Source organism: Mustelus asterias, chromosome 5 (assembly GCF_964213995.1).
Source record: "Mustelus asterias chromosome 5, sMusAst1.hap1.1, whole genome shotgun sequence".
In the NCBI taxonomy this organism is placed as follows: domain Eukaryota; kingdom Metazoa; phylum Chordata; class Chondrichthyes; order Carcharhiniformes; family Triakidae; genus Mustelus; species Mustelus asterias.
In genome coordinates, this window is record NC_135805.1 from 76,823,465 (window position 1) to 77,111,822 (window position 288,358).

Here is a 288,358-nt window from a genome sequence, read left to right on the forward strand (position 1 = left end):
TCCTGAATTCCCTGGCTCTGTTGCTGCATCTCCAGCAGCTGAGGGAGAAGTGATCTCAGAGGCCCAGCATGTAGCCTGGGGCCAGCTGAGTCCTCTCTTCCAGCAGGCTCCTGCATGCCAGAGGCCTCGGATGTTCCCTCCTCCACCTGATGTACATTATCAGATGTGTCGTGCTCACCAGAGAGTGACCCAGAAGCCTCACCACTAACTGGACCCACCGACATGTCAGTATCTGGGATGGTGAATTGTGAAGTGGAAGCTGACGCCAAAACTGTGCCACCCTCGGAGGTCCCTTCACCCATATCCTCCGAGGACTCATCCGAACTGTCCTGAACAGGATGGGCGGTAGCTGCAGCAGGGGCCTGGAGTCCACAAGGCCCAGGGGCATCTGGATCTGTCCCTGCAACGCAGGACACAAGGTTAAGTGCAAGGGCGGGTGAGGAGGCCAGGATGCCAAACACGTGATTCACATTTCTCCATTGAACATGGAACAAAACACCAAGAAAATTACATCACAGGAACAGGCCCTTCGGCCTTCCAAGCCTGCAGAGACCAGGCTGCCCATCTGATCTGTTACCCCCTACCCTTCCGGGGACCATATGCCTCTATCCCCATCCCATTCTCGTAACTATAAAGACACCCCTTAAAGGTCACAGTCGTATCTGCCTCCACAACCCCCCCGGCAGTGAGTTGTGGGCACCCACCACTCTCTCTGTGCAAATAAACATGCCTCGTACATTTCCTTTAAACCTTACCCCTCACACCCAAAACTCATGTCCCCGAGAAGTTGCTTCAAAGTGAGTGGAGGAAGGACAGGTGCTCACGTCTTGACAGTAGCCCGACCATGGTGTCACTGACAGCCCGCATCACCCCTTCCCTTGAGAGCTCCAGTGCCCGCTCCTTAAAGGGGGTGAGGACCCGGAGGTCTGGCTCACCACCCCCTGTCTTCGCCCTCTCTTTGTTGTTATGGTTGGTCTTCTCCTGTGGAGACAGAAGGAGCCATGAAAGAAATGATGGCGTGACTACTGCAGAGTATCAGGTGGTGGCCCTTAGAGAGCAAGCACAATAGGGTTCATTAGGGGAACAGGAAGGAGGTGCTTGGGGGTCAGGAGCTGGATGCGTGCAGGGTGCTGGGGATGGGAGGATCTGGGGAAGATTTTGGGGGAAGGGGCTAGATGGGGTTAAGCACTCGCCCTTGCTACCCGCATGAGAGCTTTGACCTTTTTGCGGCACTGCTTCCCGGTTCGGGCACTGACCGAGGAGGTGACTGCCTCCCAGGCTGCATTTCCATCAGCCCCCCTGAGTCTGTGTCCTCCTGGGGGGGGGGGGGGGGGGGGGGGGGGAGGAGGGGGTGGGGGGGGGAGGGGGTAGGGGGAGGGGGGGGGAGGAGGGGGTGGGGGCGTGGGGGGACTATCCGGCCCTGGAGGGATGTGGCAGGGGAGACACATTCTATCATTTTTTTTCTGCGCATGCGCAGCTGGAGGCGCCGATCGGAGCTGCAGGATTTAAGGTGTGTTAAGCCCCGCCCACAGGCTTGTGCAGCGCGATTCGGAATCGCTGCTATTTTTTCAGGCAGAGTGTGTATGGGGGCGCCTGAGGACGGGTCTAAAAGTCAGATCTGAAACACTCCCAGTTTCAAGTCTGCCAACACTTAGAATCAAAAATGGTAAAAGAGGGCCCATTGACCTGAAACCTTAATTCTGTTCCTCTCTCCACAGATGCTTCCTGATTTGTTTAGCATTGTCATCAACTTTGGTTTTCATTTCAAATATCCAACATCAGGAGCATTTTGCTGTCCATATTACTGTCCAGAAAAGGGCTGGTGTCTTCCCCTCTTCTCCCTCCTGTGGTTCAGCTCCTTGTCATATAGTTGGTGGCAAGGGCTGGGCCCTCATGATGATGAAGTTGTGCAGCTTTCAGGAGATCATCAGAAATCTTGACATGAGCTCTACAAAATACTACAGGACTGCTTCAGTGTGCGTCAAACAGCAGAAGTGCTGTTTAAGCACCCCAATGAGCTACTCCATCACATTTTGTATGGCAGTTTGGGCTTCATTCTGTGCATGCTGTGCGTAAGCTGCACACTGACGTCATGTCATGAACCCTAACCTAAAAGAATAAACCTTATTACCCAGTAGCTAACCTCTGATTTTCTGTGGAATCACAAATGCAGATGGTACAGCAGAGTACTGCAGAGTGGAAGCATCATGAATACTGCCAGGGTACTGCATGATATTTAATGTGTGGTCGCACACCAGCTGGATATTAGGAAGTGTATTCCTTTCAATTGTGGTACATCTCAGGGTTGACATGTGCTGCCCACAAAGCAACGTGCATGCAGTTAATGGCACCCTCTATCATGGGGAAGACTGCAATCTTTGTGAAGTCATGTGCACTCTCTTCCAAGACATATTCATCTCTCTTGGAATACAGAGGCTCAGTGATCCCTCTCAGGCAATAGTGGATGGCGAACTGCAGAAGTCAGGTAAGATCATTGGATACCCTGTGCATTTGCATCCTCTCCTCCTGCTGAGAGCCATTCAACCCCTCTCCTCTTCCCCTTCTCATCTCCAGCAGTTTTTCCTGCTCTGTGTCACAACTGCTCATTTTTCCTGTGCTGCAGTGTAGACCAAGGCGAATGCAAACTATAGCACCCATGTCACAGAACACAGTGTGTACAGAATCTTTGAAGTCAGAACAAAGTCCTTCAGCATGTGCCACACCACTCCCTGTAGATGTCAGCAATGTTAAACAACTTTGAGAACCAGTGAACACTTTTACAACTAACCTGCAATTTGTTGATATTCCCTCTAAGTGGCTTCTCTGCTGCTGAATATGTGTTTGGCTGGTGTTTAGGGAAGGGTGGTAGTTTGAGTGTGGACCTCCAAAGTGGTGCCAATTCAGCGGTACACGCTGACTGACATCAAGATTTGCATACGCTTTATACCTCCAGCAGATCCTCACTGCATGGGTGCCAACAACCCCACCAAGTCTGCACGTGCACTGCAGATTCCATTTTTGAGTCAAAACGGCACTTGTAGCACCAAGAAAATGTGCACTGAAGCACTGAATTTTGTGCCCATCATGTTTTCCTATGACATGGTTTTAATATTTGTGTTACATCTGGCATTGCATACGTTAAATTGTACTCACCAATAAAATGTCACATCAATGGGTGACTCCATTGATACGACCTAGGATGATTTATAATTCTATTTTTGCTCAGATGTGCATTCTAAACTGAAAGTACTCAGAGTTAAAGGTCATATTCATCCTCTGAGAATTCAACAATGACCTCAAACATATCTTTAGCTGACTCAGCCATATTAAATGAAACAGTATCTAAAAAGCACAAACACATTCTTTCCAAAGGCCACAAAGGATAATTTAGCAGGAAGTGACCTGTGTTCTGATCTCTTGTTTACAGTTACAAAATGATGGTCAATTTTGTGAAAAGATAATACAAGAACACAAGAAATAAGAGCAGGAACAGACTATACAGTCTGTATAACCTGCTCCGCCATTCAATTTGATCATGGTTGATCCTGGCCTTCAATTCCATTTTCCTCTTGGCTCCCTATATCTCATAATTCCATTCTGCATTTAACAATGGAAGCTTCGAGAACCCTCTGGAGTGAGAATTCTAAAGATTCACAAACTTTCAGTGAAATAATTTCTCCTCATTTCAGTCCTGAATGATTGGCTCCTTACCCTGAGACAATTGTCATCCAGTGGTGACAAAAGATCCTCCAGCCACTCAGCAGGAATCTTCTAATGTAATGGCCCAATTGGTCACACAGGTTCCTTTCTTCCCCCAGGTCCCACTCTCTGGCTCCTTGTGTGGAGTTAAGTAAGGTTTTTTTAAAAACTCCTGTTCTCTGCAGTTGTAAGTAGATCTTTTTCAGTTTGGTTTCATTGCTGCCAAGTATCTATGAGGGGTCTTTTTATTGCTCCATCAATAGCTTAAATGGGGCCTGTTTATTTTAACTCTGGGTTGTTTTACGATCCTGCATTGTTAGGAGGATTGTCATGTGTTTTTGGATGGTTTTTCTTTTCTTTCCAGTAAGTTTAAGGTTTAATTTTCTGTTTGGCTGCAGTTGGAGTTGAGTTTTAGAAGGGACAGCAAACTGAAAAGAAGTCTCTCTCTCTCCATGGTTTTGGAAATTCTGCTGGTTATCTGAAAGTAAGATCTTGCCTTTCTGAAGGGGGAATCTGCTGTTGGTGACTGCCTAGAGTCCCTGAAACTGTTCTGACTTCAACCTGTTCTGAATCTATCCAGAGAACTGCAGACTTCATCCAAAGGACTCACGTCCAGTATCACGTGAGCATTGGTCTTTGCAGTGTTAAACCTGTGAAAAGGGTCTTTTATCTATGGGATTGGTTTGATTGGAATACATTCGATAGATTTGTTAAGGGTTATACATTAAAGTGGTTGTTTTGTTTCTTATTTGTAATTGATAAGAGTTCTTGCTAATGTTCTTATTATACACGTTAACTATATTCTTAAATAAACTTTGTTTGATAAAAATTCCCTAGTGGGTCATTTGAATCATACCTGCAGTGAAACATATCATGCTTATCCTATCCAAATTCAAGATGCAAAACTTATGATCCAGGCGGGCTCCATAAAATGCTTTGGAGTTTCTGACCTGAACCATAACATTTGCTACCCCCAGATCCTGCTCTTCAGATCCTTGCTTTCCCCAGGCCTTGCTCCCTGGCCTCTTGCTTTTCCTGACTCCTTGCTTCACCAGGGTCTCGATTCATATGTGTGGACCGCTCAGGTGGTTCTCTGCAATATGCACTGGAGAGGGTTCCTGCATGATCAGTTTGCTGTGCTTTTCACAATTTGGCTGTGTAAAGAGATGAATCTTCCACAGAAGGACTAGAGAATGGAGTGTGAGCAAGATGACAGATGGGATGGTGGTGATGTGAAAATGTCTATGAGAGAATGAGGGTTGATAAGTGTCCCACATTAATGGATGTGTGAGATCTGTGAAAAGCATTGCTGTTTGAGTACATGATGCAATGCTAAGAGTTTAATAATGGAGGGAATTGAGAGAGGACTTACCCTGGTGGAGAGGATGAGATCATTCATCTGCTTCCTGCACTGCATGATACTTCTGGCGAGGTTGCTAGTCGCGCTGACCACCTGGGCAATGGTCTCCCAGGCTGGGGTGGGTGGGGGAGGTGGAGGTTGGCAGATGTGGTTGGTGTGCTAATACTCCAACTACAGAAACAATTACCCTTATTAATGACTTAACATAACCAATAATCCCACTCTACATGTGTAAATTGAAACAGCACTTTCTCCACAGGAATACAGTCTTCATAGAAAACCATCCACAGTCACTCCCAGCTTCCAGTGGGTTAAGTTCTCTTCAATTCAATGAGTTGCAATGTCCCATGACCATTATAAGGTTTTTGATAAATTCCCAAATCAACTACCAGAAATTCCTTTTCCTGGTCATGCTAGAACAAATCTTTAAGTGTCTTTAGATTTCCATGGTATGCATCTCTTCAACTTGAGACTGTCCTCCCTTTCACATTCTGCTAACCATGTTGGTCGCAGCCTTTTGTCTCTGAGAGCTGTCGCTCTCTCTCACTTTGTCTCTTTTTCTGACTAAAAACTCAGACAGAAAATTCATGCCTTTGGTGTGAACATCTTGCACCTTTATTCTCAGTGAGTCTCAACCTGGGCCCCGGGTCTGCAAGGTAACCAAGCCACAGAGGTTTCTTGTTAGACAGAGCTCATAGCAGACCACATATTTCTCTGTTCAGTACTCCATTTTATCTTGAATTTAAAATACAGTCAAAAACATAACCATTTTATAAAACCTTGCACTCATAACAAGAGCTGTAGGAGGTCAGAGTTCAATGAAAGTTTGCTGTTCATGCTGAAGGAGATGATACATTGCCATGTCCATCTGCCTGGATTGCTTCAATCTAACAAGTCATTCCTTCTCTATCAGAGTCTAGCAACTAGTTCCAAGGCTGCACAGCATCCCAACTTCCCCTAGCCACATTTTGCTCAGTATGTGTGTGTTCTTTTGCCTTGACTCTGCCTGTTTGGAAACACAATACGTTATCAATTACAATAGCAACATTCTAGTAGTATCATTCCCTTCTGTAAAAGTAAACTTGCCTGAAGAAATCCTACATTCCAATTTATTTTTGCCAGTAGAGATCAGAAAGAAAATGTATTAGATGTTTTTAATTGGAAATAGTTAAAATTGCAATATAAACTAATGTCGATTGATTGTTATTATATTGTTGGAATTGGCAGAAATTAACGTAAACAATGGGTGGAATTTTCTGGCTGTTCTTGCCGGCAGGATCTTCTACGGCGGCAAGATCCCGCCACGTGTTTCCTGGTGGCAGGGGTGCATAGAACGGGAAACCCCAATGTTGGGCTGCCTACATGGGGCGAGGGGGTGGAAAATCCCACTCAACAGGTCCTATTTTAACTCTATGCAAATAGATGAACCTTGAGTGAGTTGTAATCTTGCCCATTAACTCTGTTTCTCTCTCCACAGTTGAGTGTTTTCACCATTTTCTGTTTTTTTCCCCCCAGTTGTTCCCTATCTCCCTTAGCAGGTACCTTCATTTTATTGAACAGCTTAATCCGCTTACCACATAAAGTCCTCATCTCCAGGAAATATAATCCAAGTAACCCAGTTCCTGAATACAGATCAGTCTCCAAGGCCAGTGTATACTTCCTAAGATGGGAAACCCAAAAATAAAAGGGAATGTGTGAAACTGAGTTCTCCCCTAACCGAGACAGAATTTCATAATACTTTGTTGTCTTTAGATTCTAAACTCTAAAGTTAACAAGCCTGACACCTGTTTGCTTATTTCTTCCACTTAAAAACTAATTTTTCTCAGCTATCTATCCCTTAAATCCCATTGCTTATCTATTCCCTCTAACCCACCATGTTCACAATTATTTCAATTTAAAATCCCTACAGTGCAGAAGGAGGCTGTTTGGCCCATCAAGCCTGCACCGACAACAATCCCACCCAGACCCATCCCTGTAACCCTACGTATTTACCCTGCAAATCTCCCTGACATTAAGGGGAAATTTAACATGGCCAATCACCCGAGTCCCTGGCGCAGTGAGGCAGCAGTGCGAACCACTGTGCCACCATGCTGCCTCCAATTGACAGCTGTTCTAAATGATAGCAAAGCCTACTGCCTTACTGAAGACAGAATAAACCAACAGCTTGTGACCTGTTCAAATTGAAGTTAACAATTTTCAACTATGAAACAGGCACACAAAACTTGGTTTAAAAAGAAATCATGATGCTGAATCTAACCGGTCGATGGACGGTTAGCAATCATGACTCAGACAAAGCCATAACAAGGGAGAATTTCAGCCAGGTACATACTGCACTTACTGAAGGTTTCAATGATTTTAATCTTATCATGGAATTTGAAACATACATACTGCATTCCATTAATGGAGTACACTGAAATAATTAGTTTGTAATCTTACTTAGAGGTCTGAAGTATGACTCATTATTTAAGAAATTGAACATTGAGCTGTTGTAGCAGGGCATACTATACTGACACTGAGACTGGAATATACCTGACCAGGCTAGCTCGTCTCGCCATGTCATACATGATATGTGAGTGTTTAATGTGGGATGTCAAAAGGGATCATTGCCTCAAATCATCTCCTATATTTGGTTTTAAATTGCAGGATCAGTGCACTGTCAAAGAGAAAACAGCGACACATTTATCAGCTGCTGGAGCCATTACAGGTGCAAGAATTATAATTGGCCCAGTTCAGGTGAACATAAGCCCTTCTGTGCCTTGAAGATAACACTGGCGGCTCACTACTCTTTGACAATGTATCCCCATATATTTATTCCTCAGCATCAGCCCAGCCTACAGAACTAGTAGGAGTTTAGCCACAATAGTCTATACGGGCAACCAACTGCCAAAGCAAGTTGTCCTCGTTCCTGGATTGACCTCCATTCCCCATTCACATGGAGATAGTCAATTGAATGGAGGTGATGGGATGGCGGTGGCAGGGGTATTGTGTAGTGAGGAGCTGTGGAAAGAAGGCAATATTCTCCAGCTCCGCAGCATTGTGGTTTGATGCTCCAGCATGCAGAGCACCATACCTTGGGGCACAGCTTAATTAGCACACACACCTAGCATGTTTCAGATAAAAATCATGTAAAATGTTTTTTAAAATTTTCAAAATGAGATATAAATTAGATACATTACTATAGTGCATCCTGTTTAGACTGCTTACTTCAGCACAGTGTGTCTGTGATATTGAATTCAGTGGCTGAAGCCCTAATCAACTGCATTGACCTTAATGGTGTTAAACAGTATAAGTATTATTGTGGCTACAACCACCCAGGTGAGTGGTGAGGTGTAGGAATGTAAAATTCTGGTCCATGTTCTGACCAATATTTATCCCTCAATAACAATTCAAAATTGTTTATCTGGTCATTATCATATTGCTGTTTGTTGGAGCTTGCTGTGTGCAAGTTATAGAACCATGGAGTTCCTGCAGTGCAGAAAGAGGCCATTTGGCCTATCGCGTCTCACAGACTCTCCAAAAGAGCATCTTACCCAGGCTCAATTCCTGCCCTATCCTCGTGACCCTGCACATTTACCATGGCTAATCCACCTAACCTACAAATCTCTGGACACTAAGGGGTAATTTAGCATGGCCAATCCACCTGACCATCTTTGGACTGTGGAGGAAACCCACACAGACCAAGGGGAGAACGTGCAAACTCCACACAGACAGTCACCTGAGGATGGATTTGAACCCAGGACCCTGGCGGTGTGAGGCAGCAGTGCTGACCACAGTGCCACCATGTTTCCTTCATTTTAATAGCAATTACACTCCAAAAGTAGTTTATTTGCTGTGAAGCACTTTGGGACACTCTGTGGTCATGAAATGCATTACATAAATATGCTTATTTCTTTTTTTCTTTGAATGTTGTCTACAAAATATGTGACTGTGACAAAGGTAAACTTCCCTCCTCATCCTGCTTGACCTGTCTGCAGCATTTAATATGGCTGACCACACCATCCTCCACAAATGCCTCTTAACTGCTGTCCAGCTGGGTGGGATTGCACTTGCCTAGTTCCATTTTTACCTATCCATCCATACCCAGGGAATCACTTGCAATGGCTTCCCTTTCAGCTCCCCCACTATATCCACTTGTATTCCTCAGGGATCTATCCTCGGCCCACTCCTATTTCTCATCTTCATGCTGATCCTAAGTGGCATCATCCGAAAGCACAGTGTTAGTTTTCACATGTACACTGAGAACACCCAGCTCTACTTCACCAACACCTCCCACGTCTCCTCTGCTGCTAAATTATCAGAGCCCACAGGTGGCCATGCCTTCAGTTGCCTAGGCTCTGAGCTCGGAATGCCCTCCTTACACCTCTCCACATGCTTACCTCACTTGGCTCCTTTAAGACACTCATTATCCATCACCCAGTATTGGATGACTAGAAATTACTTTCAATTACATCTAGATGAAAATAAAACCATTATTTTCAGTCTCCACTCCAAACTCTTTTTCGTGGCTACTGATTCCACCCACCTCTGTGGCAACAGTTTGAGATTAAGCCAGACTGTTTGCAGCATGTGACCCTGAGATGATCTTCCAATGTCATATTTACACCATCACTAAGACTGCTTTTTCCACCTCCGTAACATGACCCAACTTTGCCTGTCTCGGCTCCTTTGCTGATGAAATCCTCATTTGTTACCACGCAATACAACTATTCCAACAGACTCCTGGTACCTTCTGTAAACTTGAAGTCATCCAAAACCCACATCTTAATTTAATCAAAGTTCTGTTCTGCAACCCCCAGTGCTCTCTGACCTGCATTGGCTCCTACTCAAGCAACTTGAGATTATAAAATGTTCATCTTATTTTTAAATCTCTTCCTTAACTCTGTAATCCCCTCACTATCCTCTGAGATACCTGCTTTCCTCCAATTAGGACCTCGAGAGCATCCTGGATTTTAGTCACCCCACTACTGGTGGCCATGCCTTCAGTTGCCTCGAAGCTCTAGAATACCCTCTTTACACCTGTCCACATCTTTACCTCACTTAGCTGCTTTAAGAAACTCATTAAGACCTATCTCTTTTTTTAAGCTTTTGTCATCTGACCTAATTTCTCCATGTGGCTTGGTGTCATATTTAGTATTCAACGATCCTGTGAAGCACCTTGGGACATCTTATTACAGAAATACACAACAGAAATACAAGTTGTAGTCGGTATAGTAGTGGAAGCAGCGGCAGAAGTCATCATACAAACAAGGGTTGTAAGTTGTCCAAGTTCTGCTATAGGCTGTCATGAGCTATTCTATGACCAGAGTAGCCGCAAATGGAGTTGAAAGCCATGGAAATGTCATTGAGCAGTCCTAGTTCTGAATTTATGAATAAAGTTTTCTGCCTTGTACCTGCTACATTAAACTGCAATTGTCATAATTCTTTTCATTCTCATAATTTATCTACATTCACTGCGAGTTTTCAGTTCTCTTTTTCACAGTTCAGTATTTCTGTGTCCTGAGTAAAGAGGAACACATTACTTTTTATTCCCTCGCCCAGCTCATATGTGTGAGTAAGAGGGAGAAGCAGAGAGAGTCAAGTATCTCAGATCTCATTAATGGGGATTCAGTTCCCCCTATCCATGGATTTCCATTTTTTATCAATTCACCGTCTCTATTTCCTGAGCAATTTTCCAGCCATCCCATGAAGTTAGATTGCAATTTCATCCACAGAGATGTATTATGGGCTATTGGGCCTTACAATGAAAGTCCTAGAAGTAACCACTGGCATTTGTTCAGTTAGTTAATATTGGTTTGGGAAGTGGTAGCTGTGCTGTGTTTGGCTCCTGTGTCTCCATAACAGTGAGGGAGAATTAGCTGAGACTTCCATTGGTCACAATTTAGTGAGTCCATGTGTACATGTGTGGATGCTGACTGAGGATGGCATTGAACTGAGCTATGCTGTTCCCTGTAGTTGAATTGCCATTGTCACTTAAGAAGAATGTGCAAGGAATTGGGTGGCTGTTGATAGTCAGAACAATGTATCATAATATGAGTAAGTGATTGGATTTTCTGGGCATGTAACGAAGTGTGTGGATGAGGGTAATGCGGTTGATGTAGTTTACATGGATTTCAGCAAAGCCTTTGGCAAAATCCCACATGGGAGACTTATTGAGAAGGCTAATGCATGTGGGATACAGGGTGATCTGACAAGGTGAATTCATAATTGGCTTAGCAGTAGGAGTTGGAGGGTGGTGACAGACAGCTGCTTTAGTGACTGGAGGCCAATGACCAGTGGCGTACCACAGGGATCTGTGCTAGGCCCCCTATTGTTCGTCATTTGTATAAATGACATAGGTGACTATGTGGGGGGTAGGATTAGTAAGTTTGCCGATGGTACAAAGATTGGTCAGGTGATTAACAGTGAAGTTGAGTGTCTTGGGTTATAGGAAGACATAGATGAGATAGTCAAATGGGCAGATAAGTGGCAGATGGAATTTAACCCTGAAAAGTGTGAGGTGATGTGCTTTGGAAGGAGTAATTTGACAAGGAAATTTACTGTGAAAGGTCTGACGCTGGGAAGTTCCAAAGAACAAAGGGACCTTGGCGTGTTTGTCCATTGATCTCTGAAGGCAGAAAGGCAGGTTAATAGGGTGGTGAAAAAGGCACATGGCACACTTGCCTTTATCAATCGGGGTATAGATAACAAAAGCAGAGAGGTCATGATGGGTTGTATAGAAGTTTGGTGAGGCCACAGTTGGAGCACTGTGTGCAGTTCTGGTCACCACATTAGTGGAAGGACGTGAACACATTGGAGGAGGTGCAGAGGAGATTTACCAGGATGCTGCCTGGGATGGAATATTTAAGTTATGAAGAGAGGTTGGATAGGCTTGGGTTGTTTTCGTTGGAGCAGAAAAGACTGCGGGGCGACCTGATAGAAGTGTTCAAGATTATGAAGGGCATGGACAGAGTGGATAGTGAGCAGCTGTTCCCCTTAGTTGAAGGGTCAGTTTCGAGGGGACACAAGTTAAAAGTGAGGGGTGGGAGGTTGAGGGGGATGTGAGGAGAAATTATTTTACTCAGAGGGCGGTGACGGTCTGGAATGCGCTGCTTAGGAGGGTGGTGGAGGCGGGATGCCTCACATCCTTTACAAAGTACCTGGATGAGTACTTGGCACGCCATAACATTCAAGGCTATGGGCCAAGCACTGGCAAGTGGGATTAGGTGGGCAGGTCAGGGCATTTCATGCTTCGGTGCAGACTCGATGGGCCGGAGGGCTTCTGCTGCACTGTAATAATCTGTGATTCTGTGACTCCAAAGGAGGGAGAAATTCATAAATAAGTATAATAGCGTTACAATGTGCTCTTTCTTTGATGAAGAGATTGTTTTGCTTTTTTGAAGTTGGAGGTCAGACTACGGTGGAATTCTCCCATGCTCCTTCCATTCAAACGGAGGGTGGGGGGAAGAATTTGTCAAAAGACTCTAAAATCGGTTTTATTCCTGTGTGAATTTCTCATGGTATCTTCTGCTGGTGCCTGTCATGGTGAATCGGGAAACCCACTGGAGGCTGGCATAAAACTCATTTGCATCCTGTTAATGGGATGTAGATGAAAGCTCAACCACCCACACCCGATTCTCCGCAGTGTCAGTGGTACACGCTGGCACAAAAACATACCTGGAACAACATGGTATCCAGATGTCAAGGATGGAGGGGGCAGGCAACCCTGGACCGTGGAACACCACAACAGCAGGTGGGGAGAGCACCTGCAGGTGGACTATCCAGATTCAGTGTCCTGGAGGAGTCCATCTTCCAGCCTCTCAGTGCTCTTGGAGATCCATCTTCATTTTCAGGAGGTCCATCTTCTTTCTTCAACAGTGGGTCAGTGATGTTGGGCACCTTTTCCATAGGGTGCCCAGATAGGATGGCGGACTACGTGCCATCAGGCTTGCTCTGCTATGGAATATTGCACAAAACACCCAGTTTCATAATTAATGAGGTCAGAAGATTCGGCACACCTCCACAGTGGTGGAACTCTATGTTCCTGTACCACCAATGGACCTACTCCCAGGATGAGATAATACCCCCCTTTTAGTGTTACCAACATAATGAACTGAGGTTTTCTTCATGGGATGTGATTGTAAATCTCCTTTATTGGGGAGGTGCTCCTTCATGAACAAGAAGAACATCTCAACTGTAAAATTTTTTTTAAAAAACCTGATACAGACATTTTAAAATATACTTGAAAGAACAGAAATAAAATAGTAAGCAAAAATAAGTATTTCAATTTTTAAAATCTGTCCACAATTCACACTAACTACAGCTTCACAATAAACATTACATAACTGCACCACAAGATGGTACTATTCAACTCTCATCTATCCTGTTTATGGAATAGGGGTGATTGTGGTAAAGTGGTAATATCACTGGACTGGTAATCTGCATGTCCAGGCTAACACTGTAGCGGCACTCATTGCAGCTGGTGGAATTTACATTCAGGTAATAAATCAGTAATGGCGGCCATAACAGCTATCATTAAAGCCCTTAAGGGAAGGAAATTTGTTATCCTTACCCAGTCTGGCCTACATGTGACTCCACACCCACAGACTGACTCTTAACTACCCTCGGAAATGACATAATCCACTCAGTTCGAGGGCAATTAGGGATGGGCAACAAATGCTGGCCTTGCCAGTGACACCCTCATCCCGTGTAAGAATATAGAAAAAAAAGTAAATTAACTTCCTATTGAACATTTAACATTTTAACGAAAGAGTCACTGATTTTTAGTTTTTGCACTTCATGGCTACTTGAATATTACTTTAAATAGTAATAAAGGGCTGATTTTGATGTTTATGTAGCAAGGGATTGCGGGGAAGTGAGGAGGTGGCTGATAGACCAGCAGTGAGTCATAGCCAAAGGGGCATGGACAGGCATAGTGCACTTCAAGCATACTCTGCATGCCCAGTCTCTCCAGAGGGAAGAAAGCCAGTCAAATTATTTTGCACGTAAGCATCGCTTTACGTCACACTTTCAAGCCAACATTTAAAATAAAAAGTTACATGCCAACATGCCATCATATTGTAGTTGTAGACTCGAGTCCATCGATAGAGCTGCTGAAATCTCCTTGGCTGCTCTTAAACCAAAAGTCTCATCTACTGCGTGCAGATTTTGGGACAGGAAATCAGTTTAAGGAAAGTACAAGAAACAAATTGAAATTTTAAAATTTAAATTGTAAATCAAAAAATATATATTTTTTTGCAGCAAACTTCAAAATAATAAATAAATGTGCCCCTAGTCACTTCCTAGTCCCTACTTCTTCCGATTCAGTTCTAAGGTTATTTTGCCTTACTTATCATGTGTGACACTGAGATTTTCTATTGTCAGTACAATAATACTAAACTCTTACATGTACCACACACTCATTGCACCTCACTTGCTTCTTGTAACACTCTCCCAATCACATTTTCCCTGTTATGCTCTTCTAACTGATTTTGATGTTACAAGAGATCTGCTAGTAATAATCATTGCTTTTTCCATCCACCTGCCAAATCATAGACATTTACCCATCTTTTTCAATATCAACTGCATAAGTGAAGGTTCTTTTTTGATTTCACTCTCCCCCACCCCCAACACACCACAAACAAATTATCAACATTACACAAGCAATGGCAGGCAGAGTCCAATAGTTCATGTTTGATGTGTGCGCTTGTACTTATATTTGACTGGTTTTGCTGCAAAGCTATTTTGTTAATTTCTTTTAAGTTGCATTCTAGCTCCTTTATTGCTTAAATTTAAATACTTCAATGCTTTAGTTATTTTACAAATGTTCTTTCCTATAACACTTTTTCCTTGGATTTTTGTAAATTATTATACCTTGTTTAAATAATCATTGGCAGTGCTAAATGGAGTTTTTATTATATTGTTCCTTTTTAATGCAGGTTAACTTTATATATTTATAAGTTTTGATTTGTTGGCTCCATTATTATGGCTGTTGCATAATAAGTGCTTTTGCCGTTGTACTAAAATGAGCAATTTCTGTGAATTAAGATATCACAACTGCAGAATATAAGGTGGGAAAGTGGAGTTGAGGATTATCAGATTAAATCAGTCATGATCTCACTAAATGGCGGAGCAGACTCAAAGGGCCAAATGGCTTACTATTATGTCTTATGGACTTATATGTTCAGTCAGATTATCAAATGATTTGTTAAACTCAACAGGATTTTTGCTAGTTTTCACGTATTTTGGTGATTTTTTTTATTTTTCAGGTTACAGTTTAGTTATTGGAAGAAAGCAGACGCCAATGAAGGATGCTATCCTTGCTCCCCATGTATGATTCAATAGAAGAGATTTCTAAGGTGCTAAGTGGTTTCAACATCCTGGGGGTTACCATTGACCAGCAATTGAACTGGACTGGCTATCAGAGCAGGTCAAAGGCTAGGAATCCTATGGAAAGTAATTCATCTCCTGACCCCCCTCAAAGCCTGTCCTCCATCGACAAGGCACAAGCCAGGAGCATAATGGAATACTTGCTGCTTGGCTGGATGAGTTCAATTCCAACAACACTCAAAAAGCTCAACACCATCCAGAACAAAGCAACCTACTAGATTGCTACCCCTTCCACAAACATTCAATCTCTCCACCACCGACGAATAGTGGCAGCAGTGTGTACCATCTACAAGATGCACTGCAAGAACTTACCAAGGTTACTTAGGCAGCACCTTCCAAACACGATCATGACTATCTAGAAGGACAAGGGCAGCAGAGACTTGGAAACACCACCATCTGGAGGTTCCCCTCCAAGTCATTCACCATCCTATCTTGGAAATATAGCACCGTTCCTTCACTGTTGATGGGTTCAAATCCTGAAACTTCTTCCCTAACAGCACTATGAGTGTACCTACGCCCCAGGGACTGCAGTCGTTCAAGTAGGCTGCTCACCACCACCTTCTGAAGGGCAATTAGGGATTGGCAATAAATGCTGGCCGAGCCAGCGATGCCCACCCACATCCTATAAATGCATTTTTAAAAATCATATTTTGGCATCTTTCTTAAGATGTGTTATCTTTTGCATTTGTTCTCAAGTGTTGTAGGAAGTTAATACAGTATTGGATCTAGCTGTCACACTCTGCCAGGCTAGTTAAATGCTTGAGAAGGGATGCCAGGATTGTCAAGTGGAGCAACTTTCTTCACATCCAACAGATGCAGCAGAACCTCTGCTTTGTAATCTAAGGTGATGAGTTCTCCATTACAAGGCTCAATTATTAAAAACATACAGTTTTTTGCCTCTTGGAAAAAATAAAATATACTTTTGAAATATTGACAGCCTTGATAAAAAGCTTTTCCCTCTGTATATGTTCACTTACCTACAAGTGGGGATATCCCTTTAAATTTTAACAATTATTATGCCCTGTCTTTTGTGAGGTTCCAGCACCAGATTGAATCTGGGCTGAGAACCACAGGATAATAAGATATGTATTTATTGGTCAACCCAAAAAGTTCCAGGAGTTCAGCCCAATGAGAAAACATCTTAATGTCTGTGTGCTATGTGCAAAGGTGTACCTTTGAATTCATAGGATCCCTACAGTGCAGAAGGAGGCTATTTAGTCCATCGAGCGTGCACCAACAACAATCCCACCCCAGGCCCTATCCCCGTAATTCCATGTGTTTACCCTGCCAATCCCCCTGACACTAGGGACAATTTAGCATGGCTAACCAACCTAACCTGCACATCTTTGGACTGTGGAAGGAAACCGGAGCACCCGGAGGAAACCCACGCAGACACGGGGAGAATGTGTAAACTCCACACAGACAATCACCCAAGGCTGGAATTGAACCTGGGTCCCTGGCGGGAATTATCAGTTTTGGACAGGGATGACAAAGCAAATTGAAAGATTTACTAATTTCATATAATAGAACATAGAACATAGAACAGTACAGCACAGTACAGCCCTTCAGCCCTTGATGTTGTGCCGAGCTTTGTCCGAAACCAAGATCAAGCGATCCCACTCCCTATCATTCTGGTGTGCTCCATGTGCCTGTCCAATAACCGCTTGAAAGTTCCTAAAGTGTCCGACTCCACTATCAAAGCAGGCAGTCTATTCCACACCCCAACCACTCTCTGAGTAAATCATAGAAACCCTACAGTGCAGAAGGAGCCATTCGGCCCATCGAGTCTGCACCGACCACAATCCCACCCAGGCCCTACCTCCACATATTTTACCCGCTAATCCCTCTAACCTACGCATCCCAGGACTCTAAGGGGCAATTTTTTTTAACCTGGCCAATCAACCTAACCCGCACATCTTTGGACTGTGGGAGGAAACCGGAGCACCCGGAGGAAACCCACGCAGACACGAGGAGAATGTGCAAACTCCACACAGACAGAGACCCGAGCCGGGAATCGAACCCGGGACCCTGGAGCTGTGAAGCAGCAGTGCTAACCACTGTGCTACCGTGCCGCCCCTCGGACATCCTTCCTGTATCTCCCACCATGAACCTTATAGTTATGCCCCCTAGTAACAGCTACATCCTCCCGAGGAAATAGTCTCTGAACGTCCACTCTATCTATCCCCCTCATCATCTTATAAACCTCTATTAAGTCGCTTCTCATCCTCCTCCGCTCTAAAGAGAAAAGCCCTAGCTCCCTCAACCTTTCCTCATAAGACCTACCCTCCAAACCAGGCAGCATCCTGGTAAATCTCCTTTGCACTCTTCCCAATGCTTCCACATCCTTCTTATAGTGAGTGACCAGAACTGCACACAATATTCCAAATGTGGTCTCACCAAGGTCCTGTACATTTGCAGCATAACCCCACGACTCTTAAACTCCAACCCCCTGTTAATAAATGCTATGAGTGATGGGAACTGAAGGACAAGTAAATGGAAGGCGCCCCAGGGTGGAAAGGGTAGGGAACACCTGGAGGATCTTGAGGTGGGCGATCAGGGTCTTGGGGGTAAGCCGGTTGGGGGTGGGGGTGGGGGGGGGGGAGGTCCAGAGGTCATTGGGCCTCAAGAGGAGGGCACCCCCCTTAAAGCAAAAGGGGACAGCTGATAGAGGCTTCCCTTTCCCTTCTTGCTCAAATCACCCCCTGAGTCGTCATCCACTCATCACCCTAAATATTGAGGCTGGGTGCTTAAGGACCTTAATTGGGGCAAAGGTGGTCTTCTGTCAGAGGCCCTGCCCACCCCACTGTAAAATGGCTACCAAGTTGGTGCAGGTGTGATCCCAGAGGGAAACACCACCATGAAATTTCACACTCTTCACATTCTTTGCTCCCACCTCCCCCCCGACTCCCCCACTCCCACCCCTACCCATCTCAGAATCGACCAGGGGGAGTCGGGTGGGGGGGAGGAAGGTCCAGAGGTCATTGAACCTCAAGAGGAGGGCACCCCCTTTAATAGCTGGAACAATATTTGTATTTAAATTGAAAATCTTACCTAGAGCCAACCACCAATGCCATACCAATGGAAACTCAGCCATAACTGAAAAATATAATTGAGATATATCAATTTTTCATGTCTTTACTGAGGCACTTGTGAGTTACCCACGTGCAAAATAGTTCATCAATATTAACTCCGAATAAATTTCAATAAAAACTTAATATACTTTCAGTCATTGCTTTGAACATCTATTTCTAATTGATACTAACAGTGAAGGCTACTTTAATTAAGGGCCCAGGATCAGAAACTCTGGCATGAATCTTCATGTAGGCAAGGACTCTGAAATGACAGTGGGGGACACATCCCTGCCCAGTCCAGCAGCCCCGATGCCATTTCACATTCCAATAAGCATTAATTAGCATAAGACAGGATCGCCACTCCACATAGGATGAAGTCCCATTTTGGTGTGTTCTCAGCTAATCAGGTTGGCCAGCAGCTCTGCCTTCCCTCCAGGCAGAGTGCTGCAGTGGCCAGAAGAGGAAATGCAGGGAGCTGCCTGGAAATAAGTGATGGGAACTGAAGGACAAGTAAATGGCAGGTGCCCCAGGGTGGAGAGGGTAGGGAACACCTGGAGGATCTTGAGGTGGGCGATCAGGGTCTTGAGGGTAAGCCGGTTGGGGGTGGGAGGGGTGGGGAAGGTCCAGAGGTCATTGGGCCTCAAGAGGAGGGCACCCCCCTTAAAGCGAAAGGGGACATCTGATAGAGGCTTCCCTTTCCCTTCTTGCTCAAATCACCCCCTGAGTCGTCATCCACTCATCAGCCTAAATATTGAGGCTGGGTGCTTAAGGAATTTAATTGGGGCAAAGGTGGTCTTCTGTCAGAGGCCCTGCCCACCCCACTGTAAAATGGCTACCATGTTGGTGCAGGTGGGATCCCAGAGGGAAACACCACCATGAAATTTCACACTCTTCACATTCTTCCCCCTCCCCACCACTCCCCCACTCCCACCTCTACCCATCTCAGAATCGACCAGGGGGTGAGCGCAATATTTTGGCCCCTTTTTCTGACTCTGATCAGATGAAAGAATACACACATAGCTTCCTCCAATTTTTCTGAGTGATCTTCCAATCGAAGACCTTTCACATGCAACTCAGTGCGGGAAATCTCACAGGGAACAATGCAGAGAATCTGTATAGAAACTACATCCCCTTCTTACAGCACTAGCTGTCATATTCTGAAGAAGGAATTTAAATGTCCCAAAAACTACAGAGGGAAGGTAAATGTGTAAGTTAAATGGGTAAGGTGATAGGGCGGTAGATGGTAGGGTGACAGGGTTGCTAGGATGATAGGTGAATGGGATGGTAGGTAGGTGAGGTGGGTAGATGGGTGAGGTGGATTGGATGGCAGGTGGTTGGGATGGATGAGGAGAATAGGGTGGCATGTGGATAGGTAGGTGAGATGAGTGAGGTGGCAGGTGGGTAGTTGTGGGGGTGGTTAAGGTGGCAGGTAGGTGAGTGGATAGGTAGGTTGTGGGTAGTTGGGTCAGGCTGGATTGAAGGGGTATGGAGTCGGGTCGGGGATTAGTCAGATCAGGTTGGATGGCTGGTCAAATTGGATCAATGGGGCAATCAGGGGCTTGGGGGAGTGGAAGGTGGAGGCCAGTCAGGTGTGTCAGGGGGTTCATAGAGTCGTCAGAAGTGTCAGGGGTTTGGGACATTTAAATTCCTTCTTTAGAATATGACAGCTAGTGCTGTAAAAATGGTAAACTGGGTTAGTTGGCTAGCCAGGGAGTAGTCAGGGATCAGTGTGAATGATTGGGGGTGGGGGGGGAGGGGGGGGGATGCAGTCAGTACTAATAGTTACAGATATAATTGCATGTATACACAGAATTATATGGACCATCTTGCTGTGACTTTTATGGGAGATCAACAAAACACCAAGCGCAAAGGTGTAAAAGCTTGTTTTTCCTGTTTTTTTCTGATGTGGAGATGCCGGCGTTGGACTGGGCTAAGCACAGTAAGAAATCTCACAACACCAGGTTAAAGTCCAACAGGTTTATTTGGAATCACGAGCTTTCGGAGCGCTGCTCCTTCATCAGGTGAATCACTCAGCGCTCTGAAAGCTTGTGGTTCCAAATAAATCTTACTGCTTTTTTCTGGGAGTTTTCTAAACCTCACAACCAATATATGGAAATTGAGTCAAACTCCATTGCAGAATACAATTAGGTATAATGAATGCATGTTATGTACCCAAATGTTAATGATTACTGCTCATATAGTGAAAGATTTAATTACAGTCCTTTAACTGTCTCAATGATTAGCTTATCATCACTTCATCATTCTATTTCACTGGTTGAACCCATGCTAAATTTGCACCTATGCAAGTACAAATATTAATCCATACATAGATGTAACAAATACATTTTATTTTTCAGCATATACATGCATCTAGATAATTAATGTACAGTTCAGCTAATCAGGTAAAATGCCTTCGCTTCGATAAGTCAATGAAGAGATCCAATGTCACATCCAAGATCCAGAGATGGTGATGAACATATAGAAGAGGTGCTGAGCATGTCAGTCACAGAAAAGGAACTGTCAGAACTGTTTCATTAAAGTCTTGTTCTGTGCACTGTCTCATTGGATCCAGTAAATTTACACAGTGAATAACTGAGCCATTCTGATCTGGAGGTGTCGGGTAAATCCACAGTCTTCACTGAGTTAGCGGATCACAGCCAGGGTGGAAGCAGATTAGGGAGGAGATAATTGGCCAATATAGGAAACAATCCCTGGAAACTGGGAAACACTGCAATTCAGAAGGGGGTTGGAGTAGCAATCAGGAGGGATAAAAACAGAACGTGCTGGAAAAACTCAGCAGGTTTACCAACAAACAACTGGCTGATCATTTGATCCAGCAGTGGGGAGCAGCATTTTCACGGAGTGCATCTTAGGTTCTGCTGAGAACACCATGGCCGGGATTCTCCAAAAGAAATTCTAAGTCCCCAACATGCAGGAAAATGGGAGTAAATCCCTCTGTATTTTCAGCGTGATTTCCAGAATGAATCTCCGATACTCTGTGCATCACAGAGTGCCCACGCAGGATTCACTCTGGAAATCAGGGGGCAAGGCCCATTCCTGCCCGAGAGGCTAGCAGCATAGCACTGAGCAGGTCACTGTGCATATGCCGATCTGTCAGCGCAGAGATCAGCGCATGCGCAGTGACCCCAACCCCACCCCACCCCCACCTTGCCGGTCTCCAGATCGCTGGCCATCCCAATCGCTGGCCATCCCTGCGACCCCCCCCATCGCTGGCCTTCCAATCGCCCACCCCCAAATCGTTGACATCCCAGGTCTCTCCGGGCCTGCCCCAATACCCCCACCCCCCCATCACCCGCCCCACCCCTGGCCAGCCCCGATGTCTCCCCTCTGCCCCCCCCCCCGACAGTCCTGACCCTACCCCCATCACCCTCCTCCACGGGCCAATTCTGATGTTTCCGCTCCTGACAGTCCCGCCACTCCTGCCCCACCACCTTCCCATCGGCCAGCCCCGAGGTCTCCCTCCCCCAACAGTCCTGACCCGCCCCACACCTCCAATGACTATCCCTGAGCCCCTCCCCGGCAACCCTGACCTCACCCCTCACCCGGACAGCCAGCCCCAATCGCCCTCTTCTCTACCAGTGACCCCAATGCAGAGTGACAGCATGTACCCCTCCCCTACTGATCACACCCCAATAGGCCCTGTCCTCCAATAGGCCGCACCCCATCTGGCCCCATTCCCTTGGCACTGCCCGATGGCCTGTGGGCAGTGCCAAGGTGCCCCTTGGGCAGTACCAGTTCACCCCCTTGGGCAGTAACAGGCTGGCACTGTCATGTCGGCACTGTCAAAGGGGTATCGCCCCCTTACCCCCAACTTCCCCAGGGGGCCTCAAAGGCCTTTGTTCCCTCGAGTGGGGTTGGGTCACCTGTTCCCCATTATTGGGAGCAGGAGTAAATCCTGCTGGGTGAACAACTCCTGACTGGGGGAGGGGTGGGGGGGTTGGAGATGCTAGCAGGCCTGGAGACTTCAATCCCAGGCCCGCTAATCAGATGGAAATGTTGATTTCCACATTGTAATCAGCTCTGTGCTGATTTCCAACACAGAGCTGATTAGGCTGATAAACTTACCTCCGGAGACGTGCGGATGTTGTGACACCCAGCGGGAACCCGTGAAACGGCCCCTGCTGATGTCTCCCGGCCCGCTGCGCTACTCGAGCAGTGCAGCGGGTTGGGAGAATTGCTCCCCATATCATGGAATCAACCCTTTGAATTGAAGAATATTAGATATAGTAGATAAAGAAGTCAAGATGCAAGCCTGAGTGTACAATGCCCCTTCGCAGCATTGGAAATGAAATCATTTTACTCTGGCTGCATTTTGTAATATGTAATTTCAGGCATGAAATGAGCTTCATTATAGCAAGTGTAAGCTTCATTAGAATTGTTCAATTATTAAGATCATTTGGCCCACTGTGTCTGTGCCAGCTCATTGAAAGGGCTATCCAATTAGCCTCACTCCCCTGATCTTTCCTCACACCCCTGCAATTTGTCTTCTTTTCAAGTATTTATTTCATTCCATTTGAAATTTGCTACTGAATCTGCTTCCACCACATTTTTTCAGGCAATGCATTCTAGCTCAGAACAAATTGCTGCCTAAAATAATTCTCACCTCCTCTCGAATTCTTTTGCCAATTATCTTGAATCTATATCCTTGTTTACTGACTCTTTACTGAATCACTGAATCACTGAATCTTTACTGAATCACTGAAACAACTCTATGATGACATCAACAAGTTCCATCCCACCATCAGGCTCACCATAGACTACTCTCCGGAATCGGTTGCATTCTTGGACACGCGCATCTCCATTAAGGACGGTCACCTCAGCACCTCACTGTACCGCAAGCCCACGGATAACCTCACGATGCTCCACTTCTCCAGCTTCCACCCTAAACACGTTAAAGAAGCCATCCCCTACGGACAAGCCCTCCGTATACACAGGATCTGCTCGGATGAGGAGGATCGCAACAGACACCTCCAGACGCTGAAAGATGCCCTCATAAGAACAGGATATGGCGCTAGACTCATTGATCAACAGTTCCAACGCGCCACAGCGAAAAACCGCACCGACCTCCTCAGAAGACAAACACGGGACACAGTGGACAGAGTACCCTTCGTTGTCCAGTACTTCCCCGGAGCGGAGAAGCTACGGCATCTCCTCCGGAGCCTTCAACATGTCATTGATGAAGACGAACATCTCGCCAAGGCCATCCCCACACCCCCACTTCTTGCCTTCAAACAACCGCACAACCTCAAACAGACCATTGTCCGCAGCAAACTACCCAGCCTTCAGGAGAACAGTGACCAAGACACCACACAACCCTGCCACAGCAACCTCTGCAAGACGTGCCGGATCATCGACACAGATGCCATCATCTCACGTGAGAACACCATCCACCAGGTACACGGTACATACTCTTGCAACTCGGCCAACGTTGTCTACCTGATACGCTGCAAGAAAGGATGTCCCGAGGCATGGTACATTGGGGAAACTATGCAGACGCTGCGACAACGGATGAATGAACACCGCTCGACAATCACCAGGCAAGACTGTTCTCTTCCTGTTGGGGAGCACTTCAGCGGTCACGGGCATTCGGCCTCTGATATTCGGGTAAGCGTTCTCCAAGGCGGCCTTCGCGACACACGACAGCGCAGAGTCGCGGAGCAGAAACTGATAGCCAGGTTCCGCACACACAAGGACGGCCTCAACCGGGATATTGGGTTTATGTCACACTATTTCACATAAATATTTCTGCTTTTTTCCTCCTGAGTCTTTATCATGCGATCCTAGAATCAGAATTTATGTCACACTATTTGTAACTCCCACAGTTGCGTGGACCTGCAGAGTTTCACTGGCTGTCTTGTCTGGAGACAATACACATCTTTTTAGCCTGTCTTGATGCTCTCTCCACTCCCATTGTTTTGTTTCTTAAAGACTGGATTAGTTGTAAGTATTCGCATTCCAACCATTATTCATGTAAATTGAGTCTGTGTCTTATAAGTTCTGTTTGTGAACAGAATTCCCACTCACCTGAAGAAGGGGCTCAGAGCCTCGAAAGCTTGTGTGGCTTTTGCTACCAAATAAACCTGTTGGACTTTAACCTGGTGTTGTTAAACTTCTTACTGACTCTCCTGCCAGTGGAAACACTTTCTTATTTATTATACTTTTGTACACCTTAATTAAGCCTTCCCTCAATCTCCCCATTTGAAGCAGAACAGTCTCACGTTCTCCAGTATCTTCCCATGAACTGAAATCCCTTGGCTGGGATTTTACGGCTTCGCTCGTCCCAAAACTGGAAAATGCCGCCCGAGGTCAACGGACATTTCCATGGTCCACCTCTCACCCGCTCCGATTCCCGCGGCGGACGGGATGGTAACATTCTGGCCCCTGTCTCTCTTATCATTTTGGTAAATGCTTCTGTACTTTCTCCAAGGTACTGACATTCCTCGTAAAATGTGTTGCTCAGAAATGGATGCAATACTCCAGCTGAGGACAAACCTGTGTTTAACAAGGTTTACTATAACTACCATGCTTTCATATTCTATGCCTCTACTTATGAAGCCAAGAATTTCTGAGGTTTGTGAAGTTTAACATTACATTTCACGATCTCAGCTAAATTCCACTCTAAAGGCAAAATTTTACTTCAACTGACCTACTCTTAGTGTCCTTCATGAGTGACCATCTGCATGGAGAATCAGACAATGCAAGTCATTGAGTGCAGGTTGGTCATGACTGAAGATCTGCACACTCAGTCTGTCACATTACACAGGAAGGAGGAAAGCCTCACCGAGGTGGCTCAGTGACTCACTGAAGTGCAGCCAGGTTCTCTGCAGCTCTTGGACAGCAGGCAAGCCATGAGAGGAAAGATGCAGTGGGAATTCTTCTCTCCCACCACTCATTCCTTACTCCATCACCTCTCGTCAGCCCATGCTGGTTCCTGCCCTAATGACAGTTAGCCCCGCACCAGTGCAGATGAGGAACACTTTGGTGGGTCCTCACTGGTTTCAAACCCAGAGGCTGTCAGCAGGAGACACCTCAACTCTCAGAGCAGGGGAATGAGCAGCTTGTCTCCAGCTCTGCTGAAGCCACATGGATTGCATCACATAATAGGAGTAATCAGAAGTGAATGAGAAAGACATGGTCGCACAAGAGGATTCGGGTGTTTTTAACAATGTTTTATGATGTTATTTATCTGTTGATTTCTCTGATTCAAACACTTTATCTGAAATCTTCATTTACCTGTAATGCGCTTTCCTGAATTTTAAATGGCCTTCAGGAGACCTTCAGGACCAGGTTAGAGGATGAGAAAAGGATGTCAAATGTGATGGCTAGGTTTCTGAGTGTGGGAATGATTTATTTTGGGTTAGTGGTGCGGGTCACGGACAGGGGCTCTTTCAGGATTCATCAGCCAGGTCCTCAGAGAATAGCCCTTGACTCTGCTGCCAGCCACTGATGCTGTGCAGAGGAACAAAAACCTGTGGGAGATGTGACTGCATTCATCAGGACAAATGCAAGAATGCCAAATTTCAAATGATCGTAATAATTGATACCACAGGTGAAAGGAGTTATGATTAGATGGCAAGTTGACACTGGTTGGCTAAGGCTATGGAGAACAGAATTTTTAAAAATGCACAAGGCTTGAACATACTTCTTTTGTTTGCAGAGAATTGGTACATGCCTATGAACGTGTCCCTTCTAGCATGCATAGATGAACCATGTTAGGAGCGCAACTAATTTAGATTGATTGTTATAGCTATTAGTATACTCAAAACTGTTCAGCAAGTGCAGTCCAATCTCAGAATCTAACGTTAGATATTTTGTTTTGGGTTTTCAAGTATGGGCTGGTTGAGTAGAGCCTGCACCCTGCCTATTGCAATCAATCGAAGGAACATGCTGTCTGATTCAGTGTGTGTTAGCATTTCCTTACGCACCTTAATATGCTCCACCCCACACTCAAAATCACTTTTGAGATGGAGCAGTCTAATGTATTCCATTTCCTTGATATGCTGGCTATGACAAAAGATTTTTAAAATATATTTTTTGAGTTTATTGTGTTATTCTGTGAAATAGGTTTGTGGCTGTGTTGTGTCTGTGTATGTGTGTAAAACTAATTTAATTAAATGGAAGACAGTTGAGCTGCAATGTTTAGGACATCACAAGGGTATAGATGTGAAAGACATGCACTTGAGGTAAGTATGGCCAAGTTGAATTTTCTATAAACCATTGAGCTGAGGGTAGAAATTTGCATTAGGAGATAAAGAAGGTTTATTTTCCATTGTGAAATTTCAAAGGGGAGTAAGAGAGGTTTACAACTTGAAAAAGGTCATAAATAAGTAAGGCAAGATTATTAAATTTTATTTGACCTGAACGTTGGGTCAATAGACAGAACATGAAAAATGTTATATCCTGGGAAAGTTAAGTTTCAAATAAGGATTAAAGACAATGGAATAAAAATGAAAGAGGAAAAAATATTCCAGGAGAGATGTGAGAGCTGTGTTGAGAGTGGCCACGTGAGTCCTCCTGGGATGCTATTCTGTGTTCAGAAGAGAACTATGAAGAGGCAAAATGAAATCCACCACTGAGGTGAGCCAGAAATATCATGAGGCTGCAAAAAATTAGTCTGGTATTTTGAAGTTTCTTGAATTTCCATAACAAAGTGGAACAGAGAATGAGAAGTACGATAATATTCCCTACCTATTGCAGAAGTGGGTTTGCCTTGTGGTAATATTATTGGATTTTTATAGTCAAGCATAAGAGATTGTGCCCTAAAAGGGTGCTCATTTGTGAGTATAACCAAGTCGGAAGGTTTTTGAGGGGGAATTTCTGTGACACTAATTTTAACTGTGTAAATGTAATCTTATGTGTTTATGTTTTCTTTCATTTGGAAATAAATGCTCTGATATAATGTTTAAATCCCACATGTTATTGTAATTTTTAACTTCCAACTTTGGTAAACCTACCATCTTGCGGTCAAAATACAACAAATAATAGAATTATGGTAAGTAGGCCAAGTTTCTCTTTGCGATTTTGTTTGCATGGCAATTAACTTCTGCTTGGTCATAACAATAACAATGGCTCTTGGGACATCAGGACTATTCTTTGTATTCAAGGCACCTCACCCTAATGAACTTCCCCACCACCATTACCTCAGTGTAGTGCTAGGGATGATGCAAAGACAATTCCACAAAAAGGTATTTGTCACATTACGTTCACCCCAGCCCTTAACCCAGAGATCATGTTGGTCATAAAATTTGATATTACCAGATCATTTCCTGTGAGGTTCTTGGGAAGAAAATTAAGATTCACCAAAATGTATTTGTAATCAGAACTGCACATGTTGTTAGAACATTGATTTTTTTCTCATTTAAGATTCCCTCTGCTGGTATATGTATATCACGCAATTCAATTTTCAATACATTACACTTCCCAACTCTCACATGTATACTCTGCTGAAAAGGAATCTTCTTACACTTCAAATGGAGGTACAATATGTCTTTTTCTGTTCAGACGTATGGTGCTATCCTGAGTGTATGAGGCATGAAATTTTGTTTATATCAATATTAGATATCTCTTCAGAAAATATCATTATATTTTGAGCATTTAAATGATACAGAATACATTGCTTACCTGTTGAGGTGACTGCAACATGAATAAGAGTAACTGTAATGGCATAATCCCAAACCCATTCTTTAACCACTCCAGCAAACAGCAACCCACTGACAAAGTAAGTCATCTCCATTGAGATCAGGTTGACTGAAAGACATAGGAAGATAATGGTGCAATCATTCAAGTAACAATAAAAACAAACTTAATCAACCCACAATGTTATAATCAGGCATGCTGCAGCAAAAATGTATTTTCTTCCCAGAAACTCATGAAGGAAAATCAAAGAATGTTTGAAAACCTATGATAATTGTATAAATTAAGGTTAATTGTCTACAGGTTGGAGGCGGCACACATTTGATAATAAATTATGCAAATATAAAGAGACACTTTCCAACAATATGTTTGAGGGCTTCTGCAGCCAGTGAGTGCTGCAGGGGCTGAAGTGCTGCATCATCAGCCCCAGGAACATTTTTTAAATTTAATATTTTTTTAAAGTTTTGTCTTTTTCTGTTACAGTGTCCCTATAAGGGCTGATCATTTGATTACTTTTTCATTGTTTATTTGTTACTCTAAAGAGTATGAAGAGGCACTTTCTGCCAGTACTCTTGGGGCCTTCTGCTGACTGTGGGTGCCACAGAGGCTGGAGTATATCACCACCCCCTAAAATGAAACTTAATTTTGATAAGCTTCCTTTCAAGTTCTGTTTTTGTTGCAGTGCCCTATTAAGCGGTTGTTAATTAGTTAATTTGGTCATTTGTTTTAGTTTTCTCACAATATTTCACTTTGTTCTAAAACTGAATAAAGATTGATTTCTGGTCTCCTCCTTCACAAACTGGCTGTAAGAAGTTTAACATGGTAGCAGATAATCATAGAATCATAGAATCCCTACAGTGCAGAGGCGGCCATACAGCCCATCGAGTCTGCACCAACTCTCTGATAGAGTGTCTCACCCAGGCCCTCTCCCCTGCCCTATTCCCATAAACCCGCACGTGGCTAATCCATCTAACCTACACATCTTGGGACAGCAAGAGGGGCAATTCAGCATGGTCAATCCACATAAGCTGCACATCTTTGCTTTAAGGCAGTAACAGGACTACAGACAGGATTACAGATTTCTACCCATTTTTAGTCCATGTACCCATAAACAGATACAGTAAAAGTTTCACTAACAGAATGCTGTCAACAAGCCAATAAGACATCTGCCTACCACACAAATAAATAATGTGGTATCTAAATTTCCAGGTACGTAGGACAGACATTCCAACGATTAGTAACTCATATCAAACTGTATGTTCCTTTGCCTGTTCACAGTAGGCACTGCACTGATCATATTCAACTAACATGTGCATGCAAAACTCAGAACATCATAACTAACATTTTGTGATACGATTCCACGATTGGACACTACTTGCTGGACAATTCCGAATGTGCTAAGAATTACACCAACAGCCAATTTAAGATTATCAGTCAGCTGACATGTGGCTCACTTAGACTTGCTAGAAGCTACATACACAGGGACCTGTCCTCCATGGGCAGAAACAACATGTGCAGGTTTTGTGACTGTTCGAATTAAACAAAAGCATGGGGGTCAAAAGTTCCCTGGTGCATTCTCCATGGTAATGTATCACCCAAAGTTGACTTGCCAACCGGTCAACAGACTTTTCTTACGCAGAATAAACTGTTGTTCCCTTTGAAATTTAACATTCTTGTCGCTGTCCTGATGAGGTGAAAAGTTTCAATAACTTCTCTCTTTTTTCATCAATATTCAAATTCTGTACTATCAGGCAACTCCTTCTATATTTGTGCAGTGTTTTTATTCGTCCCATTGGCATTTTAACTTATTTTTCGAATATTTCTCACATGAAGTTATGTGATGCAGAGAATTACCAAGGATGCTGGATGTATATATTTTAAAGACAATGATAAGTGTTTGTTTACCAATCTGTCAAAACTGTCATATGATGTGTGATGCGCGATTGATCCACACGGGAGACAAGGTCGTACCCGGGAATAAAGACTTTTATTCACAACAAGAATAGAGCATACTGCTTAACAATACTATCCCAGACTAAGGGCTACTAGGAAGTAGCAGTGACCTTTATACCCCTGTAAGAAGGCAGGGCCAAACGGAGTGTACCACAGAACAATGCTAACAGGTGGAACACCCCAACCCTAACCCCAACAGCAACACGAATAACATATGTACAAGTACCCATAGTGGTAACCATCTATGGTTCACCACATTCACCCCTCCTTTGAAAACAAAGGCCGGCAGGGTAAGGAGACAATACGAACTGTCCATATCTTCACAAGTTTAGCCGTATCGGAGGTCCGCACCGTCTCTGCGACCTCCGCAGTACCGGCTCCGGTGTCGGTTCTGGTGACCGTGGTGATGACCCTCTCTCCGAGGTGGTGTCCAGTGACTTCTCCAGTTCCTCACACACCTGTGGACCTCAAGGTGGCGACAATCTCCTGGACTCAGGCAAGCTGTACACGGGAGTAAGAGGATTAAGTTGAGGTCCCGATGCTGGCCGTGTCGAGTCAGGAGGGGAGAGAATGGACAAAGGAATCCTAACCAGGCGTGCGGGAGTGACGGGAATGTCCAGGTCCCCTGCAGGCGCCAGATCTCTGATAGAGACCGTGTCCTCTCGCCCATCAGGATATGCCACATAGGCATATTGAGGGTTGGCGTGGAGGAGATGGACCTGTTCAACCAAAGGGTCGGACTTGCGGGCCCTAACATGCCGCCGCAGGAGGACAGGTCCTGAGTACGTCAACCAAGACGGCAGTGAGGTCCCAAAGGAAGACTTCCTAGGGAAGGTAAACATCCGCTCATGTGGGGTAGCGTTGGTTGCCGTACACAGGAGGGATCGGATTGAATGGAGCGCATCAGAAAGTACCTCTTGCCAACGGGAGACTGGAAGACCCTTAGACCTCAACGCCAGTAAAACAGCTTTCCAGACTGTAGCGTTTTCTCTCTCGACCTGTCCGTTACCCCTGGGGTTGTAACTCGTAGTCCTACTCGAGGCAATTCCCTTAGAGAGCAGGTATTGCCTCAAGTCGTCGCTCATAAATGACGAACCCCTATCACTGTGGATATTACTGGGGTAACTGAACAGGGTAAAGAGACCCCACAGGGCTTTGATGACCATGGCAGAGGACATATCAGAACATGGGATGGCAAAAGGGAATCGGGAGTACTCATCAACCACGTTGAGGAAATACACGTTCCGATCTGTAGAAGGAAGGGGCCCCTTGAAGTCGACACTCAGTCATTCAAACGGGCGAGTGGCCTTAATGAGGTGTGCCCTGTCAGGCCGGTAGAAGTGCGGCTTGCATTCTGCACAAACTTGGCAACTTCGAGTTATCGACCTGACATCCTCGATGGAGTAGGGCAGATTGCGAGCCTTTACAAAATGGAAAAACCGAGTGATCCCCAGATGGCAGAGATCATTGTGGAGGGCCAGTAACTGGTCCTCCTGCACACTGGCACATGTTCCACGCGACAGGGCATCTGAGGGCTCATTGAGCTTCCCTGGACGGTACATGATATCATAGTTGTAGGTGGAGAGTTCGATTCTCCACCTCAAGATTTTATCATTCTTTATGTTCAACAACACGTTAAAAGGGAAAATCAAGGCCACGGACATCTGGTCCGTGAGCAGGGTAAACCGTTTACCAGCCAAATAATGGCGCCAATGCGTACGGCCTCCACAATGGCCTGGGCCTCTTTTTCCACAGAGGAGTGCCGAATTTCAGGGCCTTGGAGAGTGCGGGAGAAAAAGGCGACGAGCCTGCCCGCCTGGTTAAGTGTGGCGGCCAGGGCGAAATCAGATGCATCACTCTCCACCTGAAAGGGGATGGACTCATCGGCAGCGTGTATCGTGGCTTTCGCGATGTCGGCCTTCATCCTTTCAAAGGCTCGGCGAGCCTCTGTTGTCAGGGGAAAAGAGGTAGATTTTATGAGCGGACGGGCTTTGTCCGCGTAATTGGGGACCCACTGTGCATAGTACGAGAAGAAGCCTAAGCATCTTCTCAGTGCTTTGATGCTAGTGGGTAGGGGAAGTTCAAGGAGGGGACGCATACGGTCTGGATCAGGGCCGATGACCCCGTTTTCCACCACGTATCCGAGGATTGCTAGGCGGTGCTTGCTGAATACGCACTTCTCCTTGTTATAGGTCAGGTTCAGGAGATTTGCAGTGCGTAGAAACTTCTGGAGGTTGGCGTCATGGTCCTGCTGGTCATGGCCGCAGATAGTGACGTTGTCCAGGTATGGGAAGGTAGCCCGTAGCCCGTTTTGGTCCACCATTCGGTCCATCTCGCGCTGGAAGACCGAGACCCCATTAGTGACGCCGAAAGGGACTCTCAAAAAGTGGTAGGGACGGCCATCCGCCTCAAAGGCCGTGTATTTGCGGTCCTCTGGGTGAATGGGGAGCTGGTGGTAGGCTGACTTCAAGTCGATGGTGGAGAACACCCGGTACTGCGCAATCTGGTTGACCATGTCAGATATGCGCGGGAGAGGGTACGCGTCCAGCTGCGTGTACCTATTAATGGTCTGACTATAGTCTATGACCATCGGGGGCTTGTCTCCAGTCTTGACCACCACGACTTGTGCTCTCCATGGGCTAGTGCTAGGTTGGATGACCCCTTCCCTGAGGAGCCGCTGAACCTCAGATCGAATAAAGATCCGATCCTCAGCGCTGTAACGCCTGCTCTTAGTCGTGATGGGCTTGCAGCCTGGCATGAGATTTTCAAATAGGGAAGGCAGGGTAATTTTGAGTGTCGAGAGACTGCATGTGGAGCGCGCTGGACAATTTGGAGGCTGCTGTGTTCCCACTGAAAGAGGAGGGAGTGGCCCATCGTACTGCAGGGTCACACTCCTCAGGTGGACCATAAAGTCTAGCCCCAGGAGTACCGGAGCGCAAAGGTGCGGTAACACGAGGAGCCTGAAGTTCTCATAAACTGTGCCCCGCACCGTTAAGGTTACCACACAGCTCCCAAGAACGACTATAGATCGGGACCTCAACGCCATGGAGATTGTCTGCCTGACAGTTTGCACATGGAGAGCGCACCGTTTCACTGTATCCGGATGGATAAAGCTCTCCGTGCTCCCGCTGTCAAACAGGCAATGAGCCAGACGTCCGTTTACCTCAATGTCCATCATGGACTTGTCGAGTCTGTGAGGCTTGGCCTGGTCCAGGATGATTGACGCCACTGTTGGATCCCAAGTGTAACTGCAGGCAGCTGAGATAGCCGACGACGAGGACCCCTGCTGGTCTTCTGCGGCCGGTGTCGACCAAAATGGCTGCGCCCACGGATCGCACGTGGTTGATGATGTCGAAAATGGCGGCACCCGCAGGTTGCACGTGGCTTGCGTCGTCGTCATAGGAAATGGCGGCGTCCGTGGCTCGCACGTGGCTGAAGACATCGACAAGGCCGGAGACGAGGAGATGGATCCTGGGGAGTCACACGCAGCACTGCTGGGCTTGGAAGGGGTCTTTGCTCGGCACAGTTTTGCATAGTGCCCTTTCTTTCCACAGGCGGAGCAAAACACCGTCCTGGCCGGACATCTCTGACAAGAGTGCTTCGCCAATCCACAGAAATAGCACCGTGGGCCTCCAGGAGCTGCCGCAGCCGTCAGGTCTGAAGCTGAGAGCATGATCGCGCAGTTCCGAGGAGCCGCCGAGTACAGTTGAGGCGGTGGCTGTGCTTGCCATGCTGTTCCCACGTGGTCAGTGGGGTAGGTTTCGAGATTTCTGGAGGCCGTTTCCATTGCATCGGCCAATTCTACCATCTTAGCCAGGTCCAAGTTACCCTGTTCGAGCAGCCGCAGGCGAATATAGGATGAGCCGATTCCCGCCACGAACGCGTCTCGGATAAGATCGTTGGTGTATTGAGTAGCCGACACCTCCTTGCAGTTGCAGGCTCTGGCTAGCTATTGAAGTTCGCGCAGGTACTGTCCCGTAGTTTCACCGGGCTGCCGCCGTCGAGTGGCTAATAGGTGATGAGCATGGATTTCGTTCGGCTGTTTATGGTACAGCTTCTTGAGTAATTCGATGGCCTCTTTGTAATTTTGGGAATCACAGATTGTTGCATACACAGTGTCGCTCACCCTGGCGTGGAGGACCCGCAATCTGTCGGCGTCGGACTGGACTGCTGTCGAGACGTCGATGTAATCTTCAAAACACTTCAACCAATGGTCGAAAGTGTTTGACACTCCAGCTGCACGCGGATCTAAGGTTAGCCGATCGGGTTTCAGCATCTACTCCATTTTTCTTCGAACAAAATTTTTGATTTTATTGTTGTGAATAAAATTGATGCGCGATTGATCCACACGGGAGACAAGGTCATACCCGGGAATAAAGACTTTTATTCACAACAAGAATAGAGCACACTGCTTAACAATACTATCCCAGACTAAGGGCTACTAGGAAGTAGCAGTGACCTTTATACCCCTGTAAGAAGGCAGGGCCAAACGGAGTGTACCACAGAACAATGCTAACAGGTGGAACACCCCAACCCTAACCCCAACAGCAACAAGAATAACATATGTACAAGTACCCATAGTGGTAACCATCTATGGTTCACCACAATGTGCAATACCTTTCTCTCAGCTGTTCCAACCTATGTTCAAACTAAATATAAAATAATGACAGAAAGTACATAAAGGAGCATTCAGAAACTTTAATCTTTTGTCCCTAATATTCATCCTAGGTTCATCTTAGTTGTAGACAGCTGGCATGCTCCAGTATTACAGATTTCTACCAATTTTTAGATTGTTATATGCACATAAACAGATACAGTTTGGGGAAATAAGACTTGTTTTTCTCTTTGAGATGTTAATGTAGTGATTTGCAAAGCATTTTGGTTGACAGACTCCTCTTCAAATGGATTTGTAATCAGGGACCCCCTGATACATTTATATTGTATGCCATATAATACGTACAACAGGAAAGTGTTGCATGTTCAGAGTCCTTTTAAGAAAACGGGTATCTATTAGGGTAGCATTTTGAAGACTATTTCATGGATGTAGGCACTGATGAAACCAATCAGGCAAACCAAAGATAAAGGATTGAAATGACTCCACTAACATTTTGGTCCATGTCAACTGCATTGCACTGAATGTGGCTAAACATTGTCTGTTTATTGCATGCATATCCAACCAGTTCACAGATCACATCGAATACAAACATCTATTGGTCAAATCATTATTACCAGCATTTTCAATCTATTTAGATTTTTAATAGGCTTAAACTGGAGTGTTACTTTAATTTAAAAAGTTGACTTTCCATAAACAGACCAATTTTCTATCTTCCAATTCTATTACAGAGTACTCATTTGAACAAGACACCTTTGGAAATACTTTACAGACTTGTGAAAATGCAATCCAGTTTCTCAGTGTTACTTAATCAACAACACCTTAAATTTATATAGCGCCTTTAATATAATCCCTGGGGTCTTTACAGGAGGATGATAAAATAAAGATGACACTGAGCCACATGAAAAGATATGGGGTTAAATTTAATGCATCCTATTGATATGGGGAAAATGAGTGATCAGGCCCACTTAATTGTGGGAGAGGCCCTGTGTCAGTTTTCCTTCTTGAAGTTACAAAGCCAATGCTCAGAGTGGACCAGGCGGATTTGAATCCATCTCCTTGCTTGCTCCAAAAACCAAATTCAAATTCAAATTAAATCCAATTCATGGTCTTCACAAGGGAGACAAAACCCAAGCTGATAAGATAAGGCATCGCACCCCATCTTAGGCTTCATCCAATGTTTAGGGTGAGATGTCAATTAGGCTTATTAATGAGACAATTGATACCCAGTATCCTGAGCCCATCGCACATTAGTGGTGGTTTACAGATTAAATGGCTTTCCAGCGCACTTAAACAATTGCCCAGCAAGCCCTGTTGGCTTCCCAGTGAGGGGGCACCTGGCAGTCAGGCATTCTGCATCCAATCAAGAGACCTGTGATCAGTCAGGTGGTGGCCACTGAAATCCGAGTCTCTTAAAGGGAAAAACAAAGTAGAGCAGTGCAGTAAAGGAATTGCAGTACTTAAGTCCTTGGCAACTGAAGGCACAGCCACCAATGGTGGAGCAGTTAAATTGGGAGTGCGCAAGAAGCCAGAATTAGAGGAGCGTAGATACCTCTGCAAGTTGTGAGGTTGAAGGAGTTTACAAAGGTAGGGAGGCGCGAAGATGAAGAGGGATTTGAAAACAAGAATGGGAATTTTAAAATTAAGACATTGCTTGACCGGGAGTCAATGTAGGTCAGCAAGCATGGGGGTGATAACCATTCAAGGAATTTACATGATGACGACACAATAGAAAATTTAAGTAAGAGAAACTGACATATTTTCCACAATTTCAAGAATCAAACAAACAAGAGATTACTTTAAACAGCAAGGGAAGGTCTGTCATTGGGTCCTGCAATTACACTATATAACAATTACATTGTTAAACCAATTGCATTGTTAAAGACATGTGATAAGCATTGGATAACCTATAAATTGACACATTTATTTCATTTTGCTTCAGAAGAGTATAAATGGACACAGCTGTAACAGTGAGGGTTGAAGAAATGAGGAGAGTGTGCCACTTTTGTTAAATGTCTCATGAACAAATCCGCTTGAGGGAAAAGACTAACTTTAAGCTTATTCTTCCGTTGTATATGATTATTGTAATTAACATGGCTAAGCAGCATTGTAATAGGTGGGGGCATGAGTTGGCAGAGGGGCCCTGGAGAGTGGATGAGAAGGCAGTTAGTGCGAGGGGCTATAGGGTCCAACAGTTTTTGTTCCAAATGGGGCAAATGTTTGCGACGGGCCCTTTTAAGCCAAGGGGAGTCTACTGACTTGGGAAATTTACTGACTTGAGCTGATTGCCTTGGCAGTGAAAATCCAGCACTCAGAGTAGTGAGATTTGGAGACTGTATTTTAGTTTAGTTTGAAAATTTGCCAATGTATTTACTCATCTATCTCCTTCCAACAATGTAACAGCTCTTTCTTGCTTCTTTAACCTAAGCTGAATAAATTCAGTGCAATGAAGGAAAATTGGAACAACTTCCGTTTCATTGCCAGATCTGTGTTTTCCTCTCATCAGCCCCAGCAGTAGCATCACAGTCAGATTTATCATTGCCTGTTATGTGATCTTAGTCCAATGCAATCCTCCTGGCGATGATGTTCAGGGTTCTGATTCATTCACCAGTGATGGAGAAGATGGATATTCAGTCCAGTTGCACTGATTAAATGAAATGTTAATCATTGAAGCAATTGAAGATGGCTGAACTCAAGGAACTCCTTTAGTGATGACCTAGTGCTGCGATGGTTAACTTTCTGTTACCAAACTATCTTTCTTTGTGCTTGGTATAATCCTACTTCAGTGTTTTCCCTGGATGTTCGCAGTAAGAAGTCTCTCAACACCAGGTTAAAGTCCAATAGGTTTATTTGGTAGCAAAAGCCACTAGCTTTCAGAGCGCTGCCCCTTCGTCAGGTGAGTGGGAGTTCTGTTCACAAACAGGGCATCTAAAGACACAAACTCAATTTACAAAATAATGGTTGGAATGCGAGTCTTTACAGGTAATTAAAGACTCACATTCCAACCATTATTTTGTAAATTGAGTTTGTGTCTTTATATGCCCTGTTTGTGAACAGAACTCACACTCACCTGACGAAGGGGCAGCGCTCTGAAAGCTAGTGGCTTTTGCTACCAAATAAACCTGTTGGACTTTAACCTGGTGTTGTGAGACTTCTTTACCCCAGTCCAACATCGGCATTTCCACATCATGACTTCCCTGGATGTTGTCAGGGATTGGATGACCTAGAAAATCTGATTTATTCTTGTCCATCAATTTTTAAATCATTTGTGGGAGAGGGGCATTGTTGGCTAGGCCAGCATTTCATAGAGTCCTACAGTTGAGAAGGAAGCCTTTTGGCCCATTGAGTCTGCACCGACCACAATCCCACCCAGACCCTATCCCCATAACCCTAGTTAGTCCCCCTGACACTAAGGGGCAATTTAGCATAGCCAATCAACCTAACCCGCACATCTTTGGATTGTGGGAGGAAACTGAAGCACCCGGAGGAAACCCACGCAGCCACGAGGAGAATGTGCAAATGCCACACAGATAGTGACCCAAGCCGGAATCGAACCCGGGTCCCTGGAGCTGTGAGGCAGCAGTGCTAACCACTGTGCCACCATGCCACCCTTTACTGCGCATCACTAATTTTCCTTTAGAAGGTGATGCTGAGTTGCTGCCTTGAACTGCTGCAGTCTATTAAATTACTTTTATTCAAAGCACACCTGCAAGTTTTGTTAATTAAAGTCAAATTTTAAATCGATACTAATTTTTAAAAATGTAACTATTAAAAAAAACAAAAATAGTGTGGTGGAATCCATGGTATCAAAACTTTTTTTTTGGAGCCAGGCCCGAATTGAAAAAAAAGCTTGTTGGTTATTTGATGTCTGTCTCTTTAAGACAGAACACCATAAGAGGGTCACCTGACATGAGAGATCAATGGGAACCAAGAGTGAGTGATCACACCAGAGAGAGAGAGAGTTCTCTCTCAGGCAGTTTTAATTCTGGAATCATATAGTAAGCATGTAAGAACTGGAGCTTGGTTCCAGGAAGCTTTAATGCCTCCTGTACCATAGTTTCTTTTTATCAATAAATACTTTCCTTGTTCCTAACAAAGTCTGAAACCTCTCTTAACAATTCCAGAAAGCAGCCACACAGAAATACAGAGCAAAACTGAAAAGGGAAACTGAGAAAAGAAGTTGACCCTCTCAGTTGCTAAGGAAGCTAAGACTGAAACTGAGATGGGAAACCAAAACTTCTCATTGAAGCAATATAAAAGGACAGAGAGCCATCTGAGCTCTGATGCTCAGTAGTTGATGATCCCAGTAGTGCAGTACAGGTAGGTTGAAAAGATGGGCTAGACCCAGAAGCTGAGAGTAAATCACGCTGTTATTTTCAGTGGGAATTTCAGAATGAATCTCCCACACTCTGTGCACTGCAGACTGCACTAGCGTGAATCTCACTGAAAATCAGTGGACAGGGCCTATTCCCACTGGAGAGGCTGGCAGCATAGCATGGAGCTGGCCATGGCACGTGCTGATCTGTCAGGGCCGAGATCAGAGCTTGCACAGTGATCCTTGTCTGCCGGCCTCCTGATCACTGGCCAGCTCGATGCTGGTCAGCCCCACAACTCCGCATCACCGGCTGTGCGATTCTCTAGATGCTTTTGATTTGATTTATTATTGTCACATGTATTGGTATACAGTGAAAAGTATTGTTTCTTGCTTGCTATACAGACAAAGCATACCATTCATAGAGTACATAGGGGAGAAGGAGAGGAGATGCTTCCCAGGGAGTCAGCAAAATAATCTCTCAAGCACGGCCACAATAGGTGTTATTGGTGGATATAGACTGTCTGACTATTTGACCTTTTCTAAAGTCATATGTTCCTTAAGCTGCAGTATGTCTGAAAGAGCATCATGAGCCACTCTGAAATTAATTCAGTCTCTTATGAGTTCCATCTTAAGGTCAGCACAGTAGCAACCTTCAGACAATCTGTACAATTTATTTATAAAAGAGTCCAGGCTGTTGAACACGTTTGTTGAATTTTGCTCTCTTTGAACTTAAATTGCTTTTTGGATTCAAATATCCATTGCATCGTTTTAAAACTTCATCAAATTTACCTGAAGATTTAATTATTCCTTGCATTGCAATCATATCATTGGCTAATGGACCTACTAAATAAAGTAGTGTATTCAGTTGTTCAGATTCTGTCTTTTTATCTAATCCTGCTATCATGTATTCAGAATCCATTTCGCTGAAGTCCAACCTTTGTTTGGTCTGGTAATGTTAATTTGCTGTCCGTAGTTGCTTTAAGGTTCAGGTGAGTAGAGCTTTAAATGCTCAGCAGTTTAAAAAGATGGCACAACAGTAACTTTTTTGGAGAGTCTTTCCACATGGTGGGTTCTGCAGAGGTGGCTTGCCATTAGCTGCTGGCAGGATCTCCCAGGTCCTGCTGCAGTCAGTGGACAATTCCTTTGCTTATCTGCTGTGCTGTTGGGGAATCTGCCATGGGGAATTGTCTTTGGTGGGAAGGGCTGGAAAACCTGGCCCTTTGTCTTTGAGTAACGTGCAGTACAAAACCAATCAACTATTCTGGGCTTTCCCTGCGATATTGGATTATTTTTGGCCTTTTGCAGTTTATTCCCAGCTTTGGTTGAGGTTTTTAAGCGTTTACAACAAGCTCAGTTGCTATATGGCATGGCACTGATTCTGAACCCAGGCTGGCTATGGTGCTTTTGGAAATGGGCTGAACTTAATTCTTCCCAAGTTGAGCACTTTTACCTTCAATATTTTCTGGCTTCTTTTCATAAATATTTTGAAGTTAATGATGTCGTGATCACTGTTGATTAGATGATCTCTCACTGTTAAATACTCTACTTAACCTGTTTCAATTTCCCAGAATCATATCCAGCATTGCTGCCTTCCTTGATGGACTGCAGACATATTGGATGTAATTTTAGATATGCTGGGAGAGCTGGTGGTGGTGAGGGGCTGGGGTTTATGAAAAGAAGCCAGAAAATATTGAAGGTAAAAGTGCTCAACTTGGGAAGAATTAGTTTCAGTGATTTAATAAAGGGACCTAACACAAGTAGATTGGAAAGGGTGATTGAAAGGTAAAGCAGTTTCAGGAAGGGAAGGCATTTAGAGAAGAGATGGAACAAATTAGCCATCTGCTTTGGAAGGGAGTAGATAGAATATTAAGTTATTGCACATGAATGGCAAAGGAAATAAAGTTCCAAAAAAGAGAAAAAGGAAACACGTGCAAATGTCAGGAGCAAGATTCCATCAATAAGCAGGAAGATTATGGAAAGAATAGGAAGGAATTGGAAAAAAGAATCCAGGAGGGGAAGGAAGGAAGGTGAGAAAAGATCACCAGGCAACATTAAATTGAACCTAAAATATTTGTGTTCTCAGTTGAGTGGATTCCCAAAGGACAAGCAATTCCACGGGCCACTACCTGCTTGACCCATGTGACATACTTCATTAATATAATTTGAAGAAACCCATGCAGCACTGTCTTCCCCTGAGATTCGACATGGTCTGCGTTGCACAATGACTTTCTCCCCTATAAACTCTTAAGTGATTGACTACGGAAAAAGTATCTATCTCTGACCCAAAGGGGAATCTTCGCCTAAAGAAGAGGATGTGGCTAAAATATTAAGTGAATAGTTTGCATTGCTTTCACGAAAGAAGCAGATGATGTGAAGTTCACAATGAAAATTACAGGATTAGGATTTTATTTTTAATGTATTCTTTCACGGGATGTGGACATTGCTGACAAGGCCAGCATTGTTGTCCATCCCTATTTGCTCTTGACCTAAGTGGCTTGCCACACCATTTCAGAGAGCAGTTAAGAGGCAACCACATCACTGTGGGGGTGGCATCACATGTAGGCCAGATCAGGTAAGGATGGCAGACTTCCTTCCCTGAAAGGCATTAATGGGTGGCTTCAGAACAGCCTTGGTGATATCCCCTTGACTTTGCAGCAATTGCTCCCATGCTTACTTATAAACCAACAATGACTAAACATTAGAAGTAACTCACTGGCTGAGAAGGGTTTTGAAATATCCGAAGGCAAATGTAAAATGTAATTTCTTTCTCTCCAACTGCAGGGCTTTTGCTCGATGACAAGATTAGAAACTCACTGGGGGTAAGTTGAACATTTAGCCACCTATAAACAGTGCCCAATGTTTCCTTTCAACTGAAGTCAGTGCAATGTAAGGGGATAATAACAATGTAATATTGATAATAACAATGTAATATTGATCCAATATTGCTCCTTTTTTCTTCTATCAGCAAAAGGTTACCGTGCCATATGTGGAAATTCAGATGCAAATAAATGGCCTAACATTCAGTACCATAATATTGTGCTAATATTAGCATCACTATTAATATCTCCTTAACTCACAATCAAGCAAAACCTCATAGCAGCCATTAGTAACAGCATTATGGTACATAATCAACAATACGGCATAAATTTTATACTTGCTTACCCATGTATTTTGAGCTTGGGAATGATGGTTCTGTTTTGAAATCAAATGGTATCAGAACATCATATGTTTCAAGCCTGGAAAAATATAATCAACATTTTTATAGCAGAATTTCAACAATACACTTACTGGAGTATAAACAAATACTGAAATATAACAGAAACAGCATGATCCAATGACTAGAGATGAGTGATATTATTCTACATAACAATCACGCTCACAGTACCCTAAACTCTTTATTAAATTTTTAACAAGAAAGAAGAAAATATTAAAACATTTTTAATATGGTCGTCCGGGAGGCTCCTAGCCTCCCGGACGACCATATCTGTGCTGGGTGTGTTGAGCTGCGGTTCCTAAGGGACCATGTTAGGGAACTGGAATTGCAGCTCGAGGACCTTCGCCGGGTTAGGGATAGTGAGGAGGTCATTGACAGGAGCTATCGGCAGGTGGTCACACCGGGACCACGGGAGGAGGGTAACTGGGTAACAGTGAGGAAGGAGAAAGCTCGGTTGATGGTGAGCACCCCGGTGGATGTGCCCCTTAATAATAAGTACTCCTGTCTGAGTACTACTGGGGTGGACAGCCCACCTGGGGGAAGCAGCGGTGGCAGTGTCTCTGGAGCTGAGCCTGGCCCAGTAGTGCAAAAGGGTAAGGAAAGGAGGGTAGTGCTAATTGGGGACTCTACGGTGAGGGGGTCAGATAGGCATTTTTGCGGACACAGACGGGACTCTCGGATGGTGGTTTGCCTCCCTGGTGCAGGGGTCCGGGATGTCTCTGGTCGAGTCCCAGAAATCCTGAAGGGGGAGGGAGAGGAGCCGAAAGTCGTGATGCATATAGGTACTGCTGACATAGGTAGGAAGAGGGAAGGGGTCATGAAAAGAGAATATAGGGAGTTAGGTAGACAGCTGAGAAAGAGGAATGCAAAGGTAGTAATCTCGGGATTGCTGCCTGTGCCGCGGGAGAGTGAGAACAGGAATCGGTGGAGAATGAATGCGTGGCTGAGGGACTGGAGCAAGGGACAAGGATTTGGGTACTTGGATCATTGGGACCTCTTTAGGGGCAGGTGTGACCTGTTTAAAAAAGACGGGTGGCACTTGAATCCCAGGGGGACCAATATCCTGGCGGGAAGGTTGGCTAAGGCTACTGGAGAGACTTTAAACTAGAAAGGTTGGGGGGAGGGAATCGAAATGAGGGGACTGAGAGCGAGGAGGTTAGCTCGCAAATAGATAAGGAATGTAAACAGGGTAAGAGGGAGGTTAGACGAGTGATGGAGAAGGGAAGTGCTCAGGCTGAAGGTCTGAGATGTGTCTATTTTAATGCCAGGAGTGTAGTGAATAAAGTGGATGAGCTTAGAGCGTGGATTGCTGCTTCGAATTGTGATGTGGTGGCCATTACGGAGACTTGGATGTCTCAGGGACAGGACTGGGTGCTTCAGGTGCCGGGTTTTAGATGTTTCAGGAAAGACAGGGAGGGAGGCAAGAGAGGGGGGGGAGTGGCACTGTTGATCAGGGATAGTGTCACGGCTGTAGAGAAGGCGGACGCCGTGGAGGGATTGACTACGGAGTCTCTGTGGGTGGAGGTTAGGAACAGGAAGGGGTCGGTAACGTTGCTGGGTGTTTTCTATAGGCCGCCCAATAGTAACAGAGATGTTGAGGAGCAGATGGGGAAACAGATCCTGGAGAGATGTAGGAATAACAGAGTTGTCGTGATGGGAGATTTTAATTTCCCAAACATAGATTGGAATATCCCTAGGGCTAGGGGTTTGGATGGAGAGGAGTTTGTTAGGTGTGTCCAGGAGAGTTTCCTGACACAGTATGTGGATAAGCCTACTAGAGGAGAGGCTGTACTTGATCTGGTGCTGGCTAATGAACCTGGACAGGTGGAGGATCTCTCGGTGGGTGAGCATCTTGGGGATAGCGATCATAATTCTATCTCCTTCACGATAGCATTGGAAAGAGATAGGATCAGGCAGGCTAGGAAAGTGTTTCTCTGGAGTAAAGGGAAATACAGTGTCATCAGGGAGGAAATTAGACGGGTAAATTGGAAGGAGGCATTCTTGGGGAAAAGTACCGAAGGAAAGTGGAGGATTTTCAAGGAATGTTTGTCTGGAGCTCTGCATGACAACGTTCCGATGAGACAGGGGGGTGTTGGTAGGGTACGGGAACCGTGGTGCACGAAGGTTGAGATGAACCTGGTGAATAAGAAAAGAGAGGCGTACAGAAGGTTCAGAGAGCTAGGAGGTGTTAAGGATTTAGAGGAGTATACGGGATGTAGGAAGGAGCTTAAGAAGGAAATTAGGAGAGCGAGAAGGGGGTCATGAGAAGGCCTTGGCGGGTAAGATTAAGGAGAATCCCAAGGCTTTCTACAAATATGTCAAGAGTAAAAGGATGAGATGTGAAGGCATAGGACCCTTAAAAGGTGAAGGGGGAAAAGTTTGTGCGGAACCGTTAGAAATGGCGGAGCTGCTTAATGAATACTTTACCTCGGTATTCACGGTGGAAAGGGATCTGGGTGGTTGTACTGCTGGTTTGCGGTGGACAGAAAGGATCGAGCATGTGGACATAAAGAAAGAGGATGTGTTGGAACTATTGAATGGCATCAAGGTTGGTAAGTCGCCGGGACCGGATGGGATGTACCCCAGGTTACTGTGGGAGGCGAGGGAGGAGATTGCGGAGCCTTTGGCGATGATCTTTGCATCGTCGATGGAGACGGGAGAGGTTCCGGAGGATTGGAGGATTGCAGATGTGGTCCCTATATTCAAGAAAGGGAACAGGGACAGCCCGGGAAATTACCGACCGGTGAGTCTAACCTCAGTGGTTGGTAAGTTGATGGAGAGGATCCTGAGAGACAGGATTTATGATCATCTAGAGAAGTTTAGTATGATCAAAAGTAGTCAGCACGGCTTTGTCAAGGGCAGGTCGTGCCTTACGAGCCTGGTTGAGTTCTTTGAATATGTGACCAAACACATTGACGAAGGAAGAGCGGTGGATGTGGTCTATATGGACTTCAGCAAGGCGTTCGATAAGGTCCCCCATGCAAGACTTCTTGAGAAAGTGAGAGGGCATGGGATCCAAGGGGCTGTTGCCTTGTGGATCCAGAACTGGCTTGCCTGCAGAAGGCAGAGAGTGGCTGTGGAGGGGTCTTTCTCTGCATGGAGGACAGTGACCAGTGGAGTGCCCCAGGGATCTGTTCTGGGACCCTTGCTGTTTGTCATTTTCATAAATGACCTGGATGAGGAAGTGGAGGGATGGGTTGGTAAGTTTGCTGACGACACCAAGGTAGGTGGTGTTGTGGATAGTTTGGAGGGATGTCAGAAGTTGCAGCGAGACATAGATAGAATGCAAGACTGGGCGGAGAAGTGGCAGATGGACTTCAACCCGGATAAGTGTGTGGTGATCCATTTTGGCAGATCCAATGGGATGAAGCAGCAGTATAATATGAAGGGTACCATTCTTAGCAGTGTAGAGGATCAGAAGGACCTTGGGGTCCGGGTCCATAGGACTCTTAAATCGGCCTTGCAGGTGGAGGATGCGGTCAAGAAGGCGTACGGCGTACTGGCCTTCATTAATCGAGGGATTGAGTTTAGGAGTCGGGAGATAATGCTGCAGCTTTATAGGACCCTGGTTAGACCCCACTTGGAGTACTGCGCGCAGTTCTGGTCACCTCATTACAGGAAAGATGTTGAAGCCATTGAAAGGGTGCAGAGGAGATTTACAAGGATGTTGCCTGGATTGGGGGGCATGCCTTATGAGGATAGGTTGAGGGAGCTTGGTCTCTTCTCCCTGGAGAGACGAAGGATGAGAGGTGACCTGATAGAGGTTTACAAGATGTTGAGAGGTCTGGATAGGGTAGACTCTCAGAGGCTATTTCCAAGGGCTGAAATGGTTGCTACGAGAGGACACAGGTTTAAGGTGCTGGGGGGTAGGTACAGAGGAGATGTCAGGGGTAGGTTTTTCACTCAGAGGGTGGTGGGTGAGTGGAATCGGCTGACGTCGGTGGTGGTGGAGGCAAACTCGTTGGGGTCTTTTAAGAGACTTCTGGATGAGTACATGGGATTTAATGGGATTGAGGGCTATAGATAGGCCTAGAGGTGGGGATGTGATCGGCGCAACTTGTGGGCCGAAGGGCCTGTTTGTGCTGTGGCTTTCTATGTTCTATGTTCTATGTTCTATGTCTCCTACCTTCTGTTTTTCAGATTTAACTACATGTGAAATAAGTTTTGGCTTCACACTCACCATGAAAGTGCCTTCAAAGCTTTAATGGCCATCTATTTAAACCAATTTGACTCACCTCTAATATTCCAAATGAGGAATGTGCAGTGCTCTGTATAATTGCACTCATGTTTCTTCACTTTTATATTCTTGTGATAAAATTTTGCATCTACAAACTAACCTTCAATGATTTGTACATCTGGATGTTAATCATTCCTTTACTTATCTTCCCTGTCCATCAGTGTTAGAACCATAGAAAACCATAGAAAATTACAGCTCAGAAACAGGCCAGTTGGCCCTTCTTGTCTGTGCCGAACCATTTTATGCCTAGTCCCACTGACCTGCACTTGGACCATATCCCTCCACACCCCTCTCATCCATGAACCCGTCCAAGTTTTTCTTAAATGTTAAAAGTGACCCCGCATTTACCACTTTATCCGGCAGCTCATTCCACACTCCCACCACTCTCTGCGTGAAGAAGCCCCCCCTAATATTCCCTCTAAACTTTTCTCCTTTCACCCTTAACCCATGCCCTCTGGTTTTTTTCTCCCCTAGCCTCAGCGGAAAAAGCCTGCTTGCATTCACTCTATCTATACCCATCAAAATCTTATACACCTCTATCAAATCTCCCCTCAATTTTCTACGCTCCAGGGAATAAAGTCCCAACCTATTCAATCTCTCTCTGTAACTCAGCTTCTCAAGTCCCGGCAACATCCTTGCGAATCTTCTCTGCACTCTTTCAATCTTATTTACATCCTTCCTGTAACTAGGTGACCAAAACTGTACACAATACTCCAAATTCGGCCTCACCAATGCCTTAAATAACCTTACCATAACACTCCAACTTTTATACTCGATACTCCGATTTATAAAGGCCAATGTACCAAAGGCACTCTTTACGACCCTATCCACCTGTGACGTCACTTTTAGGGAATTCTGTACCTGTATTCCCAGATCCCTCTGTTCAGCTGCACTCTTCAGAGTCCTACCATTTACCCTGAACGTTCTTCTTTGGTTTGTCCTTCCAAAGTGCAATATCTCACACTTGTCCGCGTTAAACTCCATTTGCCATTTTTCAGCCCATTTTTCTATTTGGTCCAAATCCCTCTGCAAGCTTTGAAAACCTTCCTCACTGTCCACTACACCTCCAATCTTTGTATCATCAGCAAACTTGCTGATCCAATTTACCATATTATCATCCAGATCATTGATATAGATGACAAACAACAATGGACCCAACACCGATCCCTGCGGGACACCACTAGTCACAGGCCTCCACTCAGAGAAGCAATCCTCCACAACCCCTCTCTGGCTTCTTCCATTGAGCCAGTGTCTTATCCAATTTACTACCTCCCCATGTATACCTAGCGACTGAACCTTCCTAACTAACCTCCCATGAGGGACCTTGTCAAAGGCCTTGCTGAAATCCAGGTAGACAACATCCACCGCCTTCCCTTCATCCACTTTCCTGGTAACCTCCTCGAAAAACTCTAATAGATTGGTCAAACATGACCTACCACGCACAAAGCCATGTTGACTCTCCCTAATAAGTCCCTGTCTATCCAAATATTTGTAGATCCTATCCCTTATCACACCTTCCAATAACTTGTCCACCACCGACGTCAAACTTACTGGCCGATAATTTCCAGGAGTTCTTTTGGAACCTTTTTTAAACAACGGAACAACATGAGCCACCCTCCAATCATCCGGCACCTCCCCCGTGAATACGGACATTTTAAATATGTCTGCCAGGGCCCCTGCAAGTTCAACACTAGCTTCCCTCAAGGTCCGTGGGAATACCCTGTCCGGTCCTGGGGATTTATCCACTCTGATTTGCCTCAAGACAGCGAGCACCTCCTCCCCTTTAATCTGTAAAGCTTCCATGGCCTCCCTACCAGTTTGCCCTATTTCCGTAGACTCCATGCCCGTTTCCTCAGTAAATACGGGTGCAAAAAAACCATTTAGTATCTCCCCCATCTCTTTTGGTTCCATACACAGTGTACCACTCTGGTCTTCAAGAGGACCAATTTTATCCCTCACTATCCTTTTGCTCCTAACATACCTATAGGAGCTCTTTGGATTTTCCTTCACTCTGTCTGCCAAAGCAACCTCATGTCTTCTTTTAGCCCTCCTGATTTCCCTCTTAAGTAGCTTCTTGCACTTTTTATACTCCTCGAGCATCTGATGTGTTCCTTGCTGCCTGTACATTTCATACAACTCTCTCTTCCTCTTAATCAGTGTTACAATCTCCCTCGAGAACCAAGGTTCCTTATTCCTATTTACTTTGCCTTTAATCCTGACAGGAACATACAAACTCTGCACTCTCAAAATTTCTCCTTTGAAGGCCTCCCACTTTCCATTTACATCCTTACCAGAGAACAGCCTGTGCCAATCCACACTTCCCAGATCCCTTCTCATTTCATCAAATTTGGCCTTTTTCCAGTTCAGAACTTCAACCTGAGGACCAGATCTATCCTTATCCACGATCAGGTTGAAACTAATGGCATTGTTGTTCCATTTAGATTGTTTTCCCATTTTGCATCCAAAACCTACCACCACAGAATTGAAAATAGAGGATGGTGATTCAATCATTATCTGTTCTAAACTCTGTCAGATGAAGACAGAGATAATTGACCAACTTGGCTATCTACCTCTAGCTCTGTATTTTCCTATGTTTCAAACATTTATCTAATTTTCCTTGATAGTTTTTATACATTGCTGGCACAATTTCAACCTTTGGGTTAGACTATACAATTTTGCAGTTTCCTATTCTGTTCGTTACATCCCCTAGATCAATAAACAGCCTAAGAATTTTCTTTGGCGCTCGTGGGGTCCCCAGAATTTTCTCAGCTCACAGCACACGTTCTCGAGTGCCAGCCCACAAGTGTTGCCTTTCATTATAACAGGCCCAAGTGCTAGCTAGCTCAGTGTGGGAGCTGGCTGAATTTCCACATTCTGAATTGATGAACCACTGCAGGGCATCTAATTGGCACCCCTGCCCCTCAGATGGCATGGTAATGAGATCTGGATCGTGAGATGAGCTCAGGCCTCACACTGGTACAACCAGACAGACAGAGGTTAGTCTGTTGACTTCACACCTATTTTGGATACTTCTTGGCTCTTGAAGAATCTTACAGGTTCATAACTCTTTGGCCTGTCACTATTGAATGCCACATAGAAAAGAATCCTGTAGCAAAATGCTTATGGGCTATTCCAGTCACAATTGTGCAATTCTGTTGTGGGGAATGGGAGAATTGTATCCAGGAAGAACTGCACCCATCTCCTCAGAAATTTGCATGTGTGGATATGATTCATGTGGGTCCAATTTTAACAAACAGTGGGGCTTTCCAAAGGGACGATATATTAGGAAAATTTGGATATATTTTTTCGAATTTTGAACCTTTGTTCTCTTCTGGCCCAGATTTTATGGTCAGCAGCAAAGGAAGGCTTCATGACTTCAAAGAAAACTGCAGCGAGAAATTCAACTTGCCCACTGTTTAATTGATTGTAGCTTTGGTTAAAAAGGATTCCCAGTGTTAAGCAGCAGAGATGTCATCATGTTGTATAAGCAACTGATCATATTAAAGAACTGTTATGGGAAGCAAACCAAGAAAGCCAAAGCACCAATAATCAAATCATTTCTTAAACTTTAATAGAAAACAAAATAATTGTTGGGTGTTAAAGTAGAAACTGAAATATCAATTACAATCATTTTTAAAATCTAGTCATTAGAAATATAGTAACACAGAAAGAAAAGCAGCACAGAGAGGACATTTTGCCCATGTCCATGCCTGCATTAATCATGATGTGGAGAACACACATCTCTTTAACCTGTGTTTAATGCTCCCTCCACCCACATTGTCTGTACCTTTAAGACCTGGCAGGTTGTAGGGATTCGCATTCTAATCAGTATTCTGCAACTTGATTTTGTGTCTGTTTGCACTGTTTGAGAGCACATTTCCCCTCCATCTGACGAAGGAGCAGCGCTCCGAAAGCTTATGGTATTTGCTACCAAATAAACCTGTTGGACTTTAACCTGGTGTTGTGAGACTTCTTACAGCATTAATCATAACAGAAACATTTAACAAATTCCACAAATATAAGCATGTTTTTTCAGGGTCCAGAGATGATTCAAATTGTAGTTAAAAATCCAGTTGCAACTGATTGAAGAAGACAGTTTTTTCTGGGGTTTTGTACAGTGATCTGAGAATGAGAAAAGTCTATCTGATTCACTGCCGACTCTGTCCATAGCGCAGCCTGTGGTGGAACAGTAAATTACAGGCGCCAACTTCAAGGTTTCTGCATTAATTGATGCTGTTCTAACTCCTAAAGTTGTGCTTGGATGTGGCGAGGTAATGATAGTGAATGCTGAGACTGTACTCTCTAAAGCCGAGCAGATTCCAGTCCATTCATTGTTAACCTTAGTGGTGTGAAATTCTTAATAAAATGTCGTCCATGCTTAATTCCGTTTTGATTCAGAACCTTTGATAATTAGAAAACAGGCTAAACATTGACAAAAAAAACCAGTTGTCAGGTGGTTGTCTATCCAGTCAAATCACTGGGTGCCAGTTTACCATTCTGATTGTTACTAATCAATACCTAAGGGCCAATTTAAAACAAAAAATACACTCCCACCCAGGGAGGCTTGCCTACTGGGAGTACGCAAGAGGAAAATTAATGGACAGAAAACAGTGGGGAATTCACTGAGGATATGAATAAAATGCTTCTTGTCAATACTGTGGATTAGAAAACACACAACCCTACAACAAATCTAACAACCTTCGTGGCTTATTTGGTTCTATTATATTGAAAAAAATTGAGACTGTCAGTTTGCTGACTAGGCATTCATTACCATTAACCATGGGCAATGCAGATAAATGTGGACAATAAAGGTCTGGTCCATATACAATAATCTTGTCAGATCTTTAACTTCATTCTGTATCTGGAGCATGTGTTCAGCAAACAAAAGTAGTTAACATATGTCTTGCACAGACAATTATTCCAATTAGCACTATTGGAATAATGTGCGATTCACACCTCGTAGTATGTTTAGGACTAATGTACATCTTTAATTCATTGCTTCTATGATAATAATAACTTGCAGCGAGGAGTTGTATTTTTTTAAAATCAGCTCTGTAAAACAATGGTGTCAAATAGGAATGAAGTCTAGAATGAATTATTGTTTGTTCTAAATGTCCAACTGAGTATAATGAGAAAGTTATCATCAGATACGTGCTGATCTTAGAGCTGATTTTTCTTTTGCTCCATGATTCCCACTGACTTTCCCATACCTCCAAAGTAGTATTATTGTATATTATAAATTAGAAAGGCCTCATTGCTGCTGTGCCCCTGACTGTCTGCGGGTGCACTTGTGTGTGTAATTATGTCTGGTTTTGAAGCTTGTGACAGGTGTCATATCCCTCCTTCAGGGCTGAAATTTGGTTAAGTGTTAAGTGAATTGAAACAAGGAGACAATTATAATTCAGGCAGATATAATTTCAGAATGTTCTGACTACAGATACATTAAAATTCAAACTTTGCGGCTCTGTCTGACTTTCCTTTCTCAGCGCTTGTAGCTGAGACAAAGCACAGCACTCAATGCTCATGTTCATGCAGATGTTAATTTTTCACCTGAGCCTTTCTGTTTTAATGATACCTATCGCTGTACTGTAATTCTAGGAAACTAGTCTGGGAGAAGTGCTTGTGTGCAATATGCTAGGCACCTTAATAGTTATTGCCTTTTTGAAGGTGGAATAAAAGGAAACCCTGAACCAAAAAAATCCATCTCCACGAGATTGCTGGTGCTGGTGCGACAAAAGTCCAAAACTCTCAATAATAGCTCAAGCACTTCCAACCACTTGCAGTGTGGCCCACACAGTGCACTGTGACTGTAGGGGCACTAATGGGTGGCTGTGCTATGTGTGTGCCAAAGCTTGCAGACAGGTGGATCATGACATTAAACAAGATTAGGTGCCCAATCTACCATTATGTACCTCAGCTCGTAGCTTATTTAATTCCCAGCTGACATTCGAGTACATGTGGTAACACCACTAGCACATTTTAATGGGATCACTGTCAGGTGAAGTGCAACGTATGTGGAATTACTATGTCTGATGTTATTGGGGAAGTTGACAAGTTTATGGATTCACAAGGGAGTGGTGCTGGTCTCTGACAATGAGGTGAGATGAGTTTGGAAGACTTGTCAGGAGAAAGACAGCTTGCAGCAATCGGAACTATGATTTCAGATAACCTTTTGCAGGGAGAGGAAGCTGAGCAAAATGAGGAAGGAGGAGGGGAGCCCACCAAGGATTTTACAGAACACTTTTCCTACTTCCAACTCAGCCGAGAGCAATGTCTGAGTTGTCTGTGTTTCATCAAGTGGTGCGACCTCCTACAACCCGACCTGCAGCCTCACAGCAGAGTGAAGGTAACTATCAGTAACTATCAGTAACTATCAGTAACTATCAGCCACTGTCAGTGGCTCAGAAACACCAACGAGGGCACGTGTAGAGTGTCAGTGGCAGGAGTACAAGTGCTGGCATCCTGAAGGAGAACTGCATGCTTGTGCACCGTGGAACCACAGTCATTGCTCTGGGGCAAGGCCTCAAATCCTAGTAATTTACTGGATCACAGATTGCTAGACTGCTGTGAGAGCCTGCAAGCACCTTAGAACACTGGGCTTACATAGCAATAAACATGAACTCAGTTTGAGTTTCCACTGAGATATTGGCTGGCTTCTGTCTGAGCTGCAGTGAAAACTTGAAAACTGAGACATCAAATGCTGCATCACTAGTAGGTCCATAAATGATGTCATGAAGTTGATCACCACTTCCAAATTAGAAATGATAAGCCCTAAATTCTGTGAGAAACCCTATACCATGTTGGGGCTAAACCCCTCGAAACAGAGCTACCAATCACCTTGATGTGCATCCTCAACAACATTTTCTTCCATCAGAGTCCTCACCCAAGTACTCATCAGCAGAACTCATCAGTGAGCTTGCCCTCCAATTATGCAGATTCCATTTCTAAGCAAACCTTTTAAGTACAAATAGTATCAGTTTCTGAGCTGGTCGCTGCATGTTTGAGAACAATGCTTTTCTAATGGAGGCCTGATGTTTCTCTCCCTTTATTGTGAGGCTACTCTGGCCAAGTGGCAGGACTTGGGTAAGCAAAGAATGCAGAAGGGAAGGGGATGTGGTGGAAACTGAAGATCCATGATTGCACCACCTCCCACTTTCATTTCAAGCCAGGTAGCAGTGGGATTTGAGAAGGTGAATAAGGAAGGCACACCAACATCCTGAATGCTTCCAGCAACACCAAATATAACAGCCTCAATCACAGCTAGCTCTATGCTGCAGAGTACAGCCTCTCCAAAAAGAGTCAGAAAATAACACATGTGGGAGGTCCCGTGCCACTTCTCTGCTACGTCCTGCTGTTACATACAAACTGATCCTTCAAGAGAGAAGAATGTTAGAGTGTGTTCATTATGTTTGGATGGTATGCCTGCCATAGCTAAATAAGAATACACAAAAACAAGAAATAGGAACAGGAGTAACCATATGGCCCATCGAGCCTGTTCTGCCACTCTGATTTGATTTGGTTTGATGTATTATCATCACATGTATTAATGAACAGTGAAAAGTATTGTTGCATGCTAAACAGACAAAATATACCATACATAGAGAAGGAAAGGAGAGAGTGCAGAATGTAGTGTTACAATCATAGCTAGGGTATAGAGAAAGATCAACTTAATGCGAGGTAGGTCCATTCAAAAGTCTGATGGCAGCAGGGAAGTAACTGTTTTTGAGTTAGGTGGTACATGTCCTTAAACTTTTGTATCTTTTTCCCAATGGAAGCAGGTGAAGAGAGTTTGTCCAGGGTGCATGGGGTCTTTGATTATGCTGGCTGCTTTTCCAAGTGTAGACAGTGTCAATGGATGGGAGGCTGGTTTGAGTGATAGACTGGGCTTCGTTCACGACTCTTTGTAGTTTATTTCGGTCTTGGACGGAGCAGGAGACATACCAAGCTGTGATACAGCCGGAAAGAATGCTTTCTATGGTGCACCTGTATAAGTTGGTGACAGTTGTAGCCGACATGCCAAATTTCCTTAGTCCCCTGAGAAAGTAGAGGCACTGGCGGGCTTTCTTAACTACAGTGTCGGCATGGGGGAATCAGGACAGGTTGTTGGTGATCTGGACACCTAAAACCTTGAAGCTCTTGACCATTTCTACTTCATCCCTGTTGGTGTAGACAGGGGCATGCCCTCCACTACGCTTCCTGAAGTCGATGACTATCTCTTTTGTTTTGTTGACATTGAGGGAGAGATTATTGTCGTCGCACCAGTTCACCAGATTCTCTTATCTCTTTCCTGTCCTCTGTCTCATCATTGTTTGAGATTTGAACCACAATGGTGGTGTCATCAGCAAACTTGAAAATCGAGTTGGAGGGGAATTTGGCCATACAGTCTGAGGTGTATAAGGAGTATAGCAAAGGGCTGAGGACACAGCCTTGTGGAGCACCGGTGTTGACGATGATTGTGGAGGAGGTGTTGTTGCCTATTCTTACTGACTGCGGTCTGTGGGATAGGAAGTCTAGGATCTAGAGGGAGGAGCTGAGCCCCAGGCCACGGAGTTTGGGGATGAGTCTCGTAGGAATAATGGTGTTAAAGACTGAGCTGTAGTCTATGAATAGGAGTCTGACATAGGTGTCCTTGTTATCTAGGTGTTCCAGGGTTGAGTGCAGGGCCAGGGAGATTGCATCTGCTGCAGACCTGTTGCGGCAATAGGCAAACTGTAGTGGATCCAGGCAATCTGGTAGGCAGGAATTGATTGTGTCATGACTAACCTTTAGAAGCACTTCATAATGATGGATGTCAGAGCCACCGGACAATAGTCATTAAGGCATTAAGGCCTGGCTTTTCTCTGGTATCGGGATGATGGTCATCTTCTTGGACCTCAGATTGCTGTAAAGAGAGGTTGAAGATATCTGCAAATACCCCTGCCAGCTGGTCCGTGCGGGACCTGAGTGCTTGTCTGGGTACCCCATCGGGCCAGTTGCCGTCCGTGGGCTGATTTTTGAGAAGGCTGCTCGGCAATGGTGACCTCAGATACAAGTTCGTCCGAGGCTTCCTTGATGGAGGACGTGCTCTCGCTGACCTCTTGCAGGCATAGAATGCATTGAGCTCATCAGAGAGGGGTGCATTGGAGCTAGTGATTTTACCTGCCTTAATCTTGTAGCCTGTTATGTCTTGCAGACCTTGCCATAGTTGGCGTGAGTTGTGTGGCCAGCACTCAATATTATCATCGTTGATCTTGGGCTTCAACATCATTTTCCTGCCCACTCCCTATTTCCTTGAATTCCCTGAGAGATCAAAAAATCTGTCCTTCGTAGTCTTAAATATAATCAACGATGGAGCATTCACAACCCTCTGGGTTGATTTACATTCACTTGACAGTCAGTGGCTGGACACTCATTTTGTCTTAGTGATTGAAATGGGCAGTTCAAGGGCACCAATTGGATAATGCGCTGATTCAGCTAATAGACTTCAATTTCCGTCGCCAAGAGTGGATTGGTGGTACTGCCACAGTCTGAGCTGGTTAGATCTTGAAGAACAAAGTTGCCGGACTGCCTGTCTGTCAGGTGATGGGAGATAACTGACAAGGGAAAACCTATGAGACTTTGTCCTTACCCTATGCCTGACACAGATTAATCTGTCCCTGACAGGATTCAAAGGAAAGATCACCACACAGTCCTTGTGAACAGAGTCCCATCTTTACACGAAAGATTCCACCATGCGGCACTACCATCATGCTAAGTGTGATAGACTAAGAACAGGTGTAACAACTCAAAACAAGTGTTCATGAAGCTCCATGAGCCTCGCACAGCAGCAGAACTGTCAATCACCACATTGCCTCCTCATAAACCAGCATCTCCTTCACACTGTGATCACCATCCAGCTGGATTGCCCACCCTGGTTCAAAGAGGCATGTAGCAGGGCATGCCAGAGTTGCAGCAGGCATGTCTGAAAATGAGGTGAAACTAGAACACAGAACTATATGCATGGTAAAGAGTGGAAGCAGCATGCTATCGACAGGACTAAATGATCCCACAACCAAAAGAGCAGATCAAATCTCCATAGTCCTGCCATATCCAGCCACAGGCAATGATAAAATATTAAATAACAGGTGGAGGAAGATCCATGAACATCCCCATCCTCATTGATAACAGAGCCCAGGACATGAGTGCAAAAGACAATTGACACCATCTTCAGCCAGATGTGCAGATTTAGCCAGCAATAGCCTGCTCTCCAATGCTTAGTTTGAGTTCTGATGGTGCCATTTGGACTTGGACCTCCTTAAAGCCTTGAGGCCAAACATGGATACAAGAGTTGAAATCTAGACATGAAGCGAGTGTAATTACCCTTGCCATCAAAGCAGCATTCCACCAAATATGGCATTAAGAAGCCCTAGTGAAATCAAAGTCAATGGGAAAACTCTCCAGTGACTGGAGTTACAATTAACATAAAGGAAAATGGCTTTGGTTGTTGAAGGCAAATCATCTCAGCCCCAGGATATTAGTGCAGGAGTTCCTCAGGGCAACATTCTGTCCCAAATATCTTCAGTTGTTTCATCAATGAACTTCCCCCACAACTCCTCCCCACCCCCACTCCCATTCCAAGATTTGCTGATGATTCCAGTGTTCAGTTCCATACACAATTCCTTGAATAATGAGAGAGTTCACTACATTCAATGCTGTCATCAGCATGCAGAATTCACCATTGAGCAGAAACTGGGACTAGCCACATAAATGCTGTTGCTTAGAGTAGGTCAGAGGCTGAATTGTCTGTGGAAAGATGACACTTCCTGACTCCCAAGTCCTAGGAGTGTGATGGGATACTCTCCACTTACTTGGACGAGTGCAGCTCCAACAATACTCAAGAAATTTGACACCATCCAGGACAAAGCACTGCTCTTGCTGCCCCGTCCATCGCCTTAGCATCTATTCTTCTACCCTGTTGGCATAACATCATTGCAGTGTATACTTTCACTGGAACAATTTATCAAAGTTTTTTCAGCAGCACTTCCCAACCCCACAAATTTCACCATTGAAAAAGGCAAAAGGTAACAGATACCACCAACTCCAAATTCCCCTCAAAGTCACACATACCGTCTGACTTGCACATATGTCACTATCTTCATCATTCAGCCAAAATCCTGGAATTTTTTGTCCAACACCATTGTGGGAGCATTTTCACCACATGGACTGCACCATGGTTCAAGAAGAAGATCTTTTAATATCTCCTTCTCCCACATGGTGACATATCACATTCAAGCTGAGAGCAGGCTGGGCTTATTTCTGGATTTTGAGTACAGTCATTCCTAAATCACTTGATGAGAGCCAAGAGAATGTTGCAGAGATTGACTTATTTTATGAGTTTGTTTGCCTCCTCCAGATAAAGTAAATGAGGAAAGCTTAGATAGAATCCATTTTCCACTATCCAGATCACAGATGGGTGAACTCGTGTGTTGCACAACTGGATCATCCTGATAGTCTTTTACCCGATGGTGTAGAAAGCATCAAAATAATAAACCTGCCACAGGAAATGCCAGTGAAGCAGTCTTAGATTTGAACTGATTACTCATTTTGTTGTACCTCATCACAATATGTCTAGACACCTTTCTCTCCTTTCCGGGAATACGGTTGCTATGGTGAAATGAACTGGAATTGTTTATTGTGGTATTATACAGAAGAGTGTGCAATAATGCAATGGCTGATTGATACAATAACATAACTGCATCTGCCGCCACACAAATTACCTTTCGTTCTAGTTTCTGAAACAAGTAAAAATGTGGAAATCCTATCCCAAAATTTCACTCTGGAGTAAACATAATTTCAGCATAAATTCTCCTTGGCAGCCAGTTGCGATGATAGTTGAGATAGGCTTTGAATGCGGCGATGTCTGGATCTTTCTAAACAGTTTTAACCGTGGTGTCAATTTTTTTTAAAAGGCTCGAGAAGCACTGACCGCAGTCTAAACAAGCTTGCATAGTAAACATTCAGTATGAATTCAGAGTTTTGTTTTAGCCTTAATAATATAAAAATCATGAAGAAAATTTGATTATCCTGAAAGAAGATTCAAAAACCATGAAAGGAGCATTAATGCTTGTTCATTTGTATAATGCCAGCATGTCAGTTACTTCTATGTTAATGTCAATGAGAGGTCTGCATTGTCGATTGAACCATAGCCCTCCAGCAGTTGGTGGGCACCCAGATGTAAACCTGCTAGAGTCCTACTGACAGTCAATAGGCTTAAAATCCTTGAAGATCACATTGTCGCTGGTACAGCCAGAATTAAACGGCCAGCAGGCACTAAGACAATGAAAATATTTTTTGTTCAGGTGTTGATCTAACATATTCCTGCTGTTTTACCTTCATTTGACTGCTGGCTGTGTGCAGGACTAGGAAATAGACAACCATAACAGCTTCTTCCCTGCTGCCATCAGACTTTTGAATGGACCTACCTTATATTAAATTGGTCTTTCTCTCCTTACTAGCTATGATTGTATCACTACATTGTGCACCCTCTCCTTTCCTTCTGCCCTATATACTCTATGAACGGTATGCTTTGTCTGTATAGCATGCAAGAAACAATACTTTTCACTGTATACTAATACATGTGACAATAGTAAATCAAATCAAAACAAATTAAATCAAATCAAAGGTAGGGTTTCACTCCCTCAGTAACCAGCGGGTGGTGCAACCAAATTCGACGGTGCCACTGCCACTCCCGGAACCTGCCTCAGCAATCCTAGCAACGAGTTAGATGACAATTTGCTGGACTGCTGTGGCACCCTGAAAGCACCTTTCAGAATGGTACCTGCAGCCAAGGTAGCAATACTCAGAGCTTGCAAAACCTCAGTCTGAGCTTCCAATGCAGTACTCAGATGTTGGGTAGCTTCAATTTGTACCGTCAGGGAAGCTAAGAAATCGACCTTGGACACTGCATCAGGTTTGGGTCCACAGATATGGTGTTGGAATCAGCCACCACTTCCATGCTAAAAAAGAGGGGCTCCAAACACTGCACAAAGTCATATGCAAGGCTGGTACCAGACTCCTCAATGCTTCTTGACAATTACTGCAGGCTTTCTGGCAGGCCTGTCAATGCATCATGCATTTAAGCTTATTTTCTGTATACTGCCCAATCAAAAATCTGTCTTCTGGAACAGACATTGTGTGTGACCTCACCCTCCAATGGGCTGGTACATGTGCAACTTTTAGCCCTCTGCCTGGCCTGCAGGTCACTCATGTCCAGTTTCGCATCACATACAGCTACTGTTTCTAAGCTACCCTCTAAAGTGCCGAGTGTCAGTATCTGAGCTGATGGTTACAAGTGTGAGAGTGAGTGACGGTGTTTCTTCATTATCATCAATTTCTTCCTCTTCTAGGTGGCAACCTTTGGGTATCTGAGGAGACAAGGGTAGGCTAACAGCGAGAGGAAGATGGGAAAGCAAGCAGTGCATCCTTAGACCCTATGTTGCTTGTAAATTAGAGGATAGGATGAAAGGAAGATGGGGTGTCAGAAGGTGGATTAGATATGAGCACAGAATCATCCTCGATGCTTTCAACCCCACTGCAAGCCACATGATCAATAATCATGGTCACTCCAGTGATGGTAAGCACCAACTCCTTTATCGAGATTGTGTGTTACTTTGTTCTGTTCGAGTGAGGAAAGTAAGTCTGCTGAGGTGTTTTTGGATGCTGCGCTCGTCATGGGTGAATAGCAGGCATTGTGCATTAGCTGTGACATGTGGATGTGAGATTTGCAGAAGGCTAAGGTAAATGAAGCTACGAATGGGAGATGTGAATTAGTTGGTCGAGGAGTGATGGGGGTGTGGTGAATTAAGCAGTGTGTGAGGTTCGTGGTTCTGTTGTAAAGATGGGGGCAATTTCCTGGCTTCATTGTGCCGAGCCGCTGGGAATGGTTCCCCCAGAGCTAGGGCTTGGGGATGCTTGGGCTGGACCGGAGGTCGTCAGGTTGGGGGTCACTGCAGGGGTGGGGCTTTTGTGGTGAGTTTTCTCCCTGCCTATCGAAATGCCTTTGAGGAGTTTCATATGAAGTTGAGTTCAAATCCCACTAATGTCGCACTGGTTACCCGACCATCTGTCTGCTGGAAAGGCTCTGTGGTTTATTGTGGGCATTCCATCCAAGGCCCCATGAACAGTGACAAGCACCAGATCTGATGGCTGTGACCTCAATCAAGGGAGCTGTGCAGTTATTAACGCGCTCTTCACACTACATGAACTCTGCAGTGCTCCCTACAATAAAATTAAAGTTCAAGTTTATTTATTAGTCACAAGTAAGGCTTACATTAACATTGCAATGAAATTACTGTGAAATTCCCCTAGTCGCCACACTCCGGCGCCCGTTCGGGTCATTGCATCTAATCAGCACGTCTTTCAGAAAGTGGGAGGAAACCGGAGCATCCGGAGGAATCCCACGCAGACACGGGGCAAACGTGCAAACTCCACACAGACAGTGACCCAAGCTGGGAATCGAACACGGGTCCCTGGCGCTGTGAGGCAGCAGTGCTAACCACTGTGCCACCGTGCCGCCCCTGGGGTGGCAATGGGGCACCGTCGTATGAAAGTCCAGAGGGTACTTTTACTATTGTCTGTCTGAATGGCACGCCATGTCTGGAAGCCGGTTTGCACCATACGTCCAGCTGGGTGCACGCAAGTTTATACTGCAAGGGTTCCTCATGGAGGACTGTCTCACACCCACCTTTATGCTACTCATGAGTGCCAGAGTGCGGAGCCCAGTCTGCCACACGCTGCTGTCAATGGTCTGTGGTATCAGGAGTCTGTATCTGAGAGGTTGGCCATCTGAAGGGGTAGCATTTTGCCTCAGACCAGCGACCACACAACTGCACTGGGGCTGCAGAAGGCATCATGTCGCATCATGTGTAGGCAGAGTACAGCCGTGTGGTAGGCCATTAGTGACCATGAGTGACCATGAGGGTGATGGGCAGTGCCTGTGGCCACTGAGGCAATGATGTGGTAACAGTCGGCAGCCAATTGAGGTGGCACATGGCACCGGGGGTGGTGCATGGTTGTCAGCTTTTAGAATCATGAGAACACAGGGTGCTGGAGGGATTGAGGGGCCCAGGATGGATAACCTTATGGACTGTCTCTCCCTCTCTCCGTTTCCCCCTCCCCCCAGAGGAATTATGCATGTTGGGATTGAGCAAGTAGGGCTGGCAGTAATTCTCGTTGCTGCTGTGGCGGCTGGCAGACATAGCTGCCTGCAGCAAGGCCAACCCAGGCTGGAGGCTGCACCAGAACAACAAGGGGCTGCTGATCAGGGTCAGGAGCTAGCCGGACTGAGGCCCGAGAAGGTGGCCAGAAAACGGCGGAGGAGATCTCGGCTGTGCAGGACTCACACGTCCTATAACGAGCTGTTGGAGATCACGTGCCACTGCAGACTCCGCCTTGACACCTGTGCCAAGTCCTCGTGGACCTGGCACCTCATGGGGGAGGAGGACACCTGCTCCATTAACGTTTTTGTCACTGGATCATTCCATGGAGTGATGATGGCCCACTGTAAGGCAAGCTGTTGTGCTGCCCCGGTGCTGATGAAGTCTGACTTCTGCCTGTCCTCTAACTGCACACAGATGTGGAGATGCCGGCGTTGGACTGGGATAAACACAGTAAGAAGTTTAACAACACCAGGTTAAAGTCCAACAGGTTTATTTGGTGGCAAATACCATTAGCTTTCGGAGCGCTGCTCCTTCATCAGATGGAGTGGAAATCTGCTCTCAAACAGGGCACAGAGACACAAAATCAAGTTACAGAATACTGATTAGAATGCAGAGATCTGTAGAGATTTGCATTCTAATCAGTATTCTGTAACTTGATTTTGTGTCTCTGTGCCCTGTTTGAGAGCACATTTCCACTCCATCTGACGAAGGAGCAGCGCTCCGAAAGCTAATGGTATTTGTCACCAAATAAACCTGTTGGACTTTAACCTGGTGTTGTTAAGACTCTTACTGAGTACACAGATGCCCAGGTTCACGTCTGAGTGAGGGTCTGGGACATCATCGTTCGGCGCTCTGTGGTGGGGGGTGAGGGGAAAGCCGCCATTCCAGGCTGTTGGGCCATGTGGGTCTCCATGGCCCTCACTGTTGGGAATGCTTGGGTTGGGGGGGGGGGGGGGGGGGTGGGGGGGGCTAGTAGAAAATGCTGAGTTCCGATGGGATAACAGATTCCCTGTGGGAAACATCAAAGACAGTTAAGTTGTGGCTTTGAGGTGCAATAATCCTTAACGCTGCTTATTTACAGTGCCAATAACCTTACCCCTAATTATGGTGTCTGCCTTCACCTGTGCCCTCATGGTGCCTCTACATTTTCTTCATCTTGCTGGCCTGGCACTACATCTAGGTGACCCCCAACGATGCACATCGAAGGTGGAGGTGGCCTGCTATGTCCCATGCCCTATGGTCTTTGAAGCCCTTGGCAGATGTCCTCTGGAGGGCCGGGACCTGGGGACCCCGGCAGACTTTAGGGTATCACAGATGCCACTGTGCCACCCATGGCCTATTGCCCATGAGATGCATTGGTGCCAGGAAGAGGGGATTCAGAAGAGCTGCAGACTGCCGGAGCCTCCTGGGTGGGAGGCCCTGGGATGGCCTGAAGTGCCTCCCTTGGGATGTCCGTGGGCCCCTGGGACAATCCATGAGATGGAGGGGAAACTGTAGTAAGCTGCAGAAGCCTCTGTGTCACCTTGCATTGCCAGTCCTGGAGGCCCAACATAGTCTGCACCATGGTAAGCGAGCCCTCGGCAATAGTCCTCTGAGTCTGGACCAAGCTCTGGAGCTCCGCTGCAATTGTCCACTGTGTCTGAAGCCTGCTCCAGAGACCTTCAGTCATGGTCCTCAGCGACACAGCCAAGCCTTGGACCTTGCTACCATTTTCTGCCCCATGCTTTCCACAGCTGTCACCACCCTTGCAGTGTTGGCCTGGGTACCACGCAATACCGACCCTATCTCCTGGACCTGAAGGCTGTGGGGCCAATTAGCCTTGCAGTTGCTGGAATGTTGCTGACACCCCCTTCTGCAGTCACAGCTCTGCCTCTGCACCTTCAGTAGCTCTGGGAGAACCTTTCCCAGCAGCTCAGCATCTGCTGGGGTCAAGCTGTTTCCTGGAATCCAGCAGACCTCTGCCTGCTTGATCCCTTGGACGTTCCCGCCTCCACCTGATATGCATCAGCAGCTGTGTGATGCTCACTAGAAAGTGACCCTGATGCCTATCTTCTAACCCACCCGTCGAGCTGTGTGTCAGTGCTTTCCTCAGTGCTGGTGGGGGCTGACCCCTGATGACCCGGCCTCATCAGGTTTTGATTCTGCAAGGGAGGGAGAAGTGTCTGGCAGCTTGGAACTTACCTGAGACAGGTCATATGGATGAATGTTCTGTGGATCCTCACTTCTGTGATGCTGGCCGAGCTCACAGGCACTCACAGCTGTCTCGTGTGCCTCCCTGAGAGCTCCATCGCTCACTCTTAGAAGTGGGTCAAAAGCCACAACTCGGGAATTCCCCCACCTGTCTTCATTCGCTCTCTTCTATTATGGCCCATCTTCTCCTGTGGGGACAGAGGGATGATTGAAAGCTCGATGGCTGGTGGGCCCGGAGGGCACGGGGAGGGGGGTGGGAAGGAGGTTGGTGGGCCTGAGGGGCGCGGACAGATGACATATGTTGGCGCTGTGCCTCAACAGGCAACAGTTGAGGCACAGCACCTCACCTGGAATGCCAGGTGAGTGCCACAGAGGGATTTAAGGACAATGCTGGGACATCAGGTGCTGGAAGGCCGCAGGGTGTCAGGGAGTGGAATGATGTGGGCATTCCAGGAGTGACAGATGGGACTGATGCCAGATGGCCACTCATCCTTTCAGCTCGAATGTGATCGTTCATTTTCTTGCAGCATTGGGAGCTGGTCCTCACTGACTGCGGGGCCATCACATCCAAGGCTGCATTGGCTTCCCTGCTCCTGTGTCGTCTACCTTTTTGGGGATACCAGGAAGCCCGCCTCTCTTCCATGGCATCCAGAAGCCTTATGAGGTCTGCCTCCATAAAACTTGGCACTGCTCTCCATGCTGCCATCCTCTTGGCATGACTGTCTGTGAGTGCACAGGGAGCGTTTCATTGCAGCTCCCCCTTGTTAACAGTGCATAATTATAAGTCAGTTCGGGTCACATGCCTGGGGACTCCATATCGACATGTTTCACGTGACGGTTAATTCAGTGCATTAAGTGTGGGAGGATTGCGGTCTAATCCGTGCCGGACAGGCTGGTGCAGATTGCTCTGGATTTCTGGTTATTGTGACAATTTTCTTTAGGAAAATTCCGCTCATGTGGCTTGAAGATGCATTCATTGACCTTGACCATTTTATGAGGTCATTGAACATCTTTCAGCACTGTATCCATGTCTTCAGGGCGACGCTCATGGCATTGACTGCAATGACTACCAGTTTCTACAGCCTTTGCAACATTTGACTGGAAGACCTCCTGGTCCCCTGTGGATTGAGAATCTCTCTCCTCCTGTCACACTCCTATGCCAATTCCTCCAGTGCAGTGTCGAAGAAACTTGGAGTATGTTTTCTGGCCAGTTGCACCATTATTCTGAGTTCTTCCTGCTTGGAAATGCATTCCTAGCTATTTCCATCATCTTTTTTAGCCAGAATGCAACACAATTCAAGAAATTATTCTCTGCTTCCTGTTCACCAGCCAATCTTCTATTCATACTAATATGTTACCCACTATACCATAAACTTCTATATTTCACAATACCCTTTGATGCAGCACTTTATCAAATACCTTCTGGAAATCTAAGTACAGTACACCCACCAGTTCTCCTTTATCCACAGTACAGGTTACTTCCTCAAGGAACTTCAATAAGTTGGTGAAACATGATTTCCCTTTCACAAAACCATATTGACTCTGTCTGATTACCTTAAACTTATCAAATCTTCTATCACTTTTCCTATGACAGATGTTAAGCCTATAGTTTCTTGCTTTCTGTCTCCCTTTTTGAATAATGGAATTATATTTGCTATCTTCCAATCTAATGGGATGTTTCCCGAATCTGGGGAATTTTGAAAAATTAAAACCAATACATCAACGATTTCACTTGACACTTAAGACTCTAGGATGAAGTCCATCAGTACCCGACCTCTTATCAGCCCACAGCTCCAACAATTTACTCAGTACCGCTTCTTTGGTGACTGTAAGAGAGTGGTGAATCTGTGGAATTCACTACCACAAAAAGTAGTTGAGGCCAAATGTTAGGTGATTTCAAGAAGAAATTAGATATCGCTCTTGGGACTAAAGGGATCAAGGAATATGGGGACAAGGCGGGATCAGCCATGATCAAAATGAATGGCAGAGCAGGGCCCGAAGGGCCAAATGGCCTACTCCCACTTCTATTTTTTATGTTTCTATGTCATTTTCCTGACTTACTCCCTCCCTTTCATTTCCTGGGATGTTACTTTTATCTTCTTTAATGAAGACTGATACAAAATACCTGATCAATTCATTTCTTTGCTTTTCATTATCAATTCTCTAGACTCACTTTTTAGAGAACCAATGCTCACTTTAACTCTTTCTAAAAAATATTTGTAAAAACACTTGCTATCTGTTTTTAGATTTCCAGCTCGCTTTCCCTTGTACTTTAGTTTTCCCCTCCTTATTATTTATCCTTTGCTGTTCTTTATATTGTGTTTAATCTTTTAACTTTCCACCTATATTTGCACAACTATATACTGTTTCTTTAAGTTTGGTAATATCTTTAACCTTTCTAGTTCACCAGGGATGGTGGGTCCATCCCTTGGACTTTTTCTTACTTGTTAGGATGTGTCTATTCTGTGTATTCTGAAATATCCCCATAAATGCATCTGTATTGACCTACCCTTTAACCAAATTTGCCAATTCCAACCAACTCTTCTTTCATGCTCTTATAATGGCCCTTATTTAAAGTTTACTAATATAGTCTCAGACCCACTCCTTTCTCCCTCAAACTAAATGTAAAGTTCAATCGTATTGTGGCCGCTGCTACCTAGGGGCACCTTCACTATGAGATCATTAATTCTATCTTGTTGTACAACTTTCTTCCCTGTGTGTGTCATGGTGAGCTGCACGAAGGAAGTAGAGAGAAAGACACTGTCACAATGAGTCCAGATTTTATCTGCCTCATTAAGAGCAGGATAAACCAACTGTCTTCTATTACTACATTGGGAAATCGACAAACAGTGACTCAAAACCAAAGAATGGAAAAAAGAATATGAAAAGACACCCGCATGTCAGAACAACCTCCCACTCAATAAAGTTTGCCCACAGCAACAGTGCTATCAATTCTCCAACATTAATGAGAACAAGATACAGAAGGATTATAAGACCACCAGACAGCCTGAACCTCTGAACTTAGAGACTTGAGGGGGAGAGGGTAGTAGTAATAATGTAAATATGTGAGATAAACTGGGATAACTTGCACGTATGTTAAAGACCTGTTGTAAATGTAGTATAAGAGTCTCATGCATAAAGGGTTAATGTGAAATGGAGTACAGTATCACTCACATTGATCTGAGAGAACACAACCCCCACACTTAGGGGGTCAATGTGGTTTTGGACAGAGCCATGTTTAGAAGCAAGCATGGAGACAGCTCCTAGCATGAACTTTCACTATAGCTATGTATATCGTTTTTAGTAGTTAATATTTACTGTTGAAATACTTCAGATTATAAATACCTTAATAAGACCAACTGAATTATGTCCAACACCTTACAATGCTTATTTGCACATAAATAAAAGTGAGATGAAAAAAACTAGGGCAAACCCATTAATTCACATTTTTAGCAGGGGTTGCTGCTTCATTTTTATGCATGCTAGTGAAGGGGAAGTCAGGTTTACATCTGATACCCCTTGTGATAAAGTAGCCTTATCTGCCTTTCACATCACATTCATACACCTAAAACAGTTGCTTGGGTGAACTATTGGTAAGTTGGGCTACCATTGATGAAAAACAGAGAACAAATAGATTCTTCAAGACATCTGAGTTTTAACATTAATGTTCAGATTTTCCTATAAGATCAGGAATTCTCACCTGAAAGTTGCAAAGAGTATGCTGCCTATAACGTAATATACAGCATAGAAGGTCGTCAAACATGTCAGTAATTGTAGGAGGACTGTCTGCCAAAAAAATCACAAAAAGAGAACAGTTAGATTCAATAAAAGAATTTATAACCGTTTAATTAATTTTGACAAATTCTAAATCAACTACAAAAATGATGTAATGCAGAGCAAACCAATTGAATATTTTGGCTTTATCACTCATTAATAACAGTAAAACTGAAACAGGTTTTATACAATCTTTACCAAAGCCCAGATTATTCAATATATACGAAAAATTATGTGCAACTGATACCTTTGTATCTGCAACCTTCAGTGCCATGTACACATTTAGGCCTACATACTAAGTCAAGGAAAGATCCCTCCAAAGGTAGCAGACAAGGTCAATACCATCCAATTCCCTTTTTCTTTCAGTGCGTTTTTGTAAGTAATCATTTCAGAGTGACAGGATTATGTGATCAAGAAAAGCAGTGTGAGCCGTCTGTCAAATCCAATAAGGCAATCACATGAGAGAGATGTGAGATTAGCGCTTAGATATTTGTGCTCTGTAACTGTTGCCAAAAGAAAGACATATCATAGTTCACATACAAGTGCATTATTGAACTTTTCTTCCAAAAGTCATATTTATCCAAGTAGCTCCTGTAATAGAAATAACCTGGAAGCAAAGTAATTGCATCTGATTCACAATCTAAAGGATACTGTGCATGCAAAGAGGAAATATGCTTGTTAAGAGTAAATGGTTAATATCATGAGTACCTGATACTGATGTCACTATTAATGTACTATGATGCAATGTCACACACGACTTAGACGGAGTTCTGGTGGGAAGCAGATGTACAACCTTGTGTAGTGAACAGGGTTGTATATAGATCTGTCAATTAAACAATGGTTTTCACAAATAACAGTTTATGGTAGCATTTTTAGGGTAACAAGCAAACCAAAACAAAACCCCATCCAGACCATGAGCTTGAAGAATCCTGTTTCGAACACCATGAAGTAGCTTCGTAGTCTAGAGTATGTTAACAGCAAGTCCATATTAACAACTCATAACTATGTACATGTTTATAGGAGAGTGTACAGATGTGGAGCTGACTCTGATCTAGGGGCGTATTATTGGCCACTCCCGCCACGCTCCTGCTGCAGTGAGGTCGGAGAATTTGACAGCCAGCCAAATCTCACTGCGGTGGGATGGGAAAATCCCACCGGCATGAATGGCGGTAAGATTTTGGCCTAGGTTTTTACCCCTCTCTGTCCACCTCTAAATTGACCCTGGCTCTGGGTCCTCTGCTTTTTCCCATCAGTGTGTAGGAGGTACTGTAGTCAGTCCCATGTTAACCCTTAAATGTATTAGACATTATTGCTATCCCTCCATCCGAGCTTTTATCTCATGCATGTAGAGTACTTTAGTTTATTTCCAAGTCTTGCATTGTTATAAATCTTGTGCATTAACCTTTTTTGTTACAACCTCAATGCTTTTCTAACACTTTGCTATCACAGAATTAACATTAACAACATTCTCGCTACCTTATCTCTCCCCTTCAAGTTCCTGGAGTTAGGTGATCTGGAGGCCTTATTACCCTTCCACATCTCATCTGATGTTCTGATGGGATAGTGCTGGCTCTAAGTGTTGATTGTCTTGTTGTTGGATTGGAGATTGGACTGACATTTGGTTATGGTTTCACCCGTTTCCTCCATTGCTTGATGTTAAACCATGCCTGGTTGGTCCAGCTGGCTTGGCAGTGTTTGGGTTTTGTTACTCTTGTCTGTTTCTTGCGGGGCGGACAAAAATGGTAGTCTACTTGGTGGTTCTGTTTCTTCTTTATTTTCCATTCGTTTCCTCTGGGTGCTGCGGATTCCTCCCGCAGTCCAAAGATGTGCAGGTTAGGTCAATTGTTAAATTGCCTCATAACATCCAACAATGTGTAGGTTAGCTGGATTAACCATGATAAACGCGTGGGGCATGGAGATAGGGTGAGGGGGTGGGCCTGTGAAAGACGGTCTATTGGAGAGTCTGTGCGAGTATGATGGGCTGAATTGCCTCCTTCTGCACTGTAGGGATTCTATGGTTCTACGAAGAGCACCAAAGAGACAATTAAGCTTGTATTTTCAGCTTCTGGCACAGCATGAGATTTGAAAGTGCTACAGCCCGGGGAGAAGTGGTGGCACGAGATCAACAGACCAAAGGCTTTGTAACAGATTGAGCTCCAGTACTGAAATCTCATAGAATTGAGACAAACCAGGGAAATATCAGAAGTAACTGAAGAGTCTTGATATAATTGGGAAAGAAAGCAATGAAATCTTTGACATACTATTTAAATCCAGATGGAGACAAGGTACCGAGAACAAGTAGAAAATCGACAACCACTCAGATAGCAGACACTCCTACTGAACAATGAGAGATTTCAGTCTGTCCTTAACCTCAAAATGAAATCAAGACCAGGTCAGGAAGATTAGTCAGGCACCATGGAGACTAATGTGTGACATCTGAGACTTTGGGGTTGGGCGGGGGGGGGGGGGGGGGGGGGGGGGGGGGTTGGGAGATCTAAGGGATCATATAGTTGGGATAAAGACTTGTGGGGAGATTTACAGTGAAGGGTTAACATCAGAAACATCTGATACTCAGGTAACTATGACGTAATGTCATATGGCTGAGACTGAGACCTAGTGGGAAGCAAAATTATGACAATGTATCGAGTACTGAGGTGTACATAGATCTGTAAATAATCAAGAATGGTTTTTACAATTAACAGTCTATGGTAGCATCCTTGGGAATAAAACCCCATCAAGAGCCCACTTCAAAGACAAAACAGTCTGAAATAAGACCACAAAACCATAAGACCAAAAGAAATAGGAACAGATGTAGGCTGTTCAGCCCCTCAAGCCTGTTCCGCCATTCAATAAGATCATGGCTGATCCAAGATTCCTCATGTCCATTCTCTTGACCTTTGCCCGTAACCCTTGATTCGCTTACTGATCAAGAATCTATCTATCTCAGCCTTAAATAAAGCAAAAGTAAAGTTTATTTATTAGTCATGAAGGGAAGGTCATGTTTGACTAATTTGATGGAATTCTTTGAGAACATTACGTGCACAGTGGACAATGGGGAACCTGTGGATGTGGTGTATCTGGATTTCAGAAGGCATTTGACAAGGTGCTGCACCAAAGACTGCTACATAAGATAAGATAGCATGGATAGAAGATTGGTTAACTAACAGAAAGCAAAGAGTGGGAGTAAATGGGTGTTTTTCTGGTTGGCGATCAGTGACTAGTGGTGTGCCTCAGGGATCAGTGTTGGGACTGCAATTGTTTATGATTTATATAGATGATTTGGAGTTGGGGACCAAGTGTAGTGTGTCAAAATTCGCAGATGACACGAAGATGAGTGGCAGAGCTAAGTGTGCAGAGGACGCTGAAAGTCTGCAAAGGGATATAGATAGTCTAAGTGAGTGGGCGAGGGTCTGGCAGATGGAGTACAATGTTGATAAATGTGAGGTCATCCATTTTGGTAGGAATAACAGCAAAGTGCACTATTATTTAAATGGTAAAAAATTGCAGCGTGCTGCTGTGCAGAGGGACCTGGGTGTCCTTGTGCATGAATCACAAGGAATTGGTTTGCAGGTGCAGCAGGTAATTAAAAAGGTAAATGGAATTTTGTCCTTCTTGCGAGAGGGATGGAGTTTAAAAACAGCAAGGTTATATTGCAGCTGTATGAGGTGCTGGTGAGGTCACACCTGGAGTACTGTGTACAGTTTTGGTCCCCTTACTTGAGAAAGGATATACTGGCACTGGAGGGGTGCAGAGGAGATTCACTAGGCTGGTTCCGGAGTTGAGAGGGTTGGCTTATGAGGAGAGATTGAGTAGACTGGGGCTATACTCATTGGAATTTAGAAGAATGAGGGGAGATCTTCGAGAAACATATAAGATTATGAAGGGAATAGATAAGATAGAATCAGGGAAGTTGTTTCCACTGGAGGGTGAAACTAGAACTAGGGGGCATGGCCTCAAAATAAGGGGGAGCAGATTTAGAACTGAGTTGAAGAGGAACTTCTTCACACAAAGGGTTGTGAATCTGTGGAATTCCCTGCAAAGTGAAGCAGTTGAGGCTATATCATTGAATGTTTTTAAGGCAAGGATAGATACATTTTTGAACAGTAAAGGAATTAAGGGTTATGGTGAGTGGGCGGGTAACTAGAGCTGAGTCCACAAAAAGATTAGCCATGATCTTATTAAATGGCGGAGCAGGCTCGAGGGACCAGATGACCTACTCCTGCTCCTATGTTCTTATGTTCTTGTGTAGTCACAAATAGGCTTACATTAAGACCGTAATGAAGTTACTGTAAAAACCCCTAGCCGCCACACTCCAGCGTCTTTTTGGGTACACTGAGGGAGAATTTAGCATGGCCAATGCACCTAACCAGGACATCTTTCGGACTATGGGAGCAAACCGGAGCACCCAGAGGAAACCCACGCAGACACGGGGAGAATGTGCAAACTCCACACAGACAGTGACCCAAGCTGGGATTTGAACCCGGGTCCCTGGCGCTGTGAGGCAGCAGTGTTAACCACTGAGCCACCATGCAATATACAGAAGGACTGGAATTTCCCACCTGCCACGGGAAATGTAGCAGGTGGAAAACGGACCCCGCAAAGATCCGTTGACCTTAGCGTGGGACTTTCTGACCTTGGGGCGAGCGTGGCCGGAAAATCCCGCCTAAGGACTGTGTCCCCAGAGTTCTCTGTGGCAAGGCGTTCCAAAGACTCACAACTCTCTGAAAGAAGAAATTCCTCTTCATCTCAGTCTTAAATTGGCACCCCTTTATTCTGAGACTATGCCCTCTGGTCCTAGACTCTTGCATGAGGGAAAGTATCCTCTTAGCATTTACCCTGTCAAGCCCCGTAAAAATCCTATGGGTGGAACTTTCTCAAAAGATTTCTAAGTGGCATAACGGCGAAAAAACGTGAGTCTTCCACGCCTGTATTTATGGCGAGCTCAGCACGCTAATCCTCTGGATTGCTAAAACCTGACAACAAAATAAAATGTGGACTAGGAGTTAAACATTACTAGATATAACACATTTTGAAAAGATAGCAAGGGTAAAAGGGAAGATGCAGTAACTTTAATTATTAGGGATAACAATGGCATCAGTAAAACATAATGCAACCATCTGTTAAGACACAATTACAATTCATGTCTTTAGAAATAAGAAATATAAAAGAATCAATTATATTAATAGGTGTTGTCTACAAACCACCTCACAATAGAGGGGAAGTAGAGGAAGAAATTTGCGAACAAATTAAGGAAAGTAGAAAAACATAGAATAATAAACCTCATGATTTCATCTATCCTGAAAGCAAAGAAGATTAAGGGAATGAGGTTCCTAAAATGTGTACAGAACTCCTTTCTATTCCAATTGGAAAGAAGCCCAACAAGGGAAGTTTCGCTATATGGTGTTATAATGAACCAGATAATTGAGTCAAGAAGTAAAGGTAAAGGAACATCTAGGTAGTAATGACTGTAATATCATTTAGGATAATAATTGAGAAGGGTGGAAGCGTAATAGATTGTAGAAAAGCTGATTCTGAGGAGATGAAAATAGAGCTTGAGAAAATAAAATGCACTACAATATTGACAAGCAATGAGAAACATTTCAGACTGTGTTCAACAAAGCCCATAAAATATATTCTACCAGGAACCGTGAACAAAATAAAGACTAATAAGACACCACAGATGAATAAAAAAATGAAGCCTGGAAAAGACATGCACTAAGTTCCTGGACAGCAGGAAAGGGCATCACAAGGGAGAATATGATGAGATGAAGAGAGAAGAAAAAAAAGTTAGCCAGGCAAAAAGGAATTGTGGAATTAAATATTAGGGAACATGAAATAAAATAGTAATATATTTTACCTGTATGGACATAAAAAAAAGAAAGTCAGGATGGGAATGAGGTGACGAAGCGATGGGCAGGATAAAGTCACAGACAGCGATGATGAAATGGTCAAAACATGAAAAAAATACTTTGCTTCAGTATTTACCATGGGAAAGATCAGTTGAGCATGAAATTAGAAGATGAAATTTGAAATGAAATAATCCAATTTTTAAGGTAAAGAGGGGAAATATAAATAGGGACAGATGGAAGCTATTGCTGTTGAATTAGGAGCTGCTGGCTTGTAATGTGCATCTCTATAAATATATTCTTATAGAAGTCTGTAAAGATGGCCCAAGTTCTATCCATTACCACTTGGCTTTCTAGAGTAGAACAGGGCATTTGTTCTTTGCATCTATATCCAAAAATGCAAATGTTACACCAATTCACAAATATAAGGACACAATTTCCATGTTAGTTCCCCAATTTCTTGCAGTAAATTAATCAGAAACACCCAGGAAATGTATACTGAAGTTATGGCGGGTGATCCAAAGAACCTTGTAGGTATTCCAGCTGATGCTAAAATAGAGATGGGAGTTAACCTACTGCCTGTTTGCAAATGACAGGATAATAAGGGAAAAAGCTGTTGTCCCACGAAGCTTGCCAATTATACCAGAATTGTACTTGATTTAAATTAAGCTGGTAAAAAAGGTCAAGTTAAATGCATGGCTTGTCAGATTTGGAAGTGATTGAGTTTAGTGGGCGGGCCAGAAAGTGATTGAGGTCACAGGGTTTGACAGTCCAACAAACTTTGAAGTATTAGCTTTGACTGAATTGATTAGAAATATCATTTCTCAGCATTTTAACTAAGAGAGTATTCTGAAAATTGGGCCTTAGCCTGTTTCAATCGTCCCATCCCTCTGTCAACAAACCTTAAAGTTTACTTCAGCATTGCCATTTATGTCTGTTAATGAAGACAGAACAGAAGCAGAAGGCAAAGGATATGACAAGAGTTAAGAAGGATGAAGGTACACCTGCATCAGAGTATTTAAACATTAATTTTTCAGTGATGTCTTAGAAGGGATCAGCATATGGAGGGAACACTCAGTAAGAACCTTGGAAAGAAATCTGTTCCCAAGCAGTTACAAACTGACTTTCAGACAACCTATTGAAAAGACCTCCCAATGCTGGAGCCAAATTGAGATCCACAAGTGGATGGGGCTCCCCAAGATAGCTTCCTAACTAGCTGCTTCTAGGAAGTTCAAGTTGACATTCCCCATGGCCACTTCCAGGTTTGAGATCATGATTCTCTCAACAAAATTCAGCCCATTATTTTTCTGTCTTCAAGCAAAGCTGCACAGAAATGATCACTTGTTAGCACCCTCAGATGTATGCATATATGGTGGAAAATAGCCAGGCCATCTGCACTGGAGTAACTAATAGGGAAAGTGGAGGAGGCAGGGAAATGTAGTTTAACAAGATGACTTGTAGAGTGCGTTCCAAGATGAACTTTGAATCATGATCAGCATTAGTAAAGCAGAGAAAGATCTAACCATCGATGGTTAGACGAGTTGTCAATCACATCTAGATATTGAAGTTGGTCTTGGACTTAAAAGCGTGAAGGTGAAGGATATACAGGGAGAAAGGACTAGGGTGAGAGAGGGTTTACACAGGGACAAGGGCATCAGAAGTGACGGAGAAATGTCATTTAGCAGATTAGGAGTAGCAAAAATATCATGATGAATGGCGGTCCAAAGGCTAGACATTTGGGAGCTGTAGTGCCAAATTACTTGAGGCAGATTTCTTATCTTTATATTGGGAGTAGAGGGGCCATGTGAAATGGCAAGATCATGAGGGTGTCCATGAATATGGGTAGGAGAGCTTATAAAGAGGGAGAGACTAAGAAAGGAAAAGATTTTTCTTGTGTTTGATGCATCTGTGCCAAACCGATTGATTAATGTTCATAATGTCCTTTGTCGCTTCCTTGGACACGGGTGAGGTCCCTGAGGATTGGAGGATAGCGAATGTGGTCCCGTTGTTTAAGAAGGGTAGCAGGGATAACCCAGGAAATTATAGGCCGGTGAGCTTGACGTCCGTGGTAGGGAAGTTGTTGGAGAGGATTCTTAGAGACAGGACGTATGTGCATTTAGAACGGAACAATCTCATTAGTGACAGACAGCATGGTTTTGTAAGAGGGAGGTCGTGCCTTACAAATTTGGTGGAGTCTTTTGAGGAAGTGACAAAAACGGTTGATGAAGGAAGGGCCGTGGATGTCGTCTGTATGGATTTCAGTAAGGCATTTGACAAAGTCCCACATGGCAGGTTGGTTAAGAAGGTTAAGGCTCATGGGATACAAGGAGAAGAGGCTAGATGGGTGGAGAACTGGCTTGGCCATAGGAGACAGAGGGTAGTGGTCGAAGGGTCTTTTTCCGGCTGGAGGTCTGTGACCAGTGGTGTTCCGCAGGGCTCTGTACTGGGACCTCTGCTATTTGTGATATATATAAATGATTTGAAAGAAAGTGTAACTGGTGTAATCAGCAAGTTTGCGGATGACACGAAGATGGCTGGACTTGCGGATAGCGAAGAGCATTGTCGGGCAATACAGCAGGATATAGATAGGCTGGAAAATTTGGCGGAGAGGTGGCAGATGGAGTTTAATCCGGATAAATGCGAAGTGATGCATTTTGGAAGAAATAATGTAGGGAGGAGTTATACAATAAATGGCAGAGTCATCAGGAGTATAGAAACACAGAGGGACCTAGGTGTGCAAGTCCACAAATCCTTGAAGGTGGCAACACAGGTGGAGAAGGTGGTGAAGAAGGCATATGGTATGCTTGCCTTTATAGGACGGGGTATAGAGTATAAAAGCTGGAGTCTGATGATGCAGCTGTATAGAACACTGGTTAGGCCACATTCGGACTACTGCGTCCAGTTCTGGTCGCCGCACTACCAGAAGGACGTGGAGGCGTTAGAGAGAGTGCAGAGAAGGTTTACCAGGATGTTGCCTGGTATGGAGGGTCTTCGCTATGAGGAGAGATTGGATAGACTGGGGTTGTTCTCCTTGGAAAGACGGAGAATGAGGGGAGATCTAATAGAGGTGTACAAGATTATGAAGGGTATAGATAGGGTGAACAGTGGGAAGCTTTTTCCCAGGTCGGAGGTGACGATCACGAGGGGTCACGGGCTCAAGCTGAGAGGTGCGAAGTATAACTCAGATATCAGAGGGACGTTTTTTACACAGAGGGTGGTGGGGGCCTGGAATGGGCTGCCAAGTAGGGTGATGGAGGCAGGCACGCTGACATCGTTTAAGACTCACCTGGATAGTCACATGAGCAGCCTGGGAATGGAGGGATACAAACGATTGGTCTAGTTGGACCAAGGAGCGGCACAGGCCTGGAGGGCCGAAGGGCCTGTTTCCTGTGCTGTACTGTTCTTTGTTTGTTCTTTGTCCCTGGAGGTATCCTGGAATATCCCAATATCATAAAAATGCAGGGTGAGTGGGGTCTTCCCAATCACTAGCAATTTTCTGCATGTGGTGGCAGTAGCTACTAAATCTGGCATAATTTATTGAAGGTATCCCTTGTGAAGCCCTCTGGAAGCCCTGCTCCTGAACCAGCTGAAGGTGGCATTTCAGCTCCATATTCTACAGTATGGGTGAGGTCAGGAGGGCATCATGTGCCTCTCCCGAACATTTAGCTTTGTTCATCTGCCTCTATTTCCTCCAAAAGGCACAGAGAATTGACAGCCTGCTGTGACCCTTTAAATTCACTTTCACCTTTACCATTACCTAGCATGACTGGATGCCTCTCTTGTGTTGGCATTACTTATGATGAGAATAAATGTGATGTATGTGGCCACTATATCATTACCATCTTATTTTAATGTAGCCACCCATAGTTCGGTATGCATTAAGCTTGACTCTGCTACATTTCCTGCCTCCACCTACCCCATTATGTCGCTACTATAACTAAACAGAAGGAATATTTAGACTATTAAACAAATGTGCGCCTCATAGTATTACAGTGAGTAAATGTAAATAATAAGACAAGGTTATTTACTTCCACTGTGTCATGAGAGTTCACTTGAATAGCCAAAATATGATAGCAGCAGAAGGATGGATTGGTATCCATGGCAGTGTGGAAGCAGAGTAGAGAGCAATAGTGAGACTAATGAGCCAGTCCACTTTAGTGAGCACCTGGGAGTGGAGTTCAACTAATTTTAGGAACAAAACACATTGAGGAACTATTTAATATATAAAACCCAGTCTTTTAAACTGTTGTAGTTGATTATATTTCAAGCTTGCAATGATCCCCTTACATTGTAGCATTGTTTCTCTAAGGTGCTTCAATGAGAGCCGGGTAAAGAATGTCATGTGCTAGCATTAAGTTACATGCTAACTGAGAGGCAAGGTGATACCTTCTGATACTGCTTTTTCTAGACAAAATGATAAATGTGGCTTGCCCAGCTGCTGATTGCAGAACTCTGTGGGGAGCAGTTCCAAAGATAACAAAGTCTAATATGACAGGAATCCACAAAACTAGAAATTAATAAAGCAATTGGCTCAAAGGACTAGTTTTACAAAGTGACAGTTTCAGTCTGAAGCGTTGTTCATTCACAGCTTAACCATGGAAAAATCTAACAATTGAATGGAAAATTATTGGGTGGCAAAGCTGATTAAAAATTTCAACTTTGATATTAGATAGATTTGGTTATGCAAACAGTTAGCGAACCAAGTCGATAATGAAGTTAAGATACATATCGAATATGATCTAATTGAATGGGGTTGAATGGCCTTACTCCTATTCCTATCTTCCAATAAGTGTTTGCATATCCTTAAAAGTAGCCATGGGGCAACTTAAGTGACTATCAAGAAAACTGGTGAGCTTCTGAAAATATGATTTATATGCCTTTATGGATGTGGTAAATCCCTTCACTATGCTCCCGGAATAATCTTGCATAGTGTAGTTGTGCATTATGCAATGCACAACTGGCACCTCAGAGGAGAAAGCATTGGAACACTGAGGAATGATATCCTGGAACATGAAGACTCACTCCAAGGGTTAGCATATGAAGGGGGATAGTGACAATATGATGAAGACAAGAGGAACAGCAGGAAAGGCATGATGGGGTATATGCAAAGAGGTTTACAACTCACTAATACAAAAATATTTTTCATCGTCCTTCATTATACATCCACTCAACCAAATCGTTCTTTAGTCTTGCAAAGCCCTGTTGCACTTTCCTTGACTGCACTTACCATCCCATTAGGCTACAGCATGGAAAATGCATTGATTTCATTTGGTGTCCCTCCTTCCCATCTCAACTTTTGCTAGAGCTGTGGCTTCACCTCATTGACACATTTGTGCAAATAATAAGACTTATGTTATCCAACTGTACGGTACATAAGTTTAATGATGAAAAGCTGTAATTTATACGTATTATTGGAATGTTGTTAAGAAATCTTTAAGTTGACATCTCTTTAAATGGCAAAATATGGTAATGTTATTTTAAGAAAGAACACGAGGAGTTATTGCTGGAATATATTTACACATTTGGGCTCCAGTGAATCTAGCATTAGCAGCATACAAACACCAAACTGGGAAGCTGATTGGCCAGAAAAACAGTCTGAGGGCTAGAATTGTAGATAAATAAATACAAACCAAGGTTAGATTGTTGGAGGGAAGCCAGAAGCACCTTTCTCATTGGTCAAGAATTGCAAATATTTGGGTAGAAGTTATTGGTTGTGTTGACGAAGATGTACAACATGGGCAAAAAAGGTATAGAATAGAACACTCACTCGGGGTCCTTGCACTTTGCAGGGGATTGCACTTGTCCTAGAAAGGGGGACAAAGTTACAGGTTAGTAGTAAGGCACTTGCTAGGAAACTCACATTCACGTCAGGTATTGCCACTCGACAGGCAATTGCCTTAAAAAACCAAAAGTGTCTAAACTGTCATAGGCTATGGATATCCGTAAGAATCCAGAAATGCTCAATGTAATTGTCACCAGGTTGGGGTCTGGCATAAAGAAAAACAGATCAATATTAGAATCCAGTATTTGGACTAAAGTAATTGCCTTAAGAAGAAATTAACAGTCATTGTTAGGAAGACGCTTTCAGTTTCAGAGGCAGAGAAAGAAAGAGAGAGAGAAACCATTCAGCAAGTAACTGTGAAACATGCAGCTGCAGCAGTTAAGATAGATTGGGAAATTAGAGTTGAAGTCTTAAAGCTGCAAAGGAGTTTTCGTATGTATATTAGAGTTCAGTTGTCAATGTTAAAATTTTGAGGGACATTGTGAGTGGAGACTAGGTTCAAGGAAGAAGAAGCCCACAGAAGTTCTGTGATCCATGGGAAAGTTAGAATATTATGCCATGACTCAATTAGCAGAATGTCAAGTATTAATTTTTAACATAATAATAAAAACAGAAAGTGCTGGATAAACTCAGCAGGTCTGGCAGCATCTGTGGAGAGAAAAACAGAGTTAATTCTTTCAAATTCATAGTTTTTAGTTTATTTATTAGTGTTACAAGTAGGCTTACATTAAAACTGTAATGAAATCCTCTAGTCACCTGTTCAGGTACACTGAGGGAGAATTTAGCTTGGCCAACGCACCTAACCAGCACGTCTATGGGAGAAAACTGGAGCACCCGGAGGAAGCCCATGCAGGCATGGGAATAACGTGCAGACTCTGCACAGACAGTGACTCAAGGCTGGAATTGAACCCGGTCCCTAGCGTTGTGAGGCAGCAGTGCTAACCACTGTGCGACTGTACTGCCCCCTGTGTCACCGTGCTGCCAATGTGACGTTTCTACAAAAATCTTGTTAGTTTGCATTCTAAATTAGTGATTGTTCTTTTTGCCAATAATATTATTCCCTGACAAGAATGTTCTTGCTCTGGGGTTTAGTACAGAGTGCAAATCCCAGAGGTTAACCACGTAAATTGTAGTTAAATAATTGAAGGAATCATTCTGTGATGCAGCATATCACAATTCATTACTGACAATAAACAGCAAGGGATCACCTGTATACACAATCTAACCCTGTGAAATACAAGTGGGGCTCGGTGGAGTTCTTTACATGCTTGCCAGTCGGCTGAAGTAGGGGTAAGCTGCTGACCTTTCTGCTCTATGGTTTTTGATGGCTGTGACAGTTTTCATCTGGTTTCAAAGAACAAAGAACAAAGAAAATTACAGCACAGGAACAGGCCCTTCGGCCCTCCAAACCTGCACTGACCATGCTGCCCGACTGAACTAAAACCCCCTACTCTTCCCAGGACCATATCCCTCTACTCCCATCCTATTCATGTACTTGTCAAGACGCCCCTTAAAAGTCACTACTGTATCCGCTTCCACGACCTCCCCCGGCAACAAGTTCCAGGCACCCACCACTCTCTGTGTGAAAAATCTGCTTTGTACATCTCTTTTAAACCTTGCCCCTCGCACCTTAAACCTATGCGCCCTAGTAATTGACTAAGGACTTGAGGGCCCAGCCATATTGGGAGCCTTCCACACAGGTGTAAGATCTGCCTCTATCACTGCAGAAACCTAAGCTGCTAGTGCCACCATTGGAGGGGCAGAGGGGCCTGCCTTCCATGTCAGGAGCACCCTGCCTAGATGCATCAGGCAGCTGCTCCTCTACAGTTTCAGGAAACACTTGTCCCACCAGCTCACCTGAGATGCCCAAGGACCTGGTAAAGAGTCCATGCGTCTCTTACCCCTCTCAATCTCAAAAAGTTATGGACTCCATTGGAAAACCAGTTCAGAATCAGGTTAAACTTCTATATTCGTCGACTAGAGTTCATTTTGACAACAACCTACAGAATTCACAGACAATTTTGTCAGCAGATGCAGAGAAATGGTACGTTCTGTGATTTTATAATGCAGATCTTGCAGAGGGAATTGTTGAGTTGGTGATTGCATACACTTCCATGGAAGCATTCCAGAAAGATCGTAAACAAGCCCAAAATTGATAGCATCGAAGTGCTACTTATGGATGCTGATAAATACGAAGTGACCCTTGCAGGTTGACAAAGCTTACAGGCCCTAAGTACAACCCTAATTGTTGATGCACTCATCAGAACACCCAAATTTAGCAAGATATGTGGATGGTGTGGTGTTCTGCATGCACCATGCAAATGCCCAACTTTTCATCAATTCTCCAAGTAGTGTGGCAGAAAGAGCCATCGGGAGTGGCATTGCAGCAAAGCAAAAGCTGATGTAGCTACAAAGAGCTGTGTATTGATCCAAATAGACTGGGGAAAACAGGTACCTTCAAGCAATAAGATTGAACATCCAATATCCTCTCAAAATATATACATGAGGTGATTGACAAATCATAAAATTACAATGATTTTCATGATGAGACACAGGGCGGAAATTTACGGCCTTGCTCCGGCAACATCATAAAATCCTGCCCGAGAACGACGGATATTTCCCTTCTGGGAACCTCGCCCACCCCGGAATTGGGGCAGACGAGGTGGTAGAGTTTCGGCCAAAGAGTAGTGAACACGTTTCATGTCATCAATCTCATGGAAAACATATATGCTATCGCACTGTCTAAAGTGTTTGCCAAGATTCAAATTATCAGCCTAGGAAAGTTGGTAATAATTTGTAATTATTTGTTATTGGCCAAGATTGAGTAAATGGCAACATACCACCTCTGCGAATTCGAAAAGACATGTACCGTGAAACTTTCAGCATACAACAGTTCATGGGCAGTCTACAGTTCTGGAGTGCAAGTATAATCAATCCTCCTGGGTGTCACAGGTGTTCTATATCATGGAAACCAAAGGCCCAGTGATTTCAGATCTACCAGCATGTTGTGACCTCACACTAGTAGAAATCCATGGAATCAATTAGCTACCACAGGCAGATCAGTCTCGAAAACTACTCCTATCATAGCAGTTCATGACTTAACATTGACATATCCAGAATATTTTGACAAAATTGAAGGAGACTGCAACAATACACTTGCAGGAGAAACCCATCAATTGATTCACCACATGCATCCACATACAATATAGTGCATTTGGACTTCCAGAAGGTGGCACACAAAAGGTTAATACACAAGGTAAGATCCCATGTGGTTGGGGGTAATATATTAGCTTGGATTGAGGGTTGGCTAACCAACAGAAAGTAGAAAGTGGGGACAAATGGGTCTCTTTCTGGTTGGCAGGGCTGTAACTACTGGTGCCACAAGGTTTGATCGGCGAGCCCCAACTATTTACAATCTATATTCATGACTTGGATGCAGGGATAGAATGTATTATAGCTAAATTTGCAGATGGCATTAAAATAGGTGGGAAAGCAAGTTGGAATGAGAAAATAAGAAATTTACAAATGGTTATAGATAGATTAGATAGTTGCCAAAAATCTGGCAAATGGAATTTAAGGTGGAAAAGTGTGACGTTATCCGTTTTGGTTGGAGGAATAAAAAGACAACTTACTATGTAAATGGAGAGAAATTTCAAATGCTTTGATGCAGAGGGATCTGGCTGTCCTCATGCACAAATTGCAGAAAGTTAATATGCATGTGCAGCAGGTAATAAAAGAGGGTAAATGGAATTTTGGCATTCATTGCTAATGAAATAGAGTATAAAAGTAGGAAAATCCTGTTTCAACTGTATAGGGCATTAATGAGACTGCATCTGGAGTACTGCGCACAGTTTTGGTCCTTTACTTGAGGAAGGATGTAAATACATTAGAGATGGTTCAGAGAAGGTTGACTGGGTTGATTCCAGATATGAAAGGCTTGTCTTATGAAGAGAGATTGAGCAGTTTAGGGCTATATTCACTGGAGTTTGGAAGAACGAGAGGGGATCTAATTGAGGTATGTAAGATTCTAAAGGGGATTGACAAGGTAGAGGTAGGGTAGATGTTTCTCTTTGTTGGACATTCTGGTATTAGAAGCCATAGTTTTAGGCTAAGGAGTGGCAGATATAAACCAAAAATGAGGAGGAACTACTTCACTCAAAGAGTCATGGATCTATGGAATTCTCTATGCCAGATTATAGTGGACAGTGGAACACTATACAAAGTTAAGGAGGAGATAGATAGGTTTTTAATTAGTAGGGGGATGAAGGATAATGGGGGGTGGGAAGGAAGGTGGAGATGAGGCTGAGATGAGATCAGCAATGTCCATATTGAAAGGGGAAGCAGGCTCGAGGGGCTGAATTGTGTACTCCTGCTCCACACTCTTATGTTGTTACAATACAAATTGAAAGTTAAACTGGGCAAAATGGAGAAAGACAGAAACAAAAGCAAAATACTGCAGATGCTGGAAATCTGAAATAAAACAGAAAATGCTGGTTAAACTCAATAGATCTGGCAGCATCTGAGGAGAGAGAAACAGAGTTGACGTTTAGAGTCTGCATGACTCTTCGTCAGAGCTAAAGAGAAGGGGAAATCTGATAAATGTTAAAGTGTATCAGAGCCAAATGGTGAAAGGTCAGTGATATCATGAGCTAGCATGAGCTAGGAGAAATTGCACAAAGACATTCAGGGCACAAGACAAAGGAAGTGTTAATGGCACCATTATTGGAAGGTGCTGATAAAGACATAAATGTAAGATACCAGAATATGTTAATTGGAAAACAAAAGTCAGTGCTCAGTGAAAAAAAAGAAAAGAACACATGGTAGGTGGCCCTGTGGGAGGGGTAGGGAGGGGGGTTGTGTTGGGACGAGAAACATATATTTTTTGTTTTAAAAAGAAGCTTCAAGGTGAAGGAGAAAGATAACAGTCTAAAGTTGTTGAACTCAATTTTGAGTCCAGGAACTGTAACATGCCGAATTAGAAGATGGGCTTTTGTCCCTCCAGTTTGCATTGGGCTACGCTGGAACATTGCAGCAGACCAAGGATGGACATGTGGGCATGAAGTAAGATTGTGAGCTGAAATGGCAAGCGACAGAGAGGTTGGCATCATGCTTGGGGACTGAATGAAGCTGTTGTGCAAACCAGTCACCAAGTCTGTGTTTACTCTCCCCAACATAGAGGAGACCACAAGGGGAGCAGCGAATACAGTAGACCTAACTGAAGGAGGTGCAAGTGAGATGCTGCTTAACTGAAAGGAGTGTTTGGGCCTTGGACAGTGAGGAGGGGGAGGTAAAAGGGCAGGTGCTGCACTATGTTTGATTGCAAGGGAAAGTGCTATGGGAAAGGGATGAGGGATTCAGAATGATGGAAGAGTGGACCAGGGAGTGATACTTGCCGAATGCTGATATGGGGAGGGGGTATGAGGAGTCCTTACAGGAAACAGCGTGTGAGGAGCTCTAGCCGAGGTAGCTGTGGGAGACAGTGGGCTTGTCAATAATGTTGGTGGTCAGTATATCACCAGAAATGGAGACAGGGAGGTCAAGTAAGGGAAAATGAGTGTCTGAGATGGATCATGTGAAGGAGAGAGAGGTGTGGAAATTGAAAGCAAAATCAATAAATGTTTCTGGATTGAGATGAGAGCATGAAGTGTTGCTGATAAGAAAGATGGAATCATTAAAGAATACACAGATTGGCACAGCTGAATCACATGTGTCATAAACAAGGATCAATCATTGAGAGTATGTCTTGATCCATGAGATTTAAATGAAGCTTTGTAATGTTGCCCTTACAAAATGCCCACATTTGAAGAGTTAAATTTGGAGGTGCAAAATTCTTCTCAAAATTTGATGCCATACATGGGGGGTGATTCTCCCTGCAGCGCAGTGCAGCAGGGTGGGAGACATAAGCGGAGGCTGTTTAACAGGCTTCCCGCTCGGCACCATGGCCTCCACACATCTCCGGGCCCTGGATTTCCGGCATTTTAATATCATTAGCGAGCCCGGGACACTGAAGTGTCCAGGCCCACTAGCCTCTACCACCCACCCCCCTGACACACACCCTCCGCCCCACACAGCCCCTCCAGTCAGGAGTGGTTCACAGCAGTGGAGATTACAGCAGCTCCCCATGAACAGGGAGCTGGTGGCCCGACTCCGCTGGAGTGAAGGGAGGCCATGGAGGCCCCCACGAGGTCGGGGGTAAGGGGGGGAGCGTGTCTCCTGGGCATTGACAGCCTAGCAATGCCAGCCTGGTCCCCTGGCACTGCCAAGGAAACCTTGGCACTGCCCAGAGACACCTTGGCACCCCACCGGGCATTGGGCAGTGCCAAGGGGGTGGGGCTAGAAGAGGTGGGGCCTATTGGGGGTGTAGCCTGTGGGGGGAGATAGGTGGGGGTGCCAGGTCCCGCTGCCGCTCTGCAGTCGGGATCAGTGGCAGAGGGAGGGACGACAGCAATCAGGTTTGGCCATCGGGGTTGGGAGAGGTGGTCGGGGCTAGTCTGGAGACGTCCAGGAGGCCAGCGATCAGGGGGTGCAGGGGATCGCATGGCCCACAGAATCATGGGCTGGCCAGCAATCGGGAGGCTGGCAGCGCAGGGCTACTGTGCATACGGCGATCTCCGCTCTGACAGATCGGCACATGCGCAATGGCCCGCTCAGCGCTATGCTGCCGGCATCTCCAGCAGGAATAGGCCCCGCCCCCTGATTTTTATTGTGATTTATGCTAGGGCACTGTGCAGTGCTCAGAGTTTGGGAGATTCATTTTGAAAATCCTGCTAAAAAAACCCAACAGGAATACTCCAGTTTTTATGCGAATTCGGCACTTAGAATCTTTTGGGAGAATACTGGCCATTGTTATTGAACAGTTTATCTCACAGAGAAATTCCAAGAGCTCACTAAATTTTGCACCGCATTCAACAACTTCATTTTAGGCGGTTACCCAGGGTCTCTTTCAAGCTCACATGGACCATATCACACGCACTGTACCAGGATCAACCTGCGTTCGAGATAGCTGTTGTCGGAAGAAGAAAGATAGAATATGACTACAATCTGCATTTATTGATGCAAGTGACACATAATGAAGGATTGGTGTTCAGCAGTCTACAATGCCACATCAATGTGCAGCAGATCAATTTCTTTAGTTCAGTTTATTCCAGTGCTGGCATACGTCCTGATCTAAGGAAAATGGAGGATATTAAATTCATCTCAACTCCTCAAGGATGATCTTCGAAGATGTCCAAGTCTCTAATTTCTTGGCTCCATATATTCTCAATTTTGCTCAAAAGTGTTTATTGCTAAGGGAATTCTTAAGAAAGGGTGTATTTTCTGTGGCACAAAAAACACCAATATCTCTTCAAAGTACTGAAACAGGCATTATGAGAAGCATTTGCATTGCAATTTTAATATCCAAGGCAGACGACTACTCTGGGGATAAATGTCTCACAGAAAAGTCTAGGAGCATGCATAGTACTAAAAAGCAAACCAATTGCATTTCATTCAAAATCTCTGTCCATGACACAATTCAACTCCTCCAACATTGAGCAGGAAACATTATCTTTAGTGTTTGGAATCACTTTCATATCTTTCTATTTGGCAAAAGATTTGTGGTGTGGACCAATCACAAACCACTGGAGATGATTTGGTAAAAACCATTGACCAGTGCACCACCAAGATTGCAATGTATCTTGATTCAAATTCAAGGCTATGATTGTGAGATTAAATGCAAACCAGATAACTTGATGATCACGTTGGATACACGAAGCAGATTGACTAACCCAGAAGATATATCCTTAGATCTATAACTTGATCTCACTCACATTAATAGTGAAGTTATTCTCCAAGTTGATCTGATACATTTTGCACAACACAAATGACAACCACAAGAAAACGGGGAAAATTTTTAGATTACAGAAATTGTGGAAACCATCATTGAAGGTTGGCTGTCTTGTCTGGAGACAATACACATCTTTTTAGCCTGTCTTGATGCTCTCTCCACTCCCATTATTTTGTTTCTTAAAGACTGGATTAGTTGTAAGTATTCGCATTCCAACCATTATTCATGTAATTTGAGTCTGTGTCTTTATAAGTTCTGTTTGTGAACAGAATTCCCACTCACCTGAAGAAGGGGCTTAGAGCTTCGAAAGCTTGTGTGGCTTTTGCTACCAAATAAACCTGTTGGGCTTTAACCTGGTGTTGTTAAACTTCTTACTTGATTCAATTCAGCATGTCCACAAACACGTGAGATAGCTTTAGCATTATTGGAATGAACTAGGCATCTTCTGGGGAATAATTTTTAAAGGCAAGCAGGTCATCATACTGGAGTTGATCAGATGAGAGGACTCACAAGAGAGATAGCGTTTGTCCAGGTTGAACAATGACATTGAGGTCGTTGTCAAGAAGTGCGAGGCGTGTCCAGGGAGTCAGCACAAAGCACATTGATTCCACATGAAGTTCCTCCTCATTCTTGGTCTAGAATTGCATCCCACATCTTTCATGTCTATGACACTAATTTCACCATCATTGTTGACAGCTTTACCTAATATCCCATAATTCAAAAATTGAACAATATATCAAGCGTATCTGGGGCACACACTCTAAGTGCAATTTTCAATTTATTTGGTGCACATCAACACCTCAAGAGACCATTATGGCTAACGATCCACAATTTATTAGTAAGCCATTTCAGGAAATGTGTGTGAAGTGGAATATCAATCACACTTCTCCTCATTACCTTGGATCTAACAGTCTAGCTGAATGAATGATTCACATGGTAAAATCCCTAATTCTCAAATGTAGACAGACTAAGCACGATCTACACATTGCAATATTACATCTGACAGTGACATCTTTAAGTGCAAATAATCCATTACTGTTTAGTAGACCAGTGTGTACTAATTTAGATACTCTAACCTATTCAACTCTCAGAATCTACAGAGCAACTTTTAAAGCTACAAGAGAAGATGATCAACGTGCACGATAAAAAATGCAGATACAGAATTGCCAAATTTATAGTTGGGAAAACAAGTTCACACCCAGGATCCCAAAGAAGGAAAATGGCAACTAGTCAATGTGACAAGGATATGTTCAGAAGCAAGGTCCTTTGAATTCATTATAGACAATGGTGCAATAGTGAGGCATAACCAAGGATAAATCATATCCATTCCAGCTCCTCAACTGCATCTAGGACAAGATCCCAAATGCAACCAGGAGCAACAGCCAAGAATCAAAATTCCACAATCTACTGTGAATAATGAAAGAAACGACAAGACCACATTCCCATTACAAGATTTGGGCATACCAGCAGATTATCTTAACACTTTAAAGACTCATAGATGCATCAATTTTATGCACTTCTGTAAAGGTGAACATGCATTGTAAATAGTTATACTTCTCTGGAAGGGGGTAAAGTATCTTTAATAATAAAGGGGGATGTCATGCAATGTCTTTAAGGGATGTTGGCATGTTTTCACTGAAGGGGAAGTGTCATGTGGTCCAGTCATAGTTTCACTTTTGCATTGAGCAGAGCACAATACATAGCTCTGATGACTTCAAGCTTTATACCTATGCATAACTATTCTCAAGTTAACCCATACCTAGTCTTAAACATGTTATGGGTTAATTTATTATCAACCATTACTGATTGGTGCCTTGTGTCTTGTATAGTAAATAAGTCCAAGGATTGTATTATAATAACAGGACAGTAGTAAGAGAGAAGGTCACAAATTGATACGAGTAGGGAAGTGCCATGAAGGACATGAATGGATAACCACTGTTGAGTGGAGGACTCAGTGACCACAAGTTTTGCAGTGGCACTCAGGGATTTAGGTCACTTTCGTTAAAAAGGACAGTGCCTGATCTCTGCCCGACAGACGTGGCTCATGTGTTTGGCTCTCAACCAGCTACTCAACCTTTTAGATTTTATAATATATGCCTGGTTTTCAAGCTGATTTGTGCTGAGACAAAGTTAGAAGTAGAAATTCAGAATGAGAGATTGAAAAGGTTGAAAATTGAGGAAGGGGGATAAGAAAATTCAGCAGTCATAGTTGGATGAGTGAGTTGTATGACTGTATGAAGAGGTTACCATGAGCAAGACCCTGGAGGATTATAAGTGAGAATGAGGATATTGAAATTAATGTAATTCGGGATGGAGAGACAGTGAAGGTTAATTAAGACAAAAATGATAAGTCTAAGTAAGTTTACGTGGGCTCAGATGCAGCTGCCAATATTTGGGATCAGTTGGAGTTTATGAAAGGTTCAGAGTGCAGGGAGGCCATTAAGATGTGTAGACTAGGTGGATTGGCTATGCTAAATTGCCCCTTAGTGCCCAAAAATGTGCAGCTTGGGTGGATTGGCTATGATAAATGCGCAGGGTTACAGGGATAGGGCAGGGGAGTGGACCTAGGGAGAATGTTCTTTCGGAGAGTCAGTGACTCGATGGGCCAAATGGCCTCCTTCTGCCCTGTAGCGACTTTATGGATTCTTCTATGGAGAAGAGTACTGGAGAAGTTAAAACTGGAGAAGGGATTCTGTGCCCGTTGACATGAGATGAGGATGGAGTTGGTGAGATTTTGGAGTTGGTGAGATTTTGGAGGTCAAGTAGGTAGTCTTAGGGATTAATTGGATGTGGATTATATAGGTAGATGAAATATAACAACAGTAATAGGCAAACCAATTCATCTGTATGGATGCTGTGGAGGTGTCGAAGGTTGTTTTGGTGACTAGAAGCATGTGTCCAGTGATGTACTGCAGGAATCAGTGCTGGATCCCTTGCAGTTTGTAGTGTATATTAATGATCTAGATGGGAATGTGGGGATATGATCAGTTAGTTCACAAATGACATGCAAACTGGTGGTGTGGTAAATAGCGAGAAGGAAAGCTTTAGATTACAGGATGGTATAGATGGGCTGGTCAGATGGACAGATGGACAGGACAGTAGTAAATGGAATTTAACACAAAAATAGGATGACTAACAAGGCAAGGGAATACACAATGACCAGTAGAATACTAGGAAGTGCAGAGGACCAGATGGACCTTGAGGTGCATGTCCATCTATACCTGAAGCAGCAGGACAGGTAGATAAGGTGGTTAAAAAAGCATCTAGGATATTTGCCTTTATTAGCTGAGACAAAGAATATAAGAGCAGGGAGGTTATGATGCAGCTATGTAAAATGCTTGTTAGACTAGAGCTAGAGTACAGTGTGCAATTCTGGTCTCCACAATATAGCAAGGATGTGATTGCAAGAGAAAGGATGCAGAGGAAATTGACCAGAATGTGGCCTGGGCTGGAGCGTTTCAACTGTGAAGTGAAGCTGGTTAGGCTAGGGTTGTATTCCTTTGAGTAGAGAAGGCTGAAGGTGGACCTGATTGAGGTGTACAAAACTTTGAGGGAAATAGATAGGAAGAAACTTATCCCCTTAGTAGAAGGGTCAATAACCAGGGGGCATAGAATTAAAGTAAGGGTTTTAGAGGAGATTTGAGGAAAAGCATTTTCACCCAGAGGGTGGTGGGAATCTGGAACTCATTGGCTGAAAAGATAGTAGAGGCGTGAACCTTAATAACATTTACGAAGTATTTAGATGAGCACTTGAAAAGCCACAGCATACAAGGCTACGGGCCAAGTTCTGTAAAATGGGATTAGAACAGATCAGTACTTGATGACCAGCACAGACACGATGAACTGAAGGGCCTCTTCCTGTGTTTATATGCCTCTATGACTCTACGACTCTATCATCTGTCAAAAAGTACACCTATGCATTAATTGTAGTATTCGGTAATTAAAACCTGACAAAAAAACTCGATGCGTCGCCTGCACATTTTCATCTTGTTGCATGTCTGCTGTGGCTTTATTCAATTTTGTGACTATAAGACTTTTGATTGTATGCTGTGCATTATTAATATTCTTTAAACATGTCCGAGGATGTATATTGCAAGGCCCCACCCCTGAGCAGTCTTAACAGAAGACTATTAATTTCACCTCCCATCCATTGACTCTGTCAACACTTCCCGCTGCCTCAGCAAAGCAGCCAGCATAATGAAGGACGCCACGCACCCCGGACATTCTCTCTTCCACCTTCTTCCTTCGGGAAAAAGATACAAAAGTCTGAGGTCACATACCAACCGACTCAAGGACAGCTTCTTCCCTGCTGCTGTCAGACTTTTGAATGGACTTACCTTGCATTAAGTTGATCTTTCTCTATACCCTGGCTATGACTGTAACACTACATTCTGCATTCTCTCGTTTCCTCCTCTATGAGCGGTATGTTTTGTCTGTATAGTGCGCAAGAAACAATACTTTTCACCGTATGTTAATACATGTGACAATAATAAATCAAATCAAATCAAATCAAATCAAAGATTGATATACTGATCTATCATTTACTCAAGGTAATTTATAGATGACATGAACCAGGTAAACATAAGCTGGGATTTTCCACTGGAATAATAGAAGAAGGTATAATATCCATCTGTACTTTTTCATTATGAATTTCAATCGGCCGCAGCTTCTTACATCTCACTAAAAGCATTGCTTCAAAAGACCCAGACTGAGCATGGGACACAAATGGCCAAACTATACCTTCTCCTCCAGCCAACACTAGAGAGACAACAAAGTAACATGACTGCTTTAACAATGCAAAGTAACAGGAAATTTTCACTGAACTTTTATGTCCTAGTTCTGTCCAAGCACTTAAAGGAGATGCAGTACATCTGAGCCAGTAAGCTGTTCTCATAACATGATAGAGGTCACAAATGCACTCTTTGAACATCATTTTTATCAAATTCAGCAGGATTATCAGAAGCAGTAGAAGAGGCATACGAATGTTGATTGTTCTTGTGACTTTAGAGAGTACAAGGCCTAATAGACTATACACATGTAGAAAGCTGAGCAAACGTTCAGAACGAACTACTATCTGAACCATTCCACAAGTCTGAATAAAAATGGAATCTACTCCATCAACACACAGATTTTTGTGGCCATCACCTTAGAAGTTTGCATATAGAAGTATCCTTCCCTGTCAGTTACTATATCTTAAGACAAAACAGTATGCCATAAATTTTTTAAGGAGTGAATAGGTTGGAAAGTTGACTGCAAGGAGACTATGGTCGGTGCTTTCCCTGATGTCAGCAAAAACCGCTGTTGAGTAGGAAAGGTGATGTTGAAGTTGCCAATGACAGTGGCGGCTTTCTCTGCCATGCAGTGCAGCACATTGAATAAAAGTCAATGTCACGGGTCCCATGACATATTTTTGGCGGGACAGCCTCTGATTCACCCACCTGGCCATTAACTTAAACACTTGGTGATCTGTGGTGCCGCTTTTAAAGACGGCCCCAACACACAACGAGCAAACCAATTCACCCAGGTGCACCACTTTGGCACCTCTCTAGCACACCACCTGGCACTACCCTGGCATCAAGTTGGCATGACCTAGGCACTATCCAAGCATGTACCTGAGCATTACCCGAGCAGTACCCAGGCATGACCTTCTCCCCCAAACCCCGAGCGCTGCACTCACCTAAGCTCCCCTGGAAGGTGTGCTCACCAGGTGTATGCCTTTGGATACCAGTTGTGCTTCACATTGTTCTGCTATCATGTCACTGTGGATGGATTATTTTTCATGGGGAGATGATTCCAGTGTATGGGCCTGATAATCATGTGTTAATTTATTATAACGATGTTCCCAACATTCAGCTGATGGGGTGGAGGGAGAAATCACATCATGCTTTCATGCTGACATGATTGAACTTCTCGCAATGTTGCTGAATCCGCCAAGTGCAAACAGGATATCGTAACTGGCAAGAAAGGATACTTCTATATGCAAACTTCTAAGGTGATGGTCACAAAAACCTGTATGTTGATGGAGTAAATTCCATTTCTATTCAAACCTGTGGAATGGTTCAGATAGTAGTTCATTCTGAACGATTGCTCAGATTTCTACACGTGTGTAGTCTAGTGGGCCTTGTACTCTCTAAAATCACTAAGACTATTAACATTACAATGCCTCTTCTACTGCTTCTGATAATCCTGCTAAATTTGATTCAGGTAGTGCATTTGTGACCTCTATCATTTTGTGAGAACAGCTTACAGGCTCAGATCTACTGCATCTCCTTTAAGCACTTGGAGATTTGATTTGATTTGATTTATTATTGTCACATGTATTATCATACAGTGAAAAGTATTGTTTCTTGCGTGCGACACAGACAAAACAGAGAAGGAAATGAGAGAGTGCAGAATGTCGTGTTACAGTCATAGCTAGGGTGTAGAGAAAGATCAACTTAATGCAAGGTAAGTGTGGTGAACCATTGTTGGTTACCACCAGGAGTGCTGAGCCATGGTTTGGCCAGCACTATGAGTCTGTAGATATGTTACTGTTGGGGTTAGGGTTGGGCTGTTCTACCTGGTAATATAGTCCTATGGTACACTCCAGTTGGCTCCGCCTTCCGGGAGAGGTATAAAGGTCACTGCTCTGCCTGGTGACCCTTTAGTCTGTGATTGTATATTGTATATAGTAGCTCCGTTATTGTTGGTAATAAAAGCCTTTATTTCCCGGGTACATCCAGCCTCCCGTGTGATTTATCGCGCATCAATTTTATTACCAAAAAAATTTTTTTTTTAAAAACAAAAGAAAACCATGGAGCAAATGCTGAAACCCGAGCGGCTTACGTTGGACCCACGTGCGGTGGGAGCGTCGAACACTTTCGACCATTGGTTGAAGTGTTTCCAAGATTACCTCGACGCCTCCACAGCGGTTCAAAACGACGCCGACAGACTGCGGGTCCTCCACGTGAGGGTAAGCGACACTGTATACTTAGCGATCCGTGAGGCCCAAGACTACAAAGGGGCCATTGAGCTTCTCAATAAGCGATACAACAAACCGCCGAATGAGATCCATGCTCGACACCTTCTAGCCACTCGACGGCGGCAGCCCGGCGAAACGACAGAACAGTACCTGTGTGAATTTCAGCAGCTAGCCAGAGCCTGCAACTGCAAGCCAGTGTCGGCAGCCCAGTATATGAGCGACCTAGTTCGAGATGCGTTCGTGGCGGGAATCGGCTCGTCGTACATTCGCCTTCGGCTGCTAGAGCAAGGTAACCTCGACCTCACTAAAACCGTAGAATTAGCTGACGCTCTAGAAGCGGCCTCCAAAAGTCTGGAGATGTACCCCGACGACCGCGTGGGGACATTGTGGCAGGTGCAGCCGCAGACTCCACTTTATTCAGCGGTTTTGAAAAACTGCGCGATTGCGTTTCCAGCCTCGGACCTGACGACGGCAGCAGCTCCAGGAGGCCCGCGGTGTTACTTCTGTGGGGGGGGTGAAACACCCTCGGCAGCGATGTCCAGCTAAAGCGGTATTGTGCTCCGCCTGTGGCAAGAAGGGGCATTATTCCAAAGTATGCCGGACCAAACCACCCTCCAAACATAGCAGTGCGGTGGAAAAAGAGGCCCTGGCCATTGTGGAGGCCGTTCGGCATTGGCGCCATTACTTGGCGGGAAAACGGTTCACTCTGCTCACGGACCAGTGGTCCGTGGCGTTCATGTTCAACAACACGTTACGGGGTAAGATCAAGAATGATAAAATCTTGAGGTGGAGAATCGAACTCTCCACCTACAATTATGATATCATGTACCGTCCAGGGAAGCTCAACGAGCCCTCGGACGCCCTGTCGCATGGAACATGTGCTAGTGTGCAGGAGACTCGATTACAGGCTCTCCACAATGACCTCTGCCATCCGGGGGTCACTCGGCTCTTCCATTTTATAAAGGCCCGGAATCTACCCTACTCGGTGGAGGATGTCAGGTCCATAACCAGAAGCTGCCAGGCATGCGCGGAATGCAAACCGCACTTCTACCGACCTGACAGGGCACAACTCATTAAGGCCACTCGTCCTTTCGAAAGACTGAGTGTGGACTTCAAGGGCCCCCTTCCCTCGACAGATCGGAACGTGTACTTCCTCAATGTGATTGACGCGTACTCACGATTCCCTTTTGTCATTCCCTGTTCTGATATGACCGCTGCCACAGTTATCAAAGCATTACGGGATCTTTTCACCCTGTTCGGTTACCCCTGTTACATCCACAGCGATAGGGGCTCGTCGTTCATGAGCGACGACTTGAGGCAATACCTGCTCTCAAATGGGATTGCCTCTAGTAGAACCATGAGCTACAACCCTAGGGGTAACGGACAGGTTGAACGATAGAATGCTACAGTCTGGAAGGCTGTCTTACTGGCGTTGAGGTCTAAAGGTCTTCCAGTCTCCCATTGGCAAGAGGTACTCCCTGATGCGTTCCATTCCATCCGCTCACTCCTGTGTACGGCAACCAACGCTACTCCTCATGAGAGAATGTTTTCATTCCCTAAGAAGTCTTCCTCTGGGACCTCATTACCGTCTTGGTTGACGTACTCAGGACCTGTCCTCCTGCGGCGGCATGTTAGGACCCGCAAGTCCGACCCTTTGGTTGAACAGGTCCATCTCCTCCACGCCAACCCTCAATATGCCTATGTGGCATATCCTGACGGGCGAGAGGACACGGTCTCGATTCGAGATCTGGTGCCTGCAGGGGGCTTGGAAACCCCAGTCGCTCCCACACCCCCAGTTAGGGACCCCCCCGACTCTTATCTCTCCTCCTGACATGGCGCGGGCAGTATCGGGACCACCACTTAACCCTCTTACTCCCGTGTACAGCTTGCCTGAGTCCAGGAGATTGTCGCCACCTCAAGGCGTGCTCGAGTCCAGCGGATTGTCACCACCTCGTGGTCTACCGGCCCGTGAGGAATTGGAGGAGCTACTGGACACCGCCTTGGAGAGAAGGTCACCGCGATTGCCTGAACCGACGTCATCGCCAGTGTTGAGGAGGTCGCAGAGACGGTGCGGTCCCCCAAAGCGATTGAACTTATAGACAGATCAACAGTTGTTCTGTTTTTGTGCCCCGCCGGCCTTTGTTTTTAAAGGAGGGGTGAATGTGGTGAACCATTGTTGGTTACCACCAGGAGTGCTGAGCCATGGTTTGGCCAGCACTATGAGTCTGTAGATATGTTACTGTTGGGGTTAGGGTTGGGCTGTTCTACCTGGTAATATAGTCCTATGGTACACTCCAGTTGGCTCCGCCTTCCGGGAGAGGTATAAAGGTCACTGCTCTGCCTGGTGACCCTTTAGTCTGTGATTGTATATTGTATATAGTAGCTCCGTTATTGTTGGTAATAAAAGCCTTTATTTCCCGGGTACATCCAGCCTCCCGTGATTTATCGCGCATCAGTAAGTCCATTCAAACGTCTGACAGCAGCAGGGAAGAAGCTGTTCTTGAGTCGGTTGGTACGTGACCTCAGACTTTTGTATCTTTTTCCCGAAGGAAGAAGGTGGAAGAGAGGATGTCCGGGATGCGTGGTGTCCTTAATTATGCTGGCTGCTTTGTCGAGGCAGCGGGAAGTGCAGACCGAGTCAATGGATGGGAGGCTGGTTTGCGTGATGGATTGGGCTACATTCACGACCTTTTGTAGATCCTTGCGGTCTTGGGCAGAGCAGGAACCATACCAAGCTGTGATACAATCAGAAAGAACTAGAACGTGAAGGTTCAATGAAATTTTCCTGTTAATTGGCATTGTTAAAGCAGTCATATTACTTTACTGGTGTTGGCTGGAGGAGAAAGCATGGTTTAGCCATTTGTGTCCCATGCTCATTCTGAGTCTTTTGCAGCAATGCTTTTAGAGAGAAATGTAAGTAGCTGCGGCTGATTGAAATTCATGACGACAAAGTACAGATGGATATTGTACCTTCTTCTATTATTCCTTTCGGGCATTGGCTTGCCCTCTCCTGCTGTTACTCATCTAAAAGCGAGATCAGATTGAGACCCTCTGGAAAGCCCATATTTTATTGTGCACAAGTAGATCTGTAGTAATTGCTTATTTCCCACTTGTATTATAAAAGGAACAGCTGTTCTTCTAAAATCAACTTTTAATTGTTGTGAAATATGTAATAAATAGGACAATCCAAATTGTGACAGATAAGCTGAGAGTTACAGGGACAAAATGGGACAAATCAAAACACAGAGTCACTTAACAAGAATGTAATGGCAACATTTTTTAACAATAGGATACTAATTGTAGTTACATACTATAGATATTGGTATATAAAAGTAAACAGTTGAAGCCTCAAAATCCCTCCAAAAATAGGGGTTGACTGATTGCCGAGTATAAAAGTAAAACACTGGCATCGATGTGAGTGGTAGCCATTTTGAAATGTCACCTGTTTCCAATACATAGGGCTCAATTTTACCATTGCATTGCGTCCATTGTTGAGTTGAAAACTTGGTAAAGTTGAGCGGGAGGTGAGTAGCGTGATCCGCGCCCGCCTCCGCGTGGGTTCCCCCTTTACCAAGGCCCGAAAATAGCCGTGATCGGGACAGCCCCCAAAATGGGCATGACAGCCATTTAACTGCATTTGCATGCACTGAAATTGACTTAATGGGCTGCATGCCCAACTTTACCGGCACTTTCCCCTTTACCACCGCGTTCGCCCATCCGGAATCAGTGCGAAACAGACATGTTCCATATAAGTCCGATTTGGGTGCTCCATCAGTGAGAGTTGGTGAGGAGGTAAGTGTCGAGCCTCCGATGGCTCTCTACTTGAAATTGGTGGAGGGGCGGGGGTGGGGAGGAGGGAGGTGAGTCTGCTGCCACTCTGCCTGTGATCAGTGAGGGAGAAGGGGGGTCCGCTGTCATTCTGCCTGTGATCAGTGGGGGGGAAAGGAGGTCCGCTGTCACACTGCCTGAGATCGGTGGGAGGGGAAGGGGGGAGAGGGGAGGGGCCCGCAATCGGTCTGGGTGGTGGAGGGGATGGGAGATAAGGGGATCAGTAATGTTGGGGAGTGGGGCAATGTCTATGGAGGCAGGGGGAGGCATTATCCGGCCTGGGAAGGATGTGGCAGGGGAGCAGCATTCTATCTTTTTTTTTGCGCATGCGCAGTTGGAGACACCGATCGGAGCTGCAGGGTTTCGGGCGTGTTAAGCCCACAGGCTTGTGCAGCGCGATTTGGACTGCTGATATTTTTGCAGGCAGAGTGCGTACGTGGGCACCTGAGAACGGGTCTAAAAGTTGGATTTGAAACACTCCCAGTTTCAAGTCCGCGCAGCACTTAGGATCAAAATGATAAAATAGGGCCCATAGAGTGAGTGTGTCTGAAATTCCTGCACCCGTTCACAACACAGCCAATTTCACCTGCTTGATCTCTAAAACAAGCACATATGGCAAGCAAAATTGAGGTTTACTACTAATGTGAGTATATCATGAAAATGGAGGTCATGTATAAGGCTGCAAAGAAATATAGATAGGTTGAGTGAGTGGGCAAAGATATGGCAAATGGAGTATAATGTGGGAAAACCTGAAATTGTGCATTTTGGCTGGAAGAATAAAAAGGAAGCATATATTTAAATGGTGAGAGACTGCCGAGTTCTGAATTGCAAAGGGACCTGGGTGTCCTCATGTCCTCTCGGTCTCCTAACTTAAGGAAGGATGTAAATGAGTTGGAAGCAGTTCAGAGAAGGTTTATAAGACTATTACCTGGAATGGGCGAGTTATCTAATGAGAAACAGTTGGACAAGCTAGGCTGATATCCAATGGAGTTTAGAAGAGTAGGAAGCAACTTGATTGAAACATGTAAGATGCTGAGGGGACTTGACAGGGTGGATGTGGAAAGGATGTTTCCTCTTGTGGGAGAATCTAGAACCAGGATCACTGTTTAAAAATAAGTCATGGCCCATTTAAGAGAGTGATGAGGCAAAAGTTTTCTCTCAGAGGGTCATGAGTCTTTGGAAACTTCTCCTCAAGAGGCACTGGAAGAAGAGTCTTTTAATATTTTTAGGACAGAGGTAGATAGATTCTTGATGAGCAAGGGGTTGAAAGATTTTTGGAGGTAGGCAGGAATGTGGAGTTGAGGGTACAATCAGATTAGCCATGATCTTATTGAATGTTGGAGCAGGCTTGAGGGGCCAAGTAGGCTACTCATGCATCAAATCTGTATGCTAGTATGTATGGAAAACATGATTTTGGAGCTAGAAAAATTGAGTTGTCTTGTATGCTTGGTTGATGAATACACTGTGATTTATGATAGATATCAGCTACATATCAGAAAAACAAAAAAATCAGTAACGCTTCCCAAAATTGTGTCATTGAAATTCTGGGATTGGGAGTGAGTCTTTGGCACAGTGCTGCATTTCTATCTTTGAGTAAAAAGGTGAAAAGTTTGAACTTCACTATAGCTTCGGCAAGTGTAGGCTAACATATCGTGGAAGAACATCCACTCTAATTGCAATTTTAAAGTTGCACCCACAATTACACTGGATAAGTTACAGTTCAAGTTTCCAATAAAATTAATTTGCCTTATTAAACTGTAAAATAAGGCGATGTATAACATGTAAACATGACTTTGTTTTCCTTTCAATGAAAGATATTCCTTGATGTGTTTATGATTGGTAACTTGGTGCAAGTTTTATTAATTCAGCTGAAAATGGGTTTATCACCAAATTAAATATTTTTAGTAAGGGTATCTTGTTCACCACATCTGAATAACCTGGGCGGAGGGTGGGCGGGGTGGGGGGGCTGATTCTCCCAGCTCGCTGTGCTGCTCTAGCAGTTCTGTGGGCCGGGAGACATCAGTGGAGGCCGTGTAGCGGGCTTCCCGCTGGACGCCACGACTTCCACACATCTCCGGCCACCGGATTTCTGGAGTCACCAGCTCCGTGCCAGAAATCAGTGCGGAGCTGAATAAATTATTTTAACACTCATTTGCATCCCATTAGCGGGCTGGAACTGAAGTCTCCAAGCCTGCCAGTGTCTCCTCCCCCCTCCTCCCATCCCCCACCCCTGCCAGGAGTGTTCCACTCCAGTAGGGTTTACAACAGCTCCCCACTAGCGGGAATCGGGTAGCCCAGCCCTGCTGGAGTCAAAGGAGGCCATGGAGCCCCCCCCCCAGGAGGTTGAGGGTAAGAGGGGGGGGGGGGGGGGTGCCCCCGAGCATTGCCAGCTTGGCAGGGCCAGCCTGACCCTCTGTCACTGCCTAAGAGGCAAAGTGGCAATGCCCAGGGGGCACCTTGACACTGCGCACCAGGCATTGGACAGTGCCAAGGGGGCAGGGTCAGAGAGGACAGGGTCTAATGGGGCGGGGGCCTGCTTTGGGGGAGATTGGTGGGGGGGGGGGGTCCCGCTGCCACTCTGCACTGGGATCAGTGACAGAGGGAGGGAGGCCAGAGCCTGGGGCTGGCCATCAGGTTGGGAGGGTGGGGTCGGCCTGCTGGGGTGTCGGGACTTCGTGGGGGGGGGGGGGGCAGGGGCCGGGGCTGCCGGTGGAGGAGGGGGGGTTAAGGGGATCGGAACTGCCGGTGGGGCAGGGGGGGGGAGACTGAGGCGGGCTAAGGCAGGGGGCGGTTCAGGCCTGGCCCAGACACATCTGGGAGGCCAGCAATGGGGCCGTGGAGGGATTGGAGGGGCAGTGATGAAGGGTTGCTGTGCTGGCCAGCGATCGAGTTGGCCAGAAATTGGGAGGTTGGCAGCACAGGGTGTCTGTGAATTCGCCAATTTACGTTCTGCCAGATTGGCACACACGCAGTGGCCTGTTCAGCGCCATGCTGCTGACCTCTTCAGGGGGAATAGGCCCCAGCCACTAATTTTTAGCGTGATTCACGCTAGGGCATTCTGTGATGCACAGAGTGTGGGAGATTCATTTTGAAAATCCCGCTGAAAAACCCAGTGGGATTTTCTCCAGTTTTTACGCGAATTTGGCATTTAGAATTTTTGGGGGCGAATCCCACCCTGATTTAAAATTACGAAAATATCTTTACAAACATGATAAAGACCTATTTACTCGCTTCATTTGTACACAGTCAGTTTCTTGGGAAAAATGATTTTTTGATAAACTGTTACAACATGCCTGCTGGTGTCTGCATGTCCAAAAATTCATGCAATTTGAAGAGCATTCCTTAAGCAGTGCAATTGGTGGAAACTTGCAATTTTGTTCTGAGGTCTGGCCAGTTTTCTGAGCAGGGCTTGTTCCGGGCTAATTGAATCTTAAACCAGCATAAAACAATGGGGAAAATACAAATGTAAGTGGTTTACTTTCAAATTTCAACAATTGGCCTCTGGCACTCTGTTCACCATGACAATTCTGCTGTGACTGACATGCTCTGCTGTAGCCACATCTCCACCTTTAATGCAACAATCCCCACTTAAGCCATTACTCTTTCTCACCCTGGTCATTCCGCTGGTACGGTTCTCATCTCCATTCCATTAGGCCCAAGGGCATAGATTTGAATGGATGTGGCAAACAACTGGTTTACTGCCAGGTCTGGCTAGACCACATAAAACACTATTGGGTCGGCCAAAGTGTTCATATTACAGAATCATCCTGAAATGTGAAGATAACCATCATTTATTTTTTCTATTGCGAACTGTCTTTTTAAACTTCCTTCTCCTCTGGGCGGCACGGTAGCACAGTGGTTAGCACTGCTGCTTCACAGCTCCGGGGTCCCGGGTTCAATTCCCAGCTCGGGTCACTGTCTGTGTGGAGTTTGCACATTCTCCTCGTGTCTGCGTGGGTTTCCTCCGGGTGCTCCGGTTTCCTCCCACAGTCCAAAGATGCGTGGGTTAGGTTGATTGGCCAGGTTAAAAATTGCCCCTTAGAGTCCTGGGATGTGTAGGTTAGAGGGATTAGCGGGTAAATATGTGGGGGTAGGGCCTGGGTGGGATTGTGGTTGGTGCAGACTCGATGGGCCAAATGGCCTCCTTCTGCACTGTAGGGTTTCTATGATTTTCTATTCTATGATTTTCCTCCACTGTCACATCAAATAACAGGTGTGAGTAATGTGGACATGGTGAGTAAATAACATGGACTTCTTTATCTCCAAGATTAAGACCATGCAATTGACTGTCTTTGTCACTTCCTTCCTTTCCCCAAGCCCACCAGGCCAACTTTGCAGGAAAACTCCCCTGCCCTGGCCTCTAATTTGCATCATTCTCAAGTTTTTCTCCTATTTCCCATCATGGTCTCTCTGAGCTCATCTTGCCCACGTGAGACTCATTTCCTGGCCCCTTGATCCTATTCCCACTAAACTGCTGACCACCCAACTTCCCTTCGTGATCCGCATGTTAGCCGATATTGGTAATGGCTCTCTCTCTTCAGATATTGTTTCTCTTTCCTTTTAAATCGACCATCATCACCACTTTTTCAAAAAGACAACCATTGATCCCACCATCCTAAGAAACTACTACTCCATTTAAAACCTTGCATTCCTCTCCAAGTCTTTGAACAAGTTATTGCCTCCCAAATCCATGCCCATCTTTCCTGGAGCTTCATGTTTCAATCCTTCCTATCAGGTTTCTCCCCCTGCTACCAATACCAAAACAGTTATCATTGTCACAAATGACACCCTATGTTTCCGTGACAAAGTTAAATTATAACTCCTTGTCCTTCTCAATATGTCTGTAACCTTTGATAATTTTGGCCATACTATCCTTCTCCAATGATTCTTCATCTAGCTGGCTGTGACTGGCTAAGCATTCCTCAATTTTGAAATTCACATCTCAATTTTTTTTCACATTTTCAAATCTCTCTTTGTTTCTCCCTATCATTAATCTCCTCCAGCCCCACAACTCTCCAAGATATCAGCAATCCTCTAATTGTGGCCTCTTGCACATCCTCATTTTTAATTACTTCACCATAAGTGGCTGTGTCTTCTCTACCCTAGGCTCTAATGTCTGGAATTTGCTCCTTAGACCTCTTCACCTTGCTACCTCGCTTTCCTCCTTTTCAGGCATTGTTCAAAACCTACCAAGTTTTTTGACCAAGCTTTTGATCATATCGCCCATCACAATAGTGGCATGGTGGCATAGTGGTTGGCACTGCTGTCTTACAGCACTAGAGTCCCAGGTTCATTTCCTGCCTTGGGTGACTGTCTCGGTGGAATTTGCACATTCTCCCTGTGTCTGCATGCTTTGCCTCTGGGTGCTCTGGTTTCCTCCCATAGTCCACAGATGTGTAGGTTAGGTGGATTAGCCCTGATAAACATGTAGGGTTACAGAGATTGAGCAGGGGGACGGGACTGGGTCAGATACTCTTTTGGAGAGTAGGTGCAAACTCAATGGTGCAAACTCAATGGGTTGAATGCCTTCCTTCTGCACTATAGGGATTCTATGGTTCTATGTGTTAAATGTTGCTTTATAATGTTCCTGTGAAGCATCTTGGAATGTTTTGTTCATATGTGTTCATATTACAGAATCATCCTGGAATGTGAAGATAACCATCATTTATTTTTTCTATTGCGAACTGTCTTTTTAAACTTCCTTCTCCTCCACTTTCACATCAAATAACAGGTGTGAGTAACGTGGATATGGTGAGTAAATAACATGGACTTCTTTATCTCCAAGATTAAGACCATGTAATTGACTGTCTTTGTCAATTCCTTCCTTTCCCCAAGCCCACCAGGCCAACTTTGCAGGAAAACTCCCCTGCCCTGTCCTCTAATTTGCTGGATAAATACAAGCTGTTGTTGGGTGTAACTTACATTGAAACTTCCCCGACCCTTCTGTACTGGTTCTGCTGATTTTGTCCAAATTGTCCTGTAATGCCTTTAAATATTTGGGGGACCTCCAGCACGCTATTTATATCCAGATGGAGTAGCCACTTGCTCTGTGATAATCCTTCCACCTTTGAGTCAGAAGGGTTGGGTCAGGCCCAAGTATAGACAAGATGGCACCTGGAGCAACCTTGAATACTTGATGGCTATCTAGCAGGGGTATTTGCTTCTGACAGGTGCGAGTGATACCTTCATCTTAAAGGGAGTTGGTCCTCTCTTGTTTTGATTGCTGTCCAGCTTCTAGAAGTTACTCTGATAATGAAAACCATGGTCAAAGTAATGGGAAACCACCTTAGCCACTATTCTTTATGAAGCGGCTCAAGAATCTCATCTGCAAAACTTGAGTTTGGACCTGACTTAAGTAAGAACACAAAAGATAGGTTGTCAGAATTAATTGTGATGTGGAGATGCCGGCGTTGGACTGGGGTAGGCACAGTAAGGAGTCTCACAACACCAGGTTAAAGTCCAACAGGTTTATTTGGTAGCACGAGCTTTCGGAGCGCTGTCCCTTCATCAGGTGAATCTTTAATTGACCAGTTCTATTAACATCAACACATTTACTTTGTAAGCCTTGCTAACAACATTCATAGCCCATGAACAAAAGAGAAAAGGTTCATGGGGTCTTATTTATTAAAAGGAAATTTAAAAAGTTTTATTTGCACTTTATTTTGACAAAGACAAAGATGTTTTGGTATGAAAATACAGCTCGGGCTGAAGAATTGTCCTACAGATCCCACTTTATGACTGCAATTGTTAAGCTTTTCAGCAAAAGTCTGCTAAAATTACTAAGATTTTCAGAGATACCAGTCATGACAGCTGAATAAATGTTGTTTTCATTTCCCTTTCCTACTTCTACCTGAAAGGTTATAATATGAGTAAACAGAAACTCAGAAAACAGAGGAAAGGATGGGAAACAGAGGAAAGGATGGGAAACAGAAGAAAATCCACCCAGCCACCAGAGACAAAAACTAGTCTTTGCAGCAATAGTAACTTAGAATAACGCACACACAAAAAGAAAGAAATATGAATCAGAGGCATCATTGCCTTCAAATAACTAAACATATTAGTGCAAGTTTCCTATTCGGGGGTGGAGGGATACACATAGTCCAGCGTTTGATTTAGTACGCGTATTTTACTTAGTGGGCCGACAGAGTTTGATGTGGAAATGATAGCGCAACGCTATGCAAATTGGAAATGAAGGCGATTGAAAGGCAGACGTTAACAAGAAAACCCACAGAAGGTCGGTGAGTGGCTCAGTGTCTAGTTTTTTTTCTCTGCAGTTCCTTGCAAGCAGCTGTCCCGCGCGCGTGCGCACTGCCGACCTGGAAAATTTGTCTGCTACTCGTGACAGAATTTGGGTAAGAAACGGTGCAATTTGTTTTTTATTTTTTTGGGGGGAGGGGGTGCGGGGGGGAAAGCAAAGCAAAAAAATAAAATAAATTAGGATCAAAAGCCCTCAGACAACGAATGATGTTTGTGGGTGCTCCCTCCAGCTGGGTTGAGTATTTAACTTCCTCTCACCACCACTAACCCCCCACCTTCATCTCATTCTTTCCCCCCCTCCCCACCATCACCCCCTTCCCCACCATCACCCCCTTTTCAACCTTCCTCTCCTTTCCTAATTTCCTTCTATCCTAATTGCATTTGGTTGCAACTTAAATAATGATCATTAAAAAGTATTTGCAGAGGAGCCGGGAGTGTGTCTGCCAGAGCAACACAAGTCCCCTTCAGCAATTAGAAATAAAATAATTAATAACGGGGGAGGGGGGGAAAAAAAGAGGAAAAAAAATGAGAGAAAGGGGGGAAAATCCCCAGTTTGGATAGAGGAGGAAAGAGAGTGTTTGTTTGAACATTTGCTGGTGAGTGCTGATAGTTGGAGGTGGTTTATTATAATAATAATAATTGCAAACACTCAACTCTCCAGTGACACAGAGCATATTTTGTGGAACCCGAGTGAAGTGCGAGGCTTCCATGGGAATGGGAGCGAGTGGCCGCTCGATACAATGTTTCGGCTCCGACTCTCTCATTTTTCCTCCCCCCCACCTTCTGTATCTTTTAAAAAAACAGAGAAAGGGATGCAATAAAATTCACGTTTAAATGCAACGTGTCTCCTTTTTAGGCCTTTACATTGAATATAGACTCCGCCATTTTGAGAAACTGCCCAAATAAAAAAAATACAAGAAGTGTTTGAGGAAGAGAAATCTCAGGGTGGGATTTTGCGAGAGAACGTGAGAAAGGGAGGAGGGGGAAAAGAACAAAAAAATAAAACATGGGGAGAGTCGAGGCTTTGGGGGGCTGGCTGGCTGGGGAGGAAAATTAATTTAAAAAAAAACTGCCCAGCTTTATTTCAGGAAGTGCACGCGATTGTGATGCGCATTTAAATAATTAAATTCTCCAGTAGGTTTAAGTTTTTTTTTCCCCTTTTGGGGAGGGTAATTGTTAACCCGGGGACTTTATTGACAGTGCGAGGATTTAAGTTGTATAATTATCACCAGAGACTAGTCTGAAATCCACCAACTTGAGAATTTCTATCAAATGAATGCCGGATTTGACAGGAGAAAAGTCTGACGACGGTACACATTAACATTTCAGTTTCATTTGTCTGCTATAAAGTAACATTAGTTGTCACTCTTACTTTGCGGCAAATTAGGTGTGGGCTTTGCTCAGAACTGCGGTGAACGTGCAAATCAAGTGTATTTCCCTCCCTTATTCATTATTTGAAACTACTGTACATAGTTGAGTGCAATCTGGAAACTTTCAAGTACAAAACATCTTTCTTTTTTTACAAAAAGATAATGCAGAGCGACCTCAAATGGTTTTTGACTAGAGGTGCAGGGAAGGATAGTTAGTGCACTTGGCTAGCAGGACGAGGTGGATTGTGCTTGAAGGTAAAATAATAGGGATCTAATTGTTTAAATTTAAAGGGACGGTGTTTTTTCTTTGTAAAGGTTTGTTTTTAAAAAAATTTTTATTGTTGAATCGTTCAGAAGTCAGTTATTTAATCGGGCCAGCCCTGCCCGCGATGTATTATTTCGGAGTGAAAGTGGTCTGATTGCTACAAGGGTGAGTTTAATGCATCTACCTCTGACCCACATGCTGCTTGGAAAATAGTTTCCGGCTCCCTTTCAGGGTTGGAGAAATATTGTTGAAATATTTACTTTGCTATTGGTGTGGTGAATTAATTATTTTTACAAAGTGCATGTAGTTTTCAAACAATATTCTTCCACTGAAATTACCCGTCTCAATGGGCGTTGGAGGAAATTGATCAGAAGAAATTAACCTGCTATATTGGGTTTCTGCTGATATTTTCTAACGCAGCTACTGAGAAAGGAATGGGATCACTAACTTTTTTTTAAAGTTGATGTGAAGTGAGATCATTGTAAACATGTTATGCTGAGTTGAGGATGTTCACTCCATCTCCTTTTATTGCTTAGAATTTTGCAGTCTAAAATTGGCATTCCAAAATGTGGATACTTCCTTCGAAGACAATACCAAACAAGGAATTGGAGTGATCAATATTGTCTTGAGCTGGATCAAATCAACAATAAATTGCAACGATTGGCACAATGGTTACTGCTGCCTCACGGCACCAGGACCCGGGTTCAATTCCGACCTCGGGTAACTGTCTGTGTGGAGTTTGCACATTCTCCCCATGTCTCTGTGGGTTTCCTCCGGGTGCTCTGGTTTCCTCCCACAGTCCAAAGATGTGGGTTAGACTGATTTGGCCATGCTAAATTGCCCCTTAGTGGCAGGAGATTAGCAGGGTAAATACGTGGGATTACGGGGATAGGGCCTGGGTGGGATTGTATCAATGGGCCAAATGGCCTCCTTCTGCACTCGCCCATCCAAAAATGCTAATTGGTGATTTAAACTATTCTCTATATGTGGCTTAATAAACCCACCTTACACCATTTACTAGATTTAACTGGCAATCTGATGCCATTTTTCTTCATTTTAGATTGGTTGTATGTCCCAGATGCTACACCAAGTTTGACAATAGTTGCCCAAATGAGTAATAGAGTTTATAGAAAAAGAAAGTTGCTATCGGCAAACTGGTTTCTCAGAGGAATAATGTCTTGTGTGTTTTATGTACAAGGGTCTTTTTGCCTTTCAGTGCCTCAATGCACTGATTTATCTTTTTTGACAATTTTTCAGAAGCCAATTTTCTTTTCAGCCCCATTTTCTGAAGCTGCCGACTCCTTGTTTGAGTACAGTTTCATAATTTCTCATCACCGCTTAGTTCAACTGCCTTGAGAAAGTATTTGATTGTAGGGAGAATCACATTAGAGCATAAATTTGATGATGCAAAATACAATTGCCATTCCACCATTATTACTTGACAGGTTATTAGATTGTTTCAGCCGAACTTTCAAGTTGTCTGACTGGAATGTTGTCGTACCATCACAAGCATAACTTTTTTTTAAAAAGTGACACACTATTTTGCTTTAAATGGTATATTATACCTTAATGAAGCCCTAACCAGTGTGAGTAGCGAAGGCAGATGAAAATCACCATGATTGAGTTAGGCTAATACTACCTCACCTTCATAATGGATCAGAAATTAAATGTGTGCAAACAGTTGGGGAAAATATACATTGCTCACATTAGAACAGTGAGATGTACTTTTGTTGTTGCTTAAAATTTTGGCTTTTATGTTTCATCAGATTTATTATTGAAAACCGATTTGTACTGGTGGATTTGTTCAAAAATGATAAACTTAATGACTTGTATAAAATCCTTGATTCATATGTGAAAGTTAAAATGATTTTTTGGGAGATTGTTATCAAGTGATTGAGTGGTTTTACTCTAATATTCTGCGGTCTAATGTGGAGAAAAGGAAATATTATCTATTATAGCGAATTTCTTCACATGGTTAAAATGGGAAGCATACTGGGGATTTCTAATAAGTGAAATATAATACATTTTTGATACCTACTGGGCTGCCGCACATCACAATCTCTTCAGGTATATAATGTATACATTAGTGTTACTTTGTGGTGCTTCTGTCTGAAATGGTGCATGCCGAGTCAATGTATTTCTTGTTTATTATTTTAACATTACACATGAGCAATGGCAGACATTTAAGGAGATATTTCATAACTCAACAAAGATATATTCCTTTGAGAAAGAAAGATGCGACAAAAAGAATACATCATCCATGATGATGAAAGAAGGAAGTTAAGGAGGATATCAAATTGAAAGAAAAGGTGTAATTGGTGGCAGGCCAGAAGTTTGGGGAAATTTTAGAAATCAGCAATTTGTTTTTTAAAAAAGGGAGAAATTAAAATATGAGAATAAACTGATAAGTATAAAAACAAATAGAGCTTCTACAAGCTATAAAGATAAAAAGGGAAACAGTAAAGTAAATATTGTTCCCTTAGAGGATAAGACTGGGGAATTCATAATGGGAACCCAGGAAATGGCAGAGGTTTTGAGTGAGAATTTTGTCGCTATCTTTGTGGTACAAAAGTCGTACCAATAATAATAGAAGATTAATGGGCAAAAGGGACAAAGGAACTTAAAAGAATCACTATAGAAAAAGTACAGTACTAGGTAAACTAGTGAGACTAAGGGCTGGCAAGTATCCTGAAACGGATGGCCTGCATCCTAGAGTCTTAAAAGTTGGCTGCATAATTGGTTGTAATCTTACAAAATTCCCTAGATTCTGGAAAGGTCTCAGTGGATTGGGAAAACACAAATGTAGCACCTCTATTTAAGAAAGTAGGAGACAAGAAACCATATGTTTACCATTGGGAAGTTACCGGAATCTGTGTTTTTAATTCATTTATAGGATGTGGATGTCTCTGGCTAGGCCAACAACTTTTGTATTTTCCCTCTTGAGAAGCTGTTTATTTTTAGCATGTGCAATATCCCCAGTCGCTAACTGAAGCTCTTTGAGCTCTCTGCTGCATTTTGTCAGGGGGGAAGCCTTCAATGATGTGAGTCATTGATTGGAGTGCACCATAGCTGCAGCCTGGGTTCCCTGCAAGGCTCCACGTGCTGATTTGCTGCATGAAGGTCTTGGCCAGTGTGGAAATGGTTTATGAGTCCCCAACATCCACATGGCAGTTTGAAGCCAGCTGGGTGGGCTGTGGAACTTGTGATGAGGAAGTCTTTTATAATGTTGGTATGGTGGTTCCATTCCTGCTGCCAAAGGTCCTCTGCTGTTATTCCTTGGCATGGTGGTCTAGCCATGTAGGCTGGTCTGATGCGAGATGAGCAGCAGGTGGATTGGTAAGTGTCTTGTGTAGTGGAAGACTTGTGTTCATGTAAGCCTTCTCCAGGAGCTTTCTTGTTACAAATCTACCTCCTTATCTGAGGACGTGGGATGTTGCTCCAGACTGAGAGCCAGGGAGGGAGGTTAGATTGATCGGTGAGTGCCTGAGATGATAGGGATGAGTTGTATCATATTGGTGCACAGTTCTCTTTAGTTGAGTAGACGATGGCAAGAGCTGAGGCCCTTAAGGTTCGAGCATCTGCATCCCATGCAGAGCCAGCAAGATTGCAGAGTAGGTTGTTTCACATTTTGATCTTTGCTGGCTCAGATGTTTTTTGTATGTCAGTGTTCGGTCAAGGGTTCTAGCCCCCAGTGAGCTTCTTGGGTGTTATTGGAGCTGCAGTCATCCAGGCAAGTGGAGAATATTCCATCACAATCCTGGCTTGTAGATGGTGGACAGGCTTTGGGGAGTCAGGAGATGAGTTAACTCTCTGCCGAATTCCCAGCCTCTGACTTGGTCATGTTGCCACCATACTTATATGGCTGGTCCAGTTCAGTTTCTGATCGATGCTAACCCCTGGGTTGTTGATGTGCGGGATTTGGCAATGGTAATGCAGTTGAATGTCAAGGGGAGATGGTTATGTTCTTTCTTGTCGGAGATGGTTATTCCCTGGCACTTGTGTGGCGTGAATATTATTTGCCATTTATCAGTCCAGTCCTGAATGTTATCTAGATCTTATGCTTATGGACATGGACTGCTTCAGTATCTAAGGAATTGAGAATGGTGCTGAACTTTGCTTGCTGATAATTGCACGTCCTCACTTTCTACATTAGGATGGAGGGAAGGATTTTTTGAGGTTGTGACGAGTAGGGTGGATGACGGGGTCGCAGCAGATATAGTGTATTTGGATTTCTAAACAGGTATTCAATAAAGGTGCCACATATAAAAACACAAGATAAGAGTTCATGGTGTTGGGAATTATATATTAACATGCATAGAGGATTGGCTAACTAACAGAGCAGAGAGTTAGAATAAAGCATCATTTTTAGGTTGACAGACTAAATAGTATGGTGCCACAGGGATCAGAGCTGGGATCTCAACTATTTGCAATCTATATTAATGATTTGGATGAAGGGACCTAATGTAATGTAGCCAAATTTGCTGACGATGCAAATATAGGTAGAAAAGCAATTTAGGGGAGGAAACAGAGTCTCAAAGGGATATAGCTAGGTTAAGTGGGCAAAAGGTTGGCAGATCATGTATAATATGAGAAAATGTGAGGTTATCCGCTTTGGTTGGAAGAATAGAAAAACAGAATCTTATTTAAATGGAGAGAGATTTCTGACTGCTGTGACACAGTGGGATCGGTGTGTCCTTGTACGTGAATCGCTAAACGTTAACGTGCAATTACAAGTAATTAGGAAGATGAATTGACCGTTGGACTTTACTGCAAGGGGCAAGGAGTCTGAAAGTAGTAAGTCTTGTTGTGGCTGCACATGGTATTCCTTAACCCACACTTACGGTACTGTGTGCAATATTGGTCCTTGAGGAGTATATTGGACAGAAGGGGGATTAATTTAAATGGACGTGATTTCTCCCCTCACTACCCACCCATAAACAAAGTTGTTTTTAATTTTTGATTTTCCCCTTTATAAGCGATGGCCTGTTTTCCTCAACCCGTATATTTGGAGTGTTCTAATCCTCTGTGAATAATCGCACAACAAACTCATAATATAAAATCAAAGCGTTCGTTTAGTTCAAACACACACAAAACGTGGGAAAGGGTTTTCACAATATCTGCCCCTTTTTGCATTTGTACGCTAAAAGAGGGATAAGGGAAAGAAAGGGGTACAAATGCATGTGTGCATTGATCTCGACCACACAGGAGTGCGGTATTCTGCTACTGAGTATGAGAGTGTGTGCGCTGAGGTTCAGAGGGTGGTGGTAGCAGCACCCCACATTGGCCGGCTAGTTTGGCAATCAAGTTGTTTCTGGTATTGACCTTGGCTGCAGTTATTTTTAGGTGTTCCCGGAAGGTCAGTGCCCTTCCTACGTAGGGTAACTCGAGGTATGTTGGAGTTGGGTGGTACTTTAACTTGTAGCCATTCATTTGAATGTTGAGCTCTTTATTGACTTTCACATTGTGAAGATGGAATAAGCTGGATAGTATTTTTGCAGGACTTGGATTGAGTCGCCAAGTGTTGTTCAAGTTTTGACAAGTCCTTGTTTTAGGATCCAGTCCAAGGTGTCAAAGTTAGGTGCTTGAGTTGTGAGGCAGATGCCATCAGCATATATGAATTTTCAGGAGGTCTTTTGGAAGATCATTTTTGTACAAATTGAGCAGGATTGGAGTCAGTACTGAGCCTTGGGGGGGGTCCATTGGTTTGTCCATGTACTTTTTGCCTGTCCAAGTTGAACTCTGAATCTTTGACTGTTCACTGCTGCCTCACAGCTCCACGGACCTGCGTTCAATTCCTGCCTTGGGTGCCTGTCTGTGTGGAGTTTGCACATTCTCTCTGTGTCTACGTGGATTTCCTCTGGATGCTTCAGTTTCCTCCCACACTCCAAAGATGTGCAAGTTAGGTTGACTGGCCTAAACTGCACTTAGTGTCTTAAGATGTGTAGAATAGGGGGATTAGCAGGGTAAATACGTGGGGTTAGAGGAATCAGGACTGGGTGGGATGTTCTGTCGCAGACCTGATGGGCAGAATGGCCCGTCACAGTTTCAGGAGGAGGCCATTGTGCCAAACTATGTCATAGGTGGTTGTGAGATCGAGGAACACAGCAGTTGTCAAGTTTTTCTGAAAGCCGTTTTCAATGTAAGTGGTAAGGGCCCCCACCTGTTCCCCTGTGTTGCGATCCTTGTGGAAACCAGCTTGGATGACACAGTGGATGCTTGATTATTGAGTATATTCATGGCTAAATTAGACAGATTTATGATTTACAAGGGAGTTGAGAGTTATGGGAGGCAGGCAGGGAGTGGAGTTAAGGTTGCACTCTGATCAGTCATGATTTTACTGAATCATACAGCAGACCTGAGGGGTCAAATTGCCGACTCATGGGAATCATAGAAATCATAGAAACCCTACAGCGCAGAAGGAGGCCATTCAGCCCATCGAGTCTGCACCGACCACAATCCCACCCAGGCCCTACCCCCACATATTTACCCACTAATCCCTCTAACCTACGCATCCCAGGACTCTAAGGGGCAATTTTTAACCTGGCCAATCAACCTAACCTGCACATCTTTGGACTGTGGGAGGAAACCGGAGCACCCGGAGGAAACCCACGCAGACACAAGGAGAATGTGCAAACTCCACACAGACAGTGACCCGAGCCGGGAATCGAACCCGGGACCCTGGAGCTGTGAAGCAGCAGTGCTAACCACTGTGCTACCGTGCCGCACATGAACATAGAATCAGGAGTCGGCTGTTGAGCCCTTTGAGCTTGCTCCACCATTCAATAAGATCATAGCTGATCTGATTATGTCTCAACTCCACTTTGCCATCTGCCCCCATAATCCTTGTCTACATAAAACAAAATCTAACTACCTTGAATAAGTTTAATGACTCAGCTTCCACTGCTTTCTGAGGAGGAATTCCACATACCAACGTCCCTTTGAGAGAAAAACATTTCTCCTCATCTCAGTCTTATAGACCTCTTTTGTTTGCCGGTTCTAGTCTTATTTCCAATGTTGTTAACCTTTTGCATTTTTCATTCTCCCTGATTATCACTTCCCTTTGACAATCTAATGTATGTCAATAGTAAAAGTTGCCTTTAAATCCAGCAACCGATCCATTAGTTGGATTTTATACATGATTATAACACATGTGTTTATTGAATGTGCTCTGACATGGAATTTTGATGAGGTAACTTAAGCCAATAATATTAATATGGACATCTTGCAGATTTGCAAACACTAATACTTGTCACTGGCCTGATATGTAATTTAAATTGCTCAATAGCAAGTCAGTCAAATTTATTTTAGATTCAATGCCTTAATAAATGAAAATGAATCTCTTAACCTGTGTGAATGTGCACAATTTATAGTTACCAATTGATAAAAGGTGGTACATTGAAAGACAACGCAAATCCAGACTTTATGACCTGAAAATTGTATTGTCTAGCCAAAATATTAATTCTGCATTTTCTTGTTGCAAAAAATGCAGCAATAAATTATATTTATGTATGACCTTTTAATGCGGTAATGTATTGCAAATGCTTCAGAGGAATATCATAAAATTTGATACCATGTCACATTAAGAGATATTGGGGAAGATCACCAAAAGCTTTGTCAAAGAGGGAGATTTTTAAGGGATCTATTTAAAGAATGGAAGCTTGTTAGGGAGAAAATTTCTGAGGTTGGGACCTTATTAGCTGAAGGCACGACCATCAATGGTGTGACAGTTAAAATCAGTGATGATCAGCAGCCCTGAAGTAGAGGAACATTGGTACATAAAGAGGGTTGCAGAGCTGAGGGTGATTAGAGATAGAAAGGGGTGAGACCATGGAGGTATTTGAAAACAAAGGTGTGAATTGGAAATTTAGGTGTTGCTTAACCAGGAACAAATGATCGGCAAGCATAGAATAGGGTGATGGGTGAATGAGACTTGATATAAATAAGAGCACAAAGTTTGGATAACCTGAAGTTTATGGAAGGTAGAATGTGGTATTCAGCCCGGAGTTCATTGGAGCAGTCAAGCCTTTGAGGTGGCAAAGACATGGATGAGAGTGTCTGCAGCAGATGAGATGAGGCAGGATTCCATTTAGAAGATGGTAATGAGGTGGAAGTAAGTGCCTACTGCAGATGTGTGGTCGGAAACTCATCTTGGGTCAGAAATGATACCAAGGTTGTAACTAATATGATTCAGTCTGTGACAGTTGCTGGGGAGAGGTGGTTGTGGAATGCAGTTTGTAGGAGTGGGATGGTAGTCTTTCTTTGCCTCTGAACCCATTTTCAGCTATGTTAACTCGGACCAAAGACAATTGCTTTGATCTTCCCAATATATTAATTGAAGGAAATCTTTGCTGATCCAGCATTGGATGGTGGAGAAACAGTCTGATAATTTAGAGATGGTGGTAATGAGATAGAGCTGAATGTTGTCAGCATACATGTTTAAACTGAAAACTGTTGAAAGAGTTGTGCCATTAAATCGTAAAATTACATTTCAGACATTGTATGATGTGCAGATGATTGCAAAAATTTTTTAAAGTATTGCGTAAGTGAAGAAAAAAACACCGCTAAAGGAGAAGTTGCTGATAATTAAATACAATAACCTCACCCACCTCCTAGCATGCCCACCCACACCCAGGTTTAAAAAAACGCTGGATTGAGTAAAAGTTACTATTCTATAATCATTTGATTGAGGGAGCTATCCAACTGCAGACACTTCAGCTTTTGATAACAATTGCTATAATATAACTTGGAATAACTTGTGTAAATAATATCTAGCATATCTTAATTGTGTTTGAAATTAATGCACTTAATTACTGTTGGGAGGTGTTTCTTAAATTGTGAAACATTTTCATTCTTGGACAATTCAAAGTTCTTTCTTAAAATGTAATTATTTTATGATCTGAGCTGTAGCAAAAGGTACTGTTAGCCATTTCAGAGGGGTGTTGTCCACTATTCCTCAAGTGAATAACTATGAAGACTGTGTTGCTGAGTGGGAAGATCTTCATGGGGTACGAAAGAACTATCTCTTGTGTAATGCCACATATAGTTCTTGATTTTTATTTTATTACTCTCACCATACATCCAGAACACGGTATTAAAAATCATTGAAACTATGTTCAAAATTAACCCAGGAGCACAGGAACATAACAACATTTCACAACACTTTTTGACTTGCTGCAGTAGGCAGAGGAGGTTTAAGGTTTGTGACCCACTTAACTGTCAATTTATCAGCAGTCAACAAGCCTTTCCTTCACAACTCTTGAGATGTAGTTGTTCAGAACTCCCTTCAATGCTCTGGAGGCCAACCTGTTGAGGGATTGTTGAGGCAGCACCTCATTCCACTGAGCCGAATTTAATTACATCCAGATTGTACCATGTGGAAGAATCTTCCGAGACCTCCAAAATCTCAGCAGCTGTTTCTTGCTTAATGTTTTGTCTTTTTAAAGTGTTTAAATGATTTCTGAAAATATTTTTGAAAGCCATCTAGTCCATTTTATCAGTGCAAGATGTGTCATTTTGCCTTTGAAATGGCATCTGCAGGGTGTGTGCTCATATCTGGTATTGGCAGCTCTGAAAGACATTTTAGTGAGGGCATTAAAACATGTGCAAGGAGAATCTGCTGGAAGTATGAAGAGTGGGCAGATTGTGTTGTCATCGAACAACGTTGATTTGATGACAGTGCTGCCTTGTTGCTGCTCAATGCTCCAGCTAATGCCCCCTCTTAACATAACTAGAGCTTTGAGCTCTGAAGCAGAAAAGACCACTACCCCACCTCCACACTCCCAAAATGCCTTCACCTATCAGTTCTATTTAAAGGGATCTGCCTATAATTAATAGAAATGTTTGGTGATTTCCAAAGTTGTAGAAAATTATTGATATCTTCAGGGACGGGTGTGGTATGTCTTGAAGGGCTTAAAGAATTCTGCACAAATCGCTTCTTCTCAGACACGGATGCAGCAGTTTGCATCTGTTTTGGCTTACAGCGTCTTCGGGAGAAGGAGCAGAGATATCACGGAGCAAGACATTTGTCAGGGAAAGAGTACTGAGAAAGTTATTAGTACTAAAAGCTCACAAGTCACCAGAACCTGGTGGACTTCATCCTAGGATCTTAGAAGAAATGGCTGCTGAATTGTAGGTGCATTAGTTTTAAATGTCCAAAGTTTCCTAAATTCTGGAAATATCCCATCAGATTAGGAAACACCAAACATGACTGCTCTACTCAAAAGAGACAGACGAGGAGTTTTTCAGGACCAGAAAGGCATTTCAACAGTAATAATAAACTAAGTATCCCATTAACAATCCAAATATTCCTTATTGAACAAGTTGTAGCGTTTCCAGGATTGTCACAGCAAGACTCATAATATAAAATGATGACTTCTCATCCTTTCGGTGATTTCTCATTGATTGCATTCAGTAGCGAATCCTATGGAGAAGGGTTAAATCGCTGAGAGAAGGGTCTACCTAAGTGCATGTGCTCGGATTCCAGAAGAATATCATTATTACTGTAAACTCCTAAGCCTTTTTATGTTCATGGGAAAAATCATTTGAATGTCAGTTGTTGTCAGTTCACATTTCTGCGTGTAACTCTCATTTCTGAATTTTTCCATCTTCATTAGCCTCTTGATGCTATTTTATAATTAATATATGTATGTAGAAAATATGCTGGTATTTTATGTAAATCACTTTTTCTACAAAAAAGATTGAACAAGGTCCAACAGGTGGCAGAGTAGTACTGAAATTAGGCTGTTAAAAGATTATAACAATGAAAGACTTAAAAAAAAACCTGTTCATGGGTTGTGGGCACCACTGGCTAGGCCAGCATTTATTGCCTATTCCTAATTGCCCTTGAGAAGGTGGTGGTGATTTTGAAGCCTCAAAATGGGATCATCATCAATCATAGAATCCCTACAGTGCAGATGGAGGCCGTTCAGCCCATCGAGCATGCACCAACGATAATCCCACCCAGGCCCTATCCCCATAACCCCACATTTACCCTGTTAGTCCCCTGACAAGGGATAATTTAGCATAGCCAATTCATCTAACCTGCACATCTTTGGGTGCAGGTTAGATGGGAGGAAACCGGTGCACAGTGGGAAAAAGTTTGGGGAGCACTGCTTTATTCCTTAATCCCAATATAAATGAAAGAGATTTTCTTCAATTCTGTACCCATACTAGAACCTGACCATACATCAGCACCTCTGCCTGTGCATCACCATGCCAATAATCATCATCTGATCAAATAGGTCAGCACCAAATACAGGTACCTGTTTTTGTATGACTCTGAACTCCATTAATACTAAAGTACAACATCAGTGTACAAAGTTCAAAGTGTAAACAAGCCAAACTGCAGTGAAATTGAGTCAAACTCGGATTACACAAATTCTGATTTTGCCTAAATTGTCAACCAGTCCTGCGAGTAGAATAGCAAATCTCAGAAAAATGTCTGTGATGAGCCAAAGTTCCCCATTGGTAACTCTGGATTAGCCAAACTTCTTGAAGTTTGCCATGTGATTGCACCAACCATGCAGAGCAGAGTTGAGCCACGTAAGAGTGCAAAGTCATAGCACATTGAGCAAGGCTTGGTTTGACATCGAGCTCTGCCTGTGAAAGGACATGCAAAACCTATGAGTGTGGCTGAACCTGTGAGAAGTTAAAAATGCTGTCGATCAAAGAGAAGGTCATGTTGATACAGCAATTGGAATACCGTAGTGTGGAGTGGAAAGTGGACATTGCAAAGGAGTGAGAAATTCCACCATTGAGTTTTTCCACCGTTATGAAACACAAGGCAAATATCTTGGAACAGACAAGCAGGCATTCTCTCCAGCGAGGAAGAGGACCAAAATGGCTGCCTGTCCTGAAATTGAAGAAACTCTGCTGACGTGGTTCAAGCCAGAGCAGGGAATATTCCCATCTCCTATCCAATCCTGCAGGAAAGAGAAGCTACTCTAGTAAAGAAGCTGGGTCATATGGAGTTAACCTGCAGCGACAGATGGATGGCCTGACTCGAGACAAGGCACACTAAGCGGAAAAAGATATTTTCTGGAGTTATCTAAAGCCTTGGCCTTTTACAAGGAGAGGCCATTGTAAGATGTGAATAAATTAAAGTCTTTTGCATACATTTACTGCATTGCTGTGTTTTCATTTGGCATTTGAGTATTGTTTTTGATGTAGGCTGCATTAGTAGGCATATTGGATTACATAGAGATGCATTCATGTCGGAATGGGGTCTTCTTGGCATTCATGAAGCTTCACTTAACTTAAATTTGTACGCGGATGCCCTAGGATTGACTTTGGATTTTGCTGTACTCGAATGCCATAATAAAAATAGTGCTGGAAATAGTCATCAGGCCTGACAGCATCCGTGAAGAGAGAAAAACAGAGTTAATGATTTGAGTTGAATATGACTTTTCCGGAACAGTGTATTCAGATGAGACAATTCTGTTTTTTTTTCCTCTCTCTGCAGTTACTGCCAGACCTGCGGAGGATTTCCAGCACTTTCTATTTTTATTTCAGATTTACAGCATTGAGAGTATTTCATTTTACTACAATGTCGTGCTCCTCCTGTGTGGCTGGACACACCTTTCTGAACTAATTGCAGCCATTTTTTCTCAGGACAGGCTGAGATGGTTAACCTCTCAGCCTGTAAAACGACTGTGGGACACCGACTAACCTTATCTCATGGTAGCTTGTTCCTGATGGGGAATCATTGCTGGCACACCTCTGGAGACTAGTCTAGATTAAGATGTCCAGGAACAAAGAATCAGATCTGTCAGTTGCGACATATCTTGCCAGACTGACCCCTAAGTCTGCACATAGGCATGACTATACCTTGAAAATCTTTCTGCAACGGTGATTTCACAAATTCTGAATCTTTATAACTTCAAAGGCAGCTTCCCCAACCTCTGCTGTGAAGGTGTCATTCCCTCTCATCCATTCCACACTCCTCAGATTTACTTGTGCTATGTCATTTCATCCAGGTACTGCAAGAGGTGAAATTTGAGGCAGAGGAGTATGGGGTATGAACATGTTGCAGGATCCTCCAGGCAACCTGAATTCATTCATCCTGACTGATTATGATGTAGAAAAAATTCACTTTTCTGTCTCACTTCCCACTCTTTTCAACATTATCATCTTTCTCCTGCGCTGAAGGTGGATCTTTCGAAGCAATGATCTCCTTGGGATTAAGAAGATAGAGAAGCTTTTGTTTGTTTGGAGCTTCACATGATGGCAGTGCCACAGTACTGGTTTTTGGTCACTAACCTGGTGTCAACAAACACTGCAAATTTGATGTCTGGTTTTGCTATGGGCATGGAGAGGAGTTCATTTGTAATTCTTGTGAAGGGAATTAAATTGAAATGTCTGGTTTTAGATATCTGCTTTTGAGATCCTGTACGTGTAAAACTTTAATCACCCATTCTGTAACTATTTTACACCATGTCTACTTGCTGTGTTAACTATATTACTTGGTTGTGCTCTTCACTTTCTATTCTGATGAGGTTTCTATTCGGGTGGCTGGAATGATCTTTTGGGAGCTGTAAAGGCCTGAGAAGACTCTCCACTTAAGGAAATAGTTTCAGAGCATATGAACACATGAACAGCAGCAGGCCATTCAACCCCTTGCTTGCTCAGCCATTCAACTCAGTCATGGCTGATCTCTTACCACTTCCTGTACTATCCACATATCCCTTGATATTTTTAATGTGTAGAAATCTGATCATCTCTGTTTTGAATATATCAATGATTTGAGTTTCTATAGACTTCTGCGGTGGAGAATTCCAAAGATTTGTCACCCCGAGTGAACAAATTCCTTGTCATCTCAATCTTAAATGGTCTACCTCTGAGATGTGTCTCCTAGCCAGGGGAAACATCCTTCTTGCATCTACCCTGTCGAGTTGCATAAGAATTTTGCATGCTTCGATGAGATCACCTCTCATTCTTCTGGACCCAATCTCCTCAATTTCTTCTCTGGGGACAATCCCTCCAACCCAGAGATCAGCCTGGTATCTTTTTGATGCACTTCCTCAATGGCAGTACCCCAGATGCGATTTCACCAAGGCTCTATACAATTGCAGCAAGACTTCTTTACTTTTATACACAAATCCTCTTGCAATAAAGGCCAACAGACCATTCTTGCTAATTGCTTGATACATTGGCTCCTTCATTCGACCTTGATTCCATATCTACCTCGTTCTCAGTCACACCCTCTTAACCTTGGACCAAATTCGATGACCTCTTACAAGGCGTGACAGCTTCCTGGAACAAAGAGTTAAGGTAACTTTTTCTTCCTCTGAGATGTCACATCTGCAGGGTGCAGCTGAATGACTCTGAACTGAAGTTCCTCCAGCTGTAGACACTCACTGCAGATGCGTTTCCCTTGGATCACATGGGTGTCTATTGCTCCCACATTCTGCAGCCATGACACATCACTTGCCCTGCTAACTTAGAGATTAATTATTTTACTAATTAAATTTGAATCCATATCTCTTGTCTTGCCTGTGCTTATACTTTTATTATTTCAGTAGATGTTCCATTTACCTCTCTTGAAAATCCCTAATTAAGAGAAATAGGTGGTATTCACCAGCCAAACTAATGAGCTTTACTATTCCTAAATATTATTGCTACTAATAAAACCTTACAATTAGTAAAATTACCTTTTTTTTGAAAGCTAAATGAGAGAAATACTCAAACCAATCAACAACCTGTTTTCCTGTGACATTACACTTGATATTTCTCAGAATATGGTCAGTCCACTCTGAACCACAGATTGGATTGGCTTGAATACCTCAGTTAGATGCTGCTGTCTGTCTCCTGGTCCTCCTCCTCTCTCTCATTCTTTTAGGTGCTGCTGTCTGTAGCCAGACTTTCCTCCCCTCCTCTTTTAGGTGCTGCTCTTTGTTGCTGCGTGTCTCGGGGTCCTCCTCCCCTCCCACTCTTTTGGTGTTGCTGTCTGTCTCTGAGTCCTCCACTCTCTCCTGCTCTTTGGTTTTGAAACGCTTCAGGAATTTCTGAGGAGGGGAAAGGCAATATGTGTTTTTCGTTTTTAAGATTACAAATTGCTTAACAATGAACTTGACAGTGACACAATTACATTATTGAAAAGCTAATTGGCACTGGCTAATTTAATACTTATAAACAAATTAATGAAATATTAGATAACAGGCTTCTTGATGTCTTGACTAGTTACAGAGGTAAACAGCTGTGCCGTACAAGTCAGCAAAATCCAACATTACATCCTTGGACTGATCTGAGTTGGCTGGTTTTAGCTGTATTAATCGTAAGACAAAGCAATTGATTTCAGCATCAAGTGAGTTATAGATGGACAAATTGGCTAAAGTTGTCAATACTGTCCAGTCATTTTGGGAAGCCCTGCTGGATGTGCCCATTGTGGATTATTTCAGGTTAGGTTTGGGCTCAGATCCCTCCCTCCATGGTTGAAAGATTGCCAACACTCACTCGATTGACAAAGGAAGAATTGTCAATTGGTAAGGTGATAGGCTTCCAGTTACTGCATGGCTAACATTACAGCTTTTAAGTGGTAGGGTAGGTTCCCATCAGCTGTTCCTGGATAATACCAGCACACTTGTGCTACATTTTTAAAATGTAGATCCATGCACAGGTGTTAACTCATTTAAAGTAAAAGGCACTAATATGCAAAAAAGTAACATGAATGTGTTGCTTACTCATACATGGATTTCAACAATCAAATGGTTTAGATTGTGATTTTTTTTGAAAGAAGTATTCCTGATTGTGAAAGCATTTACCTTGCACAGATTTCATGTTAAGCTCTCAACCCTTTCAAACCTTTTCCGAAATCATTAAGGTTATTTGTTCTTTCCACGGATTATAATGTGGATTCTGACTGACTTGCTGAGTATTTCCAGCATTTTTTGTTTTTGAATACTGTTTAAGTAGAACATTTTAACTGAAAAGACTGGATAATAATTTGGTGAGAAGTTAGCATGTGACATTTTTGCTAAAATCTAGTGAGCTGCTGACATTAAAATGGACTGCTAAGGAAGGTATGTGCCCTTCTGAGTTTTACATTAAATGTGATGCTTATTTGAAAATGGGGCCAATATTGTGGAAAAGATAAAGGGGTCTGCAGCCTACCATTTGAGCTGTGCGTCACAGTGGAATAGAACAAAATAATTCTGGAGATTTTGGAAAAGCTTTTTTTTTCATTTGTTGACCTCCTGGCAAAGTTCTCAAAAGTTAAGATTTGGTTTGTATGTATTATCACACATTTGTGTACGGTGATACAGTGGTTAGCACTGCTGCCTCACAGCGTCAGGGACCCGGGCACAATTCTGGCCTTGGGTGACTGTTCTCCCCATGTCTGCGTGGGTTTCCTCCGGGTGCTCCAGTTTCCTCCCACAGCCCAAAGATGTGCAGGTTGGGTGGATTGACCATGCTAAATTGCCCCTTAGTGTCCCATGTGTAGGTTTGATGGCTTAACCATGGGAAATATGTGGGATTACACGGATAGGGCAGGGGAGAGAGCCTGGGTAAGATAATTGTCGGAGAGTCAGCGCAGGCTTGTTGGGCCAAATAGAATCCCTACAGTGTAGAAGGGGCTATGATTTGGGGTTTTTTTGTGGCAATACCATTATTTTTGTTTCCTAGAGGAAGAAAACGAGCAACAAGGATTAGCTGGCAGATGATGTTTTATTACAGACCCAATTATGCTCCAAGCTGTGTATATCATCTGAAGCATTTGTACCTCAATATGTCTGAAGAACAGTGCCTCAAAGCTGTGTTTTAGTATAGCGGCTGCGACAGTTCTGCTGCAAGTCTCATGCAGATCAGCTCAAACCACTGTTCTTAATTTCTGTGTTGGAATCCTTCCAAGCGCTCACAGGAATATTGCTCATATCTGCATTCCTGTGTCCAAAGGTATATATAGCAGGTTACTGTGGCACTGTTCACAACTAGAGTCAGTCAATCTTAAACAGTCAGCAGAAACATGACTGCAGTAGATTGCTATTGCACTGCAGCATTCTCTCTAGTCCAGGGAGTCTGGAATCTACAGGTGTCACCCACATTACTATATCTTCACGGACCATGAGATATATAGCTGTATAGAATCATAGAAACCCTACAGTGCAGAAGGAGGCCATTCGGCCCATCGAGTCTGCACCGACCACAATCCCACCCAGGCCCTACCCCCACATATTTACCCACTAATCCCTCTAACCTACGCATCCCAGGACTCTAAGGGGCAATTTTTAACCTGGCCAATCAACCTAACCCGCACATCTTTGGACAATGTGACAATGAACACACAATCACATATGGTGGTACCCTTTACACAGGCCAGAGCCACTTTGGCATTCTCGGGCAATCCAGGGTGCTTACTTTATTTGAGTCATAACACAACATTGCAAGATTGGCAGCTATGAACTAATATACCCTTTGCAACTATAAGATCAGTGGGCCATTCAGCTCATCAAGTTTGGTCCACCACTTAGTAAATCATGACTGATCTGATATGATAATCCTCAACTCCACTTTCCGGCCGTATCCCCATAACCCTTGATTCCCTTACCGATTTAAAAATCTGTCCATCTTTGTCAAGATACCCTTTTCAGTGGTCTAACTTGAGTATCTGCACACTATACAAAATCACAAGCATCCCCAAGACTTTGTAAACAATGTGATACAGTCCAAAGAATTTCATCCCACGCCTTTGCTTCCTCCCTCTCTAATCCTGAACTACTGACTTGAAAGCTTTGGATCAGCCATTGTGATTTCCTTATCAGACCAACCAGCAGCTGGAAGAGCCAGGACTAGAAGAAGTCACTAGACTTCCCTTTCTTTCATGAACCCCTTCCCAACCACTTGCATGAGTGCTAGGAACCATTCCTTTGGATTCCTGGCAATGGCCTTCACCCATAATCCTACTCCCAACTAGCTAATGCATCCCACCTGGTTCGGGCAGAAGATTGACTAGGTTCATTTAGATGAAGCTCCTGAGTTTGAATCTCTCCATCTTCACCATACAAATTACCAGATTGTTTACTGTCCACCTCGTCTGCAGCTGCATGTCCTGCCAAAGAGGTAAATTTGGGGCTAAAGAATTTAAAGAATAAACAGAATCATCAAATTAACATTTGGTCAAAATGCCTTATTTGGGTATAGCTGCAGGTCAAATCTGATGTCATCCAAAGCTCTCCTTTCCCTTCAATAGATTTCTTGCTCGACAGTAAATTCAGCAATGGAGAAAAGCATTGTGAGTGACTGTGCCCCTGCTACTGATAGCAAGGACTTTGATGTTTTCAGTGCAATGGACTGGAAGGATGGAATAGCAACACTGCCAGGGAGCAATTTAAAGGTAAAATTTGAACAGTTAACATCTAATCTTCAAAATAATATTAAAATTACAGTGAACTGAATTTTTTAAGCAAATTATGAAATGATATATTTGATACAAAGTGCATGGATATATTCTCTAAGCAGAATATAACATTTTGTAGAAAGATTGCACAAATTTCTAACTGGTTGTAATTATCTTTTTTCTTCTCATCTACTGATGTGCACTGTGATTAGTTGTCACATGTCTTTGATTTGTTGGGTTGGATATTTTCTGGATTCAGAATAACCAAGTATGTGAATAGTATTAATAAAACTGATTAATCTCAAATCAATAAATTTTCTTTGGCTTCAGTTCCGAGTAAATGAGTTTGATGCTTTGGAGATCATCACCGATGAAACAGAAGTAGAAAGGATAAGGAAAGCAACTGCGACAACAACATGGAGTGTTCCAACAGCACAGGAAGGTCAGCAGAGCATCTTGGGATGCTTTTCATAGTTGGTGTGCATGTATGAACATTTTACAAGATTTTTTCAGTTGTGCTTCTAAAGTAATGTTGTTAGCTATTCTTTTACAGTATATTGATCTGTATTCTAAATATTTTAAGAGTGAATATACCTCCTTTTGTTGAATAATGTTTCATCTTTAATAAGCAATAAAGCCATGTTTCACTGATCAGTAATATCTCATGACTGGTTGCCTTGTATAGTTTATGTTGCCCAATTTGTCATAGTTTTGGATTATATTGGTGTTGTATGACAATGTAACTCGTTGATTATAGGTATGTGTATAAATTCCAATGACCTCAACTAATGATCCAGTGTTCAAATCCCTCTGTGGCAGTTGGGAATATAGGTTCAATTATTGAAATGAATTCTGGAATTGAAAAGTTAATACCTGCTATGGTGACCATGCAGCAACCAGATTGCTATCCTACCTGGTTCACTAATGTCCTTTAAGGAAGGAGACCTAGGCTGCACGGTAACACTGTGGTCAGTTAGCACTGCTGCTTCACAGCACCAGGGACCTGGGTTTGATTCCCGGGTTGGGTCGCCGTCTGTGTGGAGTTTGCATGTTCTCCCTGTGTCTGCGTGGATTTCCTCCGGGTGCTCCGGTTTCCTCCCACATTCTGAAAGACATGCTAGTTAGGTGCATTGACCCGAACAGACGTGGACTGTGGCGACTAGGAGAATTTCACAGTAACTTCATTGCAGTGTTAATGTAAGCCTTACTTGTGACTAATAAGTAAACGTTTTTACTTTAGGCCAGGATTTTCATCTCGGGTGGGGAAAAAGCAAGTCGGGCTCATTCCTGACTCTCAAAACCTGAGCCTGTCTCCAAATCCTTTCCTGACATTTTTTTGTCTCAGATGTCGTTGGAAGAGTCAGGTTTTGTGGGCCATTAGTCACATGAGCAGCCTGGGAATGGAGGGATACAAACAATTGGTCTAGTTGGACCAAGGAGCTGCACAGGCTTGGAGGGCCAAAGGGCCTATTTCCTGTGCTGTATTGTTCTTTGTGCTTTGTTCTTTATTATGCAGTTTGGGAGGAGTGCTGGAGGAATGTGGATGCAGAGGTGGACTGGTTAGAAGGCCAACTCCTAATGCAATTCTTAGACTGCCTAAACCTCACCCCTCACCCACACACACCTCTCCATGTTGCCTCCTGTTCCTTCCTTGGCCCTTGCACTCCTTGCTACCCACCCCCCCTCCCAAGTATCCTCCATAGACACTCACTCAGTATCCTCTATGGCCAGATGTCAGGATCTATTTGAAATTAGCATTAAAAAATAACTTTTAAAACCTAATAGAGCTGTCATTCAAGCACATTCCTACTCAAATGTTCATTCAGTGGCTTTCAAGTGGTTAGACTATTGTAAAAGTAAACACTGATTCACTTAATACATTAAAGTTAGATAACCTTTTAATAGTCTCTTAAAATTAGAAGTCAAACTATGAACACAGCCCATCAGTGTGATAATTAGTCCTGGAACTTTTTGAAACATATTAAAGCATTCATAATGGGCTCAGCTGTAATAACAACCCCTTGAAAATTTAAACAATGTGATCTATTGAAACTGGAAAAACAAATGGGCAGTCTTCTCAACTTTGTCCAGATTTCCTTTCAATCAAAACAGTGTAGGGGCTGTTTTTTTTCTTGAAAACTGCTGAAGCTTTGTTTTAATTTAAGAGATATCTGGGTATTTAAATCACTTCAGGTCATTACACTATTGATCGCAAGCAGTCTTTTTTCAGTTTTGAATGTATAAGATCATGTTTTCCATTGGAAAGAGTACTCTAATGCATCTCAACACTTGAACAACTGTGGATCGGTGTAGTTGGATCATTTGCATTACAATGGTATTATTTGAAGTTGTCAAAACATTTAACACTGACCTGTCAGAATGTCCCTGATTCCTCAGCAGGATTCCACCAGTGGTCACAAACTCACCAAGGTGGGTTTTCTTAGGTCTTCCAGAACCCACATCAGTGCACAAAAATAGCAGGAGGTGGAAATTCAAATTTCCTGTAGGGTGCTCAGTGGTGACTTAAACCTCGGAAGAGGTTCATGTGGGGTAAGATTCAAGGCTTCTTGGACCCATGTAAAGGCCGCACAGAAATAACATGGAGTCCTGCAAAATTGAAAGTACTGTAAAAATTCGAAGAATTTGTCATTCCTGCTTCCATCACTAGATGAAAACCTGGACTTGGAGTCCTTAACTTAGACTGCTCTACATGTGTCTCCAAACTGTCACAATTTTAACTGTCCTCTGAATCAGCTAAGGAGATCTCTCAATTTTATTCATAAAGGCAGCTCATCAACACCTTCACAAGGGCAGTTAGGGATGTACAATAAATACTGGCCTTGTCAATGATGTCCACATCTCATAAATTAATTGGAAAAAATTACTTTCCTGAAATTAAACCCAACACTTTCCTGATCTGTATGGCTGGATAAGGTATAAGCATGCATTTACCCTAATTTCATTGTCTTAATTTAAAATATATTGAGTAGTTTACCAAGAAAATCAACTTTTGAAAGAAAATAATGCCTGTATTTAAATGTTGCAGATGTTAGTTTATAAAATTTAAACTCTCTCTATTGTGACATTATTTTGTGTTCCTAAAATTAACAAACACTGTATTTAGCTCTGTCCAGAAATCCCATCCCATCAAACACCGAGGAGCCACCCAGTATGGACGGTATACTTTGCTGTGAAAACTGTGGTCATTATGGAACAACTGAGGAGTTTAGTCACGGGAGTAAATTTTGCAGTGAAAGGTGTTTGCAGCAATCAAAAGAAAAGTAAGTGCTGAACAATTTTGCGTTTTTGAAGTGATCCAGTGGACACAATAACTAACTACCTTTGGGGAACTCTGAAAGACACGAGGCATAGACAGTCTGGTGCATCAGCAGACTGATGGCAGGAGCAATTTAATATGGAGACGTTTGAGGTAATACAATTTTGGAGGAAAAGCAAGTACTGGGAATATACGCTTAATGGAAAGACAGTGGATGTATAGAGACAGTAGCACAGGATCTAGTTTTTCTCAAGATTGTGTGAACTAAATGAAACATTTAACACAACATTCTCTACAAAAATTTCATTTTTATCAGCTGTTATCAGCAGTAACACATTCGCATTAAAGAACGTAAATATGTTCTGATTAGGTGCATTGACCCGAACAGGCGCCGGACTGTGGCGACTAGGGGAATTTCACAGTAACTTCATTGAAGTGTTAATGTAAGCCTTACTTGTGACCAATAAATTAAAAAAAAGTAGATGTCAATAATGCCTTGAGACCTACATAGGCTGATCCAATAAAATCGATCAGGATCAAGACGGAGACATAAGTCCTGCCCCAATCCAATTCTGGCAGAGATATTGGCATTAATGAAAAGATGCTCTGCACCTTTGTGTTAATGCTGAGCCTAGTTCTTGTTTTACAGTTCATTGAAGTTGCACACTTGAAACAGTGTCAACGAATGAGATTGTCTTAAAACTCTCAAGGCCAGATTTTCTGGAAGAGGTGGGAAGGCCCAGTCAGGAATTTTCCCGACTTGCCAGATATGTTTCCTTTTACAAAGGTCTGCTCTCCCACCATGTTTTTGTGTTGGGAGGAGTGGGGAGAGATGAAGTCAAGGCCTGTTGCCTCCAGAGGCAGGTCCCATCTGGCAGGTTCAAATGTCCCACTCTGTTTTTCACTCACTTGTCTTAATGAATGTCAGGCAGTCAACCCCTTGACCAAACACCCCTCCCCTTCTCTTTCCACCGATGACTCTTCTTATATCCCATCCCCACCCACCACTTGTATCTTCCATAGCCATTCACCCAGTACTCACTTTGGGCAGACATTAGGATGCCTTTGAAATTGACAAGGAAAAGAATCTTGTGACAATCTGAGAGAACTATCATCAAACACCACTCTCCTTCAAAGTACCATACAAAATATTTAAATTCTCTCAAACGATCAAACTGTTGTAACACAAACATCTATTTCATTAGATGGCTAATCCTTCAGTAACCTATTAAAACTGTTAATTAAACTTTCTATTGATTAATGGTTCGTGTGCTTTTGAAACTTGGCTAAACTTTCATAATGGGCTCAGCTGTAATAACAAACTGCTGTCGCTCACAATGAAGCCTATTGAAATTTCAAAAGTAGGTGGCTATGGTTTTAAGCTCTGCAAGGTGTTAATTAATGCACTGCAGCAGCAGGTATTTTTTGTTTACTCTAATTGTAAACATTTGGGATTAAATCACTGCTCATGACATTGAGTTCATAAGCATTATCTTCTTCAGTTTTGAATGATGCATGAGAGCACTTTCTCTCCATTGTAAAGGTACTCTAATGCATCTCAGCACTTGCACAATGTCAGTGAATGTAATGGTCAGCTTGTTTCTTTCAGGACAGAGCCCTCTATTCATTTTTTGCAGTAAAGGCACATCGAGCTTACAATGTACCATTTAACAATAGACACTGACAGAACACTTGCTTTTTATTTATTTCAAAGCCTAACGACAAAATAATTCCAGGATCAGGTTGCTGTTTTGGTTCTCCCACCTTGGGACTGAGGCCCTTATCCTGCATTGAGAAAATGGCTGGAAGTGGGAATAGAGGTGGGAATCTCAGAATTGGGTTTCTCCTGACACCCTTCTGGAATCACCTGACTCAACAAAAATCTGGGCCTCAAGAAGGGAGAAAGTAATTTTATTAAATTTATGGACTTTCTACTGATATTGTTTACTCCTACTCTGCTTCAGGATATCTATTTTGAGAAAGGAACCATCTACATGCAATAATGAAGAAGTTGTAAGAGGCAATCGTAAAAGGAGACAAAAACCAGCCTCAACTGCAAAAGGAGACATTAAAGAAAATGGAGAGATGCTGAAGGATGAGGAGGAAGATATTGTACGTATTTGTTTCTTCCTTTCTGTTTTTGTCTATAACATCTTTGCTTATTGCAGAGACCAATCTCAGGAGTTTGAAGAATGAATGTACCGGATTTATAAATATTTGTCAATGTTGACTCTTTAAAGTATCTCCACCTCTCAGCATGGAATACAATGAAGATTTTCCTGAAAAAAGAACAGTAAACTGGAGGGGTGTGGCGGTTAGAGATGGGGTTGTTCCCAGTTAGCAACTCTCTAATTAATTTTCCTCAAACTGTTGAACCGTTTCTAGTTACCTGGAATCCAGTCAAACCTTCGTTGGAGCAATGTATTAAAAAAGATTGACCCTTTTTTATTGATTGGCAAAGTAGAACTTATTACAAATGGGCTCCTGAACACACAGCAGATATATTGGAAACATTAAATATTGGCCTGTAACTTCCTAACTGATAGTTAACCCAAAAAATGCACTCGAAAATCCCTCTCAGAAGGACCCAGGTAAGGATTTTTACACAATTGTCCAGAAGTGCTAACTTCCCCTGGACAATTGTGCTGGGAACCATCTGACAAAGCAGCTTAAAGTGCTAACTTCAGATGCTTCTGCTAATATCATGCTAATAGTTACTCTAAAGGAGTTGGAAGAAATAAAAGTACTTCTAGTTTCAAAGTAACTATTTTAAACACCCAGACTGAGCCCTGCATGGCATACCTCCCCACCCGATCCTGAGCCGCACAGGACTAGTAAATGCAATGAATTTGTATTCAGAATTTGTATCCAGAAACCAGATTCTGGAGGAATTTGTATGGAACAACTTGTATTATCATTATGTCAGAGCCCTGATTTTTAGCAAACTGTTCCTGTATGTGGTACGGATGAGTTGAAAGATTGGATGTCTGACCTATACTCAACTTAACTGTTGGATTTGCATTGGGCTATTTTTGGGAGCTAAAAGAGGCAATGCTGGAGGCAAACTTAACAATAATATATACCCACAAAAATTACACCGAGGTCTATCACAACTTTTGAAAACCTTTTGTCTCCTGTGTGTACCTTTTTATTGTGACCAGGTGAGGAGGGGTCAGGTGGCTTTCCTTTTTGCCCCCTCGCTTGACCATCACAGGTTTTATTTTTATTTAGAAAGGATATACTTTGCAATTCAGTGAGTACCTAACTGTTTATGCGCTGTGATCATAAAAGAACCAATAGGGCAGGCCTTCTTGAACTTAACAAAGAAGGGTATTAGTTTTATTAGATTTGAACCAATCTAAGTAAAATAATAAAGTATGCAACGACTTGCAGCGTGCGCGCACACTTCCAAGTTCAGAGACACACACATGCAGAATAGAAAGTGAGGAAGGATAGGTTGGCTAAATTGGAATCCATTTTTAATAAAAAGTAAAGCAGAATTGCTGGAAAATCTCAGCAGGTCTGGCAGCATCTGTAAGGAGAGAAAAGAGCTGACGTTTCGAGTCCAGATGACCCAAGCTTTGACAAAGGGTCATCTGGACTCGAAATGTCAGCTCTTTTCTCTTCTTACAGATGCTGCCAGACCTGCTGAGATTTTCCAGCATTTTCTCTTTTGGTTTCAGATTCCAGCATCCGCAGTAATTTGCTTTTAAAACAGAATAACTGCCTGTTTGGGTGACTTGGCTGGCTTCAGGCTAAATCAATGATCTTGATGCTTCTGTTGCAGATGACATCCATTTAAAGATGTAATTGGTTATTCTTCGGGAGATGGGTACTGTTGGGTTGGTTTCTTTTCAGAAATCTCTATCTGCAGTTGGGCATCCATGGATGATCACAGTCAGCAACTGGGACCCAAAGTTTACCAGATGGGTTGGAGAAAAGAGGGAGAGAGGGCCACACTTGGGGCTTTTTCCTGAAGCTGCGTGCCCTCCGTTCTGCTGAGAAAAAATGATCTTAAAGCATACAAAGGATTGACTTTTCACGAGACCTTCCTTCAGCTGCCATGGAGATTCAAGAGAGAATCCATGCCCATGCTTTCCAAATGTGACATGATTAGCTCATGTCTGGGACCTAACTTCACCAGCTCCCATTGTTCAATTAGTCTTACTTAATAACCTGTCTCCAACAGTTTAATACCTCAGGTGATTGCCAGAGGTACTTTACTAATGAGACAAGAGGTGAGCCCATCTTATTCGCCTGATGTCATTGTCTTTGTGTTTTGCAGATAGACTGATGGTAATTCAATTTGGGGTTAGTTGTGAGTTCAAGTCAATTTCACCTCTGTTTTAAAATGTCTGTTTTTAAAAGTTCAATTCAGATTTCCAGCTTGTGGATTAAAAATCATTATTTGGCATAAAGCTAATCTTCATGACACTTGCCTTTATAATATGGTGGAAGAGGGCTCTACAGACATCGCCTACTTTAGCTTTATTCTTAAAGCAAGTTCCCTGTGATTGGAGTTGACAGTGAACTTTACTGATTTTGTGACTAAGCATTTATCTACTCCGTTGAATGCTGCCTGAATGACAAAGGCAGTCACAGTATCCTCCCCTCCAGAATTCAGTTTTTTTGTCCATGTTTGGCCTTGGCCTTTTGTGAGGTCTGGAGCAAAGTGGTCCAGACAGAATCTAATGAGGCATTGATGAGCAGTTTATTGGTGAGTAAGTGCAATTTGGTAGCTCTATTAACAACTTATTCCATCACTTTGCTGAAAGCTGAGAGTAACACAATCATATCGAATGCTGGAAACAAAAACAGAAAATGCTGAAAATACCACTAGGTTAGGCAGCATCTGTGAAGAGTAAAACAGAGTTAACGTTTCAGGTCAATGTCGTTTCATCAGAAGTGGGAAAGTTAGAAATGTCATTGGTTCGAAGCAAGTGAAAAAGAATGAAAGGGAATTCTGTGCTAGGGTGGAAGGCAGGAGAGATTAAATCACAAAATTCTTGGGAGCTCAGGGCCTAAATTGTCTCAATTGAACAACTCAAGAAACAAAAGATGTTTCTGGAGAAGGTGTGAATGGCTGGGTGATGAACAGCTACCATGCAAAATCAGAAACCAGGAAATACAAAAGTAAAACTGAAACTAAAAAGAAAAAGGAAACAAGATAAGATAAAAATTGTGCCCTAAAGTTGTTGAACTTGGTGTTGGAACATTGCAGGAGACTAAGAGCAAAGAGGTTAGCTCGAGAGCAAGGTAGAGAATTAAAATGACAGACAAATGGAAGCTCGGGACATCTTGCAGACTGAATGGAGATGTTCTGCAATGCGGTCACACAATTTGTGTTTGGTCTCTCAACCCAGAGACAGTTATTGAAGGAGGAGATATAGCAGTAAAAGCAACTTTTGGTGGACGCCCGATGAAACACGAGAAGAGAAATAGAAAGCAATGAAGGATAATAGCAGAACTTCAAAGCGGGGGGCATTCCTGAAAAGGAAGTGGCAATGAAATAAACACTAATGCAAAATCAAAATACTACAGAGCTGGAAACCTGAAGTTAAAACATCAAATGGTGGAAATAGTCAGCAGGTCAGGTAGATCTCAAACAGTGATGAGACACAGTACAGGAAAGAGAGAATCCGATGAACTGGTGCGACGACAATAATCTCTCCCTCCATGTCAATAAAACGAAGGAGATAGTCATCGACTTCAGGAAGCATAGTGGAAGGCATGCCCCATATCTACATCAGTGGAGATGAAGTAGAATTGGTTGAGAGTGTCCAGATCACCAACAACCTGTCCTGGTCCCTCCATGCAGATGCTATAGTTATGAAAACCCATGAAAGCCTCTACTTTCTCAGGAGACTAAAGAAATTTGGCATGTCTGCTACAACTCTCACCAATTTCTACAGATGCACCATAGAAAGCATTCTTTCTGGTTGTATCACAGATTGGTATGGCTCCTGCTCTGTCGAAGACCACAAGAAACTACAAAAGATCATGAATGAAGGCCAGTCCATCACTCAAACCAATCTCCCATCCATTGTCACTGTCTACACTTCCCGCTTCCTCGGAAAAGCAGCCAGCATAACCGAGGACCCCATGCACCCCGGACATACTCTCTTCCACCACCTTCCATCGGGAAAACAACACAAAAGTCTGAGATCACTTACCGATTGACTGAAGAACAGCTTCTTCCCTGATGCCATCAGACTTTTGAATGGACCTACCTCGCATTAAGTTGATCTTTCTCTGCACCCTAGCTATGACTGTAACGCTACATTCTGCAGTCTCTCCTTTCCTTCCCTGTGTACGGTATGCTTTGTCTGTATAGCACGCAAGAAACAATACTTTTCATTGTATACTAATACATGTGACATTGCATCAAATCAACATCTAGTGGTTTTTCATCAGAATTGGAAAGTTAGAAATGTAATGAGTTTTAAACAAGTGAAAGAGAGAAGAGTGGGAAGAAAATGAAAAGGGAAATTCTCTGATAAAATAGAAGATGAAAGATTTAAATGACAGGAAAGTTGGTAGTCCAGGATTAAAGGACTTGTCAATGGGACAAATCAAGAAACAAAAGATGTGCCTTGAGGAGGTGTGAATTGCAGATGCTGAGCAGTTGCCATCTGAAAGCAGAAACAAGAGCAATGAGTGAAACTGAAAAGGAAATAAAATAGGTAGAGATTGTGGTGTGAAATTGTTGAACTCCTCCGGTTCTGAGGTTTAGGAGGCTGTAAAGCACCTCATCATTGGATGAAATGTTACTTCTCTTATGTGGAGCTTCACTGAAGCAGTGCTGGAGAGTGGGGACAGAGATGTCATCATGAGAGCAAGGTGGAGAATATAAATAACAAATGACTGGAAGCTTGGGATCACAGTTGAGGAATTAATGGAGGTATTCTACAAAGTGATCACCCAACCTGTGTTTGGTCCTCCCAGTGTGGAGCAGACCATATTTTCAACAGTCAGTACAGTATACAAAATTGAAAGAACTATATGTGTATAATGAAGGAGCGTTTGGGGCCTTGGATGATGGAGAGCGAGGAGGTAAAAGGACAGGTATTGCACCTCTCGTGCTTGCAAGGTAAGTTGCCATGAGTGGCCTTGTGGTAAACAAAAGTAAATGTACTCATCTTCAGGTTCAACTGGAGCATAAGCACAGGCCTGGACTGGGAAGCGAAATGGCCTGTTTTTGTGCTATATGTCCTATATGTATTATATAAAGGAAGGGTCCTATATGTATTATATAAAGGAAGGAAGTGTTGAGGCTGATTGAGGAATGGACCTGAGTACCCGCAGGGAGTGGTCCCTTCAGAATGCTGCAAGGGGAAGATGTGTTTGATGGTGGCAGAAATGATGGAGCAGGATCATTGAATATGGTTAGGACCTTAACTGGGCTGGGTTGGAGTTATTCTGTATTTCATAGTCAGGAAATACCTGGGTAATTTTCTACATGGTCAGATAGATGCCAGTATTGTAACTGTACTGGAGCTTTCCCAGAGATGTAGTTAGTTCTGGAGAACAGGTCTTCAGCTCTATAGCTAGGATGTTGCTGGACCTGTAGACTTTGCTGTAACCAGTGCACTTAATGTCACATGAAATAACTCAAATTGGCTGAAGACTGGCATCTGTGATGGTTGGGACCTTGAGTGGAGGCCAAAAAGCATTTTCCAGTCACCACTTCTGGCTGATGTTGGCTGTAAGTTCATTGTCATTTGCACTCATATATTTTGCGTTCACAGAGTTGCCTCTTCCCATTACTGGTTAATTTTACACCACCATTTGCAACAAGCTGTGACAGGAGCTTTGACTTACATGATCTATTGATAATGGAGTCACGTAGCTCTGCCTAGACATTCTCTTTCCATTAGTTGCCATTTTTTAGGCTGTATATAGTGACTGTCACCACACGTCCTGTCCAGGATAGGAATGATTGAGTAATTCCTCCTGGAATGTAAGTGAGTTTGATTGATTTTGAGCACGCAATTTTGTATTATGAAACCATTCTTCACTCACTGCCTTTTGCTGGATGAATAATCTTAGTGGTCTTACTCAGACTGGCATCTGTGGTGACTCCAGATCCACAATAATGCAATCAGCGCTTAATTGCCCTTTGAAATGGCTTTGCAGTCCACTTAGTTGCCAAGATGATAGCCCTTCCTCACCAGCTCCTCAAGAGTAATTGGGGATGTATAATACATGCCGGCAGATTGTTGGTGGATTTCACAAATACTCACATTGCTGCTATAGATGCTATGATTGCTTTTATTCTTTCATGGGATGTGGGTATCACTGGCAAGGCCAACACTTGTTGCTCATCTCTAATTTCCTTTGAACTGAGTGGCTTGCTAGGTGATTTTAGAGGGCAGTTAAGAGCGAACCACATTACTGTGGATCTGGAGTCACATGTAGGCCAGGCCATGGCAAATTTCCTTCCCTAAAGGGCAGTTGTGAATCAGATGGGTTTTTACAACAATATTTGTCAGGGTCACCACTACTAAGCCTAACTTTATATTGCAGATGTATTAATTAAATGCTGTGGTGGGATCCTGTATCCCCAAAACATTAGCCTTGGTTTCTGGATTGCTAGTCCAGTGGTTATCTCTATGCCACCATCTCCTCCATGTGAGAATGGATTCAAGTAAGAGCCTGTGAAAATATGGTATATGTTTAATTTTAATTGTTCAGTGCTTGGCAATGAAGCAGTACAACTTAAAATGCTGAAATAACCTGCACTTAACAAAAGAATTTAGTACAAATGTCTTGTTGAAATAAGTTGCTTTTGCTTGACCAGCCTTATCTTGGTCCCTATAGCTCTAGACAATTTCCTGTCTCCCAGAGAATTTAGCCTGTTTAGCTAAGCTCCTCGTTGCTTATCAGCCTTGCCTTCCTCCAGTCTAAACTTATTAACTGATAATCAATTAACTTTGTCCCTGATGTTCTACCAGTTACAAGACCAGAATAAGTGCTGATGATTGTAAGAGATCAGTGGTAAAACTAAAGCTACAGAGGAGGAAAAAATTATAACTGCACAAGAAAGGAATGGGGTAATATTATTCTGTCTACTGCTATCGCTCAAAATGTGTATGTCTTTATTCATGAATTAATTAATAATCTCCTCACCACCCATAAGGTGTCAGGTTCACACTTGTTACACTGGGCAATGGCTTCATGGCTACCGTTAAACTTCTGGGTGGCCATGTGATGATGTATCCTAGAGACAGATTTCATATACTGGAACAATTAGGCAATGGTTTGTATTCGACAATTTAATAGCCATGTCGAAGCTGTACCTAGCATCAGGTGAATGCCTAGAGTAAGAGAGAATTAGGTGATTGGATGTCAAGCACATAACACATCCATGTCATCCTGCAGCTCCATTTAAATGATAGAAGATCCAGAAAGCAGGCAGCACTTGACAGCAGCCACGTTGCTAGACACAATTGACTCCGATTCAGTGGCCTCCTGATAAATAAACAAAGGGGATCTAACACATGAATCTCAGTAGGCTCTAAGTGAAACACTGCAGCCATTTAACACCTTACTCCACACAGAATCATGAGCATAAATGATAAGAACCATAGCAAATGACATGCATACAACACATAATGAATTAAATAAATGTGCTGCCCTTGATTCTGACCATTGTGCTTCATATTTATATGCCATTGGTTAAAATGAAAAAAAAGAGCCCAGCCAAATGAGAATATGTGGTGGTTACATTTCAAGATTAGTCGTCATATTTTTTCTCAAATTGAGTTATATTAAGGGATTGTGTTATAAAACCAAATGAATTCACATTGGCAGATAAAGAAAAAAGGTTGACAAAAAAGCATCCGTTGAAGCTAAACAATCCAGTTGGGGATATGTCATAATTCTGGTCTACTCCAAATTGATACAGTAAGGATCTATTGTCTTGAGTGAGGCCCATTACCAAGATATTAGCAAAAAATACACACCTGGAGGAGGTATTACAGCTATACCTCAGAGATTATCTAAGGCAATCCAATGGTACTTAAGAAACAGCAAATGGAAAATGTGGAAGGTGGTTTGGGACAGCTACTTTGAAGATTATATTTGTAAGAACTAGTACTGTTGTGGAACTCCTTGGAAAGCATAATTGCAGCATTATGGCTTTTATTTTTGCTCCCAAGATCGGTGTGCGTAGCCACCTTTGGATGGGGGGGAGGAGGGAGGGTGTGAGTGCATTGAATGTTGAATGGCAGGAACTTCATTCTAGGGGGCGAGAGGACTGCTTGTAGGGGTGAAACTGAGCCAAGTCCACCACCCTCTGCTGCAAATTGGTGGTGGACATGTACTAAAACCTGAGGATATGCCTTGTTGGTCGCCTGATACACAGGCCTTTCCTGCTCTTAATAGTCTTTCTGCTAGATATATTTGGGCATCTCATCTAATCCCCTTGGCCTTCAAAAATGTAGGTGTCCAACTGTATTTCAGATGGTAGCACACTTGTCTTTGTGTTCACAACGTAGTGGGTTCCAGGCCTACTCCAGGGCTTAAGCACAAAAATCAAAGCTAGCTGTACTGTGGGGATACTGTCTTGCAGCTGAGAATTAAGGTCCTGCCTTCCCTCTCGGGTGGATATGTAAACTCCATGCAGAAAATTCAGCTTTCGGTTAACAGACTGCAACCTTAACTGCAGACGTGATTAAATATCAAGCCAACAATGCACCACATGTGTTGCCTCAGCATTGAAATATGGTGCGTCTTCCATTTCAACGTTAACTCTCTCGCCGATAACCCTAAGACACACTTTTTAATTGTTGTACCACAAAGAATGAGCTTTGCCAAACATGAATTGACTGCATGCAAAAAAGATTGGAGGAACACTGCCAAAATGCACTGCTGTCAGTTTTGGGCTTAGTTTTGCAGACAAGAGAATGTTCATGTTCTATAGTGCACTGATATTATTTTTGAATAGAATCATATTTAAATGAGCATATTGCTGCAAGGGGTGAAATGATCTTGGTAGTTCAGTCAAGTTACCGAACTGCTTTGATGTTCTGTAACCCTACATACCCAATAAATATTTAGTTTGTGATTTGAATAGAATCTCATGCGCCAATCTCAGGATATATATTGCAAATAATCCATCAATCTTTTTTTTTACTGCTCCCTATCTTGGTCCTGTTTAAATCTGTGAAATCCTAACTGCACTCTTAAAGGCAAAGAAATCCTTTCTGATGAATTTTCAGAGTCTTGGCACTTGTTTCTGAACTTCCAGATACTGACTGCCAATTATTGTATGGCAGTCGCAAGTTGACATGGGCCCTGAGTCATCAAAGTTACATTTTCTCTTTTAGCGGTCAACTTTGAGCACTCTTTCTTGCATTAACAGCACACTGCCAGAGTAGGGATGTTTGTTAATGAAGTGAACACAGTTTTATTATCAAAGATTATGGAATGGTGTAAGCCAATTTGAAATAGCTCCACTTTTTTCCCCATAAAGTGTGTCTTGTTACATGAAACCATGTTCGTGGGTCTCTGCTATTGTATACTTTCATGTTCCATAAAAACTTCAACATCGGAATGCATTTCTGATGTTTTAATTGTCAAAGGATAAATATGAATAAACATATGAGCAAATTAATGAAATTTTATTTGTTCTCTTTGGTACTCTTGATCCTTCGGTACTGTCCTAAAACATTAATAATTGAAGAATTGTGGGAAGGGGGAAGAAAAGACTTTTAAGCGTCATCCATATTGAAGTTCAAAAGAAAATACATTGATAATGGTACAAATTCCTTCTCTCTTGATTTAATATTTAACTTATTTATTAGCGCTGCAAATCATGGATATGTAATGCAGCAAATAGGATGAGGCAGAATTGCAGTCACTATTAGTGGTCAAGTCTAAAGTTGCATAGTCAATATCAAAGCTAAAGCTGTATATTCTTTAAAAGAACTATTCTCCAGTACCAAACTCTAGAGTAATTTTTTTCTTTAAAAAATAATCCGCTTTAAAGCATTTTAACTCTAACTGCTTTTTGAATTTCTACTTCTCCCACTAAAAACTCATTTTCACTGAGCCATGATCAAGACGAGCAAGAAAAAAATTAAATGTGAAGAAATTATGTTTTACTTATCATAGACTTTTAAAATTGTATTTTTAATAGTGTACCCATATATGTTATGAAGTGACTTGATTTGAAGTACAGGCAGAGAGGTTGGCAGGCAGAGCAACTGCTTGGTCTGTTGGAAGTCCTTGGGAGTTTTGAGGGCCTGACCAAATTTGTTTGATGCCAGTGAGTTGCAAGAGCTCAACCAGCGGCATCTCGCCATTTAGAATGGTGGAAAATCTGGCAACTCTGTTGTATGGTTAACATGTCAATCTATTGTTTAATGGGGGGGGAAGAAACAAACAATTGTTGGGGTGTGAGAACACGGATGGAATGGCAATAATTGGAAACTATTTGTAGCATTCTGAGTATATCTATGCTGGTTCCTTTATGAACTGCTCATATGCTGCTCTACAGTGCATGCTGCACTCAGATTTACATTAGGATGCCACATATTGCTGTAGGTAAATTCTACAACACTTTGTACTAGGCAGAGGGTCTACAATTTAGGACCATTCTATATTTTAATGTGAGTGGAGTGCATTGATACACCCATCTTATTTGGCATGACCGAGCTTGGCTGGGAGGATTGTGGCCAAATAATTGAATCTGCTTGCTTTTCTTCTGGTTTCTGAAGATTAGGGAGGGTGAGATCCTTTACTAGTGGCGTTGTCATTTAAGATTGCTGACTGCAATGATCAGTGGAAACTTCAAAACCAAGAAGAAGTGGTGTAGCACATTTCAGTGACGAGTTGAACAGAATGTCATTTATGTAATTTAGGAAGAGAAACAAGGAGAGCTGAAGGTGCTGAAAGTAACTCAGAACAACCACGTCCGAGCTCGAAGAAAAAGAAAAGGCGACTCTGGATTATTAAAGCAAAGTAAGTTGGTACCAAACAATATAATGCACAAACAGCACTCTAGTACTAATGATTAATTGGTATCCTGCTAAACCACTAGCACTTGGGATTTTTACTTTACAGTCAAATTTGATTTGGTTAGAAAAAAGCTGAAAACAGAACAAGAACTGCGTAGATGCTGAGGAAAATCTCCTCAGTTAGAAATGATTTTTACTGGGACTTGTGGGAAGTCAGTACCATAGATTTAATAATACCTAGTAATAGAGCAGTTTCACCTACTTTTCACACTATGGCCGGGGCAGGTGAGGCTCGCAGAACAGAAATCTCCGTTGGCCTCGGGTGGGATTTTATGATCTCGCCCGAGTGAGGTCGTAAAATCCTGCCCTATGTAACTTTATAGAGTGCCTTTGCTTTCTAACTGCAGCGAAAAAAAATGTTAAACTGTCAGCCAAGTAGCCTGAGTTCACTACTGAACCTTGATTGATATCCAAAGGGTATGTCACTGGAAACTCTCTTTTGGGTGATTTTAACACCCTGCCCTATATGAGAATAAAATCAGGCTGTGTATAAAATCTGAACTGCACCCAATCTTGTAAGTTGCAATTGACCCACCTTGTGTCCCAGGTTTGCTGGTATTTATCTGAGGCACTAGATGCTGCCTTGTACACTTGTTTGGGGAGTGGGTGAAAGAACAAGAGCAGTAAGGGAAGAAAATTTCCTGGTCGAACTTTCAAATGTGTCATTTCTGTTGTTAAATAACATAAATGTTCTTATGGCAGCCATTGTGTGACGTGAACCTTTATTAACTGTTTTAAAAGAGTTAGCATGTAGTTCAATTGTGAGTAATTTATTTACGTTCTGAAGAACTTGATAGAGTATGCTATGAATATCAAACCCATGTTTGCCAAACTTGTGTTCTATTCCATTCTTCTGCAGCTTTAACTTTTGGTGGTAAGAGAAAAGCCTGGAGTTGGGCATCTTATTTGGAAGAAGAAAAAGCTGTTGTGGCACCTACTAAACTTTTCAAAGAGGTTAGTTTCTGTGGATATGACTGTTAAACTGTACATCAGTGTCATCCAGAAAAATGTGTGCATGTTGTATGGTAACATTGCCCTGCATGTTTACACTGTTATGATCAGGTGAGGAGGGGTTAAATAGCTCTTCCTTGTTTGATTACAAATATTTTTGCTTGCAAATGACTGTTATGCCAGTTAAGTGAGTGCTTAACTGTTTACACAGTGTATTCCTAAGAACCAATAGGACTGGCTTTCTTGAATTTAACAAAGAAAGCCATTAATATATTATGTTTAAACTGATCAAAGTAAAGTAAAATACACACCGACTTCTGCATACATCCATATGCTCAAAGTCCGCACACGCGCGCACACTAGTTTGGTCAAATTAAAAGTTAAGAGGGTTTTGTAGTCTGCAGCTTGATAACTTGGCTGGATTTGGGCTAAATCTGGTGGTCTTGCTGCTTTAAATGGGTCGTCTTCTGTTTTCAGAATCAGAGGTTCAAAATTGCAGATGTATGATCGTTCTGTTCTTCTGGAGACAGCTGTGGAGTTGTTCTTTCTTTAAAAGCTCTTGCACATGAGCAGAGAGTCAAATAGTAGCAGACAGAGCCCAAAAGCTTGCAAGTTGCGTAGAAAGAGAGAGAGAGAGGGAGGAAGGATCTTGCTCAGTTTCTTGGCTATTTGTCCTCAGTTCTGCTGAGAAAACATGCGTAAAACACACAAAGAGTTGACTTGTCATGTAACCAACCCCTCTAACTGACCAGTAATTCAAACATGATCATGTATTTCAATTGTAACTTGATTTGGTCAGATCTGGCAGCCCCCTTCTTAGTCAGGGTCTTATTCTTTATGTGATTATGTTTGGTTTGTCTTCACCCTTCACAGTACCTGAATATTGTGCTAATAGAAAAGGAAATAATGTTCCTTCACATTCCATTGAGATCATTGCCTTTGGGTTTTTACAAACATACTAGGGGTGATTCACCCAAAAGTGCTGAATTGGTGAGAAAACTGGTCTAGATCACAACTGTTTTTTCAGTGCAACTTCAGGTCTGAATCCCCCCACTCTGTGCACTGCAGAGGTTCCAATTGCCCCTTGGGCAATGCCAGGGGCACCAGCTGGCACTGCGGGTGCCCAAGCCCGGGGGCACCACCCACCCTGCCGCCTGACCCCCTGGGGGCCCCAATTGCCCCCCCCCCCCCTCCTTCACTCTGGCGGGGTTTCCCGTGAGTCCCCTGAACGTGGGGAGCTACTGAGTGAAATACTCCTGGCGGGGTGGGAGATGCTATCGGGCCCAGCAAGTTTCGTGCCGGGCCCGATAATAACATTAAAAATACATTAAAAACAGATTAAAAACACTTGCCTCTCTTCCTATCAGTTTCCAGCACGGTCTCGACTGCACCTGTTCTCTGGCTCTGGGAGGGGCGCATGCATCGGGAACGCAAGTGCAAATCCTGTTAAATGGCCGACTTGCGCATCTCCCGATCCGACCCGCCAGAAAATGTGCGGGTCGCGATGGGGGAATCGCCCCCACCATCTCCGTCTCAATGGAGTTGAGAGTGGAATGTACATTGGGTAGCCATTTGGCTGTGATTTCAAGTCGCTTTAAGTCTGTTGTAAAAAAAATCTGTTTTTATAGTTAAATTCATATTTCTAGCCAATGTATTAGAAATCATTATTTGACTTAAAGCCCATCTTCATGACAACTCATTCTCTATCCCCAAAAAGCTTATCCTAAGATTTTGTTGGCTTCATGTCAGAGTGCATCCTGTAAAATAAACTACATCTGTGAATGCATTACAATAGAGCAGAATCAGCTCTTTTCCACCACACTAATTTATTTATGTTCTCTCATTATTGGCACATTTTCTCATTATTGGCATGTGAAAGCATAGATCTCCCTTATCTCTCAATAAAAAGGCCTTTCAGGCATTTTGGTGATTTTGGAGTAGATTAAATAATAATGGCAGCAAAATATTTAAAGCAGAACTGGGGCAGACTTGAGATGTAAGGAGCTTCACCTGGGGTAAATTCAGCAGAGCTTTCAGCATGAAATGGAAATGCATTCCATAGAAAGGTAAAAAGTGGGTGATAAACCAGTCTGTGCTGCTGTAATAGCTATGATTGAAGTTGAAATAAAGCAAGATATTCATAGACTTGACACTCAGCATTTCCAATCATTAGGGAGCGGCAGACGAGCAGACTGCTAAACCATATTGAGGAAAAGGTTCATTAAGATTTGGAAGAAGTCATATTCAAACTGTGTAATAAATTTGGTCAGACTTTACCTTGAGTATTGTGCCCATTGAGGCACAAGGAGACATTTAACCTGACGGCGAGTTGGGGGCAACGTTGTAATATGAGAAAAGGAAAAACTACAAGACCAAGTTCTTCAACCCACCACATCGTTGCCTTTTTAACTAAGCTTTTTGTCAACAAAGAACAGTACAGCACAGGAAACAGGCCCTTCGGCCCTCCAAGCCTGTGCCGCTCCTTGGTCCAACTAGACCAATCGTTTGTAACTGTTCTGATATTCTTTGGTTTGGTGTCAATTTTTGTCTGATTGTGCTCCTGGGATGTACTTTGAGATATTTCACCACTTTTGGATTGTACAATAATAGCCTGATCCCTGCTAAAGGACTACATTTTGTTTCAGTAGTCCAGAGATTTAAAAAAATATATATTTTGCACAGATAAAATACCTTTTTTTCTTAATCTTCTATTTCATTTTATTCTAGTGCCAGTCATTTCCACAGAGCAAAAATGGATTTAAAGTTGGAATGAAACTCGAAGGGGTTGACCCCGAACATCCATCCATGTACTGCGTTCTTAGTGTGGCTGAGGTCTGTCTTCAAACATCATCTATTAATAACATAGCTAAAAATAACACTGTGCATTCGGAAAACAGGTTTAAAAAAGCATTTGTTCACAGGATGTGGGTATCGCTGGCCAAACTAGAATTTATTGTCCATCCCTAATTGCCCTTGAGAAGGTGGTGGTGAGCCCTCCAACTTGAACCATGGCAGTTCATGTGGTGTGTGTACACCCAGAGTGCTGTTAGGAAGGGAGCTCCAGGATTTTGACCCAGTGACAGGGAAGGAACAGCGATTATAGTTCAAAGTCAGGATGGTGCGTGGCTTGGACGGGTATTCCCTTGTCCTTCAAGGTGGTAAAGGTTGAGAGTTTGGAAGGAAAGGAAAGTGGAGGAGATTGCAAGAAGTAACTACAAGGCCCACTTAAAAACATTTAGGATATTGCATTGCAGATCCAATCGGGTCTTGTTACATTTTGCTGCCAGTAGGTTATTTTATTTTTTAACATTGGCAGTAGAAGTTGCGAGTGATTTGTAGCACATTACAGTTTGGAAATGTAGATTCAATCTATTTCAATATTTAACATGTCCTGCTGCTTGATAAAAAATGTCAAATAATCCCTTTACAATTTTGATCTGCCATGAAAATAGAAAAAAAAATTAAAATCTAGCTAGATGGCACCAACGTATTTTCTGGAACTTTTACATTTCTGGGACCTTGTTTTCTAAGATTATTATTTTGGAGGTTAACAAGCTCTGACTTGCCACCACTCCTACTTTGCAACTGTTGAAGACTATGTTGTAGTGGTGTATCTGCAAACCTTATTTCAACTTTTGCATCATTATTAAATGTAGCAAACTGGCAAGTATTCATTTGCGATAGTGGCAAGCCTTGTGGCACGAGATTACAGTGTCCTCTTGTTGGGCTATCTGACCATTATTTAGTAATTTTGGTTAAAGGAACACTACAATATTTCCAAATGATTTTACCTATTTTATGGGATATATTGCTTCTAGCAATCTCTCTGAATGCCCAGTGTCCTTCATCATTGAGGATATTAGATGATTTTTCAACCCTAGATTTCTCCAGAGGTGTTGAATGTTCTCTGTTGCCTAATAACAAATACTTTTTTTTTCTTTAATGTGATAGATGATATTTTTTCAATTTCAGTCTTTCCATTCAGACCTCTGTAGACTACAGCTTATTGTGGCCTGGCAAATTTGAATACCATTGATATTCTTCCACACAGCAGTGGAAATGTGGAACTCTCTGCACCCTTCCACCCCCACCCACCCACAGAAATACTGTTAAAGCTAGGCCAATTGTAAACTTCAAAACTAAGATTGATAGTTTCCCATCAAAACCTATGAAGGTTTACAGAATCAAGAGTGGTGAATTAAATCAATATGTTAATCAGCCATGATCTAATGGGTAATGGAACAGTTTTGAAGGGCTGGTTGGCCTACTCTCATTCCTAACATTTATAAAATTATTGACAGCTTTTAAATTAAAACTAAATACTTTTTGATGAAACAGCAAAAGACCAATTAATACAGAAACAACTTGGTTTTTTTATGAAAATATTTTGATCATTCCTAAAAACAAAGCCACACATTATTTAAGTTGAAGTTATGACCCTACTTGCTGAAGGGAATGTGACTAGATTATTTTTGATAAGACTAAATGATGCTCATGCTTACAGGCTTAATTTATGAGGACCGGTTTCAAAAATTTGGATTATATTTCTTTTGAGTATAGAAAATTGAGCAGTGATCTAAACAAGATGTCTAAAATGGTAAAAAGATTTGATAGGGTAAATAAAGAGAAACAGCTTCCTCTGCTGGGGAAAGAATTAAAGGAGTCATCAACAGTGCTATCAAGTGGCATTTGCTTAGCAATAACTTTTCCACCAAAGCTCAGTTTGGGTTCTGGCAGAGCACTCATCTCCTGACCCCATTATAGCCTCGGTTCAAACATGGACAAAAGAGCTGGACTCCAGAGGTGAGATGAGAGTAACTGTCTTTGACATCAAGACAGCGTTTGACCAAGTGTGGCATCAAGGAACCCTAGCAAAATGGAGTCAATGGGATTTGGGGGAAAGCTCTCTCCTGGTTGGAGTCCTACTAAGCACAAAGAAAGATGGTTATGGTTGTTGGAGGTCAATCATCACAAGTCCAGAACAGCACTGTAGAAGTTCCTCAGGATAGTGTCCTAGGCCCAACTATCTTCAGCTGCTTCATCAATGACCTCCCTTTCATAATAAAGTCGGAAGTGGGGATGTTCACTGATTGCGCAATGTTTAGCAACGTTTGCGACTGAAGCAGACGTGTCTAAATGTAGCAAGACCTGGACAATATCTGGGCTAGGGGTTGATAGGCGGCAAATAACATTCGCGCCATACAAGTGCCAGGCAATTAACATCTACAAGAGTGAATCTCATGTTATGATCCCAGTTGGTGTTATAAATAGATAGGAAAATCCCAGAATGGAACACTGGCTGAAAAGACAGTAACTTTTGCTTTTCATTTAGAAAATGTGGAATCACAGGACCGCGAATTAGTTACAATAACGAGAAAATAAACATTTATTAAACATGAAAAGTTTGATCAAGTTTGATCTATTCCCACTTTATGTATATACACAAATTTTAAGGTTAATGTGGGTGACAAAGTATAACTTAGGTTTTAACTCCTTTAATTCTTTCCCCAGCAGAGGAAGCTCTTTCTCTTTATTTACCCTATCAAATCTTTTTACCATTTTAGACATCTTGTTTAGATCACTGCTCAATTTTCTATACTCAAAAGAAATATAATCCAAATTTTTTAAACCGGTCCTCATAAATTACGCCTATAAGCATGAGCATCATTTAGCACACAGTCCCTTTAAACACACAGACTGGTTGTGGTCAAACGCATGGTACTCTGAACCCAAGTGAATTTCTGTGGGCTTCTCCTCAAAATACCCCAGATGAATCTCATACCACGAGCCCCAAGTCTTACTGAGCTCCAGCATCCACATGAGTGATTTCAAATTCTGCTTTCAAAACGACATACTTTCAAATCTAGGTTTTATATTTCCTCTTCAGGATTCTTTTGTCTTCACAGTTACTTTAACTATCGATTGCCAGACTTTATTATAATGGCACCAAACTCTTGATTTACTTCTAAAGCCTGCTTTCCCACCATAAATCTGGTTACTGCAGCTGTCTCATTAACTCAGGTCACTTTATTTGCTTTTCCCTTGAATTCACGTGAACAATACCTTGTTCAACTTCTTGGTTTCTGTTCCCTTAACTTCATTCTTCCCAAGACATTCTTTCTGTTCCAATTCCTAGGTTGTCTGGACTTAATCTGGTTTTTTGGGAAGTTTGCCTTTTTTCAGCCCTCTTGTTCTTTCCAGCTTTTCTTCTGGCAGAGACGAGAAATGTTCACTCCCTGGCTTCCTATCTTCAACTGCAATATATCCAGCCAAAAAACTAAACTCAAAAAGCCTCCATACCTTAAAGGTGCTGCTGATTGCTAAGCAATAACTTTATGCATCTGCCAATGTGTTTACTTTTCATGCCGTAACCCTCTCTAAGCACAATAGAAGCACAGTTGGAACTGAGTAAATCCCCACAAATACATACACCTTTGCCAGTTTACTGTTCTTTACACAGAAACACTAAATTAAACCCACTTAAAACTGTAACTTCTAATAGTTATCGATGCCAATATACATTCCTTAAAACTGCCTTTGTTTTTCTGACACTAACCATCGCCCTTGACATTCAGTGGCATTACCACTATTAAACCACTATCAACACCTTGGAGGTTACTGTTGGACCAGAAACCAGACTAGCCATATAAATTGCTAGCCTGTTTGAATGGTACCCCATTCACAAACACTCATTCCGTCCACCACCGGCACACAATGGTAGCAGCATGTACAAACTATCAGATACACTTCAGGAACACACCAAGGCTCCATAGACAATGTCTTCTAAAACCACATCTGCTACCACCTATAAGGACAAGGGCAACAGACACATGGGAACACCACCACCTGGAAGTTCCTCTCTAAGCCACTCACCATCCTGACTTGGAAATATCGCTATTCCTTCACTGTCGCAGGATCAGAATCATGGAACTCCGTCTCTAATAGCAGTGTGAGTGTACCTACATCACACGGACTGCAGTGGTTCACCACCACCTTTTCAAGGGCAGTTGAAAATGGGCAATAAATACTGGCCTCGCCAGCGATAACCCCATCCCATGAATGATTTAAAAAAAACATTTTACAGTACTTCCTGGACATCTTCAGAAGCATCCAGAATTCTAAATTTGGGGTTTGGTGGGGGCGGGGGTTAGGGGGGTGGTTGAGGAAGATGTGGTGGTAGGCAAGTGATATAGACTGTTTTGAGCTTATTTTATAAAGAAGAAATCTCCTTGTTGCTTTCTTTAATATGATTGCTACTTTCTAAATGGACATCAATGTGGACCCTTGTATACTTGTCTTGGGAACACTGGGTGGAAATGTTGGGACTTCTGGCGCATATCATTCTACTAGTTCCAATTTATTTGCTAACGTCAATGCAAGGTTGGGTTACAGATTCAGGAAGTACCTTTACTTTCCCTTCATAGAGTTTTGCAATTTAAGATTAATTGTGTGGTAACCGGATGGACTTGGGTTCTTTCCCCCTCCTTCCATTTGATTGTACTGTTTTACAATTTAGTGTAATTTCAGTTTAAAAGAAAGGCAGTTTGATGGGTAAATTTCTGATGTACTCAATGTGAAATTTACAAATAAGATAACCTTGCAGGTGTGTGGCTACAGAATAAGGCTCCACTTTGACAAATACCCTGATTGCTATGACTTCTGGGTAAACGCTGACTCATCAGATATTCACCCTGTGGGATGGTGTGAGAAAACGGGACATAAGCTTAACCCTCCCAAAGGTAAGTTCCAAACTGATTGCAGATACATTTTAACATGGAGCAAGTTGCTATTGACCTCCTTTTAAGAATGTTGTAAAGTTAACCCTAAACAAAAAAGTTCTCTTTCAGATAAAAGCTTAGCCTGACTGTTTGTTTAATGCCCAATGAGAAATGTGCAGTGAAAGGTCTTTAATGGGTAAAATGAAACACCAATGAAGAGCAGGGAAGCATGATGAGTTGTGAGTTTCTGAGTTCCTTCATAGCTGAGTTTCAGTCTCAAGCTATGTAGCTGTTGTGAACCTACATGAACAAGGACAGAAAAAGACCACCTAGTTCAACCTGTCACACCCACAGAGTGAAACCTAGTCCATTCCATTGCACCTTCATTTTCAATTTGAGTATATTGGTGGAATACTTCATAAGTTTGTCACTAATGATCCCAATATTTTTTGCTCTTCCTTATTAATCCATAAAATAGCTTTTGTATTGTCTGGGACATTGCAGTATTTTCATGGTTGAGTCATCTATCTGAATAGATAAAAATGTCTGTATTTTAGACCACAAAAAATGTATAGACCTGTTCTCATTGCATATGCTAACAATGCCCAAGATTGCACCTAGAATTCTCACCTATGCTGTTTCAAAGCAATGAAGAGTTTGATGTTGGGAAGCCATTATCATGATTGGCTGATACTGAAATATTAAGACAAAAATAAAATACTGCTAATGCTGAAAACCTGAAATGACAACAGAAAATATAGGAAATACGCAGCAGAACTTGTGCATCCTTGGAGAGAAGACCCAGTTAATATTTCAGGTCTGGGACTGAAATGTTGGGCTGAATTTTTGTTCTTGGATCCTGATCCCAATGCCCACTCCGAATTCTGGAAGAGGTTTTTGAGGCAGCAGCCAATAAAAAGGACAGTTGTCAGGCGAACAGACAGGAGGCCCAATGAAAAGAAATACATGCAAATCTTTACTATGATGCCTTTATACAACCACTTGATTTCTCAATGCTTTACAAGCACAACCAATGAAGTACTTTTGAAATATACTGTCATCTAGTAAACATGGTAGCCAATTTGCAAACTTTCCCAAGCAGCAATGCGAGAAAGACCAATTAATCTGTTTTTTGTGCTTTGAGGGATAAATATTCCCCAAAATGCCAGGGATAATTCTTCTGTTATTCTTCAAAATGGTACCGTGGGATCTTCTACATCCACCAATCAGGCAGATGGGTCTTGGCTTAACATCTCATTTGAAAGAAAGCACCCCGAGAGTGCAACAGTCCCTCAAGTACTGCATTTGAGTGTTAGTGTTGATTTTTGTGTTCAAGTCCTGGACTGGGGCTTGAATTCTGAACCTTGTAATTTAGTGCATGTGGCTCAGTCGGTAACAATAGGAACACCTGAGTCACTGGGAGTTGTGGGTGTTGCTCCTGCAGGTGGGGAGACAGAGAGGTGGAGATGCCCTCTGAAAACTTGTCAGAGCTCCAAAATATACCGTGTTCACAGTTGCCAGGCCATCATTGCGAGGGGAATCTCTCCACAGAATGGCTTAACCCCATACCTGTGGCCCTCACAGCCCAGTGTAGTCATGCTGGACTGCTTTGCAGGATGCACCTCTGTTTGTGTGAAGAATACCCTCAACTGGCAGTCTAATTGGAATGATTGGTCCCACACAGCTGCTGACCTTGGGTTGAAAATTCAGCCTGTTGACGCATTTTCTCTCCCCAAAAAGATGCTGTCACAGCTATCGAGCATTTTCTGTTTTTATGTCTGAAATATTATGACACTGAATCATTGGCTCCGGCAATAACTATGAAGTGGGAAGGGACAGGAGGAAGACTTAAAACCAAGAAAACTGCAAGTATAGATTCTCTAGGTCCTGCCAAATTTAATAGCAGATTGTTGCTGGGCAGGTTGGGTGCTTTTTGACAGGAAGGCAGCCAGGGAATAAAGCAGAGAAAGTTTAACATTGGGGAAGTGGGGTGCAATCAGACATGGCAGGGACAGGGGTTAGGGACGGATGGTCAATTGCAGGGTTCCATCACAGAGAATGGAGGTTAACTGTTCACAGGGGTCAATATTGCACGGAGATATGTTTGGCTTGCAGTGGGAGGGTATAGCAAAATAAAGGAATTCAAACCATGCTTTTTTTGTGAAATAATGAATATGTAGAAGATTTTGTGAACAAGAATTTAGATGAATAAGTGTTTCTGCTACAACTCGTATGAGAATGGAGTGCAATTGGGAGGGGGAAGAAATTCCAATCAATTTTTCAAACTCATTAATGTTTGAAGTGGGAATAAGAGCAGTTAATCAGATTCTTGTTCTCGGAAGTGTCAGTGGTCAAGTGGAATAAATTACATATGAAAATTGGTTAAGTTGTGAGATATTGAAATTGATAGGTTTCTATGAGTGAACTGATAAATAGTTCTTGATGGAAATATTGGGAGTAAATAGTTCAATATAAATTCCCAACACCAGGAAACAAAGAAGCAAGAAATCAGGATAGGAATACCATGCAAAGAGGCCAACATGGAGAATAATTGCGTAATTTTATTTGGTTTGTTCACATGTCAAATTGAGCGATTTGAAACAACAACTACAAATCTGTTGATAAAGCATCCAGCTGATTTTAATATTTTTATTGGTATATGGAACAAAAGGGCAAGAATATGAAGGTTTGATTTTGGAGGTATCATCATAACTTAGGTCAAGTAATGCTGTTTAGTAGGATATGCAGATGTAACGTCAAAATATCAAAAGCTATGCCCTTAACAATAATGTTCTCGATGTCTGTTTTGTTGGTGATGTCTGCAATCATACCAATAAATGCCCACAAAATGATTTGTGGAAATTTTGGTAAGCATTTTCATCAGTTTGCTCAAGCCTTGGGGCCATAAAGTAGGAAGTGAACACATACCTATTATAGAAACAACATTTGGATTGAAAGTGAATCCAAGAGATGTTCCATATTTAAACTTTGTAATCTCATTACTACAACAACAAGTTCAAGGCTGTATTTATTTCAAAAGCATACCTGTAAGCTGAAAGTAATGGTAAAGCTGCAAGTTGGAATAACTTTCCATTGAATGCAGATTCCCTACTCCCCTGTGCTGGTGGTGTTATGGACACAGAGCAAATTATAAATTCCTTATATCCAACTAGTTCCATTCGCCAGACCTACAGTCATGATCGCGAGAAGCAAAGTGGATAGCTTTCAAAATAAATTGCAAAAAATAAACAAATGGGCTTAGAAAAAAAAACAATGAATTTATAATATTTGTACATTTTCCCCATTTTATAAATATATAATTATAATGTGGCTCGTGGTTATGACTGGTCATGATGCAATGGAGCTCCACCTCCACCTTTTTAGAAACAATTCTGATTTTGTTGTTCAATCTCATTGTAAATGCTGTTTCCTGTGGAGCTGATGCCTTTTTATGGTGAATAAGATCATAAGAATAGGAGCAGGTGTTGACCCTATGTCCTCTCAAGTCTGCTCAACCATTCCGTACGATTGTGGCTGATCTTCATCTCTATTTTCCCACCTGCTCCAAATCCCTTGACTTCCTGAGAAATAAAAATCTGTCCGTCCCAGCCTTGAACTTAATGAATGATGGGCATCCACAGCCCTCTGTGGTCCAGAATTCCAAAGATTCACAAGTGAATGGAAAGGGATATATGGATAGTAAATCTTTGTTTGAAATGCTTGCGCTTGTGAAGTTGACTGTTACTTTTTTCTGTTCTAGGCTACAAAGAAGATGAGTTTAACTGGCCAATATATCTGAAGATGTGCAAGGCCCAAGCTGTGCCCAAATCCCTTTTTGAAAACCAAAATACAGTAAGCATATAACATTATTCAACATAGTTGGCTTGGAAGCTGTTGTGACTTTCACGGCTGTCTGCTGTAAATATGTGGTTTCAATTTTTGCCTGTAAAGTATGTGACCATACAGTGAGGAGCACTTTTAATTTGAAGCACCCAACTCCCGATTTTAAAGGGAGGGGTTGCGGGTTTGATGTGAGTCTCACACACAGGAACTCTGAAGATATGGAGCTCTGGACAGTCTTAATAATGGGGCTTCATTATTTAATTTGATTTATTATTGTCACACGTACTGGTATACAGTGAAAAGTATTGTTTTTTGCGTGCTATACTAAGCACACCGTACATAGAGAAGGGAAGGAGAGGGTGCAGAATGTAGTGTTACAGTCATAGCTAGGGTGTAGAGAAAGATCAACTTGATACGAGGTGTGTCCGTTCAAAAGCCTGATGGCAGCGTAGCTTAACTTTCATCAGAGTCCCACCCTGGCTTATATCAGGAGTGGAAAATCGCAGGCACAAGACTGCAGTGGGGCCCGTGAGATGGGTACTCTCCAGGCCAACTTGCTAAAACTCCCTGGGATAGAAATAAGAATGGGGTTGTCGTGGGTTTTCAGTAATGAAACAAGCTATTGAATCAGAGTCGCTTTTGAAGCTAGTGATTTTATGCAGATGACAATGGCATATGAGCTGTAGGTGGTTGCCATAACTGGACCAAAATTGTGCTAGGGACATATTCAGGTCATGCATAATTTTCTTTTCAGGGCAACAGATTAATTTCAGTAAGTTGGCATAAAAGATTTTTTGTAAAAAGAAATGTAGTTTTTCTAAACGGGAAGAAAAGTCCGGAGTGATTTCCCTTAAATAGTAAAATATGCAGTATATTTATATGCACAATTAAATAATATAGTTCAAAGTAACATGTTATGATTATTCAGATATACGAACACAAAAAAGTGTTCTGGTCAGCTTCATGTTGGTACTTCCATTTGTAACTAGGGCAAGTGAGTGAACAAATATGACCAATCCAATCAGCTTCTATGCTTGCCATGTGTATGGTGCTTTTTACTGCCTGAATATCAAGAGTTTTTCTAAAAGGAAATCCTGGAGGCAGCAAAGGTGCTGATTCCTGAGTGTATGTAACTGACAGTAAATTCTTTACTCTGTTTACAGCATAGAATGTTCTGTGACACCTGACATTCTGATGCAAGTAACTTCGTTTTTACTTACCCAACCCAGCATTTTTAATTAGTTAAAAATAAAAGCTTATTGTAAGGATCACCAATGTCTATTTAATCTTGGGTTTGGTTAATGCAGTTTGGCAATTTCAGATGTGATTCTAGGGCAAAACCTCTTCAAATGAACAATTACAGTGAAACCTCAGACAGAAAGCTGAGCAGGATTGTGTGATCAGCAAGCGGGTCAAGTTATTATAAGACATTAGTAGTTTCCTAGCTGACAGTACCAGGTCTGTAAACAGTATTATCACAGTTTATAAATGATGAGTATGTTTTAAAATCCTTTCTTTTTCAGACAATTACTCCATTAGGCTTCCGAGTGGGTATGAAACTAGAAGCTATTGATAAAAAAAATCCAGAATTTATTTGTGTGGCAACGGTATCCGACATGGTAGATAATCGTTTCTTGGTGCATTTTGACAACTGGGATGAAAGTTATGACTACTGGTGAGCAGATCAGCTTTTATAATGAATTTTATATCTGCTCGGTGTAAAAATCTGAAGTCTATATTAAACTGTCCTAACCACTAGAGGGTGCTAATATGCCATTTAATATATATTTGTGCGCTTGATTGATTTGCAAGATCACAAGAAAGGTGGAAATGGAATCACAGAATTGTTACGACACAAGAGGAGGCCATTTGGCCCATTGTGTCTGCACAGGCTCTCTGAACGAGCAAATCACTTGGTGCAATTCCCTCCGTCTTCCCCCTGTAACTATGCGCGTTCTTTCTATCCAATAACAGTCTAGTTCCCTTTTCAGTGTTTCAGTTGAACTTGCCTCCACCACAAACTCAGGAAGTGCATTCCAGATCCTAACCATTCACTGTGTGAAAGAATTTCCACCTATCACTTCTTCTTTTATTAAGTCATTTAAATCTGTGTCCTCTCATTCTTGATTCTTTCATGAGTGGGAATAGTTCCTCCCTATCTACTCTTGCCCTTCTTTTCTCTAAGGAAAACAGTCTCAACTTCTCCAGTCTATCTTCATAACTGAAGTTCCTGATTTCTGGAACCATCCTGGTGACTATTTTCTGCACCCTTTCTAATGCTTTCACACCCTTCCAAGAACCTGACACATTACCTCAACTTAGGCTGAACTAGTGACTGATACAAGTTCACCTTAACTTCTGCATTTCTGTAGATTATCCATTCAGAATAAAGAAAACTTAAATTCCTTCATTCGCACTAACTGTCCTGTGAATGAGTGTACGGTTTTTGCCTTCATCTTGAAGAACATTCCATGTATTGATCATTTCTTGCTTTTCTTGGCATTTGTCCCACACAAGTTTGTCCCACTCGATCAGAGAAGACAGAGGGTAGCAGTGGAAGGGTGCGTTTCTGAATGGAGGGCTGTGACAAGTGGTGTTCCTCAGGGATCAGTGCTGGGACCTTTGCTGCTTGTAATATATATAAATGATTTGGAGGAAAATATAACTGGATTGATTAGTAAGTTTGCAGACGACACAAAGGTTGGTGGATTTGCGGATAGCGATGAGGACCATCAGAGGATACTGCAGCATATAGATCAGTTGGAGACTTGGGTGGAGAGAAGGCAGATGGAGTTTAATCCGGACAAATGAGAGATAATGCATTTTGGAAGGTCTAATACAGATAGGAAGTATACAGTAAATGGCAGAACTCTTAGGAGTAGGCAAAGGGATCTGGGTGTACAGATACACTGGTCACTGAAAGTGACAATGCAGGTGGAGAAGGTAATCAAGAAGGCATACGGCATGCTTGCCTTCATCGGCTGGGGTATTGAGTTTAAAAATTGGCAAGTCATGTTACAGCTTTATAGAATCTTAGTTAGGCCGCACTTGGAATATAATGTTCAATTCTGGTCGCCACACTACCAGAAGGATGTGGAGGCTTTGGAGAGGGCACAGAAAAGATTTACCAGGATGCCTGATATGGAGGGCATTAGCTATGAGGAGAGGTTGGAGAAACTTGGTTTGTTCTCATTGGAGCGACGGAGGTTGAGGGGCGACCTGATAGAAGTCTATAAGATTATGAGAGGCATGGACAGAGTGGATAGTCAGAAGCTTTTTCCCAGGGTGGAAGAATCAATTACTAGGGGGCATAGGTTTAAGTGCGAGGGGCAAGGTTTAAAGAAGATGTACGAGGCAGATTTTTTACACAGAGAGTAGTGGGTGCCTGGAACTCGTTGCCGGGGGAGGTAGTGGAAGTGGATACGGTAGTGACTTTTAAGAGGCGTCTTGACAAGTACGTGAATAGGATGGGAATAGAGGGATATGGTCCCCGGAAGGGTAGGGGGTTTTAGTTAAGTCGGGCAGCATGGTCGGTGCAGGCTTGGAGGGCCAAACGACCTGTTCCTGTGCTGTAATTTTCTTTGTTCTAACATAAAATGATTGGAAATCTAGTCACATGTGATTACTAAGTTTGACTATAATAATATTTAAAAGAAAAGTGCTGTTACCGTCTAGAAAAGATTACTTATTATTGCTATTTACTTTTTATCTTTCCTTTCAGTTTTTGATTAAATATAGAATTATCGCCTAATTTCCCAATTACAAATAGAGGAAGAGTTTGAGACATTAAAACAGAAAGTGCTGGAAGTACTACGCAGGTCAGGCAGCATCTGTGCAGAGAAAAAATGTTGATGTGTCAAGTTGATGACCCTTCATTAGAACATTATTTCAAATTTCCAGCACCTGCAGTATTTTGCTTTTGTATTAGTGGCGAATTCTAGACACTTGGGAGTTAATTTCAATAAGGAGTTCCCAATAACCTGACATAAATTTAGCAGATGATTAGCAGCTTGAGCCTGACCGTTATGCCTGTCCTCGGGGATTACTGCTGAACTTAGGGTGAAGCAGTCAAAAAAAACCTCTGTGGAACTTCTGCCACCTGTTGTCCATTGGCCACTCTTTGCACCCATTTTTATGCTTTAACCTGCTGGTTAGTTGCAGACCAGAAGCAGATACCTTGTGTAATCTTCTGGAAGTGCATATTCAAATACTGGGCAAGAATGCAATCAGACTCCGCTCTGCTGTGATTAGTAGTCAAATGGCCTGCTGTATGTTTATTGAAAGTATTCCGCTGGATGTCTCAGAAATATAGAATCCTAAAGTGCAGAAGAAGGCCATTCGGCCCATTGAGCTTGCACCGACAACAATCCCACCCAGGCCCTATCCCAGTAACCCCACACATTTACCCCACTAATCCCCCTGACACTAAAGGGCAATTTAGCATGACCAATCCACCTAACCTGTACAACTTTGGAATGTGGGAGGCAACCGGAACACTCAGAGGAAACCTATGCAGACACTGGGAGAACGTGCAGACTCCACACACAGTATAACCCAAGGCAGGAATTGAACCCAGGTCCCTGGCGCTCAATTCCGGCCTCAGATCATTGTCTCTGTAAAGTTTGCACTTTCTCCCCGTGTCTGCTTAGGTTTCCTCCCACAGTCCAGAGTAGTGCAGGTTAGGTCGATTGACCATGCTATGTTGCCCCTTAGTATCAGGGGGACCAGCAAGATAATAACGTGGGGTTAAGGAGAGAGGGCCTGGGTGGGATTGTTTTCGGTGCAGTCTTGGTGGGCTGAATGGCCTCCTGCACTGTAGGGATTCTGTGAAAATGAGGTGTACCAGCCTTCTGGACATCAAATACAGGGCTCACCTTGGAAGTCCATGTCTCGAGAGTTTAATTATAATTCTCTCAGTTTAAGTTAATGAGCGCTGTGCTGAATTGTTTCCTTGGCACCCCTCTCGAGAATCGGATAACCTCCGCAGCATTTTGTGATCATCTGCTATTTGGTGGTGCTTGTTATGTGTCCCTTGAGATGAAAGCACCTTCCCGTTTAGGGTCAGCACTGGCAGGCACACTCCCAAATTGATTGAAAGACTTCGATCTTCTATATCAAATGTGCATATCTAGAAAATAATATCTTGAAAATTAAATAAAGCTGCACAACTGAACAATGTAAAAGGATTTCAGTTGTGAACCATTGGAATGAAAGCTATGACAATATAAGTATAGTTGCAATCCTGACAAATAGGCTTAAATATTCTCATAACTCCCACAATGCCACATAACGTCAATGGAAGTGTGATTGAAACTGGGTTTCTGCCACACTGCTGGTAAGATTATGGTAGTGGAGTAAAATCAGTGGTTTGTATTTCCATTTATACTGATATATTATAACTTTTTTCCAGGTGTGATGCCACCAGTCCTTACATTCACCCAGTTGGATGGTGCCTGCAGCATGGGAAAACTCTTACAACACCTCCAGGTGAATGCCCTTCACACTTTGGTTGTTGTGTTATATAAAATAGATTATATGAACTTGTGAAGCTACATTCCAGCAGGGTATGCTGCCATCACTCTGGGAAATCAGCGGGTCCTGTGGGAATTTCAATCTGTGAATCTTAATGAGCTAAAACTCATGCAGGACTGATTGGCCTGTGTGACTGAGGTCACAGCATACAAAGCCCAGAATACAATCCAGAACATAAATCCATCAAATCTGAAGTAATCTCGTTTCAAGTACAAATAAAATCTTGCTATGCCACCAAAGAAAATGGCATGGGAATTGCCATGCTATTTAATAGTAATGTTTATTCTGGTTAATTAATTCATTCTTTTGTGGAATGTGGGTGTCTTTATCAAGAATAGCATTTGCTGCTCATCCCTAATTTGCCCTTGAACTGCATGGCTTCCTAGACCATTTCAGTGGCATCACTAGTTGCAAGTCAGCCACACTGCTGTGGTCCAGAGTCACACATGGGCCAGAGCAGATAAGGATGAGAGATTTCCTTCCCTAAAGGGCATTAGTGAACCAGATGGGTCTTTACAAAAGTCAATAATAGTTTTATGGTAACCGTTACTGAGACTAGTTTTCAATTTCAGGTTTTATTAATTGAATTTAAATTCCACCAGCTGGCGTAGTGAGATTTGAGCTCATGTCCCTAGAATATCAGTCTCTGGATTACTTGTCGAGTGAAAATACTACTCTGCCACCTTCTCTCCAATTGAAATATAGATTGCAGGGTGGACTGAAAAAGATGTCTATAAATGACAGTTCTGTGGCAGGGTGGATAAATTATTATATGTAGACAATCCTGCTGTTACTTTCCACATGTCCTGTTTACATGATATTGATGTTGAAGTATTGTTATTGGTGTCAGCAATGGTGATGGATGCAACAGTAGGTCAGTATTTTCTGTCAGTATATTTGGAATCCCGATAGCACGTACCTTAGTGATAGATGAATTACAAAGCATCTGAAAAAGTTAACACATATATTTTGATTAAAATTTCACTGCGTGCTAAAATGAGAAATGTTAGTTTATTCTGAAATATTTGATTATCAAACCATCGGTGTCTTGAAAAAGGCCAAGTTTTGAAATGTTATGTTAATGTACTGATTGTTCCTTTAAGGCAACACAGGGTAAGGGTCAACTGGCCTGGGTGACCAATAGGGACTGAGTGTGGAATCATCCCATGGTGTGGCAGTCGCCTAGGCAGAGACATTTGGGGAGATAGCTAATAGCCCATGAGACTGCTATACAATTCTTATTAATAAATACCTTTCATGTTCACTAATGAAGTCTGTGAAAGTGCATCTTTACATCTGGCAAGAGGATAAATTATTCTGACACGGCCTCTGGCCCGACTGCTGAGAGTATCCTGTTTTAATTGAAGTCTGAAAAAAATTTACTCAGCAGAATGTCTTTCTTTGGGTGAATAGATCCATTTGACTCCTCCGCAGAGGACTGGACACAATACATCAAGTGCCGTGGGTATTATTTCCAAGCAAAAGAAATAGGGGAGGAGGCAAAATGTAAAGCAATTCTCCTAAGCATTTGTGAAACTCAGATCTATAACATTATTTGCAGTTTTACAGCCCCAAGTATGCCTGACTCCAAATCATTTAGTGAGCTTGTGGATTTAGTGAACCCTCAATTGCAACCTCAAACATCAGTCACACTCCAGAGATTCAAATTGAATTTGAGGGTGAGAAGCCCAGGCTAATTGATCACAATTTACATTGCTAATCTGAAGCAATTATTGGAGTATTGTGATTTTGGAGCCACCCTAAACAACATGTCATGGGATATGTTAGCCTGTGTTGTGAACATCAACACAATTCAAAGCAGATTCCTTGCAGAAGTAGGCATAAATTTTAAATGAACTATGGTGATAGTGCTGGTCATGGACTGCGCTGATAAAGTTGCAGAGCACACGGAATGGTGCCGTTCACCAGTTAGGGCAAGAGCCTGCAGCCAATCGTGGTACCAAAACCTCCAAAGCAACTGCGATGTGAGAAACGATTTTAGCCACCAACAAAAAGGTACGGAATATACAATCAGTCAGCAATGCTTAAAGTGGAATGTTACAGATGTGGAGGTAACCACACGCCTGAATCTTGTCAGTTTAAAGAGGACATTTGACAAAGCAGTGCAGAGTTAAGTCAAGATCGCAGAGTAATCGATCAAACAAGATGTGACAAGTATACAATGTGGAAGAGCCTAACACCAGTAATTCTGCTGTTCACTCTCTTTAATCTAAAAATGGGTAAATTAGACCCTATTGCTGTAACTGGGAATCCTCTTAAGATGGACGTGAATACAGGAGCATCTGCCTCTGTGATGGGTGAGCATATATATCAGTAGCTAAGACAGGGAGTTCAACCATTGGACTTGAAGAGCACTTCTACCAAGTTGAAGGATTGTACAGGAGAAGCAGCAAAAATAAAAGGCACAGCAATGATACCTGTAAAATATGGACAAGTCTACACAGGTCCCAGTGGTAATTGAGATGGATGAAGGACCAAGTCTTCTCAGCCGCAATTGGCTTAAAGAAATCAAGTTGAATTGGGTTGAGATTTTTCAAATGCGGGAAGGGGGATTGCCAAACTGATAAGATATGAGAATGTCTTCTGTGAAGAATTGGGCAAAATCAAAGGGCTACAAACTAAGATTTATATGGAATCCAGAGGTGATTCCCCGATTCTTTATATCTTATGAGAGAAAGTGGATACTGAGTTAAAAAGGTTGAATGAGCTCGGCATTATCCAGCTAGTCCACACCCATAGTCCTCGTTTTGAAACCGGACCAGACCACGTGTAATTGTGGCGATTATAAGCTAACGGTTAATCACACAGCTAATCTGGATAAATATTCAATCCCACAAATTAAAGACCTGCATGCAAAGCTGGAAAGAGGTCAATCTTGCACAAAGCGGAGTATGAGTCATGTGTACCAGCAACTCGAATTTGATGATGCTTCCTGTCATGATAAACACACACAAAGGCCTATTCCAGCACACATGCCTACCTTTTGGCATATCTTTGGCATGTGCAAGACCCCAAAGAACATTGGACAGTCTGCTATATGGGGCTATCACGGGTTGTAGTATATCTTGAGGTGTTAGAGACTTCGAGGCAGGAGTTCACCCCGAGAAAGAGAAGTGCACCTTTCAAGCCGTTGAATTGACCTACCTGGAGCATCGCGTAGATGCACAAGGATTGCACCCCATGGAAGATTAAGCTCAAGGTGATCAAGGAAGCGCCTGCCCCCACAAACTGAACTCAAATAGCTTTTGGGGATGATAAATTACTATGGATGTTTTTTTTATCAAACTTATCAATTGTATTGGTCTCCTTGCATATTCTGCTAAAGAAACGTCATTGTTCGTCTTGGAAAGCTCCTCAGGAAGAAACTTTCAACAGGGTAAAGCAATTGCTGCATTCCTCAAACCTGTTAGTTCTTTAATGGGTGAAATGTACTGATATTGATCTGTGATGCCTTGCCATATGGTGTTGGTGTGGTGTTATCCCATGCGATGAAGCAATGAGGTATATGTCAAGGACATCTTAGGCCTAAAAAGACACCCAAAAATCGAGAAGGCAGGACTATCAGGAGTCTTTGGCATCAAAAAATTCCAGCTGTACATACATGGTTGAAACTTTACATTGTTTCTGACCACAAACCATTCTTGGGGCCTCTTCAAAGAGGACAAGGCTATCCTGCTGATTGCCTTGGCAAGAATTCCACAGTGGGTTGTTGACACATGCCAAAGATATGCCACCTATGACTATACTTTCATGTATCAACTCGAACACACACAATGAGTGTGGGTGCTGTTAGCCACTTACCCTTGCAAGAAAGTATCATATGTTCCAGTGCCGCAAGAAATTATGGCATTTAATTTTTTTAAGAGACATTGCCACTCTTGGTGAGATAGATCAGGAACTGGACCATTCAAGATCCACTTCTGTCCAAAGTGAGAGGTGAAATACTTAGGATGGGTAAATGAGTCAGTTTCCAAGGAAATTAAACCATTCTTTACCCACTAGAATGAATTAAATTGTCAGGGTGGCATCATACTCTGGGGAGCAAGAGTAGACATTCCTGTACCAGAAAGAGAGGTGGCTCCGAACTGAATTATACAGCATTCATTTGGGCATCTCTAAGATGAAAATTCTTGCCAGGAGTTGTGTGGTGGCCTGTTATTGATGCTGTTACCAAGAATCTAGTCAAGCACTGTAAACAGTGCCAACTGCGACAAAGGTTGCCTGCCACAGCCCCACTGCACCCTTGGGAATGGCCTGTCTGGCCATGGGTACAAGTCCGTATCGCTTGCGTTGATACATTCCTGGACAAAATATTTTTGCTCATGACTGATGCGCACTGTAAATGGATGGACATTTTTGAGGTGACGTCACCTACATTGCATGCTACCATCGAAAGGTTACACCAACGCTTTTCAGTTCATGGATTAGCTGAGGTCATAGTATCACACAATGGAACCATATTCATAAGTGCTGAGTTTCAAATCTTCACTGCTCTCAACTGCACCTTACCACCCAGCATCAAATGGACAAGCTGAGAGAACCATCCAAACTTTCAAGGCTGGCCTAAAGAAACTGTCAGGAGGAACTTCGGAGACCAAAATCTAATGCTTCCTTCTTTGTTATTGTACCACCCCACATGCAACAACAGGAGCTCCACCATCAGAACTGCTAATGAAACATCATCTCAGAAAGAGGCTGAGCCTTGTGTTTCCAAATTTGCCAGGGATAGTAGAAGTCAACCAAAATAATCAAAAAGCAAGTTATGATTCGCGTAGTACAGCACGATCATTTATGGTAAGCGAAACCGTATATGTGAGCAACTTCGATTGTGGATCAAGTTGGATTGCTGGAATTATTGTCTCCAAGACTGGACCCCTTTCATACAAGTGGATGTGGAGGGATGGATGGATTCTAAACACATGGACCACTTGAGGAGTAGAGAGACGCTCCAGCAGTCACTGTTGCCATTAGGAAATGTTTTTAAACCCATCAGCACCGAATTCGCTGATCGGCCTGTTACCATAACTGATGTATGGGGTTGCGGGGATAGGACCTGGGTGGGATTGTTGTTGATGCAAGCTCGATGGCCGGATGGCCGCTTTCTGCACTGTAAGGATTCTATGATTTTATTCAAAATGGACATTTAGATATGGAAAGTAGACACCAGGTGAATAGAAGTCTCATGGCTTATTTGGTTGGTATGTCAGGAGCAAATAAAATTAAATTAAACTTAAATAATTTTTTAAAAGCAGACATGGGAAATATTGAGAAGAGCAATAAGGCAAATGTGGTGATAAATATTTTTTTGAATATTGGAATCACAGAATTGTTTTGGTGACAAAAGAACCATTCAGCTCATTATGTCTGCACTGCTTCACCAAATGAGCATCATGACTTAGTGCCAAATTCCTGCCTTTTCCCTGTAATCCTGCACATTGTTTCTATTCAAATAATCATCTAATGCCCTCTTGATGCCTTGATTGAACCTGCCTCCACCACACTTACAGGCAGTGCATTCCAAACCCAAAACACTTGTTGTATGAAAAATATACTTCTCGTGTTGGGTTTGCTTCTCCTGCAAATCGCTTTAAATCTGTGTCCTCTCGTTCTTGATCCTACTACAAGCAGGAACAGTTTCTCCATATCTACTCAGTCCAGCCCCGTCATGGTTTTGAACATCTCTATCAAATCTCCTTAGCCATCTAAGACCCAACTTCTACAATCTATCTTCATCACTGGAGTTTCTCATCCCTGGAACCATTCTTGTAAAACTCTTCTGCACTCACTCTAATGTGTTCACATCCTTGCATTCTTTCCAATGTGTTGACATTTTTAAGAAGTATTTATTATTTTGTTGGGTTAATATGTGATATAATGCATGACATTTGAGTAGCTTCACTACATTGATGTGTAGTGCCAGTACAAGGTAAAAACTGGAGTTGTCTAGGTTTGATAATGTTGCAAGGGGTTACTTGTTGAACTGACAGATTTAAAGAAGACTCATGAACTGTTTATTTCATTGATATAGATTATCATGATCCTAAACGGTTTTCTTGGGAAAAGTACTTAGAAGAAACAAACTCTCTGCCTGCTCCTGCACGGGCATTTAAATCTGTAAGTAACTACAAAACAAATTTGTAATGTTGCTCAGACAAATTTAATATATCAAATAAACAATTTTCCTGAACGCATTGAGATATTATAAGTTAAATCTCTTTGGCCTTGCTGTATATTTTGGCCCTATAAAAATTGATTCCAAATCTAATTCCCTAGTGTTTAAGCAAGTACTTAACATACTTTACTCAATGTCTGAGACTCAGTGCAGTGTTTGATCTTTAGAAACCAAAAATTGGTCTTTTATGTCCATTTGACAGCCAGTTCAAAGTTAAAATTGTGGTTTATTGAATGTCACCTATACATCAGATTTTGAAGAGAATGCTTGTGTAAAGTAATTCCCAAACCAATTATCATTTCCCTGTGTTGTTTCAGCGACCCATGCATGGATTTCTACCAAATATGAAATTTGAGGCTGTCGATAAGCGGAATCCATTGCTAATCAGAGTAGCAACAATTGTAGACACAGATGATCATAGAGTAAAGGTGGGTTATTGTGCGTGGAATTTACCTTGAAGTAGTTGAGGCTGAAATCTACAGTTGTTTAGATGATTTGATTTGTGATTTATTAAGTGGGGGTGGTGGCGGTTATCAGTTGGTCCAATGGATAAATGAAATGAGTGATGCAGATCTGAATCATACAGATCTGCAAGGTGTAGATTCCATCCTTGTTATACGCTCAATAGAGATGGATGGGTATCCATTTGAGGTATGGTAAAATTGACCAGAGTTTCTAATCCCAATTTTGAATCCATGTCCCAGTATCTTAACACAGACTAAATGGAGACAAGATTGGGCCTAATTTTGTTTGCGGCTGAAAGCAAGTCTTTCAAAAGAATCTAATAAAGTCAACCTTGATTAAAATAATATTGGCCCATCCCAGCCCCATGCATACTGATTGCTGAAAGTGCCTTTAAAATCCTTAATAGGAACAGAGACCCACATTACCAGCCAGGTTCACATTTTAAACACATGAACATGTGAACATACAGATTGAGAGCATGAGTAGGCCAACACTGCAAAATGGGATTGCTGCTCTGTCAGGCGTATGAATCAAATGTTAAACCAGGGTCTCAGCTGTTGTCTTCAGCACGCACAATGGATCCCATGGTAATATTTGAAGATCAGGAGAGTTCTCCCAATTTCCTGGTCAGTATATATTCTTCAATTAATATGATTAGAAGCACAATTTTTGGTCATTTATTTAAGTTGCAGATTGTTTTTGCTGTATGCAAATTGTCTGCCATGTTTCCTTTTATTACAATAGTCACTGCATTTTTAAAAATACTTTAATTGACCATTAAGAACTTTGAGATGTTCTGAAGTTATTAAAGGTGCTACATAAATGCACATCTTTTTTAATAGGTGTGCTACCTTCTCTAGACTGGAGTGTACAATGAATGGCATTGCTAATCAGTGTCTAATTAGCGACATCTTTTTGTGCTGGAGGCCAAGCCCACTAGAAACTGATTTGAGAATTCTCCAATTCATTTCACACAAAGTACAATTCACAAAGGGAGTCCGTTTTCACCTGGAAGATCAAATGGCTTCTCATGATCCCAAGCCATCTCACCAACTTACCAATCTATAGTTTATTAAATATCATATGTTGAGTACATTTCCTCCTTGCATGACCTTGCTACTTGTCATTTGTCGGCATACTTCCATGTCAGCTTTGTTGATTCTAAGTTTTTGTCTATGTTTAAAATGTTAATAGGTTCCTGCACTGTGTAATTACAGTCTCATGCCACTAGGTGATGATGTGACATCTTCTTGCCACAGGTTGTTCAAAATGCTTCCTTAAAATTGCTCATTCCTCATTTTTCTAAGTCAGTAAAAGTTCTGAACTCCAAAATAAGTGTTTTTTTTAAAAAAATCCACGTTTGGAGTTATCCACTCAGTTGTCTTTTGTGTTTTTAAAGTTATCATTAGCATTGTTGCTTGCATGTCTCCAAAAAATCCACTGCTGCACTTTCCTGAAGCAACGCTGCAAGTGTTGCACGTTGAGTGTGTGCAGTGTGCACAATTTTCGTTAGCAGCATTTAAGATCCTCCAGCACAAACTGGGCCTTTTTGAACTTAATTCCATTACCCCTGCTTTGCGTTTCCCATGTGTAAGTCACGTCATCCCTGTTTTCCACCACCCCCTGGAGAAAATTGTTGCTGCCAAATTGGGGGGGGCTGGACTTCCAGATCTAGGGTCCATCCATCATTTTGGATATGCTGCGTAGTCCCCCAATTCCATGAAAATCCAGGCTAATATATCCAGTGACACAGGAGGTCCACTGGCAAATACCGAACTATTGACAGATTGTTCATTGTTTCCTGGGTAGATTTAAATTGTTGCCTTGCTACATAAATTGACTAAATTTACATAAGCATTGATTATTTAAAATATAATTATTTCAGAGTGCTAAGTGAAAAATTCAGTTACTATAATAACTGAATTTGAGTTTGACTGTAATCATCTTGTATATTTATCTAGATACATTTTGATGGCTGGAACTATGATTATGATTACTGGGTTGACGCTGACAGCCCCGATGTCCATCCTGCAGGCTGGTGTGCTAAAACCGGACACCCTCTTCAACCACCTCTCAGTAAGCACCATCTGTGAAATCCATCTTCTAGTAAAGCCCATATTTTTTCTTAAAGGATAAGTGGTAGGAGCTCAGCAAAACAACAGACCACGGCTTTCCTTTACATGCAATATCTGTTAAAGCTCACAGCTCGGGCCTCGCAGGCAATCCTTCAACATCCCCTAACCCCGATCATCATCCCAGTGTTTCTCTACACTCCAACCAATGATAGTCCAATTGTACCTCACTCTCCATGCTCTATTGACGGCCGGGGGCCATTCACGTTGTTACGTGGCTGCGGCCGCCCACCACTTAGATGTGTTCCCACCTGCCAGGCATCTGATCAGCTGTCGGGTAGGAATTTGCTGTAGATTACTTAATTGAGACCAATAGGATTGGCAGGGCATCCGCATCCCTGTTTTGTCCCTCTGCCAACATTCTCACCTGCGTCCTCACAGTAATCCCATTTCCGGGAGGCGATGGCTTAGTGGTATTATTGCTCGACTATTAATCCAGAAACCCAGATAATGTTCTGGGGACCTGGGTTCAAATCCCGCCACAGCAGATGGTGGAATTTGAATTCAATAAAAAATATCTGGAATTATGGCCTACTGATGACCATGAAACCATTGTCGATTGTCAGAAAAACCCATCTGGTTCACACATGTCCTTTAGGGAAGGAAATCTGCCATCCTTACCTGGTCTGGACTACATGTGACTCCAGAGCCACAGCAATGTGGTTGACTCTCAATGCCCCTCTGAAATGGCCTAGCAAGCCACTCAGTTGTAACTATCGCTACAAAGCCTCAACAAAGAAATGAAACCGGATGGACCACCTGGCATCGACCTAGGCACTGGAAAAGACAACGGCAAAGCAAACAGCCTTGTCGACCCTCAAAGTCCTCCTTACTAACATCTGGGAGCTAGTGCCAAAATTGGGAGTGTTGTCTCACAGACTAGTCAAGCAGCAGCCTGACATAGTCATTCTCACGGAATCATACCTTGCAGATAACACTCCAGACACCACCATTACCATCTCTGGATATGTCCTGTCCCACCGGCAGGACAGACCCAGCAGAGATGGCGGCACAGTGGTGTACAGTCGGGGGGGGAGTTGCCCTGGGAGTCCTTAGCATTGACGCTGGACCCCATGAAGTCTCATGGCTTCAAGTTCAACATGGGCAAGAAAACTTCTCACTGGTTACTACGTACCGTCCTCCTTCAGCTACTGAATCAGTATTCCTCTATGTTGAACAACACTTGGAGGAAGCACTGAGGGTGGCAAGGGCACAAAATGTGCTCTGGATGGGAGATTTCAATGTCCACCACCAAGAGGGGCTTGTCAACAGCATTATTGATAAGATGGTTGGGTCCTAAAGGCTATAACTGCTAGACTGGGTCTGCAGCAGGTGGTGAAGGACCGACAAGAGGAAATAATATACTTGACTTCATCCTTACCAATCCGCCGGCTACAGATGCATCTGTCCATGACAGTATTGATAAGAATGACCACCGCACAGTCCTTGTGGAGACGAAGTCCCGCCTTCACATTGAGAATAACCTCCATCGTGTTGTGTGGCACTATCACCACTAAATGGGACAGACTCCGAACCAATCTAGCAACTCAAGACTGGGTATCCATGAGGCGCTGTGGGCCATCAACAGCAGCGGAACTGTACTCCAGCACAATCTGCAACCTCATGGCCCAGCATATCCCCCACTCAACCATTACCATCAAGCCAGGAGATCAACCCTGGTTCAATGAAGGGTGCAGAAGGGCATACCTAAAAATGAGGTGTCGACCTGGTTGAGCTACCAAACAGGACTACTTGCATGCCAAATGGCAAAAACAGCAAGTGATAGACAGAGCTAAGCGATCCCACGACCAACAGATCAGATCGAAGCTCTGCAGACCTTCACATCCAGTCGAGAATGATGGTGGACAATTAAACTCACTGGAGGAGAAGGCTCCACAAATACCCCAATCCTCAATGAAGGAGGAGCCCAGCACATCAGTGCAAAAGATGAGGCTGAAATATTCGCAGCAATCTTCAGCCAGAAGTGCCGGGTGGATGATCCATCTCCACCTCCTCCAGTGGTCCCCTGCATCTCAGATGCCAGTCTCCAGCCAATTCGATTCACTCCACGTGATATCAAGAAACGGTTGGGGGCACTGGATACTGCAACGGCAATGGTCCCTGATTACATTCCGGCAATAGTACTGAAGACTTGTGCTCCAGAACTTGCCACTTCCCTAGCCAAGCTCTTCCAGCACAGTTACAACACTGGGATCTACCCAACAATGTAGAAAATTGCCCAGGTATGTCCCGTACGCACAAAGCAGGACAAATCCAACCCGGCCAACTACCACCCAATCAGTCTACTCTCGATCATCAGTAAAGTGATGGAAGGGATCATCAGCAGTGCTATCAAGCAACAGCTGCTCAGCAATAACCTGCTCAGTGACGCCCAGTTTGGGTTTCGCCAGGGTCTCACAGCTCCTGACCTCATTACAGCCTTGGTTCAAACATGGACAAAAGAGCTGAATTCCAGAGGTGAGGTGAGAGTGACAGCCCTTGACATCAAGGCCGCATTTGTCAGCTCAAGTATGGCATCAAGGAGCCCTAGCGAAACTGGAATCAATAGGTATTGGGGGCAAACTCGCCACTGGTTGGAGTCATACCTGCTACATAAGAAGATGGTTGTGGATGGTCAGTCATCTCAGCTGCAGGACATCTCTGCAGGAGTCCCTCAGGGTAGTGTCCTAGGCCCAACCATCTTCAACTACTTCATCAATGACCTTCCCTCCGTCATAAGGTCAGAAGTCGGGATGTTCGCCGATGATTGCACAATGTTCAGCACCATTCGCGATTCCTCAGATACTGAAGCAGTCAATGTTCAAATGCAACAAGATCTGGACAATATCCAGGCTTGGGCTGACAAGTGGCAAGTAACATTTGCACCACACACATGCCAGGCAATGACCATCACCAATAATAGACACTTTACCCACTGTCCCTTGACATTCAATGGTGTAGCCACCACTGAATCCCCCCGCTGTCAACATCCTTGGGGTTACCATTGACCAGAAACTCAACTGGACTCACTACATAAACACAGTGGCTCCAAGAGCAGGATAGAGGCTAGGAACACTGCGCGAGTAACTTATCTCCTAACTCCCCAAAGCCTATCCACCATCTACAAGGCACAAGTCAGGAGTGTGATGGAATACTCCCCATTTGCCTGGATGGGTGCAGCTCCAACAACACTCAAGGAGCTTGCCACCATCCAGGACAAAGCAACCCACTTGATTGGAGCCACATCTACAAACATTCAATCCCTCCACCTTCCCATCCCTCTGCTCAGTAGCAGCAGCATGTGCTATCTACAAGATGCATTGCAGCAATTCACCAAAGATCTTTAGACAGCACCTTCCAAACCCATGACCACTTCCGTCTAGAAGGACAAAGGCAGCAGAAAAATGGGAACACCACCACCTGCAAGTTCCCCTCCAAGCCACTCATCATCCTGACTTGGAAATATATCGCCGTTCCTTTACAGTTGCTGGGTCAATATCCTGGAATTCCCTCCTTACCAGCATTGTGGGTCACCCAAAGCACGTGGACTGCAGCGATTCAGGAAGGCGGCTTACCACCACCTTCTCAAGGACAACTAGGGATGGGCAATAAATGCTGGCCAGCCAGCGACGCCCATGTGCCATGAATGAACAAAAAATGTATCACTTGCTACCAGATAATCCTCTACCATCCATCTAGTATATTTTGTGTAAGTTTTGTGACTCATCTGGGACAAATAAAATTGCTCTGTTTATAAGACCATAAGACATAGGAGCAGAATTAGGCCCATCGAGTCTGCTCCGCCATTCAGTCATGGCTGATATTTTTCTCATCCCCACTCTCCTGCCTTTTCCCCATAACCTGATCCCCTTATTAATCAAGAACCTACCTATCTCTGTCTTAAAGACATTCAATGACCTGGCCTCCACAGCCTTCTGCGGCAAAGAGTTCCACAGATTCACCACTCTGGCTGAAGAAATTCCTTCTCCTTATGAACATATTTGTCACCTTTCAGTATGCTCAATATATACATCAATATATGCATATTCCCATATTACTAGTTTGAGATTTGATTGTTGTTGTTGTGGGATTATAAACATAATATTGTATTAGTTTTTGGCATCGTGGGCATCTTGCATCGTTATTGAAGTTGCAAATCTCCCAGATTTAGTGAAACTGGACAACCTTTGGGAATATTTGTATACTACTATTTGAAGGTCAGTAGTTAGGAATTTTAAAACTATGAACTGACAAATCATTTTGGATAATGTGTTTTTTAAAGCATATTAAATTGTGCCTTCTCACATACACATAGGGAAAATTGCAGCAAAATATTTGACTCGTAGTTAACAATGTCAAGTTAGTAGAAGTTTTTAAGTGAACCAGAAAGTTTTATCAAACACTTTTTTTTCTATTGAAATAGATCCAGGTATGTAATTTTTATAAGATTGATAATATATATCACACTTCTTGTTATGCTGCATTCTTTGTCAAACTTCAAAGAAAGGTATAAGCTGGTGTTATGGACAAGGTGAGAGAGAACTTCTAAATTCCCTGTCCCCTTTCCAGCCATCCGTAATCAGAATTTGAGAAGAAGGTGCGAGTATGTGCGCATGTTTTAGCACCCGAGTGTGTGGGGGATTTGAACAACTAAAACAGTCGGTTTTTTGAGGGTTTAAATGAAGGAAGATGGTTTATTTATTTAAGCACTCACCCAGAAATTGAACACTACGGCACCCACTCTCTCATTCATATACAAACACACTGAAGGAAAGTACAGTACACTTCTGCAAGTTATAAACAAAAGGAATTTTTTATAATTCGTGTGCTTGTCTTGTTTTGGAAGAAGTACATTGCAGGCCCAAGTGGAATTTTTCTTCATACCTGCAGTACCGTTAAGCTGAGCTCAACAACCAAAGTCAAATGCAGAAGTTTGTTTGCAGGATTTTCTTGATGAACAATATGGAGGTAATAGTAAAGTTTCTTATGGTCTTGTTACCAGGGAATTGATTAGCTGTTTAGTGGACCCAGAATGGCACAACCTGAAGATCTTATGATGTTACTGCCTTCAGATATTTCACAAGCACAGATGTTGCTTTTTTTATCTTACTAAAGTTGCCTCTTTTGTGGTCAGGACAGTCCTGTTTATTCATTACCAAATATGCACTCCATCTCCATTGTTCTTTCAGTGACCAAGTCATCATTCTCTGCCAGTGAGCTCATTGGAGCTTCCACTGATTCATCAACAGTTTGGTAACTTGCAGGAGATGAATAGTTAGTATTGTTACGTGAAATGCACAATTGTCCGTCTTTAAGGTATAGCCAGAAAGTGAATCAATTCTTGTGTTAGTACTTTGAGTACACAGACCAGATCATCTGATCCCTGTTTGCCATCTTGTCAGAGCACATTATCCATTTTAAGAGAAAAAGTAAATTCGAAGATTCCACGTTGAATAAAGTTCATATTTTCAAAGTTATGAATATGAGATGCCTTTACTGAGCATGACATGATGAAAGAAACTCTTCAGGATACAGCACACCAAAGCCACGATGATTGCTGATTGCTACATGTGTGAACATCCAATGTTTCCTTATGGAAGCCTTTTATTGATTTCTGAATGACCCAGTGTTTACCTAACAGCAATTAGATTTTAAGGCATCAAGACAGCAGACCTGGAAAATCTGGGACTAAGCAGTGAGGTAGATCTGTGACATAAAGTGGAAATGGTTAAATGAGAAGAAGTCCAATGTTAATCAATCACTGAACATTTTGAACAAGGTTTCATTTGTCCTTTCAATGAATTTTTACTTGAGGACTTGGATTAAACAAATGGAAGGAAACCATGTGGAGCATCATGCCTCAAATGTACTTGGCTAATGAGGCAGGTCTGAGACTTGAAAATAAGAACATAAGAACATAAGAAATAGGAGCAGGAGTAGGCCATCTAGCCCCTCGAGCCTGCCCCGCCATTCAATAAGATCATGGCTGATCTGACGTGGATCAGTACCACTTACCCGCCTGATTCCCATAACCCTTAATTCCCTTACCGCTCAGGAATCCATCCATCCGCGCTTTAAACATATTCAGCGAGGTAGCCTCCACCACCTCAGTGGGCAGAGAATTCCAGAGATTCACCACCCTCTGGGAGAAGAAGTTCCTCCTCAACTCTGTCTTAAACCGACCCCCCTTTATTTTGAGGCTGTGTCCTCTAGTTTTAACTTCCTTACTAAGTGGAAAGAATCTCTCCGCCTCCACCCTATCCAGCCCCCGCATTATCTTATAAGTCTCCATAAGATCCCCCCTCATCCTTCTAAACTCCAATGAGTACAAACCCAATCTCCTCAGCCTCTCCTCATAATCCAAACCCCTCATCTCCGGTATCAACCTGGTGAACCTTCTCTGCACTCCCTCCAATGCCAATATATCCTTCCTCATATAAGGGGACCAATACTGCACACAGTATTCCAGCTGCGGCCTCACCAATGCCCTGTACAGGTGCATCAAGACATCCCTGCTTTTATATTCTATCCCCCTCGCAATATAGGCCAACATCCCATTTGCCTTCTTGATCACCTGTTGTACCTGCAGACTGGGCTTTTGCGTCTCATGCACAAGGACCCCCAGGTCCCTTTGCACGGTAGCATGTTTTAATTTAATTTAATTTAAAAGATGGTTATTTGCTTCAATGCACATAACTGGAAATTGGAAATGAGAACAAACCTTCATACTCAAAGCCCAGATATCTTCCCAGCTTGCAGAGAGGATAGCCAGGTCAGCAGAAGTTCCACACCTGTAATAATACATTTGTACATTTCATAATGAGTTGTGATTTTGAAACCTGTAGTCTGTCAAACAAGGTTTCAACCATAACACCCGTGATCAAACGATGACTGTCCCCTATAAGGAAAAGATAACCAGAGCCTCTTTGCAATCAAGTATTTATCTGAGAAGGCATAAACTCTTGCAGAAGAATGTACCATCATGATTAAATCATTAAATTAAAGATAGTATCAAAGAGAAAGTGTATAATTCCACAAAGATTAGTGGTAGGTTAGAAGATTAGTAGTAAGTTAGAAGATTGGACACAAGATGAAAGCAAAGAATGGCTGAAATAGAATGGGGGGAAATTAGAGCATGTGCAAAAGTTAGCTAAAATATAAAAAGAGATAGTAAGATTTTCCTTTGGAAAATGGTAAGTGAAGCGAGCATTAGTCCTCTTGAGATGAGTCTAGGAAATTGATAATGGAAAATAAGGAAATAGTTATTTTGCATCTGTCTTCACTGCAGGGAATCCAAATAATATTCCAGAAGTAAGTATGCATCAATCGGTGAAAGGAAAGGAGAAATTTAAAACAATTGCAATCACCAGGGAAAGAGTACTGAGAAAACTATTAGAACTAAAAGCTGACAAATCCCCAGGTCATGATAGGCTTCATCCTAGGGGGGATGAAGCACCCAAGAGTCCTGTCAGATTGGAAAATAGCAAATGTAACTCTTTTATTCAAGAGAGGAGGGAGACAGAAAGCAGAAAACTACAGATCAGGTGGCTTAATATCAGTCATAGGGAGAATGCTGGAATCTACTATTAAGGAGTTTAGCGGGGTCCTTGGTAAATCTCTGTGCAATCAGGCAGCATCAACATGGTTTTGAGAAAGGGAGATTGTGTTTGACTTTTTTTTAAAGAGTTATTGAGGAAATAACAAATAATGTAAATAAAGGGGGACTTGTGGATGTGGTATACCTGGATTTCCTGAAGGCACTTGACAAGGTATTGCGTCAAAGATAACTGCACAAAAAGGAGTTCATGATGTAGGGGATAACATATTAGCATGGATTGAGGATTGGTTAGCTAACAGAAAGCAGGGATCAGCCATAAATGGGTCATGATCAGGTTGGCAAAATGTAACTAGTGGAGTTCGACTGCATCTATTTGCGATCTATATTAATGACTTGGATAATGGGACTGAATGTCTGGATGCTTAATTTGCTGATAACACAAAGATACGTCGGAAAGTAAATTGTGAAGAGGACACAAGGGGTTTGCAAAAGGATGTAGGTTAAATGAATGGACAAATATTTTGCTGATGGAGTATAATGTGGGAAAATGTGAGTTTACCTTCTTTGGCAGGAAGATCAGAAAATTAGCATATTATTTAAGTGCAAAGAGATGGCAGAACTATACGGCACAAGGGCGTCTTGCTACATGAGTCACAACAATTAGTTTACGTATACAGCAAGTGATTAGGAAGGCAAATGGAATGTTGATCTTTAATTGCAAAGCCTATGGAATTTTTAAAAATGGGATGTTTTGCTACATTTGTACAGGGCATTGCTGAGCCTACATCTAGAATACTGTGTACAGTTTTGGTGTCCTTGTTTAAGAAAGGACATAACTGCATTAGAAAAAGTGCAGAAAATGCTCACTGGACTGATTCCTAGGATGAAGACAGTGGGAGTGATCCTATGGGAAAAGGTTAGCCCTATAGCCATTGGAGTTTAGGAGAATGAGAGGTGATCTTGTTGAAACGTACAAGATCCTGAGGGGATTTGATAGGGCGGATGTTGACAGGATGTTTTCCCTAATGGGAGAGTCTAGAACTAGGGGACATGGTTTTAAAAATAAAGGGACTCCGGTTTTAAAACAAAAGGGTTGGGTCTCCCATTTAAGACAGATGGGTAAAATGTATTCCTTCCGAGAGGTTTGAGAACCTTTGAAACTCTCTTCCCAGAGAGCAGTGAATGCAGGGTCATTAAATATTTTTAAGGCTGAGTTAGATGGACTTCCTTGTCAATCAAGAGTCTAAGGGTATAGAGGACATGAGGGAAAGTGGAGTTGAGGTCACAATCAGATCTTCCACGATCTTATTGAATACCGGAGTTGGCAGGAAGGCAGAATGGCCTACTATTACTCCTAATTCATATGTTTGTATGTACACCTGACAATGGTGGTTCATAATCAGAATAAGAAGAACTTCGGTCACCCAAGATTCAACTCCTTTTCAGAAGGACTGAGGGACAATATTTTATTCTTTCTGTCCCTTGATCTTCTACTTTACCTAGCTCATTCATGGGACACACTTTTTTTGCATGGTGCATCAAATCAAATCAGTCTTTCTCTTGCTGTCACCATTTTAAAGAAATACTTACAAAATCTGAAATGTACACCATGGGGATGGATGAAAAACTGTACCAGATTCTTAAAAGGACAATATCCTGATCTTTAACATACTACCGTCTAAATTCCCAAACGGGAATCAAATGAGCAATTGGTTCATATAGAACAGGAAGATCTCAGGTCTAGTTCCCTGCCTTGTAGACACTAAATGAGTTACAAGTGCCAATGCCTCTGATTTCCAGAGGGAAAGATCAGTAGAGTTCCTGATTTTAATTTAACAATTGTATTGATGTATGTGTGTAGCATAGGAGGAAACTAAGATGTAAAATAACCTGTTTTCTCAGGAGCATGGTTCTTGATTTTCTTTTCCATGTGGAGCTTGCATTTAAAGAAGAAGAAAAGGCATAGCTAATACATGGCTAATACACTTCTCGTTACTAATTTAGTCAGAGTCTAAACTTGAAATAGCAGGATGTACTGCACTATGTAAAATGTTGATTGCTACATTGCAGATTTAAAGGTTGGATTTTTTTGATGCAAATAGGTCCACTAGACCTGGTGGAAGCTTCTGAACAAGGAGGATGTCCTACTCCAGGATGTAAAGGAATCGGACACATAAAAGGAGTGAAACATTCAGGTCATCATAGGTAAAACACCAAAGTACTTTTTAAGAAAAAAGATGAATCTGTTGTATTTTATAAATTCTGGATATGCTTTGAAATGTTCTTCTTTGTATGATATGCCAGAGACATATCACAAAATTTAGGCCAATACACCAGTGCAGTACTGAGGGAGCATTGCTACAGTTACTATCTTTCAGTTGAGATGTTAAGCCGAGGATATGTCTGCCTTCTTGGGCATGTAAGGAGTCATGAGAGTCCCTTTCGGAGTCTTACTGAGGTTCTGGACTCAAACGTAACCAAAAAAAATGACTCTGACAAATAGTGTGAAAACAATTTTATTTAAATATTGAATTACAATTATAATGATATGACGATTATAATTGTATATTTTTTAAAAAGCAAGAAAGGTAACTTTATCAAAAGGTGTGTGTGTGTTTGTGTGCGTGCACGCGCATTCAATATTCTAGTTTGGAAAATGGAAAACAAAGATGTAGGGGGCGATTTTACCATTTTGATTCGAAGTGCTGAATCTGGGCGCAATTCAGATCTGACTCGGAAACCTGTTCTCAGGCGCCCCCATACGCACTTAGCCTGAAAAGAAAATTGCGGGTCTGAATTACATTGTGGGCGGGGCTTATTGCATCTGAAACGCTGCTGCTCCGATCGGAGCCTTCAACTGCACATGCGCAGTGAAAAAAAAATTGAAAGATGCTCCCCTGTCACATCGCTCCCAGGCTGCAAAGAGTGGATAAAGTGGCCCGGGAGCGATGGCCCCCACAAAAAGCGGATAAAGCAACCCAGGAGCAAAAAGCAGGAGCGATGGCCCCCACAGATATCACCCCACCTCCACAACATAACTGTCCTCCTTATCCACCTACCCCCCCCCCCCGCCCCCCACTACCCAGACCGATTCTGACCCCCTTTCCCCCCCCATTGATCGACCGTGGAGTGGCAGTGGAACCTCCCCTACTCCCACCCCCGCACCAACCAGAACAGCATCTGGCCTTCCTACCAGAGATTGATCGGGAGTGACCCACCTCCTCCTACCCGACCCACCTCCTCCTACCCACCCCCCCAACCAGAGAATGATCTGGCCTCCCTCCTCCTCGTCCTCTCTCTCCCCGCCCCCCCCCCCCCCCCCCCCCCCCACCCCCACCACCGATCTGAGTTAGAGAGCCGTTCGAAGCTCTGAACTTACCTCTTCAGAAGTTGGAGTGCCCGAAACAGACTTTCGCCGAGCAGGTCTGTTTCGCGCCGAATCTGGATGGCCAAACGCGATGGTAAAGGGGGAAATGCCGGTAAGTTTGGGCGTCCAGTTCACTAAGTCAATTTAAATGCATGCAAATGCATTTAAATTGACGTCGCACCCGTTTCGGGCGCAGTTTTGATCGCGGCCATTTTTCTGGCCTTGGTAAATTGGGAATCTGCGCAGATCGCGCTATTCACCTCACACCCGACTTTACCAAGTTTTCACGCTTGACGATGGGTGCAACGCGATGGTAAAATCGGGCCCGTAGTCCAAATACTAGCTGTGCATGGCCAGTATGGAAAAAAAAAACAAGGTCTGGGAAAACATGTCGCTACTAATTATTATTGATTAATTAAAGCACAATCATAACTTGGGTTAAGATCAATATCTACCAAGTAAGATTTATTGCAAGATAACTTCAAATATTCATTATAGGTTTAAAATAAAGAGCAAAGCAGAAATAAAGTACAAAATTGCAAACATTTGTGGCTGCAGGCCTCAGGCCTCCAAGTAGATGTAAAAGTTTACATCAGCTTTCCACTTACACTTAGAGAAAATAGCTCCCAACGTGTTTACCTGGCCTGCTTTTGAGATTCCCAGTTTGTGATCTCTGTCTCCCCCTGCTGCAGTCTCTCATTTCTTGCCAATGTGCTAACATTGTGCAACTCAGTGAATGGTGTTTCTAATGTTCTTAATGTTTACAACCCTGATAATGTTCATTTTTTAAAATTCCATTTATGTTTATTGACAATAATAGCCTTTCTAAATGGAAATCTGAGGCTTTTATTTGAAAAGTACATGTCTTTCTCAATGATGTTACATGTGCTTCGGTTTTTGCCCATAGGGACAAAGAAGATTAGATTGAATTCTGGTAGTCTCTGAAGTATTATAAAATTGCTATTTATATTCAGTAAATATATTCTTAGTGATTGAAAGGGAACATGTAATGTGGAATAGAATGCCTGATTTGTTAACCTTGTACATTTACAAGAAATTAATACATGTTAAAGAGATAACAAAATTCAAATGAGCAATTTAGATCTTTTTGCATTTTGGAAATACTTAATGAATTAATCAAACCAGACACCGAATATTGTTTAATGAAGTAAAATTGTCCGCGCTTACTAAGACACATCGTTCACTTATTTGTACAAGTCTGTGCAGGTTCCTGAAACCATTGAAGCAACACAAAAGAACTTGGGGGATTAATTTTTGCAGCAAAAAAAACAAGTTGTATTGAGGTACAACTAGACGAACTTTTTAGCTTCACTATAAAAATAAAAAAAACAGCAATTACTCAGTCATGTTCTGTCATTTAATGTGGTAATGAACAACAGGCTAAGTAAGGACAAAAGATTTCTCATCTTAAAAGTGCAACAAAAACTGCAGGCAGCACTGAATCCATTTTTTAACAAAAGCCTTTGAAGTTTCTACCCTTACCTTTTTTGACAGCTTTAGAAAGGAAGATATTGGAAAGTTAATATTAAACTGTAAATAACTGATTATACTACTTGGCACCACAAGCATTTTCATCCCAAATCTAACAATTGCAAAATACATCCTGTTTATTATATTTTGATTTGATTTATTATTGTCACATGTATTAATATACAATGAAAAGTATTGTTTCTTGCGCGCTAAACAGACAAAACATAGGGTTCATAGAGAAGGAAATGAGGGAGTGCAGAATGAAGTGTTACAGTCATAGCTAGAATGTCGAGAAAGATCAACTTAATGCAAGGTAAATCCGTTCAAAAGTCTGACAGCAGCAGGGAAGAAGCGGTCCTTGAGTCGGTTGGTACATGACCTCAGACTTTTGTATCTTTTTCCCGGAGGAAGAAGGTGGAAGAGAGAATGTCCGGGGTGCGTGGGGTCCTTAATTATGCTGGCTGCTTTGCCGAGGCAGCAGGAAGTGTAGACAGAGTCCATGGATGGGAGGCTGGTTTGCGTGATGGATTGGGCTTCATTCACAACCTTTTGTACTTGCGGTCTTGGGCAGAGCAGGAGCCATACCAAGCTGTGATACAACCAGAAAGAATGCTTTCTATGGTGCATCTGTAAATGTTGGTGAGAGTCGTAGCTGACATGCCAAATTTCCTTAGTCTTGAGAAAGTAGAGGCCTTGGTGGGCTTTCTTAACTATAGTGTTGGCATGGGGGGACCAGGACAGGTTGTTGGTGATCTGGACACTTAAAAACTTGAAGCTCTCGACCCTTTCTACTTCGTCCCCATTGATGTAGACAGGGGCATGTTCGCCTTTACGCTTCCTGAAGTCGATGACAATCTCCTTCATTTTGTTGACATTGAGGAAGAGATTATTGTTGCCACACCAGTTCTTCAGATTCTCTATCTCATTCCTGTACTCTGTCTCGTCACTGTTTGAGATCCGACTCACTACGGTGGCGTCGGCAGCAAACTTGAAAATCACATTGGAGGAGAATTTGGCCGCATAGTCATAAGTGTATATATGTGTATGATCTTGAAGCACTGCCTTGTTTCTGCTCCTTGTTTAAGCTTTGATTGTTGGACAGATTTGATTCGGTGAGAATTCTGTTTCCATAGAGAAATGTTACAGGAGGACTGAACTTTCAGTATTGCCTGTCAAATAATCAACATTCCTCACTTATTTCGTAGTTAATAAACTGGGGAAACAATCTATTGGCAGAGGAGGGTAAAGAGGAGAGATGGGCAGTGTACTGATCATGCAAGTATCAGGATCTGCCCATCAGAACTTTCGCCACTGACATACAAGCGTGCAGAAGGAAGCCATTCGTCCCTGTTATGTCTTCTGATTTCCAAAACTCAAAATAATCAAACTTGCGACTCAAATGCTAGAATTTCCGATGTAGTTCATTTAGCTCTCTGTATGGCTGATATATTATTACCCTGCACGGGATTGTAGTGCAGCAGTGAAATGTGACATCCCAGGATAAATATTCACACAACTATTAGTTCCTAATTCTTCATGAATAATTTAATAATACAACAAGCCCACTGCACCTGTGCCAAAGATCATGGGGTCAGGGAGGTCTCGAGTTGTACTGGTGGATTCCTCTGCCACTTGGGCATGCTGAAAAATGCCTGCCAGCCCCAACAGGCTAGAAAATTAATTGCAACCTGATGTTTGTGGGGAGAGGAGCAGCTGCATACTATTTCTACCCTGTCTACGCATGCTTGGAAAGAAATAAGGGAATAATTTAACTGGCGAGTAAAGGCAGGTGGAATGTTAAAATGATGATGACCTGTATTCCAATCTCAATCTGCCCAATCCTGTTTTTAACATTGTTGGGACAGGAGACAGGCAGCCAACCTGCTTGCAAAACAGAGGTAGGCAATTTTAATATTATGCTGAGGCTGTGTGCCTCATATCTAACCACCATTTTAAATTTAGCCCTCAAGTTTTCCAGGTGTAGGGGAAAACCCATCAGCTAAAGGAAGGTTAGGATTGCTGGATCCAGGAGTTAAGTATCTTTCCGCTTACCTGCTGGAATTCAGTATAGCTACTTCGCATGTCTGATTTGATCAGGCGCCACCTCAATCCTCCTGTCCTCCAGCTTTTTAATAAATCAGATACTTGCATACAAAAAGAAAAAAACTAGAACAATGAAGTTAAGCGAAAAATACTAGAAATAAACAGCAGTTGTATTCACAAAAAGAAATGTTAAAAGTGAATTTACAGTTCTGACAAAATATTAAATGATAAAACAACAAAGTGATGAATGATCAGACGATTTAGGGAGATCGGAAGAGGGAAAACGTGGGGTTGGATTGGATGGTTGGTGAAGAATTCTATCACAGTGCTAGTAAGAATGAACTAGATGGTTGTGTTAAGACAGAACCCATGTCGATCAGCTTAAAGAATAGGAAAGGAAGTTGTATGATTCTATGTATGTACAAACCACCAAATACTGGAGCCAACGTTGCTGAAAATCTGCAATTAAAAGCATTTGTCAAGGGTAACAGGGTTGTAATATTGAACAGAGAGGTCCAGAACACCAGAATGTTTACATGTAGGAGAGTAAAATAGCTTAGCCAATAAATGTATGTCGAGAGTTCAGATTTCACCTACAGTTGCTGTGCTAACTGTGTATGTGCCAAATAACCCTTGGATTACACAGTAACAAAGAAATTTACCCAGCACTTGCTCTGCAATAACCTGCTCATGGATGCTCGGTTTGGATCCCGCCACGGTCACTCTACTCTTGACCTCATTACAACCTTGATTCAAGCATAGACAAACAGCTGAATACAGAGGTGAGGTGAGAGTGACTGCCCTTGACATCAAGGCAGCATTTGACCGAGTATGGCATAAAAAAGCCTTGGCAAAATGGGAGTCAATGGGAAACTCTCCACTAGTTGGAGTCATACCTAGCATAAAGAAATATGGTTGTGATGGTTGGAGGTCAATCATCTCAGCTCCAGGACATCACTAGGAGTGTCCTAGGCCTAACCATTTTCATCTGCTTCATCAGTGACCCCCTCTTCCATCATAAGGTCAGAAGCGGGGATGTTTGCTGATGATTGCACAATGTTCAGCACCATTCATGACTCCTCATACTGAAGCAATTCATGTGCAAATGCAGCAAGATCTAAACCTATTCAGGCTGGGGCTGACGAGGGGCAAGTGCCCCCCCCCACCCCCCCAAAAGACTGTCCACCATCTACAAGGCACAAGTCAGGAGTATGATGAAATACTCTCCACTTGGTTGACTGCAGTTCCAACAACACTAAAGAAACTCCACACCATCTAGGACAAACCAGTCCACTTGTGCTACACCTTCACAAATGTTCATTTGCTCCATCCCCATGGTAGCAGTATGTACCATCTGCAAGAACTCACCAAGTTTCCTTAGATTCCAAACCCATGACCACTACTATCTAGAAGGACAAGGGCAGTAGATGCAGGGAACATCTCCACCTGAAGGTTCCCCTCGAATCACATCCTGACTTGGAAATATATCGCCGCTCATTCACTGTCATCCTGAGGTGTAGGTACACCCTTTCTAACACCACTATATGTGTACCTACACCTTGGTCTGCAGCAGTTCAAGCAGGCAGCTCAACACAACCTTCTGAAGGGCAACTAAGGGATGGATGGCTAGGCCAGTGACGCACACGACCTGTAAAATGAATTTTTAAAAAGCAATTAGTTGAGGAAAAATAATTAAGTCAGCTGTCATTGATGGGTTTCCTTTCCAGTCATTCAAACATCTGTATATTATTGGTATATTAACATCTGGGTGTTGGTATCTATTACAGTAGAGTTTGAAATGACTATGCACGTGACATCCTCTTTAGGTGAGTGAGAGTGAAGCGTACACTCTCTGGGGGCTCTGATTTCCATTGGGACGTGAGCAGAAAACTGGTGGTTGCAGATTGGCCGCCTAGTTTAAGCTGTTCACAGAAATTGAACTTAAACATTTCTAAAAATCAGTTCTAAAAAGCTGTGGTACAGAAAGAAAACAGATGGCACTCCAGATCCTGTAATTCTGCTGGGTGAGAGGCTTTGATTAAAAATGAACTTGAAAAGTTCATATCTAAATTACATCCTCCTGATTATATTGACTCTATGGGGAGTGCCTTCAGCAGGCAATTAACTGATCTCTCAAATTAGTCAGATATAACATTAAACTGAACATAACTCACCTAGACACAACTTTGAGGGCATTAACTCCCAAGACCCATATATTTTTCAAATCTGGAGCTAATTTGTCCATTCCTGAGGATGATATTTATATTTCACAAAATAATTTAAAATAATTTTGGAATTGATTCTTTAATCCAGCTGTTTTTCTACTTTGTCCTGATCCCTAGTGCTTTGTTATTTCTCTCAGTGCAGCGTGCAATGCCTGGGAAAGCCGAAGAAATATTGTGAAATTATAAAGTTTAAGCAATTGTGTAATCTCGCTTGCCTACTTGGAATGCCCAAGTTGGCCTGGTGCATGTTTTCGATCTTTGGTTTTAAATTTATTTTTTGGATATAGATGTTGCCAGCAAGGCCCAATATTTATTATTCAATGTTTCTTTTGCAAAGATTGTGATGACCTGTCCTCTTGGACTGCTGCAGTGTTCATTTGGGTTTTAAGTTTGGGGGTGGGGTGGGAATTGGTTTCAAAACAGATCAGTGGTATGATTAAAGTGTCTCTGTAATATTGGCAACAGGCTTTGGTATTTTCAATTTTTTTTTGTTGAAAACGCAATGAGATAACATCTTCAAAGTTGTAAGAAAGCTGATGCAGAGAAGTTCCTCATGAAAATATCAAAACCTAAGGCGATGCTTTTTTTCAGCAAAAATGGTGATTAGTAAATAGGAAATTCAGCTAAAATTACAGCTAGCCCATTAAGATTTGGAGGTGAATTTTTCATCGGGGTGCCAGCGCTTAGCAGGCCTGGAAGCTGGCGTAAAATGCGCTTCTGGGCGTGTTCGGCTACTGAGCGTGATTTGATACTGGCTGGCCAATTGACGGGCTGCCAGCCTGAAACGCACACTAGGAAAGGCTCAGAGCTGCAAGGGAAGGTGGGAAGAGGGCGGGTGCTAAGAAAATGGAGAGTGTGAGCTGATGCTTCCAGTGAGCTCCCTCGGGGACTGCCACAGCAGAGAATAGTGTAGGTTAGATAGGCTTTAGATTGGTTTCACAGGTCAGCGCAGCATCGAGGACTGAAGGGCCTGTACTGCACTGTAATGTTCTATGTTCTAGATGTCTCAGGGAGCTGCAGACCTATTTAAAACAAAATTGCAATGGAAATGCTGTGCTAAGAGTGTCTAGGCACATATTGAAACACAAACCTCAGTCCCCAAGCACCTTGTTTAATTTTATTTCAGCCCGGACAGACCATCCCATTCTGGATCAAGATTGCAGCTAAAATGTAAACGCCACTTGGCCAGTAGGCCCACCTGTCAACTGTAAAAGCAGAAGGGCCATGTAAAATTGCATTCAGTTGGGCCCTTAATGGGCTAAATTGTTTCCTTAATTATCAGTGGGCGAGATTCTGACTCTTGTACACACCTGCCGACTGAAATATTGTGCAAATGCAGAATGACGTCAGGACACATGCAACATCTTTTCAGTGATTTCACATGTTTCCAGGTCAGGCACGTGCCCACTCAATTAAGCAAGGTAAAATTTTGACCTAGGTTTAATATATCCAGACTGATTTCATGTTGTACCTTTTATATGATAAAAATTATTTGTCCTGCCAACTTAGACTTAATTTAAAACCAAGTCACAAAGGTAAAAGACAATGTTCTAACTCATTGTGCCACCAATTCCATTGAAATGGATCTTCATGGAGGTTAAGTTGCATGCAGAACATAATTTGGAGATAGATTTTTTTTTGAAAGCAACTTTGAAAGATGTTGACAGAGGAAAGGGAGTTGCTGTTCATTCAACCAGCTGTAAGAAATGTTCTTTCTTCTGCAGTGCATTAGGTTGTCCATACTCTCAGATCAACCTGAACAGAGAAAATGTGCTGCAGGATCGTGTGAGTGGCGAGGTACCGGTCTCTGCTCCTGGTGTACTGAAGAGCAAGCGAGTGGAGATAGATGCAGTAGAAATAACCTCCAGTTTGTCGAACATCACCTCTCAAGGGTCTGAGATTTTATTTCAACATTGTTTTGCAGTTGAATGTGACATTTCAGTTCTTTTTATTGTTATCTTAGTTGATTGAATTCTGATTCTCAGATGAATACCGAATATGCTGGTATTTGAAGCCTTTGGTATATGCAGAATTGCCTTGAGGATAATACATCATGGGATTGAATACATTTGGCCTTCAAACAGTTGCTGTTACCTTTTTTATATTTTTCATGTTCTGCAGATTTATGTTTGCTTATCCTTTAATTCTACCATTCATTTCCATCTCCCAATTTTCTCATTTCAGTAATGTTTTCATTGATATTTAAGTTTTTCTTTTTGATAAAATTATGGCATATGTCCTACTTCACTATTAATGACTTTAAATAGCATGATTCTATTTAGACAAATGGAAATATTCAACAAATATCAACCTTAAGAGTTTGCCTTTCCCTTAGCCCGGGAATTTTTCTAGTTTTTGCCTCTCCCAGCATACATGACTGGAAGGGAAGAGAAGATTGGTTGAAAGGGTAGAGCCATGATGTGCTTGGTATCTTGTGTGTGGGACAGGCTTTTCCTGCACATCATTTTCATATGTTTATTTGTTCATATATGTCCATCTGGAGTAGCTCACAGCAAGAACTTCCAATCTAGCTGCTTTCACGTCCTCATTCCCTTCATAGCAAAGTTCCCACTGGGAAATCCTATACAAAATAGCAATTTGAATTGAATGGCTTAAAATTAATAGTAAACTTCCTGATTGACTAGGATGATCAAATAGAAGAGGCAAGATAAAGCCAAACTTCAGTAGCTGTAGCTGCATATGGAATGGTTTCAATGTGATATCCACCTCGGAGAGTTTTCTGTAGCACCTGCCACCACTTGTAATGTGATGGTGTTGTTTTTTGTGGTATTTGGAGAAAATGTGTCAGAAGGATTATGTATGTCCTGTCAATTGAATTTCCGCGTAATGCATCAGGTTTAAGGTCTGCTGATTTCTTTTTGAATGATACTTTAAATGTAGCCACCTTAAGTAGTGGTAGTAGCCGCTAATAGCCTCTTGTCGTGTTTTATGCCTTCAAATTGGTGTTAATTCAGAGCAAAATCCAACCACTCTGAACTTTTTTAACTAATGCATCATAACCCTCTTGCCCTGTGTTGCGGGAGTTTGACATCTATTCAACTGTAATGTGCCTCACTCCTCAAACTGACCAGACAACAATTCCAGTTCAATAGCTTTATTTGAGCTATAGCAAGGGACGCAACTTCAAGCAATTAAAATCTACTAATCAAAGCTGTACATTTTTTAAAAATTATCTATGTCCATTCACAACTATTAATAGGGATTACATAATGTATAATATATGGGGTATAGTTGTCCAATTATAATTTGAGCACATCTACTTAATTATACTGTCACCAAGCACATATTTCTTTCTATTTATCTACTAACTTCCAGACATAAATATGATTTAAAAATATGTTTGACCAGTGATTGATTGCATGAGCTGCAGCTTGTACGCACATTGTGTGAAGAAAGCCTCCCTTATAATTAATACAGCCATGGTCCTTGACTGTTATTTGTAGCTAAGGCAAATGTTTTCTCATCAGGAGTTTTCCTGTTGAACTTTAGCAGCTTATGTGATTTTTAAACTTGTACGATTTTTAGCACAGTCACCCTGTTCTCTGTACCTGAGGGGTTCTGCTTTTAATTAGTGGGACGCAAAGCTCAACTAGATGGTTTGGAGGATAACAGCCTATTCTCCTACTGGAGAAATCATTTGATAACCATCTGAATGGATGGATGAATATGTAGATTGAACTAATCAGGTCAGGCACAGTTTCATAATTTGTTTGGGAGGAGTGCTATGTGAGGACCAAGTAAACTCTAGAGATACAAGTCTTTTTGACCAAACAACTTATAGTCAAGCCTTCAGGATAGGTTGGGTGTCTAGATATGCATCTGTGTGAAATGTGACCAGCCCCCAGACCTTCATCAAAGAAGAAATAAATGGATACTTCGATTCCAGTGCCCAAGAAAACATGATTCATGAAGAACCAGTGCCTGCTGCTTTATAAAACATGGAGTTCAGATTTTCTAATCACTGTTTGTCAACTCCTCCCTGACTCAGGATGGCTAAGTCCCTTTTGGATTTTCAAGGCTAAGAATATTTGGAATCAACATTAAAAGCTTACGTAAAGCTACAAAACCTTAACGCAGACAAGTGTGAGATATTGCACTTTGGAAGGACAAACCAAAGAAGAACGTACAGGGTAAATGGTAGGACTCTGAAGAGTGCAGTTGAACAGAGGGATCTGGGAATACAGGTACAGAGTTCCCTAAAAGTGACGTCACAGGTGGATAGGGTCGTAAAGAGTGCCTTTGGTACATTGGCCTTTATAAATCGGAGTATCGAGTATAAAAGTTGGAGTGTTATGGTAAGGTTATATAAGGCATTGGTGAGGCCGAATTTGGAGTATTGTGTACAGTTTTGGTCACCTAGTTACAGGAAGGATGTAAATAAGGTTGAAAGAGTGCAGAGAAGGTTCACAAGGATGTTGCCGGGACTTGAGAAGCTGAGTTACAGAGAGAGATTGAATAGGTTGGGACTTTATTCCCTGGAGCGTAGAAGATTGAGGGGAGATTTGATAGAGGTGTATAAGATTTTGATGGGTATAGATAGAGTGAATGCAAGCAGGCTTTTTCCGCTGAGGCTAGGAGAGAAAAAACCCAGAGGGCATGGGTTAAGGGTGAAAGGAGAAAAGTTTAGAGGGAATATTAGGGGGGGGCTTCTTCACGCAGAGAGTGGTGGGAGTGTGGAATGAGCTGCCGGATAAAGTGGTAAATGCGGGGTCACTTTTAACATTTAAGAAAAACTTGGACGGGTTCATGGATGAGAGGGGTGTGGAGGGATATGGTCCAAGTGCAGGTCAGTGGGACTAGGCATAAAATGGTTCGGCACAGACAAGAAGGGCCATAAGGCCTGTTTCTGAGCTGTAATTTTCTATGGTTCTTACTAAACTAGAACCAAAATGAACAAATGCAGTTAAGAACAGTATGGTTACAGGGCAAGTACTGATCGTAGTTGGAGGTCACATTATTGTAATAAAAACCTGTACTTTCTCAGAGATTTTTGCGTGAGCCCCTGGTTAAAATTTGGAAAATATTTGCCTTTGGTGGACTGCATGAAGTGCTGGGCATGGATCCTGTGCCTTAAACCCAAGGCAATTCTTTTTTTCACTCATAAGATAGATGGCATTGCTGGCAAGACCACCATTTGTTGCTCACCTCTGATTATCCCTGGAAATATGGTAGTGAGCTGCCTTCTTGAACTGCTGCAGTCCGTGTAGTGTAGATACACTCAGTGCTGTTAGGAAGGGAGTTCACCCAGTGATAGTGAAAGAGTGATATATTTCCAAGTTGGAACAGTGCTTGGCTTAGAAGGAAACTTGCAGGTAGTGGTGTTCCTATGCCTACTGTCCTTGTCCTTTTTAGCTGACACACATTGGGTTTGGAAGGTGCTATTCAGGGTGAGGCTTGGTGAAATGCTGTAACGCTGGGGTGGCACGGTGGTTAGCACTGCTGTTTCACAACACCAGGGACCCGAGTTCCATCCAGCCTAGAGTGACTGTGTAGAGTTTGCACATTCTCTCTGTGCCTGCGTGGGTTTCCTCTGGATGCTCCGGTTTCCTCCCACAGTCCAAAGACGTACAGGTTAGGTGGATTGGCCATGTTAAATTGCCCCTTAGTGTCCAAAGATGTGCCGGTTAAAGGGATTAGTCATGGTAAATATGTGGAGTTACGAGGATAGGGCAGGCTGGTGTGTTAACCTGGCTAAGATGCTCTTTCAGGGAATTGGTGCAAACTCGGCTGAAAGAGTGTGCATTTTGAGAATTATTACATCTGTTTCTGAAGTCAGATTGATTTATTTCCTAGTTAATTATTTAATGCCCAACGATCTATCAGTAACACACAATTCATGACGACGTTTTCTGTGAGCGACAGTTTGCTATAAAAGGATGTCAGAGCCTTTGTTCTATATTTAAAACTCTATTTTTTAAACTTTGTGACAGTAAAACATTTCTTTCATATCTTTAATGATCAAAGTGTTCATTAATACATTCTTTTGCCATGTATCCAGATTCCAATTCTAGTTACTGGCTTCTCACATCAATCCCACATTATGCACACAAGGAGCATTTGATATAGTACTTGAGGCAAAGGGGATCAAAGGGGGGTAAGAGGGATCAGGTTGTTGAGTTGGATGATTGGCCATGATCATAATGAATGGCGGAGCAGGTTCTAAGTGCCGAATGCCTGTCTCTTCCTTCTATGTTTCTACGTGATGTGAATGATTTGGAGACTTGCCGGCTCATTATCCTTTAGCTATTTAAAATCTTTAATATAGGAGAACAAGTTGCAAACAGCAATAGAATAAAGTGTGGTTTAGGCATAGGGTCAGGTAGTTCAATGCAAAGCAGTGTAAGATGGTTTTGGAGTGTTTGGACTTAAACGTATGGCGCACATTGGTAAAAGTTGGTGAGCTAAAAAAAATTGTCATATGGGATGTGACTGATATAATGTCAATGACAGACTTTGATCAAGAACAAGAGGTTTGGGAAATTAATATTCCTGGCAACAAGGTATTTGGAAAAGATAGGGAAGGAAATAAGGAGAGCAGGCATCATTAATAAAATTAATTACTATAACAATGGAAAAGCATGACATAATAAAGACAAAATCCGTTCGGTTAGAATTTAAAACAAAAGAGGAGCCTTTATACTGCCGGATGTACATGATAGACCACAAAGTTCTGGGAAGGCAATCGAGGAACAAATTTGCAGGCAAATGACAAAGATGCAAGAATACGGAGTAACAATAATGGGAGTTTCACTTATTCTAATATAGACTGGGATAGTAACAATGTAAATAACAAAGGGACAAATTCCTGCAATATGTTTGAGAATCTTTTCACTGTGTATTTCATACATACGAATAGTTACACTGTTGTCAGAGTATACAGGAAGAAATAAATAGGGCATTTAAGAAAGGTACCGCAATACTCACCAATGAATAAAGGGAACTGTAGATGTGTTGAACTTGGATTTCCAAAAGGCCACATATGATTATATGAATTAGGCCCCTCAAGCCTGCTCAACCATCTGATAAAGTCATGGTCGATCTGATTGTGGCCTCAATGCACATTCCTGCCTACCCCCCATACCCTTCAACTTTCCTTTCAGTCAAAAATCCATCAACATCTGCTTTAAAAATGTTAATTGACCCTGCCTCCCCAGACCGTTCTTTGGGGAAGACAGTTCCAAGCATTCACAAATCTCAGCAAAATTTTCATCGCAGCTCCATCTTAAATGGGAGACCCCTTATTTCCTTATTTTTAAACTGTGTCCCCTAGTTCTAGTCTTGCCCACAAAGGGAAACATCCTCTCAGCATTCACCCTGTCAAATTCCTTCAGGATCTTGTAAGTTTCAATAAATCACCTCTCAATCTTTTACTCTCCATTGGATACAGGCCCAGCTAATTCAACCTTTCCACGTTAGATACCCCCCTCACACCCCATCCCAGGTATTTGTTGAGTGAACACTCTGTGAACTGTTTCAAAAACTCTAGATATGGTGTCACAAGTACCCTGTGTAGCTGTAGCAGAACATCCCTATTTTTATGTTCCATTCCCCTTCCAATAAACAATAACATTCCAATTGCCTTCCTAATCATTTGCTGTGCCTGCTTACAAACTTTTACTGATTCTTGTACCAGGATACCCAAATCCCTCTACTGCAGAGTCCATGGAACCATAAAATTTATACAGTGCAGAAGACGCTATTCAGCCCATCGAGTCTGCACCGACTCTCTGAAAGAGCATCCCACCCAACTATCCCCTCTGCCCTATCCCCGTAACCCGCACATTTATTATGGCTAATCCACCTAACCTACACATCTTTGGACACTAAGGGGCAATTTAGCATGTCCAATCCACCTAACCTGTATATCTTTGGACTGTGGGCGGAAACTGGAGGACCTGGAGGAAACCCACGCAGACATGGAGAGAACATGCAAGCTCCACACATACAACCACCCAATGCTGGGATTGAACCCAGATCCATCTGCTAAACTTATGCCCACTCATTTAACCTATCTATGTCCCTTTGCAGACTCCCATTGTCCTCTTCATAACTTGCTTTCCTACCTATCTTTGCGTCATCAAATTTAGCAACCACACATTTCGCCCCTCCATCCAAGTCATTGATATGAAATGTAAATAATTGAGGCCCCAGTACTTGCCCTGTGGCACTCCACTGATCACAACATGCAAACATGGAAAAGACCCATTTATCCCTACCCTCTGCTTCCTCTTAGCAACTAATCCTCTATCCACGCTGATATTCTACATGACTTCCCCCCCCCTCCGCCCCATCCCCCATCTCCAATTCATGAGCTCTTGTTTCCAGCAATTTAGAGATAAATAGTGCTGGATCCAGGAAAGACATGGATCAAATGGAGCAAATTTCATTCGGAAAGCTGAGGGAACAGTGATCATGAGATCATCAGGTTTAGAAAAATAATAAAGGGCAAAGCACAATCAAGTGCAAAAGTACTTCACCAAAGGAAGGCTAACTTCAGTGGGTTGAAAAAAGGATCTGACATAGGTGGATTGAAAGAAATATTCATGAGCAATTCCATTATTTAAAAAACAGAAAACCTTCAAAGAAGATCTGGTTTTGGGTACAAAATAGACACTGTTAGTTGAGGAGGAAAGGAAGACTATTGAAAGCTTTGGTTCACCTGCAAACAATGGAAATGTGGAGGTTAAAATGAGGCAGGAAAAGGGGTTTATAGTTATATACTAAATCATGCAGTGGAAAACCAAGCTGAATAAAGAGTACAAAGCAGATATGAAAAAGGGAATAAGAGGAGCAAAGAGAGAGTATGAGAATAGATTGGCAGATAACTTAAAAGGAAACCCAAAAAGCTTTAATAAATATGTGAAAGTTAAAAAGATTGAAAGTGTGGTGCTGATCAGGAATGAGAAAGATGATCTTGTGGAGGTAGAGAGCACAAGTGAGCTACCAAATGAGTATGTGGATCTGTCTTCGCTAGAGAAGAGGATGCTGCCAAAGTAGTACAAAGGAATAGTAGAGATGATTGAGGATATTGTGGTTAATGTGTGAATGACATTTTAAAAAAGCTTTGGGTGGTTTCTTCCCAAAAAATGGCAAATGTTAGCTGCTGACTGAAAACCAGTGCGTTCAAACAGAGAAACAGGCAGGTTTTCTCTTTTGACACTTTAAAGCTGGGGGTCATTCCTCAGAAGTAAGGTGCAAGAACACCAGCAAGTCTTGCCCCTAAGAGATCGGAGTGCCATTTTTGAAAAGAATTTCCCCCTTTGACAAGGTACCACTTAATAGACCTGTTAGCAAAATTAAAACTCATTGCATTAAAGGGACAGGGGCTACTTGGATGCAGAATTGACTAAGGTACAGAAAGCAGAGAGTGGTGGTCACCAGTTTAATTTTCAGACTGGTGGGACGTAAACACTGAGGTGTCCCATTATTTGGGACACTGCTCTTTTCTATATACATTAATGACCTGGACTTGGGCATAAAGGGAATATTTTAAAAGTTTGTACATAATATGAAATGTGGAATTACAATGGTCAATGATGAGGATAGTATTAGACTTGAGGAAGACATAAGCACGCTGATAAAATGCATAAAAATATGACAGATGAACACAGAGGAGTCCGAAATTATATGTTTTGGTGGCAAGAGTGAGGTGAGTAAGTAGAGACAATATGAACTAAATAGTATAATTTTAAAGAGTAAGCAGGAAAAGAAAGATCTGCCAATATATGTACACAAACCTTTGAAGATGGCAGAACAATTCTTGCTTAATCATTTAACTAACCTTTCTGTCTTCCTTTCAGCTTACATTCTCACCTGGCTTTGTATCTTCAGTAAACTTAGCTACTTTAAACTCGGCTGGCTTATTTAAGTAATTTATGTAGTTTATAAATAACTGAAGCCAATCACTGATCCTTTCAGCACTCTACCAGTTGCATCTTGTCATCCTGAAAATGAACCGTTTATTTCTTTTCTGTCTGTTAACCAATTCCCAATCCATGCTAATATATTACTCTAACCCCATAAATCCTAACATTGTGCAGCACTTTATTGTATGGTGCCTAATCAAATACCGTCTGAAAAAACAGAAACTGTTAGTTACACCTGAAACAACTCTTAATAGATTTGTCATATACAATTTCCCACTCATAAAACCATGTTGACTCTGTTTAATTATATTTGAGTTCTCAAGTGCCCTGTTGGCACATCCTTAATAATAGATACTAACTTTTTCCCTCCTAATGATGTCAGACTAACTGACCGAGAGTTTCCTGTTTTTACTCTTTCTTTTGAACAGACAAGCTACATTTACTACCTTTCAATTCACAGGAACGGTTCCATTATCTAGGGAATTGTGGAAGATTAAAAGCAATGCATCTACCATCTCTTCAGCTACCACTTTAACATCCCAGCATGTGGCCTATCTGGACCAGGGGTTTCATTGTTTTTAGTCCCATTATTTTCTCCAGTTTTTTTTTGTTGTTTACTTTGTTTATTCACTCTGGTTAAACATTTAGTTTTCCGCTATTTCAGGATTGCTGTTTGTGTTTTCTACTGTGAAGACCAGCATAAAATATTTGTTTGACCTATCTTATTTCTCATTATAATTTTTCTTGTTTGTACCTCGGAGATCCATGTTTACTTTCACTAATCTCTTCCTTTTCGCACATCATTTTAAAAATATTTTTCTCAGTTTATTTTCATTCTAGCTTATAATTTCCGTGAGCATCCTTTACTGATTTTTAACCCTTCTCTTTCCACCCCCCCCCCCCCCCCCCCCCGCCCCAATCCTGACATTTACTCTACTTTTTGACAACATTGTAAACCTCTTGTTTTCATCTAATGCGAGCCAGGTTTGTACCACTTTCCTAGGGATCATTTTAATTCCTCAAGGAAATGTATATTCTTTGACCATTGAATTATTACTTTCAATGTTTTCTATTACTTTCTCATTTTTAATCTAATTTTCCAATATACATCAACCAACCTGGCTCTCGCACCCTTACAATTGGCTTTATTTGAATCTTAAGACCTTAGTTTCAGACTTAACCTCATCATATTCAAATTTAATATGAAATTCTATAATTATTAATCACCTTTCCCTGGGGATTGTTTACTGTAAAATCACCTAATTAAGCCTGCTTCATTGCGTAATATTAGATCCATCCATGACCTAATCAAGGTAACTAGTGACCTAGTTACTAGTGATATTTGGATTGCTGGGCAGTTGGCAAGTGGGGGTCGTTTAACAAACCAATTGTGAGTGTTTTTAAGCAGCTGCTTGCTCATGCTCTCTCAGAAATGCATACACATGCACAACCACCCTTCACTGGACCTCGAAGTTAGATCCTTGTGTATTACTATACTTGACTGAAGTACAAAGTAAATCAAGAAAAAAAAGGAAAATTATTTGACCCCCTCCTCACCTCATCATAACAGTCTGTTTCATAGTTCATTCTTGAACATATTGTTTTACGCATTCCAAGAACTTATCCTGTACTTATGCTAATTTTGTTTCCCAATCTGTCTGGTGATAAACATTCTCTAGGATTATTGTATTACTCTTGCTATAATAATTGTAGAGACAGCGTAATGCATTGGGTGAAACAATGGCCTTCCACTACTGGTTCTTAGATCAAATTAAAAGCCCAGTCTACTTTGATGCAGGCAGCGAGATAAATGTAAAATGGGTCTAAGCAATCTCTGTGCAGTTACTAGTTGACTTGGCCCCACAAGCAACAAAACTAATTTGGCACAAATTGTCAATCATGCAGAGTGATCATGGGAAACCTGGTGGCAGTAGGAAAATATCTAACTGGTGCAATAGGGCATGTTATTGAGTAAATGTTGGCCAAGGCCATTTTTCGAGCAGCGGGAATTTTGCTCCACATTAACAGGACATTTATTTGGTAACTCCATTGAGGCTTCTAATTTGGCATGCTGGGTTCATACAGCACTGTAAGCTTTAATTTGATGAGCATAAAACAGTTTATTGATTCAAATTAAAAATGCATTGCTTGATTTAAAGGAAATTCTCAAAAGACCATTGGCTCTCAGAAGCTGCTGTTCAAGAAGAAAGGAATGTTGAGGACTCTATCTCTGATGAAGAATCACCATGCAAAAAATCTCTTGTGTGTGCCAGCAAAGGAAGAAAATACACCAGGTCAGTGTCCTGTGCAAATAGTTACTGTGATATGAATATTGAATATAAAATTCTCAATACAAGATCACATTACTCATTTTATTGATGACTACAAGACTTGGTGTAATCTTAGAAAATCTCAGCCATGACAGGGGACACACCTGTACAGTCTTTACATTCTTATATTCAATAGTATCTACTTGTTATTTAATCTAATATGGAATTACCTTTATCTTCCTTTTAAAATAAACTCCAGCATACACGGTCTGAAGTGCACAGCAGCATAAGGTGTGAATTTTGCAGACTTTGTTAGATTTTGGAGGCCTGTAGATGTTCACGCATTTGTTTTGGAAACAAAAATCATTATGAGCAAATGGAATGGCGCACATCTATTTCCAGTTTTTGATTTCATTTTAATGGATCCACATCTGTGGTGATACCATATTCTGAGTAAAATATATCACCTATGCTACAATACCATGTACCAGAGAACCAGCAACTGAAAATCATTCAAACTCCAGAGGGTTGGGGGAGTAGGAGATGGTACTCAGTTTATAAACTGTGAACTGTACCTGGCTGATATTAACTAGTATTAAACATAGTAGTCTGTTGATCAGGGGTAAATCTAACATTTCAGTACATGAACTGATGTAATAATATGCTAGGACCATGTTTATAGATGTCTACAGGCACCTTTGTTCCCCTATCTTCACCTTTCATTGAGGAATGTTGCTGAGATGACACCTAGATGATGCGCCATTATTTGCTCTGCACACTTTGCTGCTCTGATCAAAATTTAGTAAGTGACTAAAATACGAGACCAATCTCATCCACCTAAAGTGCTCCTCACCCTAAATTATTTTGAAACCCTGATTGCAGAAAGAAAGAGCAAATTGAAAGGATTTGTTGCCATGCTGATTTAGCTAATAAAGTAATTGCTATTCATTCTGATTTGATTGTCACTTTCACAGTCAACTAATGAATTTGGTTGCCAATAAATTGAATATGTGAAGATTTGAAACATCGGTGGGTCTGGCTCATAATTTACTGTATGAAAAATGGTCAGATTATATTTCATAAGTATTAATATTCATTATACAGTTTTATTCAGAGCTGCTTGGTGAGATATGCTGGTAAATCCTGCTGAATATAGACTGTAACAAATACATAGATCTTGTGCCATTTCCATACTGAGTACTATAAATAGCACCTGGAAGATTTTAAGTTGCCAGGGTGTGCAGATGTTAGTGTGTCCAGAAGACTAAGGAAGCAAAATAAACTGGCATGTCACGAAGCTAGTGACTGAATTCCACATTTAACTTTGTCAGTATGCGGGGGAAAACCCCATGGACCAGGCAAGTATGTAATTAACTAATGCTAAAAAGCAATTGACCACATTTTTAACCTTGGACTCTAGCTTTTTAACTTCCTGTCTGGGCTGTCTGAAACTTTCCAGATTGAAGAAGGTAAGGGCAACAGGAGTTGACCAAGCTGAGCAATTGACAGACTGGAAGGCTTTTACATTCTGAGATCAAACAGCTGCTTCTTTAGCTAGGTGAAAAGCTTTTGCTCATATGACTTGGTATTCAGCTATAATAAAACCTTGGTTAGGAAGCATTTGGAGTATTGTGTGCAGTGCTGGTTGCCACACCACCAGAAGGACATGGAAGCTTTGGAGAGAGTGCAAAGAAGATTCACCAGGATGTTGACTGAGGAGTGGTTGAATAAACTAGGATTGTTTTTACTGGAAAGACGGAGGCTGAGGGGAGACCTGATAAAGGGCTACAAAATTATGAGAGGCAGAGACAGGGTCAATAGTCAGAGGTTTTTTTCCCAAGATGCAAGTGTCAAGGGGACACAAGTTCAAGGTGAGAGGGGGAAAGTTGAAGGGAGAAGAAGTCATATGGCATGCTTGCCTTCATCGATCGGGGGATTGAGTATAAAAATTCGCTGGTCATGCTGCAGCTATACAGAACCTTAGTTAGGCCTGATTTAGAATATCGTGTACAATTCTGGTCGCCACACTACCAGAAAGATGTGGCTACTTTGGAGGGGGTACAGATGAGGCTTACCAGGATGTTGCCTGATCTGGAGGGTATTAGCTATGAGGAGAGGTTGGATATATTTGGTTTATTCTCACTGGAATGACGGAGGGTGAGGGGTGAGCTGATAGAGGTTTGCAAGATTGAGTGGCATGGACAGAGTGGATAGTCAGATGTTCTTTCCTAGGGTAGAAAAGTCAAGTACTAGGGACATAGGTTTAAGCTGCTTGGGGAATGTGCAAGGCAATTTCTTTTACAGAGGGTGCTGAATGTCTGGAACGCAATGCCCGGGGAGGTGGTGGGAGAAGGTAAGATAGCGACGTTTAAGGGGCAACTAGACGAATACATGAATAGGATGGGTCTGGAAGGAAAAGGATCCCGTAAGTAGATACGGTTTTAGTTTAGGCAGGCATCATGATCGGCACAGGCTTGGAGGGCCTGTTCCTGTGCTGTACTTTTCTTTGTTCTTTATGCGGGAGAAATTTTTAATGCAGTGAGTGGTGGGTGCCTGGAACGCGCTGCCAGAGGAGGTGATGGAAGCAGGCACATTACCGTTATTTAAGAGACATCTGGATGAGTACATTAATGGGGAGGGAATACGGAATGAAGTGGCTGATTGCTAAGGAACACGCCACAATCAGAAAAGTACAGAAAAATGACAGAGCGAGAAACCGACAGGGAGGCTGCAAGACAGCTTTAGTGGGGAAATAAAGTTACTGCACAAGAGAGCCCTAAAGAGGCAACAATATTTAAAGCTGCAACTGTATGAAAAAAAAAGGCCATCTACAGAAAATTAGAAGAAATCCAGAGAGAGGACAGCTCCAAATAAAATATTGAGGGCAACAAGAGACCGCAGAGAGTGGGCAACTCCCAACAAAGCACTGAGGGCAACAAAAGATCCCAAAGCAAGGGCAGCAAATACTCGCAGCAGGAGTGTCAGAAAACCTCAAAGAGAGGGAGCCAAGTGACTCCAGAGTGAGGGAGACAGATGGCAGTACAGAGCGAGCAGATAGCTACAACTGAAGGAAAGCTTATCTGAGGTAACTCAAAAGAAGTAAAACGCTGTAAACCTAAATGAAGTTGTTCTACGGTAAAATGTTTGCATCAAGAGCTAAACTGGAATAGTTAAAGATTAACAACAAACCGTTCATATTTAAACATAAAAGTCTCAAGGTTTCATCACTGAGCCACTGCAAATGAACCCATAATGTTAAATGGTGCTCAGCAGTAGCACCATAATTTAAGATGTGGTGATGCCAGCATTGGACTGGAGGGGGCACATTAAGAAGCCTCACAACACCAGGTTAAAGTCCAACAGGTTTATTTGGTATCATGAGCTTTCAGAGCGCTACTCCTTCGCTCACCTGATGGAGAAGCAGCACTCCGAAAGCTCATGATACCAAATAAATCTGTTGGATTTTAACCTGGTGTTGTGAGACTTGTTATTGTACCATAATACTACAAAGACGATAGGCAAAAATGAAAGATGGAAAAACCATTTTATGGTGTAAATCTGATGGAGTTTGTATTTGTACTCACCATTTAATGTGAAACTTGAACATGAAAGCATAGGGTAAATGATTTCAGATTATATTTGTATTAGTATGGAAATCCAAAGAGATGTAGCAATGCATTTGATGGAAGCTAACTCCAATTCTGCTTTAATGTGGCTTGTAATTTTGGAGAACAATTGAAATTAACTGCACATTCAGACTATCTGTAGAAAAACATGAGAAATGCTTGATTTTGAAATATGACAATATGATACTAGATTTGATGGTCACCACAAATTATATAATTTTAGAAAAATGAACTTACTGGTGCTCATAGAAAACATTTAAAATGAGTCATTTTGATTCTGCTATATTTACTGACACATTCCTAAAACTGCCCAAGTTAATTGTTTAGGAGTATAGCAGAAAAAGCAACCCCAATTGCTGAGGTCTTAAGTAATTGTCAGTAGAATAAGATAAAGTTCCCACAATGGTTTGGCCAATTTATCCAGTGCATATCTGAGCCATTAGTTGGAATTTCCAATGAATGTTATTTTAACCTTGATGTTTAAAATGAGTGTGATAAAGCCATTTTGAAAATCTCAGCTATACGGCCTATAAAAGTGACATGTTCGATATCCAGCGGTATGACCACTAAATTACCAATCTGGGTGAGGAAGGAGAGCACCAGCCAAATTTCTAACTCCTAGTAACTTATCAAGATAGCCCTGCGGGAAGTCTGTACCACCATTGGACATAGTTGTGACACATTGTGTTTGGATGGCATATTTACACTTTGCCGATTGGACTAATGCATGAAAAGCGGCACTTGTATCACAGTAAGCAGTCAGTGCCTTCAAAGGTTGACAAGTGGGTAGAAGAGTGAAGAACGTTGACAATGCAGAAAAAGAGCTACATTGGACAAAAGATGAATGACAGGTTTAAAAAAAACACAACTTGTATTATACACACGACACACTGTTATAGAATCAGAAACAACACTGCTGCCAGTATTTTTCATTAAATAGCTAAGTGAAACAAATGAGGAGCAATTATTCTAGTTCCTAGATGGTTTATGTCACAACCTGCCATCCCATCAAAATGCACTGGTATTAGCTAGTTTTATCTACTGTCAGTGTGTTTGCATGCTGTACTGTGTGCAGTTCTGGTCACCCTATTATAGAAAGGATATTATTAAACTAGAAAGAGTTTATGGGTGGCACGGTAGCACAGTGGTTAGCACTGCTGCTTCACAGCTCCAGGGACCTGAGTTCGATTCCTGGCTTGGGTCACTGTCTGTGTGGAGTTTGCACATTCTTCTCATGTCTGCGTGGGTTTTCTCCGGGTGCTCCAGTTGCCTCCCACAGTCCAAAGATGTACGGGTTAGGTTGATTGACCATGCTAAAAATTGCCCCTTAGTGTCCTGAAATGTGTAGGTTAGAGGGATTAGTGGGTAAGTATGTAGGGATATGGGGTGGGGCCTGGGTGGGATTGTGGTCGGTGCAGTCTCGATGGGCCAAATGGCCTCTTTCTGCACTGTAGGGTTTCTATGATTCTGAGTGCAGAAAAGATTTATGAGGATGCCACCGGGACTTGATGGTTTGAATTATAAGGAGAGGCTGGATAGACCGGGACTTTTTCCTCTGGAGCGAAGAAGGCTGAGGGGTGATCTTATAGAGGTCTATCAAATAATAAAGGGCATAGATCAGCTAGATAGTCAATATCTTTTCCCAGAGGTAGGGGAGTCTAAAACTAGAGGGCATAGGTTTAAGGGGAGAGATACAAAAGGGCAATTTTTTCTCACACAGGGTGGTGAGTGTCTGGAACAAGCTGCCAGAGGTAGTAGTAGAGGTGGGTACAATTTTGTCTCTTAAAAAGCATTTAGACAGTTACATGGCGAAGATGGGTATGGAGGGATGTGGGCCAAATGCGGGCAATTGGGACTAGCTTAGGGGTTCTTTTTTAAAAAAAAAGGGTGGCATGGACAAGTTGGGCCGAAGGGCCTGTTTCCATGCTGTAAACCTCCATGACTCTCTGCAGAATTGTATACAACCTAACACAGCTCTCATCACAGTACTGGAGCAAGCTAGAGTCCCAGGCAAACCACACGGACTCGTATCAACTATGACAAGGTCAGCAAGACATAACAGGCTACAAGATGAAGGCATGTACAATCACCGGCACCAATGCACCCCTCCCCGATGAAGTCAGTGCATTCTATGCCCATTTTGAGCAAGAGGTCAGTGAGAGCACACCTTCCATCCTGCATGTCTCGGTCGAACCGGTATCTGGGGTCACCAACGCAGACGTCAAAACGGCCTTCTCGAAAGTCAATCTATGGAAAGCGACTGGCCCGGATGGGGTACCCAGGTGAGCATTCAGATCCTGAATGGAGCAGCTGGCGGGGGTATTTACACCAATCTGAGGTCCCTATCTGCTTCAAGAAGACAAACATCATCCCTGTACCAAAAAAAAGCCAGACAGCTTGCCTTAATGATTATAACCCAGTGGCTCTGACATCCATCATTATGAAATGGTTCAAAAGGTTAGTCATGCAACAAATCAATTCCAGCCTCCCAGATTGCCTGGATGCACTATAGTTTGCTGACCGTCACAACAGATACCATCTCCCTGACCCTACACTGAACCCTGGAACACCTGGATAACAAAGACACTTATGTCAGACTCCTATTTATTGACTGTAGCTCAGCCTTCAACACCGTTATTCCTACAAAACTCATCTCCAAACTACAGGGCCTGGGGCTCGGCTCCCCTCCCTGCGACAGGTTCCCAGACTTCCTAACCCACAGACCGCAAACAGTAAGGATAGGCAACAATACCACCTCCACGATCAGCCTCGACATCAGTGCCCCACAAGGCTGTATCTTCAGCCCCCTGCTATACTCCTCATATGCCTATGACTGTGTGGTCAAATTCCCCTCCAATTCGGTTTTCAAGTTTGCTGACGACACCACCGTAGTGGGTCAGATCTCAAACAATGATGAGATAGAGTATAGGAAAGAGATAGAGAATCTGGTGAACTGGTACAGCGACAATAATCTCTCCCTCAATGTCAACAAAACAAAGGAGATAATCATTGACTTTAGGAAGCGAAGTGGAGGACATGCCCCTGTCTGCATCAATAGGAGTGAAGTGGAAATGGTCAAGAGCTTCAAGTTTTGAGATGTCCAGATCACCAACAACCTGTCCTGGTCCCTCCATGCTGACGCTATAGTTAAGAAAGCCCACCAACGCCTCTACTTTCTCAGGAGGCTAAGGAAATTTGGCATGCCCACTACGACTCTCACCAACCTTTACAGATGCGCCATAGAAAGCATTCTTTCTGGTTGTATCACACCTTGGTATGCCTCCTGTTCTGCCCAAGACCGCAAGAAACTACAAAGGGTCGTGAATGAAGCCCAATCCATCACGCAAACCAGCCTCCCATCCATTGACTCTGTCTACATTTCTCGCTGCCTCAGAAAAGCAGCCAGCATAACAAGGACTCCACAGCACCCGAGCATTCTCTCTTCCACCTTCTTCCATCGGGAAAAAGATGCAAAAGTCGGAGGGCGCGTACCAACCGACTCAAAAACAACTTCTTCCCTGCTGCCATCAGACTTTTGAATGGACCTACCTCATTTTAAGTTGATCTTTCTCTACACCCTAGCTACGACTGTAACAGTATATTCTGCTCTCCTTCTCTATGTACATTATGCTTTGTCTGTATAGCGCAAGAAACAATACTTAGTATGCTAATACGTGTGACAATAAATCAAATCAAACTTTTCTAACTTTTGATCTGGATCCATGTTAGCAGCAAGCCTGTGGCTTATACCACTGACTACATTTTTAAACTTACATTTTTACCTTTTTGTCAGCTGCAGCGGGAACCTCCTACCCCAGCTGTATTATGGAGCAATCAGTGTGGTGAATAGAGAGGTATAGTGGTGAGGCATAGTTGCACCAGAGTCGCACCCCCTTTGTTGTCCTGAACTGAAGGCTCACCTCTTGAGTCTTCAATTCAAGTGAACAGCTGTGGGGTCGGGGAAGGAGCTAATATGAACAGTTGATTTAACATTACTTTGTAAGCATGTAAAAAGCTCAGTATTTACAAGGTAAGTTTTAATTATTTGTTGTAGCTGACCTCCTTCCCGATGCTGCTCACCCCAGTCCCATCACTGTACCCCACTTCAGTCAGCCCTAGTTCACCCCTCACTCCCATAGTCCCTCATCACCACTCACCCCCATAACAACTGGCTCTGCTCTGACATCAATGGAACTAAGAGTCGAAGATAATAGTGACAGGTGGACAGGAGGTTGGAGAGTTAACTAGAAGTTATGGGAGAGAGAGCCAGGTGTGCAGGGGGTGGTGTTTATTTGCACTTGGGGATAACAGGAGTGTGATGATGTGCCTCCTGTTTTAAAGGGCTGCTCCTCGTGTTACAATTGAGCTTTCTTATGTATATTTTAGTGAACAAGATTACATTTCAAGACTGTAGCTTTAAATTTAGGATAACTGAAGTGGGCCATGTGACCTGGAGTGTGTCTGACAGTAGATCTCGGTAGTTTGTTTGTTTAGAGGTCAAAGCCCGGCTCAGATTGTTTAACTGAAAAGAAGGTGCAAGATATTTATGCTTGGAGACAATAAGCACAGTCTGGATATACCTTGAGTATGCCCCGAGTGTCTCAAAGGAGTTATAGATATTAAGTTGTAAACAGTAGTGTTGTAAACTATCTGTTCACTTTATAAGATGAACTGGAATCGGGATCAAAGATAACTGTTTAGCATTTCTACTCCGATATAAAACGAATACGTTTATTGTTGTATAGGGTAAAGGGTTATACAATATACAATAAAAATACAAGAGTAATACAATAAAAAAGCCATTTTGGAATCAGGTTACAGGCTTCCCTGCAAACCCGAGAATTGCACAGACTGCAGTGATCTGTGGAGAGAGAACAGAGCTAATGTTTCGACAGAGCTCTGACAAAGAGTCATCCAGTCTCGAAGCAACAATTGCTCTGTTCTCTCTGCACAGATGCTGTCAGATCTCATATAATTCGTACAGTGCACAAGGAGGCCATTCGGCCCATTAAGTCTACACCGACCACAATCCCACCCAAGCCCTATTCCCGTAACCTCACACATTTACCCTGCCAATCCTTGACACTAGGGACAGTTTAACATGGCTAATCACCCTAACCAGCACATCTTTCGGACTGTGGGAGGAAACTGGAGCACCCGGAAGAAACCCACGCAGGCACGAGGAGAATGTGCAAACTCCACACAGACAGTGACCTGAGGCTGGAATTGAACCCAGGTCCCTGGCGCTGTGAGGCAGCAGTGCTAATCACTGTGCCACCATCTGCTGAGATTTTCCATGTGTTTCTGATTCAAATTCCAGCATCTGCAGTAATTTGCTTTTATATTTATGCAGTTTGATCTTGTGTGGTCCTGTGAGCTAAAGAAGAAATCATCCAGACCTCCACCTTAAGCGGAGAAAAAACTAAATCTATCTTTTACTGCCTCAAACATGAGTGGGAGCTTGTGTTCAGATTGAAGATTCAGTTTGTCAGGATTTAAACAAGGCTGCAAGATTTACCTGGCTTTGAGCCAGAGGAGGGATGTATGGCAAAACGCTCACAATGAAAGGCAATTCTGGGATTAGAAGTTACCTAGCTAGGAAAACAAAAAAAGCCATTGGGAGCTGAGAATAATTTTAGGCTAGTTACTATCGAATGCAGTGTCCACTAGGGGACAGTGTAATGTATAACTCTAGTGAGAGATTTTCAGTCATGTTAAAAGTTAAATTGGGATTCTCTCTTCCATAGTTTAAAAAGGCGGGTGGCACAGTGGTTAGCACTGCTGCCTCACAGCGCCAGGGACCTGGGTTCGATTCCTGGCTTGGGTCACTGTGTGGAGTTTGCACGTTCTCCCCGTGTCTGCATGGGTTTCCTCCTGGTGCTTCAGTTCCCTCCCACAGTCCGAAAGATGTGCTGCTTAAGTGCATTGGCTAAATTCTCCCTCAGTCTACCCGAACAGGCACTGGAATATGGTGACTGGGGGAATTTCACATTAACTTCATTGCAGTGTTAATGTAAGCCTTACTTGTGACTAATAAATAAACTTTAACTTTATAGGTTATCTACAAACATAGAATAGCGATGATTAGTGTTTAGTTGTCATTTGTTACAGTAAAAGTTTTAAAACGTGAAATCTTGACCCATCATTCAGCTGTCAACTGAGAGTTTGAATTTCTCTTGTTATTGATCTCTGCAGAGATTATCGCACTAGCAGGTTCTGTGCTGTAGCTGCCAGTGGGATCCTCTGTGGCTCATGGAGTGGCCATAAATGAAAGTCCCCGCTCCGCACCCTGCTGGTTTCCATCTGGCAGTCTTCCTGACAACTGTACAGTGCTGACAGAGACAGCACATGGCCTTTAATTGGGCACTTAATTGTCATAGTTGGCCACCTAGCAAGCAGCCTAGCTGATGAGATTCCAGCCACTGGCAATATGCCTATCTCTGTGAGCCCCTTATCTTAATCTGCATGACATATGGTATTTTTTATACGAGAAAATAATATATTATTTCTAAAAACTAAGTGACACACAAGAACTCTGTGTTTGCATTTGTCTGGTCCTGATGAGCTCACCAAATGCAATTTCTGTAGCAACTGGTATTTTTTTTCAATGACATAGGTTCATCCTTGCTCTCTTTGCTTGGAGACTGTTTTGATATGCCTTAACCCAACCAAGGTTATTAAGTGCCTGTAATTGCCTGAATCCTTCTGTATTTTTGAAGTTCTTCTTTCCCACTGTTAATTCTATCCAGGAATGTAGGCATCCATATGGCACAAGTAGCTGACCTTTTGACCTTATATTTTTTTTTAAATTCAGTACTGTCAACAGGAAGTTCTCGTTCTGTGAAATGCCTTTGCATTAGAATGATTTGGTCAAATTTGTTTATTCAGTTGCCACTGGTGAAAAATATGTCTCACTTATTAAGTGGTCAAGAGGCTTATTTTCTGTTATCTTTATTTAATTTTTTTATTACTATATTCCATTCCACCGTTTTTATTTACACTTGTAGAGAAAATGTTGAAAGTCATTATTAAAGAAGTTGTAGTTGGGCTTTGGATAAGCTTGAGGTAATCGGGCAGTGTCAACGTGGTTATGTGAAAGAGAAATCATGCTGAACCAACTGATTGGAGTTATTTAAGGAAGTAACATGTGCTATAGATAATGAGAACCAGTAGAGTTACTGTACTTAGATTTCCAGAAGGCTTTTGATAATGTGCCACATCAAAGGTTATAGTGGAAAATAAAAGCTCATGTTTTAGGGGGTAGCATGGAGAGAAGATTGTCTGTCTTACAGGAAGCAGAGAGAAGGCATAAATGGGTCATTTTCAAGTTGGCAAGATGTGATGAGTGGTGTGTCACAGGGATCAGTGCAGGTACCTCAATTGTTTACAATTTATATAAATGACTTGGACGAAGGGATGGTTGTCAAATTTGCTAAAGACACAAAAATAGGTAGGAAAGTAAGTTGCGAAGTGGACATAAGGTGGCTACAAAAAGACATAGATAGATTAAATGAGTGGTGAAAGATTTGGCAAATGGAGTATAATGTGGGAAAATATGAAATTGTCCATTTTGGTGGGAAGAATAATAAATACAAGATCCTAAGGAGTCTTGACAGGGTTGAACTCCTAGGTCTATTCTGAGTTCATCCTGAGGGGTCTTGATAGGATGGATGTGGAGGGTGTGTTTCTTTTAGTGGGATAATATTGTGGGCCGCTGTTTTAAAAATAAGGAGTCACCCATTTAAAACAGATGAGGCATAGATGGTCATGAATCTTTGGAGCACTCTTCCTGTAAAGGTTGTGCGAGCAGAGTCTTTGAATATTTTTAAGGCAGAAGTGGATAAATATTTGGCAAGCAAGGGATGATTGGTTATCAGGAGTAAGCGAAATACAAATTTGATGCTACTATCAGATCAGTCGTGATCTTTATGAATGGCTGAGAGGCTCAGGGGTTGAATTGCTTGCTCCGACTCCTTGTTCGTATGTTCATAAGGGAAAGGCAAGCAGGCTATTGGGAACACCAACACCTTACAATCCAAGTTACAAATCATCCTGACTTGGAAATATGTTGCTATTTCTTCTTTGTTGCTGGGTTGAAATCCGGAAACTCCTTCCCTAACAGGACTGCGGGACTACCTATGCCACACAGACTGTGTTGGTTCAAGAAGATAACTCACCAGCACCTTCTCAAAGGTAATTAGGGATGGCCGCTTGTCAACAAAGCGCACTCTCTAATCTATTTTTCGGTGTACGTAGACAATTTTGTGTGTTTGGCCTGACTTTGCACGTGTGGTACTTTGAAGGGGCTGATGTGCACCACTGGCGTCAAAACTTGCAGGTTGCACCACAGGCATGCAGCTTAAAGGGAGCATTTGCTTGTCAGTGATATTCATCCTGTGAAAGTTGGGAGATTTTCTGCGTTACAAGCAAAGGATTTCAAGCAAACATGTAAATGAATTCCAAAAGACAGGTTAATGATTTTGCTCGGGATAGTGACCAGAATGGTAACTTTGAATTTGACAAGTAAGTAACCCAGCTCGCATGACTGAATAAGCAATTTATTTTTTTCTGCACTTACTATTGCAGTATGATGGGCAGGTTTTACTCTTAGTATCATATAAGTCTTGAGAAAATAAACTATTTTAACCTTGTCTCCTCTCCTAGAGCTGGAAGGCCAATTAAGCATCCAAGGATAAAGCAGGAATCTGTTGTTACAAATAAGATTAACTGGCAAAATGAAAATAAAGGTAAGGGAGATTATGGAACATCATATTGGATAGACCATATGTAATTTGTAGAGTTGAAATGGTTGTATTAATACTTAGTGTGTAGGTTTGAAGCAAATATCTGTCAATACTGGATGATCAGCAGATTTCATTGTTGTGTGCAAAGAATCCGTTCAGGTTTTGGAAGTGCAATCCTGTACCGTCTGACTAACTGACTTGCTATGAGACTCTGTTTCTGGAGGCAGACATCTTAACATCAGTTCAGCAAATGCCTCTCGCAGCAATGCAGTAATGAAGACTGCTGTCCATCTACTTACGGCATGGTGTCAGAGAGTGGCAAAAGATAGAGTTTTGAAGCTTGCAAAAGGAGCAGTGAAGACCCTGAGAACACAGGTTCAAAATTCTGCAAACAGGCTGCTGAAAAGAACAAAGGAAAACCGACGAGGGCTGTAAGATAAAAGAAAAACACACAGGCTGCAAGTGAAGGCACCGGTTGCAGAGAAAAAGGAAACACAGACAAAGGCTGCAAGTAAATTACTGTGCGAGTGGGAAGTATTTCACTAAATTTCCCAATTCCATCTCCAGGCCAATTGAAAAATGAGACATGATAAAACTGGCAGTATTTCGGGTTGCAATGTCAAAACTATGAGATTGCAACAGACTTGATTAGTCGGCGGGATGATATGGCCTTACTTGCCCTGAAACCGTAAAATCCCACCCGAGGTCAAACTGACCTTCCCATTGTCTGCCCCTTGCTTGCTCCGATTCCCAGAGCGGGCAGGGCGGTAAAATTCTGGCCAACAACTCTGAACCAATAACAATAGCGACACTGTTAATATTCTAGGAGGCTCTGCTACAGAGTGTATACCACCCTAAATCTAACCATCAAGCAAAGAAAAAAGACGACAAAGATTTTTAAAACCTTTTGAACCCCAAATGAATTTTACAGATGAACAATGTGTTCAACACTGGAGTTCAGAGGAAAATGAGATCACTGAACAGTATGTCAAGGCAGTAATGCAGCTAGTCAAATCATGTGAATTTAGACAGCTAAAAGATGATCAGATTAAAGATAGGTTGGTCCTAGCTGTGAGAGACCTCTCGGTGAGAGCAAGTCTACTGAAAGATGAGGAATTGACGCTAAAGAAAGTGATAGATGTGTTTTTGATATACACGAATTGTTAAACAATGGCTCGAGCCCATGTATGGCAAAGCAGACCAAGAGACAGATTATACTGAGAGACAGTCAATGCCAAAAGAGCTGAGCAATCGCACACAAAGGTCAGAGTGCAGAAACATAGAATCCCTACAGTGCAGAAGGAGGCCATTCGGCCCATCAAGTCTGCACCGACCACAGTCCCACCCAGACCCTAACTTGTCTAGGCGACCAGGTTTCCTAAACTGAACTAGTCCCATTTGCTAGCATTTGGCTCATATCCCTCTGAACCTTTCCTACCCATGTACCCATCCAAATGTATTTTAAATGTTGTAATTTTACCCGTCTCTACCACCTCCTCTGGCAGCTCATTCCATATATACACCACCCTCTGTGAAAAAGTCACCCCTGAGGTATTTTTCCAAATCTTTCCCCTCTTACCTTAAACCTATGCCCCCAAGCTTTAGACTCCTCTACCCTGGGGAAAAGACCATGGCTTTACACCTTATCTGTGCCCCTCATGATTTTATAAACCTCTATAAGGTTACCCCTCATCCTCCTCTGCTCCAGGGGAAAAAGGTACCAGCCAGCCTATCCAGCCTCTCCTTATAATTCAAACCTTACAGTCCTGGTAACATCCTTGTAAATCTTTTTTTGTACCCTTTCCAGTTTCCAGTTTAGTAACATCCTTCCAATAGCAGGATGACCAGAATTGTACGCAGTACTCCAAATGTGGCCGTACCAATGTCTTGTACAGTTGTAACATAACGTCCCAACTCCTCTACTCAGTGCTCTAACCAATGAAGGCAAATGCGCCAAACTCCTCCTTCACCACTCTGTCTAGTCGTGACGCCGTAGAGGATAGCATGCACAGGAAAAGAAACATTGCCCAGTTGAGGAAAATGGTGTTTTGACTGCAAGAAGCAGAGCCATTTCACACACCAGTGCTTGGCCAGAAAAGAAATCCTACACAAATTGTCATTGGAATGATTTATTGTAGATGAGTCTGATGAAGTACTATACATGACACAACAGGTTGGTTCAGCCAAGTCCAAAGGCGAGAAATAGTTTGTACTGTTACCATGAGGACTGCAGAGGGAAAGTATTAAGCAAACAAGAAGTGTCAGATAGACACTGATGTGTCATGCAACATAATCATCTTCCCAGAACTGTGTGAAATGGCTCAACATGGCGATCTGAAAATGAAGCCCTTGAAAGTAAGATTGAGGCTATTTGATGATACCGAAAGAACAAATTAGTCTGACAGCCCAATGCAATGGCAAGGAGGAAGACCTTGAGTTCCAGAAAATAGGTGGGATGAAATGGCCACTTATCCCACCTGGGGCAAGTCTAAAGCTTGGGCTGGTAGCCCTGAACATGCCAACAGAGACAGAGCAGAAAAATAATCCAGAGAGAGGGAAGCAGAAGATCCCGGAGAGAGCGAGACAATATTTGAGTAAACTACAAGATGGCTGCCAACCGCATCAATGCAATGAAATACATGAGCCCAAGGTAATGTTCCACAGGAAAATGTTCACGTCAGAGCTGAACTGGAAGATTTAAAGGACAATATTCCAGCTGAGTATATACCTTTGAAAAAGCATGATAGATGAAAGTCTGCAATGGACCATGCTTTGTGAGACCTGACCAAACAAATTCATGAGCAATGCAAAGATATCGGGAGGAAAGAATGATCCACAATTCCACAGTTGGTAACTCAGGGAGGGAGTTGCAAATAACTCAACCAGATATATAGGCACAAATACAGGCACATGTGCTCAGCTAATGAAGCTGCTCCTTCATAGCAATTGAGGAGAAGGGACCTCAGCAGCTGTTCTGAGTACAGAACTACCTTCAATCCCAGAGGTCAATGAGTCCCCAACAGCTGCAATAGAACAACAATAGTCACCAAGGCAACAAGGGCCACAGGAACAACACACTCCAGGTAAAGCATGTCACCGAGAAGAAGTCAATATGCATGCATTCCCTTAAGAGACCTGCACAATTTGAAGACTATGGGCCCTATTTTACCATTGCCTCGCACCCATTTTCGGGCGAGAAAATGTGGTAAAGTCGGGTGAGAGGCCATTTCCGTGATCCACATCCACGCAGATTGCCACTTTACCGAAACCCGGGAATGGCGGCGATTCGATTCGCGCCCAAAACAGGCGCAACGACGATTTAAATGCATTTGCATGCATTTAAATTGAATTAATGAACTGCCCACCCAACTTTATCAGCATTTCCCCCTTTGTCACCGCGTTTGCCAATCCGGAACCACGCTGTCATGGGCCTGCTAAATAAAAGTCTGAAACGGATGCTCCAGCTTCTGAAGAGCGCGTTCAGTGTTTCCAACGGCTCTCTGACTCAGATCAGTGGTGGGGGGGAGGAGGTAGGGGGGTCAGATCATTCTCTGGTTGGGGGGGGGGAGGAGGGGAGTGAGGCCAGATCGTTGTCTGGTTGGGAGGGGGGGAGGAAGAGGAGCGGGTCAGATGTATCTCTGGGGGTGGGAGGGGGGGGGGCGAGAGGGCTGACCATTGTCTGGTGGTGGGGGGGAGGGCTGATCGGTGTCTGGTGGTGGGGGGGAGGGCTGATCGTTGTCTGGTGGGGAGGGAGGAGGAGGTGGGTCAGACGTTCCTCTGGAGGGGAGGGGGAGTGAGGCCAGACCATTCTCTGGAGGGGCGGAGTGAAGCCAGTTCATTGTCGGGGGGCGGGGGGGGTGGGTGAGGCCAGACCATTCTCTGGAGGGGGGGGGAGGGGGGGAGTGAGACCAGATCGTTGTCTGGGGGGCGGGGGGGGAGGAGTGAGGCCAGATCGTTGTCTGGGGGGAGAGGAGGGAGGCAGGTAAGATGTATCTCGGGGGGGGGGGGGCACGATCGCTCACTGGTGGCGGGAGGGGGCAGGTGGATCTCTGGTTGGGGGGCAGGGGTGTCCGCTGCCACTCTGCGGGCGATCGGTGGGGAGGGGGGCAGGGGTGGCAATCAGTCTGGGTAGTGGGGGGGTGGATAAGGGGGACAGTGATGTGTGTGTGTGTGCACCCTCGCTCCCGATTTTTGCTCCCGGGTCGCTTTCTCCGCTTTCTGCCGCCCAGGAGCGATCTGACATGGGCGCGCTTTTTCAAATTTTTTTCAGACTGCGCATACACAGTTCAGAGCTCCGATTGTTTCGGCCGCGCTAAGCTCTGCCCACAGCGCGAATGGGACTGGAGATGGCTGAGTGCATATGGGGGCGCCTGAAAGCAAATTTCTAAGTCGGATCTGCATTACGCCCAGATTGGGCGCTTAGAATGAAAATGGTAAAATCAGGCCCTGTGTGTGCAATTCATGTGCAAAGATTGACTCGTAGAACAAACTACGACTTGTGAATACATGACAACTGTAGGTGTATAGTGGGTAACATGAGCAACTTGGTCACACAGCATCATACATGCAAATGTGTCTTTTGTCTGCTAGGAAAAGGGGGATGTTTGTATTTTTTTCATGTGAAAAAGACAATGTTTGTGTTTTTGGAGAAGCAATCCTGTACTGCCTGCCTAACTGACTTGTCAAAGTCATGTGACCCATGTCATGACACTGCCTCTGGAGGTTATCATCTTAAGATCAGTTTGATAAAAGCCTCTCACAGAAACACACTAATGTAGATTGTTGTCCCTATACTTGCAAGAGTCTGAGTCCCATCTATCAAATCTCCTCGAAGGAAAACAACCTAATCTCCTTCTGTATTTCCATGTAACTGCTCCCTTACCAATTATATAGAAAAAAAGATAATTTTGAATGATTATAAACTTCAAATTTAATAGAATGAGACCTGCTGAAACTGACATGTCAGCTCCAAACTAGTTATAAATCTTACCTGAATACCTCTGATGCTGTTTAAATTGCATTAATTTGGCATCTCCTACAAAATCGAATTCTATGTTAATTTCTAGCACACACAATATATTCTTACAATACAGTGATATTGACACTGACTTCTGAATTGTTTTCCTGTTATACGTCATCTTTATCAAAACTCCTCATATCGAGCCCACGGCTGCCATGAACAGAAGTTAATCAGTATTAAAGGACCACAGAAAGAAAATCACTACCTAATAAATATTCTTGCTGTCTGTTTTTGAATTATTTCCAGGCTGTGACTATTACTGACAAAGCTGACACTAATTGTTCGTCCCTTGTTGCCCTGAGATGGTGGTGGGTGGGCTGCCTTCTAGAACCAATGTAGATTGTATTCTTTCTAGAACCTTGGCCTCATAAACCACTGGATTTTATCAAGTTGAGGATATTTAAACATCAACCATGGTCAATACAAGAGTCATATAGGCCAGGCTGGGAAAGGGTAGCAGTTTCTTTCCCAGAAGGATATTTGGACCATTTGGCAACTTTGTAGTCACTTTTGCTGATTAATTTTTAATTTTTCTTCAGATTTGTTTAAACTGGCATGATGAAATTTGAATTTACAATGACTGGATTATTAGCTCAGGCTTCTGGATTACTAGTCCGGCAACATAACTACTAAACTACCATCGTTACATACCAATATAGTGCTGCAATCTACCCTGCCTTTCTTATTTAAAGGATAGGAAACACCTAAGTGGGTGCCTATTAGGTGAACAGATTTATCCTCTGCCTACGTAACTGCTGACTTCACTGAGAAAGCTTTTTACAGCAAAAGAGCACCTTCCTGACCATATGTCTCTTGCATTTCTGCCAATCTCATCAATGCCTCAATAATTTATTTTCAATTCCATGTGCTTCACCTTTAGCTAACAAAGTAACGCGCAAGATAGTAATACACTCCTTCTGGAAGTCTACATAGAATTCTCCTGTTCACTTCTTTAAAGAGTTCTTGAAAGTCTTGATTCGAGTTTATCAGACATGGCCTGCATGCATACATTAGATGGAAGCAAGACCGTAAATGATGTCTTCAACAGCTGAATGACACTCAGTACAGCTTCAGACTTGAAAAATGACTGAACAATTAACCAAAGAAACTTAGAAACTAGGAACCATTTGGCACTTCGAGCTTGTTCCGCCATTCATTATGACCATGGTTGATTCTTGATCTCAGTGCCATATTCCCACTTTCTCCACATACTGCTTGATACCATCGAAATCTAAAAAATATCTAATTTCAAAGGTAGGTGGCAAGAGAAATTATACTCCAACATAAATCAGCACCCTAAAACGTGATGGGGAATAATTTGGAGAGACAGTGAAATAAAACTAGAATTACAAGCAAAACTGTTGAATGGTCTCTAATTCTAAATGAATTTAATAAAACTCAAATCAGATTTTTGAGATTATAGATTGTGCATACATCCCTGTTTTAACAATCATTTTTAATATGACTCTGTTAACTTTCTAACAAAATTTGCGCTCTCCACAGAAAATGATGATTTCAACCTACAGCAAGCATTGCATCAGTCCGTGTTTATGTCTTCAGCATCACCAGTGCCCAGTCTGCCTCTCTGCTGGGAACAACACAGCAAGCTGTTACCTGGGGTGGCTGGAATCACTGCCAGAAAAGTAGCAAAATGGACTATTGAAGAGGTATGGAAGAAAACAATCTCAATCTTTTTCAACAAAATTCCACATTATCTGTCTAAAATCTTACATGCAGTGTGCACTTAGTGTGAATGTCACACTTAATTATACAACATTTTCCCATCACAGTTTATTGATAATACCCCATTGTGATACAGTTGTTAGTCTTCCTACCAACCTTGAGCAACGTCACGGGGTGCCTTGTAAAGACAATGGGGTAGGAACATTGATGTATCTAGTAAGAAATAATAATCAAGAGCAACAGATGTGTCCTTATTCCCTCATTGTCAAAGTATCTTTGGATAACATAGTAACAGGAGTAGGCCATTCGGCCTGTTGAGCTTACTCCACCACTCAGTCAGATGATGCCTGATAATCTACAATAATGTCATTTTCCACACTATCTCCATATCCCTTGATGTCAGTATTCTGAAATATATTGATTTTCTGTATTGAGCATGCTCAGTAGCTTCCACAGCCCTCCGTGGTAGAGAATTCCAAAGATTTACCGAATTCTGAGTGAAGAAAATTCACCTCGTTTCAGTCTTAAATGGCTTGAGTTCTGAGACTGTGTTAACTGATTCTAGACTATACCCTCATTTCTTCTGTATCTTCCTCTGTAAAGGCACCCACAAAGTTGTTTAGTCTTTTCACCATTTCCATATTCTCCTTTATAAATTCTTCTGTCTGCACCTGCAATGGACCCACATTTGTCCTTTTCCTTTTCACATGCCTGAAAGGAATTTTACAGTCTGCTTGCTATCTTACATTCATATTCTCTTTTCCCTTTATCAGTTTCTGGGTAGTCCTTTGCTGGATTCTGATCCGTGAGCTGACCAGTTTTCCTAGCAACCTTATAAACCACTTCCTTTGATTTAATCCAGTCTTTAACTTCACCTGTTTTCCACAGTTGATTCAACTTTTCTGTTGGGGTTTTGTGTCTTAGAGGAATATATATTTGCCATGGACCATGTAGTACTACTTTAAATACTAGCCATTGCCTGTCTACCATCAAGTCTTTTCCAAATCTGCCATAGCCAACTTTCCCCCCTGTACCTACATAATATTTTGTTCAGATTTAGGACCTACAAAGAACAAAGAAAATTACAGATTAGGAACAGGCCCTTCAGCCCTCCAAGCCTGCATTGACCATGCTGCCCAACTGAACTAAAATCCCCAACCCTTCCGGGGACCATATCCCTCTATTTCCATCCTATTCATGTATTTGTCAAGATGCCCCTTCTGTCCCACTACCCCCACTACCTCCCCCGGCAACGAGTTCCAGGCACCCACTCTCTGTGTAAAAAGTCTGCCTCGTACATCTCCTTTAAACCTTTCCCCTCGCACCTTAAACCTGTGCCCCTTAGCAATTGACTCTTCCACCTGTGAAAAAGCTTCTGACTATCCACTCTGTCCATGCTTCTCATAATCTTGTCGACTTCTATCAGGTCGCCCCTCAACCTCTGTCGCTCCAGTGAGAACAAACCAAGTTTCTCCAACCTCTCCTCATAGCTAATGCCTTCCATACCAGGCAACCTCCTGGTAAATCTTTTCTGTACCCTCTCCAAAGCCTCCACGTCCTTCTGGTAATGTGGCGACCAGAATTGAACACTATATTCCAAGTGCAGCCCAACTAAGGTTCTATAAAGCTGCAATATGACTTGCCAATTTTTAAACTCAATGCCCCGGCCAACGAAGGTAAGCATACCATATGCCTTCTTGACTACCTTCTCCACCTGCATTGCCACTTTCAGTGACCTGTGTGCCTGTACACCCAGATCCCTTTGCCTATCAATACTCTTAAAGGTTCTGCCATTTACTGTATATTTCCTATCTGTATTAGACCTTCCAAAATGCATTACCTCACTTTTGTCCGGATTAAACTCCATCTGCCATCTCTCCACCCAAGTCTCCAACTGATCTATACCCTGCTAGTTTCGGAATTAACTATTTCGCTTACAAAGTTAATGTAAAACTCTATCATATTAAGGTCGCTATTTCCAAATGGCTCCTTCACAGTATGGTTATTGATTAACTCTTTCTCATTAGCTAATAGTAAACCTAAAATAGCCTGATCCTGAGTTGGTTCTTCAATGTGCTTCTCCGGAAATCCATTTCATGCACACGCTAGGAGGTCATTGACGTTGAGGGTTGGGGACCCGAGGGGGAGCTCAGATTGGAAGGAGCAAAACTAATTAGATTTACCCAGTCTATATGTAAATTGAAGTTGTCCATTTTGTCACTAATGTTACACGCATGTCTAACTTGTTGACTTATACCATGCCCAACATTACCACTGCAATTTGGTGGCCTATAAATAATTCCCACAGAAGTTTGCTGCCCCTTGCTATTTCTTAGCTCCACCCAAATTGATTCTACATCTTGATCTTTGCATTCTCTGTTTGCATGCTCCTAATGTACAGTATGACCACCTCTCTAACAATACTACCCACATAGTTTTCTGCATCACAGATGCACCACAGTAACTCCAGTCGTGACTTGATTTCTGAAACCTGGAGCTCAGGTTTTTGCAGCAGTTCACACTTAGACTATAGAAGTGTTTGTCTAGCTTTCATGGTATGTTCATGATTTCCAACATATCACTTGAGGCACGTTTCACACGGCTGAGCTGCCCTGCCACACCTTAACTTTGCAATCTGTTTATTTTATTGCAAGTAGAATAATTTTCCAGTTACTCACCAGTTAATTTCCTCCATTGCACCAACTTAAGAATTAAATGCTAGTCAAATATTGGAAAACATTTAGAAAAGTACTTGAGACTCAAGTGTGACCCAGCTTGCCTGGTGAGGTGTTAAATTGGGTTTGGGAAATGCTCAAGCCATTCACAACACATACTGTTTTAAATGGCAAATTTCTGGCTTTGGGACAGCTCAGTGAAGCAGGGGCTTAATTTGAAGCAAATCAAACCTGATGTCATTGTGGTAAAATCACATGTTTGAATCAGAGTGACTAAGGCTCTCTCAGTCTTCTCTGTAAAGGATGTTGGCAGGGAGGATCTTGGCCAGAAGAAGCCCAAGCAAGAGTAATATAAACAGAAGTTTCTTGTGGACCAGGAAGAACAGGAGTGCACCTGACTGTACCACATTAAGACTTTGGGCCTTCCCTGCTCACCTCCATGGTAATTCTGGGCTATCTGTCAACTCTCCAGGGACAATTCTTTGGGTGCCTACTTGTGGCCTGCAGTCTTGCAATATTCCATTTCTAACCATCAACTTTATTGTCCTTGCTGGTTTCAGGCAGGAGTCTGTGGGGGAACATTAAAATGAGTTAAGATCACCTGGACTTAGTTCAGAGTGGGGAGAGGCAGGGTGGACACTTTTCCAGCAACTTCACCCACACACCCCACTGATGCCCAATCTTGGGTTAAAATCAGGACTTGGTATCGGAATTCGACTTGCTTGCATCAACTAGCCCAATTTATACTAAAAATATCAACCCCTTTTATATGATACAATATATGTAACTGACTGACTGAGTTATACTTTTTCTGCCGAATTATCAAGGAGGAAGTCAAATCATGAAATTAATCATTGCTAACATTTTTTTCTTTACATTTGGTTTAAAATTATGATAATTATATCATAAGTGTACTCAATGTATTCAAATAAGCAAAATTCATCATAGAAATTTAAGTTGTAATTTCAAATCGAGGTACTTTTTAATGATATAATGAGTTAATTACTGCTAATCAACTTCTCTGGCACTGAAAATTAACTATTACACTAATGTGCTTAAGATCATAAGAAACAGGAGCAGAGTAGGGCATATGGCCCCCTGAGCCTGTTCCTCCATTCACTACAATCATGGCTGATCTTCAACTTCACTCAGCTTAGCTTTCCTTTCCCTGTTTGCCATGATGGTCTGAGAGACAGACTTGTCGAGTTGAGTCTCATTCTATCAACTTTTAATGCTAGTAGAAGACTCTAAAAATGTAGAATTTTAATTTCACACCTTGGATTTTTGGGTGGGACCCATCATGGGCGAGAATGGAAAATTTGGAGAGCCAACCAAAGGTCAATGGACCAGAAAGTTTTGGCTGACTTTGGAAAATCCCAGCCATTTTATTTTTTAATTTTCCTTCCTGTCTCTTTTTCTCTGTTAATCCAATCCTTCTTTCCCTCTCTTGATTTTTTTTTTCGCTCCTGATTTGATATTGAATTCACCTACAAACTTGCGAGTAAACCTCCTTTTTGTGCTTTACCATTAATTACAGAACCCTTCAATCTGACCAATTAAGGAGATACGCTGTTGCTTTCCCAATTCACTCAGGTCCCAGATGCTCTGATTCCCTTACTGCGTTCTTATTAACAGGCACTTTCTGTAACTTGCTCAAAGGATGAGAATGCTGAAAGTATACTAGTTGCAAAAGCAGTGAAATGCATCTCGCAAAAATTGTAAAAACCTAAATGTGCTCAGGACAAATCTAAGTTACAGCAGAGGCTGCTAGATATTCTGCAACAGCAAAATCTGACCTTTATTCTATTTATTCATATAATGATTCATCGGAGTGATGGTGTTGCAAGGTTTTGTTGACTACCTTCAGGCACGTTTCAAGCACATATATATTTTTTAAATACTTGAGAAAAGCTGGATGTCCTTTTTTTTTATATTCTTTTTACTTTTTACGCAGTTTTAAAACATCATTGTAAGACAATCCACAAAAGGGTTAGGTCACTCTGATCTCGTTAGGAAAAGTGCTTTAACATTTTGACTTTTGTCGCATGTGGTGTTTTGGCAATATTTAAAGAATGATGTTTCTTTAGGTTATCCTAGGGGTTTTGTAACAACCCTCCTTTCAACCTTAGGTACCTAACTCCAGTCATGAATTAGAATTAGCTGCTACCAGTAAAAATGCATTTGCCCTCAATGCTTATTAATTTTTAAAATGAATGCTTTCCCAGAGTTCAGCAGGTTTGTCACAAACTCAATTTCTTGGACGTTTCTGGCATTTTTTTTCTATAACCTGACAAAATATCAATTCTTGCAGATAGTGTGCACCTCCAATCAGTGTCAGGATTTACTTCCCCCATCACTCTTTATTCATGTTTTGCTGACAACAACTCTACCCTTATGAAGCTGCAAACCTTCTGCTCAGTAGAGATGTGGGAGATTGGCTAATAACAAATAATAGTCAGAATGCTAAATATTTAATACCCTTGTGTAGACATTTGAATATTTGTGCCTTTGGCACAGTGGTTAGCACTGCTGCCCCACAGCGCCAGGGACCCGGGTTCGATTCCTGGCTTGGGTCACCATCTATGTGGAGTTTGCACATTCTCCCTGTGTCTGCATGGGTTTTCTTCGGGTGCTCCAGTTTCCTCCCACAGTCCAAAGATGTGCTGGTTAGGTGCATTGGCCATGCTAAATTCTCCCTCAGCGTGCTCGAACAGGTGCCAGAGTATGGCGACTAGGGGATTTTCACAGTAACTTCATTGCAATGTGAATGTAAGCTGACTTGTGACTAATAATAAATAAACTTTAAAATTCTGGTTGCTATTTATTGTGAAAGTAACATGTCTCTGGTATTATTCATAGGTATCTGAATTTATACTGAGTTTGCCCGGTTGTGAAGAACAAGCCAAAGCATTTAGGCATGAGGTAAGTTTGAAGATGTTATGAGGAAATAATTTTAAATATTAATTTTTTGATTTCTGTAAAAAGGAAAAGGAATGTAATCTCATCTATCAGAACAGAAGGATAAATATTCCAAAACAATCACCCATTGGATTAGGTGACAAACTTTATTTTCCAAACACTTGTTATTTTGGATAGATTTTCTATCAAATAACTGCTTAGAACCATAGAATTCCTATCGTGCAGAAGGAGGCTATTTGGCCCGTCGAGTCTGCACTGACTCTCAAATAGCACCTTACCCAGGTCCAGCTTAATCTGGTTTATTTTAAAGGTGACATTGGTATGGCTGCAAAAGACAATTATTTGTCACATGAAAAGAAGCAAAAAGGAGTTATTTAGTATGTCCTTTTTAGATTTTTCCAAGTAAATTTTTGTACTTAATCTTAAATAATAATAAATGCCCTTTTTTTTACTAGCAAAATGCATGGGTTCTTTTGAAGTGGGTCAGTTTGGATGAAGAAGAATTAGAAAATGGTGTTGCTGATTAAAATTAGATGGTTTACTTAAAAACAATGAGGCGAACAATTTACCTCCATTAAATTTGAGGCATCTTGTGTGATTTCCTTAACTTTCCAATATGGAAGTGAATAAATTTGAGAATGTGGAAGTAATAATTCTGCCCTTCATCAGAGTTCAGCAGGATTGTTGCAAACTCCATTTCTGGATCATTTACTAAAACCTCCCAGTAATAGATTAGCAGGAACCTTCTGGCCGATGGCGCAGTCCTGCCATGGGTTTCCCAGCAGAGACAGGTACATTCAATGGGAAGCCCCGTTGATAATGTTGTGACCAGAAGATCACGCTGTCGGCCAATGACGGGTTGCTTTGTAAATCCCGCCCATTAAGTCTTGCATTTGAGATGCATTTCTAGTTAGGTATTCCTTTCTGCTAGTGGTGGTTCCCCTTGGCTTAAAAATGATGAGTAGCATAAACAACATATTTAAATACTAGCAAATCTCTAAAAGTGTTGTTTCCAGTAAGTCAGAGGGTACAATGTTTTGTAGCTAAACAAAACCATGCAGGGCATAGCCAGAACCACTAATCTGAAGTAACGATGATTCACTTTTTTTCTCCCAGCTGTTATACAACAGTTTGAAAAAACTGTGTAGATATCACAATATAGCAAAGCAATATAGTTTCCTCCTGTTCGATGTTTCATATATGTATGAAATGCAACATCATGAGGGAGATTAAAATTTCAAAACTCTGAAACCCAATCCAACCTGCCTTTAAATGCACCAACTTTCTTTTTTATTGGTGTTGGGTTGAGGATGGGTAAATAACTGGACCGCCATAGTTAAGTCAGTAATTTAAATATACTCGCGAGGCTGCGTGCCTTGTTTTAACAGATTTGTTTTGTGTTGAATGGCTCCAACCCTTGTTTCCTAGGATTTAACCCCAGCAACTGAAGTGAATCAAAAACCACCAAATCCAGCTGCTGAGGATATTTCCAGCACTGCTTGTGCGCTGAGAGGGGCAAGTGTGCTTCCCCAACCCCCTCAAGCAAACTTGTTTCTATCCTGATGATCTGTCGAGCAACCTCCCACCCCCGATCCAGAGAGACACACTCCTCCTACAATCTTCTTGCCTGACTTGTAATCTCTTCAATTCCACCACCCCACCCCCACAAATACTTTTGAAACCTTCCCCTCTAACCGACAATTTCTTCAAATCCTCTCTCCTCCCTTCCACCCACTTCGGTCTCTTGTTCCCCTCCTCTTTGCTCCCTGATTCAGCACTGACCATTCCACCCAGCAGCGAGCCAACCTTTCAATCTGACTGCCAGCAGGGAGTAGAGAAAAATATTCACACAGGTACTGCCGTTAAATTTGATAGGGTATCTGGAATCCCAGAGTTCCGTCTTTCCTGCCTGCAATGGCCTCCCTCCCCTCTTCCCTGTAAATTTCAAGACACACAAGTTATAATTTCCCCATTCGAGAATCAGTGCTAATCATAGAATCCCTACAGTGCAGAAAGAGGCCATTTGGCCCATCAAGCTTGCACAACAAAAATGCCACCCAGGCCCTATCCCTGTAACCCCACTTGTTTACCCTGCTAGTCCCCCTGACACGGAGGGACAATTTACTAAGGCCAATCAACCTAATTCACACATCTTCAGACTGTGGAAGGAAACAGGAGCACCCGGAGGAAACCCATACAGACACAGGGAGAATGTGCAAACTCCACACAGACAGTGACCCAAGGTCAGAATTGAACCTCGGTCTCTAGTGCTGTGAGGCAGCAGTGCTAACCACTGTGCCGCCCTAAGTACTTGAAAATGACAAAGAAACAAAGGATATTAGGCACAAATAATAGAATGAAAATGCAGAGGGGCGGCACGGTAGCACAGTGGTTAGCACTGCGGCTTCACAGCTCCAGGGTCCCAGGTTCGATTCCCGGCTCGGGTCACTGTCTGTGTGGAGTTTGCACATTCTCCTCGTGTCTGCGTGGGTTTCCTCCCACAGTCCAAAGATGTGCGGGTTAGGTTGATTGGCCAGGTTAAAAATTGCCCCTTAGAGTCCTGAGATGCATAGGTTAGAGGGATTAGCGGGTAAAATATGTGGGGGTAGGGCCTGGGTGGGATTGTGGTCGGTGCAGACTCGATGGGCCGAATGGCCTCCTTCTGCACTGTAGGGTTTCTATGATTTCTACATGTTAAATGCAGGAAAAATGAGACACCCAATGCTAGCCCTTTCACTCCTTTATATATCCAATTGTTCCGGTAATTCCTCCAAGATGATGTGAACTGTCAATGTTTGCAAATATTAAAACCTTTTATATTCCTTTTTTACCTCTATTTTGTGTCAATAAAATTTTAAAACACCTGCCCTTTTTACTCACGAAACTCTTGTAAAATGCAAATCTTCTCCTTGGTACCTTTGAAATGCAACAACTACACACTAATTTCAATACTTATCCCCGAATGCAAATTTCAAGATCCGCTCTGTTTACTTGTAAGTTAAGATCCACCTTAAGACCTCAGTACAAAATGCAAGATAACACATTTAGCTTTTCATCCATTAGATTCCACAGACTATCTGATTCAAACATCCTCTTCTTTGGTTAACCCTGGACACACAAAGACACAGCTTTACCCTTACCTACTCAGTATATATAAAATCTACACATATCGTCACATTATAGACTGTTACATTCAGGAGGAATATCTACGTTTTCATCATGTTTGACATTCACATGCTACATCTTCCTTGACAGAAAGGAATATAACTCCCTCAACTAGCAGATAATTTCTAATCACATTTGCTTCATAGAATCTGTTCTTGGCTCCCTGGCAGCAATCATGATTCATTCAGCCTGCTTCAATTCTTTTCCTTACCTCTATTCCAATCAGACTGTCAGGTCATAGGTTGGCCACTTGATAATGAGGGAGAGCCGTTCCAGATATGAAACTGGGCAGAGGGAAAAGGCTGGCTCACAATGAAGGGCAGACCATGTGTGTGCTCAAACAACAGTTTCTCTGCCTGAACCACACTGGACGAATCTGCTGTGCACCCCTGACAATATCTCCAAACTGATTATACGTTGCATAGTTTTGTGTCCAGTGGAATACCTCGGTAGAAACAAACAGAACAGGAAGAACAGCAGGAGCAGCTTTGAACACTGCTCCTCGGCCTATCCCTGTTCTCCTAGGAGATATTTCCTCAATGGTTATGGCTAGGGAGGTGGAAGGCTGCTGTGATTCCAATGAGGGTATTTTAGATGGTTGTGGTGGGTGACCTCGAGCAGTGTCTTGGTGTGGGCAGCATATTCCAGCTGGCTGTGTGGCACTGACAGAGTATGAGACAAGGGAGCAGCTATGCTGCTCTGAAAAAGAACAAGTGTTTCGTCTGTGGAGCCAGTGTTGCTGCAGATATGGTCTGAAAATCCCTGTCACCACAGGCAATCTGTCCTCCTTAGATCCTGTATTTAAATAAGGATGGCAAATCGACTGTTGGAAACAAAAGAAGAAAGACTTGCATTATATAGCACTTTTCATGCTTTCGAGACATTCCAAAGCGCTTTGCAATACTTTGGAAGTGTACTCATTTTGAAATGCAGTTAACGATATGGATGAGGATTTTGGTAGCAGATGAACTGCGGCAGGGCAGTGTCAGATTATGGAGGTGGAAACGTGATGTAGCTACATGGTCAGAACCTCATTTCCGATTCGGGCTCAGACAGTTGCTAGAGCAAGGGGTGGAACCAGTGGCTAGGAAACAGAGTATGTGGTGGTGACCGAAGGCAATCACTTGGTCAACTGAGTATTTAGATGGAGGAAATTTCTGCTCATCCAGGACACAGTCAGACAATTGATAGACATTGGAGGGATTGAAAGAGGTCATATTGATGCTTCGTAATGTAAGTAAGTCAGGAATTTTATGGCAGGAAAGCAATTTACTTATATTTTGCAAAATGACAAATAAATACTATATTTGTGAAGTTCCATGTCTTTCATTGTCAACAGCATTAAATGTTTTAACCATGTGCAAGTTAAAACCATTTGAGAGATTTTAATGTGTTGCAGTAGTGGCAAATCACTGACTTACGTAGACTATAATATCTATTGTAAACACCGCAAATTATGTCTTAGCCTACTTGTGAACTATGACATGGAAGATAATTAAAGATAAAAATTTAAAGTGCAAATGATCTTGGTGTGTAATTTGCATTTAAATATGGTAATTATCAACAAGAAGATGAGGTAGTTAATAATTAACATTGCTCTTGTCTGTTCTAAATGATGGATTCCAGATAATATGTGCTATTGTCTTGTCAAATATTTTGACAGTGAACTTCTCATCTATGTAATTAGTTTCATTTTACAGTGTGCATAGTCTGTCTCACTGGGGAATGGATACAGTTTGCTAATTGCACAAATTTGCCAGTCCATCACCCTTAACCATTGCATGTCCAGATATATTGTATGTTTTGTGCTAAAGTAATGAAGTGCTAACTGTAATAAGTCGGATTTGATTGCGTTTGGTTCTGAGGTTTAGAAGTGGTGATTATATGAGAAATCGCAAGTGCAAAGTTCAAGTGATTAATTAATATCAGCCAAAAGAAATGAGCTTTAGTTTTTTAATTTCACTGCCAGCTTTTTGGATTTTAGATGCTATAATATGATGAGTAGTATTTTCAGAAAATAGTTTTTTTTTATCCCATTATAAAATAGAATTTCATAGCTATAAAGGTAATCGAGATAACGGGTGTAATTTGCTATGGCAGGGCATCTAGCATCGATTGCTATTAGTTTTAGGATTTTTAGATATTTTTCATAGCCAATTGCTGAACGCTGCAGTGAGGCAAACCGGGCATCTGGGACCTGAATGAGCAGGGCAAGCAACTGTACATGAGGCAGGGAAAAGAAGAAGAAACATTTTTTTAAATTTTCAACAATTTAAATCTGATGGAATAACTCTCCACCTTTGTATTAATTTTCTGTGCTAAAGCAGTAATTAACACTGTTGTGAAAGGCTGCTAGACCGAACTATCTGTGGTGAATTTTGTTTGTATCTACCACACAATTCAAGCTCTTCAGTGCATTTCAAAGGTGCGCCAGACAGTGAGATGTTGTAGCTAATGATGCAGCGGCACAACTTGGACAGTAACTTTTGTATTTCTTTATTTAACCTCGCATCTGTCTTTTGTTTAAAGTTGCTACCGCATTTTCACAAAACCTAATTAAGTGCGAGGTGATGCACTTTGCGAGGACTAACCGGGCAAGGGAATACACAATGAACGATAGGGTGCTAGGAAGTACAGAGCACCAGAAGGACCTTAGGGACATGTCCTTAGATCCCTGAAGGCAGCAGGATAGATAGATGTGGTTAAGAAAACATATGGGGATACTTGCCTTTATTAGCTGAGGCATATGATGGAGCTGCATTAAACCCTTATTAGGCCATAGCTCGAGTATTGTGTGCAGTTCTAGTTGCCGTACTATAGGAAGGATGTGATTGCTCTAGAGAAGGTGCAGAGGAGATTCACCAGGATGTTGCTTGGACTAGAGCGTTTCAGCCATGAAGAGAGGCTGGTTGGGCTGGGGGTTGTCGAGGTTTACAAAATTATGAGGAGCATGGCTAGGGTAGATATGAAGAAACATTTCCTCTTAGTGAAGGGATCAATAACCAGGGGGCATAGATTGAAATCTATGAAAAAAAAGGAAAATCCTTTTCACCCAGAGGGTGGTGGGAATCTGGAACTAACAGGCTGGAAGGGTGGTAGAAGCGAGAACCCTCTCACTATTCAAGAAGCATTTAGAGGAGCACTTGAAGCGTCATAGCATACAAGGCTATGGACAAAGTGACGTAAAATGGGACTGGAATAGATAGGTGCTTAATGGCTGGTACAGACATGATGGGCCAAAGGACCTCTTTTTCTGCTGTAAAACTATGACGCCAACCTCAGTAATTTCGACAGCTGATTATAGGTCGATATTATTGTAGAGATGAAGCAATAAAGGATTTCAATTTCCTGCCAGAAATCATGCATTTGCATTAGGAGAAGTGCAGTCACTAGTTGGGGGAAAAATGAGTTATTTAACTCTGAGTACGCAACAACTTCATTTGCAATACCAGATCTCATTCCAAAGACTACCTTCTTGACTTCACATGCACAAGCAGTCGACTAATCCATGTCTCAAATTCCATGGCGCTTTGTTTCGAAGAAAGAGAGGTGACCTCATTGAAAGTTCTTGCAGGGTGTGGCAGGGTAGATGGGATGCTTCCTCTGGCCGGTGAACTTAGAACCAGGAGCAGAGTCTAAGAATAAGGGGCAGGCCATTTAAGAGGGGAGGCGGTATCCCAAGATACTAAGGTGAGGGGGATCAGTGGGGTAAATACATGGGGTTACGGGGATAGGGTCTGGGTAAGATGCTCTGTTGGATAGTTGATGCAGACTCGATGAGCCTCTTTCTGCACTGTAGGGATTCTATGATACTGGCTGTCGAAGGGTGAATAATTCATGGCAGTTCCCCACATATTGGGCAATGATGTGCAGAAATCTATGTTTATATTTCCACACTAATTGGACATTAAGAGAGTGAAATCCTTTTTGGTTGACTTGGTAGTAAGTGTTGACAGGGATGTGTAAAGCTACATGAGCACAATCTGTTGCTCCAAGCACTCGTGGAAACCCAGTGAGCTGATTAAAACTTAATCGCCCGCTCACTCATTTCTCTTGCTCCTCCATCAGATGTCAAATCTTTGCTGCCCTAGTGAACAAGGCATTTATAATTTGCCTCATGCAAGAATGGACATCAAATTGACCGGCTGGCAGCATTAATCTTTTGCTCGCTGACCAGGAAATCAAGCACAGCATTAACTTTCAGAGCCAAAGCAAGCACTGCCCTAGCTCTTGAAATTTTCAGATCTCCCTAAAGGATGGAACAAAGCTTTTCAGCCACTTCACGATGAAACCATCGGCTTTGAATGCATAAATATTAATATTTTCACAAAAGACTTGGATCTGCACTTGCTGGTGACTGCATATGTGGAAAGCTGTACTATAGCCTTTGCTAATTTCTTTGACAGATATTCCCGAAACAAAGAGTAGTCTTGAGGGAGAGTCGGAAATGCAAAAATAAGTTACAAAATGTCTACTCATAGTAAAGGTATAGCTCCCTGAAATAGCACTATGAAACACAAACAATTAACCTTTTAATGATCCAACTGATGCTGCATGTTGCCTATTCATCAGCAGGATGACTTTATGGGACTTTAGCTTTTAATGAAACACAGAATAAGAACATTTAGGAGATGGTATTTAGATTCTTCATGATTAAAATTGGCAAAACAGAAGAGTACAAGAGTTATTGCATAACAGTAATCAATTAAATTTGAATAGATGACCAAGATACAGAGAAATACTGTGGTGCAGAGGTCTGCGGTGGTGTGGTGGACATGGGACAAGATTATACTCCCTCAGTGTTAAAAACCTTTTGAGGAAACCCCACAATCATGAAACTCTTCTAATAGGCTGTTGTTGAGAGTGCTATCCTTTCTGGATGTCTCTTCTGGTACTGTTGTCTTAGAAAGTACATAAATTATTGAACAAGGCAGAAAGAGTATTTGATGAGCAGATCCTTCTTGATGAAATCTGTTCGTGAAGAAACGTGATGAAGTAAGGAGTGTCATGAATAGTGAGAATCATCCTTTGTTAGAGTTACTGTTGGATGCATTCAGGGAAGAGGCTGCAATCCTTAGATACAGGACAAATCGGTCAATGAACTTGTTCGTGCCCTTCTCCATAAGAAATTTTAACAGGAGTTTGATGAATGGATGAGGATATATACTCTCGATGGGACTCATTGACTGTTTTGATGTACAGGAATCATTTTTAATGTTTATTTAATCAAAGTTAGACTTTTGTGATAGGCTAATTTTCTTAATTTATCATTGTACTTCTATGTGTAATTGTTATCAAGTGAATGAGCAATGTACCTGAATTGATTTTCCCTACAGACAAAGCGAATTTGAATTGAATTCTAGAAGTAAAAGGAAATGAGAGGGGTGTAAATATGTAACCCAATGGTCTTAATAGAGTGCAGGGAGAATTTTGATTTGGTATGCTAGTGTAAGATGAATAATATCAAATGGTTTTTCACCTTGATGTAGGGTGGGCCGCTGATTCACTATCTACCACCTGGTTTGCATTATCTATGTATTTGACTTCTGGAGGATTTTTAGTAGAACCAAACCAGAGCACTGCTTTGTATTTTAATTTCATATGAACATAAATTTCACAGGTGGTTCTATGCAGTCACGAGTAAGGAATCGTTTATTCAACTTCAAGTGACACATTTCTTTAACCAAATTAACTGGTAAAATGCTGTGGGAATTTTACTTGCCACATGGAACCTTAGAATAATCACATTAGTTCAGTCAAGTTGGGACCTGGGTGCCCAGAGAGTTCCTATATTCACTGAGGTCTACAAAATAAATTAAGTTTTTTTTAAAGTTTATTTATTAGTGCCACAAGTAGGCTTACATTAACACTGCACTGAAGTTACTGTGAAAATCCCCTAGTCGCCACACTCCGACGTCTGTTCGGGTACACTGAGGGAGAATTTAGCATAGCCAATTCACCTGACCAGCATGTCTTTCGGAGTGTGGGAGGAAACTGAGCACCCGGAGGAAACCCACGAAGACACGGGGAAAACGTACAAACTCCACACACACACACTGATCCAAGCTGGGGATCAAACCCAGGTCCCTGGCACTGTGAGTCAGCAGTGCTAACCACTGTGCCACCGCACAACCCTTTGTTAATTGGTTTCCAATGTACAATTTGTTAAGATATATTTTACCTTCAGTGAGTTGAGGCTCAGCTGGGATAACAGATATTTCAGGTTGGAGGTCTGATTGGCTAGAGGAAAACAGAATTATGGGTCTGTAGCAGCATTTTTTGACATGCTGAGTTTCTACTCTCAGATGCACCACTGGGGAGAAGTGCAAAGCAGAGGCTTGGTGGCTCTCAAAGGGAGGGAGCAAAAGCTAGAGAATGCTTTTATTTTCACAGCTGAAGCTGTGCTTTGACTGCGCAGGGAAATCAAAAGGCAGTCTTGTTCCAACGTGCGTGGTGCAAAAGACCTGAGGAGAGAAGGAAAATATCTAAAAACGCAAGGGATACATTTCAAAATACAGTAATTTTTTTTGTTATCTATTTTTGTAAAGAATTATTATCTTTCTATCATGCTAAGAAAACTACATACACAAGCTGGAGTCTCATAAATCGGCATGATAATGTGGTTTGAAGTGTACTCCTGACCTGGTAGGAGCAAAATTACAATGCCATAATTCACAGTTTCTCATGTTTGCATATGCAGACTCCAGGCTATAATTAAATAAAAAAGCAAATTGACTTAGTGGAATGAAGAAACTACATTATACAATGGTACATTAAATTTATGATTCTCAGATGTCCAAACGTTGAGAGCATTATCACCTTGAAGGATAATAGTTCACAGCATGAATAACCACTGTTACATACTAAGGTGGTTTTATGTTAATACTTTACAACTTTTATTTTCCTTTAGCAAATTGACGGAGAAGCGTTTCTACTACTGACACAGACTGATATTGTGAAAATAATGAGCATTAAACTAGGACCAGCTCTGAAAATCTACAATTCCATCCTCATGTTTAAAACTGCAGAGGAAAATGGACAGAATGAGCTTTGAAAGGACTGAAAAGTGAAAGCATTGCAGCTGTGGCCTGTTTCTTGATTCAGACTCATCTTTAATTCAAAGCACAAGAACTCTGTACTAAATATGGAATTCTCAAAGAATACTACTGGAATATTTACTGTTGACTTGGCAGACTCGTTTAGAGTGTATTCCCTTTCAGCAGTGCAGTACTAAAATATGAGCTCATCTCTCAGCCGTTTCCTCAGGACTTAATTATGCAAATATCTGCCCAGCGAGAGCTGGTATGAACTCTTTTGTGATTGACCCTTGAATTGTATATTTAAATATGGCTGAAGGGTTTCTTCCAAGAACTGGACACTTCATCTAACAGACACTAAAATGGATTGATTGTGTTTGTTGTTTTATTCCTCCTTTTGTTTGCAGTGATGTTGTTTGTGTGTAGAATCATGTGTCAGATTACAATATCTGGTAATGGAACATTTCATTTATCCCAAATAATGAAATGTACATAAGGATATATATTTTCAGAAGTTGGCACTGCTGGATTTAATTTAACTGTTAGGTTGTATACACCTTAAAAATTTAATATCCAAACTATTCAGGCAGATCTTAAATAGTTAATTAAGACAAACACAATTGCCCATTTCCAGCTTTAATTAAAATGTTCTTTGGTTTATTACAGATTGTGTTATTGCTTAATACAATGATTATTTGCTGAGTGGGTTTGCATAAATTAAAGGATGAATGAGCTGCAGGAACAGTCTAACCTTCTTGTTACAAACTCGCAATGCATTCTCTGAGGCTTTGGGCAGGATTTTCTCGCTGTCAAGACCAAATGGGGTCCAAACTGAACCCGCACTTGCTGACAGGGAGATTTGCAGAGCTGTTTTCCTGGATTGGCCATCTCCCAAGTTCCTGTCTGATTAAGGATGATGGGGCCGGCTACTTGCTGCAGGCTCAATTAGAAGTCTTCACAGTCCTGGAAGCCCCACTGTGAGAGGTGGGCTCTGAAGCAGATCACGGATCGATGGGAAGCCTAACATGGGGTAAGTTTAAAGCAAACTTTCAGAGGAGCCAAATGGGCACAGGCCCTTTGTATTCAAGTGGCTTGGCTCTTTGGGGGTTGCGAGGGCTGACTCTCCTGCTCACCGGCCCCTACCCTACTGGCCTGCCACAGGGAACTGCCTCCATTAATCTGATGGTCTCCATGCAGCAAGGGGCCAGCAAGGTGGTAATATCACCATAATTGTGTGTTTCATTTTGCAAGTTATCTGCACGCCTCAATTTAGTGGGCAACCGATCTGTCTCCCTGCCCACTGCTAAGAAAGTACCAGGTGGTAGGAGTACATTGGGGAGCCTATCCAACATGGCTGCCATTATTTTCTCAGCCCCGTTCCAACCACCCAACCCCATACCCCTCCTCCACAATTAACAATCCTGCCACCCAGACCTCAGAAAAAATTCTGCCTTTGCACACAAAGTCACTTACTGGGAACATGGATTGGAGATCGATGGGGGACATGGTGGCACAGTAGTTTGCACTGCTACCTCATAGCTCTAGGGATCAATTCCGGCCTTGGATTACTATCAGTGTGGAGTTGCACATTCTCTCCACATCTACATGGGTTTCCTCCGCGTGCTTTGGTTTCCTCCTACAGTCCAAAGATATGCAGGTTAGGTGGATTAACCATGCTAAATAGCCCCTTGGTGTCCAAGATGTATAGGTTAGATGGATTGGCCAAGGGAAATGCGTGGGTTATGGGGATAGGGCGGGGGAGAGGGCCTGGATAAGAGTCAAGTGGTGTTATCACAAGATTATTAATCCAGCTAATGCTTTCGGAACCTGGGTTCATATCCTGCACACAGCATAAATTAAATAAAAAAATATCTGAAATTAAGAATTTACTGATGACCATAAAACCCCATTGTCGAAAAACCTATCTTGTTCACTAACGACCTTTAAGGAAGGAAATCTGCCGTCCTTACCTGGTGTGGCCTAAATGTGACTCTGGAGCCACAGCATTGTGGTTGACTATCAACTTGGGCAACTAGGGATGGGCAATAAATGCTGGCCAGCCAGTGACGCCCATGTCCCACAAATGAATAAAACAAAACTCTGTCAGAGTTGGTGCAGACGCAATAGGCTGAATGGTCTCTTCTGCAGTATAGGGATTCTATGCTTCTATAATTAATTGAATGGAAATGCCAGTAGGTGGGATGCAAACCAGGTATGATGACTTCCACACTTGATTCTCTGAGCCAATGTGTTATCATAACAAAGGTAGGCCTTTGTACTCTTCAAAAAGACTCCTCTGTAATCTTGTTTGCTGCAATAATTGACCATTGTCTACTCGATTCTAATCTCTTGCCTTTCCATAACCCTTAATTAATACCCTTAACTCCCAAGTTAGTTCATCTGTCTTTTAAACCATTCAGTTGATTCTACCTCTGTGTGGCCATCAGACGCTGCATATTCCATATCCTCACAACATTTTCTACAGACATTTTTACTGGAGTTGCTTGTTTTTAGACAGTTTGGTCTTGATTTAACTTTTTAGATGAAATATTACTAATTTAGTTTTAATTTAACTCTTTTAAATGGTCTAGATTTCCTGAGATTGAATAATGACACAGCAGAATCACAAAATCATTACGGTACAGAAGGAGACCATGTGGCCCATCATATCTGCACTGGTTCTCCAAACAAGCATCACAAATTGGTGCCATTCGCCTGCCTTTTGTCAGCACATTGTTTCTATTCAAAAAGTCTTTGAATGCTCATTTGAGTGTGCTTCCATCATACTTCTAAGCAGAGCATTCCAGACACACATCACTCGTATGAAAAGGTTTTTTTCTCGCATCACATTTGCTTATTTTCCAAGTCAATTTAAATCTATGCCCTCTTGATCCTTTTATGAGTGGGAAGAGTTTTGTCCTATCTTCTGCCCATTGCCCATTAATCTGTTGGAACCTCTCAGTATTTTACTGATGAGTGCTCAGTTAATACAAAGGTGGTGGAGTTTCATGAGAATCACACTCCTGACTTGAACTCCTGGGGCTGGTTGCAGCAAAAAAGAGCAATATTGCAGTGATAAGGTACCAAGATTCTCAGAAGCTGCAATGATGATCATGTTGAAAGAATTCCCATCTTTCCACTCACCTAAAATACATCTCTCCTGTCATCCCACTATCCTATATCATGGTCCAGATCTTCTGGTCTGCCGCTGCCTTAAGTTTTGTGCACCTCCACTATTTTGCACATTTCCCGCCCAGACTTCTGATCCTGGCTGCAGCAGAAATGGGCCAGCACAGACTATCCAAGTCAAGTCTGGTGAGTGTAGAAGACAGACAAAGAGAGGACATTCTCTCATTTTTAAAGACAATGGTTGCCATGTTCAGGTAAGTTTTTGAAAATCTTGTAATAGCTGCGGGGAACTGACACCCAACAAGACAGGTAAACGAACAAGGGTTTATTTGGAGGGAAATCACTCTTTCCAAGACAGAGATAAAAATGCTTCCAAACTCCAGGACTCTTTCCTCTCTCTCCCCCCCGGGATAACTTGTCCCTTAAAGGAACACATTTCCACAGGTCTCAAGACGCATCTCAAGGCTTTCAATCAGTGGAATGTGAGTGTGGATGTTTGAGTGGATAGTTGACATGGGGCAGTTGAATCGGATGGGGGGGGGGCGGGGGGGGAGAATATCTGTGTTAGGGGTTGTAGTATCTTACAAAGATGGGTGACCACCAAGTAGGTTAATGAATTTACGGTTTATTAAGGGAAGTAACTATGTACAGATTATGTAAAGATTACCATACTCCATGACTCCAAACTCCTAACTGGCTCAGCTCCTGGATCCGTGTGCTCTGGCCCAATTCGCTGAATGGGTCACATGATCCTCTGAGAGCATGCCCTTAAAGGGACATGCTACCACAGGGCTGGTGTGAGCGAGAGTTGGGTGAGTGGAGAGAATGATTGCGAGCATTGGTTGAGATTCTCAGTTCAGTTGCACTGGTTAATCCCTGAATTACACCATAGGTTAGGGTGTAACACTTATGGGGTAAATTTCTAGGCAAGTTCTGTGCATCTAGCCTTAAATTCCGTATTGGTGACATTTGCGTAATTTCCCAGGGAGCACAGATCAGCCCATTGAATGTTTAAATTCACAACGCATGCAAGGATATCTGCAGGGCCCTACACAACACAGACTTAAATTCAGATTTCACTTCCCTGGACATTGAAGATTCAGGCGTATACATCCTACATTGTTTGAGTGAGAAGTGAAGATATCATTGCCTGCAACTGATAGGACATGCAGAAGTATATCTAACCGTATCTGGATAAATAATATTGAGAATTTGTCTATAAATGACTAATCGCTCCAATTGCAATGTTGAAAAAAGACAAAGGTGAGGAGGAAACTGCCATTTTTGAAGAAAAGTGGACAACCTCTTGAAGAATTTGGATGAATGCTGTCACATTCAGGTTGATAATGGGATACATTGGTTATGGTTATAGAACATTTTTTAAAAATCATTTATGGGATGTAGGTGCCATTGGCTCGGCCATCCCTAAATTGCCCTTCAGAAGATGCTTGTGGGCTGCCTTCTTGAACTGAGAGCTATTGTTGTCTGTTGGCAAAACAATGACTTGAAAAGCCATTCAGTCACAGTTTTTAATACACAAGCAAGCACCTTCTTAAAATGAATATCCTCTTAGATCCCTTACAGATGCTGAAAGTGTAAAGAAAATAGGCAAGCAACCTGATATCTCCAATAGGGCTCTTTCTTGCCTGATTTACCCACTCCATGATGCTATCTTACTGATTCAAGTCTCAGATTAGATATTCCACTCAGGACAAGGACGCTATTTAGACATATCACTGGATTAATCACAGAGCAGGGAGGGAATAATGAGACACTAATTGAAAAGCAGAATGCTGGAAATCCAACATTAAAAACGGGGAAGCTGTTAAAAACACTTGACAAGTAATTTTGATTCTCCACCTTGCTCTCATGCTATGTAGTGGCATGGGTAGTAGATTTTTGTTTAGTTAACTTAAAGTTAGGAAGTTCTCACATTACATTCACTGTAGTAAGCTAACAAGGTCAAGTTGCCATTTTGTACTAACACTGGGCTAAAGATGCCATTTTGTATTCAGTACATTATAATCGCTGACAAGTTAATCAAGAATTACTGTATAATTAGCAACCAGCCAGTAACAGATGATTAAACAAGTAGAAAGCCTCAATGTATAATTGAAGAGTAAGTAATTAATCAAGTAGCTATTAAGGCTGCATAATATACTAATGTTTGAAATTTAAAATATTTGCAGCTGTAAGCTTTGAAAGGGAGCAGCCAGAAATCCTTTTTTTTTGTCCTTGAAGGTCTAGGGTAGGTGTTCAGAGAATGAATGATAACTTATACAAATTCAGATACGGGAAATATGGTGAACTGCCTCATTGTTTCCCATCTTGGAGTAATGTACGTAACATAAATAAAATTAACCAAGTAATAACAAAGGACTAATGGCTAATTCCAACAGGTCTGATTCAAGATGACCTAAGAAGAGTTAAAAGTGAGTTTTGAGAACCATGTTGTTCTTGAAAGTTCAACTATAGTCATGGAGGTACTGAGAGCTTGCTGGGGCAGGATTTTGGGAAATTGCCGTTAGTTCAGAAACCTGAGGAAGTTTCACCCTTCTACCTAGTTGAGCAAGTCAGTTTTGTATTTTGATAAATATACCCTTTCCTTTGAAAAGTAAATTGAATTAAAATTTACAATGCAGAATTTTGCTTCAATCGTGGTGTCTTGTCAGACCCAACAGTGCCACACAAGATACTTGAGCAAAGTTATAGCTCAGGGAATAAAAGTGACAATTGCAAATGGATGCAAATTTGGTTGAGTGAAAAGAAGCAGAGAGTAATGGCTAGCGGATGGTTTTCGGGCTGTATGAAGGTTTGTGGTGGAGTTCCCCAAAAATCAGTGTTGGGACGATTGTTTTTTCTGATGTATAATGACCTACACCTTGGTGTATAGGGCACAATTTCAGAGTTTGTGGATGAGAACAAAACTTGGGAGCGTTGTGAACTCTGAGGAGGGTAGGAAGAACATAGAGTGACAATTCTAAAGGGGGTGCAGGAGCAGAGGCACCTTGGTGTATGTGCGCATAAGCCATTGAAGGTGACAGGGCAGGTTGCGAGAGCTGTTAATAAAACATACAGTATCCGAGGCTTTATTAATAGGGACAAGAGCAAGGAAGTTATGTTGAGGTTTTATAAGGCACTAGTTTATCCTCAGCTGGAGTACTGTATCCAGTTTTGTGTACCACACTTTATAAGAAGGTTGTGAAGGCATTGGAGTGAATAGAGAAAAGATTCATGAGATAAGAAATTTAAATTATTAAGGTAAATTTGAGGAGCTGAGGCTATTTTCCTTGGAAAAAAGAGGATTTTATAGAGCTATTCAAAATCATGAGGAGTCTGGACAGAGTAGATAAGGAGGAAGTGTTTCCACTCGTGAAAGGATTGAAAACGAAAGGATGCAGACTTAAAATAATTGGCAAAAGAAGCAAAAATGATACGAGAAGAAGCTTTTTTTGTGCAGCAAGTGGTTGTGCTAAGGAATACACTGCCTGAGAGTGTGTTGGAGGCAGGTTTAATAAGGGAATTATAGACTATTATCTGAAAAGAGGAAATGTGCAGGGTGTTACAGACAGGAGGGAGTTAATTTAAACTAACCTGGTTTCTCTTCTCACTAATCATCCATTAACTGAGGTTTGTTTTAATTTTGGTTTCCCTCTTTATAAATTATGGCATATTTTCCCCAGCCCTTAAACTGGAGTGTTTCAATCCTCTACGAATCACCTGCACAGAAAACGTGAGTTAAGATAAAATAAAGGGGATTGGTTTGTTTTTACACATGCACCCACGCACGTGAAGGATTTTGCATTGTGTGCCCCTTTTGCCCTGACAAAATAAATAGGGGCTAAAGGGAAAAAAGGGGTTCAGGGCATGACCACAAAGAGTTGACAGGGTAAATACAAAGAATGCTAGATACCTTGATGTTCAAAGTACATTTAACAGTGTTTCACATCAAACATTGATGCCTAAAGTAAATGGTCATGAAATAGTGTTTAGAGTAGGGTGGACACCAGGATGGTGAATGAAAAGAGAAAATAGTCACTGGAAAGGGATTCTAGCTAGGGAAATTAGGGATCAGTTTTTGGGAGTTCTGCTGTTTACAAAGAATTTGGTTGAATTTGGATCTTTAAGTCTAATGATACCAAATGAGACAAGATGAAGCAAATAATGAGGAATCAGACTCAAAAACATTTTAGAATCCTTTCAGAAATTTGACCAATAAATTGAAAAACCAGTTCAATGTCGTCAATAGAAAGCTAAAAGCAAAACATAGCAAATGTTTTTTAATTCTAAAATAGAATGGAAAGTGCAAGATTACAGCTGGGATCTACAGACAGGACAGGACAGATTGTAAAGTTTTCTGCATTTGCCCTTCATCAGCTTAAAGACTAGAGTCAACTGGGCATTTTAGTAAAAATTGTGAAAAATATAGGAAATTGTACATGAGAAGAGGGCCAAACACCTATATCTAGTACAGAAATAACTGTGTGTTAAATGGCCTGTAAAGAGCAATGCAGGAAATATTTAGTTAAAATGTCAGTCAAAATAATACATAAAATTTAGAGGGATTGGGGCGGCCCAAAATATAGTGATATATTAAATGGGAAGGAGAAGTAATATTCAAGACAGGGATTTGGTGGTTCTTGATGAACAATGCGTCAAATCATTATTCCAGTGCACAGCCATAATGGATTGCATTAGCAAAAGGATATAAAGCCCATCAAACAGTAAACTGATATTCTATATAAAACCCTGATGTTCTCTTCGTCTGGCATACTGTGTACAATATTAGTCATCATACCATAAGAAACATATGTCAGGCGCCAGTGAAAATGGAAATGACTGAGATTGGAAATAACATTTATGATTCATAACCATTGAATAGGTGATGGTTTAACGCAAGGTTAAATACCTGTGTTATTACAGTTGTATAACTCCAAATTTTCTTCTATTACCTTCCCTATTATTCCTTCACAGTGCAATTCCAGTGCTTTAAGTAGAGCTACAGGCAGGCTGCCCGTACCCCTGCTCTGACTGCTCAGATGCCATTGGTCAATGTCATCTGGGTTTTGGAACCTGTGGGGGGTCTCGTCAAAGACTGTTCCACCTGGTACCTGCGCAGAGGCAGATTCAACAGTTGGGACAGGAGTGAAGAAGTGGTGTTCGAAATGGGTGAGAATGGAGGGGGTGAAAGGGATATGGGGTAGAAGCATCATTTTTCACATGCCCTTATTCCATCTTCCCTCTCATTTCCCACCTTCACTTACATTCTAGCTGGAATACTTGCTGCATTTACGTGAATTGTTGAACAGCCAAGGCGAGCTTTCCTCAATCCTGCTTAAAGTGACTGACAGAGTGTGCAGGACATTGGTGAGGACCAGTATGCACCACCTGCTGCATCTGATGCTCAATACAGGCACCAACACTTTCCTTGCATGTAGAGATCACAAGTGCCTGAGACATCAAAGCACTCAGTCTAGAGATGGACTCTTACAATTTCTCCCTAGTCATGTGCAGTGCTTCTGGAAATGCTAATAGTATCTTGGACATTTCTGCTGCTGTTCCAAAATTGTCCTCTTCATTGTTGGCCCTTGAGGCTTAGCATCTGCGTCCAGCTAAGGAGATTTCTCCTCCTCTTGTAGCAGCTCTTGAGTGATGCTTGTAGGGCTAGTGGAAATAAAAGATATGAATTAGAATTGACAAGGTGAATGGGTTCTAAGTTTTTTTTAATGTAGATCTATTATATTTCTGTGGCTATATTTCCATGGCTGTTGCTGTCAAGTCAACATAATTGTGTTATTTGCCATGTGACCATGTTATGTCTAATTCTGTCACCATATAACTGGGAGACTTCCAACTCCCCAATACCACTAGCCGGGTATTCTGAGACCAAGTTCATCTCCAGCACCGCCATCTCGTATCCATACACACTACGCCACTCAGGTGCCACAGATCTTGGAGGCCCCATACACCTGGGTGGGTAGATTCTGGGTGACAAGCATTAATGTTCAAGACTTGGCTGATGACGAGTGAGACACCCTTGACCCCAGCCAAGAGTTATAATGAAGCACATGAATCCACAAAGTCAACAACTGAACAGATTATTTGAATACCAGCGCCAACACCGCTCCAGCAAAGCTCTTCAAAATGCATCTCAGAGGGTCTCTAGGATTATTGCGTCTGCTGTATGTTTAGCAACCTCGCACAGTGGAGGGAATCCTTGCCGACAATGGCCAGGGAGCAACCACACTCCTCAACTGACAAGAGGCCGAATCAGCAGAGGCAGGTCAGTACGTTGTGGTTCCGTAACCAGAAACCATGGCAATGAATGATGTGCGAGGACTTCTTTGACAAGCTATAAGCGCAGGTCCGAGCTAGGCATTCTGCAGAGAGCAACTCGCCTCCTGACTGCCCAAAGCCTGTTCAACATCTACAAGGCACAAGTCAGGAGTGTGATGGAATACTCTCCACTTGCCTGGATGAGTGCAGCTCTAACAATACTTCAGAAACCATCTGGGACAAAGAGGCCTGCTTGATTGGTACCCCGTCCAGACCTTCAACATTCACTCCCTCCGACACTGATGCACAATACCAGCAGTGTGTACCATCTAAAAAAACATACTGCTGCAACTCACCAAAGCTCCTTCCAAACCAATGACCTCTCCTACGTAGAAGAGCATAGGTAGCAGATCCTGATTTGGATCTATTGCTATCCCTTCACTGTTGCTGGGTGAAAATCCAGGAGCTCCCTAATGGCACTCTAGGTACCAACACCACATGGACTGCAGCAGTTCAAGATGGTGGCTAAGGGAAATTAGGGATCAATTCTGGCCAATAAGTGTTGGCCCAGCCTGTGACGGTCACATCCCGTGAACAAATAAAGAAAGAAACAAGCCCTTTGCTCTAGATCTTGCATCCTGAACATCCTCCAACGGCAACTCACCATTATCCACAGACAAGCCACTTCATTTTTGCCATCCCAATCACCAGAGATGCTGATATTCCACCTTGACCTATATAGGCTTGTTACTCATTCAGCAAACGTTCACACTGCTAACCAAGTCACAACAATAAGACCATCCGTACATTAATAAAGTAAATGACTATTTAATCAAACGCTAAACTTATAGTGTAAAGTTTGAACATCTCTGCCACCCTGCATGCAGTTACATGCTATTTCTCTTACAAAGAACAAAGAAAAGTCCAGGTCAGGAACAGACCCTTCGGCCCTCCAAGCCTGCACCGATCATGATGCCTGCCTAAACTAAAACCGTAAGCACTTAGGGAGTCTGTATCCTTCCATTCCCATCCTATTCATGTATTTGTCTAGTTGACTCTTAAATACCGCAATCGTACCTGCTCCCACCACCTCCCTAGGCAGCATATTCCAGACATTCACCATCCTCTGTGTAAAAAAAACTTGCCTCACACATCTCCTCTAAACTTTTCCCCATGCATCTTAAACTTATGTCCCCTAGTACTTGACTCTTCTACCCCAGGAAAGAGCATCTGACTATCCACTCTGTCCATGCCACTCATAATCTTGTAGACCTCTATCAGGTCACCTCTCAACCTCCATCGTTCCAGTGAGAACAAACCGAGTTTATCCAATCTCTCCTCATAACTAATACCCTCCAGACCAGGCAACATCCTGGTAAACCTCTTCTGTGCCCTCTCCAAAACACCCACATCCTTCTGGTAGTGTGGCGACCAGGATTGTGCACAATATTCTAAATGAGGCCTAACTAAGGTTCTGTACAGCTGCAGCATGACCTGCAAATTTTTGTACTCGATGCTCCGACTGATGAAGGCAAGCATGCCGTATGCTTTCTTGATTACCTTGTTCACCTGCATTGCCACTTTCAGTGATTGGTGGACATGTACGCCCAGATCTCCCCACCTGTCAATACTCCTAAGGGTTCTGTTTACTGTATAATTCCTACATGCATTGGACCTTCCAAAATGCATTATCTCACATTTGTCTGGATTAAACTCCATTTGCCATTTCTCCGCCCAAGTCTCCAACCGGTCTATATCTAGCTGTATCCTCTGACTATCCTCTTCACTATCTGCAACTCCATCAATTTTTGTGTCGTCTGCGAACTTACTAATCAGACCAGCTACGTTTTCCTCCAATCATTCATATATACTGTGAACAACAAAGGTCCCTGAACTGATCCCTATGGAACACTTACGATCACTATGACCTTGTGTGATCCTGACATGTACAGCTGAGATGGAGGCAGGCTGCTGAGTGGGGTCCCCCACACTGAGATGACCTTTGGTTGCCTGAGGTGGGGTTCTTACACAGGTGCACACACATCCTCTTTGGCCTCAGTGATTCCCAATGCCAACAATAGCTGAGGGATTGAGGAGCAGTGGCTCACTCTGAGTACCTGGAGAGGAACCCCCATAAGAGGCAGGCTGGCACTCCTCCTCCCGCTCAGTGCACCTCCCTGACTACCAGATGAGGAGTGACACGTGAAGGAAGGCCCAGACACCGCATCCCTCTTTTGCCAGGTCACTGTTATATACAGCCATGACCAGGGGGTTCAATTCTGACTTTAGGTGATGGTTTGCATGTTTTCCCCATATCTGCATGTGTTTCCCCTGGGTGGTGGGTGGTTTGCTCCCACAGTCCAATGATGTGTAGGTTAGGTGGATTAGACATGGTAAATGTGTGGGGCTATGGGGATATGGTGGGGCAGGGGGGTGGGGGTGGTGGGCTTAGGTAGGATGCTGTTTTGGAGAGTTATTCTCTTTCATTTATCACTTGGACAATGATGGAAGCATGAGCCTGCATGCATCCAAGTCTCAATGCATCTGCAGCTGTGCTTTACACTCCTCTCACCCACCTTCCTACACTCTCCCCTCACTGAGACAAATTACTTGTTGCCCCATGAGAGCCAAATTGTTCTAGCGATAGCATCACTCTGCTTGGTAGTACAGATGAGGTCATTGACCCTCTTTCTCCGTTGCGCCCAAGTACTTCTGGGGACCCCACAGCGGTTAACCTCCACCTCAATCTCCACCTAGGCTTCTTTGCTCAGGTAGGATGGTTTCCTGATACCATTGGTGTTGAAAAGCACTCGCACCTTTCCCAGGCATCCTGCAGAAGAACCCAGAGGGAGGCATTGCTGAACGGTGGGACCATCCTTTGCTCTACTCACATGCCGATGGGTGCTCCCTGCTCAAGACTGATAAACAAGGTCAGGTCAGGATAAACAAGGCTGAGTCAGAAGGAGTGGGTGGTGAGCCTAGGGCTCACTGACAGAAATGAAAGCTAAGCCTGGAGGTTTGGTCAGGAATTGAATTCCTGACAGCCTCTGCAACGCCAAAGCTGCTGACTTGTTGACACTGCAGGATGTCTGGGTTGCCCCTTAGAAATGGCACCTGAACCTCTGGCCCCATCAGCTGACAGTGGATTCAATGACTTCCTTCCCACACCATCATATAATGGACCATGTTCCATGATTCCACCATGTTTGTTGGCTGTCCGCAGCCATTGCTGTCCCGAGCAGAGGTACCACCCACTTCCTGGTCTGCCATCAGGATGTGTTTTGGGATGACTAAATTCTGCTCAATAATGTACTGTTGCAAGCATGTTGTCATCATTATGGAGGAGATGTGGAGCTTGGAGCTCAGCATACGCTCAAAGACATCAAGGTTGCCTGAGTGAGCATCTAGAGACGAGAATAGAACATGGAGTAAGGCTAAAGAGTTTTGGCAGGATATGAATAAAAATGGGTTAAGTTTTGCCAACTGCAGACAACATGCTAGGGTATATCACCTTGTTTTAAAATTAGCACTGCCATTTTATACGCACTTCTTTATCTATGCTTTGTTATTGTTTCACCCTACCTTTGATGAATACTCTCTTTGCACCTTGTGAGCATCCAGCCCTACCTTCCAACCATCCCAACCCCAACATTTAGATTGTAGAATTCTTTTAACCTATACTTTGTTCCTTAACCATATTAGTCTCCACTTCACAATACTGGCACTACATGAGATTAATCCTTGTTTCAATATATTTAGCTTGGCTTCCTGCTCACACAGTGCTGCTGGTGTGATTGCTTGATGATGATGGAATGTGTCAGGTGACATTCAGCATAAAGCCCAGGTTAACTCAATGTCTCAGATGTAGATTGACACAATCTTTGGGGGAAGCTAAATTTATATTGGATATCTCTCACTCCATTCTACAATATGTGACCAATTGAGCATCATTCCAAAAGCATTGAGCTATGATTTGCATGTGAAAATAACAATTGTATTACGGTAGCCAATCCTAATAAAGACACAAAGGGATTACAATCATCAATTTCCCACTCCCCCATCCCTTGAACTGTTACATATATAAAAATACTTAATAAGAACTGATGCGCGATATAACACACGAGAGGCGTGATGTACTCGGGAAATAAAGGCTTTTATTGACAACAATAACAGAGCTACCATATACAGTACACGATCCCAGACTAAAGGGTCACCAGGCAGAGCAGTGACCTTTATACCTCTCCCAGGAGGCGGAGCCGACTGGGGTGTACCATAGGACTATATTAACAGGTAGAACAGCCCAACCCTAACCCCAACAGTAACATATCTACAGACTCATAGTACTGGCCAGACCATGGCTCAGCACTACCTAGTGGGAACCAACAATGGTTCACCACAAGAACCATATTTGCCTAGTCCAGAACTAGGTAAAAAGAACATATCGTGTGGTATTTAAACTACGATGTGGAGATGCTGCCGTTGGACTGGAGTGGGCACAGTAAGAAGTCTCACAACACCAGGTTAAAGTCCAACAGGTTTATTTAGAATCACGAGATTTTGGAGCACTGCTCCTTCATCAGATGAGTGCAGGTAGGTTCACAACACGGCATATATAGGGAGAGACACAATTGTAAAGTAATTACAGATTGGAATGTGAAGAATGGTTGGAATCCGAATGTTTACAGGTAATCAAGTCTTTACACGTACAAACAACGTGGAGAGGGGAATAATCACAGGTTAAAGAGGTGTGAATTGTCTCAAGCTAGGACAGTTAGTAGGATTTTACAAATCCAGACAGTATGGTGGTGGGGGGGAGGGGAGGGGGTTACAAGTAGTGTGACATGAATCTTGCATTCCAACCATTCTTCACATTCCAATCTGTAATTATCTTGCAATTGTGTCTTTGCCTGTAGATGCCGTGTTTGTGAACTTATCTCCACTCACCTGATGAAGGAGCAGCGCTCCAAAAGCTCGTGATTCCAAATAAACCTACTGAACTTTAACCTGGTGTTGTGAGACTTCCTACTGTCTTTATACTAGACGTAGTGTTCAGGTCATGATCAAGTCCATGAACAACAGAATTCAAAAATGGCAGCAAGACTAGACCTGGAGTGAAGCAGAGAGAGCGCGGGTCAGGGATGGAGCGGAGATCCTAAAAAGAGGGCACAGGTCTGAGATGCAGCGGGAGAGCAAGTCTGGAATGAAGTGGAGAGAATGAGTCTGAGATGGCCCTTGGCACAGGCTAAGGTAGCCAACTTCCATGGTACTGTCCTTTTACTGCCCTCCCTTCACACAGCTCCTGCATGCAGACTGGATGTACTGTGCTTTTGCAGTAATGCTAGCTCCTAACTCTAAATTTAAGTACATATAATTGCATATCAAGGCAGTAGATTATGCATGGGCTTAAAAGATTCTCCAGTTCTCCCTTCACCATCTTGTATTTTATTCTTGTTAAGCTATATTTCTCCTTTGCCTTCAATGTCCCAGTCCAAAATTCCTTTCCCTTTTACTTTAATTTGACTCTGAGATGGTAACGGTCAGAGGAAGTAAAATTAATTGTCTTAAAGTCAGTTTCTCTATTGAGTGTGCCAGTTGGCAAATTATGTTAGTTATATTAAATGTTGGTTAGACCACATTTGGAATACTGTGTCCAATTCTGGTTGTCACACTACCAGAAAGACGTGAAGGTTTTGGAGAGAATACAGAAAAGATTTACCAGGATGTTGCCTGGTATGGAGGGTATTAGCTATGAGGAGAGATTGAATAAACTAGGATTGTTTTCCCTGGAAAGACAGAGGCTGAGGGGCGAACTGATAGAAGTTCATAAAATTATGAGGGCCATTGATAAGATGAACAATTGGAAGCTTTTTCCCAGGGCAGAAATGACAATTACAAGGGGGCACAAGTTCAAAGTAAAGGAGGAAAGGTTCAGGAGAGATGTGCAGGGGAAGTTTTTTTACACAGAGGGTGATGGGAGCCTGGAATGCACTGCCAAGTGAGGTGGTTGAGGCAGACATGTTAGTGACATTTAAGACTTATCTGGATAGACACATGAACAGACAGGGAATAGAGGAATGCAGGTGGTTGGTCTAGATAGGACAATGTGATCGGCGCAGGCTTGGTGGGCCGAAGGGGCTGTTCCTGTGCTGTCCTGTCCTTTGTTCTTTGTTTGTCAGCACCTAATTCATTTAAAAATATTTTCTTACTCTTCAAGCCATATTAACCAATTCATGTCCCTCTGTTTGTCAAGTAGCTGAGCAAGTCCTTTTTTTCAGTGCAGTTGCGCCATGTACTCTCATATATTAGTTCAGTCATCAGTAACAAACCACTCCTGCTCTCTCACATGTGTGTTCCATATCCTTCTTTAATCGTCTGTTGGAATCTCACATTCATAAGTCATCTTCACACATTTTTCCTATCTGTTGGCTGTAGTCTCGTGCTTTTTTGAAACCAGACTTCCTATTCAGGCAGTGTTCATTTGTCGTGCTTGGTGGCGTCTCTCTGCCCTTTCCCACAACTCCTCCTTTCGCATTTGTGGAAGGTTTATCAGGTCTATATGGATTGTGCTGTGTATTTTACCAGTCAATTTCACTATCCAGGATCCAAATGTCTTTAAAAGGATTCACCATTTAATAATTCTTCCAGAATCTTCTCAACAAAATCAATGGGGGGTCTCTGTCTCAAGATCTTTGCTTATTTCCTCTTGTACGGTCCCAAAGGTGGCCAGATTATCAAATGCTGTTCTCTTAAAAAGTTAATAGGCAAAGACACAAATACCTCCAAGAGAAAGCTATCAGCTCATTCATCTCATCTATAATTTCCTTTCACTCGAATTTTCCATCAATATCTAAATGTTCCATTGAGCTACACCCAAGAAAAATTATTGTATTGCTTTCAGGAGCTCTGGAAAATCTTTTCAGTTGAATAAAATATTCTCTTTATATCTTCAAAACAGAAACCAAACATTCCTGTTAAATTCCAGGCATTCACAAATAATTTTTTTTTGTTTGTTCTTTCTCTTAAACATCAGGTAAATTCCATTTTAAACGCTTGAAGTAGCAGCTCATGTCCAGATATTTCTCGATTCCAATTTCAAAAGCAGGCTTGATGATTTTGCATCAGAGACATTTGCAAGTCTAGATTTCCAGTTTCTGTAAGGTAAAGTCTTTTCTTTGGTGCTTTAATTCCCAAAACTGCTGGTTTTACTCAGAGCTGGAAGCCATCATCATCACCAGTTTAAAAAGAAACACAAACAATCCATTCAGGCCCAGGGCCGATGGGTTGGTATGTCCAATCCTAGCTGTAAATTTAGAAACTTCATAACCGATATTGCCCAATAGACATTATTGCCGGAATTCTACCACCTCGTCCGCCACGGTTTTGGGGCGAGCAAGGGGCAGACAATGGAAATATCCGTTGACCTCGGGTGGGAATTTCCGGTCCCACTCAAGCGAGGCCGTATAATCTGCCCTCTTAATCTGAAGATTTAAAAATAAGCAGCTGTCAGCACAGAGTTAACTCGGCTGCTTGTTTATTTGGGGCGAGGGATGGACAGAGAAAACTTGGCATTCAATTGTGTCGTTACATAATTTTAAAAAAACTTCCCCAAGCACAATCAAATGCATTTTAAACTTGTTCCATTAAGTTATTTTGTTCTATTTTTTTTTCAAATGGGAAATTGGATTGCTGCCAGTCTTCAGGCTTATCTTTATATTTTGGGAACAACCTGGCCTTCATAATTCTAAACTTGTACAGCTTATCCTGTGCTTTAATTCATGAAAGAACACAGAAATTCACAGCAATTCAAATTACATTTTTTAACTTACTTTCCAAACTAACTATCTGAATCTCTGATGTTTGCAAACAACATTCAGCTTTAATACTGACCTGACTCAAATGTATGTTAAACTCCCAACTGGGCAAAAGTACTCAGGATAAAGTTTGTGGATAATGACAGTGCAGGAGTCACGGCATTTCTTTATCGCATAGGAGAGGGGGAGGAGAGGGGGAAGTTGTTTGATTTTAACTAAACACGGGGAGTGGTCTGCTTCAGGGGAGGTGATACTTTTTAGCTGAATTAACTTCCTCAAAGCCCTCACTGTATCTTGTAACTCTTTGCTTGGTCTGCCATTTTCTGACTGTAAATCAATATTTTGTTCCAGTCTTTGGCCTAAAAGCAGTTATTTTCCTTAGCACAACACACCCCATGATGTGCCTCCTGTTCCCAAAGTAACTGATTGCTCAGGACAGACATGCTCCCCTGCCAGCAATCTGTTCTCTTTTGCAACTTAACTACTAGTTCCCTTAACTGCTTCCACTTTTTACCCTACTGTGAGATACACAGATGTAGGCCAATTTATTCCGGACTTTCTCCCACTCAGTTTCCTTTCTGAAGCTCGTTAGAAAGCTTATAAAGGATACACTCGTAATCTCCATCTTCTACTGTTCCCAGGCCATCGTTCACTCTTGACGCCCCTGCCTTCTCTGTCAAACTATCGGTCGCATTCTAGCATGTGCCCAAGCCATTGTGATTCCTTGCTTCTACTACTCTACACGAACATCTGGGGAGTTGTTCTGATATAAACCTCGTGTTGGAGCATTTGGCTCCCCAGTTGAGGTTAATTGGACTTTTTTCCTCTGATCCTGATGGTATTCTATCCCTGCCTGTATCTGTGCAGTTTGTTCTCGAAGTGTCAGCATGAGGGGATCAGGACAGGTTGGTAACCTAAAAACCTGAAGCTCTCGACCCTTTCCACTTTGTCCCCGTTGATGTAGACAGGGGCATGTTCTCCTCTACACTTTCTGAAGTCGATGACAATCTCTTCGTTTTGTTGACATTGAGGGAGAGATTATTTTCGCCGCACCAGTTCACCAGGTTCTCTATCTCATTCCTGTACTCTGTCTCACCATTGTTTGCGATCCGACCCACTACCATGGTGTTGTCAGCAAACTTGAAAATCGAATTGGAGGGGAATCTGGCCACACAATCATAGGTGGATAAGCAATATGGTAGGGGGCTGAGAACACAGCCTTGCCTATCCTTACTGATTGTGGTCTGTGAGTTAGGAAGGTCAGGATCCAGTCACAGAGGGAGAAGCCAAGGTCCAGGCCACAGAGTTTAGAGATGAGTTTCGGAGGAATAATGGTTTGCAAGGCTGAGCTGTAGTCAATAAATAGGAGCCTGACATAGGTGTCTTTGTTATCTAGGTGTTCCAGGGTTGAGGGCAGGGCCATGGAGATGGCGTCTGCTGTGGACCTGTTGCAGCGATAGGCAAATTGTAGTGGATCCAGGCAGTCCGGGAGGCTGGAATTGATTCGTGCCATGACTAGCCTTTCGAAGCACTTCATAATGATGGATGTCAGAGCCACCGGCCGATAGTCATTAAGGCACGCTGCTTGGTTTTTCTTAGGTACCGGGATGATGGTCATCTTTTTGAAGCAGATAGGGACCTCAGATTGTTGTAAAGAGAGGTTGAAGATGTCTGCGAATACCCCCTGCCAACTGATCCGTGCAGGATCTGAGTGCTCTTCCGGTACCCCATCCGGGCCAGTCGTTTTCCGTGGGTTGACCTTCGAGAAAACTGCTCTGACATTTGCAACGGTTACCCCAGATATAGATTCATCCAGCGTTTCCAGGAGAGCATGCTCTCACTGACCTCTTGCTCAAAACGAGCGTAGAATGCATTGAGCTCATCAGGGAGGGGTGCATTGGAACCGGCGATTTTACGTGCCTTCATCACTATTTTTCTCACTGTTAATCCCATACACAGAACATGGTTTAATTTCCAATCTTGTTTACACATAGATTTTGTTATCAAACCTTTCACCAGAGCAAGACTGTTATCTCCACCTAGCTAGAGATCTAATTTGTTCTGACTTAATTCCTGTCCTAACAGTAAGCAGCCAAAGCTCTGTGTCACTAAATGGTAGGATGCTATTAAAATGAATGTTTTTTTTGCACAAGTAAATCATGATGCCATGTGTTTGGTAAACCATGTCTAGGCAGCACCTAAGAGAAAGGAAGGAAAATGAGAGAACAGGGAACAGGAAATTCTTTGCAATTGATACAATTAGTCGTCAGAATGCTGTGAGCCAGGAATTAGATACAGATGAGGTGTTGAAAAAGCAGCATCAAGGCAGAGAGGGGGAGGCTATCTTCAGGAAACAGCTCAGCTAGAGATGAAATGCTAAAGGCAAGTCAGTTTGTGCAAGAGATTGTTATCTTCATGAACCAAAGACCATTCCCAAATCCTGGTCACTTAAGCTGTATAGTGTGGTAATCACTGGCTAGATTTGACCAATAGGTTTATAGTTCTTGGGGAACAAGGCCTCAGTGGAGTTTAGGATTATGGAGGAAACAGATACTTCTGGGTTTCAGTCTTTGAGGGACAAGCACAGTTAATCAATGATTGCACTGGTAATATTAAAGATTAGCTCAGTTCAGGAGATCAGGATGTAGAATCAATTTGGTTGGAGATGAGGAATAGAACTGAGTTTCTTGCTCAGGTGAAGCCTCCCTTGTACTGCCTTGATCTAATTGCTGTGGATTAGAACCTCTTGTGAAAGTCAATTGTTCAGGTGGATGAGCAGCCCAACTTGCCTTTCTACCTGAAAAGTATCAGGTTGTTTGACAACTTTCTCTGGGTAGCAGAGTGAGTGATAGTCTTTCAGGTGAAAAAAATAAGTACCGCAGTTGGGTACCAAAAGTTGCTTTATCAGGTGGCTAGCCTGCAATGAGCTTTGTGAATATTTTGTTTTGGCTGATAGATGCCAAATGCCCACTGGGATTTGAGATGAGCGGTGATGGTGTATGGGTCAGAAACCTACTTCATGCAAAAATTAGTGCTTCAGTGAAGTGAGCATCGCAAGTCCTTTGATCTGTGCTTCCTTGGTGACTAAAATTTGTATCTAAATTTGAAAGATCTTCAGCGACATGAAGCTACCTGGAAACTTACACAACTGTTATGATTTCTGAGGAATTGGGAACAATAGGTTTGGCTAAAATAAAAGAAAAATATTGCAAATGCTGGAAATCTGCTCTGCATTTCTGTAGAAAAATCCTATGGACTCAAAACATGAACTGTGTTTCTCTCCATAGAGTTGAAACAAAGACAGAAAATGTTGTATAAAGCTGCTTGGGTGACACGTTGGCACAATGATTAACACTGCTGCTTCAAACAGTGCCAGGGTCCCGAGTTCGATTCCCGGCTTGGGTCACTGTCTGTCTGGAGTTTGCACATTCTCCCTGTGTCTGCGTGGGTTTCCTCCGGGCGCTCCGTTTTCCTCCTACATCTTTCCTTTGAAAGATGTGCTGGTTAGGTGCATTGATCTGAACAGGTGCCGGACTGTGGCGACTAGAGGAATTTCACAGTAACTTGATTTGCAGTGTTAATGTAAGCCTTACTTGTGACTAATAAATAAACTTACTTACTTATCTTATGTAGTGGGAATGGTCTACAGATGCCGTAACAGTAACCACAACGTAGGACAAAGTATGCAAGAAGAAATTTTAGGTGTTTGTGATAAAGGGATGGCAAATAACCATGGTTGATTTCAATCTACATGTAAACTAGAAAAATCAGAATGGTAGTAACAGCCTTGATGAGGACTTCTTACAATGTTTTTGAGATAAGCTTCTGAGAGCAGCACATTCTGAGTAGTATGTTCTGAGCAGCATGTTCCGGAACTAACCAGGGAGCAGATTGTATTAGACTTAATGTTGTGTAATGTGACAGGATTAATTAATAACCTCAGAGTAAAGCCACTCCTCAGTAGCAGCGACCACAATATGATTGAATTTTACATCCAGTTCCAAAGGGAATAAAGTGGATCTAAGTCTACTATTTTGAATTTAAATAAGGGCAACTATGTGGGCATGAATAGTGAGCTAGCTGAAGTGAACTGGAATGCTAGGCTGGGGGATAGATCAGTAGAGAAGCAGTGGCAGATATTTAAGGGAATATTTCAGAATACTCAGAATAAGTATATTCCCATTATAAAGACAAATTCTAAGGGAAGGATCCACCATCCCTTAACTAAAGAAGTTAAGGAAAGCATCAACTTGAGGAAAAACTTCTAACTGCGTAAGATGAGGGGCAGGTCAGATGATTGGACAGAATATAAAGAATGGCAGATAATGACTAATAGGTTTGACTATTATTGTTCATCCTGAGAGCTCATTGTTCATCCTGAGAGAGGCAAGGAGGAGCGATTTGTTACAGGAGTGCCGGGGTAAGAGATCGACGTTTAAATCACTTTTTCGCGGGCTTGGTTTATTTATTTATTTTTAAACTTTTAAAGTCTAGACTGGAAGTAGGCCGCGCGCGAGGTATAATGGGAAGGGTTTTTGAAATTTCTTTTAGCGCATGGGAGGTTTAAAGGGGAGGCCGCAGTATCCAGCAGGCAGTGTTGAGAGCGGGCAGTGGGAGTGAGAAGGGAGCAGAGTGAGAGCTGAAGGGCTTTGGCTCTAAGGGCTTAGGCGGAAAGGGCAAGGCGGGGTAAGTTTAATTCTTAAGTACGTTTCTCTGTGTTCCTTGAGATAAGAAGGGAAATTATGAGTGTGAGGCCAGTCTGTTGTTCCCAATGTAGGATGTGGGAGGTCCTGGAGGCTCCTGGCCTCCCGGACGTCCATATCTGTGATGGGTGTGTCGAGCTGCGGTTCCTAAGGGACCATGTTAGAGAACTGGAACTGCAGCTCAAGGATCTTCGTCTGGTTAGGGAAAATGAGGAGGTGATAGACAGGAGCTATCAGCAGGTGGTCACACCAGGGCCACGGGAGGCAAACAAGTGGGTAACGTCCAGGAAGGGGAAAGCTCGGGTGATAGAGAGCACCCCGGTGGATGTGCCCCTTCACAATAAGTACTCCTGTCTGAGTACTGCTGGGGGGGACAGCCCACCTGGGGGAAGCAGCACTGGCCGTGTCTCTGGAGCAGAGGCCGGCCCTGTAACTCAGAGAGCTAAGGAAAGGAGGAGGAAGGCAGTATTAATCGGGGACTCAACAGTAAGGGAGTCGGACAGGCGTTTTTGCGGAGGCAGACGGGAGTCTCCGATGGTGGTCTGCCTCCCTGGTGCCGGGATCCAGGATGTCTCTGATCGTGTCCCAGATATCCTGAGGTGGGAGGGAGAGGAGCCAGAGGTCGTGATACATTTTGGTACCGCTGACATAGGTAGGAAGACGGAAGGGGTCATGAAAAGAGAATATGGGGAGTTAGGTAGACAGTTGGGAAGGAGGAACGCAAAGGTAGTAATCTCAGGATTGTTGCCTGTGCCACGGGAAAGTGAGAGCAGGAATGGAGTGAGGTGGAGGATGAATGCGTGGCTGAAGGACTGGAGCAGGGGGCAGAGATTCAGGTTCCTGGACCATTGGGACCTCTTTAGGGGCAGGTGTGACCTGTACAAAAAAGACAGGTGGCACTTGAATCCCAGGGGGACCAATGTCCTGGCAGGAAGGTTGGCTAAGGCTACTGGGGAGACTTTAAACTAGAAAGGTTGGGGGGAGGGAATCGTGATGAGGTGACTGAGAGCGAGGAGGTTAGCCCGCAAATAGAGAAGGATTGTACACAGTGTAAGAGGGAGAATAGACGGGTGATGGAGAAGGGGAGAGCTCAGACCAAAGGTTTGAGATGTGTCTATTTTATCGCTAGGAGTGTAGTGAATAAAGTGGATGAGCATAGAGTGTGGATCGATGCTTGGAAGTGTGATGTGGTGGCCATTACGGAGACTTGGGGACAGGGACAGGACTGGATACTTCAGGTGCCGGGTTTCAGATGTTTCAGAAAGGACAGAGAGGGAGGCAAAAGAGTGGGGGGTAGTATCACAGCTGTAGAGAAGGTGGAAGCCGTGGAAGGATTGTCTACGGAGTCTCTGTGGGTGGAAGTTCGGAGCGGGAAGGGGTCGATAACTTTGCTAAGTGTTTTCTACAGGCCGCCCAATAGTAACAGGGATGTTGAGGAGCAGATAGGGAAACAGATCCTGGAGAGATGTAGTAATAACAGGGTTGTCGTGATGGGAGACTTTAATTTCCCAAACATCGATTGGAATATCCCTAGGGTAAGGGATTTGGATGGGGAGGAGTTTGTTAGGTGTGTTCAGGAGGGTTTCCTGCCACAGCATGTGGATAAGCGTATAAGAGGAGAGGCTGTACTCGATCTGGTACTGGCTAATGAGCCTTGACAGGTGTCAGATCTCTCAGTGGGGGAGCATCTTGGGGATAATGATCATAACTCTATCTCCTTTACGCTAGCATTGGAAAGAGATAGGATCGGGCAAGCTAGGAAAGTGTTTATCTGGAGTAAGGGGAAATATGAAGCCATCAGGCAGGAGATAAGAGGCGTAAATTGGAAGGAGGTATTCTCGAGGAAAAGTACCAAAGTAAGGTGGCAGATTTTCCAGGAATGTTTGTCTGGAGTTCTGCATGACAACGTTCCGATGAGACAGGGAGGTTTTGGTAGGTTACAGGAACCGTGGTGCACAAAAGCTGCGCTGAAGCTAGTCAAAAAGAAAAGGAAAGCGTACAAAAGGTTCAGAGAGCTCGGCAATGATAGGGATCTAGATGAGTATACGGCTTGTAGGAAGGGACTTAAGAAAGAAATTAGAAGAGCCAGAAGGGGTCATGAGAAGGCCTTGGCAGGTAAGATTAAGGAGAACCCTAAGGCGTTCTATAAATATGTGAAGAGTACAAGGATGAGATGTGAAGGAATAGGACCTATAAAATGTGAAGGTGAGAAAGTCTGTACAGAACCAGAAGAAATAGCAGAGGTGCTTAATGAATATTTTACCTCGGTATTCACGGTGGAAAAAGACCTGGGTGGTTGTACTACAGGATTGAGGCGGACCGAAAAGATTGAGTATGTGGACATTAAGAAAGAGGATGTGTTGGTAATTTTGAATAGCATCAAGATAGTTAAGTCACCGGGACCGGATGGGATGTACCCCAGGTTACTGTGGGAGGCGAGGGAAGAGATTGCAGAGCCTCTGGCGATGATCTTTGCGTCATCGATGGAGACGGGAGAGGTTCCGGAGGATTGGAGGATTGCGGATGTTGTTCCTATATTCAAGAAAGGGAATAGGGATAGCCCAGGAAATTACCGAACAGTGAGTCTAACTTCAGTGGTTGGTAAGTTGATGGGGAAGATCCTGAGGGACAGGATTTATGAACATTTAGAGAGGTTTAGTATGCTCAAAAGTAGTCAGCATGGCTTTGTCAAAGGCAAATCGTGCCTTACAAGCCTGGTGGAGTTCTTTGAAAATGTGACTAAACACATTGACGAAGGAAAAGCGGTAGATGTGGTTTACATGGACTTCAGCAAGGCGTCCGATAAGGTCCCCCATGCAAGACTTCTCGAGAAAGTGAGAGGGCATGGGATCCAAGGGGCTGTTGCCTTGTGGATCCAGAACTGGCTTGCCTGCAGAAGGCAGAGAGTGGTTGTAGATGGGTCTTTTTCTGAATGGAGGTCGGTCACTAGTGGAGTGCCCCAGGGATCTGTTCTGGGACCCTTGCTGTTTGTCATTTTCATAAATGACCTGGATGAGGAAGTGGAGGGATGGGTTGATAAGTTTGCCGACGACACAAAGGTTGGTGATGTTGTGGATAGTTTGGAGGGATGTCAGAAGCTGCAGCGTGACATAGATAGGATGCAAGACTGGGCGGAGAAGTGGCAGATGGACTTCAACCCAGATAAATGTGTAGTGGTCCATTTTGGCAGGTCAAATGGGATGAAGGAGTATAATATCAAGGGTAAGACTCTTAGCAGTGTAGAAGATCAGAAGGACCTTGGAGTCTGGGTGCATAGGACTCTTAAATCGGCCTTGCAGGTAGAGGAGGTGGTTAAGAAGGCATATGGTGTGCTGGCCTTCAGCAATCAAGGGATTGAGTTTAGGAGTCGGGAGATAATGATGCAGCTTTATAAGACCCTCGTCAGACCCCACTTGGAGTACTTTGCTCAGTTCTGGTCGCCTCATTACAGGAAGGATGTGGAAATTATTGAAAGGGTGCAGAGAAGATTTACACGGATGTTGCCTGGATTGGTTGGCATGCCTTATGAGGATAGGTTGAGGGAGCTCGGTCTTTTCTCCTTGGAGAGATGAAGGATGAGAGGTGACCTGATAGAGGTGTACAAGATGTTGAGAGGTATGGATCAGGTGGATTCTCGGAGGCTTTTTCCCAGGGCTGAAATGGCTGCTATGAGAGAACACAGGTTTAAGGTGCTGGGGAGTAGGTACAGAGGAGATGTCAGGGGTAAGTGTTTCACTCAGAGGGTGGTGGGTGAGTGGAATCGGCTGCCGTCAGTGGTGGTGGAGGCAAACTCGATAGGGTATTTTAAGAGACTTCTGGATGGGTACATGGAACTTAATAGGATTGAAGGTTATAGGTAAGCCTATATATAAGCCTAGGTAGGTAGGGACATGACCGGCGCAACTTGTGGGCCGAAGGGCCTGTTTGTGCTGTATTTTCTCTATGTTCTATTAGGACTAATTGGAATATCTAATTAGTTGTAAATCAGGAGGTGGAAGGGAGAGAGAAATTGCAATCACCAGGGAAGAAAACAGATGGAGTTGCAGGATGACAAGTCTCCGGGTCCTGATAGACTCCATCCTAGGGACTTGATGAGCTGATGAGATAGTAGATGTGTTGGTGTAAAATGTCCGAAGTTCGCTAGATTTTGTTAAAGGTTCCATTAAACTGGAAAGCAGCAAGTATAACCCTTCCATTCAAGAAGGAATGAAGGCAGAAAACAGGAAACTATACACCCAATTAGCTTGACATCTGTCATGAGGATGTCATTTGAATCAATCATTGAAGCGGTTATAGCAGGGCACTTAGAAAAACTTAGTGATCAGGAAGAGTAAGCATGGTTTTGAGAAAGGGAAATACTGGAATATTTTGAAGGTGTAACATTGCTGTGGACAAAGGGGAGCCTATGGATGTACTGTACTTAGGTTTCCAGAAAGCATTTGATAAACTGCCACATCAAAGGTTATTGCAGAAACTAAAAGCACACGGTGTAGGGGGTAAGATTGGCTGGCTGGTAGAAAACAAGAGAGTATGCATAAATGGGTCTTTGTCTGATTGGCAGGATGTGAGAGGCGGGCTCTGTGCTGGGACATCAACTTTTTACAATTTACATCAATGACTTCGATGAGAAGAGCAAAGACATGGCAGCTAAGTTCTCAGATGATACAAGGAAAGGTAGGAAAGTATGATGTGAAGAAGACATAAGGAGTTTGTAGATGGATATAGATAGGTTGAATGAGAGGGCATAAATCTGTCGATGGGAAAATGTGAAGTTGTTCACTTTGACAGGAAGAATAAAAAAATAGAGTATTACATAAATGGAGAATGACAGAATTCTGAGGTGCAGGGGGAACTGGATATTCTCGTGTATAAGTCACAAAATGTTAGTATGTAGGAGCAACATGTGATCAAGAAGGTTAATGGAATGTTAGCCTTTATCTTGAGAGGAATCAAACATAAAAGCAAGGATAAGTCTCTCATCCCTGGAAACATTATTGTATATCTTTTCAGTACTTTATCTAAGGCTTTCATATCCTTTCAACATGTGGTGCCTAGAATTGGGCACAGTTCCCCAAATGAGGCTGAATGAGTGTTTTATTAATGTTTGTTATATTCTCTTTGCTTTTGTACACATGGGGGCGATTCTTCCATCCTGCTGCCCTGATTTTTTAGTGCAGTGGGCCAGGAAATTCGAGTGCCAGCTGATTCGCGCTGGACATCTAGCCCTGAGCGTGTCGCTCAGTGCCAGATTTCTGGCACCGTCGGCTCCGTGTCAGAAATCGGCGTGGAGCTGCATTAGATATTCAAACGATAATTTCACTACAATTTACATACAATTAGTGGGCTTGGGACTGAAATCTCCAAGCCCGGTAGCCTGTACCCCACCCCACCACCCCACCAGAAGTATTTCACTCCAGCAGGATTTAGTATAGCTCCCCACTAACATACCCTGGCTCAGTGATTGGACTCAGGGGGGTGGGAGAGCCTGCGATGGAGGGGGGTGGGAGAGCCTGTGATGGAGGGTCATGGAACTGGCCAGCGATTGAGCTGGCCAACAATCGGGAGGCCGGCAGACAGGGGCCACTGCACATGTGCCGATCTCGGTGCTGCCAGATTGGCACATGCGCAGTGGCCCGTTCAGCATTATGCTACTGGCCTCTTCTGCGGGGATGGGCCTCACCCCGGATTTTCAATGTGATTTACACTAGTGCACTCAGCAGTGCACAGAGTGTGGAAGATTCTTTTTAAAACTCCCACTGAAAAAACCAGCAGGATTCTACACTTAGAATTTTTTTGGGACAATCACCCCCATGTGTTTACAAAGCTCAGAATCCACATGCTTTTTCAATTTGCCCTGTCAGCTTCAGCAATTTGTGCATATATATCCCCCAGACCCCTGTGTTCCTGCACCCTCTTTAGATTTGTGTCCTTGAGTTTCTATTATCTCCCATTGTCCTACCATCAAAATGTACTACTTCACAATTCTCTGCATTAGATTTCAGACTGGAGAGAAGTATATAATGGGATTATCCAAAAGATGATGTTAGGATCACTGCTTTTATTCAAACACATCAATGAATTAGACTTGAGTATGCAGGGCACCATGTCAATATCTGCAGATGATACAAAACTTAGAAGCATTGTGAATTGTGAGAAGGATGGTGCTAGACTTAGAGAGGTAAAATGTGCACTTAGGCAGCAGATGAAATTGAATACAGAGAAATATGAAGTGTCACATGCTCTTCCTGGGAGGTCAGTAAGGCAAATTAGATTGTGACTTCCAATAGGGAATTGGATAAATACCTGAAGGAAAATACTTGCAGGTCTACAGAAAGGGCAAGGGAATGGGACTGCATAAATTGCTCTTGCAGAGACTAAGCACAGACTGGACTGACTGAATGGCCTCCTCCTGTGCTGTCACCATTTTTTGATGCTTTGATTTTACAGATAGAGAAGCCAAATGGTAGAATAATACTGGTAGATCTCTGCACTAAGACATGTTTGATAGTATAATTTTTTCATAGAAATAATTTTTAATGAAAGATTAACAACACAAAAGGAGACCATATGGTCTATAGTGCCAGCCAAAATGAAGTTATCCAGCCTAATTTCACGTTTCAGATCTTGATCCATTATTTTGTTGTTTACAGTGCTTTAAGTATGAATCCAAGTAGTATTTTAAAATGCAATGAAGGTTTCCATCTCTACCACCCTTTCAGTGAGTTTCAGCCCCTACTGTGGCTGAAAATAATTTCTCCTCAACTCTTTCCAAATTTGGCCCCTGCTTATTGATCTCTCTGCTAAGGTCCGTCTTATCCGCTTTATCCAATAATGTTGCTATCATATCCTTTCTCCAATGCAGCGAGCAGAACTGTATGCAATACAATTGCTGCAACTGATATTTCATACAGGTTCATACAAGGCTGAACCTCCTTGCTATTTCTGTGTCTCAATGACAAAAAAACAAATATTAATTTGGTGGGACAGAACTTGAGCATTGTTGAAAAAAACGAGACATTTTTTGTCACATTTCATCTTGCCCTCATCAGGACATTCGCAGGAATGTAAAATAAGGAAAATCAACAGATTTATTCTATATGAGAAAAAAGTGCTGATTTAGACCAGGTAGGTTGACTCTGGGTCAAGGTGTTATCCTGACAAATTAACCAGTGAATGGCTGTCATTTATTTTGTTTTACTGAAATAGGCACAATATGTGTACATGTTCTTTCTATTTGCAAAGAACAGGGCAAAGGACAGGTATTAATGTATGCAGCTTCCAGTATTCACACAATCACACTGAGAGCCCAACTGATATCCATAATTCTTGGCATACTGAGCATAGCTGCTGGGTTTAAATTTCAAACAATTCTTGGTAGTTAACTATCAGTTACCATCAACAGGTACATTCCCCATGGCAACACCTCTACCAATCGGAGCCCACTTTCCAGCCAATCAGCACACTCCTCTCATGCAGCATAAATCTGTTTATTTCTCTTATGTTATATTCTTGTGAATGTCCTGATGAGCGCAGGAAAAGCTTCATCAAAGAAATGTCTCTTTTTTCAGTAATAGAACAAACAGTTGAAAAACACTGTCTATCTTTGTTGATTTTTCACCAATTTCACTTGGCGTCAAGTTCTACAGATGCTCCCTGGAAGTGATACTTTGAGACAAGGGAGAAAGAACACAAAGACCTTCACGCCTTGGGGTGTTTCTACTTCTGACAAAAAAAAAATTGCCCATTTGGAATCTCCTGTTCACATTTTAACCTGGGGTCACAGCAGCTTCTCCCCATTCAGAGAATTACAAATGTTGCCCAGGTCTTTGAATTTTCATGGACATAAAGAAAAATCAACAGGCCAGTTATTTACCTCCTAGTTCTGGGAGAGGGTTGCTTAATCTAAATGTGTTCAGCAGATGCTTCCCCTAACTCAATGGCCATGCACCTTCACAGAGGAGCTCCTCAGATTTGATTCTGCTAATCTAACCTTTGTTATGGTGAAATCAAAGTGATGGACACAAAATGGTTACCTGGCACACAAAATGGACTCTGGGAAGGGACATTAAGAGGCACTGACTTTGGGCACAGACAGTTATACAAAGAGTTAAAACCTGTAGTGTCTAAATTGCTGCCGGAAACTGGTCAGACCTTGAGGCACCTTAAGACTTGAGATAAGAGCAGACCCAGAACAATGAGTTTGATAACAAGATCAGCCACTGATGGGGACATAAATGCATAAATGTAACGAGATCAGCCACTGATGGGGACATAAATACATAAATGTATATATCGAAACCAGTCATTGACAGAGGACATAACTGCATAAATGTATCCACTCTATGTACAATGATGTGTTAACTATCAATGTCTGTACCTGTCTGCTTGTAACGATGTGCTAACAGCTAATGTCCATACTGTCTATTATCTAAAAAGTATAAAAGATGCTCAACTACCATTGTGTAGTTGAGAAGGTGGCTGCCTGCATTGCGGAGTGCCAGCGCTTCTCCCAAAGCTTTGTCCGAATAAAACTGTTTGTTGAACCTCCAAGTCTGACTCCGAAGTGGTGAATTTCCCACAACACCTTCAAGATCCAAATATGCACCTGGGTCCTCATATTCTGCAACTTTCTCTTTGCCACATATAACCTGATATCTATATTTGTTTAATTTCCTTCCAAAATTGGAGATGATCAATCAGGCGGGATTTTACAGTCTCGCTTGAGCGAGCCCGGAAATTCCCGCCTGAGATCAATGGGCATTTCCGTTGTTGGCTCCTCGCTTGCTCCAATTCAGTGGCGGGCAAGGCTGTAGAGTTCCGGCGTATGTATCTGATTGGATAATTCCTAAGGGCATCCATCAAACCTATATTTTTAATTGTTGCAAACTGCAACATTTTTGAAACATATGTCTTGTGCACTGAAAATTGCAATCGATGTGGGTCATCATAACCTATAAAAAACAAGTTATCTTTTTCGTTTATCTGCTGACTGATTTCAGATCCATTTCACTGACTTGTATGCAACAGGTGGCCTATCTACATACACATTTGTTTAAACATGTAACTGTCACCATTAAACTTCATGCAGAACTGTCTTTTGCTTAAAAGGTTTTATTCAAGCTCAGATAACTGAATACTGAAACTTGTTTTGTACTCTGTATTCATATCAATGTTTTTTGAGAGTCCATTTAAACTTTATTAAGGTCAGGACTATATAGGACATATTGCTAGATTGTCTTCTATATTAAAATTTTTCAATTGAAGTTTTTTGAAAAGGGTTATATGAACCGTGATTTACACTGGGGTTTTATGCAAGATTCGACATGAAATTCAGTTAGATGTGAAATGGACATGCTTTCAAAATCCGCTTCTTATTGAATTAGACTGCAGATTAATATCTTGCTTGCAACGTGTCAATCTGCATCTTCAAAGATTGTGTCAGCATTAGAGCTTCTCAGGAGAACAGGAAGAGCTGTCAATTACTGCCACTGCATGCAATCGCAATGTATGTAATCACAGTGCATTAAGCCCCCGTTTCTGTCAGAGTCAATCATAAGTAGCTTTATAATTTTTATTCCAGTTTTAAGATTGGCCTTTTTTTATCAATTGCAATGCTGCACAGTAACTAAATCATGATTTTTCTCATTTTACTTTTTGTGCCTCATGTCATCTCTTCGTGGACATGACTAATGCTTTGAACAGCTGGTAAATTCTGGAATGACATTTTTAAAGGTTTCTCTGAGATGCATCATCGTTTCAAAAAATTGTAGGGGTTTAAGTTAGGATTATAGTTTTTACACAAAATTAAAATAATTTGTTCATAAATACTGGTGAGTTATAAATAATCTGTTTATAAAAGAAAATTTTAAGCCAAAAGCAACTTCATGTCAGTAGAATTTCTTGTATTGAATCTTGGATATGATATTACTCCATCTACAGTGGAAAATATTCTGATGCTCCAATTCACTTTTTGATGCTATTAAAAAGAACACAAACCATGTTATAAGAAATTATGATGGCTTCAAATTCTGAGCAATGAACATGAATAGTGACAGAAACCAATGATTCACATTATACACTGCTTACTTTCTGCCCGAATGACTCTTTAACTTGAAGACTCTTAAATTTTAAAATCATTCCATTTCTGCTCTCATGAACTGCACATTTAGATTAAGATCATCAAATGTGTAACCGAATGCAAATGAAAACATGACTTCATATACGAAAGTTAGCTATGAAAGGATCTATGGATATTTTCAAGTTACTGTTCCAATCCTCTTGCAGATTAATAACTTTTTAAAAGAAAGCAATCTCCACAAAGCTGACAGAAAGGAAACTGGCCAAGTAACATTAACATAATTCAAACATTAATTAACAGGCAAAGGATATTTCAAATAAAGAGGTACTTTTCACATTAAATAGTTGCTAGAACAACGATAAGCCTCACAGATGTTACGAATTGGGGAAATTTAGGATTAAAAAAACCAAGAAGGCTGGGGAAATGAAAGAAAATGTTTACATATATGACTCGAGAAAACAATGGGGCTATAGAATTGGTAACTTCGAAGTGGAGGGATGAGGAAATTAACAAGTATCTGTCAAAAGCTGACTCCACAGGGGCATAAAATCAAAGGGAAAGAAATTGTACAGTGGTAGAACACAAAGAAGAGAAAGAGAGACAGCTAGCACCAGGTCTGTAGTAAGTTCCAGTTATAGTATCCCGAGAGAAGCAATCATTTTTCACCTTTGCTGAACCAAAGGACTATATCCCAGACGTAGCCACCTTAACCTGGTTTTGGTAATTATTTGCTGGATTTGGCATAGAGTAATTTAATATTAGGTGTTGCTTGGGAAAAAGGGTGTCTCAGAGTTCAGGTGAAGGTAGGTAGTTTTGGGGACCAAGGGATGTAAAATTATGTGTGTATAGCCACCAGAATCCTTAAGTCTTGTAGAGTATTACAGTCCTTCTTCTCATGTGTGTTTTTTTTCTTTTAAGTTAATAAATATTCTTCATTAATTATTCACACAACAACTGGACTGTTTCCTCACTGGATTGTACATCGTTCCTCACATTATACAAAAAAAACTCACGAGCACCATTATGAACTAGTGTTCCAAGTCACCCTTCAGGGTTTTGGAATACACTTACATTTAACATCAGCGTGGTTCATCACAGGGTACAAGCATTCTCATTGTATCCTGCACAAATGTGGCATCATATGCAACCTTCTGGTTTTTCTAATTTGGCCTCCACTCAATAAGATACTTCACTTCCCATTCAATAATTTCAACACTTTATGTCAGCACTTTATTTGCAGTCGCCAGCAGCTGTATTCCATCTGAAGTCTCCCAGACACGATTACCGCCAACGAGCACACATCTATGAACCCTCTCTAACTCTGGTCTTGGCAGACCTGAATTTTCTGTATATTCCTTCATGGGATGTGAGAACTGCTGGCTAGGCCAACATTACAGCCCCTTCTAACTGGCCTTGAGAAGTTGGTGATGTGCTGTAGTAAGAACAACCAGGGAGTTGTTAGCAAGTTCCAAGATGTTGGCCCAATGACTGTCAAAGAATGAAGATATCATTCCAAATCAGAATGGTGACTGGTTTGAAGGGGAACTTCAAACCAGTCATTATCCTGCAGGTGGTGCCCTTGTACTTCTAGGTGGCAGCAGCTGTGGGTTTGGAAGGTGGTGGCAAAGCTGTCAGAAGGTTGTAGTGGTGAAGTGATGTAGTGGTACTGTCACTAGACTAGCAATCGAGAGACCCATGGTGATGTTCTGGGAACCTGGGATCGAATCCCACCATGGCAGATGACAAAATTTTGGAGCGGCACGGTGGCTCAGTGGTTAACTCTGCTGCCTCACAGCTCCAAGGACCTGGGTTCGATTCCCGGCTTGGATCACTGTCTGTGTGGAGTTTGCACGTTCTCCCTGTGTCTGTGTGGGTTTCCTCCGGGTGCTCCAGTTTCCTCCCACGGTCCAAAGATGTGCAGGTTAGGTTGATTGGCCATGCTAAAATTGCCCCTTAGTGTCCGGGATATGTGTGTTAGAGGGATTAGTTGGGTAAATATATGAGGTTTCAGGGATAGGGCCTCGGTGAGATTGTTGTCAGCACAGAATCAATGGGCCAAGTGGCCTCCTTCTGCACTGTAGGGTAGGGTTTCTATGAATTGCTGCAGTGCATCTTGCAGGTGGTACACGCTGCTGCCATTGTGCATTGATAAGGGAGTGAATGTTTATTGTAGTGGGTGGGTTGCCAAACGTCTCTTGGAACCTAATCATGTCCTAATCAGGAAACCAATTAACCTTTTTTAGAATACTCCCCAGTCCAACGTGGTCTTTCAGAGATGCCACATTTTCCCAGTAAATGTGTCATCACTTCACAATTTGTTAAGGTGAAAAAAAAAACAGCATTTTGCTGGAATAGAATTTTGAGCGTGTTCATTTTACGATGACTCATAGCAAAGCATGAGCTTGTAGTCTTCTGTTTTTGTTTCATTATACAGCCAAATAATATTCCTAACATGGCAAATTTTAATGTTTACACAAAAAATAAAATAATGTTCACTTTTCACATTTTCACATTTATACATATTGTGACACCCAGGATTGAGGTTGCTGAGTAGAATAAAACTAGGGTAGTAAGAGTGACTGTCGATCCTTGAGGGTTTTAAAAATATATATATTTTGTTTTGTATCAATGTCATTATGTGAGAACAATGATTTCTCTTTTGGTATATTTTATGTTCTTTTACTGAAAATAATTTTTCTCATAGATCTTCTGAAAATGTCAGCCACTTTGCAATGCAATTTCCTTAAGCTTACTGCTTTCTTTGTTTTATCAAGTTTTCAGGCATTGGACTTCTATTGTGATAGAACGCATTGCATGTTGATGTCTGTGTATCTAAGTTTCAATCTATTTGTTTTTCTTAAGGATTTAAACAAATCTTGAAGCTATGGTTTTCCTGCCTTTAGACTTAAAAGAATGCTGAAAAGACAGACATGTTACCAAAGGTGTTCATCTCAAATACTTCAGGACAAACACAAGGATACCAAATTTCAAATGGCCACGATAATTTACATTCTCAGAGAAGAGTGTACCAATTAGTTGGCAAGTTGTCTCTGATTGGCCAAGGTGTTGCTATGAAGAAAGAAATTGAGAAATATTGGCTCCCCAAGAATCCTGGTAATTTAAAGCAACGTACAAGGCTTCAACATATTCCTTTAGTTTGGAGAGGACAGGGTCTCTACTTAAAAATGTACGATACTCTAAGCAAGTGTTAATGAGCAACATTATAAAATCAACTGATTTTCTTAAGTGGTTCTTACTGTAGCTATTAGCACATTCAGGATTGTTCAGCAAGTGCTGCCTAATTATAGAATTATATCGAACAGGAAACATTTCTTTGGGTTTTGCAAGCATGGGCTGGTTTTCCCATTCTGAACAACCAAAGAAGCATGCTTTTGATTTGATCATCCAATTACTGGGATGTACAGCCTACTTACTTGGTATTGCACCAGCACTGAAATTCACGCATGACATTGCTTAATTGTGAGGTTGACAGATACATCTTTTTGGACTAATGGCAGCATCCTGTAAATAGAAAGTACCTCCCACCACTGAATAACAGTGGCATGAAATGGCTTCCTTAACTTGGGCCTGAATTTTTTGGATGGGAAGGACTCAACCTGCCATCTGGAGCGTTTGCGGGGAATGCATTCCACCAACTTCAACAGGCCTACTATCATTTTATGCTCAAATGAGGATTGATTGGCAGGTCTTCCATCCGCACTTGGAAGAAGGTCCCACCTCAGAGAGCTGTTCATTATTCTCCAACCCATCTAGGCACAGTGTTGCAGCGGCCAGATGAGACATTACAGTGTCATGCCTGAAACTAAGTGCAGGGAACCAGTGTGAGGTAAGTGGCAGGGGCCCTGTGGAGAGGACGGGATACCATAAGAGGTCACAAGAATGGAGGAAGGCTGAGTGGGTAATAAGGATAGGCGAGGGGTGGGGAGGGAGGTCCAGGTGTGTCTACTCCATGAGGGGGATATTGCCCCAGTCAGAAGGGTGTTTCCAATGAAAGCACTCTCTCTCCCCACCTTCCCATCTGAGATTGAGGCCAGTGAATTTTTCCATTTCCCATCCTCAGTTATCTGGCACCCACTAGCCTGGAAATTAAGACTGGGTAGGAAAAGGTCCTTAAGTGGCCTTAATAGAGACAAGTACGTGCTTGCCATCTGATGCCCTGCCCACCCCACCATAAAATAGCATCTGGATCATGGCAGGTGGGCGGGATCCTGGAGGGAATCACATCCAGACAATTCCACATTGATGGGATAAAATTCAGGCCCTGTTGTTCACGTTTTTTTTTAGAAACCCTACAGTACAGAAAGAGGCCATTCGGCCTATCGAGTCTGCACCAACCACAATCCCACCCAGGCCCTACCCCATATCCCTACATATTTTATCCACTCATTCCTCTAACCTATGCATCTCAGGACACTAAGGGGCAATTTTAGCATGGCCAATCAACCTAACCCGCACATCTTTGGACTGTGGGAGGAAACCGGAGCATCCGGAGGAAACCCATGCAGACACGAGGAGAATGTGCAAACTCCACACAGACAGTGACCCAAGCCGGGAATCGAACCCAGGTCCCTGGAGCTGTGAAGCAGCAGTGCTAACCACTGTGCTACCGTGCCGCCCACGGTACCTTTGTGATACCTTTGCCTTTCCAGGGTAATTTGGGGTAGACTGGGTACTTTTGAAATTCATATATGGCTGAACAATCCTGATTGTGCGAAGAGTTACACCAACAACCAATTTAACATCATCAGCAAGCTCACAATGTGGCTCATTTATACTTGCTACAAGTGATATACATTCGAATGCAGGGATGCATTTTCTGCAAACAAAAACAATATGTTCAAGGCTTGTGCCTTTTTCGAATTGCCAAGAGCTTGGGGAGCCTACATTTCCACAAGAAAGCAACCAGAGTTGTCTTCTTCTCCTGTAGTATAACTTGTTGTAATTGTTGAAATTTGGCATTCTTGTATTAGTCCGGTTCAGTTATGTAGCATGGGACAATTTTCTTTTCATTTCTTTCTTGAAAAATATGTAAAAAATAAAATGGTGACAGGAAAATATTTTCATGAAGTTATCTATTGTCTATTAAAATCTGTGTATTAAGTTTTTGCTCCAGAGACCTATCCGCTCAGCTTAATCTCTGCGTACATTTTGTGCAGCTTCTGAATATTCCCTTGGTTATTTCAATATTTTCTGGAGTTTTGTATATGTGCAAGATCAGTGCCTTTCAATTGTTTCTCAGGTAACTCTGTGCAGATGCAACTAAAATCTGATTTCCAACATTGCCATCTCACGAGCAGTACTCAGGAGATAAACTAATTTATTAAGTTATCAATTTAATCAGCAGAGGTCCCAAGAATAATGTGTGGACCACTTTGCTGATCACCATGGTTCAACTGGAGCTTGACCATCTCATTCCTGTTATTTAGTAAATTAATATTCAATTCACATCCTCCTTTCTGTTGAAATATTCAATACAACAAGTGCTTAGCTGTAAGCCAATCCGATCTGGTTTTTAAATCTTAGGTAAGTTTGAGTTCCACTCCACTCCCCCTTCTACTGATCTCTGTTTTCTTCCCTTATAATCCAATGGTACTCACACTTGGATACATTTCAATGAGAATAATATATCCCGCCCAAGAGACCATTTTTCATATAGGAGTCCAGTGTTGATTGACAGACAATTTAACTAAATCAGGACACATTAAATGTTGAAAAATGGCAATGTAGTTATATGGTGAAGAGTAGTATTAGAGTAACCAGAAGGATGTTAAGAAATTTGGTAGGTTGGAGGATGGAGTGAATCACTTGAAAAAGAGAAATAAGGAAATGCAAAATAAATATTGAAACAATAAGAGTAATGCTTCAAATATATTTGCAGTAGAAAAGGGTGAAGATAATGCTTCATACAAAATTGAAATTGGAATGCTGAGATAAAGCAAATGCTGAGGTTATTAAATAATTACTCACATCCATCATATCCAAGAGGGAGGAAAGTTGTATCCAGAGAGCAGATCCCAGGAAACATACCCTGTTTGAGGGTAAATCCACATCTGGTATGTGGCAGTCTTTTAAGGAACGGTTGTTAGGGCTACAGGACAAGCATGTGCCTGTAAAAAAGAAGGATAGGAAGGGTAGGATTAGAGAACCGTGGATAACCAGGGAAATTGAGGGACTGGTCAAAAGGAAAAGAGAGGCGTATGTTAGGTCCAAGCAGCTAAAAACGGAGGGAGCTCTGGAGGAGTATAATGAAAGTAGGAAAATACTCAAACGGGGAATTAGAAGAGCAAAAAGGGGTCACGAAATGTTCTTGGCAGACAGGATTAAGGAGAATCCCAAGGCATTTTATTCATACGTTAGGAACAAAAGGGTTGTTAGGGAAAAAATCGGACCTCTCAGGGACAAAAGTGGGGACTTATGCTTGGAGCCCAAAGAGGTAGGGGAGATCCTAAATGAATACTTTGCATCGGTATTCACTAAGGAGAGGGATGTGTTGACTGGGAGTGTCTCGGAGGGGAGTGTTGAACCGTTGGAGAAAATCTCCATTACAAAGGAGGAAGTGTTAGGTTTGTTAGAGAATATAAAGACTGACAAATCCCCAGGGCCTGATGGAATCTATCCAAGGCTGCTCAGGGAGACGAGAGGTGAAATCGTTGGGCCTCTGACGCAAATCTTTGTCTCGTCACTGGACACAGGTGAGGTCCCAGAGGATTGGAGGATAGCCAATGTGGTCCCGTTATTTAAGAAGGGTAGGAAGGATAACCCGGGTAATTATAGGCCGGTGAGCTTGACGTCCGTGGTGGGGAAGTTGTTGGAGAAGATTCTTAAAGATAGGATGTATGCGCATTTAGAAAGGAATAAACTCATTAACGATAGTCAACATGGTTTTGTGAGAGGGAGGTCATGCCTCACTAACCTGGTGGTGTTTTTTGAAGAAGTGACCAAAATGGTTGACGAAGGAAGGGCCGTGGATGTTGTCTATATGGACTTTAGTAAAGCATTTGACAAAGTCCCTCATGGTAGGCTAGTGAAAAAGGTTGGATCCCATGGGATAAAGGGGGAGGTGGCTAGATGGGTGGAGAACTGGCTTGGTCATAGAAGACAGAGGGTGGTAGTGGAAGGGTCTTTTTCCGGCTGGAGGCCTGTGACTAGTGGTGTACCGCAGGGCTCTGTATTGGGACCTCTGCTGTTTGTGATTTATATAAATGATCTGGAAGAAGGAGTAACTGGGGTGATCAGTAAGTTTGCGGACGACACAAAACTGGCAGGACTTGCAGATAGTGAGGAACATTGTCAGAGGCTACAGAAGGATATAGATAGGCTGGAAATTTGGGCAAGGAAATGGCAGATGGAGTTCAATCCTGATAAATGCGAAGTGATGCATTTTGGTGGGAATAATGTAGGGAGGAGCTACACGATAAATGGAAGAACCATAAAGGGTGTAGAGACGCAGAGGGACCTGGGTGTGCAAGTCCACAGATCTTTGAAGGTGACGTCACAGGTGGAGAAGGTGGTGAAGAAGGCATATGGCATGCTTGCCTTTATAGGACGGGGCATAGAGTATAAAAGTTGGGGTCTGATGTTGCAGATGTATAGAACGTTGGTTCGGCCGCATTTGGAATACTGCGTCCAGTTCTGGTCGCCACAGTACCAGAAGGACGTGGAGGCTTTGGAGAGAGTACAGAGGAGGTTTACCAGGATGTTGCCTGGTATGGAGGGGCTTGGTTATGCGGAGAGATTGGGGAAACTGGGGTTGTTCTCCCTGGAAAGACGGAGGATGAGGGGAGACTTAATAGAGGGGTATAAAATTATGAAAGGCATAAATAGGGTGAACAGTGGGAAGCTTTTCCCCGGGTCGGTGGTGACGTTCACGAGGGGTCATAGGTTCAAGGTGAAGGGGGGGAGGTTTAACACAGATATCAGAAGGACATATTTCACACAGAGGGTCGTGGGGGCCTGGAATGTGTTGCCGGGCAAGGTGGTGGAGGCGGACACACTGGGAACGTTTAAGACTTATCTAGACAGCTATATGAACGGAGTGGGAATGGAGGGATACAAAAGAGTGGTCTAGTTTGGACCAGGGAGCGGCGCGGGCTAATTGTTCCTGGTTTCTCGTTTCAAGGCTTCATTCTATGATCATCTTGCTGGTGCCAGTACAGAGTGAGACTGCGGATAGTTGGGAACCTGTCTCGGGGGCAGGGAATTCATATGGTGTTCGTGGAAGTGGAAATGACTAGGGTTGGGAAGCATTTTCCGATCGGGGCCATTGTGATCTCCTGGACTCGTTTCGATCGCCTCAGGGGGTCGGAGAGGAATTTCCCAGATTTTTTTTCCCCATATTGGCCCTGGGGTTTTTCACTCTGGGTTTTCGCCTCTCCCTGGAGATCACATGGTCTGGAATGGGGGGGTGGGGGTAAGTTAATAGGTTGTAATGAACAAAGCATCGTAGCTGTGAGGGACAGCTCGGTGGATAGGATATTGGTATGTAGATAGGCTGGAAAATTGGGCGGGGATCCTGGATTCAGGATTCAATCCTGGACCGGGGAGCGGCGCGGGCTTGGAGGGCCGAAGGGCCTGTTCCTGTGCTGTATTGTTCTTTGTTCATGTTCTTTGAATGTTAGAAGAGCTAAGCTGTATAATAATAGTGGCAATTTCATTTATATGAAATTGTATTGCTGTTCAAAGTTCTGGCACCAATGGGACTTAAAGATAATATAATTGCCACTATCATTGCATTGTTTCATACTAGCGATTAATGGCTAACAACTTAGTAGATTTTCAGGCATTGCAATCATATGCTTGAAGAGTGTACATGCAGTACAGGTATGATTTTGGTACCAAAATGTCACTTATAGTACTGAAAGTACAAGTGCTTCAAAGCCAAATTTTGCAGTCTTGGTTTCAAAATAGGAAGTAATGGAGTTTTTTTTAACATAGAATCATAGAGGTTTTACAGCATGGAAACAGGCCCTTCGGCCCAACTTGTCTATGCCACCCCTTTTTTTTAACTACTAAGCTAGTCCCAATTGCCCGCATTTGGCCCATATCCCTCTATACCCATCTTACCGATGTTACTATCTAAATGCTTTTTAAAAGATAAAATTGTACCTGCTTCTTCTAGTACCCCTGGCAGCTTGTTCCAGACACTCACCACCCTCTGTGTGAAAAAATTGCCCCTCTGGACCCTTTTGTATCCCTCCCCTCTCACCTTAAATCTATGCCCTCTAGTTTTAGACTCCCCTACCTTTGGGGAAAGATATTGACTATTTAGCTGATCTATGCTCCTCATTATTTCATAAGACCTCTATAAGATCATCCCTAAACCTCCTACTCTCCAGAGAAAAAAGTCCCAGTCTATCCAATCTCTCCTTACAACTCAAACCATCAAGTCCTGGTCGCATCCTAGTAAATCTTTTCTGCACTCTTTCTAGTTTAATAATATCCTTTCTATAATAGGGTAACCAGAACTGTACACAGTACTCCAAGTGTGGCCTTACCAATGTCTTGTATAACTTCAACAAGACATTGGGGCGGCACGGTGGCACTGTGGTTGGCACTGCTGCCTCACAGCGCCAGGGTCCCAGGTTCAATTCCGGCCTCAGGTCACTGTCTGTGTGGAGTTTGCACATTCTCCCCGTGTCTGTGTGGGTTTCCTCCGGATGCTCCGATTTCCTCCCACAGTTCAAAGATGTGCAGGTTAGATTGATTGGCTATGATAAATTGACCCTTAGTGTCAGGGGGATTAGCAGGGTAAATGCGTGGGGTTATGGGAATTGGGATTGGGGTCAGTACAGACTCGATGGGCCAAATGGCCTCCTTCTGTACTGTAGGGACTCTATGACATCCCAACTCCTGTATTCAATGTTCTGACCAATGAAACCAAGCATTCCGAATGCCGCCTTCACCACTCTGTCCACCTGTGACTCCACTTTTAAGGAGTTTTGAACCTCTACCCCTAGATCTCTTTGTTGTATAACTCTCCCCAACACCCTACCATTAACTGAGTAAGTCCTGGTTCGATCTACCAAAATGCATCACCTCGCATGCCATTCGTCAGCCCACTGGCCCAATCGATCAAGATCCTGTCGCTATCCTAGATTGTCCACTATGCCACTAATCTTGGTGTCATCTGACTATGCCTCCTAAATTCTCACCCAGATAATTAACATAAATGTAAATAACAGTGGACCCAGCGCCGATCCCTGAGGCACATCACTGGTCACAGGCTTCCAGTTTGAAAAACAACCTTCTATAACCATCTTTCTGTTATCAAACCAATTTTGTATCCATTTGGCTACCTCATCCTGGATCCTGTGAGATTGCTGACTGTCCTTAATCAGTCCTTGTCTCTCTAAATGTCTGTAGATCCTGTCTCTCAGAATACCTTCTAACAACTTAACCACTACAGATGTGAGCCTCACTGGCTGTAGTTCCCAGGCTTTTCCCTGCAGCCCTTCTTAAACAAAGGTATAACATTTGCCACCCTCCAATTTGATTTGATTTATTATTGTCACATGTATTAGTATACAGTGAAAAGTATTGTTTCTTGCACACTATACAGACAAAGCATACTGTGCATAGAGAAGGAAACGAGAGTGTGCAGAATGTAGTGTTACAGTCATGGCTAGGGTGTACAGAAAGATCAACTTAATGCAAGGTAGGTCCATTCAAAAGTCTGACAGCAGCAGGGAAGAAGCTGTTCTTGAGTAGGTTGGTACGTGACCTCAGACTTTTGTATCTTTTTCCCGACGGAAGAAGGTGGAAGAGAGAATATCCGTTGTGCGTGAGATCGTGGCTGCTTTGCCAAGGCAGCAGGAAGTGTAGACAGAGTCAATGGATGGGAGGCTGATTTGCGTGATGGATTGGGCTACATTCACAACCTTTTGTAGTTTCTTGCGGTCTTGGGCAGAGCAGGAGCCATACCAAGCTGTGATACAACCAGAAATAATGCTTTCTATGGTGCATCTATAAAGGTTGGTGAGAGTCGTAGCTGGCATGCCAAATTTCCTTAGTCTTCTGAGAAAGTAGAGGCATTGGTGGGCTTTCTTAACTATAGTATCGGCTTGGGGGGACCAGGACAGGTTGTTGGTGATCTGGACACCTAAAAACTTGAAGCTCTCGACCCTGTCCACTTCATCCCCATTGTTGTAGACAGGGGCATGTTCTCCTTTATGCTTCCTGAAGTCGATGACAATCTCCTTCATTTTGTTGACATTGAGGGAGAGATTATTGTTGTCGCACCAGTTCACCAGATTCTCTATTTCATTCCTGTACTCTGTCTCGTTTGAGATCCGACGGTGGTGTCATCAGCAAACTTGAAAATCGAATTGGAGGGAAATTTGTCCACACAGTCATAGGTGTACAAGGAGTATAGTAGGGGGCTGAGAATACAGCCTTGTGGGGCACTGGTGTTAAGGATGATCGTGGAGGAGCTGTTGTTGCCTATTCTTGCTGATTGTGGTCTGTGAGTTAGGAAGTTCAGGATCCAGTCGCAGAGGGAGAAGCCGAGGCCCAGGCCATGGAGTTTGGAGCTGAGTTTCGGAGGAATAATTGTGTTGAAGGCTGAGCTGTAGTCAATAAATAGGAGTCTGACACAGGTGTCTTTGTTATCTAGATGTTCCAGGATTGAGTGCAGGGCCAGGGAGATGGCATCTGCTGTGGACCTGTTGTGGCGGTAGGCGAACTGCAGTGGATCCAGGTAGTCCGGGAGGCTGGAATTGATTCGTGCCATGGCTAGCCTTTCGAAGCACTTCATAATGATGGATGTCAGAGCCACCGGCTGATAGTCATTAAGGCACGCTGCTTGGTTTTTCTTCGGTGTTCTTCTTGGGATGATGGTCGTCTTCTGAAAGCAGAAAGGGACCTCAGATTGTTGTAAAGAAAGATTGAAGATGTCTGTGAATACCCCCGCCAGCTGATCCGTGCAGGATCTGAATGCTTGTCCGGGTACCCCATCCGGGCCAATCGCTTTCCATGGGTTGACCTTCAAGAAAGCTGCTCTGACATCTGCAATGGTGACCCCAGAGACAGGTTCATCCAGGGCTTCCAGGTTGGAGGGCATGCTCTCGCTGACCTCTTGCTCAAAACAGGTGTAGAATGCATTGAGCTCATCAGGGTGGGGTGCATTGGAGCCAGCGATTCTGCATGCCTTCATCTTGTAGCCTGTTATGTCTTGCTGACCTTGCCATAGTCGGCGGGGGTCGGTGTGGCTAGCTTGGGACTCTAGCTTGGTCCGGTACTGTCTTTTGGCATCCTTAATGGATCTCCTTAGATCGTATCTGGCTTTCTTAAATAGGTCAGGGTCGCCTGACTTGAACGTCTCAGACCTGGACTTCAGCAAGCAGTGGATATCCCTGTTCATCCATGGTTTCCGATTGGGGAACACACGGATTTGCTTCTTTGGCACACAGTCTTCTACACACTTGCTAATGAAGTCAGTTACTGAAATGGCGTACTCGTTCAAGCACTCGTCCGATCTTCAGGCACCTCATCTGTGGCTGTCGATGATTCAAATACCTCTGCTAGCGGACCCTTAATTTCCTCCCTAGCCTCCCACAATGTCCTGGGATACACTTCATCAGATCCCAGGGTTTTATCTTGATGCGCTTTAAGACTTCCAGCACCTCGATCTCTGTTATATGTACAATCCTCAAGACATCATTATTTATTTCCCCAAGTTCCCTAACATCCATGTCCTTCTCAACAGTGAATACTGATGAGAAATATTCATTTAGGATATCACCCATCTCTTGTGGATCCACACATACTTGACTTTGTTGATCCTTGAGAGGCCCTACTATGTCCCTAGTTACTCTTTTGGCCTTTGTGTATTTGTAGAAGCTCTTTGGATTCTCCTTTGCTTTACCTGCCAAAGCAATCTTGTGTCCCCTTTTTGCCCTCCTGATTTCTCTCTCAGCTCTACTCCTGCACCTTCTATACTCTTCAAGGGATCCACTTGATCCCAGCTACCCATGCATGTCATGTGCCTCCTTCATCTTCTTGACCAGAGCCTCAATATCCCAAGTCATGATTATCTTAAAAAGAGGGAACAGAGGGTAGCAATAAATGGGAACTTTTCAGGTGACAAGTAAGTATGGAGAAGTGGAAGCAAGAACTATGTGGAGAATACATAAAACTTAAGGTGAAGCAAGAACGGAAGAGTGTCCATTTTCTGCTATTTGACGTTGAGACCAGCACTGAGCTTGAACAAGATGGGGGTGTTCCTGCAACACAATCTTAGAATAAGGGGTAGACCATTTAAGACTGAGATGAGGAAGAATGTTTGTGAATCTTTGGAATTCTCTACCACAGAGGGCTGTCAAAACTCGATCATTGAGCATGTTTAAGACAGAAACCTATAGATTTCCAGATACTAATGACATCAGGGGATAAGAGAACATTGCGAGAAAGTGATTGAGGTAGATGATCAGCCATGTTCCAATTGAATGGCGGAGCTGGCTTGATGGGCCGAATGGTCTACTCCTGCTCCAATGTTCTGAAATGATGCTTGGATTTGAGAAATTTTAGGTTAGCAGGTTTGTAGGTTTGAACCAAAGATGGAGGTTGGTGACATCAGGGTCAGTTATAACATAGATTATGTATGTTGTGATTCATTGCTTATTATATATTATTACATATTTGTGTATTAATTTCAAACACAGAAAAAACAAGTTCTGATAAAGTGCCTACACCTAAAACATTTATTTATCTTTTCATACCACAGAAGCTGTGGTAACACTGTGCCAACAAAGATTGCAATTTTCCAACTTTAATCCACACTTCTCATTATTCCAGAATCACTTATTGAAAATAATCCAAATTCATCTCGTTCATTGGCTTAGGGTATATATAGGTCATCTGGTGTCACCCCACCTCTGGGACTGGAGTCATGTACTGTAATGACAAATCTATTAAATTAATGTATGGGTTTTGTTCAAAGATGATGGGGGGATTCTCTGGGCCTTCTAGCTCCCTACGAGATTCAGAATGGCTCTTAGGTTTGGCGTCGTCGGGCACCAAACCTGTTGTGTTGCTCCCAGCCCTCCTTGACAGTCCTGTAGTGGGTAGCAACACAATTATTATGCAAACTTGCTAATTGACCCAATCCCACCCTCAGACATGCATTCAGCCCCCTCCCTCCTTAGATCCCCACTCAGCCCCCCTCCCCCCCTCAGATCTCCACTCAGGCCCACCTTCAGGCCATGTACCTTGGCAATGCCAATGGTGTACTGCCCCCTGGCACCCTGGCAATGACACCCTAGCCTGGCTATTCTGCTGCTGTCAGGCTGCAAAGGGAGGGTCCCCCAAGGGTTCTGGGGGTTGGGTGAGCTCAGGCTGGGGGCAAGGGGTTGACTTCAGCACTCTCCCCAGGGGTGGGAGGAAGTTTAGAAATGGCCTGGCCACTTCAATCTCAATTACCCATGGAGAGCTGGCATGCTTTTAAGTCACAGCAGTACTTAATTCTGTAACAGCTTTTCACTTTCTCTCCATCAGAGGCTGCAGGTTTGAGGAGACCCCTTTGAAGTGGAGAGGAGATGTCAATTTCACTTGGGTCAATCCATTCTCCACAGTTGTGCATTCAGCCCCAATGTATTCTCCCAGCTTTTATTTAAAGTCTCTGAACCTTCCTAGCAAGCTGAAACCTTTGAAACCCTCTCCACTCTATTGGAAACATTTGATCACTGTTATTTTCATGATGCATTGCTTTGAAGTAGGCATCCATTGACAGTTTAATGGAATTCTACTCAGCCTCCAGTCTGCTGTATTGATTTACATTTCCCTTCATGCTTGAATGCATCTCAAGTAGCCCCATTGTCACAACATAGACTCTAAGCCCAATTGATAGCTGTGGTTTCTTCAAAGGAAATAAGTGGTTTATTCATGGATGTGTGGTGTGTGTGTTGGTTGGGGGTGGGATGACCCGTAATATGAGTGGTAGAGGGGAAGGATGCCCTTCTTTGCTGAGGGGTGGGTGGTGCTGGTCACAGGGGGGAGGTCATCAAATGTTACATCCGCCCAGCAAAGAACACCAAAAATAATCTAAACTTTACAGTGTTTTCTTTGGAGTTAAAGGGATAGATTTTGGCCTGGGCCTATTCTTGTGCAAGAATACTCTTGAACTGAGATGCTCAAGGATTGATGGATATTGGTCCTTGAGCCTCATTAGCATGCTCAGCACAACCTGTTGATGCTGGTCTCAACTACACAGGCAGTTCTCCTGTGTGAGAGGATCAATGTTAATGACCATCATATAAGCCCCGGAAGCTGTCAGGAAGTTTTGGAACAGGTTACAGGGTATGTGGGTCGACTGTAAACAAGACTCTTGTAAAGTCAAGGGAGCAATCCTATTCTAATCCATGTTGCTAACAGTTTTATTTTGAGAGGATATTTTATTCTGACATTGCAGCAAGTAGTGTTAACCCAGCATCTATTCAAACTGGAATTCAAATAGGGAGTATATGCAATGAGTGCTTGTGTCAATTTTAGACAGGTATGTGTGGGTGGTAGAAAATTAGTCCTGACAGAGAAACAACCGATCAAAAAAAAAATCACCTGTATGTTAACCATTCTTACGGTATAAATTAAAATGAAACACATCAGAAAGAACATGTTCTAGAATTTAAGTGCCATGAAGATGTTCTTATGCTCTGTTGAGATGTGCTGTTCATGCTGGGCTCTGGACTCTGATTAGAGGGCTCTGCAAGGAAACCACTCAAAGTATAAGTATTGGCATAAAAGGGATCATCACCAATTAGAAGACAATGTGGAGTCAAGCTTTTTACTGTCAGTATCTCTTGCACCTAGGCTAATAGAACTGTGAACAAAGCTTTAATAATTAGTTAAATATTACTTAATGACACCACTGGATTAGGGACCATTTCTTGCTCTATGCTGCTGAAAATTCCACTGTCTGACTGGAGTCAGAGGACTGACTTCCCTTTTATCCTGTTACCACAATCACCACTATATGCCCCACTGCCCCACAGAGACCCTGTGTAGACATCCCGCTGGTCCATTCTACAGGGGGGTTTATGGAGTTTAGTTTTTTAAAGTCCAACCATCTTTTAGAGTCCAGGTCTTGATTTCCACTTGCACCATTCTGGAGGCTGATTTTCTCAATAAACTTTTCCAGTTTTCTGCCAAGCCTCTTGCAAGCTGAAAAAATTCCCAGGCCGTGATCTAACAGTCCTATTAACCGTGGGCGCAAATCCTGTAATGGCCAGTGAGGGAGTGAACCCGATTTCAATTATTTTAATAAATTATAATCTAATTACTGGGCTTGATGCTATAACATCTGCCCATGATGCCGGGGGAAATGCCAGGGCACTGGTATGTGTCAGTGACAGATGGTACTTCGGCATGTGGGTGGGATTGGGTATTCCCCTTATATGCCAAGGGTACCGATGTCTGTGGGTGGGGTGCCATGAAAACCAATAGTGATTTGTACTAGTGTGATGTCACACCCATGGGAGGGGGGGGAGGGGGGATGTAGAAGAGAGGTAGTAGGGGTTCGTATAATCAGGGGATTGACACAATTCTCTGCAGCCATGAGCGAGAGTCCAGTTGGCTGTGTTGTCTGCCTGGTGCAAGGGTTCAGAACCTCTGCTCTGGGCTGGAGAGGAACTCGCAATGGGAGGGGAGAATCTAATTGTCATGGTCCACATCGGTATAAATGACCTTGATAGAATTAGGAAAGAAGTTCTGCTGAAGAAGTATGAGCAAAGGGCTAAACTTAAATGGACAAGCAAGGAGGCATAGGATAAATAAGATTATAGAGTTAAAAGCGTGGCTCAAAGTTTGGCGTGGAAGAAATTAGTTTAAATTCATGAGGCACCATCAGCAGTACTGAGGAAAGTAGGAGCTATAGCGCTAGGATGGTCTTCAGCTGAAGCATGCTGGGACCAGTGCTCCAATGAATCAGGGCGGCACGGTAGCACAATGGTTAGCACTGCTGCTTCACAGCTCCAGGGACCTGGGTTCGATTCCCGGCTTGGGTCACTGTCTGTGTGGAGTTTGCACATTCTCCTCGTGTCTGCGTGGGTTTCCTCCGGGTGCTCCGGTTTCCTCCCACAGTCCAAAGATGTGCGGGTTAGGTTGATTGGCCATGCTAAAAAAAAAAAAATTGCCCTTAGTGTTCTGAGATGCATAGGTTAGAGGGATTAGTGGGTAAATATGTAGGGATACAGGGGTAAGGCCTGGGTGGGTTTGTGGTCGGTGCAGACTCGATGGGCCAAATGGCCTCTTTCTGTACTGTAGGGTTTCTATGATTTCTATGATATAACTAGGGTTGCCATGTCTTTAGAATGATATAAAGGCACCAGTCTCTCTTAAGGGGTTGGGTAAACACATTGTGGGTTAATTTATTAAGATGAGGCACATGAGAACAGATGTACATGGACAGAAGTCTTAAAGACACCAGCAGCAGAGTTGTATATGCTGTGGTCTGCTGAAAGCAGAAGTGAAACTAAACTGGAACATATACAGACTTTCTTTCTAGTGATGGAATGATCATAACTCTTAAAGGCATTTTACAACATCCCCCTTTCTCATCCTTTGACTTTAAACTGTAGAAGTAAACTGCTGATACACTCAGATTTTGCAATGGTAATATTGTCTGAAGGATTTTTTAAATTGCGCACAGTGATCTTGGATGTTGTCATTCTTGCATGTTGTTCCTGGTTCCATTTGGAATCTTGTCCTGTGTAATAGGACTGCACTGCTGTTCAGTAGCTGGAATGGGTCTGATTTGTTCTCAGTTATGCCCCACCATTGTGCCATTGTGTGTAATGACCTCATAGGACCTTGGTTCTGAACAAAACCTTGTCATCTTGGCTGGTTGTCACGTATCTTCTGTGGGATTCTAGATGCTAACTTGTTCCAACTTTAAAATTGGCAGTTCTCTACATGCATTTTTATTGTGCATGTTGGTCATTTTCTCTTGCCATTTTAAAAGTTGCTGTCCAGTTTCTGAGAAAATAGAATGGGTCAGATAGATTGGTGTGCACCAGTCTGCCTCACTTAAGCTCTGTAAGAGTTTTAACAACACCAGGTTAAAGTTCAACAGGTTTGTTTGGTAGCAAATGCCATTAGCTTTCGGAGCCCTGCTCCTTCGTCAGATGGAGTGGCTATCTTTCGGAGCAGGGCTCCGAAAGCTAATGGCATTTGCTACCAAACAAACCTATTGGACTTTAACCTGGTGTTGTTAAAACTCTTACTGTGTTTACCCCAGTCCAATGCCAGCATCTCCACATCATCACTTAAGCTCTGCCAGTGATGGAATAGTTGTACTTAAAGGTGTCGCCATCAGATTTAGCATTGCAATTTGTAGATTTTGCTTGGTCTGTCTACATTTGAGAATTAGGGATTTCACCGTGCAAATCATTCATTGAACTAGACCTTTAGATCGTGTGGTCAAAATTCCACTTCTCACACATATCCTGAAATGCCTTACCAATAAATTGCAATCCATAACAATCTCTCGGCACACCAAACAAACTGAAAATAGTACTTACTGCATGCATGACAGTTGTGCTTAACATATTGTGCAATTGTTTATAATTGGGTACTTAATAAAGTAGTCAACATCAATGGAGGTCAGTACCATGGACGTGAAAGAGGGGGCCAAGGATAGGTTGTAAGTTCATATGGAATGTGACCTCGCATGTTCTCTTGACATGCTTCACACCTCTTGATGATGGCTTCATTTTCATCTTCATTCTGGGCTGTCTCTTTTGCAAATGTTCTCATCGACTCTATGCCCCTGTGAGAATAATGAAGTTGTTAAAGAATATCAGGTCACAAGGATTCTGTTATGATGATCTAACTGTCTTTAAAATAACTCCACTGGAGATGCCTTGTTTGCCCTGTTTAATAGTCATTTGGTAATACAGGACCTAAGTATTGCTAAAAAAAGAGACATATCAAAGCTTTTTCTCTTGCACTCATCAAGGCACATCATGCGAATGCCAATATAAGGGAAAAACATTCATTTATACTGTATTAAAAGAAATTGCTAATAGATTGGTAAGTTGATTCTGATTGGTAGAGGCATTGCCATGGAGAATGCACCAGGTGACTGACAGTAATTGCAAAGCATTGTTTGAAATTTAAACCAAGCAGTTTGACTCTGATTGATCAAAGCTTTGCCTTCAGGATGAGTCAGCTGTAGGCTGTCACCTATTTTGTTTAGCTGAAACAGGTGCAATGTGTGTACATCTTTTTCTGTCTGCAAAGAACGGAGCCCTGTGTGTTAATATATGTAGTTTCCAGTAGATGCAAATGTACTGTACTGCGATTCCAACTGGCAATTTTAAATTGGTTCACAACTTAGCACACTGAGGATTATTTAGCAAATGTTGCCTTTCTGAGAGTGGATGTGATTACCAATTCAATAATCCTGTCTGCTAGCTTTGTGTTTGGAAAATCACAGTACGTGTTCTTTTCTCTGCATTTGCTGATGAAGTGGTCTATGGATTCTGTAAAGTGTTGCCAAAATGACATAAAGTAAAAGTTTATTTATTAGTCACAAATAGGCTTACATTAACACTGCAATTAAGTACTGTGACAATTCCCTAGTCACCACACTCCGGCGCCTGTTCGGGTACACTGAGGGAGAATTTAGCATGGCCAATGCACCTAACCAGCACGTCTTTCAGGCTGTGGGAGGAAACCAGAGCATTTGGAGGAAACCCACGCAGACACGGGAAGAACGTGAAGACTCCACACAGACACTGACCCAAGCCAGGAATCAAACCCGTGTCCATGGTGCTGTGAGGCAGCGGCCACTATGCCACATGAATATGAAAGTTTAATCTAATTCTGAACCGGTCTTTTAATATAATTCATATCTTTTGGGGAACCGTTGGCTCTCCTGCTGTTCATCCTGATGAGTTCAACCTGCGTAGATGACCTTTCCCAATTGCTAGGCAAATTTTTATGGTGTTCTTGTTTAGATCAGATAAACCGGAAATAAGAAAGCATAGCTCTATACTTTGTTAAACGTTCTGAATTTGGACAGTAGGTCAGCTGCTTCCCAACTCAGACTGGGAAGTTCTGTGGACATATTGACAATATCCCTTTGACCCACCTCCTCCTGTAGTACCTGAGATGAATGTCACTGTAGTCATTATAATCGCAGCCTTCTCTAGCCTGATTTTTAATTACATTATGGTTACCACATTACCGTTTCAACATTTTCCGACACTGCAACTCTGTTTTGGTCCAAGTTGCCAAAAATCATCTCATGTTATGTAGCATGATTTAAGAATGTTTAGCATTTCATATTTGTATTTAATCTTTACCAAGCTGAGCACCATTGTTTAAAAGGAATGATTGATGCACAGCATATTGTGCTTTTATGTAATAATATAAAATCATCAATCACTCATAAGGGGTTGGGAAACATATTATGGTGCATTTATTAAAACTGGGTACATGAAAAGAGATATACATAGGGATAAAACTTGATGACAGCAGCAGCAGAGCTATATGTACTCTGCTCAAAGCAAAAATGAAACTGTATTGGATTGCATGACACATTTCCTTTCTGATAATGTCATGCTCCTATCCATAGAACTATAGAATACTTACAATACAGAAAGAGGCCATTCAGCCCATCGAGTCTCCAAAAGATCATCCCACCCAAGTCCATCTCCATAACCCCATGCATTTACTCTGCATATCTTTGGAATGTGGGAGGAAACGGGAGAACCTGAAAGAAACCCACACAGACATAGAGAACATTCAAACTCCACACAGGCTAGAATCAAATCTTGGTCCCTGGCACTGTGAAGTAGCAATGCTAACCACTGTGCCACCCATATCCCTTAAAGGCATATTATAACAAGGTAATAATGAGGACTTTAAACTAAATAGTGGGGTGAGGAAGTCTGGGAAAATGTAATAAATGTAATAAATTAAACTGAGAAGGAAAGGCAAGTGAACAAGGACAAGGAAAATAATGATCAGAGCATGGGAGGAAAGGACAGGGTGTACAAACCTAAGAGTGCATCAGCAGATAAGGGTAAAGATTACAAAGATAGTAAAAAGACAGAACTAAAGGTTCTGTATCTGGATGCATGCAACTTTCAAAGTAGATAGATTGACAGCACTATTAGAAATCATGTATGATGTCATAACTCTTACAGAGATGTAGCTGCAAGGTGACATAAACTGAGAGCTGAATATTCAAGGGGACATGACATTTAGGAAGGACAGGTAGCTATGAAAAGATGGAGGAGTAGTTATGTTAATTGAGGATGAAATAATGTCTGTTGATCACTACTTGGGATGTCAAATGATGGCTAAAAGATCATTTATTTGCACAGATGATGACTAATGAGTGCAACTGATGCCTATTGAATGCTGTTGAATACAAATTATATCAACATTTTCTGATGGTTCTGGCAATGGACATTGCAGCCATGATCTTCAGTGAAAAAACACACTAGAGTCTAGCAGTAAACACCTTACCTATGACCAGAATTGTTGGAGTTAAAATGGCAGCAGAGATAAATGTGTTAGGAATTTTGTGAAAGCACCCGATTGTATTTTTACTTGCTCACTCACCTAATCCTTCCAGGTAATCAAAGTTAAAATCAGACTTTAATATTATTTGAATTTGACTAACCACCTTTCAATATAATAATGAAAATAAAAGCTACACTCATGCATTGTAATCCCACTGGTTGCTGCACAATAATTTCAAATGAGCTCGTGACATCTGGAGGCAGGATAAAAATGATTTAAAATTTTCAGTGTGGGCAAGTAGTTTGATTTGAAGCCTGGAAGAAGCTGCTATTATGCAGCAATGTGGTTGATAAGTTGCTGTGGTGTGCTGGGTCTAGAATTAGAGGATACAGAGTCAGAATAAGGCGGAGGCCATTTTGGACTGGGATGGGGAGGAATTTCTTCAGTAAAAGGTTGGTAAATCTTTGGGATTCTCTACCTCAGAGGGCTGTGGAGGCTCGGTCACTGAGTACTTTCAAGAGAAAGATCAATAAATTTCTAGATGGTGAAGACATCAAGTGGTATGGGTGTTGAAGTAGAAGATCAGCCTTGATCCAATTGAATGGTAGAGCAGGCTCAAGAGGCCAAATAGCTCTCACCCTCTCCTATTTCCCCTGTTCCTATGCATTTGGAAATAAATAGAGAATGGATATAGAAAAGTTACGAGAGTGGGCCAAAATGTGGCAGATGAAGTTTAACATGGATAAGTATGAGGTCATGCATTTTGGTCGCAAAAATGGGAAGGCGACTTATTATCTAAATGGGGAGAGACTTCGGGGTGCTCCGGTGCAGAGGGATCTGGGTGTCCTCGTTCATGAGTCACAGAAAACTAGCATGCAGGTACAGTAGATAATAAAGAAAGAGAATGGAATGTTGGCATTTATAGCTAAAGGAATAGAATATAAAGGTAAGGAAGTATTGTTGCAACTATACAAGGCATTGGTGAGGCCGCACCTGGAATATTGTGCACAGTTTTGGTCCCTATATTTGAGGAAAGATGTAGTGATGTTGGAGGCAGTTCAGAGGAGGTTCACTAGATTGATTCCAGAGGTAATTGAGGCATTCAAGAGAATAAAAGGAATGGATAAAGTAGACGTGGAGTGGATGCTTCTCCTGATGGGGCATTCTAGGACAAGAGGTCATAGTCTTAGGATAAGGGGTAGCAAATTTAAAACGGAGTTGAGGAGAAACCACTTCTCCCAAAGGGTTGTGAATCTATGGCATTTGCTACCCCAAAGTGCGGTGGATGCTGGGACTGTGAGTAAATTTAAGGAGGAGTTAGACAGATTTTTAATTGGTAATGGGTTGAAAGGTTATGGGGGGGAAGGCAGGAAAATGGGGATGAGGAGCATATCAACCATGATCGAATGGCGGAGTGGACGCGATGGGCCGAATGGCCTAATTCTGCTCTTATATCTTATGAACTTATGAGAATAGCTGTTTGTAAATCAAAGTGTTGGCATGAGGAAATTACAATGTCAAAACTGTGGTCTCCTCGGATGGCTAATAAGGCGGATTTTAGATTCAAAGGGAAAATCAGCCAGACTTGCGCTTGACTATGCTAGAAAGTTTATGTGTGAGATTGTCAGGGACAGACAGGGTTAACGTCAATTGTGACCCTGTGTGAGAGAAGAAAACTGGAGGTTGAAATTAGCTCTTGATTTTATTTTATAGAATAGTACCTAACAATGGTAAATTCACACTACATTCTTTGGAAACATTTTTATACCTGAGGATATTTTTAATAAGTGGGATCTCAGCTTCCCAGACTTGATTTTTAAAGGATAGATTGTGCCATGGTGTTTCGAAAGAGAATTTCTAATGAAACACTAACCTGGGTGCACCACAGAGATGCACATAAACGTACTTATTTGTGTAATTCATTGTTACAGTATAGAGGGAATCTAAAACTCTGCTGAGTGCTGCTGTGGAAGTGCTGAGATAATCCTGAGAGGAAGGGAAAGTCAAAGGATGAACCAACCCCCACTCGTCTCACTTATCTCCTAGCAACTGATTCATAACAGCAGCAACCTCGATGCATGTTGACTGCCTACCCACAAGTGGCAGCAAGCAACTGAATCATTACAGAGTGACATCTGTGGCATACGGAGGGGAAAAAAAGACTTTGAAAAATGGTGGTGGGAGGGTTAATAATATTTTTTTAAAAACCTAAATTGGATATGCTGTTGGGTACACTTTGTTTTGTACAGTGTTAGTCAGCAGGTCTCATTAAATCTGGACAGAAAAGAAAAACAGTGAAGATGTGGAGAACAAGATAATTGGACAGTTTAGTAAATGCTGAACATTGACCAAGAATGAGTCTCATAGACTGCTCGTTTAATATCTCCTTTCCTTTAAACAAAGACAGCTTTAAGTTTAAATTAATAAATACAAATAACAAGAAAAAAATTCAATTTTTTAAGGAACTCACTGGAATAGTTCATTTTTGTCTACATGTTGCAATTGGTGTTTTTTTGCCCACTAATTATGGGTCTCCAAATGTATATAAACATTAAACATTTCAATTTTAATATGAGTACAGTTTTGAAAAGAAAACAGGTCTGTCATTTACTGTTATTTTGATGCGTTAAAATTCTGAAATAAGTAAATATTTACTTGCTGAAAGCATTTTGGTAGTGAATTGTCATTTGTAATTTGACGGAACAAATTGTTGCAGGGATTGCAGCAGATGGCCGTGGTACCACAAAAATCCATTTATATCATAAATCCACCTGAACAACAGCAAAAACACAATCAGAGACAAACTGATTAGTTGTGAGGCAATTTCTTCAGCAGTCAAAGGTCCACTCTATTTCATTTTAGCTCTGAACAATGATCATGCCTGCAATATTAAGCGCTGATTTGACCAGTCACGCTCAAAGGTCCCTTGCTTGCCGAGACCACAAAG

General features: G+C 42.6%; 2 protein-coding genes across 4 annotated transcripts; one reads left to right on the forward strand and one right to left on the reverse strand.

Annotated features, from left to right (window-relative positions):
- Window positions 1-3,256: 3,256 nt before the first annotated feature.
- On the reverse strand, window positions 3,257-67,894 carry tmem244 (transmembrane protein 244). Its single transcript, XM_078213559.1, has 6 exons — window positions 67,868-67,894; window positions 67,547-67,632; window positions 42,192-42,265; window positions 28,138-28,263; window positions 18,476-18,520; window positions 3,257-3,342 (listed from the first exon to the last, which is right to left on the reverse strand). Exons 1-6 carry the CDS (start codon window positions 67,892-67,894, stop codon window positions 3,257-3,259), a joined length of 444 nt encoding a protein of 147 aa, XP_078069685.1.
- Window positions 67,895-105,095: 37,201 nt separating this feature from the next.
- Window positions 105,096-232,665, forward strand: l3mbtl3 (L3MBTL histone methyl-lysine binding protein 3). Of its 3 annotated transcripts, none has more exons than XM_078213718.1 (22): window positions 105,096-105,214; window positions 124,939-125,082; window positions 125,416-125,527; window positions 128,210-128,366; window positions 130,327-130,474; window positions 141,229-141,328; window positions 142,244-142,338; window positions 145,063-145,167; window positions 149,939-150,074; window positions 153,814-153,905; window positions 155,420-155,571; window positions 159,307-159,383; window positions 165,478-165,563; window positions 165,939-166,049; window positions 168,048-168,162; window positions 177,879-177,981; window positions 186,627-186,794; window positions 196,949-197,083; window positions 209,350-209,432; window positions 215,953-216,116; window positions 221,667-221,729; window positions 231,802-232,665. In XM_078213718.1, the coding sequence occupies exons 2-22, from the start codon at window positions 124,966-124,968 to the stop codon at window positions 231,943-231,945; spliced, it is 2,463 nt and encodes an 820-aa protein (XP_078069844.1). In that variant the 5' UTR covers window positions 105,096-105,214; window positions 124,939-124,965; the 3' UTR covers window positions 231,946-232,665. The 3 variants fall into 3 exon arrangements, with proteins under 3 accessions (XP_078069844.1, XP_078069846.1, XP_078069845.1); XM_078213719.1 differs by lacking the exon at window positions 105,096-105,214 and adding an exon at window positions 106,108-106,429; XM_078213720.1 differs by lacking the exon at window positions 165,939-166,049 and having other exon boundaries at window positions 105,103-105,214.
- Window positions 232,666-288,358: the final 55,693 nt, after the last annotated feature.

Excerpts from the sequence above, each read along its gene's own strand:
- tmem244 (XM_078213559.1), bottom strand. The coding sequence starts at position 67,894 with ATGGCACTGAAGGTTGCAGATACAAAG. Across the intron at positions 67,633-67,867 it reads TGAAGGTTGCAGATACAAAG|ACAGTCCTCCTACAATTACT; the intron begins GTATCAGTTGCA and ends TTTTTTTGGCAG. Across the intron at positions 42,266-67,546 it reads ATACTCTTTGCAACTTTCAG|GCTTGAAACATATGATGTTC; the intron begins GTGAGAATTCCT and ends ATATTTTTCCAG.
- l3mbtl3 (XM_078213718.1), top strand. The coding sequence starts at position 124,966 with ATGGAGAAAAGCATTGTGAGTGACTGTGCCCCTGCTACTGATAGCAAG. Across the intron at positions 125,083-125,415 it reads TGCCAGGGAGCAATTTAAAG|TTCCGAGTAAATGAGTTTGA; the intron begins GTAAAATTTGAA and ends CTTTGGCTTCAG. Across the intron at positions 141,329-142,243 it reads CTCTGGATTATTAAAGCAAA|CTTTAACTTTTGGTGGTAAG; the intron begins GTAAGTTGGTAC and ends ATTCTTCTGCAG.